The following is a 229,247-nucleotide window of genomic DNA, read 5'->3' on the forward strand; positions in this document are numbered from 1 at the left end:
CAACACACTATTTCAAGTAACACATGAGAATTCAATGCATAACTTTGAATGATTATTTTTATTATAATATTATTTTTAGCTAAATAACTCTGGAAACCTGTTTGTGCCCCATAAGGGTGGAACTGGATTTAGGACTCACAAATAAAGATTAGGGAAAATTCATCCCAAAATTAGAAGTCCAATGTTTAGTTATTTGACTGATTTCACATTACAACAATGCTTGTGATGCACCTTATTATGTGACTTTTCAACACGTCTATACTACACACATTAATGATTGATCTATTGAATTATTGCAGTTTGTAGTTTTTTTTTTTTCTGTAGAAATGTTTAAAAAATTATTGAAAAGCCAAAACAACTAGACCAATGGAAAGATGTAGTATTTATTATGTAACTTTATTATTCTAGTATTTTCTTTTTAGAATTTTTTTTTTTTGTGTTGATGAGATTTGAAAAATAAGTTAAAGAGAAGAGAAATATCAAACCCACAACATTTTTCACAAACAAATTATAAATGACAGATTATGTAACTTTATTATTTTAGCCGAAACAACTAAACCAATGGACCTTCTCAAAAAAAAAAAAAAAAAAACTAGTCAATGGAAAGATGTAGTATCTATTCTGTAACTTTATAATTTAGTATTTTCTTTTTGGAAAATAAGTTTTTTTTTTTAATGAGATTTGGAAAATAAGTTAAAGTAAAGAGAAATTTCATTTCCACAACATATTTTACAAAAAAAATCATAAATAACAGATTTTTTCGGGTTGTTATTACTAAGTAAAAAAATAATTTTTATAGTAGATTCAAATTAAAACCAATAATAATTTTTATCATTTATAATTTATTGTAAATGTGTTATGGTGGATTGATCATCATTTTTTACTTTGAAAAAAATATTGAGATGAAATAATCAACTTATTTTTTTTTGTTGAATAAAAAAATGGGCAAGGGGCGACCAACGTGATAATCCTATCTCAGCGTGATCATAGTAGCACCCTACTCGCTGGATTCGAGCCCTCTGGGTGCAGGAGGACACGGTGAGCCATAACTTCCCAGTCCCATAAGGGACACTAATGATCCTAGGCTGCCAAGGGAGGCAACCCCATGCAAGTCACTGGCAGAGCCAGAGGGGGGCGAGGGGGGGGCACCTGCCCCCCTGACTCCAAATTTTTTTTTTTGGTATTATTAGTCACATGGAGGAGAAAGAAAAAAAAAAAACTTCTACTTGTTAAACTGACCAAATCACCTATTTCACTATTTTTTATTTTTATTTTATATCATTATTTACACCAATTTTACTATTTATGATACTTTTCACATCATTTTATCTTTGAATGATGCTAGAGATGTTACAAATTTTACTACTTATGTCTTACAAATTGGCATGTCACCAATTACAAAAAATAATTTCAAACATTTATTCATTATATTTTTTAAGTAACACTAATCATATTTTTACTCTATCAGTTGGTAAATTTTTTAGTAGCTATGAATGAGTTGTTTTTGTTTATTTATTTTAATAATATGAAATATATTCGTATTTGCTTACAATTGTTTATTTATTTTGTTATTATTGTTGATTAATGTTTTTTAGATAAATTTCATTTTTAATATCGTCTTTTAATTTTGCCCCCTCTAGACTAAAATTCTAACTCCGCCACTGATGCAAGTCCATATTCGAACTCGAACATTAGACCTCACACCTGGCGCATCTTGTGCCTCACCCAACACCACTAGACCATGCCTCGATGATAGATGAAATAATCAACTCAATGCAATTCTTGTTAGACCATTTTCATTTTTAGTAAATATATTTTTTTGTCCAAAGGAAAAATAAAAGAAAAGAAAAGAAAAGAAAGAAAAGAAAGGAAAACATGAGATCATAAAAAATCCTTATTCTTTGGGAAAAAAAAAAAGAAAAGAAAAGAAAAGAAAAGAAAGAAAAGAAAGGAAAACATGAGATCATAAAAAATCTTTATTACCTATATCTTTCACACACCGCCATACTTCTTTTCCAGAACCTTCTTATTTCCCAAAATCCCTAAACAGAGTTAACTCTCACATAGCTTTTGGCCTTTGGCTCAGCAACACACACACACACAAACAGAGACACAGAAAATGTTCAAGAAGGCAGTGGAGGCAAAGTCACACCAGAGACTGTCAGGGGCGGATAGGAAGAAGCTTAAACGCACCGTCAGAGACCGTTTCCCCGCAGCCTCGGATGCCGACATCGACGCTTTGTTCCCTCCCAAGGTTTCTTCTTTCTTTTCTGATTGGTCACAATCTTGATTATCCTATGCGTTAAACCCAAGTTTTGCTCATGTGGGTCTTGGGATTTGGCTTCAAATTTGTTATCTTTTTTGAACATTGATTCTAGTGACTGTATATTGAATAAAATTTTCATTGTAGTTATTCATGTTGTTTTTTTTTTTGTACAAAAATTGGTCCATTTTATGTTTTGGGTGTAAGTAGTGAATGCAAATTGTATAAATTTCATTTGGGTAATCAAGTTGTTAATGTTGTAGTTATTATTATTAGTTGTTTGTGCAATTTGGTGGGCATCCACAAATATAAGTCCAGGTTTTATTCAATGGGTGTAGCTTTGGTCCCAATCTTTGGCGTGTTAATTCGTTCTGTAACTGAATATGATGCTGTTAATGATAATGGGGCATGTTGGCCAAGAACCTTGCTTAGTGGCATTGACTGGTCTCTTTTTTGAGGACAACAAGGGTTCAAATTCCCACCCCCACTAGTTTTATCAATTGAATTGTCAAAAGAGATAATGGGGCATGATTGGATGTGCTATAGAAGCGATATGGTCATACTTAATGAACACTTTTTTATCATATAATTATTTTCATTTTTATGTTAGGGCAATAACGTTGGTTTATTTTAAATGAGCCCATTGTAAATGATTCCATTTGCACTAAGTGTGCATCGTCGTTTTTTAGATTCGAATTTTCAAATAAATCCGTTTTTTTTTATTAAGCTTTTGAATTATAAATTATGGCGAAATATTTTTTTATTTATTTAGAGAAATTGTATTTTTTTTTTTATCAAGTTCCTATGATGCATGCAATAGAAATAATTGGTTGATATTTTTCCTTGGTTGGGATTTTGCACTTCAAAGTTGATATGGTATTGCTCTCTAGGGACTCTAGATGAAATATACCTTGTTTGAGAAGTCATAATTGGCGGCATTGCCTGCCCTTTTTTATGTGGAGTTCCCAAATCCCCACCTTTTATTTTAATGACAATGGCATTAAATGATGTTCCCTTAAAAAATTGGATTTTCATTGACAATATGTAACCATAGTACTACCATCTAGATGGAAAATGCTTAAATAATTATCTCTGCCTGGTTGATGCCATCCTAGTAAAGTTGTGATGCTTTTATTGGTTTTATGTGCTAATCATCCACTGCAATTTTTATTTAAAAATAATATATCAGGCTGAGATAACTGTTGCGAAGTTTCAAAATCGAGTCCATGTATATGCTATAGAAGGAGGCTTTCCTATGTTTTTTGATGTTGATGGGCGAGGCACAGAAATATATCCCACAGGTATTTGATTATTTCTCAGTAACTGGTTTTGTCTTCTGTATTTTCATTTGCTTTTCAAAAGTAACTGACATTGCCTCAGTGAATTTGTTATTGTCCAATTTTTTTTACTATGGAGAAATGAAACCGAAATTTGGATGTTGTTTTCCTTTCACTAATATAATAATCCATAAACTTTGGGGAACATAAAATTCTGTTAATGTCACCAATCATGACTCATGATTTTTTGAAGAAGGATGTGTTTGCTGTAATATTTATCAAATGTTTGAAGGCTATTCTATAGTGTTTTTTTAATTTTTTTTTATAATAATAATTGACATATTTGTTGGATTTAATAGCTTATTTTCCATTGCAGTGTTTGCTCTATGGAAGGTTCCTGAACTCTTGCCTGTTTTCATGTTAAAGGGGGGTGAGGTTTCACGATTCATCATTGGAGGGGCAGATTTGATGTTTCCTGGTATCAGTGTACCTGTAGAAGGTCTACCTTCATTTCTAGCTGGGGAAACATGGGCTGTAAAAGTCCCTGGTAATCCAGCTCCCATTGCGGTATGAAAATTTGGAACTTTTTCATGTTTTTGGGGATAAGTAACAAATGTGCTCTGGAATATTTTCATTGCAGTGGTGTCAAAGCTCTTGTGAATTGTTTGTTGGTATATTTGATTGATCTTGATGCAGGTAGGGGCAACCACTATGAGCAGCACTGAAGCCTTAAAAGCTGGGCTGCGGGGGAAGGCATTGAGAATCACTCACCATTATCATGACATACTATGGCAAGTATAGCTGGAAGTGTATATATTTGAGAATGATTTAATATTTTAAACAACTTTACAATTTATATGAAACCTTCATGTTGTTTTACAGGGAATCAGTTGAGGGCCGCCATGTGCCAAATGCTGGCTTTTTTGAAGATGTTGTGTTTGAGGATCCTGGTTTACTGCAGTCTGGACAAGCTTCTGATTCATGTGAAGGTTCTACTGATGTGTCAAATGGACAGCGGAATGGTGATGATAACATTGAAGTTGGAGAAAATGTTGATGTAACTGATGTCTTTGATGAAACTAGTCATGCTTCAAGTTCGTCAAAACAGATTGATGTCGACAATGCTACTGCTGAAGAAATAATTGGCGGTGTTGGTGATTTGAAGGTGACAGACAACGTTTTATCTGAGGATTTGAATGTCCAACATACTCTATCCACTGAAGATGTGGATGCCCTTTTGGATAAATGCCTTTTGCAAGCCTTGCATACAACAATTAAAGACAAAGATCTTCCCATGCCTGGCAGTACACTATGGTATGTAAAATGCCCTAATCCACCTACTTTCAGAGGCTTAAGCCGCAGTTTTGTGACTTGAGTGCAGATCAGTGAATTTTCTGTGGGTTAGCTTTATTACAGAATTATTATTATTATGTTTTTCCAATGCCATTTTTCCTAGTTAATTAGTAAAAAGATAGTGAACTTGGGGACTTGCACCCAAGCACCTATTTCTTAAGAGACAGAGAGAGATCCCATCCCTTGTCAACTAGTGAGTTACACTTTCTTACAGGAAAAAAAAAAATTGATCGGTGTTTCAAAATATAAATATCATGTCTTCTGTGATGGTTTGTCTAGAAGTTTCTATTTTTATTGTTTTTTTCCCAAACTAAAAAAGAGATGGTATGTAGAGGCAAAACATTATACTTTGGGGTGGGAGTAAATCAGGCTTAAAATACCATTGCTGTCTCATGGGCTAGTAGAAAATTGCACTTGGCATGACACACACTCACACACACACACACACACACACACACACACACACACACACACACACACATATGTTCATGTACTTGAGATCAAATTTTTTGAAATGACTCACATTGTACTCTTTACTTCATTAACCGTTGTTTCTGTGTATTCCTTTTCTAACATATCTAACAAATGCTGCCGCTTTGTGGTGGTGTAGGGCAAACCATGTATTACCTTGTAGGCCTTCAGGAATCACTCTAGACATCAAGAAATCATCCCATAAGAAATTATCGAAGTGGTTACAAGCTAAATCGTCTATGGGACTGGTGTGTCTTGTGCAGCGTTCCTTGAGTTATTACTGTTATTTTATAGTTGGTTTTCAAAAATTTTATGAGTGGTCTCATCTGGTGCTGTTTGTTTGCAATGAAAATCCAAAATAGTCATTTGTTTTTATAATGGTGGTATGATATCTGAAAGATTATATAAGCATTAGTTATTTTGGAGACAATTTTGGAAACATTAATCCATAACTATGGAAAATGCATATAGGAAGTTTTGGAGGGTATGCCATTGTGAACTCAAGTTCCCACTTCATTGTGTCAGGAACCTATGTAACAACCTAGGTAGAATGTTAAATGTGTTGTTGGCCTCAACTTTTCACTTTTCTCTTTGAATAATGGTATTTGAGGGTTTTGTAATAATTTGACAGGTCTTTTCCACTTTTTTTTTTTTTTGGGTTGACAGTAATAATAAATTTTAGAGGCATAAGATTTTTCTGTTAAAACAACTTTCAGATTAAAGCAAAATATCTTTGCTGATCCTTTTATGACCATTTGTAATTTTGCAATTCCATGGAAACTTTGTGCTAATGATTTGTTTCTTTTGAGTTTGTAGATAAACCCTATGCACATCTCTAGTTATCGATGCTCTTTACAAAAATCTCTAGTTAGGGGTCAAAGTGATTGATGACCTTGTTTATTGAAAAGGCAGTACGTGGACCTAATCGAGGCAGGATTCTAGATTTTTATGCGTGAGGGCCTTGTATGCTTATTACTTTATTGTTTTTGTATTCTGTTTACTTATCTTTTTTCTTTATGATGATTATACAATATGAACAGATTTCCGTAAAAGAAGATAAATATAAAAGGGAGGTTATGTTATTGTCTGTTAACCGCAATAATGTGGAGTACTCATCCTTCAAGCCTGAGAAACGACAAGTACAGAAAAATGATCAGATCAGTGATCATGCTGCTAATGAAAGTCGGTCAAATAAAGTGCTTGATGTGGCAGAAATCTATAAACCAAGTGTACATGTCAATCCCATTTTTGCTTCTGTAGGAGCTGATACAGGAAACCTTTATAGTGCCTCAGAAGCCACTGATATTGTTTTCAAATATGTTGAGAAAGAAAATCTGGTGAAGCCTACAGACAGGTCCATTGTAGTTCTGGATCCCATATTATGTGATGCACTGTTCAAGGGGGCCATAAAAAAAGGATCAAGGTACCCAACAGAAATTCATAAAAAAGATTTAGGGGCGGCATTCATAAGCCGGATGCAACCTCACCACATTGTGACAAGAGGAAGCGAGTCAGTTGTTCGTAAAGGTGCTCTGAAAGCAATTCAGATATTGACAGAACGGCGGCAAGGTAACAAAAAGGTGACTAAACTTTCAGGGATGGAATCATTTTTGATGGATGCTGAAGCATTGGCATCGGAGCTTCAGAAAAAGTTTGCTTGCAGTACATCAGTGACAGAATTACCAGGTATCTTATCCTATCTTATTAGTCTTGACGATATTGAGAATTTTATGTTGGGTGGTGGTTATCAGTTGGCAAACATAGTGAGTTATTATTTTCTGGTTTGAGTTTTTGTTCATTTGTTAATAAACCCTATGCTGCTTCTGCTTTCTTTTGTTTTTGAAGAATGTAAGCCTGCATTGTAGATAAACAATGACTCAATTTCTCCTTATTTCAAGTCAGTCTAGCTTGTCCATGTTGTTTCCAGGTTTTTGACGTACATCACTAAGTGTCTTCATTTCTATTTTTGTTTCACCTCCGGAATAGCTAGTGGCTTGTATTTGTATGACTTATCGGACTTATCATCTTATGTGGCAAATGCGTTCAGCTAAATTCATACTCCTGTTGATCTGAAATTTTAAAAGCTTTATTTTTATTTTTATTTTTTCAGGTAAGAAAGGACATGAGGTTTTGGTACAAGGTGGAGTGATTGATGATCTTGCGAAACATCTAGTTGAACAATATGGAATCCCTAAGAGATACATTGAAGTTCTTGATAAAACCAGGAGATGATAGGCTGAGATGTGGTTCCTTTTTTCCCCGCTTGTTACTATTCAAGTTCAATGCGCTTAAAGATGTGTATTTCTTGTGGTGCGATAAATGTCTTTATTTGGATTTCTCTGTTGCTTTTGCGCTGCTGTTTTGTGTAGGCAACAGCATGCTGTGATGTGAGGCTTGATCAAATATTTTTATGCTGCATGCGTGATGTTAGTGGATTTTTATGCATGTGTTTTTTAAATATAAAGTTGTCAATTAAGCAAAAAAAGATGTATAACGAGGACTCTGCTCAAAATCATGGGCAACCTCAGGTCATGCACTTTCATCAGTAGGAAGGCCTAGCAGCAAAACACTGGTGCCCTTGTATGCTTTGGAATGCTTGCAATTCTGAAGATTTTGAACGAGTATTGGAATTGCTAAATTTATAAGCATTTTAAACAGGACATGTTTCTCTAGATATTATTGGTTTTCAATATTGCACCTTGTATCCTTATACAAATTAATCTGGTTCACACAGGATTGAATATCATTCAGAGAATTATTCTTATTGGTTTTTGTTTTGTTTTTGCCCCAAAGGCCTCTTCTTGGTTTTTTTGTTAAGTGGGATTGTTGACTATGTACTGATACTGGACTGTTAAAAGACTTTTACTGGGTCAACGTGTCCTAGCAATGAGAGCTTGAAACACTATTCCCTTTTCCTTTCATTGTGAGCCCAAAAGTTCACTGGCCTTGGGCATGTGTGGCCCTCATTACTTATATAAACTTAATAATTGAGATTATTATTATAAGAATAATTAAAAAGTTCTGGGGACTCAACAAATCTTGCAATATTTTCACGACATAATAATAATATCAATTATTAAGTTTTGGGAAATGTTGTGAGATTTTGTTGTGTCCGTATTCTCTCTCATTGAATTAAATTCGATATAAGATGGAAGTTCCATGGTGGAACTACATACACGAGTCTCATTTGCTGTGTCTCCATGTTGTGCTTTGTAATTTCAAGATAACTGATCTTTCTCCCAAAAACAAGATGCAATAACATATTGGTCCATATGGAAAAGAGAGAATATTGCATCTCACGGTATTTTTCCTTAACTGAAACAACGATGGACGACAAAGAGATTGAAAAATTGAGATTCAAATTGGGATTTTCCAAAACCACATCTGTGCGCAATGCAGTGGATTGAACAGGTTTTGACCACGCGATTTCCTCTTTTGGCCTTCATTGTATGCATCTATGTCTTAAGAAATTTCATTTGTAAAGTTTTTTCTGCTATCCAATCAAGCGTATGAGTTGGAATCAGAAGCTAAAAATTAATTGAAACAAAACCACTTGTTTTATATAGGAATACCAACATGATTTATTTTTCACAGACACGATTCCTATTTTTTTTTTCTTTCTCGTTCAGTGACCCACAAACAAGTATCCAAGGCCTATAAACGCTGTTTTATAATTAGAACCTTAATAATATCATATGCATGAAATCCCTCACCTCCTTAATCATCAAAGAATACTCTGGCAACTCAGGAAAAGCATAAAATGAGTGAAACGCATTCTCATACTCGATCAAATTCGCTTCTTTCCCAGCTTTGTGCAACCCCTCATAGTACTTCTTTTGCCAATCCTGTAAAGGGTCGAACCCTCCGACAAACACAATCGTCGCTGGGAAATTCACCCTGGAAATATCAACTGAATTTGGCCCGAAAACATTAGCGGTTGCATGGTCTCGGTTGGACCCTTCTGGTAAAAAAGCCTTCCAAAATCAGTCTGTATGTTCCATGTTAATTACTGGAGCTCCATCAAGTTTGTTCTCAGATTCTGTGCGTTCTTCTCTACCAAAAAATGGCTGCAAAGCTATAAGTCCAATAACTTGCAGCTTAAGAAACTTGGACTCACTTGCTTTGAGTGCCACATGGTTGCTGTGGTTTTGGTTGTGGTGGGTGTGTAGAGGCGGAACCAAAGTTTGCGTGAGGGGTCGACTGTGATATCAAAGCTTTTGACACCATTGATGGGGTTTTTGGAAGGAGAGGATTTGAGGTCGAAGAGGTTCAAGAAAGTACGGTTGATGGTGCCGTTTGAATTGAGAGAGTTGTTAACGGCAAAGGAGTGAATGGATAGGAGGAGACGGACCTTCCATGTCTGGTGATAATATTGGTTGTTGTTTCTGAGACATGTTCTTGTGCGTGAAAATAAATAAAACTTGATTAATGGATGGGTTTAGGTATTGGTTTTAGTTGTTTTAATAAGCTATTAATTAATTTATTTGCTAAAAACCATGCTTAATAATGACCCTTCCATCCGGCGGGCAAAGCAAGAAGTGGTAGTGTTGGTCAAATCGACAAGAAAAATGAAGCTTGAAAGCACCGATGGTTTGACAGTTTTCTAGAACTACCACTTATTTGTCACAACTTAATAATATCAACAATAGTGAACAATCAGTTTTATGCGAAAATCTTGTATAAGAGATTAGGAGCATGCACCTGCCTCACAAGATATTTATTCCAGTTTTACAAGCTTGTCATATTTTGATTTCTGCTATATATATATTTACAAGTTGATCACTTCATAATTGTGGCAAAAGTGTGGTACAAAAGTTGTATTTTTTAACTCTTTTATGGTTTAGTTGGTGCTAACATTAAAGCTACAAAAAAATTAAGCCCAACCAATCTATTTTACCCAAAATAATCAACCCGTCCTTTAAAAATTTCTGAACAATTTTTTTTTTCCTTATCTAGCACACATGCAACAAAGATTTAAAAAAAAAAAAAAACCAATGGTTAAGCAATAGTGTCGGAGGCCAGAGTCACGCAGCCAATAGTAAAACCAGCCCTTACCTCCGTTTCTGCTGATGCACTCCCTTTTTTTTTTTTCTTCCATTTCTTTAGGAGATAAGCAGATAAGGTACTCTGGGCTGAAAATTTTGGAAAATAGTTGTACTTGGTTTGTTGGTTCAGGGAAGTGTTTAATGTGTGTACAAATATATATTGGACCGATTCTGGTTGATGAAATTGTTGAGGCACATCAACAATAGAATAAAAGAAAAACCCTAAACCAGATTTGGCCCATTTCTCAACCTGTGGTGAATTACTAAGAGTAAAGTTCAACTTTCTCCAAGCTTCCAAAAAAATCTATGTCAGAGTTATACCCCTTGGGAGTAAGGACGATTAATTTCTAGAAATATATTGAAATCCATATGTTGTTATTACGAACGAAGTGTGGGCACTGCTCAATTAATGAAGAGATAGAAATTTCTAGAGAAAGAGAGAGATTAACGTGGTGAATTTAACATCTTCACAATTTTTTATACAAGTTTGATAGGAAAATTATTGTATATTCTGAGAGTATACTCCCTCTATCTCACAAAGAGGTGGGTCTCATTCACCATAGGATTCACCCTTTGTGAGAGGGAGAAAACATACTCCCGAGTAGATTAAAGAAGGCTTGTAGGATTGCAAAGAACACAATGTTCTCAAGAAAGGTTCTTAAAGCTGGTTTTATTAATCAATTGCCTACAGTGGACTTAGCAATGGCCTAGAATGTTGATTAATTAACATCCTTAATTCACTCATAGTTGGCTGTTGGATCAATCGAGCCTCAATTGTATAGGCTGCTACGTATACACTGATCTAGTTGACTGTTGCTGAAGCTTAATTAGCTACTGATTTAAAGTCACAAATGTGAAAGCCATTTGGATGCTCTGCATCAAATTTCCGTGAACCACCCTGAGTCTAGTTACTCTAATTATAGGACTTATGCATCCACCCTCCCCTCCACAAATCAATTATTCCCATTTAATTATAATATATTGCTCACCCCCTATTTTGAAACCTTTCTCCTCTCAACTTTTGTGTAAGGGGAGGTGAAAATTCAGTTACAAAGCCCTTGGCTCGTCTCATTTTATTTGTGAGGAAATCCCTTAATTTGCTTTCAATTCAATTAGTATTAAGATTAACTTTAATTGAAATTGATTCATTTTATTATTCATATTAAATATTAAAAATCTAAATACATACAAGCAATATTGTTTTATTTACAATTTTAAATGACGAGACATTATGTATGTTGTTAGATTTAAAAAAATAAAATTTTAACCATAAATAATAGACTTTTTCAATAATTCCACTAGACATAATAAAAAGGATTATATTCAATTGAACTATGGTCGTGCAATGCAATTTAATCATGCGATGTTAGGACATTCTATATACACAGATATACTCATTAGGAAATTTCATTTGCAAATTAAAGCTTTTTCTAAAATCCAAACATTGAATTACAAGCACATGAATAACTTCAAGAAGATGATTTATTAAAAATTTATTCTTAACCACATTCATTTATTTTTCACTACAATTTCTCTTTTCCATTCTTATAGTGATTTTTTTTTGTTTAGTTTCAAAGGGTTATTTCTCTTCTTGGTTTGTTGTTAGTGTCTACTTTGTATTGATACTAGAGTAACGAGACTGTTAAAATTAAGAGCCCGTTTGATAAAATTATTCTAGTAACGTTGTTTAAGTGTTGTGAAAATACGTGTGAGTGAAAAAAAATATTGTAAAAATACATGTTGTGATGTTTAAATAATGAAAACTGTTATTTAAACAATACAACTAAACACCTCTTAAGACTTTTAGAGGGTCAGCAAGGGTGTCCTAGCAACAAGAGCCCCAAAGTTTGTTGGCCTTCGGTTCATGTGTGGTCCTCATTACCTATACAAACTTAATAATTGAGATTATAATAACTAAGAATAATTGAAAAGTTTTGGGACTCAATAAGATCTCACAATTTTTTTTTACAACAAATAATATTTCAAACTACTACTATAGCTCAAAATAAAATGAAATAAAAAAATATTATATTGGGATCTTCTCAAAAAAGGACTAACGTGAAAAGATTATGAGATTTTATTGTGTTTGTAGTCTTTTCTCATCAGATTTATGTGAGATATAAAATGGAAGTTTCATAAAGGAGGTATTAAACAACATGCATGAGATACATTGCCCCGTCTCCTCTTTGTGTTTTATTATTTCAAGATTCCCGATCGACCTAACCCCCCACACACGATGCAATAATATAGTGGTCCATTCCATATGGAAAGGGGAGAATATTGCATCTCATGGTCTTGTTCCTAAAAACAATAATATGGAATTTCCAAAACAACATCTGTGCAATGCAGTAGATTGAACGGTTTCACGATTTCCTCTTTTAGCCTTCTCTGTACGCATCTATGCTTTAAGAAATTTCATTCGTAATTCGTAAAGCTTAATATTTCTGCTATCTATATAACTAAGCGTTTGAGTTACAATCACAAGCAAAACATTAACTTAAAAATGAATCTTTTTATATTTGATGAATACCAACATGATTTATATTTCACAACACAATACCTACTTTTCTTTCTTGTTGAGTGACCACTGACATGCATCCATGACCCGAAAACACTGTTTTATAAGAACTTCAATAATATCACTTGCATGATTGCTTTTGCATGAAATCCCTCACCTCCCTAATCATCAAAGAATGCTCTGGAAAATCAGGAAAAGCATAAAATGAGTGAATCGCATTCTCATACTCGATCAAATACGCTTCTTTCCCAGCTTTGTGCAACCCCTCATAGTACTTCTTTTGCCAATCCTGTAAAGGGTCAAACCCTCCAACAAACACAATCGTCGCTGGGAAATTCACTCTGGAAATATCAACTGAATTTGGCCCGAAAACATTAGCGGTTGCATGGTCTCGGTTCGAGCCTTCTGGTAAAAAAGCCTTCCAAAACCAGTCTGTATGTTCCACCTTAAGTGCTGGAGCTCTATCAAGTTTGTTCTCAGATTCTGTGCGTTCTTCTCCACCAAAAAATGGCTGCAAAGCTATAAGTCCAGTAACTCGCAGCTTAAGAAACTTGGACTCACTTGCTTTGAGTGCCACATGGTGCGCTATATTGCCTCCTGCGCTGTCTCCAGCGAGAAAACACTGCTTCAGATTAGCATTTTGAGGAAAGTGTTCCAAGTTTTCTTCATCAATGAACTTTAAGACGTCGAAGCCATCCTCGTATTGGCATGGATACTTATGCTCCGGTGCAAGCCTGTAGTTGACAGAGACGATAATGGAGGGGATTTCTTGAGCGAGTCTTCGGCAAAACTTGTCAAAGAGGTTTGAATTGGCTGCCATTAAAATAAAGCCACCTCCATGGAAGTAGATAATGATGGGGAGGCTGGTTGCTGTGGTTGTGGTAGTGGTGGGTGTGTAGAGACGGAACCAAAGTTCGCGTGAGGGGTCGACTGTGATATCAAAGCTTTTGACTCCATTGATGGGGTTTTTGGAAGGAGAGGATTTGAGGTCGAAGAGGTTCAGGAAAGTACGGTTGACAGTGCCGTTTGAATTGAGAGAGTTGTTAACGGCAAAGGAGTAAATGGAAAGGAGGAGACGGACCTTCCATGGAAGGTGTGGTGATAACATTGGTTGCTGTTTCTGCGCCATGTTCTTGTGTGTGAAAATAAAACTTAATTCATGGGTTTAGAATTTAGATACTGCTGGTAGTTGTTTTAATAAGCTATTGATTAATGGAGTTGATAAAAACAATGTTTAACTAATAACTACCCCTTCCATCCGAGGAAAAGCATCTAAAGGTAGTTGGTCAAACCAGCAACAGCATTAAAGTTTCCAAATTTGTCGTTCTTTAATATTGTGGTCAATAGCCAGGAGTCCAAATTTTCTGTCTCATTTTTTCTGCTCCACTCTATACTCCACCAATAAAAACTTGCCACGTATTCACCGCATTAATTAAATAATACTATTAATTAATAACGGTAGCATTAATAAGTCAATTAATGATAGTATTTAATTAATGCGGTGAATACGTGACAAGTTTTTATTGGTGGAGTATAGAGTGGAGCAGGAAAAATGAGACAGAAGATTTGGACTCAATAGCCAGCTACTGGGAGAAATAATTACTTGCTGAAATTTGAATGGTGGATTTAATATAACATATAAAAACATAATTTGAATACTTGATTAAAAAGCTTAAACCAATATATGGTATGAACTCAATTATGTTATATTGATAATTTACTTTTTTTCATTTATATTTAATGAGAGACATCATTACTTAACTATTACATTATCCCCTAAAAAAAATTTATCACATTATTCATGCATGAATATTTAAATGCTAATAAATAATCACTTTTATATAAACTCATGTATTATTTTTTCTTCACCATTTGCAATCAATCATTTTCAAATTAGGCCAAAGGTCATGAAAAACAAATTAGCATTCTAAAAAAAAAAAAAATCATTTTCAAATTAGGCCAAAAGTCATGGCACAAAAAATGCTTCTTAGATTTTTTTTATGGTTTAGTTGACGTAGCTTCCTTGTTCCTTCCTCCTATCTTTAAGAGATTAAGTTACTGTACTTGGTTTGTTGGTTCGGGTAACTGGGGAAGTGTTTAATGTGTATTGATACTGGACCATTATAACTCTGGTTGATGATCTTTTGAATGTTACTTGCAGTTTGATGCATCAACGATAGAATCAAACAATTGAAAAACTAAACCTCATCCTGCCAATTTCTCAAATTGTGTTGAATTATTAACAATACAGTTCAGCTTGCTCCAAGCTTCCAATAATATATCTATGTTATAGGTTTACCCCATAGGACGGTTTCTAGAAAAAATTTGAAATCCAAATGGTGTTAATACTACCCGCCTACTCTAGGTGTGGACACTAGGCAATGGAGAGAGAGAGAGAGAGAGAGAGAGAGAGAGAGAGAGAGAGAGAGAGAGAGAGAGAGAGGTGAACTTAACATAAAATTTCCCTGAACGATCCTTGGATCTAATCACTCTAATTATATGAATAATGCATCCCCACCCTCACCCCCATAAAGCACTTTGTCTCATTTTAATCATTATTATCTATTATCAATGTGAGTAGATATGACCATTTTACTTTATTGGGTTTGTATAACATTTTTATTTTTATGCAATTGTCACTATCTATTTGTCATTGTTTTTATAAAAATATTTTAAACTAAATGACCAAACTCAACCCACTTGCACTATACAAATTATTGACGAACACAACCACACACATCCATACATCAATAATACATTAAGTGTCTACTTAACTAATCAAATGCTTAAATCTCTCTCATGAATCTCATCTCATCTCTCTTCTTTATTCGACTATCTAGATATCTCTGATTCTAAGAGTAAAGAGTGTGTGTTTGTTAGTTGTGTGTATGTGTTTGATATGTGCATTATTATTTTTTTTGTTATAAAGTAATTTGTGTGAATTGTGATGTGTGTGGATACGTGCATGTATAGTGTAAATATAATATAACCTAATATAATTTAATAATTAGGAAATACCGAGGATTAGATACATGTATGTGTATTATTATCATGTTATAATAATTTTTTGTTATAAAGTTAGTGATTTGAGGAGAAAAAAAGTTAATATGTGATCAGGGTGTGCAAGATTTAAGCCACGGTGTGTAAAAATATTTTTAATGATAGATTAAACAGGTAAAAAAAATTATATATATATAAATTTTTTTTAATAAAAAGCAATGAACCCCCTAAAATTCATCTAGCGCTGCCCATTTTTATGAAATACGGCTAATGTTGGACAAACCAACAACATCATTAAAGTTTCAAAATTTGTCATAATTTAATATTGTGGTCAATAGTTATTGGGGGAGATAATTACTTGGTGAGATTTGAATTGAGTATTTAATATAACATATAAAAACATAATTTGAGTACTTGACTGAAAAGCTTAACTCAATGTGTGGTAGGAACTCAACTATGTTATATTGATCACTCACTTTTCTCATTAATATTTAATGAGAGACTTCATTACTTAACTATTACATTATCCCCCCTCAAAAAAAAAAAAAAAAAAATCACATTATTCATGCATGAATATTTGAATGGTAGTAAACAATCACTTTTCTATAAACTTGTATATTATTTTTACTTCACCATTGCAATCAATCATTTTCGAATTAGGCCAAAAGTCGTGGCACGAAAAATGCTACTTAGATTCTTTTCATGGTTTAGTTGACGCAGCTTCCTTGTTCCTTCCTCCTATCTTTAAGAGATTAAGGTACTGTAATTGGTTTGTTGGTTCGGGTAACTGGGGAAGTGTTTAATGTGTATTGATACTGGACCATTATAACTCTGGTTGATGATCTTTTGAATGTTACTCATAGTTTGATGCATCAACGATAGAATCAAACAATTAAAAAACTAAACCTCATCCTGCCTATTTCTCAATTTTAGGTGAATTATTAACAATACATTTCAGCTTTCTCCAAGATTCCAATAATATATGTCTAGTCACTTTAATTATATGAATCATGCATCCCCACCCTTGCCCCAAAAAAATATTGTAATAGCATTTCTTAATTTTAATTTCTTATTCTTTATTTTATTTTCCCTTTTATCTCTTTATTTGTTTTCATCTATACGTTTCTTTCTTCTTCTTTTTTCCTCTTTTTTTTCTCCTCCACACACGTGTACTTCCTCTTCACTCTCCTCCACACACGTGTACTTCTTCCTCACTCTATCTTCACTTTCATTTTTCTACCTATGTTCTAGTCTAGCTCTCTCTCTCTCTCTCTCTCTCTCTCTCTCTCTCTCTCTCTCTCTCACACACACACACACACACACACACACACACACACACACACACAGATCAGCGGTAACTAAGGCTAGAGACAGACAGCCTTTTAAATCGGCATTCATGCCACCTAATCCGCTCCACTACCGCTCATCTCCTCCCTCAACCGCGGCTCAGATGGGTTAGACTTGCTATCTTTTTTTCTTTTTTTGTTCTGATTTGATTAGTTTTAAGATTGTCATTTGGGTTTGTATTATGATTGTGATTGAGTTTAGATAGAGATGTTTGAGAGAGAAAAGATTTGAAAAGGTTGAGTTGTAGCCGTTGTGAATGTTGAGTAAAAATAAAAAATTTTAATATGTGGGTTGAATTTTTATTCCCATTAATTCTTTTGTAATGAACAGTTGGTCATCAGATCTAGAGCAAAACTGTTCATTAGCAAGCAATTTTTTTTGCTAATGGGCAGTGATTTAGAGAAATTGCTGGAGCAACTTCTGTGGGTTTACTCTCCAAATTTTGAGTTTAGAGAGCTTGTTGGAGGTGCTCTTAGCTTGGTAGATTGAATTGCCCATGTTTTGGGCCTTGGCCATGCAGTAAATGTGAGATTCTACTTGGAACAATTTATTTAATTTCTTGCTAAAAGTGTAGTAAATAAAAACTAAAAGTTAAATAAAAGAAACTGATTTTTTTTTAATGAAAATACTGTAACAAGAAAAAAAAAAAAAAAGAATGAATGAAACCAGCAATAAGCAAAAAGGTAAGAAAAAGCATAGACATACCTAAAAAAAGTAGTTTTTTGACCAAAAACAATACCTAGCCCATGGACAGTGTGAAAAATAGGCTATAAATAAGCTTATGGCGTAAATGTGTTTTTAGTCCCAACATTTTGACCATATTTCTATTTTGATCCCTACATTTTCATTTCATCACTTTTAGTCCCTAAACCAATTAACACGTGTTATTTTCGTCTTTTTTGTCAGTCAACAGACAGAAATGTCAGAGGTGGCTAACGGAGGAATTAAAATATTATTAAAAATCCATCATGACACTCATCACCCATGCTGCATCAGATTATAATTAAAAAAAAAAAAAATTCTCAATTTTAACAAAAGAAAATATGCGTTAAAATAATAATTTCTCAATTTTACAAAATAAAAAACAGAATTAAAAATTAAAAGTAACATGAATTAAGATCTGAATTTAACTTGAACAAGAACAATAAGAACACAAACCCAATTCAATATCATCAATAAACCTAGCACATACCCAAATGTTAACAAACTCAAAATACCCAAATATGAACAAAATACCAAACCGATTTACAACCACAATATTAATCAATATTAACACACCCAAAATAAATAAATAAAATTTAAACACATGGCTGCCATGCGTGGGTACATCTCCCAATTCCCAATTGCCAAGCATTAATAGATGGGTTGGATGCCACATGCAGGTTTTTAATTAGATTTTTTGGAAGAATAAGTTCTTCCCAAAGAACATTCATATGCTCTCTCTCTCTCTCTCTCTCTCTCTCTCTCTCTCTCTCTCTCTCTCTCTCTCTCAGAAGCCAATTTTCATTTATGGAATTTTAAGGAGTGTTTGGTAGAGTAGTTTGAGATGAGATTTTTGTAGTTTTTTGAAATTTGTGTGGGTGAAAAAGTGTGTGAAAAAGTGTGTAAAGTTGTTTAAAATGTAAAAATGTAAAAATGTGAGTTTAGAATGGAGTACCAAACATGCCTTAGTTTTTTGGGTTTGTTTTTTGGTGGTTGATTCGGGTTTATGGATTTATGGGTCTTTGATCTTTCGTCTAGATCGAATCTCAAACTCAGGCTCACTTCAACAATGGAGCTTTATGGACCAGCGAAGGTGGCCAACCACCCCAAAATCGAAAACTTCGACACCTCCACTCGAAGACTCGGCTTCTCAGGTTTAAAATCTTAGATCTTCGGTCATGGTTTTAGTTTTATATGGGTTTGAGTTCTTAGTTTCGTATGGGTTTGTTTGTATTGGGAAATTGCAAGGATTGGTTGGGTTTGAAGGGATCTTGCTCTAATGGTCTTTGTTTGTTTCAAATTTTTAATTTTGAAATTTATGGGTTAATTTGTTTTCTAAGGTTTGATATTTGTGGGTTTGCTATAGAGCTGCTGTTGGGTTTATGTTTGTGTTCTTGCTGGAGATCGGTTTGTGTTTGGTTTAAGTTGATTTTGTGTTGGTTTTTGGGAAAGACGAGAAAATCTGGGTTTGAGTTATGATTTTGTATATCTGGGTTTTGTGGTTTGAGGAAATTTGGATTTTTTGGTTTGAGAAAATTTGAGAAGATCTACTGCTTGTTCTGTGTTTGTGTTCTTGCTAGAGATTAGTTTGTGTTTGTGTTCTTATGTTTGGTTGACAAGAAATGGCAAGAAAATGTGAGAAAATCTGGGCATGTGTTCTTATGTCTAAAATCTGGTTTGTGTTCTTGTTGAAGATGAACACAGATCTAAATTGATGTATTTTTTAGATTTTAATTTTGTTTTTTGTTTTTTTGAATTGTTAAAATTGATAAATTAAAAAAAAATTAATTAGTTGTTGACGTGGAATTTTTAATATTATTTTAATGGTCACGTAGGCGTTCTGAGTGCCACCAGTGCACTCCATTAGCCACTTAGGATATTCTTGTTAGGGCACTGACAAAAAAGACTAAAATGAATGGCATTTCTCTAAACAGAGACTAAATATGGTGAAAATAAAATGTAGAGACCAAAATGATAATCAGGCAAAATATAGGGACGAAAAGTGCATTTATGCCTAAGCTTATTTGCTAAGGGACCTATGTAAAACTCGCAAATAGTAAAAAACCTAAGCAAAAAGTAAACTAATCATAGTGTATGTTTGGATTTTGCTCAAAAGTTTTTTGTATTTTTTCCAATTTTTTTTGTTGTTGAAAATAATCTAACTTTAGCTTTTGAAAAATAAATTAGCTTGTAGCTTATGTATCTAAAACACTTAGCATCAAAGTTACTAAAAATTATATATATATATATATATTTATAAATATTATGGAAATAAGCTACCAACAAAATTCAATCGCACACATAATGCTTTCTTGATAAGATTGAATCTCCTCTTTTGGATTCTTCATGTTTTTAATGGCATTATTTCTAATTGGCCTAAAAAAAATCATCGCTATTTTCTTAAACGATTGTTAGGTTTAAGACACACTCATAGAATTAAGTCACATGAGTTTTAGAACGAATCTGGCCACCCTCAACCTCAAAAATTTAGGACGTGTGGCAACTTACAATTGGTATAACCTAAAGTAAACCTTTAGACTGGTTAAAAAAAGTCTATTCATATGTGAAATTCAGCAAATATATCATAGAAGGGATTTTAGCCATACAGTTGACTCTATGAGCATGCGGTTTAAACAATTTGTTTTGTAAAGCTTTTTCTACAATCCAAACATTTGAGTTACAAGCACATGAATAACTTCAAGAACATTATTTTATTTGCAAATAACAAGTAAATTATTTTTCCCTATAATTTCCGTTTTACATGATTGCTTTCCTATTTCCAGTAATATCATTTGTATGATTGCTTTTGCATGAAATCCCTCACCTCCTTTATCATCAACGATGACTCAGGAAACTCTGGAAACCCATAAAATGTGTGAATCGCATTCGGATACTCAATCAAATATGCTTCTTTCCCAGCTCTCTTCAACCCCTCATAGTACTTCTTTTGCCAATCCTGCAAAGGGTCAAACCCTCCAACAAACACAATCGTCGCCGCCGGGAACTTCAACCCAGAAATATCAATGGAGTTCGGCCCAAAGACGTTAGCGGCGGCATGGTCTCGGTCGGAACCTTGTGGCAAAAACGCTTTCCACATCCAGTCAGTACGCTCCACTGTAATTAGCGGAGCTCCAGCAAGGTTGGTTTCGGATTCAGTTCGTTCTTCTCCACCAAAATATGGCTGCAAAGATATAAGTCCAATAACCTGCAGGTTAAGAAACTCATATCCACACGCTTTGAGTGCCACATGATGTGCTATATTACCTCCAGCACTATCTCCAGCGATAAAACACTGTTTCAAATTAGCATTTTGAGGAAAGTGTTTGAAGTTTTCTTCATCGATGAACTTCAAGACATCAAAGCCGTCTTCGTATTGACATGGATACTTATGCTCTGGTGCGAGGCGGTAGTTGATGGAGATGATAATGGAGGGGATTTCTTGAGCGAGTCGTTGGCAAAAGTCGTCGAAGGGTTTTGAGTTTGCGGCAAAGAAGCCAAACCCACCACCATGGAAGTAAAAGATGATTGGGAGGCTATTGCTGTTGTTGTTGTTGGTGGTGGTGGGAGTGTAGAGGCGAAACCAAAGGTTTCGGGAAGGATCGACTGTGAAATCTGAGGTTTGGACTCCATTGGTGGGATTTTCAGAGGGAGGGGATTTGAAGTCGATGAGGCTCATAAGACGGCGGTTGATGGTGCCGTTTGAGCGGCGACATAAGTCGGTGACAAAGTTGAGGGTGGAAAGGAGGAGACGGATCTTCCATGGAAGTTTAGGTGACATTATTGTTTGGTGGAATTGCTGCTGCAGCTAGCACATGGCATGGAAAGCATATGTCAGTGCGGTTCTCACTAGTCTGAAATCTGAATTGATAATGTTGGTTGTTTTTTTCTAAGATCCAGGATATTCTAGCGGTGGATAAGTGAGTTGACCATGAGAGGAAAAAAACAAGGAAAAGGAAGATATTTGTGGTGGGAGATAATCTGACAGTGATAAAGAGGACAAAAGATTAGTCTGAGAGATGAGAGGACCAAGAAAAAAAAGATAAGTACGAAGGAAAAAAATAAATGTGTAAATACATTTTTAGTTCTTATATTTTAATTTTATTTTTTATTTTTTATTTTAGTTCTTATATTTTATTTTTATTATTTTTAGTTTCTAAACTAATTAACGCGTATTATTTTTGTCCTTTCTATCAGTCAGCCAACGAAAATTGCTGAGGTGACAGCCGGAGGTAATAAAATATTATTAAAAAAATTATTTGACATTTTTTAAATGCCAAAATTAAAAAAAATTAATTACTCAATTTTAATTAAGAAAAAACAAACAAACAAAAGAATTGAAACCCAGCAAAATGTTCTTCGTGTTCATCCCAGATCAAACCCAGCAACCATGTTCATCCCAGATCAAATCCAGCAACCAAAAACTCAAACCTAGATCACAACAACACAAACGAAAAAAGAAGAAAAAGAAAAGAAACAGAGACCAAACACAAACACATACCCAGATCACAAATAGAGATCAAACATAAACAAAACCCAGATCTCAACCATCACTAGTCGGTCTCAACCCACCCACCCCAGCCTGGCCTAAACCTAAGCCGACCTCAACAACATTTTCAATGGCACTTTCCCAACCCAACTCGCTTCTCTCAAGAATCTCCAAGTCCTCGATCTCTACAACAACAACATGACCGGTGAGTTGCCTCTTAATTGTAGTTGAAATGCCTAATCTCTGCCATTTGCATCTCGGCGGTAACTATTTCACCGGTCGGATCCCAACCCAGCCAGCTCACAACCCACCCACCTCACCCCAACCTCAAACCCAGCAGCCCCGAACTCAACCCCAGCCACCCCAACTCAACCCACCCCACCCCACCCCGGTCTCAACCCACCCACCCGAGACCAACCTCAACCCCTCCACCCTACCCCGATCTCAAACCACCCACCCCAGACCAACCTCAACCCATCCCACCGCGATCTCAACGCACTCCACCCCAATCTCAACCCACCACAGCCACCACGAGCCACTACACCACCAGTTACACGAGTGAGAAACACGAATGAGAGAGAGAGAGAGAGAGAGAGAGAGAGAGAGAGAGAAGAGAATGAGAAAATTTGAGAGAGTGAGACACGGATGAGAGAGAGAGAGAGAAGAAAAACTAATTTAAGAAAATGAGATGGAAGAGAAAACACCAGAGAGATTCAAGATATTTTTTATCTTAATTTTAATGATTTTTTGTTTTATTTTTGTTTTTTATTTAATTAAAATTGAAAATTTTAAAATTAAAAAAATGCTGACATGGCACTTTTAATAATGTTTTATTGCCTTCGGCTGCCACCTCAGCAATTTCCGTCGGCTGACTGACGGAAAGGACGAAAATAACACGTGTTAATTGGTTTAGGGACTAAAACTGATAAAAATAAAATGTAGGGATTAAAATGAAAAACCGTCAAAATGTAGGGACTAAAAGTGCATTTACATCAAAAATAAAAAGATAGGGAAAAAATAAAAATAAAAAATAAAAATTAAAAAATATTATTATTTAAATAGAGAGGATTGTAAAATAAATAAACTGATGTGAGTAATTTAGAAAAGTGACCGTGTAAAATAAAAAAAAAGTAAATTTTTAGTGTAAAATAGGAAAAAAAAAAAAACTTACTTTTCCAATTACTGCACAGTGGCGGAGCTGCAGCCAAGCTTGGCCCTGCAAAATTTAAAAATTTCTTTTATTTTTTTGTATAATTATTAAGATATTTAAATGTTTAGTTAATAAAAAAAAGTAGGAGTTAGCCCTCTAAATATATGAGTCAATCAATAATACTCTTAAAAAATGTTAGAATTTGTCAATTAGTCTAATAGTTACATAGACAATATAGTTTTTGTTTTCTCAATTTCATTTTTTTTGTAGATATTTGATATATATACTAGATTAACTTTTATATACTTATTGGAGTTTAAAAGATGATCAATTCTCTTAAAACATTATCTCTTGAATATATATATCAATGTCGATACTTTTATATATTTATAAATTATGATCTACTATAATATTAAAATATTCTTTTTTAGAAGTTATAGTATTAAAATATGAAAGTTTATATATGTGCGTTTAACCATTTAGGCATATATGTAATGGTTTTGTCTTGTCTCTGGTCTAATATATTAATACCATAATTTAGATCTCCAAATAAAAAATCTGGGCTTCACCCCCTTTTATTGTAGGAAAAGACAAGAAGCAACGTTGGTCAGACCCACGAGATTAGAAGTTTATTAGATATAGTGACATGGTAGTATGGAAGTATTACGTAAGAGGAGGAGAACTAGTAATCAGTAAACAATTAAGATTTGAAGTGTTACAAGTTGGATTTGGAGACTTCTTAGGTGTACAGGGACCAGCCTTCAATGAAAGTATTCGAATTGTATATGTCTGGGGTGAGGTGCTTGATGCTTCTTTTCATTGGAGATTCGACCAGTTATGGGGTTGAAATTATATTGAGATAAAGGTACCTTGTTTATGATTGAGGTGCTCAAAAGAATCAAATTACTTTAGATTCTAAAGACAACTATTGTACTTGTTTCCATTTGTTTCCAGGCTCTACTGATTATGCCCTTTATAATTTTCTATTGCAATTTACAAAGGAGGTGAGGAATTTCATGCAAAAAGAAATCTAAATAATTTAATGATACACTTCACCAAACTAATGGAAGACTCTGTTCTACCATGCATTAAATAATGGCCTCTAGTTGATCACTTGATCAGTTGATCCTGAAAGGAAAAGCAAATCTTGGAGAAGAATCTAGAGAATCCAAAGTATTGGATTGTATTGATTATCTGGCATACCTAACAATGAATATATTATATATTTTCAGTATTTATATGCAGAGATTCAGCTAACAACTCTAACAGAAAAGCTTAATCTAACAAACTCTCTAATGGCCATATAGAAGAGACACAGATCAACTAGATAGCAGTATTGACCTTTGCTGCACAAACAATACTATTATTTTCCTTTAAATACAGCTCAATTCAACTATTTATCAACACAATCATATTAATGAATTTAAGTGGAAAATATACAATCACTTAAAAAAAAAAAAAATATCTCATATAAGTTGATTTTGATCCTATTTATAAAAAGGTTCTATAAATGAGTGCTCGCGCATAGGTTAAAGGTTAATAAATGTTTAATTATAATATCTTTTGAAGATAAGAAACACGTGCGTGTTATTGATTCATTGGATTACACAAATAAATTCATTGTGGTTGTGTGTGTGTGTGCGATTTTTTGGATATATGGAACATATTGACTTCATTTTTTGAAAAATATATAAAAATTTTATTTAATAAATCATTTAATGCATCGTAACCATTGATTCTAGTGCATTTGTTAATGAAATCCTTTATAAAATAAGTGACAATTTGATGTTAATTTAATTGTTTTAAGATTGTGTACTTCAAATCAAAATATGATTATTAGATAGGCGTAAATGCACTTTTAGTCCTTACATTTTAACCCGATTTCTATTTTGGTTCATACATTTTAATTTTACCACTTTTAGTCCCTAAACTAATTAACGCGTGATATTTAAGTCTTTACCATCACCCAACTAACAGAAAATGCTGACGTGGCTGACGGCACAGTAAAATAATAATTAAAAAATCTATTTTGACATTAAAAATTGCCACGTCAGCGACTAAATTAAAAAATTTATTAATTTTAACTAAATAAAAAAATAAAAAACAAAAAAAATCACATTCATTGAGATCTAAAAGTGCCTTGAACAAGAATAATAAGAACACAAATCCAAATTTAAGAACAAAAACATTTTCCTTTATTTTGAACCATTGAATAAAAATAAACAAGAAGATGAAACATCACAGGAACACAAGAAGATGAACCCAGATCACAAGAACACGTACCCACCTACTCTTCCTCATTTCCATACCCAATATCTACCTTGTGGGGAGTAAAAGGACCCGAGCAGGTATTTGGGCTTTTGGACTCTGACAAAAAGGGGCAATCCGTTCTTGATCAAAAGCCTATTAGTACTGCAAGTCGGCCCATACCCTGGGGGTCCGAGGATACATCCGAGGATGAATTTCTCCTCCGATAGACCCGGGAGGACTCGGAGATTCGCTAGAAAGATCAAGGCAGAGTTCCAGAAGGACTGTTGGTTGAAAGGAGAATCCCTGTACCCTCTAGATGGACCGGTGTTAGAGAAATATCTTAGAAAAAGGCTGCCACCTCCACATTAAAGATCTTACACCTACCTCCCTGACCGCATTGATGGGGAAGTGACTCTGAACAGTAGAACTAAACATTCTGACTACTATTTAAAACATTTGTGTTCTTGCTGGAGATCGGTTTGTGTTAGGTTTAAGTTGATTTTGTGTTGGTTTTTGGGAAAGATGAGAAAATTTGGGTTTGAGTTATGATTTTGTATATTTGGGTTTTGTGGTTTGAGAAAATCTGGATTTTTTGGTTTGAGAAAATTTGAGAAGATCTACTGCTTGTTTTGTGTTTGTGTTCTTGCTAGAGATTAGTTTGTGTTTGTGTTCTTATGTTTGGTTGACAAGAAATGGCAAGAAAATATGAGAAAATCTGGACATGTGTTCTTATGTCTAAAATTTGGTTTGTGTTCTTGTTGCAGATGAACACATATCTAAATTGATGTATTTTTTGGATTTTAATTTTGTTTTTTGTTTTTTTGAATTTTTTAAAATTGATAAATTAAAAAAAATTAATTAGTTGTTGACGAGGAATTTTTAATATTATTTTAATGGCCACGTAGGCGTTCTGAGTGCCACCTAGTGCACTCCATTAGCCACTTAGGATATTGTTGTTAGGGCACTGACGAAAAAGACTAAAATGAATGGTGTTTTTCTAAATAGAGACTATATATGGTGAAAATAAAATGTAGGGACCAAAATGGTAATCGGGCAAAATATAGAGATGAAAAGTTCATTTATGCCTAAGCTTATTTGCTAAGGGACCTATGTAAAACTCACAAATAGTAAAAAACCTAAGCAAAAAGTAAACTAATCATTGGAACCCAAATGCACACAGAGTGTATGTTTGGATTTTACTCAAAAGTTTTTTGTATTTTTTCCTTTTTTTGTTGTTGAAAATAATCTAACTTTAGCTTTTGAAAAATAAATTAGCTTGTAGCTTATGTATCTAAAACACTTAGCATCAAAGTTACCAAAAATTATATATATTTTTTATAAATATTATGCAAATAAGCTACCAAAAGTAAACAAAATTCAATCTCACACATAATGCTTTCTTGATAAGATTGAATCTCCTCTTTTGGATTCTTCATGTTTTTAATGGCATTATTTCTAATTGGCCTCAAAAAAATCATCGCTATTTTCTTAAACGATTGTTAGGTTTAAGACACACTCATAGAATTAAGTCACATGAGTTTTAGAACGAATCTGGCCACCCTCAACCTCAAAAATTTAGGACGTGTGGCAACTTACAATTGGTATAACCTAAAGTAAACATTGAGACTGGTTAAAAAAAAGTCTATTCATATGTGAAATTCGGCAAATATATCATAGAAGGGATTTTAGCCATACAGTTGACTCTATGAGCATGCGGTTTAAGCAATTTTTTTTGTAAAGCTTTTTCTACAATCCAAACATTTGAGTTACAAGCACATGAATAACTTCAAGAACATTATTTTGTTTACAAATAACAAGTAAATTATTTTTCCCTACAATTTCTCTTTTTACATGATTGCTTTCCTATTTCCAGTAATATCATTTGTATGATTGCTTTTGCATGAAATCCCTCACCTCCTTTATCATCAACGATGACTCAGGAAACTCTGGAAACCCATAAAATGTGTGAATCGCATTCGGATACTCAATCAAATATGCTTCTTTCCCAGCTCTCTTCTGAGAAACTAAGCTATGCTAGAGAGAAAAAGTCTAGAGTCAATGTATCTGAAAAATATTATTCAATTCAATGATATAAAGTTACAGCTAATGAGATATTTATACAAGAGACTTTTCCCTAACAAACTCTAACTAATCCCTAACTAACACAGTGGGAGTAACTGAATCTCAAACACGTGTCATACCAAAACTAACACTCACTGAGCTATAGTCACGTGACTTAATTGCTGCACTTAACTCCTCTGTCCACACTAAGCCTACTGTGGCTTTACATCCCCCCTCAAGCTAAGGGGAGGAACTCCCATTAGATTGGTGAGTAGAGCATGAAACCGAGGAGAAGGGAGAGCCTTAGTAAACAGGTCAGCCAGCTGATCATGTGTAGAAATAAACTTAACAAGCATATCCTTATTAACAACCTTCTCACGCACAAAATGGTAGTCCACCTCGATGTGTTTGGACCGAGCATGAAAAACAGGATTAGAGGCCAAAGAAAGAGCTGAGACATTGTCACACCATAAGATTGGAGGATGATACAAATAGACACCCAAATCCTTCAAAAGCATCCTCAACCAGTAGAGCTCAGCAGCAGTGACAGCAAGAGCTCTATATTCAGCCTCTGTAGAACTCCTAGAAACAGTAGGTTGTTTCTTTGCTGACCAAGTAATGGGAGAATTACCCAAGAACACAACCATGCCAGTGATAGACCTCCTGTCAATAGGGTCCCCTGCCCAATCAGCATCACTATAGGCAGATAATGCAAGAGAACCTTGTTGAAAATGAATGCCAAGATGTAAAGACCCTTTGATATATCGCAAAATTCGTTTGGCAGCAACAAGATGATGAGAGGTAGGATGGCTCATAAATTGACATGCTTGTTGAACAGCATAAGAAAGATCAGGTCGAGTAAAAGTCATATACTGAAGAGCCCCAACCAAACTTCTGTAAATAGTAGGATCAGATAATAAAGGGCTGCTGTCAGGAATCAAATGGTGAGAAGAAGAACAAGGATTAGAGCAAGGTTTACAATCAAGCATCTTGAACTTGTGAAGAAGGTCCCCGAGCATACTTGGATTGATGGACAAAAATACCAAGAGGAGTATATTCAAACCGTAGACCAAGAAAATAACTCAAAGGACCAAGATCCTTAAGAGCAAAGGCCGCACCAAGCCGATGAATAATGGCGTAAACAAAAGAAGAATCGCTGCCAAGTAATGATAATATCATCAACATAGAGTAAAAGGTAAACCACACAAGAAGAGTGGATGAGAATGAACAAGTTACCGTCACTCTAAGCATGAAAGCCAAGATGAAATAAGTGAGTGGTAAAACTATTAAACCAAGCCCTTGGAGCTTGCTTAAGACCATAGATTGCCTTATGAAGGAGACACACATGATTAGGCCTTGATCGATCTCTATAGCCGTGGAGGTTGAGCCATGTAAACCTCCTCTTGCAAAACACCATGTAAAAAGGCATTAGAAACATCTAATTGCCTTAAAGACCATCCAACCGAACAGCCAAAGCTAAAATAATCCCGACAAGAGTGGGTTTAACAACAGACTAAACGTTTCTCCATAATCCAATCCATACCGCCGAAGATAACCTTTAGCAACCAACCGAGCCTTGTACCTAGCCGTACCGCCATCACCGTGTCTCTTGATTTTAAACACCCACTTACAAATTTCTACCACATTCTTACCGAAGGCAAAGGAACCAAGGACCAAGTATTTTGTTGCAACAAACCATGCGAACTCGAATCCATAGCTTCAACCCAATGTTTGTGCTTGGAAGCCACGTAAAATGAAGAAGGCTCAATGGTAGTATAATCGAAATAAAGAAGAAGAGCCTTGGGCTTAAATATACCATTTTTGGACCCGGTCACCATAGGATGCATATTGACGTAGGAGAAGCGAAGTACGTGTGAATGTACAGGGTTGTAAAGAATGTGAAGAGGAAGAAGAAGAGACAATCGAAGCGAGAGGGAAGATTGGTGAGAGGGAGGACTAGGCATAGGAGGAACAACGTAAATGTGACTATCACCTATGACGGGACTATCGAGACCACGTATGCGTAAGTAGGTAAGGTAGTGACAAAGAAACTCAGCGGAAAAGAAAGCAAAGAATTGAACCAAACATCAGAGAGTGAGGAACGAAGAAGGCATAGAAGAGTTTGAAGAAGCCGAGACGAAGGATAAGAAGGATAAGTGGACTCATGAAAAATAGCCCGACTAGAGATATAAATCTTACTAAGCAACATCTAAACAAATATAGCCTTTGGACATAGGAGGATAACCTAGGAAAATGCATCGAGTAGACTTAGGATAAAGTTTATGAGAAGTGGTAAGACCTAAGCAAAGGATAGCATACAACCAAAGGATTTTAAAGCCTCATGGTGGTGGTTTCTTATGAAAAGCTTTTCCCATGGGGAGACAAAATTCAAGACCGAAGAAGGAATCCTATTAATCAAGAAAACAGCGACTAAATGCATAAGACCGAAGAAAGACAAAGGAAGATTTAGACTGATAAAGCATAGCAAGACCACTTTCAACTAGATGCCTATGTTTCCTCTCAGCAACACCATTCTGATGAGGTGTATATGGACAGGAAAATTGGTGCTGAATCCCATTAGACAAACAGAAAGACTTGAATTTATGATTATCATACTCACCACCCCTATCAGACCTCAAAACCTTGATAGTAGTATTAAATTGATTCTCAACAAGGGATTTGAAATGAACAAAAACATTGAACACATCAGATTTATGGTGAAGCAAAAACATCCATGTGAAACGAGTAAAATCATCCACAAAAATGACATAAAACCCGTGTCCAAGTTCGTAAACAATAGAGCAGGACCTCATACATCGAATGGATCAATTCTAAAGGAAATGTAGAATCGATACATGTTTAGGGACAAAACCTTATGCATTTTAGCACTTATACAAGTGGACATTGAGAACAAATGTCATTATTTACGAGACACATGGACGTAATGAAAATCGGATATAAAGCGTAATGAAGTATTCTGGAGCAAGGATGACCAAGCCGTTTATGCCAAAGCAAAGCTTGATCAGAGACAGCAACAAAACCAGTGGAGCTGAGTGATGAAGGAGAAAGGCTGGACATAGGTGGAATAGGATATACCCCATCTTTACTCAATCCTTGGTAAAGAATTTTCCCCGTAGGTAAATCCTGAATTGAGAACTTGTAGGCATCAAAATAACAAGAAGCATTATTTTGAAGGCACAATTTATGAACAGAAAGTAAGTTTGAGGCAAGATGAGGAACACAAAGAATATTATCAAGCTTGAAATCATGAGAGGGAGTAACAAGCTTACCATTGCCAATATGAGTGACTGGTAATTCTTGCCCATTGCCCACTGTTACTGAATCATTACCAATAGTTGGCCGGGCCGATGAAGAGAAAGTCGAGCCAAGTCAGAGTAACATGATCGATGCCCCGCATCGCAAGCCAATGTGCATTCTGAGGAACATTAGCAGCAGCAGCCATAGAACTTGCAGCCATTGAAGCAAGCTTGGCTGGAGCATGTCTCCCCTGATATGCAAAATTCATTCTATGATAACAATCAAGGGCAGTATGACCATTCTTGCCACAGATTTGACAAGTTGGTCGTTGATTCTGTGATGGTTGAGGACCAGACTTAAGCTGAAACTGTGATGAAGAAGAACTACCAGGAGATCCAAAAAATGAACCTTGACTATTGCCAAAAGATCCATAGACTTGACCACCACCAGAGGAAGAGTTTCCATGAAACTGAGCATAACCATTGCCTCTACCATTACCACGACCTCTGTTACCATTGTTCTTGCCTCTGCCACGATTATTGAGATTATTGGAACCACCATTAAAATGATTCATAGACATGGCTAGAGATATAGATTCCTTGTAAGCAGAACGCTTCTTGATGGATCTTTCTTCAGAATTCAAAAGAGTATTCAACTCTTCAAGACATAGCACATCATTTCTGGTCCTAATTGCAGAACAGAAAGCATCATATTCAGTAGGAAGTGCTTCAAGTGTTAGATGAATCAGCTCCTCTTCATCTACACAAACAGCAACAGCACTCAATTTGTCACGAATTTCTTTAATCCTCTGAAAGAAAGTATCAATTGTTTCAGGTCCTTTCTTGATACTCATTAGCTCATCCCTCAAGCCAAGAATGTGAGAACGAGAGATAGAAGCAAAACGTTTCTCAAGAATCTTCCATACTCCTCTCCCTGATTTCTGCCCCACTGTCAAAGCAAGAATTGATGGAGAAAGAGTGGAATTTAGAAACGTGAACAGTGCTTGTTCACGATTTTTCCAATGAACATAATCAGGATTTGCTTCAGTGGTATAATTCCCTGAGCTATCCTTCATGAATGGATCAGGAGCTCCATTGGAATCATCAATGAAGTTGATCAAAGAATAGGCCTCCAAGATTACTTCGATCTGGTGCCTCCAAACCAAGTAGTTATTAAAATCCAGCTTTACGGTTACCATACTCGCCATATTAGAGAGAAGCAACAACGATGGATTGATGCCATGATTAGAACTAGTAGAACTATTAGAACTTGAAGTAGCAGAGGTTGAACTTGCACTCGCAGAAGACGCCATTAATGGCTCTGATACCATGAGAAACTAAGCTATGCTAGAGAGAAAAAGTCTAGAGTCAATGTATCTGAAAAATATTATTCAATTCAATGATATAAAGTTACAGCTAATGAGATATTTATACAAGAGACTTTTCCCTAACAAACTCTAACTAATCCCTAACTAACACAGTGGGAGTAACTGAATCTCAAACACGTGTCATACCAAAACTAACACTCACTGAGCTATAGTCACGTGACTTAATTGCTGCACTTAACTCCTCTGTCCACACTAAGCCTACTGTGGCTTTACATCTTCAACCCCTCATAGTACTTCTTTTGCCAATCCCGCAAAGGGTCAAACCCTCCAACAAACACAATCGTCGCCGCCGGGAACCTCAACCCAGAAATATCAATGGAGTTCGGCCCAAAGACGTTAGCGGCTTCATGGTCTCGGTCGGAACCTTGTGGCAAAAACGCTTTCCACATCCAGTCAGTACGCTCCACTGTAATTAGCGGAGCTCCAGCAAGGTTGGTTTCGGATTCAGTTCGTTCTTCTCCACCAAAATATGGCTGCAAAGATATAAGTCCAATAACCTGCAGCTTAAGAAACTCATATCCACACGCTTTGAGTGCCACATGATGTGCTATATTACCTCCAGCACTATCTCCAGCGATAAAACACTGTTTCAAATTAGCATTTGGAGGAAAGTGTTTGAAGTTTTCTTCATCGATGAACTTCAAGACATCAAAGCCGTCTTCGTATTGACATGGATACTTATGCTCTGGTGCGAGGCGGTAGTTGATGGAGATGATAATGGAGGGGATTTCTTGAGCGATTCGTTGGCAAAAGTCGTCGAAGGGTTTTGAGTTTGCGGCAAAGAAGCCAAACCCACCACCATGGAAGTAAAAGATGATTGGGAGGCTATTGCTGTTGTTGGTGGTGGTGGGAGTGTAGAGGCGAAACCAAAGGTTTCGGGAAGGATCGACTGTGAAATCTGAGGTTTGGACTCCATTGGTGGGATTTTCAGAGGGAGGGGATTTGAAGTCGATGAGGCTCATAAGACGGCGGTTGATGGTGCCGTTTGAGCGGCGACATAAGTCGGTGACAAAGTTGAGGGTGGAAAAGAGGAGACGGATCTTCCATGGAAGTTTAGGTGACATTATTGTTTGGTGGAATTGCTGCTGCAGCTAGCACATGGCATGGAAAGCATTTATCAGTGCGGTTCTCACTAGTCTGAAATCTGAATTGATATGTTGGTTGTTTTTTTCTAAGATCCAGGATATTCTAGCGGTGGATAAGTGATTTGACCATGAGAGGAAAAAAACAAGAAGAGGAAGATATTTGTGGTGGGAGATAATCTGACAGTGATAAAGAGGACAAAAGATTAGTCTGAGAGATGAGAGGACAAAGAAAAAAAAGATAAGCACGAAAGAAAAAAATAAATGTGTAAATATATTTTTAGTTCCTAAATTTTGACTTTTTTTATTATTTTAGTCTCTATATTTTATTTTTTTTATTTTTAGTTTCTAAACCAATTAAGCGTATTATTTTTGTCCTTTCTATCAGTCAGCCAATGAAAATTGCTGAGGTGACAGCCGGAGGTAATAAAATATTATTAAAAAAATTATTTGACATTTTTTAAATGCCAAAATTAAAAAAAATTAATTACTCAATTTTAATTAAAAAAAACAAACAAACAAAAGAATTGAAACCCAGCAAAATGTTCTTCGTGTTCATCCCAGATCAAACCCAGCAACCATGTTCATCCCAGATCAAATCCAGCAACCAAAAACTCAAACCTAGATCACAACAACACAAACGAAAAAAGAAGAAGAAGAAGAAAAGAAACAGAGACCAAACACAAACACATACCCAGATCATAAATAGAGATCAAACACAAACGAAACCCAGATCTCAAACATCACTAGCCGGTCTCAACCCACCCACCCCAGCCTGACCTAAACCCAAGCCGACCTCAACAACATTTTCAACGGCACTTTCCCAACCCAACTCGCTTCTCTCAAGAATCTCCAAGTCCTCGATCTTTACAACAACAACATGACCGGTGAGTTGCCTCTTAACTGTAGTTGAAATGCCTAATCTCTGCCATTTGCATCTCAACGGTAACTATTTCACCGGTCGGATCTCGACCCAGCTGGCTCACAACCCACCCACCTCACCCCAACCTCAAACCCAGCAGCCCCGAACTCAACCCTAGCCACCCCGGCTCAACCCACCCCACCCCACCCCGGTCTCAACCCACCCACCCGAGACTAACCTCAACCCACCCCACCCTGATCTCAACCCTTCCACCCCACCCCGATCTCAAACCACCCACCCTAGACCAACCTCAGCCCACCCCACCCTAATCTTAACCCATCCCACTGCGATCTCAACCCATTCCACCCCAGACCAACCTCAACCCATCCCACCGCGATCTCAACGCACCCCACCCCACCCATCCCACCCCAATCTCAACCCACCACAGCCACCACGAGCCACTACACCACCAGTTACACGAGTGAGAAACACGAATGAGAGAGAGAGAGAGAGAAGAGAATGAGAAAATTTGAGAGAGTGAGACACGGATGAGAGAGAGAGAAGAAAAACTAATTTAAGAAAATGAGATGGAAGAGAAAACACCAGAGAGATTCAAGATATTTTTTATCTTAATTTTAATGATTTTTTTTTATTTAATTAAAATTGAAAATTTTTTTTTTAAAAAAAATGCTGACATGGCACTTTTAATAATGTTTTATTGCCTTCGGCTGCCACCTCAGCAATTTCCGTCGGCTGACTGACGGAAAGGACGAAAATAACACGTGTTAATTGGTTTAGGGACTAAAAGTGATAAAAATAAAATGTAGGGATTAAAATGGAAAACCGTCAAAATGTAGGGACTAAAAGTGCATTTACGCTAAAAATAAAAAGAGAGGGAAAAAAATTATTATTTAAATAGAGAGGATTGTAAAATAGATAAACTGATGTGAATAATTTAGAAAAGTGACAGTGTAAAATAGAAAAAGTAAGTTTTTAGTGTAAAATAGGAAAAAAAAAAAAACTTACTTTTCCAATTACTGCACAGTGGCGGAGCTGCAGCCAAGCTTGGCCCTGCAAAATTTAAAAATTTCTTTTATTTTTTTGTATAATTATTAAGATATTTAAATGTTTAGTTAATAAAAAAAAAGTAGGAGTTAGCCCTCTAAATATATGAGTGAATCAATAGTACTCTTAAAAAATGTTAGAATTTGTCAATTAGTCTAATAGTTACATAGACAATATAGTTTTTGTTTTCTCAATTTCATTTTTTGTAGATATTTGATATACTAGATTAACTTCTATATACTTATTGGAGTTTAAAAGATGATCAATTCTCTTAAAACATTATCTCTTGAATATATATATCAATGTCGATACTTTTATATATTTATAAATTATGATCTACTATAGTATTAAAATATTCTTTTTTAGAAGTTATAGTATTAAAATATGAAAGTTTATATATGTGCGTTTAACCATTTAGGCATATATGTAATGGTTTTGTCTTGTCTCTGGTCTAATATATTAATACCATAATTTAGATCTCCAAATAAAAAATCTGGGCTTCACCCCTTTTATTGTAGGAAAAGACAAGAAGCAACGTTGGTCAGACCCACGAGATTAGAAGTTTATTAGATATAGTGACATGGTAGTATGGAAGTATTACGTAAGAGGAGGAGAACTAGTAATCAGTAAACAATTAAGATTTGAAGTGTCACAAGTTGGATTTGGAGACTTCTTAGGTGGACAGGGACCAGCCATCAATGAAAGTATTCGAATTGTATATGTCTGGGGTGAGGTGCTTGATGCTTCTTTTCATTGGAGATTCGACCAGTTATGGGGTTAAAATTATATTGAGATAAAGGTACCTTGTTTATGATCGAGGTGCTCAAAAGAATCAAATTAATTTAGATTCTAAAGACAACTATTGTACTTGTTTCCATGTGTTTCCAGGCTCTACTGATTATGCCCTTTATAATTTTCTATTGCAATTTACAAAGGAGGTGAGGAATTTCATGCAAAAAGAAATCTAAATAATTTAATGATATTCTTCACCAAACTAATGGAAGACTCTGTTCTACCATGCATTAAATAATGGCCTCTAGTTGATCACTTGATCAGTTGATCCTGAAAGGAAAAGCAAATCTTGGAGAAGAATCTAGAGAATCCAAAGTATTGGATTGTATTGATTATCTGGCATACATAACAATGAATATATTATATATTTTCAGTATTTATATACAGAGATTCAGCTAACAACTCTAACAGAAAAGCTTAATCTAACAAACTCTCTAATGGCCATATAGAAGAGACACAGATCAACTAGATAGCAGTATTGACCTTTGCTGCACAAATAATACTATTATTTTCCTTTAAATACAGCTCAATTCAACTATTTATCAATACAATCATATTAATGAATTTAAGTGGAAAATATACAATCACTTAAAAAAAAAATTATCTCATATAAGTTGATTTTGATCCTATTTATAAAAAGGTTCTATAATGAGTGCTCGCACATAGGTTAAAGGTTAATAAATGTTTAATTATAATATCTTTTGAAGATAAGATACACATACGTGTTATTGATTCATTGGATTACACAAATAAATTCATTGTGGTTGTGTGTGTGTGTTTTTTGGATATATGGAACATATTGACTTCATTTTTTGAAAAATATATAAAATTTTATTTAATAAATCATTTAATGCATCGTAACCATTGATTCTAGTGCATTTGTTAATGAAATCCTTTATAAAATAAGTGACAATTTGATGTTAATTTAATTGTTTTAAGATTGTGTACTTCAAATCAAAATATGATCATTAGATATGGCACAAAGCTGCAAACTGTTAATTTTGTTTCATTAATTTTGATTTGGATATATCCTTGGGGCCTGGGGGACAAAAAAGAAACTTAAATAAATATTTGAATTCAGGCTGTGTTTGTTTCGGGTGTAATTGAATTTTTGAAATTGTTTTACACCGTTGCTGGTGTTTGGCAACACAGGAAATTACGATCAAATTGAAAATAGACATCAGTTGACTGTAAAATACCCACCCCACACTTGTAAATCATTTTACACATTCAATTTACCTTTAAACCATTTCCACTCTCCTCAGAAAATTCCTCTCCTCACTCACTCTCATCACTCACGCCAAGCCCAAGCCGAAGGACGGAGAGAGCTATCACCAGTGAAGCCCAGATCCAATCCCCGACCCACAGTCCCGCTGTCGTGCTTGCAAGCCCCTCCGCCAGTGAAGGTAGTCTCTCATCTACTTCACCTTCGTCCTCTCTCTTTAACTCATCCAACCCATCCCTCTTCCTCCCTTAATTTCATTCAACTCCGATCTCAGCTCTGCCTAGATCTCCCCACCTCAACCCTTCTTCCACCCATGTCGTCGCTGTTCTAAATGTTTTTATTTATTTATTGTAAAAATAACATTTTTTCTTGGGTTTTGGAGTATTGGTGGTTGGGGTGATTCATGGGTTTCAATGGTGGTGGGTTGGGGGTGAGTTTAAGCGATGATGGTAGCTAATTGGGAGTGATGGATTGTTGGCTAGGGTGGTTTGTGGGTTTCAATGGTGGTGGATTATGGGTTTTGGTAGATGAGTTTTGATATTGATTTTGAGATAAATGGGTTTTTATTTAGATTATGATTTTTCAAGTTAATTGGTTATGTGATGGTTGATGGTGGCTGGGTTTGTAGTGGGCCGGTGGTGGCTGGGTTTATGGTGGCGAATGTGGTTGTTGGGTTTTCTGAAAATAGGTTTTACATGCAACACCAAACACTAAAAATACTTTTCCAGCAAATTTTTCAAAACACAAACAAACAATTGAAAATATTTTCTTTTTCGTAAAATATTTTCAACTAAAAATATTTTACACTCGAAAAATATTTTACATATTTGGCAGCCTCAGTTGCAGACTTGCATCATCACTTACTTCTTGTACTTAATTGGAAAAATTTAACTTGGTCTTTTAATTTTATTTCTGTGGCTGAGTACCACTTCTGTGGCCGAATCAGCCCAAATTCAAAAACAGGCTGGAGATCTTTAATTGACGTCAGTGAAGCCCAAACTCAAATGAAACATTGTAATGCAAAAAAATTAGTCCATAAGAGCGGAGTTAGCTTGGTCCAATTGAGAATGTTAGATGCCAAATAGGAATAATTGTTCTATGGATTAATTGCTCATTTGCTTGCCCTTCTCCCACTGTAATAGGATCGGGCTTTGTGTGTGAACTGTGAATTGGACACAAGCTGAACCCAATAATGTGTCCAATCAGGCAACGATCTCGAATTTGTAATCAATTAAGCTTGTAATTTCCTTTGGCTATGAGCCACACACTCCGTAATCAACCAACATTTTTTTTTTAATTTTAATTTATAAATAAATAGTTACAATGGGAGAGAGGAGATTTGAATTTTAGATATTTTTGTTGAAAACATTAAAAGGTGTTTATTGAGCTACAAGACTCTTAATCAATCAGCAGTTACGTAGCTGCATTAGGTTTTATCTTTAGTTGTTTTGCTAAACTCCATAGGCACTAATAGTTGCTATCTAATAATTATACAAGTATATTAGTTTATGTTGTGCACAGTAAATTTATGGACATAACTTTTATTATAATTTTTTTCACATTATAATTAAGTGGTTGTGCGCACTCAAAATATGGTTGTTGGACTCTACCTCTACTTGAGCTCACAATTTATTTGTATTGTGGGTTTTGGATTTCCTACTATGAGTGGTCCTATGCTCAATGTCCCAAATGTTCTCTTATTTCTACAAACCCTTCTCTCACAATGTCACTCTCCTTTCTTAATTTGATCAATTCTTTTTACCAGTTCTCTCTCTCTCTCTCTCCTTCCCCAAAATTGCCAACCATTATCTCTCCTTTCATTCTCCTATTTATAGCCTTAGATAAGTGCAAGTGCCATGATTACTCCCCCTTCCTAGTGCAATTGAGGGTCCAATACTATCATTTTTAGGTGGGTTTTAGGTGAGAAAGTGGTAGTGGCATTGAAACTGATTCCCACTTCCAAAAGCTCGCCCGACAACAATACCCCCAAAGGCACTACCGAGCAACCGGGCATAGGATATCTTCGAGCGACGATACCCCTGACCAGGTTAAAAAACAATCGGGGGGGGGGGGGGATTTGCCAGGGGTATTTAGGCAGATGAAGTCCTATTTCTACTTTGGGGCAGTGATTGGACCTCGGGGCGCTTGGATCGAGGCCAAAGACCAAAGATGGGGGTAGGGTCAAGTAACATGTTGCGAGGCTTTACTTTTATATGGGTCCGCTACTTTATTTTTTTCTTCCAATACTCTTAGTATGCAAGTCATGGAAAAGGTTATGACTAAATATTCCCTAGACTTATTTTATTGTGCAGCACTTCATAAGTTCTAGTTACTTCTAGGTCTTTAAATTAAGAGGAAGTTAGCTTATGCTAGCTCTTTGATTTCTAATGCCATTCCTCTAGATGATCAGTGGCCGTTTGATCGATCAAGTGCTGAAATTTTCTGAATAAAGTTATTAAGACATATGCTTGGTATTGCAGAATGATTTGAAGGCAAGGAATAATAATACAGTTCATTATAGGCGCTTGAAAGATTCGTATACTTCTTTATTGTAAAGGGCTCTAAGCAAAAGGGGCAGAACCTGTGTTGGCTTAGCAAAAATTTATAAAGGGTGTAGCCCACAAGTACAACCTATGTATATTTGACGATAGGAATAAAAGGTCATCGTGAACTTAGATTCTTATACCTTGTTAGTGGCATAAGCACTTATATATGAGAATTGTGCATTTTGTGGTCAATTATTCGCGAATGACAATATTTTTGCTATAGTATTAATTAAAAATATGCATTGGGTCAAAAACATTATAACTTAATATCATAACGTACTTTTTTTAATAAGAGAATCAATTCAAAACATATATAATCTCTTAGCGTATCTCTAATCTACCATATCTTGGAAATTGCCGGGTACTCTTCAACATGTTACATGTGTATATGGCATTTCAAATAACGTTTTTTTACGTAGCTAAGGAATATATTGGCTTATTTGAAAAAGCTAGGCAAGATTCGCCAATAATGCATGCACTGCCTTGACGAGGAAAATTGAGACCTAACATTAGCAGTTTTTAAAATGTAAGTTTACGCATTTTCATACATACATGCAGCAGCTTTGTTAATAAACCTAATGATATTTTCATCCAATAGAATCCTTAAACTGTGTCTGAACGATGGGTGTGGGATCATATATATATATATGGTGTGTGGTATATATTTCATGGCATCTAACTTTATTCTTCTCTTATTAATATTATTTATAAATTTTATTCTACAAGTGTCATGCACATGTGTGTATGGGAGTTAAATCAAATTAGACCTTTTTCTGGTGTCAACCATATATATATATATATGTGTGTATTCGAGATACATCAATCGCAACTTTATTCTTCATGATATCTTTGTGATCGATCCACAACTATTTTTTTAACTCCTAATGATATTCTCATGACCTTGAATATTAGTTTCAGTCCTGGTGACCATGATACACTTTGTGATATATATCGAAAACTTTTCCAGGAATCCATTGAGCATTCCACACGAATATGCCACAAAAATTGAAATTCCAAAGAAAGTTATATCAAGTAACACACGATTTAACTTAACCCTTTCATGTTAAATGATTTAAAAACTTTTTGTTGAATTAATATTTTAAACAATTATATTGTTAGATGTAATTTTTGCAATATTCTCTATGTTCTTCGCATGTTTTGTCAATAAGCTGTTATTTTTTATTATCTATAAGCTCAACTCATATTTTGTATAATTTTTAAGTTAAAAATTAAATTTTATGGATGACTTAATTTATTAAGTTTGATCCTCTTAAGAATTTTCATACATACGGATATAAGATGATAATGAAATCTAATGGTAAATTTAGTAACAAAGCATCATTAATTTGTGAGAGATTGCATCATTTGATTGGCCTAGATGCAGTGGCGTAGAGATGACTAATTAAGTGCATAATTACCTAGACAGCATCAAAGGTGGGGCACAACTAGAGCATATAGAAAAAGACTAATTAAAATAATTATATAGTAAACAAATATTAAGTGGCTATACGTAGTGTCAAAAACTACAAGTGGTACACATTTCATTGGAAGTGGGGATTGAGATAAAAAGAGGAAAAAGAGTCGAATGGCCACAGTTGTGATAGACTCCTAACCAAACCAATTGGGATATTCTTTTAAATATCCATTTGGCCGGTTAAGTTTTTTCCTTTCACCTCTTCAGTCTTCACCCCTAGATAGCTCCATTTCTCTGCCCACTTGTTTTCTTTGTGCTTTTGATGTTACCTTCCCAGCTATCATGTCCATAAACTACATCTTCTTCCATAGCCTTTAAATTTATTTCTGGGTCTTCTATGTCTCCTATACCTTTTCTTTGATTCTTTACTTCTTTCTTCTACAATACCATCCTTTTTGGCAGTGTTCACATTGTTTGTTTCAGCCTATCAGAATCATCCAATTGGATTGTTCCCATGTTATATATACATGCTAGTCTTTAAAGTATCTGATGCCGGCAAAAAGTGCCAAGTTTATTTATTCAACTACGTATGGTAACCTAGAAGCGTGAACAGAGGTCCTTAAATGCCGTGAAAGCATGCAAATATGCAATCACTTTTGGTGTTTTGGTTTCTTTTGGCTAGGGCATTGCATTAATTGATGAAAGCGAATTGTATGAAAGTAACTCCTTTGAAGAATCATTTCGAATGGGTGTCAGTGAACTATAATGGTTTCTAGTGGCATATCTGGGCTACCTATGATAGCAATAGCATATACTTCTCACTACTAGAATACAACAAGTATTATTGCAAAAAAAGAAAAAGAAAAAAGATGTAATATATATATATACTATTATATCTCTAGGTTGTTTTTTTTAGAATTAATGATGGTGTATATTGCTGTCATTGTGTTGTATATATGTGATGTTTTTCAACTTTGTACTTCTTTTCTTTTCTTTTCTTTTTCCCCAAAATATGTGGTAAGTCAATGAAATGGTCGGGAAGTATGCTTGGATAACACCTTCAGGAAGAAACTTTTCTTTCATGTTGTATTGATTTTTGCATACTATTAAAGTTGATGGATTAATTGACACAGGTAGTGTAAGGGGTCTAGCAATAATTGTGCGTGTATAGAGCATCAAAGCAGAGTTAATGTAGTAGATACAGGGTGTCTTAGCAAGATGGAAGATCCATGTAGTGAAATTGATAAGGCAAGGACAAGTGGCCCAATGACAACAAGTGATAGATGGGCTAGTAGTGAATTACTGGAGGCAATAGAGTCCATGCCACATCATGAGCTGTTCATCCATAACTCAGTAGAATTCATTCCACGTGGATTAGGGAGCTAGTTAGGAAATTAGCATAAGTAACATGTGTGTGCTTAGCTGTATTTCTGTAACTACTTTTCTTGCCAAAATTAGGAAGTTTGTTATTTCAATTTTGGCTTAGTTAGATTGTATATATATAGGGGATAGAGGTTATGTATTGCTCAGTTGCTTATATTCAGACTTTTCTTCATTCGTAAAACACTGAGTTTTATTTAGACTGAGAGAGTTCTAGAATTTTATATGGTATCAGAGCTTCACAAGGTCATCAATGGCATCCTCTGATACAAGCAATCAATCCAAACTTGTTAACAATCAATCTTCTCATCCTAATTCAGGCACAAATACTGAATCCATTCCTCCCAATCCTCTCTTTCTCAGCTCCAATGAGAATCCAGGCAATATTTTGGTTACTCAACCATTGCTTGGAATGTGAAACTATCAATCTTGGTCAAGAGCAATGGTTTTAGCTCTCACTGCCAATAAGAAAATAGGTTTTGTGAATAGTAAGATTGTAATGCCTGATCCTGATTCACCATTGTATAAAGATTGGCAAAGCTGCAATACGATGGTGCTCTCTTGGTTGATCAATTCCATGCATGTTGATATTTCCAGTAGCATTATGTACTGTGAAACAGCTAGAGAGATGTGAATTCAATTGTAAAACATCTTCTCACAAGGCAATGGTCCCAAGATTTACAATCTTCAGAGAGAGATCTCTCATATCTCTCAAAATTAGATGGCAGTTACAGAGTATTTCACAAAGTTCAAAAGGCTTTGGGATCAACTTCTCAATTATGAACCAATACCTATCTGCACTTGTGGAGCAATGAAAACTCTAAGCACTGCTCATGAAAAGGCTCATGTTATGAGGTTCTTGATGGGCTTGAATGAGCATTTTGAGACCATTAGGAGTCAAATTCTCTTGTATGAACCTTTTCCTTCACTGAGCAAGGTATACTCTTTGGTTCTTCAAGAAGAGTCACACAAGAACATTGGGCATGGTGGATCATACTCAGAAAAGCCATATTCAGTAGCAATGTATGTTAATTCCATGGGAAACAACTCAGGGAACAAGGGATGCAACAAAAGGGAGAGACCTTTGTGTACTCATTGCAATATGCTTGGACATACGGTGGATAAATGTTACAAGCTTCACGGATATCCACCTGGATATAAGCTAAAAGGAAGGTCTAATGCCAATGCTAACCAAGTTTCCTATAATCAGAACACTACTGCTGAGAATTTCTCCACTGGTTCAATTCAATGTCCAATTTTCAAGGCTCAATGTGAGCAATTACTTGCTTTTTTCAACAATGGCAGTAGTCCTGGTGACAGTCATCATGTGGCTAATGTTAGCACTAGTGAAGGAGTGTCTAGTATGATCACTGAAGCTTTTGGAGTGTTTGTTGCTACTGGCATGCATGTTGCTGCTGGAATGGCTTCTACCTCCTCCAATTTCATTGATACCATGTCAGGTATACCTTTTGATTTGTCTTTCATTCCTACAATGTCACTTTCCATTTTTTCTGCCAAATTGGTTAATAGGAACAGTTTTAATGCCACTGATTGAGTCATAGACATAGGGGCTACTGATCATATGGTATATTCTACTTCTTGTTTTACTAGCATTACTGCAACTTTGAACACACATGTTAATCTTTCCAATGGTGAAATTTCTTTGGTCACACACCTTGGGACTGTCCAAATTTCTGACAAACTTATCTTTTATAATGTGCTTTGTGTTCCCTTTTTTAGCTTCAATTTGATTTCTGTTAGTCAGTTAGCCAAAGCCATTCCTTGTGCCTTATTTTCCTTGGTAATTTGTGTTTCATCCAGGCCCTTGCTCCTTGGAGCACAATTGGTCTGGGTAGAGAATCCAATGACCTTTATTTGTTGGAAAAGTGCAAATCAGTCTCTCTTTCCACCACTGATGTGTTTTCTATAAACAGCAATAAGCCTCATGTATGGCACTTCAAATTGGGACATTTATCAAATGCCAAGTTAGCTTTGATAAAGAATAATGATGTACCTCTTTCTAATTCAAATGAAGGTTTTCATTGTGAAATCTGTCCTATTGCTAAACAGAAAAGGTTGGCTTTCAATGCTAGTTCTAATATTTCAAGCAATTGTTTTGACTTGATTCATTATGATTTGTGGGGTCATTTTTCTGTTTTTACCATTGATAATTGCAAATATTTTTTGACTATTGTGGATGATTGTTCAAGATGTACATGAGTTTATTTGTTAAAACATAAGTCTCAAACACAGCAGGTTTTGGAATAGTTTTGCACTATGGTAGACACTCAATTTTCTAAAAAAATTAAGGAACTAAGAACTGACAATGGGACAGAATTCTTTATGAAAGATTTCTTTGCACAAAAGGACATCTTGCACCAATTAAGCTGTGTTGAGACTCTCAGCAAAATGCAGTAGTAAAGAGGAAGCATCAACATATTTTAAATGTTGCAAGAGCACTTTTGTTCCAATCTCATGTGCCATTACATCTTTGGGGTCATTGTGTGTTGGCTGCTGTCTATTTGATTAACAGAATCCCTACTTCACCTTTTTCTCACAAAAAACCCTTTGAAATCCTTTCTGGTCATGTGCCTACCTATTCTCACTTAAGGGTTTTTGGTTGTTTATGCTAGGCTTCAACCCTTTCACATAATAGGTCCAAGTTTGTTCCTAGAGCCAAAAGGTGTGTTTTTCTAGGTTACCCTTTTGGAGTGAAAGGTTACAAGGTTCTTGATTTGTCTACCAATCGTGTTTTCATTTCAAGGGATGTTATATTTCGTGAGGATATTTTCCCTTTTGCTGTCACTAGTCTTGTTGTTTTCGATCCTTTTAGCTCACTCTATGAAGTTGATTCTCATAATCCTTCCATATTAGGTAATGATTTTTTGTTACTCCAATTGTTGTACCTGATGATACTTCTCATTTTTTTGTTAATCGTGTTCCTTCTTCATCTGAACTTCTTCCTTCCAGAACCATTGATACTAATGTTGGTCCTATTTTACCTGAAACATGCCTTAATGATGCTTCTTTGTCTAATGATGTTTCAGTTTCCCATTTTCCACCTTCTCTGCCTAATCCTGCAACTACAATGCCAGTCCCAGTTCACACACCAGCACGTCTTAGGAAGTCTACTAGACCTTCCATCAATTCTTTCATCAAGCTATCAAGGATCCCCTTTGGAGAGAAGCTATGGACAAAGAGATTGAAGCACTTGAGCAGAATCACACTTGGAAGCTTATTCCTCTCCCTCCTGGTAAGACTCCAATTGGATGCAAGTGGGTTTATAGAATCGAATTAAAAGCTGATGGGATTGTTGAGAGGTATAAGGCTAGGCTTGTTGCCAAAGGGTTCACTCAGAGGGAGGATCTTGATTTTCTTGAGACTTTTTCTCCTGTGGCTAAAATTGTTTCAATAAGGGTCTTACTTGCTTTGACTGTTGCCAAGAGTTGGCCCTTGCATTAGTTGGACATCAATAATACATTTTTGCATGGGGACTTGGATGAGGAGATCTATATGTGCTTGCCTCCTGATTTTCATAGTAAAGGGGGGGGGGGGTTTCATCCACTTTATCATCCACTCCTATGGTATGTAGGCTAGTCAAGTCTCTTTATGGCTTAAGGCAGGCCTCTAGACAGTGGTACACTAAACTGTCAGCTACCATTCAGTAGTTTGGGTTTGTTCAATCTCATTCTGATCAATCCTTGTTTGTGTATAGCAAAGGTCATTTGTTTATTGCATTATTGATATATCTAGATGATATGATTATCACAAGCAATGACTTAACCTGTGTTGTTGCTTTGAAGTCTATTTTAGATCAAAAGTTTGGTATCAAGGATCTTGGTTTACTCAAGTATTTTTTGGGGCTTGAAATTGCAAGGAGCAAGACTGGTATCAACTTGAACCAGAGAAAGTTTGCTTTTGAGATTCTTAAAGAGACAGGCATGCTTGGATGTAAACTTGCTACATCTCCCATGGAACAACAATTGAAGTTATCTAAGGATAGTGGAGAGTTACTATTAGATTGTAGTTCCTTTAGGAGACTAATAGGGAAACTTATGTACCTAACTTTGAGCAGGCCTGACATAACCTATGCAGTGCATAGGTTAAGTCAATTTTTGGCACATCCTAAAGTTCCTCACATGAAAGCTGCAACTAGAATCTTGCAATACATAACGGGTACACCAGGGCAGGGAGTGTTCTTCCCTATTGAGTCAGATTTGCAGCTAAAGGCCTACTGTGATGCAGACTGGGCAGGCTGCCCTGACACTAGGAAATCACTGATTGGATATTGTGTCTTCTTAAGTGATGCATGGATATTTTGGAGATCCAAAAAGCAGACTATGGTTTCAAAATCTTCAGCAGAAGCTGAATACAGATCCATGGCCACTACCACTTGTGAACTGACATGGCTATTGTACTTATTGAAGGATTTACACATTGGTCATGACAAACCTGCCTTTATGTACTGTGACAACCAGGCAGCCCTTCATATAGCTGTTAATCCAGTCTTTCATGAACTATCTAAGCATATAGAAGCTGATTGCCACATTGTAAAGAATAGGGTCCTTGATGGTACTATTAAAACCTTTTATGTCTCAACAAGAAACCAACTAGCAGATGTGTTTACTAAAGCCCTTTGGTGTTGATCACTTTGAGAGATTGATCAAGAAGTTGGGAGTAATCAATATTTTTGCTTCTAATATTGAATACCCTGAAAGTGTGTCATAGAATCAATCAGCAAGAGCTCTGCTCTTGAAGAGGGGTGTTAAAGTTGATGGATTAATTGACACAGGTAGTGTAAGGGGTCTTAGCAGTAACACTGCGTGTATAGAGCATCAAAGTAGAGTTAATGTGGTAGATACAGGGTGTCTTAGCAAGATGGAAGATCCATGTAGTGAAATTGATAAGGCAAGGACAAGTGGCTCAATGACAACAAGTGACAGATGGGCTAGTAGTGAATTATTGGAGGCAATAAAGTCCATGCCACTTCATGAGCTGTTCATCCATAACTCAGTAGAATTTATTCCACGTGGATTAGGGAGTTAGTTAGGAAATTAACACAAGTAACACGTGTGTGCTTAGCTGTATTTCTGTAACTACTTTTGCCACCAAAATTAGGAAGTTTGTTATTTCAATTTTGGCTTAGTTAGATTGTGTATATATAGAGGATAGAGGTTCTGTATTGCTCAGTTGCTTGTATTCAGACTTTTCTTCATTAAATAAAACACCGAGTTTTATTTAGATTGAGAGAGTTCTAGAACTTTATACATACTTTTTGAAACTATTTGTTTGAATGTAAATTCAACAAGTTGTGTATATATTTGTTTTTTTGACATATGTATTGAAATGAAGTATTTCGAATTTTTCATCTTTTATGCATATCTTTAATTTGTTAGTATAGTACCTAGATATGGTTTTTGAATTGCAAAATAGGTTAATGAAAAAAAATTATTATTTAAAAAAATGATTTATTTATTTTTTAAATTAAAAAAATTAATAAAAAATAACCTATTATAATGAGATTTTCAAAGTAAATCGTTGCAATATATGAAATTTATTGCAACAAAAATCTAGTGTTGCATAAACCTATTGCTTTTTTTTTAATAAAAAAATAACCTATTGCAACGATATTTTCAAAGTAAATCATTGCAATATATGGAATTTATTGCAACAAAAATCTAGTGTTACATAAATCTATTACGTCGAAGTTTATTACAACGGCTTCACTACAAAAAAGCGGTCTTTAGCCGCATTTCAAAAATGCAGCTATAGACCCTAAAAACGCAGCTATAAGACAATAGCCCCTACGAGGACCTATAGCCGTGTTTTTGTAAATGCGGCTTCAGGTCCCCCTATAGCTGCGTTTGTTGAAATTCCAAGTTTTTTAGGACACACAAACAAAATCAAGAGCAACAATAAGGCCTAAAAAAATGCCCATTCATCAAACCCTTCACAAGGTGTCTACAAAAGTTAAAAAATTTATAAGTAATCAACAACAACATAGAGTTTTGGGTAGTCAAACTCAAAATCCTTGCAACCCATTATACACTAATACCTTTGAAAAGATAGCTACTGTCTACAAGTTAAAAGGGAAACAAAAGGATTTCAGACATCATCCTCTTCATCTACTAAACCTTTGGAGTCCCTTCAAACTCAAAACACAATCTGTGTCAGGTATGAACCTTACCTTAACTCACTTTTTAGACACACAATCTGTGTCAGGTATTCAACAAATAGCTACAAGAACTGTTTACACACACACACACACACACACAATGAGTCTTGAAAAAAATGAACCAAAAGCTTATAACAATTCACATGCTCTATTTATGTATATCACTTCATAGAGGCATTTCATCAAACACATAATTTGCATTACAAAACCACAAACAAAAATAGAAATAGAAAATAAGGACAAACTCAAAACAAATCATTGAAAATACTATGAAACAAAACCCACAAACGAATCAAACAAATCCCAAACAAAACCCACACACATATCAGAGGAAACCCAAACAAACCCACACACATATCAGAGGAAACCCAAACAAACCCACATAAAAAAATGAAACCCACAGAAAACCCCAACGCCTTTATGATTCAAATTTAGTAGAAAGAGAGAAATAGAGAGGATAAAGAGGAAGAAAAGAGTTGAGAGAGACAAAATTTGCTGCGAGAAAGAGAGAAAGAAGCATCGACTCCTGATGACAGAGGAGGATAGTGCGTGACAGTTTCTGAGAACAAAGGGCAAGCATAGGTGGGGAGTGTGTCCATTTAGTTTGCAGCTCTATACATGTTTAAGCTGCGTTTACTAAACATAGCTTCATACATGTTTAAGCCGCGTTGAATAAAATGCAGTTCTATACATGTTTAAGCTGCATTTAATAAACGCAGCTTTGTTAAAGATGAAAAAATAATAATAATAATCCCAGGATGGGTCTATAAATGCGGCTTCAACCCTACCCAGCAAAACGCAGTATAAAGGAACCAAAACGCAGCTTCAGAGCTGCTGTAATGCCGCGTTTCATAAACGCGGCTATACATCCAATGGTGGAGCTGCGTTTTTCTAAAATGCAGTTTAGAGCCAAGCTGTGGCTACATGGCTGCTTTTTTGTAAATGCAGCTTAAAAAAACGCAACTACAGAGCGTGTTTTTTGTAGTGCTTGCATCAACCTTTTTGTCGTTGCAATAACGCTTATTACAACGACAATAGTTGTTATTGCAACGATTTTTTTTTTTTTTTGTATTAAGTCTTTTTTCTTGTAGTGTCTGTCCTTTATTTTTATATACAAATTAAAGTACATTCACCTCTAATAAAATGTCACTTAATATCACACATGAAGGAAAGGTATGTCTCTTGAAAACCTAAGATGGATCAACGATGGCACGATTTGAACTCCAATTTCTTAAATAATCAACTTTCCAGAATTATTTTGACCATACTAACGATGGCCCCTTTAATGTTACTTGCAATATGTTTTTGGAATGAGAGGTGCTACATCCACAACATTTTTACAACAAATCATAGGTGGCTAGTTGTTATTGGTTCAAATTTGAACCTAACACTAAGATTACTTTTTTGCCTCAACAATAACAACCAGTAATATCCTGCCACTTAGGATTTGTTGTAAAAATGTTGTAAAAATGTTGTGGACATATCATTTCTCTTTTGGAATTTGACATCTACTTCAATGTGATATGAGTTATTAATTAGTGAATTAATGTGACAAGCTAACTACAGCCATGGATGGCTTTATCACTGTATATTCAAAATGACTTTAATTACTTAGTTGCATAAATTTTTATTTATTTATTAAGAGAAACATGGCTTAAATCTTCATTCTCTTCTTGTTGTAACTATCAAGTAATTCCAAAAAAAAAAAAAACTCATAAAAAAAAGTTATTCCAAAAAAGAAGAAGAAGAAGAGTTATTAAAAAAAGGGTTATCATGTGATAGGTTTGAAACTTAACATTAGATTTGACATAAACATTAGCTTATTTGACTCATTGCAATTTAACTTTAAAAATAAAATAAAAGTACTGAAAATATTGAATGAAATTGCTGTTCAATGTGTTACATGATTACTAACTGATATGACAAAATTATTTTCATATATAATCCTATTAATAGTGTAGGTACCATATTTTTTTTTTTAAATGTAGATCGATATTTTAGAATTCCCCTCCAACGATTTACTAATTTTCGCAATCTTAGGATTAAAACAACAAAGATCTATATTAATAATTAAAACATGAATTTAATAAATGGTGAATTTACAACTCCACACCTTTCATCATATTCTTGGTTATTAATGTCACTAACTTAATTAATAAATTAGCTTCTTGTTATTATGTAAGAAAGTTTGATCAAATTCATCAAAAAAGAAAGGTAGATCAAATCTCATTTACAATAAACCCTCACTGATCTTTCCTTTTTCCCAGCTACTTTAATTTTGCCAATATATATAGTTTTTGTAGGGGTATTGGGCCCAATAGCATATGAAGGATGGCCCAACGAAGTATTTTGGGCTGGAAACCCAAAATCCGAAGACATCAAAATGGTCGTGGACTATTTACATATCCAAACACGTCCGAGGAGTAGATTTGTCCTCGGATTTCAAGGCCGAGGACATAGAAAGAGAAGTTTGGTATCCCTGGGTTATATTATAATGAGTCCTACAATTATGGGGATGCACGGTATACGTGGAGGGCGAGAGAAAGAACGGTGGAATGTCTAAAAATAAAGCTGCTACCACCGCCCATACATTAAAAGCTCTGTAAATTGATACACCGTATAGATGGAAGGATGGGACCTCGAACATCGAGCTTGGAACTTGGTCCCTAATCCCAGGCGGGCTTTAGGGAAGAATGGATGGGACAAGTATAGAAAATGGGGGATTGCAACCAGAAAAGTGGAAGGTGATGAAGGGAAAGGAAAGGATATAAATAGGAAAAAAGGCATACGAAGAAGGGGGGGACTTTTCTGAGTAAAAGAGATAGAGCCAATAGTAAATGATAATCAACACTTGTATCCAAACTTGAGAAATATCATTAGAAACCATCCTCGGACACAATCCGAGGACGATTTCTCAGTCTTACTCTTTGCAAACGATTCTTTGTTCGTTACATTGCAAAGCCCGTTCTTTTTGTAATTGTCTAAACCATCCTTGAAATCTAAATTACAAGCCCATCCTCTACAAATTCATTGTAAAGAAAGGTCTTTCAAGCCCATTTTTCTCCCAGTCGTAGTTTGGGAACTTGAATTGTGTCCTTACAGTTTTGTTTCACACCTTGATATTCCTTTTAGGAACAAATTGATTTAGTTCCACTTACTTTTTCATTTTTCTCTTTTAAACAAAAATGAGTTCGTAGTGTGTGATAAATGGTTAAAGACTAAAGTGCAATTCATAGAAAGCTCTTTAAAAAATAGGAAGCTCTTTAAAATAAGCAATCTTAGTTTGACGCATGTGATTGGCGACGGCTGTGATTGCAACAAGTATATAAAGACAGTGATTATAGAGGAATCAAACCAACTAAAAACTGAAAGATCTGTCTGTTTCTGAGGATGAAGACAACAAGTACCTATTGATGAGGTTGTTTCTACTTTCTACGCGTCATGCAAACAATTTCCCTTTTTTTCTTTAAAAAAAAAGTGGTAATGCAAGCAACCACAGGATTGTGCAAAGCGTGTAGAACAAAATCACTCTTTTTAAGTGCTAAATACCCTTTTTTATAATAACATTATTTAATTATTATACAATAGACAGAATGTATATTTTGGATTGAAGGAAATGGAGGGAGAGAAGATAATATGAGAAGGTAATCAAAATGTATTAATTTTTACATGTATATTCGAATTATATTCCCTTTCGTTTTCCTTTACTCTCCCATTTTTTATGTCACTCCTTCCAAACATAAGGTAAATGTGTCCATTTAGTTTGGTAGATTAACTTTTGTGGTTTATTTTTAAAAGTGAGGAAAGACCATGTAAGATGCACTTCAATAAATTGTTCTTATATGTGTGTGTGTATATATATATATATATATATATATAAAAAGGTAATATTTTAAAAAGTTACATTTTAAAACTTGTGAATCACACCTTAAAGGTTTCAAACTTATTGATACATTATAATAATTGAAAAAAAAGGAGTTACAACTTACAAGGGAAGTCTCATATGATGGATAAGAAGGAATGAATTGTATATAGGAATGGAAAATAGTACTTTATTTGTCCCTAAATTAATAATATTCTCGCTAAAAATTGTTGAGAAAGCTATCAATAATTCAATTGCTTTACAAACAAAATTTTAAACTCTTAATATTACCCTTTACTTTTAACTTAAAAAGCAAAAACCAATTAAATGACTATTTTGAAAAGTATAAAATACTATTCTTACCTTTTTAACTGTAAAATAAGCAGTATAAAAGTAAATATCAACTATTTATTTTTAAGAGAAAGAGGTAGTGACAAAATAAGAATATATGGATTATATGTTTTGTAAGCTTAAATTCACTAATGCATTTGATCAACTTAATTTGCTATCGGTTTATTTGTTTAAATGTTAGACAGAAAGTGATTTTAAATAATAGATAAATTGATTTATTAGAGTTTATTTTTCATGTCCAATAAATCAATGACTCGCCTAACTTATAAGCATCCCATTGTTGTATCTAACCAACCAAGAGAATCCATGACAGAATAATCACCACCGAATCCATTGCACTGATTGATTTTAATATTTAAAAGAAAAAAAAAAAGAATTGTAAAAACTGAGGCCTTTTTAAGGAGGTTGGCTTCTTTGTCCAACTTGGTTTCAAAGGGCAAAAGAAACCAAGAAACCAAGAAACCATCAAACTTCAAAGCTTCCCACTCATTTCTCAGTGCTTTTAGAAGCTCTTAAACTGCTATAAAAGCCATTCATCTCTCTCTCTTTTCCTTCACATACCCAGAAACTTTTACGCCACCTTTTTATTTTCTGTCTCTCGATCTCTCTCTCTCTTTTTCCCAAACTCTTTCTACAAAGAAAAGCTGAAACGGGGCGAGAAATAATCAGTGAGATGGCGAGAAACGAATGGATCAATGGGTATTTGGAGGCGATTTTGGACGTGGGAAGTAACCTAAAGAAAACGTTTGATGGGAAACTGGGTGTTTCAAAGACTGAAGGAAAAGATAAGGAAGACAAGTTATTTAGTCCCACAAAATACTTCGTTGAAGAAGTTGTTAATAGCTTTGATGAGACTGACCTCCACAGAACTTGGATTAAGGTTCGTTGCCTTTTCTTCTATTATAACTACCATTTAGATATTGCTAGCTGCAGAGTGCAACTATGTGCTAAATTCTTCTTTTTTAATTCATTCCTAGCTAAAACCTTATAGCTTCTTATAAATATAATACCTTATAATAACTTTATGTTCTAATTGTTTGTTTGTTTGTAAAGATTGACACACTTATATTTTCACCATTAATTCAAATGAAACCTACAGTAACTTTAAAGAAATAATTGTAAAAATTTTTGTAACTCCATAAGCATTTTTTTAGTATTTTCAATAAAAACGTTAAAGTTTTAAATCTTCCATTTCTATTATAATTATCAAATTATAAAAAATAATCAATTTCTTTTCTTTCTTTTTTTTCATCTTTGAGATTCTACGAATCTTGTAATGGTTCTCTTTTTTTTTGGTGGTCTGCTTAAATTCTCATCCAAGGTATTATGCTTATCACACAATATTATTATTATTATTATTTTTTGAAGAACTTATCACACAATATAATGAACATAGCGCCAAAAGGAAAGAAAATGTTCCGAGCATCCCTATTTTGTGTGGCAATTTTTGAGCCAACATTGGTTCTTTTCAGTGGCCCCACAAGAGCAAATGGAACATTAGTTGGGGACCACACTTATATTGACCCCTTTTCTTTTTTTGGGCCTCACCTAGATTAAGATATAAAATAAACCTATGGTTCTCTTGCAAAATCAAAATAATCTAAGGTGATTGAAGTTTTATGGTCACTGTAAGGACCAAAAGCTCATAAAAACAATCTTTAAAACGTTATTCTTGCTCTATTCACTTAAGAGTCCTCATACAATACATTTGGTAGAGAGGGTTCAACAACAAAAAGCCCCCTTCTCGTAATCTCTTGATTCCTATTTATACTATTCTTTACTTTCATCGTAGCCTTACACCTTGCAATCTGCGGTCCTTTTCCCGTGACACTTGTCCGTCGGCAATGGAACAAGATTCCACTTTGCATCCCGTACTGTTCAGGTCATGTCCACATTAATGCGACGGATAGAGGAGATGCTTGCTAATTAATGCGGCCAGAATGGTTGTTGTCCAGCATTTAATGCAACCTTCCAAATCAGCCTATTACAACCAGATATTTGTAACATGCCCCTTGTTTAGTTATCGTCCACGCCACCTCATCTTCGGGCACACCTGGAGAGACCTCATCTTTCATTCTAAATTTTGGCCTTCCTTTCTTCGGGTCTTCGGGTGCTTAGGTCCTCGGGTCCTCACAGTCACTATTGTCACGGACACCATGCAAGAACCATATAGTTTACATGGCACACATGTGATTTCCAAAGGGACTAAAAGTTTTCTCCTTTATAATAAATTGAACTTGTGGAAATATTTAAACTTCAAAATTCATTATGTTTTTTTTTTTATAGAGGAAATCAAAATTCATTATGTGTATGTATATGTAATATATTGTTCTATGATTTTGTCCTCATTCAGCTAATTCTTCACACACACTAGAGTCTGTTTGGAATTCTCTTATTTTGCTAAAACTGAAAACTTTTTACTGAAAGTACTTTAAATAAAGGTAAAAGTTAACTGAAATAGTATAGCGGGACCCATGAATAGTATCAAAAAGTGCAGTGGGCCCATGAATAGTTGCAAAAATAAGCTGAATAGTAAAATAAGTTGAATAGTAAAATAAGTTGGCAAAATTAATCATGCCAAACGGACACTATATATGAAATCCGATAAAATAAAATAGAACTCCATGAGACTAAAGTGACCCACTTAACAAGTTGAAGAATAAATTCTTGATTCAAGATTCAAGAATCAAGACCCATAATTGTCTGTGAATATTTGAAACATAAAATGAATGAGATATGGAAATATGGAAGAATCCTAAATGCCTGGAAGAAAAACTTATTAATTTCTTTATTATTTACTTCTACATATATATGTATTTATGTTTGATTAAGTTCTATTGAAAAGGAGAAATGGAAGGAAAACAACTTGTGATTGACGGTGAACTATTACAGGTAATAGCAACAAGGAATACCCGTGATCGCAGTAATAGGCTTGAGAATATGTGCTGGCGTATTTGGCATCTCGCTCGCAAAAAGAAACAGGTGAGAGAGAATAAATGAAATTCCAAGTCAGGTTTTATAAAGTTCATAAGGATTATCATGCCAATTTATCACTAATCTTGTCGAGTTGAGTACTCTTGCCTCGTCTTCACGTTACTTTTGTTAAAGGAAGAGAGGTGGTAATTAATGGGAAAATGACTTCAATATTACACCTCTCTCTTACATAAAGGTGGATCAAATGTTCAAGACTTACGCAAGAAGAAAACATATAATATATTTGAATGTGCCAAATAATTTCACATTTATAAATTGGGTCTATTATTGCAAGTAATAACAATGATTGATGGCTAATTGCTACCTAAGTAATTATTTTATTTTCAAAAAAAAGAAATTTAAGTAATTATTTAGTACTCAACAAAATGGTATTTACTCCTCTCACATAAACAATAAGTTATATTAAGTCAATTTATGGCGGGATCACCATCCATATAAAAGAAGAAAGTACCATGTCTCTAATGCTACTTGAACATTAAAATTTTACCCTTTTTGTTCAAAATAACTACTTTAAACATTACCCTACTACCCAACAACAAACTGCATCCACTTGTGAAGGAATTGGCAACAAAAAGGCAAGGGTTTTGGGTGATCATATCATATCCACAATATATCTTAATTAAATTGTTAAACATGTTAATTTTTCCACACTACACATTTCCTCAATTTCTTCAATTTTTCATCAGACATGAGACAAAAAATATTTATTTGATTTTATGTAGTTTACATAGACTTTTTAAGTCCATTAAATACTAGAATGTCACATATCTCATATCTAGTTAAAAAGTAAACAAAATTGAAATATTTTAAATGGGAGGAGAGCCTCTTCCATAAATATATTTATATTAAGAATTCTATGAATTTGAAGTAAATGTATTTTACATGTGCAGATAGCATGGGACGATGCAAAAAAGCTAGCAAAAAGGCGTATAGAACGAGAACAAGGCCGTAATGATGCTGCAGACGACCTTTCCGAGCTCTCAGAAGGTGAGAAGGAGAAAAGTGATACCAATGTTTCAGAAACGACCAAAGACTTTTCCAGGATCAACTCTGTTATGCATCTTTGGTCAGAGGATGATAAGTCTAGGAGACTTTACATTGTCCTCATCAGGTATCTAACAATCTCAGTTAAGCTTGTTTAATTCTAAATAAGATTGTAGTTGTACACATGCAGTCAATTTGGTGCCAATAAGTTATTTCCATCAATGATCATCAAAATAAAAATAAAAAGCAAGTTGATTTGAGGTAAATAATATATAGAAAAAAATGTATAATTTGGTTGTAGGGAATAACTTTTTCAAATTTTCATATTGCATTTGTTGCTCTTGTAGTATTCATGGGTTGGTACGGGGAGAAAATATGGAACTTGGAAGAGATTCTGATACTGGTGGTCAGGTAGTCTCAACTCTAAACTCAAAAGGGTAAAAAAAAACTTTAGCAATTTTATTTTATCAATGAGGGGTCTAAGTCTAATATCGGTCTATGTTTTTACATGTTAAATTTAGGTGAAATATGTTGTTGAACTTGCTCGAGCACTGGCCAATACAAAAGGGGTCCATCGTGTTGATCTCTTAACTAGACAAATCACCTCACCAGATGTAGACTTTAGCTATGGTGAGCCCATTGAGATGATATCATGCCCATCTGATGGAAGTGGTAGCTGTGGAGCCTACATTATTCGCCTACCTTGTGGGCCTCGTGATAAGTAATTACAATTTTGTTTTGTTTTGTTTGAGGCCAACATTCCTAGTGAGTTAGGGGCTGCTTAGTATGACATTTTAAACTATCGTTTTTAATTTTTAAATAACATACGTATTTTCATACATTTTTTCACCTATACATATTTTTAAAAAATACAAACGTTACTATAACAATGTTACCAAACGAACCCTTAATTTTCAGAATATACTAATCCAACACATACAAAAGAAAAAAAAATGGTAATTGTTGGAACATTTATACGTGGCAGGTACATACCAAAAGAGTCACTTTGGCCTTATATACCTGAATTTGTTGATGGGGCTCTAAACCATGTAGTGAACATGGCAAGAGCTCTAGGTGAACAAGTGGGTGGGGGAAAGCCAACATGGCCTTATGTGATTCATGGCCACTATGCTGATGCTGGAGAGGTTGCGACTCATTTATCCGGGGCCTTGAACGTGCCAATGGTGCTAACAGGTCATTCATTGGGTCGGAACAAGTTTGAGCAATTGCTTAAACAAGGGAGGCTTTCTAGGGAGGACATAAATTCAACCTACAGAATTATGAGGAGGATTGAAGCTGAGGAACTGAGTCTGGATGCGGCTGAAATGGTGGTGACTAGCACAAGGCAAGAGATTGAAGAGCAATGGGGATTGTATGATGGCTTCGATCTCAAGCTCGAGAGGAAGCTTAGGGTTAGGAGACGGCGTGGAGTGAGTTGCCATGGACGAAATATGCCAAGGATGGTGGTATGCACATTCTCTTATTGCTTGTGTTTCTCCCACAATTGAAGGAATTGACTTCATTTGCAACTCATTTATAGTCATATCATAAACCAAGTACTGGAAAATGTATATGTGCCTGCTTCTTTCAAGAATGATAGTGAAATGTGGTTATAACATACTTAAAAATGGGTCTACACATCCATACTACTAATGTCAATGTGGCATTAGGTTATACCACCGGGAATGGACTTCAGCTATGTCACAACTCAAGATTCATTGGAAGGTGATGGTGATCTAAAGTCATTGCTTGGCCCTGACAGATCCTATCAAGGCAAAAGGCATCTACCTCCAATATGGTCAGAGGTTGTGATTCTTCTCCTAATCTCCCTTACTAGTATTTAAATATTTGTATGCCTTCCTTTAGTTCTGGATGTTACAGTCTAGACTAGAGTACAGAATGCAAATAACCATTTTTATGCATGGGCTGGGGCATTTCGTTGAACTGAATTTTACAATGCAGGTCATGAGATTTTTCACAAACCCTCACAAACCCATGATACTTGCATTGTCACGTCCTGACCCCAAGAAAAATGTTACCACATTGCTCAAGGCTTTTGGGGAATGCCAACAGCTCCGAGAGCTAGCTAACTTGGTAAATTCTCCTTTTCATTTCAGCTAATTTTGTAGTGATTTCAACACGGCTTCATTACTATCAGCATAATAGTTTGAGTTAATATTTCTTTCTGGTTGCATATTACTCTTCCAGACGCTAATACTCGGCAACAGAGACGACATTGAAGAAATGCCTAATAGCAGCTCGGTTGTTCTCACAACAGTACTCAAGCTCATTGACAAGTACGATATGTATGGCCAGGTTGCCTATCCCAAGCATCACAAGCAATCAGAAGTTCCTGATATTTATCGTCTGGCTGCAAAAACAAAGGTACATTCTGCGTTATAGACATATCTAATGAACACCTGGGATGGTCATGAACAAGGATTTTGTTTAGGCTTGAATGGTTTTCCACCTTGGCTGTGATGAATGGTGGGCTCTGATTGACCCCTCAAATAGCCTATAATATGGCTATCACAGTTTATATATTACAGATGGCCAACCAAACCTTATGGCAAAGGCCATCCAATGGCATATATAGAGCCTAAATTAGTGTTTAAAATCTGCCACACCTTAACCTCTCATGTTCTTCTTGCAAGTTGCAACATTAAATTTGCTAACGGTAAGACTTGGCGGATTTGTCTCTTGAAGGGAGTTTTCATCAACCCAGCTCTCGTGGAACCTTTTGGTCTCACACTCATTGAGGTAAGCCTTGGTCTATATACTTGAGTTATAGCAAGCTTTCACAAACTGCAGTAACATCAATTATATGCTTCAAGATTTTGATCCTAAAACACATTAATTACATAAATATATTACTTATGTTTTCTGCTATACACTATCCTGCAGGCAACTGCTTATGGTTTACCAGTGGTCGCCACCAAAAACGGAGGGCCTGTTGATATTCTGAAGGTAATGAACCACCATATGTCCTATTTCCGAACCTACTGGAACTATATAGATACACAATTGTGTTTCTTATTCCAAGTTGGCTTATAAAATTCTTCATTATTACAATTTTACACCCTAAACTTGAAACTAGAATACTTCATTTTTAACAAAAACCTTTACAAATCGAGGGAGAAGAAGAGTACCCCAAGGTTGCCCAAAAATGGTTATCATAAACAAAATGTGGGATGCAGATTACAAGCATCTTCATCTCTGTCTCAATCAGGTAGCATGTGGTCAAACCTAATCTGTTAATTCCCTGAAGTTCCTATTTATGATTAGAATTCCATGACACTTTGGAATGTATTTGCTTTGGTCCTTGGCTTATAAATTATGATCATTTCACCAAACTAATAAAAGGCTTTGTTCTGCCAGGTATTAAATAATGGCCTCCTAGTTGACCCACATGATCAGAAAGCCCTATCAGATGCGCTACTAAAGCTTGTTGCAGACAAAAACCTTTGGCTTGAATGCCGGAAGAATGGCCTAAAGAATATCCACCATTTTTCATGGCCAGAACATTGCCGTAACTACCTCTCACATGTTGATCACTGTCGGAATCGCCACCCCACTGCTCGTCTTGAGATAATGCCAATTCCTGAAGAACCGATGAGCGACTCTTTGAAGGAAGTGGAGGACCTTTCTTTGAGATTCTCCATAGAAGGAGACACAAAGATCAACGGAGAACTTGATGCAGCAACCAGACAAAAGCAACTCATTGAAGCCATAACCAGAATGGCTTCCTCTAAGGGTAATCCCAGTACCAATTACTACCCTGGTAGAAGGCAGTGGCTATTTGTAATAGCCACAGATTGTTATAATAGCACTGGAGATTGCACTGAAACCTTGTCAGCAACTATCAAGAATGTTATGAAAGCTGCAAGCTCAGGTATAGGCTTGGGTCGGATAGGCTTTGTATTATCAACCAGTTTGAATTTACAAGAGACCATAGAAGCCTTGAAATGCTGCCAAGTAAATATAGAAGACTTTGATGCATTGGTGTGTAAAAGTGGAAGTGAAATGTATTACCCATGGAGAGATATGGTTGCTGATGTGGACTATGAAGCCCACGTGGAGTACAGATGGCCTGGTGACAATGTTAGGTCTATGGTGACAAGGCTTGCCAGGATAGAAGGTGAGGATGAGGATGACATCATGGAGTATGTGAGTGCAGGAAGCTCTAGGTGCTACTCTTATAGTGTGAAACCAGGAGCCAAGGTGAGAAACTTGAGATAATAGAAAACAGAAAACTAATGTATAAAAGGTGGTCCCTTAAATGACGCATTTTGTTAACCCATAACATTTCTAACTATGATTCTAATTATAAATGGCAGACCCGAAAGATAGATGACCTCCGCCAGAGGCTACGGATGAGAGGCTTCCGATGCAACCTTGTCTATACACATGCCGCATCAAGGTTAAATGTTATGCCCTTGTTTGCATCAAGAATTCAAGCACTAAGGTCAGGTCCTCTTTGCTTACTATATAATGTAGACAATAAATTTATGCATGCATGCAATGTGATAGCTTCTTATGTATTATATACAAAATTCACATAACAAAAAAATTGCAGTACCAAAGAAAAATTAAAAGAGAAAAATTTCCTGTCATGTTTGTGTGATATACAGGTACCTTTCAATTATATGGGGAATTGACCTTTCCAAAGTGGTGGTGTTTGTGGGGGAAAAGGGGGATACAGATTATGAAGACCTGCTTGCTGGCCTCCACAAGACCATTATTCTAAGAGGCTCTGTGGAGCATGGCAGTGAGAAACTTCTTCGCAGTGAAGACAGTTTTAAAAGAGAAGATGTAGTTCCACAAGATAGCCCTAATATCACCTTCACAGAGGAGAGTTATGAAGCCCATGATATCTCAGCAGCCTTAGAAGCTGTGGGGATCAAGTGAATAAATTTTCCCTTTGTTTCTCCCTTCTCAAAGGATTATTGTTACTACTATTGGCTTTAGGGCCTTTTGAAGCATACAGTTATATAGATAACCCAAAGGCAAGAATGTAGAGATACAGTATGCAAGAAGAATATAAATATCAACTTCTTGTGAAAATTCCAAATTTGTATAAGAATAAGCATCTAAGCTTTTCAGAAATTTCATCATCTTGTTCATTTGACATGATCATTGTTTGATTCATAGATGCAACAAAAAAGACACCTGTAAATCAAATATTATCCTTTAGACATTTAAATGAATTCTGGCTGCACATTTGCATATAAAGTTTTGTGCCCATTTTGGGCTTGAATATAAGATGTATTATGCATAATCTTTCACAATCCAGAATCATAATAATAGGATAATTAATGTGTAGCGTTGGCAATGTTCTGTATTCCACAAAAGAGAGATCAAAACTTTTCCTGGTCATGTATCAGTATACTTAGTAGAACCCATATTTCACTTTCCAGAAGTTAAAAAAACAAGCAACCTTATGATATGAAAGCATTTTAATGAATTGAATTATTGATATGTTTTAACCGGCAATATTTACCATTTCAAAGAAGGCATTCCATTGTTTATTTTCACAAAGAAACTACTCAAACTACTTAAACTCACTCTTCAACAACAATAACAGGTTTATCACAGTCAACTTGCAATATTAGTAGAGAATCAAATTCTTTTCTGTTTACAGAATTACCTATACAGCAAGTCACATATTCTACAGTTCTCCAATGTTCAAGCAGTTCTTGTTTTGTCATACACAACAGTCCACACCCACCTTGTATTCCTTTCCACATGCACATGTAATGATATGAGAAATTCCCTGCAAAAGGCAAAGGCTTCCATGAAAGAAAGGGGAAAATTTCGTATTGAAAATGCAAACTTGAGTCTATTAATAGAGTAGAAAAGGAATCATCATCAGGAAAACGTAAAAATTATTATTTTTTAAATAACCTTCCAAGTGTTGGTGACTAAACTGACTGTCAATCTCAACATTGCTTTCTTTTGATATTATTCATTGATTTTCAGAGCCTTGACATTACCAAGCAAACACTAACTCTAAATTTATTCAGAAAACAAAAAAAAAGGTGCACTGCCATACACAGGAAGTATAAGCACACACTATCCGCTAGATGAGTCCTATCTTTACCCATCAAATCAAAATAGAATCCTTTCATCTTTGGACCTAGCTTTGGCAATATTTATAGGCCATTTTACCAAATGATCAAGTTGTAACAAATATTTGACTATTTTCAGTAGAGTAAAAAAGCACCTTCAGTGTTTCAATTTGGCTTGGCAGAGTCTGCAAGTACTCAATTACTCCAGCTTTGTCCAATAAAAGGGCGTTGTGTTCCTCTTCCAAAGTCTTTATATCCATTGTTCTTAGCTCTGGCTGTATCCATTCATGCATTAAGAAAATATAAGCATACAATGGGTGAAGTACCACTTGTCAGAGAGCCAATATTTTGGCATTGAATAGGCAAATTCCACAAACATTTCTGAGACCATGAATAAAAGTGTGCATGCAACCCCATTTGTCCCAAGTAAACAACTGACCTCAAAATCATTTTCCTTGAACTTCACTTGCTCAAGAAGCTGCTTCGTCTGAAACACAAAAAATATGCATGTGTTTAGGTTGCCTCTGATATGTTCTACCTGCTATTCTTTTTCTTTTTTCTTTTTTTTTTTTAGGGGGCACAGGGGGAGTTGGAGGGCGAGGGAGAGAAACTGCACAATGCTAAAATTTTACTGGAAACTCTACCTATTTATGGAAATTATACGTATTTTATTCCACTAGAAGGCAGAAATTACTTACAGTCTTACACTATGAAGAATTATCTTTATCGTTCAAGAAAATTATTAAAACTAAAATTAGGAAATTAGAAATAGTCACAACTTAAATTATAAAGAAGCACACTCATCTAAGTGCTCTTTGAATGTTAGAAGTAGAGGGCAGTTCAACTAACAAAATTTGATACTCATTTATCTCAATTCGAATTGAATGAATATACTACACAATATACTCATTACAAAATTCAAATCAAATTCACTTGATGGGCTTCAAACCTCCCACATGCTACACCCGAACTAATTAATTGTCTCTTAAATCTGCAAAATATGGAATCAGTTTTCCTTTTCAAAAAAATGATTAAGAGTAGATTTTACCTTTTTGCTAAGCAACTAACCAGATGTGAGAAACAAAGATAAATTAGAGCACATTCCAATCAACTTGAGTCAACTAATTTGAACTAACAGACAGCTCATTCCCTTGAAGCAGAATTAAAGATTTTTTTTTTTTGGAGGGGGTGGGGGATAAAGGAAGTGGTATCCCAGCCTTTGGATAGACTATTCCACTCCCTACCCATGAGACAATGCGGAAACCTCATGGTCCAATAGCGTGGTGGATTGAACTTGGGACCTCTGTGTTTACATCACCTCAAAGACCAATGAGCCCACCACCTAGGTACCCACGTGGGGACTAATGAAATATTTGCATGTGTTGTTATAATTAATTAGGCTTATTGACGTTATACATTCAGTATATGTATTTAAAAAATTGAAAAATCAATATAGATCTAAATTTGGAAAACTAATAGGTATCTGAATAGGTAACCTTGCTGTTTTCCATAACAAGTTTGGATTTCATTCGTGAAATTTCATCGAGCTTGGCTTTAGCAGCATCTAATTTTGCCATCAGGTTGTTCTTTGCTTCACTTCCCTATTACTCCAAAGATAAGTTAAAAAATTGCATCCCAAAATTTTTTGATCAACGGAGGGATAGCTTTACCAGATTGTCCATAATAAGGTCCCCATCAATGCTAGACTTCCCTGCAAGAAAATAAAAATATATGATGAAGATGCAGGTGCGATATTTTAAGTAAAAAAATATAGTTCAGAATATATAATTCTCTGTTTACAACTTATGGACAGATTTTCTAGCAACTATAGTTTAAGTACAATAACTCAAAAATGGCAAGCAGCCCTAGTTATATCAAGGAATTCTTCAGTTGTTTCAGAGCCCATTTCACATACCTTTGCAATTATATGCTTTCCATGATCTATTTATAGATTATTTAGCATCCTTTACCCCTAATCCAGTAATCAAAAGATATATTTGAGGCATGTTTGCATTTGGCAGCTAGGCTGCAGCTATATATGGTCTGCTAATTTTGGTGGTTATGTTTGGTGCTCAAGCTATATTGCAAAAGGGGAACAACGCCTCTTTTACTCTTCCCTTGTTTCATGGAAAAAGAAATCAACAGCTTGCATTTCTTGAATCTAAGTGCAATATACCAAAAAATAACTAATATTTTAGAAGAATTTCAATGACAGCGATCATATTTGCTAATAGATTACATCATGTTGCCTGATGGCCATTATACATTAACAATAACTTCAAAGGCCACAACAAAATCAAATTAGGCTGCAGGCCCTGAAGGAGACTGGGATCAGATAAGAAGTTAATGACTACCTCAACTAAATTAAGAATTCTAAGAGACATACCCTCTGTTTCACCTGTTTGCTCACCGATTCTATCCTTGACCTGTATAAAATTTAATAAGTAGTGTACAATATATATATATATATATATATATATATATATATATATATATATATATATGAAGTGAACAAAAATCCTAAAAAGTTACCTTTTACTAAAAAGCACTACAAGTAATTTAGTTCAAATATATGTAGCTGTGATTACAGAATTTGAATCTAAACTATAAACTAAATATGGTATAGCAAAGAAAGAGAGATGCAAGATCTAAATATATTGGAAAATCAACATCCATATTCTAAAAGGGTGTATCCAGGAGAGGACATAGTAAAAGGAACAATTTAAGACAATATTCTGGGGAATCAAGGCAGCACATTCAGCAAATACAGACTTGAATGACATTGTGGGCTTGTGGATAGAATAGCACATAGAGAGACACACATTGGATACAGCTGAGTATCACCCTAGAGGATGTCTGTTTGGTAAAAATATTCAATGGTGGAAAATAATTACTCAAAGCTGTTCCTAATTTTCAAGCATTCCCAAAAATCGAAAAGTGAGGCAGTTTGTACAAAACACTACCAAAAGAAATCTAGAAGGAAACCCAACAAACATATTTCAGTTCTTTAATTCCTCCAGTTGAGTCCACTTGAGATCATAAAGGCCAGCTGAAAAGCTATCATAAGTACAATGGAAAAAGAAAAGGAACTAAAATGTAAAATCTGATCAAGAGGAAAGTACCAAAACATGCTCTCCTAGTTTTCTGCTAATTTTGTGAGAATTGACCCAATCCTGCCAAAAATGAAGGAGACTATCAACTAAATGTTGAATGTTAAACATAGAACTTTAAAATTTACAAGAAGAAATTTTTTTGAATCAAACCTGCTGTTCCTGTAATTTGGCATTGATTTCCTCTCCAACCTTGGTAAAGTAAGTCCTGTTATTGAAAAACAAATTGCTGTTTTAATCATTAAACAATATTTTTTTTCCACAATTGTTGTAGGGTGTGCTTTGAACTACCTCATCTCTAAAAGTTTGGAAGACAAACTGGCCTTTTCTTGTTGAATAAGCTCCAATGTCTGTTTGTTGAAGAATCAGGGTTTAAACAGAGGAAATAGCACATAGGTGCAAAACTGTTTATCATTGAATAGTCAAGCATGTGGCATTTCTATCTCAAAAGAAAAATTAGACTGCTTGTAAATCCCCTTATATGCAACCCATGTCTACTTTTCAAGGCCCAGTATAAGTTATAGGCTGTTCTTTAGGATCATGATTCTCAAATCAGCTTCTGCTGTTTAACAGCCCAGCTTTACCCTTCTCTAGGTAGTCTACTGAAAAGTATCAAAGTGACTTTCTATGAAACATATTTGTTTTGCAGTTATTTCAGGCTTTAGAATGCCTTGAGGGGTTGTCCTCATCATAAAAGAAATTACAGGATCTCATAATCAGAAGCTTCATATCTTCTTTTGTACAATTGTTAAGTTCTACGGAACTCAGACGAACCATTTTTTGTTGTTGTTCTGATTGTACTGTTAACAGCTAGTCAATGACTATGCAAAACTCCTATGCCTGTAATATCTTCCACTTCACATTAACCATTCATGATCTTTTGTTGTGAAATGATACAAAAAGATCCCCAACATCTACAAGTTTATATTATAAGGAATATAATTATGTACCGCGCAGAAGAAGCCAGTACTGAAATAGTGACATGATGAAGATGAATATTAGAATCACATACAGAAGGAAGTATTATTATAATACTACTTGGTCATTTTCTGACTACTAATCTATGAGCATGCTATTGTACTGGTCGTACAGTGGAAGGACAGCTAGTTGAGCAGGAGCCTACATTGCTACATGTATGAGCTCTGAGAAAAAGCGAGGCACGCCATGTTTTCTTTATAAACAAGTTAGCGGGCACACTACAGGTACGACATCCCAAGAATTCTAAACACCACTTTTGCCACAAATAGAGAGATAAATCTTCACAAGATAACAAGGGTCCTCTTTTTCTATAGCTCTATTAATTTTGTTCTGTCAAGTATCAACTACTTCTTTTTATATCTTTCTAGCTATTTTGTGCAAATAAGGTTTCACAACCGAGGGCTTGAACACACATGTACGCACCAGCAGAAGGGGTGAACCGTACCTGTGCAAGAGTGGACGAATCAGACTCCAAGGATACAATCTTTCTCTGTCTTTCCAAAATCTGTGAGCAAATCTCACCCTTCGCCTTCATCATCTGCTCAGTATCTTCTTTGAGTTGCTTTGTTTCAGATTTTGCTGCAAAATAATGATAAACAGCTTTAAAATGTTAGCAAACAAACAAGGATGAAAAATAAGAGATGCATTTCATATGCTTTCCATTACACAGCTCAATAAATTTATATAACTCATAATGCTGAAACAAGATTGACACAAAAAGTATTGCAAATTTATAAAATGCAAAAATAGTATTAGATCAAAATCATTCTAAGAATAATCATGGCTTGAAAACTTAGTGTGCACTGTGAAACACCTTAGATTAAACAAACCAAACCAAGCCATATAGGCCGACGGAAAATTCATTTAAATTTTTCAAAATTTATAATAACAGTTCCTTACAAAGTTTCATTCATAGTTAATTATTTCATTTAACCATAGCACATATATGAAATGCTCGGCCTGGTATGCACAAATGCTATTCAGAAAATCACCATGAAATACACACATACACCACATATATACATGGTATGCACCACTATTATTCAGAAAAAAAATCAACATGATAAACTTACAGCTACATACATACATACATAGATTCATAGATTCTGAATAATATTATGCTCTGCACTACTAGTATTCAGAAAAACACCAGGAAACACATGCATATACATAAATACAAAGATTACATACATGATACATACCAGAATTGAGATCGATTTCCAAGGTTTGAATGGTGGTTAACTGCATTTGCTCTTCGACAGTGATCTTTGCGGTTTGATCCTCCACATCTATGTTTTTTATTTCACTTAATTTGTTACTCACAGATCTTAATTCGCTGTAATTTGAAATACACACACACACACACACACACACACACACACACACACACACTAGTTCTTCGATTTTAGATATAAAAAATGAGAGAGAGAGAGAGAGAGAGAGAGAGAGAGAGAGAGAGAGGTAGCGTGCCGTTCATCTGAGAGCGCAAGGTCTTCATGTACAGCAAGTAATCCTCCATTTTCTAGCTCCTGAGATAATTCACAAAGAAATGCGATTCAGATTGAAATTCAGTTCAACTGAATGTGAACCAAATTTGGTTTTACCGAGAGACAGAAAGAGAGAGAGAGAGAGAGATGAGCAAAGATTTAACTGAATCTAACTAACAATCGATCAAATCTACCTTGAGAATTGTAATAGCTCCACAGAGAGAGAGAGAGAGAGAGAGAGAGAGAGAGATAGTTTTTCAGTGTTTAGGTTTTGAAAATGGAAATTAGAAAAAGGGAGCAGATTTTGGAGGGAAAGGAAGAATGAATGAAGTCCAAGAGGCGCAGATTCGTTCTTTTCAGTTTTATACTTTTTATCTACCGATAATTCACAGCGACGCAACGTCTTCGCCTTAATAAAATGTATAAACTAGAACACACGGACCAAAGTAGACCGAAATGTAGCTTAAGCTTTTAGATATTAATATATTATTAATTTATCATATAGATTAGTATATATCCCTTTAGGCATATTTTATTTATACCTTCTTATTTTTTTATAGAGTATTTTATCTTTATTTTAATCTTCGAAATGAATAATAACCATCCAAAATTTTGAAAGTACATATTAAATCAAAGGAATTTTTTATAAAATTAATAAAAAATAATAATAATCTTATCACACTAATGAGACATTCAGGAGTAAGGACACAGATGCAGAGTGTCCATATTTGTTGACACTTGGACAAACTGGAATTTTGGGGGTTATATAGAAAATCAACAAGGAATAAATATTTAAAATATTACTTTAAAATTCAAGTTTTGATAATATAGACATTATATTTATATTTGAAAAAATATATATATGATACAATTCTAAACTTTTATACATATATAATAATTTAAATTTAATATAATATGTTATGCGTTCCATAGGATGGTTAGCATCCTCTGGAGTTCTTAAATAACTTGGGGAATCCCTTACCCTAAAAAGGTAAAGGGTTCTCATTCTTGACAACATATATAGCTTGTATACCCTTAAGGTGTCACATTATGAATGGTTAGAGTATGATCTAGAATCAAGTGTTTCAAGTTTCTACAATCTTTTGTAATATGTATTTCTATGAGGACAATATATATATATATTTGACAATTTTTTTTTTTTATTTGAGAAGGATATAACAATTTTATTGAAATTTTTTTTTATGTTCATTATTTGTATTATATATATATATATATATATATATATATATATATATATTGATTTTATGCCAGGAGCACCTTATAACAAGCAGTTTGTCAATTGTTGCAAGGGAGGGGTGCTAACCTCCATTACACAAGACCAAACTAAGTATCTTGCAGCTTTTAGTATGAATGTTAAAAAACCTTCTACTCCAAATATAGGCGGTGGCTTCACGCCCTTAAATTTCACTCTTGGTCTTCCTGGTTATACTTGTGGAGATCCATTTCAGGTCCCCCCATCCAAGTTCAGCGAGGATAGAAGCCGTCGATGGAGGGAAGCTCTTGGTAAGTATTGAAGTTTCATATAGAAGTATGGTTGGTCTCTAAACTTTTTCATTCAAGTGTGCTATTAATCCTTGAAATTTAGACTAATTACTTGTAATTAACCCATAACAAACTTAAAATAGTCGTGTTTTTCGTCTTAGAAACTTCAAGTTATCATTTTTAGTTTATAATATGTATTTAACGGAGTGATGATGTGTCCATTCCGTTTACTTAAATTGTTCATGAGATAAAAATTTAAGAACCAACCATTCCTAAAGGCTAAATCAAATATTTTTCCTTACCTACCTAAAGACTAGTCATTTATTGAGCCCTATGTTCTTCTTCTTCTTCTTCTTCTTCTTCTTTTAATTTTTTTTTTTATATAATTGTTTATATAGAATTAAACCTAAAAATAAAATTCACAAATTATCCTAACCCTAAACTTGCCACAAACGCAAAAAACATGTCCTATATATGTCACTCATTATGCATATTTCATTCTTTAGCGAAAATGCACTTTTGATCCCTACATTTTGGGTCAATTCTCATTTTGGTCCCAAAATTAATTTCGTTACAAATGTCGTCTCTATAAAAAGAAAATTGATTCTATTTTGGTCCTTACCGTTAACCTACTAACAAAAACCTCCTACGTGGTAGACGGAATGCCATGCTTGTTGATGTGGCGCTGACGTTGCCATTAAAATATTATTTAAAAAATTTATTTGGCATTTTTTAAATGCCACATCAGCATTTAAATTTTTAAAAAAGACACATAAGAAAATCTATATAAAAAAAGAAAAGAAATTGAATTAAAAAAAAAACCTTAAATCTAGTTAATTAAAATTTTTTCTTAAAAAAAATAATTATCCTTTTAATTCTTTTTCTTTTTCTTTAACCTTAATTCTTTTTCTTTTTCTTTTTACCTCATCAGTGATCAGATTTAAAACATCTCTAAACTCTCTCTATCTTTAATTCTCTCTTTCTCTCTTCACCCTCAACGAAATCTCTCTCAGACCCAAACTCTCTCAAAATCTCATTGCCGTTGTCGAAGTTGCTCATCTGCCGATTTGACCCAAACTCTCTCTAATCTTAGTGATGAGATCGCTGCCGTCGAACTCGTTCAAGATCAGAGTTTGGGTCTGCCGACGTAGGTGACGGTGACGAAGAGGATGAGTCAGAGCAAAAGCCTAAGCAAGACTCCAGATTGTGGGCCCGACCTAGCATTGGGTGTACCTAGATTCATCATCATCTTCTCTGTATCTTTCTCTCTTCATCATCAACAGAATCACTCTCAGACTCAAACTCTCTCTAATCTCAAAATCTCATCTCCGTCGATCTGCTAATGTCACAACCCAAATCCATGGAACATGAATTTAGATGCATGACTAACTTGCTAGCCTTACTTAGCTCAATAAACATATTTTATTTAAACATAATTCAATAAAACTCCAAATAAACAATGCTACTGATAAATCTCTTACAATAACTAAAATCCACAATTCATAATAGTCTCCAAAATACTATGAAGTCTAAAGTAGAAATTAAATAAAAAAACTAATAATCTTTTCAAAACTCCACAAATTAGAAATAATCTCCACTATATAAAACATGAATTAGAAAACAAAGGTAACTAAAATTCTTTGAGTCTTCAAGTAATACTGAAGTCGCCTACAACTTGCACTTTACAAAGTGATTCAAAGGTCATATATTCTCAATTACACTTTAATTTGAAAACAGTAATTGATGGGGTGAGCCACACATCTAGTAAGTAATTATACATAATACACAACAGAATAAAGTCAAGCAAAGCACGAGTTTGATTTCACAATTTCACTCAAAATATCCAATATAGTTTTCCAAACATGTAAAGAATCACTTAATACAAATATAATCAAATCTTAAAGTCTTTCGAAAACACATACAAATAATTGATCAGAGCACAGTGTTACATATACACATCTCATATTCTCACATATAATCCTGTGAGCTGATACCAACATCTAACCTCTACTGGTGAGAGATCAACACATATTCTCACATATAATCCTGTGAGCAAATTTACACATATATCTGATCAATTCTAAAAACACTCATTTTGAGTCACATATCACAAAAAGCAAAGTTTATACAACATATAATAATTTTCTCAATATTAACAATTATTCCAACAATAAAGACATATCGAATATCATAATATCAAATTAAAACATAAATCAAAAGATGCTTAACTCTCTTAAGGAACGAATAGGAACTGAAGAGTTTATATAAATATTTTTTTACAATTCTTGAGTAAGTTTGAAAATCCAATTTACTAAAAGAAACGTCTTAAATGCCATTTGAAAAACAAGACTATGATTTCAAAATCACTTGGTTTGAAACAAATTTAAAGAACAAGAATCTTTTTAGAAAACTTACTTTGAAACTCAATTATTTTCTGAAAGTAGTTTAGTTTAGAAGTCATTTTTTAAATGAGATTTAGATGTTCAAAACTTTATTTAAAATCCAAAGTTTCTCTTTAAAACATTATTTGAAGGTCCAAATTTCTCTTTCAATAGTGTAAAAATGTTTTTTGATAAATTTTTAAAACGTAAACTTAAAAAATATAACTTTTGAAAACCTTCAACTTTTAAGAACCTAAAGAACAAAACTTGTGCATATTATGCATAATTACTTACGGCACTTGAATCACTCTGAAAGTCTAGCTGAAACACCCTCCAAATAGTCTCAAAATACTCTTAAATATAACCTATAATCAATCATGAAAATTACTTAATATCCTCCACAAAATATAAATCTTATTGACTTATACAAATTGACTCACTAAAATTATACTTGCTGAACTAAATAATAACGCTAATGCAAAGTACCTCTATCCAAGAATATGTTTCATTGAATTTATCAAAACTCAGAGCCAGTAGCTAATACTTTAGGATTTAATATATGTCCTACACAAAAGTAAAACCTTAAACATGAATTAGGCTCTATAACCATAACTTTGTTCTAAAATTCACACTATGGGTAAACCTAAAATTTAATATATATCCCAATGAAAACCGTGGGCCAAAACTAATATGACTTGTTCATGCACTTAATATCATTGACCCTAATATATTTTATATCTAAGCATTTTGAGATGAAATTAGAATTGGATATAAGAAACAAGTCTGCCATTATCCTTTAAAGAATTGTAGACGTGTTGGTTTTTAATGGTCCATTGTGGTAGGGAATAGTTAAAGTATAGGCAAAGACTATTGAAGCAATCAATACACCATCAAGGACCTGAACTTGACAAAAAGTGAGCAACCTAGACTTTAACAAAATGTAAGATAGAACTAGTGGCAGAAAGGTGGGGTCGGCTGCAATTGTCCAAAATTGACATTTGGTATATCATCAGCCTTAAAGCACTTAGAGCATTTGCAGCAGTGTAGCTAAATAGCTATTTTAGCTACACCAAAACACAAAAAAGAGGGTTGCAACAGTGGAGCTATACCTAAATTTTTTTTACCTTTTTGCTACAGTGCACATCTATACATACATGTGCACTATAGCTGAGAGCTAAAAAAATATATATAATTTTTTATTCCTCAGCCGGATTAAAATATTACTTTCCTTTTTTTTTTTCTTTTCTTTTCTTCTCAGAACTCTCACAATTTCTCAACTCTCTCTCTCAACTTTCAGACCTCTCATGCCGCCGCCCCCCTAACCCACGCCGCCATAGACCCAGCTCTGACCACGGCAACCCCCACCACCACCACCATCACCACATCAATCACAAATCCAACCATACCCACACTCATCAAACCCACCACCACCAATATCAATCACCACTCCACCACCGCATTAGTCACAAACCCAACCACACCCACACTCATCAAACCCACCACTACCAGGAAAAAAGAAGAAGAAGCAAACATCGGCAAAACCCACAGCCAAAACATCACCAAAACGGCAAAACCCACGGCCAAAATCCATCACTAAGAGAGTCACAACCCATGAACCATAACCCCCTGTTTCAACTCGCCCATTTCGGACGAAATGTATTTCAGTCCGAAATGGTTTCTTTCGCAATTTTTTCATTTGAACCAGAAAAAAAAAACCATGAACCAGAGGTTGATAGAGGCATGGTGGTGGACCTAGTGGTGTTGCTTTAGTTGGGCTGAGCAGAATTGAAGCTTGATTGGACAGAGAACAGTTGAATAATGGAGAAGGAGATGAGGAGAAAAAGTAACAAAAGATAAAACAATGAAAAATAAGAAATGGATGAAAGTTAAAAGGTGTGGCTGAGGGTGGAGGAGATAAGAGGAGTACATGTGTGGAGGAGAAAAACAAAGAGGGAAAAAAGAAGAAGAAGAAGAAGAAAGAAACGTGTATTTGGATGAAACCAAATAAGATAAATAGGAAAATTAAAATTAAGAATAATAAGAAATTAAAATTAAAAAATGTTACTATAATATTTTTGCAATAAATTTTAAGTGTAGGTTATTACTATCTAATATTGGCGAGAATTTTTTTTATTTTTTTATTTTTTTTATTTTTTATGGTGGTGGTTGCAGTGGTGGTGGCGGTTGTGGTGGCAGTGGTGGTAGTGATAGTGGTGGTGGCAGTGGCTGTAATTGTTGTTTATTGTAGAGAATATATTATTCTATCATGTAACGGCGGCGGCGGTGGCGGTGGAAGAGTCGATGGCGGCGGTGGTAGTGGCAGCGGTAGCGGTAGCGGTTGCGGGTGGTTGTGATTGTTGTTTATTATAGTGGATATATTATTTTATTGTAGTAAATATATTATTTTATTGTAGTAATATATTATTTTATTGTGATATTTATATTATTTTATTGTGTTGAAAGCTAAAAAAAATCCAATGATGCAGCATGTTTTGTAAAGTGAGTACGTAAAATAGATAAAGTAACTTTTTGTGGAGCTAAAAAGTTGAATTTTTAGCTCCACTGCTGTGGATGCTCTTATAGTCCTACGAAATGGTGCAGCCTTATTCATGCTTTAAATAATTTCGGTTTTTCTTTTATACTCTGAACAGTGGCATTCTAGGATTCAAGAATAATTGAAATAGTGTAAAAAAATCGTAATCTAAGAAATTATCAATTATACAATCTACACATCACTAAAGTTTTCCATGATAAAATTCTAACTCCTTAATTCTTTGTTTCTAATGGTGAGAAATCATACCTTGAACAATCTGATTGCTTTTTCAATTGTATGTGCTCTAAACTCCAAGGAAAAACTTCTCTTAGTCTCTTTGATAAAACCCTTTCTATGAAAACCCTAACTATCTCTTCCTCTACCATGTAGTTTGTATTAGAGATGTGGGTTTAGTTGGATAGCGGGCTGTAGTTATTAATAAAAATAATACCTATGGCCCAACAATTATATTTAAAAGAAAACTTAATAATAACCTCAAATAAAAGTATGTGGGGGTATTACAGCTAAACTCCGATTTGTGGTGGTGCTTTACTGGATGTTGGGTCCCTATGCTTTTTCTTGGATTTGATATTCATGTTCTTTGATTCGGTCATTTCGGTGTTGGTGATTTGGGGGGTTTTTGTTTGTTTTTCCTATGGGTTTTTCTGTGTTTGTTTACCAAGAAAATTTATGGGTTTGAAGGGTAAGGTTTGCTTTGTTGGAGATATGGGTTTGGCGTTTTGTTAAGATTTGGGTTTGGGATTTGGTTCTTTGTTGGAGATTGATCATGGGGAAGAACACTGGGGAAGAGAAAGAAAGAAAAAAAATAATGAAAGCAATAAAAATAAAATAAAATAAAAGACAAGAAATACGTTTAATTAATTTATTTTGTTTTGATGTGTTTGGTTACAAAGAAAGTACAAGAAAGACAAAGAAAATTATAAGAAAATAAGGATTAATTTGCTAAGAATATGAATCTTAGAGATTGGAATAAAAAAAATCATTTTAATTAAAAGAAAGTAAAATTTTTGTTTAAAAAAAGAAATTTTTTTTAAATTTTTTTAATTAAAATTAAAATTAAATTTGAGGAATTAAAATTTTTTTTTATAATTTAAATGCTGATTTGGCATTTAAAAATGCCAAATAATTTTTTTAAATAATATTTTAATAGCAACGCCAGTGCCACATCAGCAAGCTGAGCATTCCATCTGCCACGTAAGAGGTTTCCGTTTGTGGGTTGACGGCAAGGACCAAAATAGAATCAATTTTCTTTTTTTAGGGATACCATTTGTAACAAAATCAATTTTGGGACTAAAAGTGCATTTTCGCCTTCTTTATAATTATACAATCTTTTTTATTTTTCTTTTCTCACTAGAAATGCATAGATTTCAATTCAAATTCATTAACTAAATCACAAAAAAAGAAAAAGAAAAAAAGCAATGAATCATGGGGAAAAGAGACATACTTGTAAGAAAACTAAGAGGTTGTTTGGCACTGTTGTTTGAACAACAGTTTTCAGTATTTAAATAACAATAACACTTTTGACATGCATTTTTATAACACTCAAACACGTATTTTCAAAACATTGAAAACTGAACAACAATACTTAAACACCGTTACTAAACGGTCCCTAAATTACTCTCCATTTGATAGGTAGGTAGTTAAATATGAGTAATTCCTAAGGGGTCATGCTAACGAGTGCCCATAGGGCAATGGTTAATAATTCATTTTAAGAAAGTTTTGAAACCACTTTTATGGGAAATGAAAAAAAGCCGTCATAACATTAATTACTTTTTTTTTCTTTTACCATAAAAACTTTTTTAAAATGGATTATTAACTAATGTTCTAAGGGCATCTGTTAGCATTTCTCATTCTTAAGTACTCCCGGAGTACAAAGAATTGTGCTATTTCCTCTCACATTCATGATGGGGTCTACACATTAAATTCATGATGATATCCATCATGAATGTGAGAAAATGAGCCACCATTTTTCTGTGCTCTGCGCGTACCTAAGAATTTTCTATTTAAATATATATAACATAGCCAATCAATGAAGACGATGAGGGAGGCAAAATAATCTCTAGCAAAATTATTCCATAACCACGGAGACCAATAACAATTGAATAATTTATAGGCTATGAAATTACAGGAAGAAATTACATTTAAAAATCAAACAAAACAAATTCTTAGGTGCATATTAGACTCTTATAATTCAAACTGACTTTGAAATCAAGAAACAATAAAAATAATCTACTTATTTGGATTTTTTTTTATTGGTAGAATCTAGAGGGAAAAAAAAAGCTGCAGATAACAATTTGTTCTTAAAATTTGTTTTATTGACTTCATGGTTTATATTATATATTTTTTTAAACTCAGTTTTATTTAGTCTGTATTTTTCTTATTATTTTGCAAAATGAGAAAGCTTGGAAAATTGGACCTGCTCTTTATGGGATCATGGAAGCTGATCTTAAGAGAGAAGATTGAAACCCCCAAACCGATGCAACTAGCAGCTCCATGAGGCAATTCTTAGGGTCTGTTTGGGATTCGCTTATTTTGCTAAAACTGAAAACTTTTTGTTGAAAGTACTATAGATAAATGTAAATGTTAGTTGGAATAGTACAATGAGACTCATGAATAGTACCAAAAAGTGCAGTAGGACTCATGAATAGTAGCAAAAATAAGCTGAATAGTAAAATAAGTTAGGCAAACAGACACTTAATAGGCTTCTATGGTGTACATAGTTGTAGAACATTTTGGCTACTAAGTTAACATCATCAAAGAGTTTTGGGCTTGAAGATGGGGAAACTCTGATTCAGGGCATGAATGAGATATTTGATAGGGCTATCTTGATGTCAATATGTATGAGTATGATAGAGTATTTTATTTCTTTGAGAAAACTATCGCCACGTAAGCTTTAGAGACCTTGTAAATATATCCATCACCAATATTTTATTTTTATATACATTGATCTTCTTATATTGATGCTCTTGGTTCTGTTGTGGTGTAAAAGAATTTTGTTACTGAATAATATTTTACACAATCTATTTGAATGCCAACAGTTTACCAGATTGCACATACACGCATTCATTACATAATGATATTTCTTCTTAGGAATGCTAGACATCTACTGTTTTTTTTTTTTTAAAAGGGGTCATTCATTCAAAACATCATAAGCCAAGGCCTCCACAGCCGGAGGAGGAGAATCCTCCATACAATATACATCATTATCTATAGAATTCCTAGCATGCTGAGCAAGAACATGTGCAACCTTATTCCCATCCCTCCTAGTAGTACTAATGCTAGCCCACTCCAAACAATAAACCAAATGGTGAATATCATCCACCACATAGCCTAGCAAAGAACAATCTATCTTTGTCGATGAAATGGCTTGCATAACATTTACGTTGTCTCCCTCTATAATCAGCTTGTTGAATCCAACATCTACAGCAAATTCCATTGATCTTCGACATGCCAATAATTCTGCTTCCATACTAGAGCGCACCTGTGGGCCACTTGCTGTCATTGCCGCCATAACCTGACCATGTTCGTCTCGAATAATTGCTCCTACTCCAGTTCTGTCCAGGTCGGAAAAAATAGCTGCATCGAAGTTTAATTTATATACAGAAGATGGTGGGGGCTGCTAGGTCACACTGTAATTCTGTTCTGGCTGCATCACAGTCAGCTGCATTTGTGCTAATTTATACTCTGTCAAGTACTCCTCTGCTCTCTTATTCAAGTGCCTCGGGTCCATCAGATTTCCACCAAACACCACTCAGTTTCTCTGGTTCCATATAAGCCAAGCTTGAATCCAGAACAGCTCCACTTCCTCAGTCATCAACTTGTCAATTAAATATTCCATAAGTTGCAGCACATCAGTGGAAGCTACGCACCTCTTCTGCAATTTTCGACAACTCCCTGCCCAAATATCTTGCACCGTAGCACACCCCCAAATTGCATGGATTGTACTCTCCGCCTCCCTTAAGCATAATGGACATTTGGCTTCCGATATTACTCTCCTCCGGACCAGATTAGCTCTTGTGGGTAAAATATCATTACAAGCCCTCCAACTGAATACTCTAATTTTATTAGGAATTTTCAGATTCCACAACACTTGCCAGACCTTCTTTCTTGCACTATTATTTGATGATTCTACCCTATCCACCCCTTGTATCCTCCTTGCCTCCATATAAGCTGACTTCACAGAAAAATATCCATTCCTATTATAGCTCCATATAATAGAATCAGCAACATGTTGTCTGCTCAGCTGAATTCTACTTATTGCTTCAACGTCATCTGGATGGAAACTTGAATGAATCATGTTGCTCCTCCATGCATTTATCTCCGGATTAATCAAATCTGATACAACCATCTCAGCCATTAATTCATGATTAGGATGTAGCACCTTATTTGTAGGATGATTCGGTATCCACCTATCAGCAACCACCCTAATTGAGCTCCCATTGCCAATCCTCCAACAATATCCAGCTTTAAGAATAGGTAAGGCTGCCACCAAACTCCTCCAAACATAAGAGCAACCCGGAGATTCTTTAGCATCAAGAAAAGATGATCGGGGAAAATACCGCGCTTTGAAACACTTAGATAATAAAGAATTAGTCCCTTGAATCATCCTCCACCCTTGTTTAGCCAACATCGCTAAATTAAAAGCTCTTAGATCCCGGAATCCCATACCACCCTCCAATTTAGAAGTTGCTAATTTATCCCAACTCTTCCAATGAATTTTTCTTTCATTGCCTACTTGTCCCCACCAAAACTTAGCACACATATTATTCAATTCATCACACAATTTCAAAGGAAGTTGAAACACACTCATCGTGTATGTAGGTATAGATTGGGCTACAGCTTTTATAAGAATTTCTTTCCCTGCTCTAGATAACAACATGCCTTTCCAACCTTGCAATTTTTTCCATACTCTATCTTTTAAGAGGGCGTTTGGATTGCACTTATTCCTGCGTCTGCGTTTTCAGTTTTTTTTTTTTTTTTTCCTCCAGCCACAAGTGTTGACCCAATCTTCTGTGAACAGTGCATTCGTGCACTGTTCACGGACCCACAAATTTCACTTTTCAGCAACTTTTTCATTAAAAATGAGTCCCACGGTACTATTCACACATTTTAAAATTATTTTGCTACAGTGTTTTCAGTTTTCAGTTTTCAGCAATAAGTTCTATCCAAACGGACCCTAAATAAGCAAAAGTATGGTATTTATCCCTTCCGAGCAAAGTTGGCAGCCCTAAATAAGAGTCAAACTTCACCACCTCCTTGACCCCCAAGATCTGCAACATCTGTTGTTTCTGAACATCTGTGGTATTACTACTGAAGAAAGCTGAAGACTTCTCCAGATTTATACTTTGACCTGAAGCTCTTTCATAGGTTTGAAGAATTTCTGCTATCACTTCTCCTTCCTTCGGCGTTGCTTGACAAAACAACAAAGAATCATCTGCGAATAATAAATTTGTAACTCTAGGAGATCCTCTGCAGATTGACACACCTCGAATCCTCCCTTCCAGTTCAGATTTAGCCAGCAAAGCAGTGAATCCTTCAGCACATAAAAGAAACAGGTACGGTGACAATGGATCTCCTTAACATATTCCTCTGGATGGATGTATCATACCATATGGTCTTCCATTTACCAGAATAGAAAAAGATGGAGTAGTGATACAGCTCATCACTCTTTCGATCCACCTTGTAGGGAAACCCATCTTTTCCATAATTTTTTGCAAGAATAGCCATTCAACCCGATCATACGCCTTGCTGATATCTAATTTCAATGCCATAGTCCCTTTCTTGCCCTTCTTCCTCACATGCATAGTATGTATGGTCTCATAAGCTACCATAACATTATCTGTGATTAATCTCCTCGGAACAAAAGCACTCTGGGTAGGAGAAATAATATCTGGAAGCACCTGTTTCAATCTGTTTGCCAACACCTTGGAAATAATTTTATAAATCACGTTACATAGACTAATAGGCCTAAATTCAACCATTTTCTGTGGATTTTTCACTTTGGGAATAAGAACTATGTGTGTGTGATTTACCTCCGGTGACATATTTCTATTATTTAAAAAATCCAATACAGCAGAAATTACATCATCTCCCACTATATGCCAAATTTTTTGATAGAATAAGGCATTCATACCATCAGGTCCTGGAGCTTTCGTAGGTCCCATTTGGAATAGAGCCACCTTCACCTCCTCAGCAGTAAAATCTCCCGACAAGACTTCTAGCATGTTATTTGTCACTTTATGAGGAACTGCATTCAAACATTCCTCCATTTGATTAGCTGCACCTGCACTAAAAATATTGTCAAAATAATCTGAAGCTACTTCAGCCACCTCCTCTACCTCTTCCACCCACTGCCCTTGTGCATTTTGTATACCACTTATGTGATTTTTCTTCCTCCTTTGTGATGCTTTAGAATGGAAAATTTTCGTATTCCTATCTCCATGCTTCATCCATGAAATTCTAGACCGTTGCGCCCAGTAAATTTCTTGCTTTTGTAAAAGATCATCCATTTGTTTGCTCACATCCAAAAACTCAACTCTATTTTCTTCACTAGCTTCAGCTTCATTCAACATGTCCAACCTTTTTTGTAGCTCCTTCATGGCTACCTCATCAGGTTTGGCCGAACCCCAAGCTGTCAATTCTAGCCCACATGCATGAATTTTATTTTTGATAGAAAGCAGCCCATGCGCACCATTTCCAGACCTGCCCCACGCCTCCTTAACAGCTTCTTCACACTCATTAGAGAGTAGCCAGACTTCCTCAAATTTTTGAAAGTAGTAGAGAAAATTTTTGTTAATAAAGAACCAAGATCAACCTCCAGCCAAACAATACAAATATTTAAAGGAGTAAGAACTATGAAGTTGAGGCAAATTTTCGTATAACTAAATAAAATTTATCTATAAACTTCAATTGGAACTAAATGTTCCACGAACAGTGCAAAACTGTAATGCGCCAATACAAAAAATATGATCGTTAGGGTTTTGGAAATTTCAATAAATTCAAATTTGAAGCTATTTAATTGTTGAAAATGAACAAAATAGCTAAGAAATTTTTTTATGAAATATCTAGTTGTATAAATTGCATCTATTATTTAAAGAAAATAATCCAATATCAAGCAATCACATCAAAATTAGCCATTATTTGTAAATAGCATGCAAGTTGAATTTGATAACGAAGTTCATCAAGTTGAATTTGATATCAAAGTTCATCAAGAAAATAATCACAATGCCCATCAATCATATCCATGAAGGCAGTGGGTCCAAATTTTATCAGAAGCAAGTTAGTATTGTTAGGACGTAACTGTCTTAACTTTTAAGACTTAGCCTTCATTAAGCTTTTTGGCTTGTGTTTTTAGGCAACTCGCTAAGAATAAATTTCTTAATTATTTTTTATTTAAAAATTCACACATAAATTTATAGATTATATGGTAAAATTTACAGTACTCTTATTATCTTTCTTTTTATCTTCTAATCAATTTCTTTTTCTATTATAAATTGTTACAAGAAATGGGTAAGTAGATTTTGAATCTTTGATTTTTTTTTTGAACCCTATTTCTCCTTAAAAAATGGATTAATTAATGTAATTGAGTTATAGACTCTCTTGGCATCTTCTAACCGTTCAATGTTCGATCGAATTCAAGCAGTCGCACTTGCATGCTATGACTTTCAAAATCTCTACTCAAATATCAAAGTTCAAATTTGCTTTTGATTGAGAAAATGTGGGCCCATTAAAATACAGAATAAATGATCACTATCAGAACCTACCCATTTATAAATCAATGATGATAACTACACAAAGAAATTAAAGAATATTCAATTAATGATCATTTGAACTTATTAAACTTGTTTGAGAAGTGTTGTTTTGTGACAAGTTTTTCAAAATTCTTCTCGAAGATCTCAAAGTCAAATTCAAACAAAGGTAAAAGAAAATTATATGGTCAAATTGCATGATCAAAACCTACCGCTTTATAACTACTACATAAAAGCCATGACGTACAATTTATGTCCAAAGGAAGAGCAAAACATAATATGGAGCTGAGCAAGAAGTATTTCATGCTAATTTCTTTCTTTATCATTCTTTCATCTCTTGGAATTGAGTCTACTAAGGAGGAGCCACCAAGAACTGGCAAGCACTTTGTGCTAATTCATGGAGCATGCCTTGGAGCCTGGTCTTGGTACAAGCTTGAGACACTGCTAAAATCTTCAGGGCACAATGTCACTGCACTAGACTTAGGCGCTTCTGGAATCAACCCACTGCTGGCAAATGATCTCCAATCAAGTTCTGACTATTTCAAGCCTTTGAGGGACTTCATGGAAGCTCTACCTTTTCATGAAAGAGTAATCCTTGTTGGTCATAGCTATGGTGGGTATGCAATTTCTCAAGCCATGGAATATTTTCCAGGTAAGATTTCTGTAGCTGTTTTTGCCACTGCCTTTATGCCTGGGCCGACCCTCAACTATTCCACCCTCAATCAAATGGTACTCCTTCCAACTTTTTTTCAAATGATTTTTTTTAATGATAAAGTCCAATATAATATAATTAGATCAAATAGAAGTAAGTATAACCTTGTGTAACCATATGTGTGTGTGTTCAGTCCATGTCTTTCTCAAAAAAAAAAAAAAAGTGTAACCCTATTACACTTGCGATTTCTCTCCAACAAAATTCATTACCCTTTAAAATACCATTGAGATTCAGGCCCAGGTTGGCCTATTAACCACAAGATTTGAACTCTTGCGCAATGTCCATGCCCAAATATGAGCTCTTGTTGAAGCTATCGCTGGGCCAAACATATTTTAGGATGGCAAAAAATTGTTCTACGCTCCTGGCTATACTATAATCTCGACCTGCCCATCATAAAAAATAAAATAAAAATAAAATCTAAACCTACCCTTAAGAAAATATCTCATCATATAATTATTATATATATTTCTATGAAATTGGCTAGTTATTAATACTTACCTGTTCGATTAGAAATTCATAGTTGTTAGTGATCAACTCTATTAAATTTTTTGAATACTCTATTGAATTTTCTTCTTTAAAAAAAAAAAAAAACTCTATTAAATTGGTGATATCAGATATGTGATCCTTAGAAATAAGTTTTCACTTCACTCCTGTAACACCAACCCCACTCTTTGAGTTTTGATCCTGATTTATCTTATTATTACAGACAATGAGCGTCCAACTACTTGACAATCACTATACATATGGCCAAGGCCCAAACAACCCTCCAACTACTTTCATCTTCGGGCCCTTGTACTCAGCATCATATTTGTTCCCGCTTAGTCCAATTAAGGTAAGAAATGCATTTTCTTTTCCAAACTTCTTTTTGAAACTAACATGTCAACCTTCTGATCATGTTCAAACAAGTGCTCTAACATTTTATGTTGCAATTGGTTGTAGGATTTGACACTGGCTACCTTGTTGTTGAGACCATTTCGTTTGTTTAGTGATGAAGACCTGTCAAAGCAGCTAATGCTGTCTACTAAGAAGTATGGGTCAGTTAAAAGGGTTTTCATCATAGCTGAAAAAGATAAGGTGATAAAAAGAGATTTTCAATTGTGGATGATTGAGAGAAATCCACCCAATGATGTGGTGGAGATCAAAGGATCAGATCACATGGTCATGATGTCCAAGACAATAGAGCTTTGGTCTCATCTCCAAGGCATTGCTGAGAAATATTCTTAATCCACTTTCAATGCATGGGACATTGATTCACTAGCAATGTATTATAATCAGAGAGAGAAAATTATAATTTATAAGCCATAGCTTGTAGTAAATAAGCCATTGGTATTATGGCGCAAGGCTCTCTATGAAAATGATAATGTTTTAATAATAATAAAATTTGTATCTCTAACCTTCTACAATATAAGGAAAATTGATTGAATCATGTTTAATCATAGAATTGCTTATTTGTGTGTACAAAGTAGTACTCTATTGGATTCTAAAGGTTATTGGTCCCAATAGATAATACTACCTCCAACTAGCTTACTCTGATATCTTGAAATGATTAATTTGCAAGTTGTCAACATTTAGGTTTTGAAAATTACTTCGCATTCTAATATTTATAAACTCAACCAGTTGTATGCTCATATATATTTAGTAGGATTTTGCTCATTTGTCAGCTTTTCCAAGGGCTTAAAAATGGAATAGAGAACTATTCCCTCTCTGAGTTCACTATCACCTTGTGCTCCACACTCTCGTACTTCTCATTGCTCCAAACCTAAACAATTTCCATTCCCAAAGTAAAATTGGACAATAATAAAAGCCTTCAAACACATACAAGCTCCAATATAGGGATAGTATCAATTCTGATTGGACCAATAATTATATCAATATGTTATGGGAATCTATGTTACCACCGGCATCCAATTCAAATTCTTGAGAAGCGATGCCTAGTTTAGTATAAAAAACGAGGAGTCAAATATAAGTAAACCACAAAAAACATAATTTTTGAATGATTTTATATTTATGAGCCTTTTTTTTTTTAGAACTAAAAATAATTCAAGTTTATAAGTCATCTATATATATATATATATATTAGTAAGTAAAGGTGGGAGAAAATCCAATTAAATTTTAAATTGAAATTCAATTAAAGTCTAATTTTGCGCCATGTGTCTCATCTAATAAAAAATTTTAAATTTTTTAACCAAGTTAGTTTAAAATAAAATGACAAAACACAAAAAAAAAAAAAAAAATTCCTCTTGTAATAAAGATTCTTTTTATCCAAATTAGATTCTTATTTATCTTCATCATTTTCTTTCATCGTTCTTCATTTTGCCATCAACATTCTCTTCTTCATTAGTACTTGCCTCAGACCCAATCAATCTGCATTGTAGCCTAGGACATTAGATTCATTATATATCTAATACTTTTAGGTGAAGATGATCATAAAGTTACATGAGGATATTATGCTGTCAAAAATATCTCTTTCTTATAGGTATGGAAAACTGCTGCCACAATATCAACTGCCACCACAACTCTAAAAGATATGGATGGACATGTAATTTTAATTTGGCATCATATTAGAAATTTTTTTTTTTTTTAAATGTGTTAAAATTTTCCATTATACTTACTTTTTATTTCTTTTAGTTTTTGGTACTTCTCTTTCAATCTCTTCATCCACGAAGAATACGATTTTTTTTTTCATCCTGCATGAATATATACTATAGAATTATAGATAGATTGAGTAAGAGAGTATGGTGTGTGTATTGACATATTATACTCTTTTAAAAGTTATCATGACTTTTAAGTGAAAATTGTAGCGTGGCTTCTTGTTAGAATCTCAGGGGGTATTTCGTAAGGTATTTTAAACAACGATTTTCAGTGTTTAAACAACATTATACATATTTTCACACACTTTTTCACTCATACATATTTTCACAATCTCTCACACTTGTTTGTATTTTTATACCCAAGTCCATGTTCCCTTTAGAATAGGCCTTCAATAGGTATCGTCAATAATGGCCCAAGCCCATTATCAGTCAAGACTTTTTCTAAATTGTTATATGGTTGAAATTAGAAACCAAATTTATAGCTCTTCCTTGTCTCTAGTATAATGAAGGTGGTAAACTATTCGTATCCTAATCCAGTGGTCTCTCGTCATTTTTTGACTTTCAAAATTTGCTTCAATCACCATTCCTGACCATCATGTGTTTAGGTGTATAGTTGTGGCAGATAAGCATGAAGCATATCTTTAAGATGACTATCTTTGCTTTGATGTCATGTTTTTTTTGGGGTGAAAAGAGGAATAATGGAAAAAGGAAAAGGATTAAATAAATGTTTTTTCATAGTTAAAATGGACTTATTAAAATGATGATTCTTGACTGTCAAAATTTGCTTCAATAACCATTTTTGGTTATCATGTGTTTAAGTTTAGAACTGTGGCAGAAAAACACGGAGCCTAACTTTGAGATGACTATTTTTGCTTTAATGCTATGTTTATTTGAGTTGCTAGGACGAAAGATGAAAAAGGAAAAGATAGGGGTTTTCCATAGTTAAAATGAGTGGCTTAAAATAATGAACTCTCCTTGCAATTTACCTATATATAATGGTGTTCTTCCCCCTTCATGCATACATGTCACTTACACTGGATCAAGCTAGTTTTATTTTCTACCAATGGAATCCTCTTCCTCCAAAATGAACTCTGCTCCAAAAAGCATTGAGAAAGAGGAGTATATGTTTGATCAAGAACCTGATAATAAATTCAAAGAGATCTTGCCAACCATCCCAATAAAAAAGGGTTCTTGGTCTCTAGATTTCTACCAGTATGAAGGTTTTTGGTACCCTTTTTCCCATCTACCAGGAATGTTGTTTGCTCAAGAACATTTCAAGCCTCAACCCAACCAGGTGATCTTGAGTAGTTTTCCAAAATGTGGCACAACTTGGCTTAAGGCATTGGCTTTTGCCATAATTACACGATCCTATGAAAGCGAGCCTACAAATCCTTTACTCTCAAGACTGTCACATGATTGTGTACCCTTTATTGAGTTTAATATTCGCTCAAGCCAACAAAGATTAAGTCTAGATGTTCCACTTGTGTCTACACACATTCCCTACACTTCCCTACCAAAATCCATTATAAATTCTAGTTGTAAAATTGTTTATTTATGCAGGGATCCAAAGGATGTATTTGTGTCTATATGGGAATTTTACAACAGGAATATTACTAGGTTATTTGAGAGCGAGCTTGGAAGCAAACTTGGAAGCGAGCTTGAAATCACCAGAGAGAAGGATGTACTTGAGGAGGATGTACTTGAGTCATCTTGTCAAGGATTACTTTCTTGTGGACCATTTTGGGATCATATATTAGGGTATTGGAGAGCAAGTTTGGAATCACCAGAGAGAATATTGTTTATAAAGTATGAAGATTTGACGAATGAAACTGTATATTGGGTAAAGAAATTAGCTCAATTTATCGGTTATCCTTTCTCTTTGGAGGAAGAAGATCAAGGTATGGTGCAAAAGATTATAGATTTATGCAGTTTTGAAAATATGTCCAATTTAGAGGTAAATAAATATGGAGCGGTGACACTGGAGGTTGGAATCAAAAAAGATGAAGTCTACAAGTACGAGCTCAAAAAACAAATTGTATTTTAGGAAAGGTAAGGTTGGAGACTGGAAAAATCATCTTACACCTGCAATGGCAATACGAATTGATCAAATAACTGAGAAAAAGCTAAGTAGTTATGGCTTGACATGGAATGTTTGACCTAGTGGATGACCAAGGAGTCCTAGCCACAGTTATGGCTTCCATCATAATATAATGCGGCACTGAGATTTCTTGTAGTATGTCAACCTTTGTAATACATTCTCCATATATATATATATATATATATATATATGTGCGCGCGCGCGCATCCAAGGATAAAACTACTCAAGATATCTGATTTAAAGCCTACAACAAAAGAGGAGAGAAAAGAAAATATCAAAAACTGCGGGTATTTTTTCAAAGAAACCTACACTTGTTAAAAATGATATCCCACACTAATATTCGTGCAGCAGATCTACTTATTTGGCCCAATATTCTTGATTGTAGAGGATTTTGCCGAAAGTTTCTTTGGAAACTTTATCATATGGGCTAGTAGATGTGATCATAAATAATTTGAGAAACCATGTAAATAGAACATGAAGGAATATCAGTTGGTTTTTGACAATTAAAGAGGCTTCAATAAGCATCAATCTCGTTTACATGGCTCATAAAAGAAAGAAAGTGATTTGTTGTTTAATGTATCATTGTATTGTAGGTAAGGAAATATTACTCCTGAGACGGATATGCATTTGTCAACAAAGATGAGGATCCTTTTTATTTTCTTTCCCTAGTAGATCATTGTCTTTCTATTATTTCACCGATGTTGCATAAGTTTTATATGTTTCATATCATACTTTATTATAATTATCAGAATAACCACCTTTCCCATCATTCTAAGAACTCTAAATATGAATTGCAAAAATCTCGATTTGGTTGTTCAACTTATCATGAAAAGCAGATTGTTTTTATACTTGTGTGGCATTATTCCTTCTATTTGTAAATATCAACTAAGAAAAAAAATTCTAACATAGGCTACTATGTGTAAGATAACATACTACAAGAGGAGCCAACCATTCTTAAGTTTAAATTGAGCTACAAAAGTAGCAACAAGCACTAATAAGTGATAATTCAACTTGTATCACCAATGTATATATAGGGAAAACAATGCATACATGGTAGGTTCTTCAAAGAAAAGTTTTTAACTTAAGAGGTATTTATGTGTGGAAGCAAAACATATCTCAATCTATGATTCTTATATATATATATATATATATATATATATATATATATATATATATATATATATATATATATATTTCACTATTGTAAATTTCAAAGTTTTTGTTTTAATATAAAAATATTAAAAATCAAAATGAGTACACTTGCTGCAAAGCCACTTCAAAGTTCAAGCTTCAAATGCCCCAAATATATGACGTGAGGCTTGCTACTTCATCCCCTCCGATAAGGCTTGGGGTCTCCCATCGGAATCTTAGCCCATCAACATCTCTAACTCCAAAACTCTAATTCTAAGAAAATTTAAAAAAAAAAAAAAAAAAAAAACCCACAGCTATTGAATTTGAGATTTTAAAGAACACACACACACACACATATATATATATATATACACACTATTCAATGATGATAATTATGTTGTTTACTTTATGCAGCAATTATTCAAGATACTATTCAATGATGATAATTAAATAAATAAATAAAAAAGAACAAAAGTGATAAATTGAAACACAAAATACTATATTATCCAATAGACATTGCAACTTTAAAAGAAAAATATGTAATAAATTGAAAGAGAAAAATTGCTTTTATTCTCTGTAATTGCATATGGTAATTAATTACAATAATTTCTAAGCTCTATATCATCTAATTCTTTAATTTTTTTGATTTTTGGGAAGTTTTAACATTTGAATTTTTGCATTACTTTTTGCAGTATCTAAACCTGTTTGGAATTCCCAATTATACTGTGGATTATTCTTTTACAGGTAATTCATTTTTCTCTTATATTTTTTTATAGTGTATTCATATACATACATACATATATATATATATATATTATTTCAATAATTTATAGAAAGTGAATTTTTTGACAATGACTTTCATCATCAACCAATTGCATCTGCTTTGTTGATCAATATTTCATTTTATTTTCATAATAAAATTTTAAATTGACATAGTTGTCATCTCAACAGTACTATGCCTGTTCAGGGAATGGTTCCACTGATCCAATTTATCTAAAAATGTATATCTTCAATTTTTGTGTGAGGTTTTATCTTTTTATTTTATTTTATTTTATAGATAACTAAAATATGTTAAAAAAAGAATATCTATGTAATTTATAATATGTTAACCCCACAATGTGAACCATTTTTTCTCCTATCTAACCCTCAAGTACTTTGTGCATGGGAGGTGTCAATTAAGCTACAAGATCCTTGGCAAAATAATAGGTTTTATCTTGTCATTCCTCTGTAGGCTATATATATATATATAAATCGATCATACCCATTTATTAAATTATCATCTGATCAAAATTTTATATATTACTCGGGCAAATAAAAAATATTTCAAATTTAATGTGTGAAACTATAACATCATTTCAATTTAATGCGTGAAACTATAACATCATTTCCTACAGGATAATCAATTGTTTCCGACATTGCTTATATTTTGATGTAATACACTAAAATACACAAAGAGGTCTTGACATGTTTATGCATCTAGGAGCAAGCATGACATTTCATAAAGAGTTCCAAACAAGTATGCTACTATACAAATCTACTGGCACTTTAAGAATCTTGCAGCTTATGGCTAATTGTGACCATAAAAACAATACATACTAATTTGGTTTGCCTCATTAAGGGATAACATAAATAATTTTAAAGAAAGAATCACCTTTGCAACAATAATCACACTCAATAAATGAGAATACATAGTTGAGGCATCCATTAACAACAAATTTGCTCATACGAGATCTGAAAATAAGACTAAGCTTCATGCTTAGCACTTTCATTCAATGAAATACCAGTATTTGGATCAATGAGGAAAGGAAACCTGCATGGATACTAAGAAGCTCTATAACTGGGCAAAATTTTGTAAAGGAAAAGAAGCAAAAGAAGGAAGAAACCTTATCCTTTGCTCAAAGAATAAATGTCCAAAAATGACATGATGACCTAATACGCATAACTGATTGTTACAAAACAAGTTGAATTATGAAATCTGGTAGAGAATCACATATTGCTTTTTGCCACTGGATCTTCTAATCGTTTCTCTGTCTTAAAGAGCCTTTTGGACAGGGATAGACCTATGTTATGTATATGTGCCAATGAGTTCAAATTAGGAAACTAAATGACAACAGAGAACCAATAAGAAAATAATTTCCAAGTTTAACAAACAAGGATGAAAAATAAAGGACATAAAATATATAGAGTTAATCCACAAATATACTAGCATAATGTCTTCTCTAAAAAAAAAATTTACATCCAGCTATACAAGCCAGTTTTAGCAAATTATCAAGATCTGCTTGAATGAGTTTGAACAAGGACTTCCACTAGGTTTGTAGGATAATTATTAACTTGATCATGCTACATCTATATTTTTTTTTCATGAAAGAATGTAATGTTAGCTATATCCAGATAATTGGATCAGATTTGGTACGAGTTATATCAAAGCTTAATTAATTATTTGACAAGCAAAAAATAAGAGATGAATCAGCAGTGAAATTAATAGGTAAAGTACCAATTTTAGATTCAACAACCTGATCCAAGTATCGCTCTGAGTTGATGATACAAAGATAATATTTTTACAACCTGGGAAAGCAAACAAGAACAATCTTTTTTTTTTAGAGAGAGTTTCAACCTATGGCGTCCATTCCTGATGATGTCTGTTCCTGGTGATAGCTCTTTATCATCAGACTAAAACACCAATCAGTTTTTGGTGTAGGTGAAGATCGAATCTCAAATCTCTTATACAACCATCAGAGATTTTATCAGTTGAGCTAACTGGAACTCACGACAGGAATAATCTTTGACGGAGAAAACACCAAAGATTATTTCTTGATGCCATTAGATGAGACCATCAAAGATGATGAAGAATATATTAGACCCAAAAACAAAAAATTACCATCCCAATATATCAACGACATCCGTTTTGACTTTTAAAAAACTGGTAGTCGTTTTGTCGAGTGAAAGTGGAAAAGAAGCTCCACCTCTTCTACTTGTCATCCTCTGACGTTTCCACACCAACACCAACGCCAACGCCAACACCAACAAATCTCTCTCTCTCTCTCTCTCTCTCTCTCTAATGGCGATCTCCATGAGATCGGGAAGGAGACAACAACGAGGAGGAGGAGGATTCCGAATAAGAATATCATCTCAAAGGCGATTATTCCGTACAATTATCATAAGCCTTGTCTTCATCGCTGTTGTCCCTCCCATCTTTTTCCACTTCCGACTCAAACGCCTCCATCAGGTACAACAACTAACACGAACATACAAAACCCATATCTTTTTTTTAATACTTGAGAAATTAATTGAAATGGGTTTTGGTTTTGGTTTTGGTTTATTATAGATACAAGGAAGAAAGTGCGGTTGGATGAAGGATCCACCTCTTGTGTGTGCTCATGGAGGTGACTCAACCAACGCCTTTCCCAACACGGTACTAAAACTCATCCTTTTGTTTCTATTTGTATTAGTATTAGTAATGTTGTGTTTGTTTTGCTGATTCGTTTTATGTGATGTAAATATTGCATTGCAGATGGATGCGTATCGTATTGCGCTTCATTCTAAAGTAGACTGCATTGAGATTGACGTTTCTCGTTCTTCTGATGGGGTTTTGTTTGCTCTCCATGATAGGTACTTTTCGGATTATCTACATTATTTGCTCTTTCATTTACCGTTCTTTCTTTGCTCCTAACACCCATTAGACTTTGACAACTTAGGTTCAGTTAGGTTCCCCAAGCAAAAACAGTGTTATCTTTGTTAAAGAACAATTAAATTCAACTATGTGATTCAATACTCAATGTGACTGCGTATGGAATTTAATTGGCAAACATAAGGTAGTATATCACTTATGATCCATTTGGGTTGAAGGGGAGTGGAGTAGAGTTGGCCAGAAATTAGCCTAATATCCGGCCAACCCTACTCTACTCCCCCTTGCTCTCCCTTCAATCCAAACAAGCCTTTAAGGAATTGTAAATAAGTTTTACCCAATTAAAAATTCTTGCCCTGTTGAACTACTTTTTATATCTTGGGAGCGCGTGTTATGCTTGGTCGTTGTGGTGATATGACTTAATGTGCAAAAATAATTTAGAATGGAATTGGAGGAATGTCTTGGATGTAGCATTGAAAATTATTAAAAACATGCATCAAGTAATACAATGACTTAATTATGTGGGTTGAATATGCTTAACATTTATAACAAGTGCATTACATGCAATATATTTGAAGAATAGTAATAAAGAAAGGTAAGCATATCTAATACTGTCCAAAAAGTGTGAAACACATTCATGTTTTAGTATTTATTTTCCAGTCTTTCATCCTTTGAATTAGCTACTTGGATATTTGATTCTCACATTACACAGGCAGGGATTTGCAGCGGATATCTGGAAACAGGACTTCTAAAGTAGGGTACTTGAGCATGAAAGAGGTGAGACTTGGTGCATTAGCTTTCTTGTCAAAAATGCTAATCAGCTCCTTTAGTATTTGCATTGTGAATCAATGTTTTTGTTGTCAATCTGCTAGTTAATGAATGTTGGTCACACTAACTGAAGCTGTAACTATAAAATTATAAACATAGAATTGTAGATCAATGTTCATTTGGCTGGTTACATTACCTTGGACTGGACACCTGTTGAATTATACTGGGCAGACCAACTGAAAGGAACAGATTGATTTGTTCTTGTGGTGAGGCTAGCCAAGTTGTGCTAGTTTTGATATCTTAACAGTAGTTTTATAGCACTAACATGTCCCAGTGGATCAATGTGGTGGTGGCCTGCATGCAAATGGAGAAGTTACACATGAAAAAGCTAACAAACAAGATCCTTCCTTTGTGAGGACTGAGGACACTTATTTAGCTCAAGAATCAGCCTTTCTTCTAATATAATTGGTCATGGTTTCATGAAGTTAAGTGTAGAAGGTATAATATACAATATTTTCCTCTCAATTTAAATGTGGGGGTTCACAATTGTAAAACTAGTAGTGCTTCAGGTGATTAACAAGTGAAGAGGATTTGCACAAGTTTTAACAATGATGACCTTTTGCCTTCAATAAATTGCTTCTCTGTAATGTTTATAATAATACACCTAGGTCGTTTAAGGGGAATAGGGTGAACCATAATTAAGCTGATCTGTTTTGGAGGGAATGTAGTCTTAGACTCAAGCTAACTTCTATTGTCAGCCTCAGTTTGGCTTCATCAAGTGTCTTCTGGGCTTAGTTATTGTAATCTAGTATTTGCTTTCCACATAATCTGGTTTTATATGAAGCATGTGAGGTTGCCATATCCTATTCGTTTTATCACAAAATCTCTGCATATATATTTTGTCTGAGTTTATGTAAATAAGAAAAGTTGACCGAGATTGTAATTTAGCTTATGGTTGTAGATAAAAGAACTAGGCCATGCTAATCAATCTGCACAGATGTTTCTTCAAGAAAGCATTCCAACCATTGAAGATGCTTTGAAGGTATCTTCCTGGATTTTGTCTAATTCTCCCCCATTCACTAAAATAATTTCCGTCTTCCTCTTTTTCTACGGTCATTGTGATAAACATATTTTGTCAATCCTGCTGCCCCTTTTGATGTGCCTTATGACACTATTCATTGACATCTATCTGCATTTTCATTTATCTTATTGAAACTTTGTTGTTGAGTTTTCTCTGACCATGGTTCGAATGGATGCTCTTAGTTGATATCAAATTCAGTTCGGCAAGTGATTCTAGACGCTAAGGTTGGGCCTCCATCATATGAAAAAGGGCTTGCAAAGGATATTCTTTCTGTGGTAAGTTTTTTTGTTGTCTTTCACTTCGCCTGTTCCTTTATTTTGTTTTTTGCTTTCTAACTTACTACTCTACATTTTTGCTTATAATGCATGGCATAAATATCTACCATATGAAACTCATAGTTTCACCCAACAAAAATGAAGTTACCTTTTGGATTTGTTGTTTGCAAGCATTTAAGCTAAAAATGATTTTTGAAGTCATGTAACCTTCAGGTTTTCATATGGAATTAGTAAGACCTAATCACCAAGCCCATCTTGTGCCTTCTTTTACAGGTTGAAAGGACGCATTGTAGGAATTGCCTTGTATGGGCTAAAAGTGACAATTTAGCAAGGGATGTAATTAAACTCTCACCGAATACTACAGTAAGAAGAAGTGATCTATTTTGACATGTTCAGGATCTTATCCTACATAGTTATTTGATGTTATGATTAACTGCTTTGTCCTGTATGCTGAATTCTTTAGTGCTTATAAGTTGGAGAAGAAGAACACTAGGGGGGGGGGGGGGGGGAGAGAGTTTAGGAGGGTTCATTGGAAAATACAAGTCCTTTTTGCAGTAAACATGGACCTGATTCAATTATTCTAAGCCCATTCAGGGTCCGCCACAACTCTCTAATAGTCTTTTAGCTTTTTACTATTGTGGGATGTGTTGCTCCAAATTAATGATCTTATCCAGACATTCATTTTTATAAGTAATTATCATGATTTGGCCAATGTAAAATTTTAGTCACTTTTCATGAATAGCCGACCGGAACAGTTTTAGGATATGAGACTTTGTTATTATTTTTGTGTGAAATCTACGGTCCTTACACTGACATGGGAATTATTTTATTATATATTTTTGTTGTTGTAAAGATTAGTTGTTGTACTTTTGTTGTTTAGATTTTCCATGAATTACTTAACTGGTAAGACACATAAAGCCAGAGAGTTTGGTACAGAAGTTGGTGTTTTGGCTTTTGAGTTTGTTCTCCTTGCATGTTGAATGTGTTAGGTGTCATTGCAGGTGGGCTACATTGTCATGAAGGATCCTTCTACTGGGCTAAGAACCAACTTAATGAGGATGAAAGGTGCTGGGGTGGTTGGTGTCTATCATCCTTTGATCGATGAAATGCTGATGAAAACTCTACATGGGTATGAAATTCCTTTGATGTATTAATATTTGCAGAGTAGCCCAGCATGTGCGCAGTATGATTTTCATGTTTTCCATTTGGGTTTAAGCAGGAGGAACAAAAAGGTATATGCCTGGACTGTTGATGATGTGGATTCTATGCAAAAGATGTTGTTTGAACGCGTGGATGCTGTTGTTACAAGCAATCCTACACTACTTCAAAGTCTAATGCAAGATATTAGAACACAATGCCTCGAGGATGGTTTTTCGTTGTCACAATGACAATCATTTTTCAAGCACTAAAAGGCTTGACTTCATTTTTGTGAATGACAGAATATAGTCAATATACTACATAGCTAGCCTTCATTAGTTACTTGGTTATGGTTATGGGTTTAGAATATTTCTCATGAACAGACTCCTTGCTGGTATTTGATAATAAAAAAGTTTAGATTCAATCTGATAAAAAAGTCATTTGTATGGCATTTTCCATATAGACTTGTGTGCATCATTTGTTATCACCAGGGTGTGACTTGTGGAGAAGAGAATTTCATAAATTCCTTATCCTAAAAGGGTGTTTAGACACGTACGAAGTCAAACATTTTATTCAGATCAAATTGTTGCAAGAGGAGAAGGCATCTTTTTCCATTAATTAATTGGAAGGTCGACTAGATGAGAACCCTTTACGTAACACACAAAAAACAAGAAAACAGGTGACAGAGAGAATGACGTGCCTCACATCACATGACTCCTCTAGTTTCTATCCGGCCACGTAGTTTTGGAGTTGTAATGTATGTCATATTTGTACATGTAGTACGCAAGGTATTTGTTTAGCCATCAACTCCTCTATGAAGCGATGACAAAAAAATCTCCGTCTCTTGTCCCCTCTGTTTTATGTGGGTGATTTCCCCATCTTGAATAAGTGATGGTGCATGAACGAGTTTTGTTTGTCTTACCCCCAAGTACCTCCTCATTAGGAATGGAAAACTACCCTTAACCTGACCCAACCCTAACCTACTTTATTCCTACCCCACACATATTTTACCTGCCCAAAAGAGAGGACGAAATGGGAGTAAGGATAAGCACCCCTATTCGACCTAACTTTACCTTATCTCGTTGTCATTACTACTATATTAGAATAGAATCTGCATGTGTAGTGGAAAGATAGTATTTTGTATGCCACATTTTGTGCTTGCATAGTATATTATATTCATGTGTTACGATTATGTTAGACTCACATGCAATGAGAAAGAAAATATATGTACAAAAATACACGAGATACCTTATCCAATAGTAAACTCAACTATAAAATAAAATGATATTTTTCATGTAGATTTATTTAAGTATATAACTCATTGAATTTATATATATTTAACTAGTAACTATTGACAACATTTTTTTTACTAACAAAATAATGTGATAAATAGTTATTAATGTAATATTATTTTTCACATAAATTGGTATTGATACTATTTTTATCCCCACTAATTGCACCATACCACCTTCATAGTTGCGAAAAAAACATAAATAGATCAAATCCGTATGAATTGCAAGTGATAATGAAATATCTTTGTGGTGATTTAATTCTCAAGATTCAATCCTCTTATACTTAAAGAACTATTGCCAAGAATATTTGAGCTAAATTGATGTTTTTAGAGTTCTCATTGTAAACGTTTAGAAATTTATCCTTCCCAAAGAAACAAATATATAAGATATGTTTAGATACCGCTTATTTTGCTAAAAACTAAAAACTTATTACTGAAAATACTGTAGTAAAATATTTTTTATTGTTAAAAATACTATTTATGCTTCTAAAAAAAAATACTGTTTACGCATTTTTCATTACTTGGCTGGTCCATACACAGTACCATGTGACCAGCCAAATGAAACACAAACACACACAAATGCAAAAATACCGCTATGCAATGGCGCACACATAAACCTAAACACCTTTAAAGTAGATGAATGGTTAATAAATACGGAAATTCAACTATCATACAAAGTGAGTAAAGAAGAAAATTCTGTTGCAATTAAGAGCTCCAACGAGACGAGATGAGATCACAGTGAATCCATCAGTGGGGCCCAGTTGAGAATAAAACTGTAACCGTGGAACCGACCTCCTACTCGTTTCGTTTCTTTGGTATGGTACCAACCAAAACAGCTTCTCAACTACAACTACGTGTTTCAGTTCCCACTTCCCACACAAACACAAACACAAACACAAACACGTCTCACTTCAAACTTTTGTTCTTATCTCTTGAGATTAAGAAATGAGTCAATAAATATTTATTAGGGAATTGTAAAAAAAAAAAAAAAAAAAAAAGATTCTCTCATTTCTGAGACAGATACTAAAATTTATCACTGCTTTTGTCGCACTTTCAAACAAAACAAAGCTTCAAATAAAAGTGAAAATACATAAGGGTTTCGGAAAATTCCATTAGAAGAAGAAGAAGAAGAAGGTGGCAATGGCAAGACTTGCATTGGGTCCTTGGTTCCACAAGAACGTCGTCGATCCTCTCAACCAAATCCTTCGCAGGTACTCTCTCTCCCTCTCTCTCGCAGCAGGTTTTTTTTTTCTTTTTCTTTTTAATTTGTTTTTGAAGTGGGTTTTTTTTAGTGTAATTGAATTGGAAATTGATGATATTTTAATGGGTTTGTGCTTAATTGCTCATTACTGTAACTCTTTTATTGTTATTGTACATTTCCCATGCTTAATCGTAGTAATTTCTGGGCTAACAAGCATTGAATTTTCGGTTGAAACAGCTCAGAGATCTTTTAAAACAAAATTTAAAAATAATTATCGAAAGTTAATTTCTTTTTTGTGCATTCTAATTTTCCACGTTTGGGCAATGATAAATCAGGCATAAAGATAGAAGATTTGAATTGATCTTAGTTTTAGTACTACTATTGTTTGATTATTTCAAGGTTATGTGTTTGATCAGTTTATTTATTAGATCTATTTAGCATTAGGAAATTAATTTGAAGTCATTTTGAGTAAATTTTACCTTTTTTTTTTTCTCAGGGGTGCTGAGCCGAAGCAATTGGCATTTTCTGCTGCTCTTGGCATTACCTTGGGGGTATTTCCCATTTGTGGTAATGTCTTCTTCATTTAGCTATCAAATTTATTTATTTGTCTTAAAAGTTATCTTATGGTAATACTACGTAGTTGTCTGATTAGTCAGTATTAGTGAGTTCATATTTGAGTCATGATTCGTAGTTTATTGTGCACCAATTATACATTTTTGTGGAGAAAACAATAATGCGTGCTTGAAGCTATAGAGCAATGTCAGCATTCTTTAGATGAACATGAACTAATGTTTCATTAACAGGGGTCACTGTGTTTCTATGTGGACTGGCTATTGCATTGCTTGGATCCCATTGCCATTCTCCAACTGTAATGCTGGCAAACTTTATGGCTACACCAATAGAGTTGAGGTACTTTGTGCATTTTCTTAACATCAGCTTAAATATGTTGTCATTATTGGTAATAGAGATCAATTTTTAGTTTGCATTCTGATTGCTGATATGTTTTGCTTTCTAGTCTGTTGTTGCCCTTCTTGCGCTTTGGTGAAATTCTCACTGGTGGACCTGAATTTCCATTTACATCTGATGCTTTCAAGAAGGTTTTGACCGGCCAAGCTTCGCGTGAAGTCCTCTTAAGTGTTGTCCATGCGGTAGGTAGCTAGACTAACATCCTCTAATATTAAGACTCTCTCTCTCTCTCACACACACACTCACGCTTGCACATGCTTTTACGCCTCATTAACTCCCCTAGTGATATCTGAATTCAAAGAAATTGGTATTTGGATCACTCAATCCTGTAGTAATGGCTATTTCTTAATCTGTGGTCTTGGCATGCTGTATGCTCGTAATCCTTTTTCGATTGATAATAGAGCAGTTAACTTCAATTGCCTAGCTGCAGGTGCTAGGGACTAGGGTGATCCAAAGTGTAACTAAATAATTTCAAATGATTTTGATGTTACTAATGGGGAAAATTGGGAGTGTCTCAGGCTACAGTATCTAATGTTTTTAATTGCTTGGACAAAGCTGTGAATCATGGAAACAGTCATTGTTCGCGTACAAATGCTTGAGTGCAATTTTTGATGGTCTTGCATGAAGTGGGTATTTTAACTTGTGTACAATTCTACAATTCTTCATCTAGCACTTGTGTAAAATCAGTGACCAAGTTGTCTCCTGAGTTAAGGGTTTCATGGGTATTTTAACTTAAATGAAACAATGTTAGTTTTGATTGATTTGATTTCCTTGGCAAGACTGGTTTTTGCTACTCCAGTGCCAGGGTAAAATTATCCTGCTGATATTCTAAGTTAGATTTGTTGTAAATTTTATTTTAATTTAGTTGCTGTAAAAATATTTCTGAATATGTAGCACTGATTCCTCTACCAAGGAAGCCATGTTAGAGTCACTGACGCCTCTTGGACACAAGTTTGACATACTCTAGACATCTCTGTCATTCCTGAATCTTGTTTTGGTTGTACAAGTAATGAGTCACAACTAATATAAGACACAATTTGGAATTTGAAAACAGTAATGCTTTTAGTGGGGTGCTCTTTCAGGCTTTTGTGCACTCTAATCACATGCTATTTCATTTTGCTCTGAGCAGGGTGCCACATAACATGATGGCATTACTGTTAGTAAGGTAGTCTGTTTTATTCATGATCAAAACATGACCACATTTTTTTATCTTTCCTTTGCTTTAAATTATTTTTAATCAATTCTTGTACAACCCAAAAAATAAGAAAAAGAAAAATCATAGCAAGAGTTTCACAGACTGGGCTTGGCACCTATTGTAAGTGATGCTTTAAGCTGTTAACTCTGGTTGCTTAGCTTAGTTTCCCTGTCCAACTTAGTTGCCAGTGCATAGAGCTAGTCATAGCCACCAACGAAATTTGAGAAAATTACAAAGCAATAACTGTATGGGATACTACTTCTAAAAAAAAAAACTGTATGGGATATTGCTGTTTGACCAAATGGTTATGGTTTGGGAGCTCATAGGAAGATTAACATGTAATGATAATGTAGTTATGTGTTGATCAACACATTCATCAGCCTATTATATTTTCAAGCTTGAACTTACTAAAACAAAGTAAAATTTCGAAGCTTGAGCATTTCAGTCCTGACCTAATGACACTGTTATCTGAAAAGTATTCATCTATCAATCTTTGCAGTTGTTGGGATGGCTTGTTGCGGCACCCTTTATATTGGCCACACTCTACATCATCCTTTTACCATGCTTCAAGGTTTTGGTTAACAAGTTCAGCTCTGTTCCGTTAAGCCCAAAGAAACCACTTCATTCACTCTCAGATGTCCGGCTGAAGGTAAGGGATGTCTGATTAACCTGTAATAAGCAGATTTTCATTCATCCATCCCATCAACATTGTTTCTAGCCTAATTGATGTACATAAAACCCTTTTATGTTCAAGGTGTACAAAGAAATTTGCATCGGTATTGTTATCATTTTGATGAGTTTCTTCTACCAACTACTGTATCATTTGGATAAAAAGTTAATGAAATTATGAGAGATTGATTTGCGATGATGACAGGAAACTGATGCAAGTCTCAATATTGCCCAGCATCGTCACGTCTATTCCATGTATTCCTATGCACAACACCTATTTCATCGAAATGCTCATTGATTTTTAAGTTGGACACAGGCTGATGCTTACATTGTACATTGTCTCAAAACACACTAGAATGGACATGGTCATGATAGGCACTTTTGAGGGCCAAGGAGCTGCCCACTCTTTATTGTCTATATATGATACGTACTTTTTCAGTTTTGGATTACATACCAAACTCAACTTGTTATTTAAAAAGGTTATGATATTATTATGAAATAGGTTTCTTGCAACAAATTATCATTACGGCATTTCTGATTTTTTGTTGTCAAAATCCAAAACGAAGGGTTCAAACAATGGTCTGGGGACAAGGAGGGTTGGGAGTGTTTGGGGGGGTGGTGTTTGGGTGGGTCATGGTTTCAACAAATTTCACTATTGTTTTTCAATTTTTGAAACGAATTGTTTGGTTGCAAAGTGTATTCTATCTCGCTTGAGAAGCATTATATATTATATAATAAAAATTGGGTCTCTTTTGTTCTTATCCGTTTTGTTGATATTTTATTAACTTCTGATTTTTTGTTATTTTAAATATAGGTCTCTTTTGTTCTTATCCAGCCTACATTCTAGGATTTGAAATGAAATAGCCATATTAGCATCAACTCAAAATCTATTTTGCTTCTAAACAACAAAACTCAACAAAACTACGTAAGTGCTAAAATATCTTTCAATATTCCACTTGCATTTTTTAAAATTGTTTCCTAACATAAGTTTTTTTTTTTAAATAATAAATTCGGATTTAAAATAAGTACTTTTTACCATGGTTTTAAAAATTGGATAGGACCGATCGGCTCAACCGAGGGTTGGACCATAATCCAGTATGGTAAAAATCATGAAAACCTGGAATCAGACCATTTTTTGGTTCTTTGATTATTCCGGTTTTTAAAACCATACTCTCAACTCAAACTTGTCTTTTTCCATTCTAAGGTCACAAAATAGATTAAATTAGAGGACATGGACTGAATTGGACCAAATTAGATCGAATGGACTGAAATAGACCTAATGCACTGAAGCGGATAGAAATAGTCCAAATTGGATCAAAATAACCAGAGTGGACTGAATTGGACCGAAATGAACCAAATTAGACCTAATTGGATTGAAATGAGCAAAGTGGACTGAAATAGACTCAATAACCGAAGTGGATTGAAATGGACCGAAATTCACCAAAGTAAACCTAATGGACCATAATGAACCAAAAGAACCAAAATTACCAAATAGACTCAAATGGACCAAATAGGACCAAAACCGTGCATTGAGACTAGTCCTTATCTATTTATTAAACACTAAGCCATGCATGATTCTATTATTAAAGAAAAAACCAAAGCAATGATATGTGCAATGGCCTGATGTGTAAATACTGTGGAGATTTTTTTATTGGTCATTTGCTTCATTATCCCAAATTTCACTAATATTCAATAAATTCACATATCTCGAGGTATGAAAGATTGAAAGTATCCACCCCTTCAGAGAACACATTCAACGATTGTAATTTGTAGTGAGTTCTAGTTAGCTCAACTAGTAAAGTCTCTGATGGTTGTATAAGAGATCTGGGGTTCAATTTCCGTCTACACCAAAAACTAATTGGTGTCTTGGTCTGATAATAAAGAGCTATTATCAGGAGCGGATGCCATATGTTGAAACTCTCTTAAAAAAAAAAAAAGATTGTAATTTGTACATTAAGAGCTTAAATACAAGATACTCTTCTTATATTCTATAATTGTATCGTATCAAATATTTGCACATTCAAGAAATTACGATGAGTTTGTATGGAAAATGATAAATGACCTAGATAATCCTTTAATCGAGGAATCAATCAATTCTTTCACTTCAAAACTGACACTAAATATTGTTAACGTGCCATATTTAGGTGGTAAATTGTGGGTTCACGTTTTAGTTCCTAAATGATGGCTGTTAATCCCCTTAAGAGGTCAATCAATTTACATGAGCTCATGCATGTACTCACCGTTGATTTCATCTTGAACAAAAAACTTTCATAGTACTAATACTAAAGAGCTTATCGAAAAATTCTTTATTTTTCTTCGGGTGTCCTTTAAGAAGCATAAATTACACAATCTAATAAAAAGTGAAATTCATATATTGACAACAACAACAATCAAAAGACACGCAGATACATAAAGTTTACAATTGCTTTCTATGAGTTTTCATATTTTGAAATCGTTGCATGATAGTCTCATTATCAATGCTACAAACTACATCTTTTTCAACATAAACAATCAAGCAATCATTCATCCACTGATCTCCCATTTGATTGTGCAGTTCATTCTTTATATATTTCATTACTGATAAACTTCTTTCTATTGTTGCAGTAGCGACAGAAAGGGTCAAAGCTAACTTCACAAGCAAATAGACTAATGGATAAGTCTCATGCTTTCCTATGTTCATTAACTTTTCAGTAAGTTTACTAACTCCTTGAAATTCTAAAAATAAGTCATTGTTGCGCATATCAAAAATGTAATTTTGAAGTTGAGAGTCAAGTGCCAAGATATCTGTCCTAAGAAAATCAGATGGATAGAACTTTGCTAGACGGAACTTTTCTAGACGTATCAACTTTTCCTTATCAAAAGCCACAAATGAATCACTTGAATTCAAGCAAGTCATACAAAGTAGCAAATCAATATTCGCCTCTGAAAAACGGTTGTTAAACTCTTGAAGTTGCATATCTATAACTGTGTAGAATAGTTCAACACGATAATGATGTAAATTTGTATTTTGTTGGGTGTTGCGTCATGACCTCCCACTAACTACAAATATTTCATCCATGTTCAAGATAGGAATATCATGTGTGGTACAAAATAAAGACACTTCAGTCAATAAAGATATCAATTCATCATCTCTTATCACTTGCAATTGTTGCTTAGACACTTTAACAAGATCCATAGCATTTACTATATCTTGATTTTTTTTTTTTTTTTGCAATGCTATTAACAACTCATTTGTGATCCCTAAAATGTTTTTCATCAAGTGTAGAGTAAAAACAAATTCAAAAGATAGAATTGACCTTATAATAGATCGAGCTTCAACTTTTTGGTCGGAGAGGCCATCTTCTTTAATAATCTCAAGTACATCAGCAACAGCGGAGAACATCAAAATCAAGTTGAAAATAGTCCCATAATAGGATCCCCAACATGTATCACCAAGACGTTTAAGATTTGTTTCTTGATTCAAACCTTGCCCACTTCTACGTACATCATTCTCTAAATCTTCTTTAATTTTGGCAAATTGTGCATCTCAAAGAGCATCTCGTCTCTTACAAGAGCCTCCAACAGCAATCACTAAACTACTAATCACATAAAAAAATTTAGCAATGTTAATGTGATTTTTAGCAACGGCAACAAGTGTCAATTGAAGTTAATGAGCAAAACAATGAACATAAAATGCTGACTTATTCTCTTTTAAAATTCAAGTTTTGAGACCATTGATATCATCTTGCATATTACTAGCCCCGTCATAACCCTGCCTACGTATTCTCGATAAACTCAAATTATGTTCACAAAGTAAACATTCAATAGCATATTTGAGTGACAAAGCGGTGGTATTTGCTACATGTACAATACCAAGGAATCGCTATAATAATTCCTTTTTTGTTCACATAACGAAGAACGAGGGCCATTAGTTCTTTCACTGAGATATTACTTGACTCATCAACTAATATTGAAAAGAACCCATTGTCAAGATCCTTGATGATGGCTTTTGATGCTTCACATGCAATTGCATTCACAATGTCTTTTTGAATATCACGGTGGGTAAGCTTGCAATTTTTTGGAGCTTTTTGCAACACTTCATTGATAGATTCATTGTGATCCCCCAAAAATTTAAGAAGCTCAAGGAAATTTCTTTTATCACTTGAATCTTGAGATTCATCGTGACTACGAAAAGCTACTCCCCGGCATAAAAGGAATCTTATGCAATCAACTATTGCATTTAATTGAACCCGATATTCAATTTTTTCTTGATTTGATTGCTTAACCAAAACACTTTAGATGTGTTGCTTTTCCTTTAGTAGATCTTCACTCTTCTTGACAACTTGGTTATGAGCACTATTAACTCCTCTAATATGAGAATTTAACTTATCTTTCTAATTCCAAAGTTTGAATCCCTTCGTTACAAAGTCTCACCTCCTCCTTGTTTACCAACATCTTGCCCAAATAGGTAGTAATAAAAACAAAATATTGCACCCTTGTCTATGCTATATTTCAACCACTTTCTATTTTCATACCATTCGGATATAAATCTATGGGGCTGTCTAGAAAAATATGATAGAGGGTAATTATCATGGTGGAAAACAGGTTGACAAGGGCCTTTTTATAAATAATATTTTCTTATATCATCATGATTATTAGGATGATAAGATGATATCTTTTCTCATAGCCAAGGATCTGAAGGAAGATTTTCTAAATTAAAGTCAACACGAATTCGCTTAAAAGATGAAGATGAATCTTGCACAAGAGATGAAAATTCTGATGCCCCCAATCACAAGAGCTAGCTGCCAATAAGAAAATTTTACAATCACAAATCACAATACACATTACACTAAAAGACAATTAATATCTCACCAACACACGCCAACACCAATGGATAAGATAAGACCAAATTCAAAAATTCAAAAAATAGGCAAAATATTAATAAAGTTAAAGCTTTAGCCAATCACAGTTCAAAAGAATCAGATAAATTTAGTCTTAAAGAATAGAGAGAGAGAGAGAGAGAGAGAGAGAGAGAGAGAGACTCTCATTCATTATTTCATTTCAGTGATTTTAGATAAAGAGAGAGAGAGGGAGAGAGAGAGAGACTGAGAGAGAGTCAAAGAGAAAAAGAGAGAGAAGTTAGTAAAATGAAATATCTTGAGGGAGCACCAGAGCAGGGAGGCCTGAAGCTTGAGGCTAAGGCAGTGATGAGCAATCTCCGATGAGGGGTGAGCGACGTGACCAATCTCCGATGTAGCGATGTGCTATGGACTGGACCGATCTCCGACAACATAACCGATCTTTGACGACAAGCGAGCGACGTGATCAATCTCCATCTATTGGCTTGAGCTTGAGGCGTTGCTCTGTCGACATTTTTGTCTTTAGGTTTGCTTTACAGCTTTAGTGATTTGAGGTTTCTGATTTAGTGATTTGCTCTATATTGGGGTTTGGTTTTTTTTTTTTTTTTAAGAATCCGTGGGTTTTCTACCTCTGTAATCTATTGGGCTTGATGTTGGGCTTGCCATCCATTGTTTTTTTTTTTTTTTTTTTGAGAATCCATGGGCTTGCCGCTTGCTTTGTTTCAATTTTTTTTTTTTTTTTTTTTTTTTTTTTTTTTTTTTTTTTTTTCAGATTTTAGTTCTAATTTTTTTGGAATTTGTTTTTTTTTTTTTAATTTGAGGGTGTTTCTAATTTTTTTTAAGGGTAAACAAATAAAAAAAATTTAATTATTGTATATAATTTTTTTTTTCAAGTCAAAGTGTTCCCAGGAACACCCTGAACTACACGTGGCGCCGCCACTGTCATTTACTTTATTATCCCAAATTTCACTAATATTCAATAAATTCATATATCTCGAGGTATGAAAGATTGAAAGTATCCACCCTTTCAGAGAAAGCGCATTCAACAATTGTAATTTGTACATTAAGAGCTTAAATACAAGATTCTCTTCTTATATTCTATAATTGTATCGTATCAAATATTTGCACATTCAAGAAATTACGATGAGTTTGTATGGAAAATGAGAAATGACCTAGATAATCCTTTAATCGAGGAATCAATCAATTCTTTCACTTCAAAACTGACCCTAAATATTGTGAACGTGCCATATTTAAGTGGTCAATTGTGGATTCACGTTTTAGTTTCTCAATGATGGAAAATTATTGTATACTCCCGGAGTACCATAAATGCGTACTCCTTCCTCTCACATGAATGGTGGGTCCTACTAATTAAATTCATTGTGGAACTCACCATTCATGTGAGATGAGGGAGTACATATTAACGGTACTCCGAGAGTACCTGATAATTTTCCCTCAATGATGGCCGTTGATCACCTTAAAAAGTCAATCAATTTACATGAGCTCATGCATGTACTCACTGTTAATTTCATCTCCAACAAAAAACTTTCATAGTACTAATAATAAAATGGAAATGCTAATAAGTGCACTTAGGGCATTGGTTAACAATCTATTTTAGGAAAGTTTTGACATCACTTTCATGGGAATGAAAAAAACTGTCAAATCATTAATTGTTTTTTTTTTCTTTTCCTATAATAATTTTCTTTAACTGGATTGTTAAATTAAATCATAAAGGCGATCATTAGCATGACCCATAATAAAAAGCTTATCGAACAATTCTTTATTTGGACTCTGCTGAGAAATATTAGGAGCTTTATTATACTTTGGGATTCTCTTCTCGTATATATTCTATAATTGTAGCGTATCATAATCAAATATTGCACAATCAAGCTTTATATGTGGATAAATTGTAGGAGATCAAAGTCATTAATTACCTGAATATACAATAAATGTCGGTTATATTTACCTTACATAGTTTAGATTTCATTGAATTTTCAAAAAAAATAGTTTATATTTTATTGATCTTTTGCTAGTATATAAATCCAGTCAATGCTCCTTGTCCTCCACGTATCAAATATTATTCGTTCGCATATTTTAGAGTTGGATATATTTACCTCAAAAAGATTTTACTACCATGGTGGGGAATACTTTTTTTCCAATTCAACGGCCAAATGTATAAATGGAAATAATTATTGCATATATTTTCCTAATGTAATTTCTATTCGTGGTACCAAACATCACTAATCCTTTGATCCTATATAAATCTAGTTAAGGCTCCTTGTCCTCCGCATTAAACACACAATTTTCTTTAGGACTTGGTGTTTTTTGAGTTTTCTTCAAAGGGTTCTCTGTTATCCTCTGTTCTTCCTCTGCTTTTTCTCTCTGTTTCCTCCTCTGAAATCCTTGAGTCATGTCAATCCCTAACAAATATTTCGACTTGTCTAATGGTACCTTTAGTGTCAAAGGTGTGCCTTTGCTCTCTGAAGTTCCCACCAATGTCTCTTTCAGTCCATTTTCTTCAATCTGTCAATCCTCTGATGCTCCACTTCCCCTGCTTCAGCGTTTCCTTTCTCTGTCTCACAAGGGTGGATTTCTTGGATTCTCTAAGGATGAGCCGTCTGATAGGTTAATGAACTCCTTGGGTAGTTTCACTGGTAGAGACTTTCTAAGCATCTTTAGGTTCAAAACATGGTGGTCTACCATGTGGGTGGGTAATAATGGCTCAGATTTACAGATGGAGACCCAATGGGTGCAATTTGATGTCCCAGAGATAAGTTCTTATGTTATAATCATACCCATCATTGAAGGAGGTTTTAGGTCTGCTCTTCATCCTGGCTCTGATGGACATGTCATGATTTGTGCAGAGAGTGGTTCAACGCAAGTGAAAGCATCAAACTTTGATGCAATTGCTTATGTTCATGTGTCTGACAATCCCTACAACTTGATGAAAGAGGCCTATAGTGCTGTTAGGGTCCATCTCAATACATTTAGGCTCTTAGAAGAGAAAACAGTCCCTAATATTGTTAACAAATTTGGGTGGTGCACTTGGGATGCCTTCTACTTGACTGTAGAGCCTGCTGGTATTTGGCATGGAGTAAATGATTTTGTCGAAGGTGGTGTCTCGCCGCGGTTTCTCATCATTGATGATGGCTGGCAAAGCATTAATTTAGATGGTGAGAACCCGAATGAGGATACCAAAAATCTTGTTCTTGGTGGGACTCAAATGACTGCTAGGCTTCATAGACTCGATGAATGTGAGAAGTTCAGAAAATACAAGGGTGGTTCCATGTTGGGTCCTGATGCTCCTTCATTTGATCCAAAGAAGCCAAAGATGCTAATATCGAAGGCAATTGAGTTAGAGCATGCTGAAAAAGATCGTGACAAGGCAATCCAATCTGGAGTTACTGATTTGTCTGGGTTTGAAGCCAAAATTCTAAAGTTCAAACAAGAGTTGAATGAGATGTTCGGTGGAGAAGAAGAAAGCAGCAATGTTTCGAGACAAGAAGGCTGTGGGAGCTGTTGTTGTAAGGCTGCATATGGAATGAAAGCTTTTACAAGGGATTTGAGAGCAAAGTTCAAAGGTTTGGATGATATTTATGTGTGGCATGCTCTTTGTGGTGCATGGGGTGGTGTTAGGCCTGGTTCAACCCATCTTAGTGCAAAGGTGGTTCCATGCAAAGTCTCTCCTGGGCTCGATGGGACAATGACCGATCTTGCTGTGGTGAAAATCATCGAAGGTGGAATCGGGCTTGTTCATCCTGATCAATCCGAGGATTTCTATGACTCTATGCACTCCTACCTTGCCAAAGTTGGTATTACAGGAGTGAAAGTTGATGTCATTCATGTACGTCTTTTTTTTACAACCCCAATTTTCTATTTTATATTTTGTAATTTTTATGTCTGACTAATCTATACTTTTATTTCATATATTTATATTTGTTTCATATGCAGACTCTTGAGTATGTGTCCGAAGAATATGGAGGCCGGGTGGAGCTTGCAAAGGCTTATTACAAAGGTCTGACAAGTTCTATTTCCAAGAACTTTAAAGGAAATGGACTCATCTCCAGCATGCAACAGTGCAATGACTTCTTCTTCCTTGGGACAAATCAAATTTCTATCGGAAGAGTTGGTAAGAAAGTTCAATAAAACTCTGCAATGGATTGAATTTTTTCACTGTCGTTTATTATTTAAATAGGTATTAAAATAGTGGAGTAATAATAAATTTTTGTTACAGGCGATGATTTCTGGTTCCAAGATCCAAATGGTGATCCAATGGGAGTGTATTGGCTACAAGGTGTGCATATGATTCACTGTGCCTATAACAGCATGTGGATGGGGCAGATCATACAACCTGATTGGGATATGTTCCAATCAGACCATTTGTGTGCCAAATTCCATGCAGGATCAAGGGCCATTTGTGGAGGTCCGGTCTATGTGAGTGATTCAGTGGGAGGACATGATTTTGATCTAATTAAGAAGCTTGTGTATCCTGATGGTACCATTCCCAAGTGCCAGCATTTTGCTCTCCCAACTAGAGACTGCCTCTTCAAGAACCCTCTTTTTGACCAGAAGACCATTCTCAAAATTTGGAACTTCAACAAGGTATCAATTTCTTCGATAATTGCTTTACTGGGAAAGAAAATGAAAAAATTTCTTACTAAAAATGTTATCTCAAGAATTTCCAAATATGGAACATCTTATGTTAACACAGTATTGCATCAAGTGACATAAATTACTGCATCTTTGACATGACATATTTGTTTCTAACCTCTAGGTTCTTATTCTTTCGATTTGTGCCCACCACCAAATAGCGGTCTTTCCAAAAAAAGGGAATAGGACTTGGTGTCAACCTGTCCTCTTCAAATAAGTGGGAATATGAATGGAAATGAGTGTCACGTTATTTGAACGATGTGGCATTGGTTAAAACCTATTATTTTATTTGATGTCGGCAATGGTTAAAACTTAAAAAGGATATGCTAACCAATACTTTTAGGGTATTGGTTAATCATTTCTTTAAAGAAAGTTTTTATAGATAAAAAAAAAAAAAGTAATGTTTGAAAAATACTAATGGATGCTTTAAGGGCGTTGATTAATAATCTATTTAAAGAAAGTTTTTGTGTAAAAAAAAAATTAATGTTTTGATAGTTTTTTTCATTTCTCATAAAAGTGGCGTCAAAACTTTCTTAAAATAGATTGTTAACCATTGTCATAAGGGCACTCATTAACATGACTCTTAATGTTTTGACACTTTTTTTTTTCATTTCTTATAAAAGCAGTGTCAAAATTTTCTTAAAATAGATTATTAACCATTACCCTAAGGATATTTGTTAGCATGACCCAACTTAAAAAACATAAAAAGCATCATTTCAAACAAAAATAAGTGTCATGAGATTGTCTACCAACCAAAAAAGATATACACACTCGCATGAAGGTGGACTCGGGTTCATCTGGTTACATAATAACAAATTACACCATATACTCTCTTCTACTCGATTTATATTTTCCATCCTATAAACACAAAAATACTGAACATGTTATGTTAATACAGTATGGAGGTGTAATTGGAGCATTCAACTGCCAAGGGGCTGGTTGGGACCCCAAGGAGCAAAGGATCAAGGGCTACTCTCACTGCTACAAGCCAATGTCTACAACAGTTCAAGTCTCTGACATCGAATGGGACCAGAAGATAGAAGCAGCCCAAATGGGTAATGCTGAAGAGTACATAGTATACCTCAGTGAGGCCCAAGAGTTGCTTTTCTTGACTCACGAATCTGCTGCAATACAGACCACCATCCAACCATCTTCATTCGAGATTTTCAGCTTTGTGCCAGTTGAGAAGTTGGGCCCCACCATCAAATTTGCCCCAATTGGGCTAACAAACATGTTTAACAATGGGGGTGCCATTCAAGAATTGGAGTACATTAACTGTGACAGTGGGACTGAGAATAATAAGAGTGTGAAAATCAAAGTTAAGGGTGATGGGAATTTCTTAGCATACTCTAGTGTATCTCCAAAGGAATGCTACTTGAATGGTGCTGAAGTGGCTTTTGAGTGGTTGGCTATTGCTACTGCTAATGGTGGCAAACTGACCTTGAATCTTCCTTGGGTTGAAGAGGCTGGTGGCATTTCTGATGTTGCTTTTGTATTTTGAAGCTAAATTTTATTATGTTTTTGTAGGGGTTAATCAGGGTAAAAAAAGTTTGAGACTTTTGAGTGCCATGGCAGGCATTTAGTTGAATAAATTAATTAAGGGTTTAATTTTTTTTAACCCTATTTATATTAATTGAATAATAAATTAATTAAGCGTTTGATTTTTTTTTTAACCCTTTCTATATTATTGTCCCACAGCAGTATTAGTTTTAATTATTTTAGCTAGCCATGGCAATAAAAATTAATGAAGGTATGAAGTTGGTTCACAATTGTGAGAAGAAACTGATGTAAGAACAAAATTTCCTCCAAACTAGTTTGGAGAGAAAATTTTCAAACTTCTCATATATCTCTTTTTGTTGTGAATTTTAAAAATCTAGCCGTTGAATTTTATATTCCTTATGTTCTTAACATGTATATCAAATTTCGTTCAAATTGGATATTATTTAGTATTCGATCAATAAACTTATCTTTTAAAAACTAATTTTAGATTATAAAAAGTTGAAATTTTAACATTTATTTGATGAGATAGCAATTGAACTTTGATCTTCTTAAAATTTTACATTTATGAAAAATATAATAAGAACATGCAATCTAACGGTTAAATTTTCAAAATTCACACTCAATATAGAGATATATGAGGAGTTTGTAGATTTTCTCTTCAAACTAATTTAGAGAAAAACTTTGTTGGACAATTTAGGCCGGCTTTTTTTACTAGCCAAATTACTCTGTTTGTGGGATCGTTGGAGTTTCTATTATGATTCGTACATTTTGAATTGAGTTTGGAGGGGCCGAATCTCTTGGTCCAAACTCTAAAGTGTCCACACTCCACACCCCTCTGAACCGGCCCGATGGGAGAGATCCAAGCTTTGTATAGAGTAAAGCCATTCACAACAATCTCAATGAGATCGGTCCTCACCAATTAGATGACCAAGCTAACCAGCACATGCCTGATGGCTGCCACCCTTGTGTGTTTGTGATGAAAGAGTTTGATATAGTACATATTTGGGCCTTGAAGAATGTTTCAAGATTTTTATTTTGATTCTTCATTTTTTTTGTTGATGAAATTGATTCTTCATATTTGATTCATTGTTATATTGTTCATTTATATTTCAAATCACGAAGGATCAAAATATAATATAGAGTCAAAATGCATTTTGAAACATAAAAGATCAAAATGAAAACAACCCTAAACTTAAAGAGCCAAGTGTATTTTAGTTAAATATTGTCTTCCAAAATCAGTTATCTATTCCAAACTATTTATCTATATTACTATTTAAGGGGCGTCCCGTATTTGGACTGGATTTTTTTTTGTTCTAAAATACCTTTACACCCTTATGTTTAAGTAGAGACAAAACTAAAGAACAAATTAGTAAAAATATAACTCTAACTTCTACTAAAATATTATCTAAAAAATAAGGTCACTCTCAGGTTGATTTTCAAATTTATTTATCCATTTATAAATTAGATTCTCAAAATAAAAATTATATATATATAAACATAGATTTTTTTTTTGCTACAACCACTAAAAAAAAAAAAGTCTCATCGCACGCGAGAAGCGCATGTGATGAGGCTAGTGAAACTAATGAGTTTGAAAGATTCAAGTCTATTGTAGCAACTTGAGTCTATGTCTCACAAACTCGAGTTTCATGTGCTAGCAGAGCTGAGATGGAAACTTTTCCATGTGGAAAGACTCGAGTTCCCTAGGCAAAACCCTAAAAACAACAACCACACGCTCTGATCTTCTTCTCAACAAACTCATCTCTTATCTTCTCTCAACGAACCCAAAAAATAAAAACAAAAACAAAAACTCACACTCTCATCTTCTCTCAACAACAAACCCAGAAAATAAGAACCAAACTCTAGTCCTAATCCCAATCCCAATCCCACACTCTCATCTTCTCTCAAGTAATCACTTTCAAAGCAATCAGCAGTAGCAACGACAATGAGAAAGGAGAACGGAACGTGGATCGGATGTCATTCTCTCCCACTCCTAGCTCCAAATACTCAAGAACAAAACTAAACACCCACTTCCAACCCCAAAAACCCAAGAACAAAACCAAACACAAAACCCAAAACAAATACCTGAATCAATCTTGGTAATTTGGCGAAGGAGAAGAAGTATCTCTGCTGCCCACAACAACACTGATTTTGCAAGTCTTCTCACTAGCTTTTTTTTTCTTCTTGCTTTTCCTTGTTCCTTGTTCAATCTAGGCTAACATTTTTTTCTCTCTTGCTTTTCCTTGTTCAATTTGGGTTAGTCCCTTGTTCGATTGAACAATTACTTGTGTGTGCATCTAGGCATTGAAGGAACTTGAGACCCACGGAGAAGAGAATAAGAAGAAGAGGAGAAGTGGTTCAGAGAAGAACATATAACTCAAGTTTCTTAGACTCGAGTTGTTATAGTGAACTCAAGTCTAAGAAACTCGAGATGTTAATTTCCTAAATAGTTTAGAAACTAACAAAATGGTGCTATTGGCCTGCTTTTGAGTTTTGACCAACCCTACTACTACTAGTTGGTCATTGGCCTTGGAAATAAGTTACTTATTCCTCGTAAGCCATGACCTATCCAGCTACAAAGTTTTACAGATCAAATTCAACGTGTTAAACATAAATCATGTATTGGACCTGGCAAAGTGGAGCTCATGCGCATTAGTATTTTGTTTTTCAATGTATGTTATGATGTAATTGGGTACAGATATTCCAAGGTTTTATATATTAATTTAAACATTAAATAAAAGAGTTGCTACATTCACAACATTTTTACAACAAATCATAAGTGGTTAGTTGTTATTGGTTCAAATTTGAACCTAATATTAAAATTACTTTTTTGCTACAACAATAATAATCAGTAACAACCTTTCATTTATGATTTGTTGTGAAAATATTATAAAAATGTTGTGAATATATCATTTCTCTTAAAAAAAAATGTTCATTTCAATTATAGCGGACCGAGTCACGTCTTACACCCAACCAAAATGATCCTTCAAAATTCATTTGCAGGCATCTAATAAGCATCTATTAATAATTTATTTAGTTTACTTTAGGGATTGTGGTGATAAAACTAAAAGGCCGGCAAAGCTTGATACAAAGGAGAAATTGATCTCTTGCTAGATGCAACAAATTGATATTATTAGTAGTAAATGCTGCAGCATGGTTGAATAGTGCATTGTATCACAATCACTTTGTTGCACATCAGCACATGGAAGTATGTGATATTATATGGTGTCAAGCTTTCAATCCGCGTGGGTTTTTATGACATAGGGGTATATCAAGATCAACATTATATATAAACTAATACACCTTTTACTTTTAAATAGTTTCTGTTTTTGTAAACATAGGATGCCAACATCACATTATCTATAATCTAATGTAGATCGTTTAAAGTAGTTTATATTTTGAAAACATAGGATGCCAACATTGTTGCGCATTAATCACTTGCATTTTTATATGAATATTTCTAGATATCAATTTTCTTTTTAGTTCCAAAATAAAAGAATGCATTAATGTATAGATATATAATATGTATATTTTTTTTGGGATAAGTGAGCTTTTGGAACGTATAGAAATATTTTACATCATGAAACTCATCAATACCGCAAACATCTAAAATCTCAAGAATGTTTTATTTAGCGATTGTAATTCACGAAAGCAAGCTTAACATACCATTTTTCTTTTGAAAACACTTTCTATTCAATCACTCTTAAAATGTAATTGTTTGAAGTTAGAAGAATTGGTGATTTTTTCTCAAAAAAGAAAAAGAGTCGGTGATTTAGATAGAAGGTTTATTAGCACAAAATCATATATTGTTTATTCACGGGAGAGAGATTAAGGGTCCCTTTGAAATAATTTATTAGCAAAATAATTTTTAAATGTGTGAATAGTATCGTAGGACCTATTTTTAATAAAAAAGTTACTGAAAAGTAAAGTTTGTGGGTCGTGCACTGTTTACGAGAGAAAAGTCAACAACTGCGGCTTAAAAAAAAAAAAAAAAGAGTTGAAACATGAATCTCAGCAACGCAAAATGCAAAACACTGAATCCAAACATACACTAAGGGTCTATTTAGATACTGCTTATTTTGTTGAAAACTAAAAACTTAAAATTGAAAACATTATAGCAAAATAAATTTTAAATGTATGAATAGTACCGTAGGACCTATTTTTAATGAAAGTTTTGTTGAAAAAAGAAGTTTGTGAGTCCCGTGAAGGGATCCACTGAATAGTGCATATTCATATAAAAACTGATTTCTCAAAAAAAAATCATCAAAAAAATAAAAATAAAAAACGTGAAACACAGAAACGCAAGAACGTGATCATGTATCCAAACAGATACTAATTAGCATGGTCAAGAAGCTTTTAAATTTACATCTATTTAATTAGCAATAAGTTTACCAATGAATTTCTTACTCGTACTACAAATTTGACGTACAAATATAAGATTTTTTTAAATAAAAAACATATAAAATTAAGATAAAACAATTTATATGGCCCGTTTGGTAAAATATTTTAACTAATAATTTTAATATTTAAATAATATTACAAATACTTTACTTTATACCAACGCATATTTTCAAGAAATACCATCAATATTACCGGACTAACCTCACCAAACGGAACATCTTTCAAAAAAGTTAGATAAGCCGCTAATAATCAGAAAAGTTTTCACGGGTGTTCATTTGTTCTTGCACTCTCTACTTAGACCTTTCTCATCTCTGTCGGAACTCTGAACTATTTGAATCGTCCACCTACCACACCTGCCACTTGCGCTCTCTCTGTGATCTGGTAGTTAAAGAGCACTTCCTCTACAATGTTGCCTCTCTCTCTCTCCCTTGTTCCATCTCTGACTTTCAGTTTTGTTTTTTAATAAATTTTAGAAATTTCTCAATTGGGTTTCTTCTGATTAACTTCAAAGTTCAAATCAATCTCAAAGTTTCAAATTTTTTTTTTCATCTGGGTCTTCTGCAAAACTAGCACTCTTGAACCTTTTTCTCTGAATATTGCATCACTACACTATCTAAAAATTCCATCTGTTTTTTATTGAAAAAAATCAGTTTGCTCATGCCTTAGAGTGCTTCGCTTCACAGTCTAGAACACCCCCCCCCCCTCTCTCTCAAATAAATCTCTAATCTTTATTTCTCATCCTATAATTATTACCTTTCAAGCTTGTTCTTTTATGTTTTCTTAGGATTATTGGGTGTGTTTAGAGCATTAGTAATGATTTCTCATAGCCATTCAGACTCAGAGGTAGAGCCACCTTGTGGTTCTGAAACAAGAGCTTCAACAGCAGAGAAGCTTCACCAAACTTTTATTATCTCTTTACCAGTCTCCTCCGCTTTCATCTTCCTCTTCTTCTTCTACCTTTGCTATCTTCGCCGTCAAAGGGCCAACTGGTCCTCTCTTCAAATGCCACCATCTTATGCCAACAACAATGATATCTCCAGGGTAAACAAGATCTTTCCTTGCCCTTTTCCTGTTTTTCAATTATTTGTGTAATTTGCATGCTGAGGTTTGTGAATGTGCAAGTGTAACTATGTCTTTCATGGTTGTGGTTGCACAGTCTGAATTGGGCTTGAAGAAAGAACTGAGAGAGATGCTACCCATTATTGTATACAAGGAGAGCTTCTCCATCAGAGATTCACAGTGAGTAGACTTCCTTATTTTGTTGATTTTTCTTATGTCTCATATTCTCATCGAAGTTGTTATTGCTTATTAGTATTTACTATTTAGCACTGTCTTTATTATTGCTGTATCCATAACTTTTTTTTTTCTTGCACTTTCAATCTTATTAACCTCCATTTTAGGATTTCGGTAACTTGATGAAAACAGTCCAACTGTTGAGCTTTCCCAGTTGAGTCAATTTAGTGCTGGTGATTCATTTATTATCTAGATATACATTGTAGTGGTTATTTGTACATATTAGAGATTAGTCCAATTTTCTCTTCAAATATAAGGCATCTGTTTAAGTTGCTATAAATTAAAATTAATGGAAGGTGCATCTTGAGAGGGTGCATTACTTTCTAACTTGCTATGTATTGGACTGGACTGATTGTTTTATATCAGTTTTGATAGAATTGAGTAAAGCCTTATCTGAAAGATTAAGTCTAGAGATATCATTGGGAAAGAAGATATCTTTCTAATTGACCATACAACAGATTTTGGGTCTCTGGCATCAAAGCTGAGCGGTAATGGCATCTTGTGAAGCAGGGAGCTTTCTTGTGTTTAATTTTTATTGGTCTTAGGATTTCACTACACACAACTCGTAACTTAATTGGTGGATGAGTCATGATTCCATTCTCCACTTTAATTTAGTTAATATGGTTTGATGAAGGAAGACATTTGTCTGCATGATCAGATTAAATAACACATGATGTTCACATGAGCTGATTGGTGGTCAACATTTTGTATTATGAGACCTGCCTTTAATTGAACTCAAAGTCACAAACATTTTTCTTTGATTAAGGTACGTATTTTTAAATTATTAGCTTTTTATTAAGCTCTTTGTTCAAACTTAAGAGGAAAAACTGTGGCATTGGCATTGTTCAAGACAAAGGTTAATCAGTGCCTTTTATCTTCTTTACTGGCAAATCCAACAAAGCAATCTAGTTAATAACCATCATATCTGCCAGAACTAACTGGTCTTATACTTATATTTATTCTTTTTATGCACCTTGAGGCAGCGTGGCCTTTAATAACAATAGATAATAGTTGCTTTTGAAATATGGGATACATAGAAGCTGTTTAAAGGGTCTAGAAACAGAAGGCCACCATTAAGTTAAACTGAATTGTGAATGTGTGTACCAGGTGTATGCATCTTCTTACATATGATGGAAGCTGAAATGATAGTCATCTATCACCCATTGGAACTGGTCAATTTAAGGGAATAAGAGGTAAATCCATGTAGAGGGGTAAACCATCATAAACGGGTTACATGGATTAACCGATTACGCACTGCTTGAATTTCAAACATTTTATTTTAGAGTGTTGATATTAAAAATGCTGCTTTACAATTTTAAATCTGGTTTATGTATAGTCAAGTGTTTAAAAAAATAAAGCATGCTTAAATAAGAATACTGGAATACATGACCTCTTGGAAAAGGAATTTTGGCTGAGTTTTTGAAAAATGAAATGATTTACCTTATGACATCTTAAAAGTATATACATTTAATAAACAATAATGAGATTCATATCACATGCTATATCAAGACCAATGAGAAAGTTTATGGGCTTTCCAGAACTGTCCTTTTATATCAGAAGAGGGGGTAAAATGAATAAGATTAACAACTTAGGCATTTTCTTAAATGAATTAGTTAGTGCCTTGAAGAATTGTATAAATTTCAAGGTGTTTGAGATTACAATCTTGAATTTCTTAGTTTCCTCTCTTTATTCTTGCAGGTGCTCAGTATGCCTTGTGGAGTACCAAGCAGAGGATAGGCTTCAACATATACCTGCATGTGGCCATACATTTCACATGGACTGCATTGATCACTGGCTTGCTACTCACACCACCTGCCCACTCTGCCGCCTCTCACTTGTTCCTGCCAGTAAATCTTCAACTGAACCACCTCATATAAATGTTGAATCTGGTCAAGAATTTTCTGTGGCAGTCAATGGTAATGATACATCGATTCAACAAAGGCCCCAGGCTAGCGAAGCAGCGCAAGCTGAAGAAGACATTAGAAATCCCAAAAACCAGTCCGAAGAAGATGCAAGAGATGTGAGAAATCCCAGAAACGAAGATGCAAGAAGCTCTGATTGCGTTGATCATGTGAGAGAATCTAGAAGTTCAAGGGATGACATTGAATGACATTAGCATATTGATGGATTTTCTGGTAATTTCTTATTCGTGGCACTGTAGCATAGACAATCTTTCTAACAACTTTCAATTTCTTTTTTTTGCTTTTCCCCTCATTTTCAAGTATGGTATTCCGCTCTGCCATAGGGGAGCATTGCATAGTGAATTATATTTTTCACATGGTTGTGCCTTTTCTTCAAATTTTGATGCCGCATAGTGTCTTCAACTACATTAATTTGTACTCTTCAATGAAGTTGATGCATTAAACATATGTAGAATATTCTTTTTTTTAGTTGTGTGGAAAAGATTAGATGTTTTTGCCATGTCAATCAGGGTGCCATACTGCTAATTACGAAGCTCTTGCTTTTGCATTTCAAAATAGCTGTATAAACTAATATGTAATGGTACAATTTACTTCAATTACTAATGTCTGTTGTTTTGAACAGGTTAACCTATATCAAGAGTTGGGCCAATGTTGCTAAAAATCTCATCATGAATCAGATCCTACTTCATGCGTACAGCTCTCCAACTGAGATGTTAAGAGCAACAACCACAGGAGTACTTGGCCAGTTCTCTTATATATAACGCATGAGATTCCTTCTTCTAGACAGCAACAAAAACTGAACTAAATGATCGATTAAAAAAAATAAAATTTTTGGAACTCTGAAAATATTCTTGTCTTCTAGGATGCTTGCTTTGATAATTAGATTAGTGATGGTCGAACAGCTAAAAAGATGGTAATTAGATTAGTATTGATAAGAACTATTGAGCTACAATGTCTTGTATATGGGAACCATGGTTTCAATAAGAGTTTTTATATTAAGTCAATTAGATGAGCATATATCTCATATTAACACATCAAAATTTTCATTTTGTTCAAATTTGATATCTTAACCCTTTTCTAATCTTGATTCATACATTCCAAAATGCACCCTAACTCAATTAAAGGAGTTATATTGGGTGAAGAATATAGAAAATTTTGCTATGACTGGAGAGTCCATTCTAACTCATGACCAGTTTTTGACCATTGTGTTTATTGCTTTTCAATTTTTATTTTTATTTTATATAGAGAATTTCAACCTAGTTATTGCTTTCCAATTAGGGTGTGCGCAAAATCCAATAATCCCATCCAACTAACACAATCCAATAGGAAGGCAATGGATTGGTCCTTTAATCATATCCAACTTATTCAATTCGTAAAGGCAATTGACTGTTTTTTCAAGTGGACAACTTGGATTAGATTGAGTGCTTTTTTAGATTTTTTTTATTTTTTTTATTTTAGTTTTGAGTTTTTTTAAAATGGCATTTGTATTGGTTGAATATTACAAATATTGATTTTTGTAACTTCTGAAAATTTATAATTAAAAAAAAATGATTCTCAATTCGGAATATATATATATATATATATATATATATATATATATATATATATATATATATATATATAATTTTAATTAGGCAAGTCATGCGATGCATTTTGCTGATAGTTTCTTCTAATATTTTAATAATTTTTTCTTTTAAAAAATTTTAATGTTTACTATCTTGTTTTATAGACAAAATAGAAAAACAATAAGCATAATTTAGTGATTGATCATACTATATGTATTTACAAATATGAAAATTGCATGATATGTGTAAGTGAACAATTTGTACCCGGACCCAAAACGAGTGATGGGCTCAGGCCCAAAGAGCCTTATACAATGAAATTTGTAGAGTATGAGTTTGAAACCTAGGTTAGGGATATTGGAAAGTTGATAAACAGGCTAGAATGCCGCAGTCTTTGCAAGTAATAGATGAATGTGACAGAAAAATCCCTTCTCGAACATAAGCCGAAAACAATTTGTATAGCCTTTCTTTCTCTAACCAAAATATTACAATTTTTAGTTTTCAAAAAGATCTCCCTCTTCTTTCCTCTCTCGTATTCTTATATCCTTCTTCTTCTTCTTCATTGTTTCATTCACGTGTAACATAAATCTTCGTTCTAGATACTTGTCATATTCACCACCTTCTTAAAGTCTTCAAATAATAGCTGGAACGCTGAATTCTACTGTTCAGAGATCATTTCTCCATTAATGCAGCGAGGGAGGTAGATGCAAGGCCTTTAATGCGGTGATAGTAGTTTTTTCCTCAGATATTTCTCACACGTTCCTATTTCTCACACGTTCTTGCTTCTAATGGGTGCTTGGATCACACCTTTACCCAACAGATCTTCCAGAAATCTGTCTCGAAACCCTTTAGCAAGTCTCATGGCCTTTACTGGGCCTGTCCGAGGAGATATTCCTCCTCAGACAACTCCTCGGAACATTATAGTGCGGACTGACCTGTGGGCCTAGAAGACATTGATTGAGCAAACTTATACCAACTAACCAGACCCAAGGCCCAAACGTGCCTTTAAGCATTTTCACCCCTCACAATATGCCTACTAAAAAATGCAAATATCATTTTGATAAATAAAAATGCAAATATCCTTCAATAATTTTTTTACTTTCTTAATTGTGTGTTATTAATTTTTTTTTTTTTGGTTGGATCGTGTTTTAATTGCTTGCAAAAGTAACTAAATTTGAGCAAGAATATCATTATTGTTTCTCATATAAATCTTAAAAAACTGACATCAAAATTTCATTATAGTTAAATAATTAATGAACCACTTCAAATAATTAATATAAAAATAAATGTATTTATCCTATTAGTAACATTTTTTATTACTTAGAATAAATGCTATAATGTTGATTCCATATATGTATATAACATGAAAAAGAATGTCATATTCTAATCTCCTACTATTACTACTACTATTATTATTATTTCAAATAAAAATAGTTTCTTAAAATTTATAAAAGTAATCATATAAATTCCTATAATAAATAATGCACAGTTATAAATAATTAATATATACATGTCCTTCATTGGCTAATTCAATGAACTAATATTTAGATATAAATGAAAAATTTGTTAAGTTTTTTTTTTTGGTTAAATTTTTCTTGAAAAAAAAAATTTCAAGAAAAATTTGAAAAGTTAGAAATCTAAATAAAGAAAATTTTAAGGAATACACATACAGTAGAACTTCATTATTTTCACGCATGATATATGTTGTTTAGTACTTTCACTCCATATCTCTTGTCTACACCTAATAATTTTCTCACTAATAAGTAATAACCAAATTTGATATTTTAAATTATAGTTGAAAAATATATCACAAAAAAAAAATCTAGTTGAAAACCTTGCAGGTTTGGATGTTAGAATCCAAATGCTTAATAGAACACAAAAGTCAAGAGGAATCCTCCAAATAGATGCTTGCAAGACTAATTAAAGGGGAAGAAAAAAGTCATTATTGGTACCTTTAAAAAATTATATATAAAATTTTAAATTTTTTTTATGTGAGAAAGTGAGATAAACACGATAGTTAAAAATATAAAATTTTACAAAAAATTGGTTTATTCAAAGTGAAATAAAGAGAAGAGATCAAGAGAATGGATTGGTAGTTCCCAAAAAAAAAAGAAAAGAAAAAAAGAACAGCGTGTGGTGAAAAGGTCAACACGACCAGTCTACCACTACCATGTGTCTTTGATTATCTCTCTTCCTTTATAAACACTTTTTACACATATTCTAACTCTCTCTGCCTCTGCCTCTGCCTCTGCCTCCTCATTCCTCAATCAATGTATGTCTTCTTTCTTTCTATCATCTCCTACCATTCATAAATTTTCTGGAGCTTCTGCTTTTTTAAGAATTGAAGTTTACAGGTAAATGATTTGAGAAACCTGATCTATTCTGCCGTTTAGATTGCTTCAAATTTTGGCAATTTTTGAAAAAATTAATGTAGCTGCACACGACTAGTAGCAGTTCAGTTGTTGTTTTTTGTTTTTGCTTCCTATTTCTCTGCAACTAAACAGATGTGAATATATGTATAGTCTTTGACTTTATTGCTTTAGATCTTTGATCATTGGGATTCTATCAAAATTTGATCTTTTTTAATGTTTTTGGGGTAATGATCTGTGTTTATTTCTTTTCAACTTTTATCATAGATTACACACTTGTGGGTCACTGTTGGAATTTTGAAACCCATAGCTGTGTGGTATTTACTAAAAATTTTCAGATTGGTTATTGAGAATTGTATTGGATTCTATTCCATTGGGATTGTTTGAAAATTTATGATAAGTGTTACCTCTGATTATATGTTATTTTTTGTTCTGTTTCTTAACAGAGTATATGCCATGGCAGAGTAGTGTGTTGGTTGTTCATATGGGTATTTCTGATTTCTGAAAAATCCTAGGCAGGAATGAGAGACTTCTTTCTGGATTTTGAATACTTTGCTGAGGGACTATGTTGGTATTTAGCGGACACTTTTGACCTTGTAGTGGAGGAATTACTTGCATTTTGTTTGGTTTTTGCCTCTTTAGCTGAGGAGTTTATTGGGTTCTTATTTTGCCAAATCTTGATTGCTTAGATTTTTCAGAATCCTACTTTCGATAGAGGCAAAAGAAAGGTTTAGCAGGGTCCTATGTTCAAGGTTTATTTTTTGATGAGAATGCTTAGTGTGTGGTAAAGTCAAGTGGGTGTTAAAGATCTGAACTGGAAAGAAAAGAAGGATAATTGAGAGCGTCTTTGATCATTATAAGTGTTGGTGTTTAACTAGAATTGGCAGCTTTCCTAAGTTGGAGTTTTATCACTATGGTCATGGATACGATTCAGAATACGGTTCACTATTGTTGTGTTTCAAGGGGTAACAGGATTTTGTACACTCATAGTAGTGGAGACAATGAAATTGAAAATTTGGCTTCTTTGTGCTTGGAAAGGGCTCCCCCATTCCACCGTTGGTATTTTGAGACAACATGCAAAAGGACTTTTGGATTTTTGATGGAAGATGGCAATGTTTATTTTGCAATTGTCGATGAGGGTGTGGGTAACTCCAGCATTCTTCAATTTCTAGAGCATGTGAGAGAAGAATTCAAGAAGATAGCTAGAAAAGGTTCAAGAGGAAGTTTTTCAAGTATGAACTCAGTTGGTCTACAAGAACAATTAGTGCCTATCATCCGCCGCTTGATCAACTCATTGGACAATGTTTCTCAAAGTGGCAATGACTGGATGGCTGAAACAGGTTTGTCTCCATCGTCAAGTGATGTAAATGGCCAAATTGAAGCCACTAGTTCTACAAAAGCCCCCTTGTTGGGAAAATCTAACAAGCAAGAGAAGAAGGCAAAGGATCATGTGATTGCAATGAGAGACATCGAGTCGGAGGGGCATCGAAGATCTACAGATAGAGGAGTCAAAGCTGATTTGGAAACTCCAGATTCTAATAATCAAGTTGGAGTTGGTTCCTCGGCCTCATTACAGAAGGAAATGGGTTCAATGAGGTTCAGATCAAGCTCTCAAATTATCCGGAAGAAATGGTGGCGCCAAGTACGAATTATTCTTGCCATTGATGCGGCTGTTTGTTTAATACTTTTTGTGATCTGGTTATGTGTTTGTCAGGGTATTTCATGCATGCGTTGAAAGATTTGTCATTTCTGTTGGACTTTAAACACAATAATGGTTACAAATCTTATGGAAATTTGCATTGCAATCCAAATTCCTTGAAAGATACCTCCTGCAGTGTAGTGAAAGCAACATACCAACCTTATCGAAGAGATTAAATTGTATGTCTTAAGTGTATAGTTTAATAGCTTTTGTATATGTATATGAAATATTCATAAGATTATCAAGTTCTTGGCATTAGAGATTCTATATTGTTGTATCAGTGACACCAGAAAACTCATGCTAGTAAGTGCAAAGTGGAGTTTGGGGGTGTTTCCACTTTTCAGAGAGTATTGGACTGTTGTTTATGGTTAATTTCTGTTTGCTGTGGATCAGTGAGTTATTAGGATTTGTTCTTTGTGTGTCCAAAAAGCCTCGTAGAGAATTATTTATTGGATGAAAAAAAGTTTCATTAGGTATGTAGAACACTCTTTTTGCCATCTTTAACATTGTGCTTGAATGAAAAAGAATTGTTAAATGCATAGAAATCTATATATATCTATCTATCTAAAAGTTGAAATGTAGCAATAATTATTGCTACGCTCCTGTTAAGCCATTTTAGCCGCCACATCATCAGTCCCACTAACTTTCTTTTTTTCTTTTTCTTTTTCTTTTCCTTCCTTTTGTAAATTAACATTTTTCCAATCACATAAAAATAAAAAAAATAAAAATCATGGATGAGTTTTTTTCTACTGATGGGATACCTCTTATGTGCATTTGTGTGATACATTCACCATTATGGATAAATATTTCTCTTTGAATATGCTTTAGTTGTGACATGAATGTAGATGCATAACTTAGTACAAGATATGGTACTTTTTTTTTTTTTTTTTTTTTTGTATTGTAACAAATTTAGATATTATTATGGGATGTCTTTGCTATAATACTTTTGCCAAAATTGTAGAATTTAATTTCAATGGAAAGAAAATTAAATCAAAGTACATGTATAATACTATATAAGGTAGCAATAGAAAAAAAAAAAAAAAACCCTAGGGTGAAAGATTATCCAAGTTTGAACAAAGCCTCAAGATCCATGAACACCAATTAAATATGAGAAAATTTCACAAAGATGTACATTTGGCTATATGAAGAAATGGAATTTGGATAATATATGAAGAAGACCATTTGAATTGAATTGAGTTTTCTATTACAAGTCCTCTCTCTCCTTCTTATTGTTTTGATTTAATTTTTATTTGAGTTAATACTTAGTTAAAAAGTTTAGTTGTATTCCAGAGGAGAAAATTCTAAAAAGAAATTCAAGTTTTTGAAAAAAATAGCATAATCCAAAATCTAAAACTAAAAACCCAAATTAGGAAAACAAATGCATTATAACATAATTTAGAGGAATATGAACCACCTAAAAAAATGGATAAATCTCAATCAAATACACCCAAAAATAACAGAATGATATATTTGTATTTGTAGAGATATTGAGATAAAAAATAATTTTAGAAATTGCTTAATTTTTTAGAAGTGTTATGTCTACAACGTTTTCACAACAAATTATAGTTGGCAAGTTGTTATCAGTTCTAATTTAAACCTATCACTAAAATTACTTTTTTGCAAACTAATAACAACCAATAATAACTTGGTACGTATGATTTATGGTAAAAGTGCTATGAAATTATTGTTGACATAACATTTCTTTTAATTTTTTAGTAAAGCATATTATTTTCAACAAATTTAAGAAAACAAATTATACTTATATCAAAATTACAAAGTAATTATCTATTCCCATGAGTGGGTTTGCGACTAGTTTACATTCAAAATCCCATCAATTATAAGTCTGTTATTTGATTATAATCTTCGTAGGAAATATAAAATTGTTGAAATTATAAATGCAGTAGTTTAAATGTAATCAAAGTTTGTAAAGTCCTTACAGCATGGTTGTTGAATGTATCTATAACCCATTAAAAATAATTATATTAAAATAAATCACTTCAGGAATGTATGAATGCATTTCATTAAGTTGTGAAAAAGAAACTCTTATCTAATTTTCGATGGCCTTCCTACAATATTAAAAAAGAAACAAGAAATAATACTGAGCCTAAAAAGAACCCCAAGCATACATTTAAAATATAACAAAATAATTTCAGTGACATTATTTTTATTTCTTAGCAATAATGACAGCCTGTCTTTAGTAAAATATTACTAGAACATAAAGACACGGGAATTACCAATTATAGAGCTTTAACTCCAAATTTCAGTTTTTTCTTACAGAGCTATAACTTTTAAGAGGAGAAAAGTTCCCAACAAGGTTCTAAACAATTAGGAAAATTCTAAAACAAAGAATACAGTGCCAAACTGAAAGACTAAATCTTTGTAGGTTACTAATTCACAAGCATCACTAGAGATTCACTGGCTATGTATTCTTATGAGGCTAGCCTTCTTGCTCTAAACATCCTGGAATTTTTCTAGGAAAGCTAGACAAATTTCCATGTACAGCAACTGTTGTTTGTGGACTCCTAGGAGATAAACCAAATGCTTCCCCTCACAAGTTCTGTAAAGCTGTCAAGACCACAGCAGAAAATAACAGATACATTAGCTTTTTTCAGTTTAGGAGAAAACTCAAAACTGTGATAAAATCAGAAAAGAATTTTGAAATATAGCCAGAGATGGTCCTTCTAAATGCTAAGCCTAAAACTGTTACCTTCAATAAACTTTGTTTATATCACTGTATGTTGGTTGTACATCAATAAAAGATGTAACACCTAACCGAAGCTTGATGTTTAAGAATTTTAATAAAATAACAATATGATGAGATAACAGAGGAAGTTACCTGTGTTTCAAACTTGACAATGTTCTGTTCATGACTGACTTGGTGATTAATGTGCACAAGATAGTTAATTGCGCCATCATGATGACCATGAATGATAGGAGTCCAGCTACACATCATGTTGTTTTGGCCCCAACATACGTTTAGTTCTCGCAGGACCTCCAATATTAGGCACTGCCAAGAATTAAGGTAGATAGGTGTGACCAACAATAATAAGCAAGCACTGAAGATTTAATGTTGAATGTTAAGATCTTTTGGCTCAATTTGATTTCTTTATACATTTGAAACCAGTGATGTGGATCCATCTATGTAATCCCAATAATTGAAACATATCATTGACTCTCAATCAGAAATGGAATATAGGAAAATTTTGTGTATCACATAGAACTTAGCAAGAAAACATGTTAAGCATATATATCAAGTTGCATTCTGTGCTCTATTTCCACACGAAAGCTTACAAGAGCGTCTACTTCAGGAACCCATTTGCTCTCAACAGTGAATGAAAATATAAGATCCCTTCCTTGGTAATCCGGAAGATGATGCCTAACAGCTGAAGCAGCAACCTCACTTTGATACATGCAGTTGAAACCACATTCCTAAGCGAAAATAATATATACAAAAAATATATAAGACCAATATCAGTGCATTTTTGACAACTTAAATCAACAATAAGTAGATTCTCAAAAAAAAAAAAAAAAAAATCAACAATAAGTAATTAAAAATGAACGAATCTTTTTAACTTGTTGATTCATATCAATCGGGATTAAACTATGTAACGAGGAAGATGACACTTGGAACATTGGTGCTGGCTAATCCGAGAAATGGTGATTAGTTTACTGAGTTTTTTAAAGCATATTTGATCAAGCTTCTTACACTTGATGACACTGACATAAGAACATTATCTGGAAAAATTTATTTTCCATCCTGATGAACAAAATGGTATAAATTCTGGTATCATGACTCCAATTTATATTTGTTAAAATTGTGAGGAACTATTGAAAATAAAGCACCAGCCACCAAGTAAACAGACCGAAAAATAACACTTAGCCCTAAAAATTTTTAAATGTTTACATTTTTGTTAGCCAATATTTATAGAGAATATCCAAAAAATTTAGTCATTATCCTCTCAAAATAAGAAAAGGTAATATGTTTGGAGCCATGGACTCATACGACCAGCATAAAGATGACGTGTTCCATCATGTGCAATGCATGTGACTCATTTGGTTTTTTTTTTGTTGAGAAGAATGTAACTCATTTGGTTGGTTGGTTACTTGGGTTAAGTGAGTTTTGTGTATTGCACATGACAAAAACTAATATCATATTTCTATTAGTGATGGGAGTCTAGGCTCCAAACATGTTTGGAGTCAAATTGTAGCCCCGAAAATATATGTTAAATTAATGATAATGATGATGGTGGTGATATAATATATAATTAATTATAAAAATTGTATAAATAATGTTTCCTTTTTGCGTAAAATGTAATTTTATCTCTCCTATATTGATTTTTGTATTATTATTTTATAATATCATTTAATTTTTAATTGTTTTAATCACATGCTCATGATTTATAATTGATTTAATCACAATCTTAGTCCAATATATTGTTAACAAATTATTAAAGAAAGTGTTTCATATAATAATTATGTGGCTTATAAATCATTAAGCAACCTAAGACATTTGACTTCAATGTGAGCACATAATGCGCTTATATAATATTCTTTTACATCAAAAAAAATTCGAAGTAAAAATATAAAAAGAATTCTTCAAACCATTTACATATAAATGATATTGACGTAAAAAAATTGATAAATTTGTATTTTTGTGATATTTATTATGGATCATATACGTCAAATTACAAATCTATATGATTAAGGCTGCGTTTGGCTCTATGTAAATCGAATTCCGAGTGTAAAATGAATGCAGGGGAAAATGAATTCCCGTAAGGAAAATGAAATCTGGGTGTTTGGTTCTGCAATTGAAAATAGTCTAGAAAACGATTTCCAGTATTTGGTAACATTTTGAAAATGCTATTTTCCTATAAATTTTCACATTTTCTCAGCTTCCAAACAAATTTTATAACAAAAAAATTCAAAATATACACTTTAACACAACCAAAAATCAAAATAAAAACATTTATTCACAACATATACATGATATACTTAGTGAGAGGAGGAAGAAAGAGTGACAGATTGAGGGAAAGAGAGATAGATCGAGAAAGAGAGAGATCTGAGTGGATGGAGGACGGTGGTGGCTTGATCGGGTGGGTTTGCGGGTGGAGTGGAGTGGGCTGGTGGTTGGTCGCTGCCAAATAGGTGACGTTGAGCAAGAGGGAGACGAAGAGTTGAGGAAGAATAGAGAAAAAAGAGGAAGCTTGGCCAGCGCGATCTGGGCAATGGGGCGGCGTGATTTGGGCGGTGGGGGCGGCACGATTTGCTCTTTCTTCTTGCTCTCTCTCTCTCTCTCTCTCTCTCTCTCTCTCTCTCTCTCTTCAAGTGTGTAGTCTGAAAATACATTGAAGGAAAAATAAGAGCGTAAATGATTTTACAGTCAAAAGGGGTCTTTTTACCGTACAATAAGTGTAAAACAATTTCCGTTTTAACCGTATTTATTGTTGGAGCCAAACACATATAAAGGTGTAAAACATTTTCCTAAACTAGTTTTCACCTTAAACAAACGCAGCCTAAGGTTCACCAAGAAACCCTCAAAAATATTTTGCGACTCATATATGAGTTGGGTTGGTTTGGTCAATAGGGCATTTTCAATTCAAACCAACCTCATTGGGTTGAGAAAACCCATACCAATCCATTATCACCAAAGTAATCCAACCAAATTGAACCGTATGTAATTGGCTTGGGTTGGGTTGGATGGGTTGAGTAATTTGTTACGGGCTATTTATCTCTAATATTAAAATTAAATTTCCCATATCCAAATGGTCATTTTACCGTACCCTCCAGAAAAAGAGAGGTACGGTACCCACCTTAATCTGGCTGGGTTTGTTAGTAATGTATATTTTGGCTGATCTCAGGAATATATTATTAGTTCAACAACAACAGCCATGTCCCTGTTTCGAATTTATAAACTTAAGAAGGCATACCCTTCTTCTTCTTCTTCTTCTACTAGGCTAAGGGTTCTGCTATCCAACCATTCTTTTTATGGACTATTATATGACCCTTTGATTTCCCAGCATTACCGGTTTTGTCCTACTGTTTCAGATGTCCCAAACCGTCCATTTTCCACTTCTGCTTTCACTTTGTTTCACTTATTAGCTCCTTCTAAATTTCCCTCACAACCTCTCAAATTTAAGGCCTCTGCCACCCTCTATGCAAAACCCTTTTCTTCTTTGTCAGCACCTTATGGTGATGATGATCATGGCGTGTCTAGTTTGACAATGGTTCAATCTGAATCTGAATCTGAATGTGATTTCGATGCTGATGTTGGATTATTGCACAGTCTAGATGATGAGGGTTGTAGCACTGTTGGTGATTCAACCATGGTTGAATTGGGAAATGGTGTCAATGAAGAGGGTATTGTTGTTGATTCTATGGTGGCTAGTGATAATAATGATGATGTGGGTTTAGAGAGGTATGAGGGTCATTTGAATGTTGCCTCGCGGGATCCTGTTGAAGTGTATCGTGAGTTAAGAAATGCCGAGAAGGGTGCGTAGCAGACATGGTGTGATTGGGAGATAATGCAACAAGTGTTTAGTTATTTTGGGAAATCGGGTTGGGTGTCTAATCAGGCTCTTGCAATCTACATTGGGATGTCATTCTTTCCTACTGCAGTGCAAAAGTTTCGGAACTTTTTCTTCAAGAAATGTTCTGCTGATGTTTTTAAGTATGTGGTGTCACTTGGTCCATCCGATGATGCTGTCAAGTTCTTGTTTCCTATATTCGTGGAGTATTGTTTAGAGGAGTTTCCTGATGAGATTAAGCGGTTTTGGGGTATGATTGAGTCGGCAGACCTTACCAAGCCCCACACTTGGTTTCCATTTGCACGGGCTATGAAACGAAAGATTATATATCATTGTGGCACAACCAATAGTTGTAAAACTTACAATGCTCTGCAACGGTTTATGGAGGCCAAGAAGGGTATCTATTGTAGTCTCTCAGATTATTGGCTATGTAAGTCTTTGACAAGGTGAATGCACATGGGGTTTACTGTTCTCTACTTACAGGTCAAGAAAAGAAATATGTCCCTTTTTCAAACCATATTGCCTGTACTGTGGAAATGGTGTCGACGGATGAATTGTATGATGTGGCTGTTATTGATGAAATTCAGGTGATGGCAGACCCATGTAGGGGTTATGCTTGGATGCGGGCATTGCTTGGATTGAAGGCTGATGAGATACATTTATGTGGGGATCCGAGTGTTTTGAGTATTGTTTGAAAGATCTGTGCGGAAACTGGGGATCAGCTGCATGAACAACATTATGACAGGTTTAAGCCATTGGTGGTTGAAGCCAAGACCCTGTTAGGAGATCTTAAAAAAATTAGTTCTCGGGACTGCGTGGTTGCTTTTTCGGGGAGAGAGATATTTGAGGTTAAAATGGCAATTGAGAAACACACCAATCACTGTTGTTGTGTAATTTATGGTGCTTTGCCACCAGAAACTCGTAGACAGCAAGCTACCTTATTCAATGATCAAGATAATGAATTTGATGCGCTTGTTGCTAGTGATGCTGTTGGAATGGGTTTGAATCTTAATATTAGAAGGGTTATTTTTTATAGCCTTTCGAAATACAATGGAGACAAGATTGTTCCAGTTCCAGCATCACAAGTGAAACAAATTGCTGGAAGAGCTGGCTGAAGAGGAGGCCGCTATCCAGACGGACTCACAACAGCCTTGCGTTTAGAAGATTTAGACTACTTGATTGAGTGTTTGAAGCAACCTTTTGTAGAAGTAAGGAAAGTTGGTCTCTTTCCATTCTTTGAACAGGTTGAACTATTTGCTGGGCAACTGCCCAATGTTACATTCTGCCATCTACTTGAAAATTTTGGTGAAAATTACCTTTAGATGGGTTATACTTTCTGTGTCAACATGATCACATAAAGAAGGTTGCTAATATGTTGGAGAAGGTACAGGGATTATCTCTTGAAGATCGTTTTAACTTTTGTTTTGCCCCAGTTAATATAAGAGACCCAAAAGCAATGTACCATCTCCTTAGGTTTGCTTCAGCATACAGTCAGAATGTACCTGTCAATATTGCAATGGGCATACCAAAGGGTTCTGCTTGAAATGGTTCAGAGCTCTTGGATCTTGAGACTAAGCATCAAGTGTTGTCTATGTATATGTGGTTATCAAACCACTTCAAGGAGGAAACTTTTCCATATGTGAAGAAGGCTGAGGCAATGGCAACGGACATTGCTGACTTGTTAGGTCAGTCTCTAACCAAAGCCAATTGGAAACCAGAATCAAGGCAGGCCGGGAAACCGAAGCCTCAACGGAAGGAAGATGGTTATGAGAGACCAAGATCACTTATCAAATTATATGAGAGGTAAGTATCTCTAAATGGTAATTTTGTTCAGGTTCTTCTTGAACTAGCAGAGTTTTCATTTTAATATATTTATATTGTTTTACAAGGCACAATTATAAAGGTTCTTATCTAATAAGCACTATTTGTTGTGGTTTCAATCTGTCCTATGGTTCTATATCCATATAATCCTGGCACTTCGCCTTGTATGGTTATAAATTATTAAATTTCAATAAAATACTTTCAGGATTTGATGTTCTTTTTTGTACATAGTTTTCCTTCCTTTTGTTGTATTTTTTGGCTACTTTGTGTCTTAAAATTGGCAAATTGGGGGCAATTATGTCAGTTTAGATTATTAGATTAAGATTTGTAGACTTGTACAACTTTTCGTCACTCTTAAGGAAAGTGTTTAATTTTTTTTATGAGCTCTAGAGCAGTTTGAGGGCTTTGACATTTAGAAGAAGTCTTTGTATATTAGGAACCTCAAGAGGCAATGTTTGACAAGGTTGTGAAGGATATTAAGGATTTCAAAGCTTCTATTTCACGTTATATATCCCCAGGTGGGATCATAATGTCTGGAGTAAGTTCATCCTTTCAATTTGACTTTTTTTTTTTATTGATACAAGATAGAATTTCTACTCTAGCCTAATCTAAGTGTATATATGTGTGAAGTTCTTTCCTGGAGACTTGAACCCCGGCCCTTGCCCCCCCCCACACCCCACAAGCATTTATACTTATAGAGTGACCACCGCACCAAAGGGGAGCGGTGGTTCCATTTTGACTTTAAAAAAAAAATCATCATTTTATTTTTTTAGAAAAGTTTGTCCTTGCATTTGTAACACGTGAAGCGAATGATGTTATAGAAAGAACCTGTGGACTTGAAACCTGTTATTGATTTGTTGGGTGAGTATTGATCTGCCAATACAATTTTCTTATGTACATATAAATTACCTTGTATTAGACTTTCTTTTTGAGAGAGGGAAATTAATCTTTGTTTGGTGTTAGGTAATGGATGGCTTCCTTTGGTCGACGAAAGATTTTTACTATTACCAGTGAGTTGGTGGGTAGTGTGGTAAGTAGCAAGTTTGTGCTTTAGTTGATTACAACTATGTATTGCAAATTATGCCATGCCAAGGAAAACTGTCATTGTGGGTGATGAATTTCTAAATTCTATATAGAAGTGGGAATGAAACTAGCAATGTCTAGGGGATTACAAATTATATATTTATGAGATGATGGAGCTGGAATATTCGCAAGGGACAGAGCAAGTCTAGTCGTATTTATTTTTGTGTTTATTAATTTGTACAGTACTCTTTGTTTTCTTATGTGTCCAATGTGAATTGGTATAACGTTTGCTAACATGGATACCTCTTATATTATTATGAATTAATAGATTTATGGGTAAACTTGGGAAATAGAGATCTGATGGCTGTATGAGAGATCTGGGGTCTTAATCTAATAATAAAAAACTATCATCAAAAGCAAACGCCATAACTTGAAATTCTCTCCAAAAAAAAAAAAAAAAAAGAGCAGACGGGTGCTGTGCTTTGTGAAGCTCACCCTTTTCCAATTAATATCTACCCTTAGTTTTGTTTTTATGTTTCCATTGTTCTTATTATGTTCCTTGATATAAGAGTGTTGACTACTACAGTAATATTTGGACATGCTTTTCTATGAGCTATGGAAAACAGGAGATCACTGCACTTTCAAGATCTTGTTCCAATGAAATAGCCAGTACTCGAAGATCTTTTATGATCTGGTCTTTCTCATTCATAATCTACAGATGCCTCTCTTTCTCTTCCTCAAAGGCTTTCTCTGTAGCCTGCCTTCCAAGAACTGCAGCTTCCGCTTCTCTTCTCTTGGACTCTTGCTTTAGGAAAGTGATATCTTTCTGAAGATTTTCTATGCAAATTTTCTTCTCTTCAGCAACTAGGAGAATGCTGTCTTTGTCCTTTATGGACGCTTCCACTTCCTCAAATTTGGCTGGAATTTTAGCTTCTAGTGAAAAAATCTGTTGTTGAAGACCTTCAATTCTTTTCTCTTGCTCTTTGGCAATGCAGAGTAGGCTTTCTGATGCAGGAGACACAAGAAAATTTTTATTTAGTATTATTTTTGTTTGCAAGTCAATTGTATTTTTATATTTTAGGTACTAGTAGTTTATTAGGCTATTAATATTTTAATTTGGAAGCAAGGTTATTTTCGTAATAAAGCAATTAGGGTTTCCTAACCAATTAGAACTAGGGTTTAGTAATCCTTTATAAGCAACGTATTGTACTCCTTAAGGAGATAGTTGATATTTTGATGAATAAAAAAAAATGGCTATTTGGTCTTTCTTTGGTCTAGTGCTAACTCCAAGTCTACCTTAGGTGCTGACTCCTAGTGGTTTCCCCGCTTGATGCTGACTCCAAGCAAGGCCAAAGTGCTGACTCCTAGGTTATATCCCTTTATTTTTCTATTGTTTCAGTTTTGTTCTGGTTGTCCTGCATCACTTTCTTTCTCATTCTTAAGCATTTGCTCAGGCTTGGCCTGTGCAATGAGGGAAGTCTCCAGTTGTTTATAGGTTTTTTGATTTTCATCAAGGCAGACTTTCAGGCTTTCAGCATCAAACTTCCAATTCTATAATTCATTTTCTAATAGATTGGTTTCATGAATTTTTTCAGCCAATTCAAGATTTGCCTTCTCTAAAGCCTCAAAGGCACCTCTTTTCTCATTTTCTAGTGCACTTTCCATTTGCAGAACTTGCGCTTTCAACTGAAGTTGGCATTCAGATGATTCCTCAAGCATTTTCTTATACCTTTGAACCTTGTTGTTCTTGGAAACCTGCATACATTCCAAGGAATCAACCCTCTTCCTTAAGGATGCCAATTCCTTGTTTTCTGGCCCAAGATCAAGATAAGATTTATTCAAAGTTAACTGCTCTCTAAGAAAGGAAAATTTATCTTCCTTCTCTTTGTCACACAGCTCCATTTCAAATTTTGCATAAAGCATTTTGGAGTAAGCCTCTGAAATTTCTGATTTTAAGATTGTGCATAGCATAGAAATCTCTTTGCTCAAAACCTTAATTGTAGAATGACAATTTTTAAGTTCCATCTGAAGCTCCTGTATTTGTTTCTCATAATCTTTCAGTTCAAATTTAAACAAACCACAAATTTTCAAGGTAAACCCATTTGATTATTTGCTACACATTTATACATTAGTGGGCAAAAATGTGTAAATTTGGCACCATTGATGTGAGTGCTCTAACATGTAGAGATGCATTTAACCCAAAAGGCCTAATGGGTTTGAACTCAATTATGTTATATTAACCGTTCATCCTTCTCATTAGTATTCAATATGAGACTTATACCAAAAAGATTACCATCAAAATATATAGAATTTGTAACCAAACACATGGTTCATAATTAGGATTTCCACTTATTGTGTTTTTCATTGCATTTGAACAACTCTTAACTTTTTCTCATTGCTTGTTTAGATGATGGACACTGTAATTGATCCTTGTAAATGAACAATTTTATCAACATTTTCTTCATATAATCATGCTAAGTTATATTTTCAAATGCTGTTACCATGGATCATTTATCACTTTTTGATCCTTTGTGCATTAACTATTTGAGGGCATACCGAATATCACATATCAATAATTTAATGTGATCAAGGTAGTTCTGTCTAATGGGGGGGAATCTATGTGGGTATTTGATTTTCATGTTTCAATCTTTCAGGTACCAAGACAAAGGTGCAGTTAAAGGAACCAATTTAAGCAGTTCAAAAAGTTTCTTTGTTGGTTGATTTGTAGATGGATGATGGTGTAGATGTTTTAGTTTTCATGTCAATTCTAATACAAAAATTTTCACTTCAGATTTCTTTGGTAATCCTGATGATAGAGTAATGTTTTACCATGCCATGTACATGTTGGTGTTGGTTGATCTTTTTAAAGAGGATTATGATGTATTTAATTTAGGTGTATCATGTTTTTCTTTTCCTTTGTTTATGCATGGGAAGAAGATTATAAAGTATTTAAGTTGTTTTGTAATATGTTCTCTCTCTCTCTCTCTCTCTCTCTCTTTGTTTTTAATCCTGTTTCCCTAGGACGACATGGTGAGGATCATAAGGCATTTAATTTTGGTGCTGGTGTTGCAGATAGTAATGGCTGACCAGATCTTTATAATTAGTTTCTTAGATATTCTGTATCATTTAGAGTGATGTTTGGCAAACCAAAAAGATGCTTTGGTCCAATTTTGAATGGATGTGAACTTGAATGCTAAAACCTACTTTGGTGTTTGATAGGCATAATTCAGGACTTTTCCCATGATCTGATTGGGGATGAAAAGATTGGTTGAACTTCCTAATCACTTCTTATCATTTAGGTTTCTTCGAATTCAAAGGTCATAGACAGATGAAATGCCTTTTATTTATCTTCAAAATTGTCAGTAGCTGACAACTTTGGTGGCTCAAGACATGAAAATTATCACAAGATCTCCCTCTCTTTGGGCACGCACATTTAATATGATCAAATCTTCCAAAAGTGAAAAAAAAGAAAGAGAGAACCACCAAATGTAATAAAAGAACTGTCACATGTGATGTTAGAACATGTAATGTTGGAACCGCACAATTGAGGATGAAACTGTCAAGTGTGAGAAAAAATAAGGGAACCACCCAATGTGACAAAAGAACTATCATATGTGATGTTGGAACTGCACAATGTGAAGATGAAATAGTCAAATGTGAGAAAAAAAAAGTAAGGGAACACCAAATGTGAGAAAATAACTGTCACATGTAATGTTAGAATTGCACAATGTGAAAATGAAACCGTCAAATGTGAGAAAAAAGTAAAGGAACCACCAAATGTGAGAAAAGAACTGTCACGTGTGATGTTGGAGCTACACAATGTGAGGATAGAATCGTCAAGTGTGAGAAAAAAGTAAAGGAACCACCTAATGTGACAATAGAACTATCATATGTGATGTTAGAACCGCACAATGTAGGGATGAAACCGTCAAATGTGAGAAAAAAAAGTAAGGGAACCACCAAATATGAGAAAAAAACTATCACATGTGATGTTGAAACTGCACAATGTGATGATAGAACTGTCAAATGTGAGAAAAAAAGAAGAGAACCACCAAATGTAAGAAAAGAACTGTCACATGTGATGTTGGAACTGCACAATATGAGAATGAAACTGTTAAATGTGAGGAAAAAAAATAAGGAAACCACCAAATGTGAGAAAAGAACTGTCACATGTGATGTTGAAACTGTCAAATGTGAGAAAAAAGTAACCTAGTGTAACAGGTTACCTACTAGTGGGTACCATACCCCTTTTTTTTTTGGGTACCTTAGAATTACTCATATCCAAATATCCAATACATCAAGTTCACTTGGATATCAAGTTAACAAAAAAGAATTAAACACGTGTTGATTAAATTTTATATATATATATATATATATATATATATATATATATATATATATTATTTTATTAGTCAATACAATAATGTTGTTTAATGAAATTAAGGTTTTTTTTAAAAAAAATTTAAAAACTAGGTAATTTATACTATACAACCAATAGTTAATATTAATCTCTAAATAGTATCCAAAAACCCATACTAATTAATTACATTTGAAAGATGAACTCATGACCATGGAAAAACACTCTACAAATACCACAAAAGAAAAGAAGCATGAAAAACCTTAAATTCTCATTATGTAAGTAGATAAGAAATCTAACTATAACAATAATAAAGCTGATTATCATAATTATAATCTAAGCAGCAGAAGCACAAGTATGGGGAAACTCTTGGTCAAATTCTTGCATGGGAGGCGTACGAAGATACCATATCTGAAGTACAACACCATTTTCATCAAACACCTCGTCAGGAGGATCCTCAATCATCTCAGACTGATCCCTTAAGAACATGTCCAAGTAAAAGTCACGAACCCCATGAACATCCTCAAAACTATTTTCACCCTCTACTTGTGAGGAAACACAATGCAACATTGATTGAAGTTTTGATTTAATAAAGAGTTTCCCTTCCTTCATAGGTTTTGAAAGCTTTTTCCCAACGCTTTTGAAACCAGCCTCTAGCTTTTTCCTTAGGCTTAAGCCAGACATGGCTGTGTTGTGTATTCTTTTTTAATTTCTTTGTCCTAAAGGAAGTGCACAATTCGTATTAGGGGTTTCCTTTTAACTAGTCCACCCCTACCCTACAATATAGGGTTTAACTTTTAAGGCTTTAAATTGTAATTTACCCTAGATATCATAATATTCTCTAATATTATAGTCAATGTAATCTCCTATACAAATTATGGAATTCTTTGAGATTGATTTTCTTACCTTTTTCACAATTGTTTTTCCTTTTTGAAAAATTATTCTTAGGTTATATGTACACCTAGTTTTATCACAAAAGTTGACCTAAGATAAAAGGCACACTTAATAGTGATGTCAAACTGATAAATAACCCAAACCTATCCCTCTCTATATTCTCCTATACCTAGGCTGGGATTTGGGTTCTATTCCTTATTTTTAATGCCTTTCTCTTGATTATTATTATTATTATTATTTTTCCCTGCTTTGCTTTCACATATATTGCACCACTTTGGAGTTTGGAAATTGTTAATTTGTTACCAGTGTTTTATACGTAGCTATATGTGCTGGTTTTATTTTATATAAATTGAAATTATATGTATATATATAAGTTGAATTACGTAAATTTCATACATTTCTCGGCCTTTTGGCTAGGATCAAAGAATTACGTAAATTTCAGCAACAGCATCTGTTTGCTTAATAATCATGCAGTTTATTATTTGCAACACTTTCTGACTTCTATTGATTTGTTATAAAATCATAAACTAAGGGTGGAATTATAAGATCATTAAATAGTATTTTGTTTGTGTGCGCGTACTAACCACTTCGTCCCTTGTTCCTATTTACAGTGAGCTTATTTATGCGAATTTTATTTTATTAATATCTCTAAGAATCGCACCATCTCACTCTTGGGATTGTGATTTTGAGTTGACAAATCTAATTTTATCTACTAAAAGTATATTATCTGCAAAAGACATATATCAAAGAATTATAGGTGTCCTTATATAGATTATAAAGGTTTTCCGCTAAGTTGGACCAAAACAATATACCAAATTTGTAAGACTTCGTATTTCCTAGAAAGGAGGCACGGATCGACTGCTTCATACTTTTAGGCTCCACTTGGGAGTTCATAAGGAAAGGGAATAGAATAGAATAGAATAGAATGAAATAATCATAAGGAAAAGGAATGGAAAAAAATGGAATGGAATAGAATTAAGTAACCTTGATTGGATGTTTTAAAATAAATGAATGGAAAGGAATGAAAATATGGATTGTAAGTAATCTTGTTTGGGAGTAACATGGAGGGAATGAAATGGAATCATTTTATAACAAAATTACTATTAGATCCCTATTTTAAAATAAAGGGTTGAATATATAGGAGTATTTTGGGAGTTTTAGTAAAAAATTCATTAAATCTAATTTCATTCCCTCCCATTCTTCCCAATTTCAGGGGGAATGAAAATTTGAGGTTTTAAGGGAAATGAGAGGAATGAGTGTTCCCTCCTGTTCATTCTATTCCCTCCCACTTAAACTCCCAAACAAGGAAATGAACTTTCTATTCCCTCTATTAAAACTCCCAAACAAAAGAAGAGAAGAATATTCTAAAATTATTCTTTTCATTCCATTTTATTCCCTCCAAATTTTGATATTCATTTCATTGAGCTAAGAGTAAACCTTTTATATATATATATATATATATTAACTCACGTCTTTTGTCATAAAGTTCAGTTAAGATTGGCATTTATTGCCGAATGGCTAAATCTTGTCTTTTTTAGATGGAGGTAATCCCTCCATGTTGTTTTGGGTTATTCTTGCCCAAGTTGTACGTTCAATATATTTCTCATTCACTTTGTTATATTCAAAAGAAGAAATCCACATGAAGTGTTGTGGACTCCTAATATTACAACTTACAAGTATTTACAAGTAGAAAATCTATCCTGTACTGTATGCAAAACATGTATCCACTCTCTCATTAGATATATTTAATACCACCTCATAGAAAAGCTTTGCATAGTTCTTTTTTGTGCTAACTAATTGGCAGGCATGACAAGTTATTCATTAGATGTTTTCTCCGCACAACAACCAATTTCACAAGTATTAAATATATTGCCTCTAAAGATTTCTCTAAATTAACAACCGACAAGCACCGTTTACTCTCTAGTAAAAAACAATACATTAGAAATTTTGTCACTGTTTTTACAGTGTTTGATTTTCCAAATTTTTAATGACTGTTTTTCGTTATTTACAACCGTAAAACACAATGAAGCCTGACTCATGCAAAGCCTTACGGCCTGCTTAGCCGAAGGCGAAGCGAGGAAGGCAGCTACAGCGGCAGATAAGGAAGAGATTTAGTTATATCTTCATCATTCTGGTGATTGCTTAAAAGAAACTCTGCCATGATAGTATTCTGCCTGACATTCTTCATTACCTGTTTTAAGATTTTATGGTCTACATGCTAAACAAAACTGAGAACAATAAAAATTGGTTTACATGCAAAACAAAACTGATTGCATATAAAGAAAAGATGCATTTCAGTATCCAAGGGCCTTCTTTTAACTTAGCAGAAAAATAAAATACTAAAAATGAAGCAATAATCACATTCATCTCATTGGGCAGGTATGAGGAACCTAGCATCATCAGGACCTCCACATACTTGTTAACTAACAAGAGATAAAATTTTGTTATAATTCCACACTTAACACTTCTTCAGGCAACAAGACCCTGAAAACGGCGTAGTGATGATTTAAGCTTTTTTCTCCCTGCAATCTGTGAACACTGCCCAAAGCACCAGCATTAGGATTTGGGAAAGCGTAAAAAATGCGCCTAATTCGTTGATGGACAAGTGCCATTGCACACCTATTAAAGATAAGAGGCAAGGTATCAGGAATTGGGTATCTTTAAAAGAAGAAAAAAAATCAAGCAATACATAAAACTATACAAGGACTTTGGTAGAGTGAAGCAATAATCATTTTCTGAGAATGATGATATGATTTGAACTGAAATCTTAATGTGTGCATTATTATCAGTGGGAACTTTCATTGGAGACCTTTAAATCACATAATGTCCAGCATTAATGTAAACAAAGTATTCTTTCAAAAAATTTGGTGTAGATTCTTTCCATCACTTTTGTTAGGGTCCAGAGAACAAAATGTAGAAGAGATTTTGTAACAATGCTGCGAGAATTAGTCTTTTTTTTAGGTGGGTGAGGAAGTCAAGAAATGATATCAAGAGAACTCAAAAGAAGGAAAACTTGTTTCATCAGCCAGAATGACCTGAGCCTGAGCAACTTATAACCAACTTATCTCAATTGAAACCTTGCTTGAACCAAAAAGGCTAAAAGATGATGATTAATACTTGCAAACTTCTGCTTGAGCCAATAAGGCTAGAAGATGATGAATAATACTCACAACATTCAGATGTCAAGCAGGCCAAAATGAATTATGCTTAGGCTGCTTTCACAAAGTATCACAAGACTCAACCAAAAGTGAGAAATCAAAAAAATGGATAACAGCCTAAAACACTAAAGTACTTACGATTAGTTGTATTCATATCTATCATCTAAATATAATTTCTAACCCATTGAGCAGCATAAAGCAATTGATTGAGAGCAGTGCCACGTCCTTTGCTGACAGCATAGATAGATTGCACAAGTAATAGAGACAAATATTCATTTGACCAACAAAAGATACCAAATTAATCCATATCCAAGCAGCTGATACTTGATAACAAAACAACCAAGAGCTATCTTATATAACCCCTAGAACAAACCATACTACTCTTAGCAGAGTTGTAAAGTCATAAAAGCTACAAAAAGCTATCTTACTTTTGAGAAAATAAAATATGTCAAAAAAGAGAGGGAAGGTTTCTTGTGTCTGGCAAACTTACATGATACATGGCTCCCAAACAAGGTAGATGTCATACCCAGTACATAGATAAGGTCTGGCTGCTACAGAATGACAACCTTCAGTAAGAGTATCCAGTTTCTCAGTGTCCTCAACCTGAAATAGTTTAATATTTGCTGACATATAGCTTTTAACACTATGAATCTTCAAAAGAAACATTTTATAAAAAAAATTATTCAAGGGAAATGATGCTGCCTAGTGCCTCAGAAGTTTTGTTTCCACAGTTCTACCTGTTGTGGCAGCAGATAACACAGTTCTAACAATGACAGGCCCCTCATACAGAAATAGTTTAAAATATCTTAAATGCAAAGGCATTGGAGGACCTTTCAGGAAACTACAAAATCCACCCAAGAGAAAAATAAAATAAAAAACTAATTAAATAGCATGAATTGTTCCATACGGAAGATGATAGCTTTCTCTTTGTTTTCAAAAAAAGAAAATCCATAAAAATGGTATTTCAAACCCATTACAATTCGGAAGATTTCTTTTTGTTTAAAAACTTTAAAAACCCTCTTTCTAAAACCAACGTAGATATGCATTACCAGTATATAATGCACAGCAACAAATACTAAGTGCACTCTGTATATGTTTTGCCTGTACCAGCCCTATTTAGTGGATCCTAAAATTGGCCCAATAGAAAGTTCTACAGTCCAAACAGAGATAAAGGTAACTCACATTTTCAAGATTGAATTTTTGTCTTTTTGCTGGAGAGCTGGTGGAAGAATGCACATGATCCAATTCAAAAGACTTATCTTCATTGTCGCCCAAATCAGGGAAAAGTTGCCTATCTCTAGCAGCAGAGGATTCAATCGCTACAATAGCAGCATGTCGTAGAGGGTGCCAACAAGAAGACTTTGGCATATATAATTCTTGCTCAGACCACCGCCAAGGGTATAAACAAGAGGCACCAGTACATAATTGTTTGAGTTCACTGGTGGAACCATTTGAAGGTAAAGTGTCATGGGTTATTATTCTATTGAAATTGGAATGAGAAATACAGGTATCTGGCTGTTTAAAGGAGCTGGTTTGATTGTTAGTGGGAATATTCCAGGAGCAAATTTCATCACGTGCACTTGCAATCACTTGCTTAACTGAAGGATCCACTATCACTGCAGCATTAGTTACCTGCAAAGCAAAGCAAAACAGGCAGGTAAATAATAATAAAAAATTGATCATAGCTTCAGCCAGTGGTGAGGCTATGATGATTTGTACTCTTGATGATTTTGAAGCACTGCAAAGATTGACAGGGATTAATTCATAAGGTGTCATACATCTTCAAATACAGTCTGCTTTATCTCTCTTTTTAAGTACAGTTACCTATTTTCAAATCCCCATTGTGTTAACCACATCTCTTACCCACCAGGATATGTGATCCCCACTGTTGCCATCTTTAGACTAGACTAACTAAATTAAGAACCCAACAAAAAAGAAACAAGCTCATCTCACATTCTCACCCTCTACCTAGGAGGAGACTGCTCAACTTGGAAATTCTCCACCTCATCAAACTAATCTGAGGCCTCAGTTGAATAAACTCAAGATCCATAATAAGCCTATTACAAACCATTAAATAAAAGATTTACTGAGTAAGAAATAGATAAGAGCTCGAGCAACCCAACCCAACTCAAATTTTGTATCTATTTATTGTCTATATACTCCCATTTTATATGCTTAAAGAACCTTTTTATGGACATAAACCTATTTCCATGTAATACAGAGTTCTTGTCTAATATACTCCCAATCCATCAGTCTGCAGCACTCAAAGAAGGTAAGACATTAAGACTGTCTTGAGTACAAGTTTTATAATCTAAAACGTTTTGCTTCTCAGCTGACAAAGATGTAAGCATTGAACTCCTATTCTAGATTACATGACCAAAATAGGCCCCAATTCAAACAAATTATGTTACCCCAGTTTTTTTTTTTTTTTTTAAATAATAAAACCAAGTATAATAAACTATCCTACGCCAGTTTAACTTGGCTAGAGAAAACCAAATGAGAAATTAGTCTTAACTTGAACACTATGAGCTTATGCTTGGTCAAGTAGCGGAACAGGTACATTACTCACCTAACGGGAATGGATTCAGTTGAATAACCCAATCTATTAAAGTCAAATCATCCCTAAGACACATATAGTTTAAGAAAAGATGGGTAATATACCGAGCCATCACCAGATTTTGCCAACTCAACAGCAAATCTCATGAAGCTGAAAACTGATTGCGAGTCCTCTTCGTTAAATCCAGTAATGCCATCAATATTGCTGTACTCGAAAGAAAAAACCAATAGCAGAAGCAAGTAAGGATGGTACTCGAATATGTGTGTCTGTCTTATATATGTATATATCGATAGAGATATCCCAGGATTATACCTAAAATGAAGATAAAAAATTATCAATGAAGCCTATGCCAAACACTAAACTAGAAAATAATTATTAATTTTGAGTAACATTCACCTATGTCATCAAGCACCATACTAGGATAACTAAAATGCATGACCAAATACCTTTGAACTGACATAACCTTGCTACAAAAATGTTAATATTATTGCAAAGGGCTTACTAGGTTGGTGGATGATATGATGTTGGCCAAAGCTTGCACTGTTCTTCCCACTCTTCTTTTGATGATGCGGGAAATTTGCAAACCTAAAAGATTAAATTGAAGAGTAAAACATATTAATCTTAACTAGACTTGAGTACTATATATATAAAAGTTATTTTTCAGTAAAAATAATTTTAAACGAGCATTGATATAGAAATTGATAAAACAGTAAAAGAAGACCCACTTTTGTAATAAAAGCACTCAACTGGTAGGAATTGACAAGCTCTCGAACATCATGTTGCATGGTGTCCAGGTGATTGTCATTTTCAGATGCTAGACATAAGATGACTAATAACTCAATTTTCCCTATCAAGTCAGTTACATTTCAACATTATATTCTGAAGATATTGAAGTAAATATATATGTGTAAGCATTGCATAAATAAATACCTCCTTCGAGCTGCTTTTTGCGGATCCGCTTCACATGGCGGAAATTTTCTAGCGGCGCTATCTGATTTAATCGCCTAACAAAAATTCCACAAAAAAATTTATTAAATACAATTGACAACTATATATTAATAGTATAAGAATGGTGCTTATGTTTGTATCAGCACATGTTGCCCATATACTAGAATGTAACATTTGGATTACAAAGAACAAAACAGTGGAAATTAGAAAGTAACTAACCTTATAAGAGTGTTAGCAAGCTTTGGGTCAATGATCGAAGCAAAGACATTAACTATACATATATACAAAGAAACACAAAATATAAGTTTATGGAAGATAAAGATTGAATGTATGTATTGTATTGAATAATAAAGCAGAGATAGAGACAGAGTAGTATGTATGAATGGGGGGATTGGTAAAGTAAAGTAACCAGTGGGTTGTTGCTGGTTGGGCGGTATGGGAGGCTTGTCTGGAATGTAGAGGATTTGCCACCTATCTCTATCTCTATCTCTATCTGTGTCATTCTTCTTCATTTCTCAAATTGTTGGGAGCTCTTCTGCTCAATACCAACTAGAACTAGAAAAAGGGTAAATCAAAAATCAACAAAATAAAATTTAAATTTAGGAATTTTAGCACTTCAAAACGAATAGGCTAACAAAAAGGCGCCTTTTGGGGTTTCAGCCTGACTTGAAGAAGTAGAAGAGTGCAATCATGCATAGCCTGCAGTTTTTTAGACTTGCTCAGTACTACACATGATTGGTACATCTCTACTTAGGCCCAGAGTTAGTTTTAGCTACTGTTGTTATATGAGTTGTATTGATAGAGAGTATTAGAAATAGATGGAAGATAGAATAATAGAGAATTAGATCAATCTCGATTTCTCTTTCCTTTCTATTTCTTTTTCTTCTGGTTTGATAGTGTATTATTCCATTTACTGCTCTTTCTAAAAACAACCAAAGGAACTCAGAAAAGCAATTGAAACAGTAAAAATAAAGAAGAAAAAAACACTCACCTTGGGTCTGTCTCAGAAGCTTGCGGCAAGGCAACAACTGAACATTTGGGAGAGAATAAAAAGAAAGAGAGAGTGGGTTAGGCCGCCCTTTCAAACCCTAACTTCAGAAAACACTACCAAAACCACCATACAAACAGACTAACAATGTGGAATGGAAGCTATGGGAGAAGTGAGAAGGCAGTGACAGTGGACAGTGGTGGAGGGTGGTGGGTAGCCGCGTTTGAAAGAAAAGAGAGTTGGGAAGGTTTTTCTTTTTCGATCAGTGTGGTTTTCGGAGTATATATATATATATGCCGGGTTGGGGGTGGGTTAATGAAGGCGTGTTGGGCCAGTGTGATTTGGTCTATGTGGTCCTTTCTAACTTGGTGGCCCAGTATCTGTAAAGGGAACTAGGTAGGGTAATTGGGTCGGGTATGGAAAACAAATACTAATGTACTACTATTTGATTGGGTAGAGCAGCCCCACATCCGGTGATCTATTAATATATATATATATATATATATATATTCAGATTTTACTGCAGCAACATTTATTTACGGCCAAAATACTATTTTGGTCTTATATTTTTTTATTACAATTAATTTGATTCTTATATTTTGGTAACAATTAATTTGATTTTTATTATTTTCAACTTGCAGTCAATTTGGTCCCTACTATTAACTCATTAACAAAAAATACTTATATGGCAAACAGTTTATACATTTAACATATTTTAAGCTTACATGACAACTAAATAATAATAAAAAAGTTGGATAAATATTTAAAAAACTCCGCCTCAGCCATTAAAGGATTAAAAATCTAAATCAGAAAAAATTAAAAACACAAAAATTATAACATCAAGATTTACTTTTATTTTATTGCATTTTCTTAATAAATAAACATGCAAAAACTCAGATCAAACCCATATAAACAAAATAAACACACACAATATAACCCAGACCAAACGATTCAACTTGGATGGTAAAGGGGTGTTTTGCAGCTAAGTTTTAACATATTTTTACACATTTTAAACAACTTTACACACATTTCAACACTTTTTTTACCCACACATATATCAAAAATACTCAAACATCATTGCTCAAACTAACCATCCAAAGGCCTTAGAAATCGTTCTCTTGGCAGTACATGGTGATGCAATGGAAGCAAAATTTTATGAACAGCAAAACAAAGGTAAAGATTTTGTTGTTGCATGGCCATTTAAGTAGAGTACTACTAAACAAATCAGAATTTTCTTTCCAAACAACTTTAAATATAAAAAAATTTAATTAGTTGTCAAGTTTCAAAACAATGCGAAAAACTAACATTTCGAGTGTCTAAAACTCGAGATCAAAAATAAAACTCGAGTTTTAAAGACTCGAGTTCCACCATTATCTTTCTCATTTTCCGTGGAACTCGAGTTTTTCAGACTTGAGTTCCACCATTTTCTTTCAAATTAGCCTGTTCGAGAGATTAGACGGTGCACTTACACCAGAAGTCGAGGGTTTGAAGCTCGAATTTGTCACCGAACTCGAGCTTCAAACACTTGAGATGCTATTTTTCAGCTTCATTTCCGCCGCATGCTAACTTATTATATCGTTTCCTCTCACTACGCTAGCTGGAAAATTGCCTCAAACAAATCACAAACAAAACTCAAAAACCAAAAGAAAGAGAGAACTTTTATGCTATATATGCCCCAGAAAAATTAGAAACGAAAAGCATGTTCAAGGTGAACAGACCCACCCACTGTTACCTGCATCTCAGCTCATCCAATGCCCAATAAACTCAAAAACCTAAGACCCACATCCTTTTAAATCCTCGAGAGCCCAAAACACCGTGAGTCAATCACTGATCTGTCCATAATTGCCATTGAATCTCCATGAACGCCAATCTAATTGAACCCAGGACAGAGAGATAGAGATTAATTGAAAAAAAGAAGAAATCGAGAGAAAGGGGAGGCCTTCGGGCTGAACTGAATTCTTTGACAGTATTTTAGAGAGTGCTTGATGGGGTATGGGTTTACAAAGGAGTTCTAGATTTTAGCTTGAGGTTAAAGATAAAAAGATGTATTGGGATTTTCTGAGACACTTACTCCGTTTTTCTTGGAATTTCTATGGATTTTCAGAGTGAGTATTTGAGTGCTGTTGTTTGGTTGCCAAGAAAGTGAGAGAAAAAGAAATTATTGAAATTTTCTTTGTGTTTGGTTTCCGAGAAAACGCAAGAAAGGACTAGAAAATTAATGGATTTTAAAATTGAGAAATTTATTTATTTATTTTTTAATTTAAATGTTGAGTTGGAATTTTTTTAATATCTATTCAAATTTATCAATATTATTTAGTTGCCATGTAACTTTAAAATGTGCCAACTGTACATATTATTTGCCACATAAGCATTTTTTGTTAGTAGATTAACAGCAAAAATTAAATTGACTACAAGTTTAAAATAACAGGGATCAATTTGATTGCTACCAAAATATAGAGACCAAATTAATTGTAATCTCAAAATGTAGAGATCAAAATAGTATTTTTGCCTTTATTTATTTATATCTTAAAACACTATTGTAATAAAACCCCCTATTTTGAATTTTGCTACAACCAATGAGTCCAATACCATATTGTAAAAAACACACTCTATTTTGTTCCTACTTCTAATCTTCTAGCAAGTTTCGTTCAGTACCAAAAAAAAAAAAAAAAAAAAGAAGAAAAGAAAGCCAGATTCTGGGCTTATATTACTTTTTAGTTTTTGCTATGCATATTGCATACAGAACATACAGAAAGCTATTCACACACTCAAGCAAATATTGTACAACTTCCTCTCAAGGCAGCAGCCCCTCCTACACCTGGCGAAGTATTTTCAACAGCCTAGAAGTTTTACGAAGTGGAACAAGATGGAGAGTGAGAAATGAGCGTCTAATCCACATTTAGGATGACAAATGGCTCCCAAACCCCTCAACATTCAAGGTCATTTTCCCTCCCCACCCCCTTATGGACTTCCCAATGATCTCCTCTCTCATTAACCCGTGAATAGACGGTGGAAAGCTGAGGCTGTCTGAACTCTCTTCTTACCATTTGAGGCTGACATGATATTAAAAATTCCCCTAAGTCACAATTTGCCTGAGGACAAACTCATTTAGATAGGGAATAAGAGGGGTGTATTCACAGTTAAGAGTGCCTATTTTGTTGCAACCAAACTCCTTGACACAAGGGACAATGGGGAAGGCTGAGGCTGTCTGAACTCTCTTCTTATCATTTGAGGCTGACATGATATTAAAAATTCCCCTAAGTCACAATTTGCCTGAGGACAAACTCATTTAGATAGGGAATAAGAGGGGTGTATTCACAGTTAAGAGTGCCTATTTTGTTGCAACCAAACTCCTTGACACAAGGGACAATGGGGAATGCTCCTCTGGAGATCCAAATGCTCAGATTTGGAGGAAAATCTGGTCACTAAAGCTCCCAGCAAAGATTCCAGCAAAAATTAAGATTTTCTTTTGGCGTGTTTGTGTGAATGGCCTCCCTATGCTCACAAATATGGCTGCAAAAGGCATACAAACCTCTTGCGTCTGCCCAATCTGTGATGAGGAGCCTGAAAGCCTTTTTCATGCCTTAATCTCTTGTGACTTTGCACTTTAGGTGTGGTCCCTTTGGCAAGACTACCCCATTGAAGTGCTGCTGAATGCGAAGGACTTCAATGATTTAGCGTTCCAAATAAGCTCTACCCCGGGTGCCAAGCACCTAGAATTTTTCTTTGCCATTTCCTGGTCGGTTTGGTATAACAGGAACAAGCTTATCCTTGATGAGAGTGGTCTGCCACCCTTGCAAATCTGGGAAATGGCTAAGAACATCGTTGAGGATTTCTAGGAGGCCACGACGTTGGACCTTCCCCCTATGCAGTCTCCTCAGAGTGGCTAGGTTGCTCCCTCATTGGGCTATTTCAGAGTAAATGTAGGATTGTGCTTCTTCCGTAGATGGCAGCGGAGTCACTGGTGTTGGGATGATCATTCGTGATGAATTGGGAAGGATGGTCGCTGCTCTTTGTAAAGCTCTGCCCTTGCACTATCCTGCTGAATGGATTTTTGCTATGGAACAAGGCATACTCTTGGCTCAGGAGATGAATCTTTCAAATGTTATATTCGAATCTGATGCTTCCTCGGTCATCTTAGCAGTTTCCTAAGCCCACATTGGTGGTATAATGGACCATCTGGTTCAAGGAATTCAGCCCGCAAGATCTTCTTTCTCCTGCTACTCGTTCCAACCCGTGAAAAGGGATTACAACAGGGCTGCCCATGAGCTAGCCCAATTTGCCAAATGTAATCATGTTTCAAATCTCTGGAAGGGTGTTATCCCGCCCTTTTTAGTTCACTTGATTCAATCAGGCCTAGGATGATTCTGTTAGCTTTTGGCCTCTGTTGTACTCCTTTTCTGGTGTTAATGAAATATAAGTTTCTTCTCAAAAAAAAAAAAAAAACTTCCTCTCAAGGCACATACACATAAGCGGAACACAGCAAATATTTGTTGGCCATGTATAGGATTAGCAGGTGGCAGCACTAGGAAGTTAACACTCCTAAAATTTAACATAATAGTGTCTCGTTTCATGCCGATCCTCTTTTTCTTTACTACTACGAATTTCATTCGGAAAGACAGAAAAGGAAGTCTTTAGTTATAGAATACTAGAAGTCTACATAATAAGGCACACAGTTTTAGCAAAGCCCACAAAACAATCTTTTTCCGAATTGATGACCAATGCACAGAGACAACATTACAAATGGCAATTGGAACATCATTCTAAATCCAAAAGTTGTTGATCTGGCAGTCATGACTTCATTTGTCCCACTCCAAATCCAAAAATTGTGGATCCACCTTTGATGGGAGCCCCACTGTGCGTCTTGGCTCCCTTGACGGATGATTAGTTAACCGGTCCCAACCCAAGATGTGGGGCAAAGCAAACTGCAAAACAAATCAGAGTGAATGTTGACCTCAAGAGGTTAATTACATAGGAAGAAGTACTTCTAAATGATTTAACACCTCACTCAGCATTTTAAAAAATAATAAAAAATTAATACCTATTGGTGAGTAAGTGAGTTTGACCTGTATCAAGAAATAATGTAATGTCCAGATCTAAGGAATTAATCCCACCATTGAGGATTGGAATTATTATCTTCAGAGTGTTTTATGAGAACCATGTTATCTCCCACTTAATCCATATTATGAATTATGAGAACCAATGGTTGCACAATGCTTCACAAGTACTGAGTTTCACTAGTTGCCAAACTTCACAAACCATTTCTTCATGTGCGCATGTAGCAACCAATAGGTAACTTTGTCTATTTCCCTAAAGATGGTGACAAATTTATTTCAATGCAGTGAATGTCAACCCAGCTGTCATGAATTCCATGATCACTATTTTCCTATAAAAGATATTCATATTGCCATGATTCCAATTAACTGAATAAATATAAAAACTGAAGGAAAGGGTAAAGTGGATAAAGTTTTTATTTGGTCATACGCTGCAAGCTGTCTTCATCACTGCAAATTCGGCAGTTGTGACAGGAACAGTGAAGAACTCTTTGGTTTTAAGAATATTGTTGACAACATCTGCCAAAAAAGAAGCACATAAATAAATAATTGGAAAAAAAGGTTAATAATTCAAAAGGAAACTATGGAACTAATAAACTCAGGCAAACAATATGTCAAAAAAATATATCTCAAAACTTCAGCAGTTGAGTATAAATCCACTTATCATTTGTAGCCAAATCTAATCTCAATATGAAAGCATGGACCTGGTATGTCTATCACTGCACATCAGCTTCACTCACTCGTAACCTCCCTAGACATTGCAATAATGTCCCAAAGAATCCTAGTTTTCAAAGTTGTTCTAGGGATATGATTCATAATCAATGGCCATTAGAACAACTACCAGAAACACACTCTCCAATCCCTCAAACTAACATAATTTATTTTCAAAATGTACATATTTCTGCTCTTACATACAATCCAAAATATCACTAGAGAGGTAATATTAATAAGAGGCAGCTCTTCAGAGCTCCAATCATAATTAAACAAACATCAAGTCTATACATTATCACCCAAAGAACAACAAATCTAGATAGAATTATGCATAATAATGAGCTTTGATTGTTTTCTGTGGTGTTCTGTTTTGTGCTTTGCTGTATTCATTCTCATGAACACATTGTATGTTTCTTTTTTAATTTTCATCAATAATAATTCTTATCTTACCTATCAAAAAAAAAAGAACGAGCTTTGATACAAAAACTGATGTAGCACCACTTCAACAAGAACAGAAAATAAAACAAACTCAGGAATCAGCACCTAGGCTTGCTTGGAGTCAACACCAAGTAAGAGAGAACAAAACCAGTGAATCATCACCTAGAGTTAACTGATATCAGCATTTAGAAGAAAATTCCAATAGGAAATTTTATTACTAAAGTTAGCAAACAGTAAGACAATACAAAACTCCAGGTTCTTTAAATCAAGTCCTAGATTTTTTTTAATAGGTTTAAATAGAGTACAGACTTATTATCTTAGTAAGGAAAGAAAACAGTTCTAACTCTTCCAACCTAGTAGGAAAAGGAGTTTGATCCCTAAACCAAGTAGGACAAGAATATAAGGTTAAACCAATTACAGATAGTATATAAAATAAATTCTAGACACCAATTGATTAGAATTTAGGCTTAAGTATTAGCAGGTTCCATCCACAAGGTCACTGGTTTGGTTATCTTTCTGTGTCTACATCCATAAGTATACGTAATTGGAGATTGTAACTTATATCCGCACCACAGTGCCAGTTCCATACCCGGATCTCTTAACTCGGAAGCGGCCATAGAGTACAATAGGGGCTACAAGACAGAAAATTAGAGAAATTTTTTCTTTGCTTTGCTTTATTATTTTCTTTTATACTTTCTTATTTCTTTATCTCTAATTTGAGAAACTAAGACCTCCAACTCCTTACTACATGTATTTAGTATTTATCTGTCTGGCAATATTACCGTTGCACAAAAAATGGTGACACAATAATTTCATATTTAAGGAACATGACTAGCAGCATCATGCACTTGCATAAACTGTGTACGCTTACACTGCACAAAATTCACTGTTCCTTTAGTTGGTCTATGGCTGAATAATAAATGTTCTTCCAACATAAAAATGGCATCAATGCAGTCAAGCATGGCACAATATACATCTTCTTTAATCCTAAACCCAAATGAAATAAATAATGGCACAACAGAGATACTTATAACAACTATCCCACAATTTAGCTATAAGAGTAATTCATGCAAAAAGCAAATGAAGGAAAAAATGTAGCATATTCAAGCTATCCAAAGTAAAATGCAAATATGAGCAGAAAGAATACTTACTCAAAGAAATGAGATAGCCAGTACCATCTGCATGAGCCTTAATTGTTAAGCTCTTCCTGACTTGACCCGCATTACTGCAGCATAAATTGCTCATCAAGACTAAGCACATACTTTTTATCATATGGCATTGAGATAGAAAAAAGGATGGTTGCACAACAAAACAATAAGATGATGCCATCTGAACAACTTCGTTTAATCACAATATAATTCTTGGCCATCACAAATTAGGTCTACAGATTACAAATATTTCCATGAGAGTAGTACGCCAAGGAAGAAAAGTCAACCTTGATAGCATTGATGGATCATGGAAGAATTCACAAGAATCTTTTGGACCCAAGCTTATCATAGACCCTACCTCTGTTGGAGACAAAGCAAACATCTACAAAACATCCGCTAAATTGGTCAGTTAAGCCGTATGGAGAGACAGCACATATCAGCTAAAAGGTGCAAAAAATTAGCCATGTGACAATCATTATGGCAATTAAACAATTAGACATTCTACTTACTGCTTGTCCATGTGAAGGTGCAATGACCTGGGGATCTAAATTTTAAGTAGATTAAGAAGGTAATGACAAAGAAACTAAGAAAAGTTGCCAATAACCTCTATCTTAAATTGCATCTCCTATTCTTATAAGAACAAAGTTGAGACTGAGCTTATTGGGAGTGTTGTCGCTGCATTTGTGTCATTGTATATTTTCATCTTTGACCAAGGTATTACAACGAAACAAATGGAGGGGTACTTACCAAAAAGAAAGGGGGGGGGGGGGGGGGCATAGAAAGGTTACCTGTCTCTTCTCATTATCATACTTGCGCTCACCAATAGCAGGTAAGAACTTCATCATCATGACACCACGGCGATCAACTACAAGAGTACCAGACTATGCAACAGAAAATATATAAATGAGGAGAGGCATTATTCAACTCCACAGAAATAGGATTTGAATAATTGTAAAAGCAACCAAAAAAACAATCTTACATCCAACTTGGTGAAAGTTGGGAGAACAGGAGTCACAGAGAGTGCAGCTTTGCCCTTATAAACCGAATATGGAGCAAATATTCGATCTGCAATATATCCTGCAGGTTTAGTTCCCAATGAACAAGGTTGATCAGACCATAATCAATCATTTGATTTAAATTAAAAATAAAAAATAAATAAATAAGAACATCAACAACAAAAACAAAAAATAAAATAAAATAAATGAACAAAATCTTGAAAGTATTCCACATAAATGAATTAAAACCTTTAGCAGCAGAATTCTCTCTAGCGTTTGATATCCCAGCCCGAGATGTAAAAGCATACAACTGTGAAGCATCTTTAACATCGGCAGCTTTTCCATATAACAGTTTTTCAGACAACTGGCTCCTGTGGTTAATAAATGGAAAGAGTATTTACTGAAGATTTATGCGTTTAACTCAAGACTGCAGCTTACTTGTGTCAAAGTTAGTGAAATTACTAAGATATAACGGCATCTAAATTACAGAGATAATTAATTTTATTGCAATAGTTTTTTTTTTTTTGGGTGGGGGTGGTTCAAAACAAAATCAAATTCTTGTAACAAACTATCAATAAAGCCATTTTAAGTCCCACAAAAAAAAGTTAAATAAATGAACAACTATTACCCATGGAAAAGAGTGTTTTCTTGCATAAGTGACAGCATTCACACAATGCAGGGTACCTATTACTTAAGGCATATACGTAATGGCAAAAATTTATAGCCTACCAACCATAAGAACAATTTAACATGGTATGCAGAAAATTTGAATAACAAAGATTAGGGATCTACAACAACAATAATAACAACCAAGTCTTGGCCCCAAAAATGTTGAGGTCTGTTATGGATTTCAATGGACTAACTGGGATCAACCACATTTACACCATTCCATCCAATATGAAGTCATCCTATGCAGCATTGCTAGTAGGGGATGCCCCAACATGTATCTTTAGTGGATTCAATCACAATAAAGTGATTAAATTTTACACTAGCAAAATCAAAATCAAGGTGCAATAAAAAAGTTTTACTCCCCTTATTTCAACTAAAAATGTGAGAAACCACAACGTGCAAGCCTCTTGCTACTAGAAAGAACACGACAATTAGAACCTAAAATTAACCATTCACCCAGTTTCAAGGTGTGGAATGAAAATAAATGAAGTTACAATCTAGACCACGTATAGTTAATTAGCCATACAGTATCACAAAACTTTAGAATTCATACCCAAACAGTGGAAGAGCAGCCCATGCAACTAAATTATTAAACAGTGGCTACTCAATAGTTATAGCATCATAAAAGTTCACAATATATAGAGAAAGCACAGGCATCAGAAGTAACAATCTTGTCCACCCAAAAAATGAACAAAATTTTGTTTGTATTACTATTAGGGGTAATCGAAGTGGATGATTTTGGGGCACGAAAATCCCAATTCCAGGACACCGAAAGCTTGAATTTTTGAATGTTGTTTAGATAATCGGTGCGATGGGCAAACAAAGAATGAAAAGACAGAGAGTAGTACAAGTACAAGTACAAGTAGAAATGAGTGTGAGTTTGGAAAACAAAGAAACAAAGGTTTGGGTTGAATGTAAGATCTAGTAGTCTTGAAGAAATTGATACCTGGAAGGCAAAAGGCGTGCTAGCTTCATCATTTTCAAACACCTACTCTCAGTCTCAGTAACAGTCTCAGATCGATTTTCTTTCCAAGGATAAACTCTGACTCTCTGATTTTGATTTTGGGACTATATTTGCTATTTGAGCGGTATTTTATTATATTAGTTTACTTTTTTTTCAATAATACATTTTTTGTTACTAGCTAGCTACTATTGCAATTTCATTCTCAACCAAAAAAAAAAAAAAAATTACTATTGCAATTTAGGCTGTGTTTGGCTCTATGTGAATAGATTTCCGAGTGTAAAATAATATTTTACGGTAAGGAAAATACTTTCCATGTGTTTGGCTGCATTGCAAAAAATATGGCAGAAAATGATTTATAGTGTTTGTCTTGGATGGAAATAGTTTTCTCGTATATATTTTCTCATTTTTGGTTTGTTCATCAAAATTACATAAATAATAGTGAATTTGATCCTTCCTGTAAGCTTAGAAATATATATTACACACCCAAATTAACATACAAAGGTAAACATCTGATAAATATTGTCCGAATATATAGATTATAAGTACACTAGCCTTATTACACGCGCTTTGCGCGTGCGATGGGTTTTTTTTTTTTTTTGTGTGGTCCTATTTGTCTTTTTACTATATATAATTTTTATTTTGAAAATTTAATTTATAAGTGAATAAATTTATTTGAAAATTAATAGAAAAGTGGTCATATTTTTTAGGCAATATTTTAGTAGGAGTTAAAGTTGCATTTTTACCGAATTGTTCTTTAGTTTTGTCTATATTTAAATATAAGAGAATATGGGCATTTTTAAACTAAAAAATGTGGAATCCAAACAGAGGAATCTTCTTAAATAATAGTATAGATAAATATAACATTCACCATTGGAGGTAAGCCTCTATGGTCTACAAAAATGATTCCTATAATATGTTCCTGAACATTACACATGTACCAACTATGCTTACACTAAAGATACATAACTTGGGTCAGTACATCATCTCAAGTCCACAAAATACTCTATCCTATAATAAAGATATGTAAATGTTATTCCTTAGAACATAACACTATAACAATCTACAAAATATACGTCCAAGGTTAGTAATACATACATACCCTAATGTTTATAGATTACATCGATGGTTTCCCGCTTTGTTTGCATAATTGTGGTCTAAATTTTGATCCATAAAGTTGGTAAGTTGAGTTTTTGCAAAGAGAAATGGGATTTTAAACTCTCAAACACAGAGAGAGAGAGCACTGGGCCTCTATAATTAAACATTAAGCCCATTCCACCACAATTGATATGAAGCCCAAACTAGCCCAGATTCCCAAGCCCACCCCTAACTATCCAATATAAAAATAAAAAAATAAAAAAAATCGTTTTTTTTTTTTGGGTTTTATTAAACACAAAGAGAGCGAGCAACGACTGACCCGATCCAGCACGCGCGTGAACCAACAACTTCTTTTATTTTGTGATCTGAAATCTGAAATCTGGAGATCTTCGAACAAGTTTGAGCCATTTCGTTAATAACATGGCCACCACCGATTTGGTAAGTTTCAAATTTCCGATACTGATTGATTTTCAATTCAATTTTATGATGCAAAGAGCTTTTGAGCTGTTATTTGTTTCATTATCATCTCACCACTAGGCTAGACCCAGTGGATCTTCTCTTTGAAGTAGCAGGCATCATCATCTTCATCTTCATCTTCATGCTTCACGATTGCTACACGATTCCATCGTTCTTTATTTTTTTAGGAAGTTTTTTTTTTTAATGTGGACAACTGCTTTGCTTTGCTTTGCTTTGAATTTTTGACTGTGGATTATATAATTTTAGAGTAGCTGTGAATTTGTGGATCATCATCTCTTGCTTTCTACATTGCTCATTCTTTGGTTTATGGCAAAATTGAGTATCATTTGGAATGTCACACTCTGTAATCGTATAGTCTTATTATGTCGAAAATCGAGAGAGATCTGTTGTTGTTGAGATCGACTCTACTTTCTTGCATTTTTTGTACTATGTATCTCTTAATTTTATTATTGTAGTTTACGAGCCTCTATCTTTTGTGTTTCAATAAGTCTTAAGTCACACAATTTTTTCCCACAATAGCCTTTATTTATTTATTGATTATAACAAAAAATTGTTTGCAGGGTCAGTCATATGTTGAGATAAATGGTGCACAGAAAAATGTAGTATTTGATTTTGGAGCGTTTGTTGGGGACTTGTCTGTGGAGGAGGATGCCAGCAGGTACGATTCATCCTTATGTTTCTGCATCGTCTTGATTCATTTACGAATACATTATATGCTCATTCCTGTTATATGATGACATTACCCGGTTCATCAGCCTCCAGTTTGAATATGGCATCTTGAAAATACATTTGGTTTTCATGTTTGACAGTGATGATATATCATTGGATGGCCTAGAGCAAGAACTGGAAGAATGCAAAAATGACGATGTAAGTAATTCCATATCATTTGCTTTGAAAATTCATTCCTTTAGATATATTTTTTTTTATCAACTCTCCTTTAAGCTGCAATTCTTTGTTTATTTTATTTCTTTTGCTTTCTCCTTGTACATTTTCATCGCGTTTCATTACGTAAATTGGTTTTTGTTGCTTACCAAAAAAAATGGTTTCATGTGTATTTTTAGAGGTTTATGTATTAATGATTCCCCCCCTGTCTCTTTAATAATGTAGGTAGTTGCAAACATACTATCTGAAGGTACGAAATTAAGAGAGTATACAAAGGGGGTTGAGAACAATTTACGGAAAGTTGAATTGGACTCGATTCAGGTTTGTGCTTACTTAGCAAAATCCTCTTCTGCCAATCAATAGTTTTATAATTCATACTCGGGTTGGCTGTTCTTCATTTTTTTAATAAAATTTTCGTTACTTATCAAAAAAAATAATTCATAGAGACATGATTTATTTTTGTAAACTTTCTTACTAGGCTTTGCTTTATGTTAACCAGAAAATTGTCTCATGTAGCTCATAGTTCCATATGAAGTTCACAACATAAAAGTGGTAGATGCTTTGTTGCCAGAAATCCTATAATTATCCATAAAAAAAAAAGAAGTGTAAAGAGGCTTCTCTTCTATGTCAGGAAGTCTTCTTTGTAATAGCTCGGTTCTCCACTTCTACATCATATTATATTGTGCAAAACTTTCTCTTCTTTAATTCGTAAGTTTACATGCACTTAGTGAGTTTAGGAACCCAAAACCTTACCTTCCACCTTTTTTTTTTTTTTTGATAAGTAAGAATGATATATATACGAAAGGCTACTCTATGCCTGAAAAACACAGAGCAACCCAGAAGATACAAGAAGAAGAAAACAAAGAGAAACAAGAGAGAAAACCAAACAACAAAGAAATTACAATAGGAAAAGGGAGCAAAGAAAAGAAGGGAGGGAATCACTAGACGTGAGTCCCCACGCCCAAGACCAATCAAAAAGAGTTCCACTAAAAGAAGTAAGCAACTGATCACTAGAGCTATCCAAATCCTCAAAAGTCCTCCGATTCCGCTCCTTTTAAATACACCATAGGATGCACAACGGGACTAAATTCCAGATTTGAGACGAATGCTTCCCTAGCCAATTCCACCATCCAAAAAGTAAGTCTGGAATCGATCTAGGCATAACCCAAGCCAAGCCAAAAGTTATAAAAACAAAGCTCCATAACCGATAGGCCACCTCACAATGAAGAAGTAAGTGATCTACCGTCTCTCCACAATGACGACACATAATGCACCAATCCACAAAATCCAATCTCCTCAATCTCAGATTGTCTTCCGTTAGGATCTTATTCCAAGCTACACACCAAACAAAAAAAGAAACTCGCCTAGGGGCCTTAACTCTCCAAATAGCTTTCCAAGGAAAGATAATTGAAGGAGAATTTCTTAATTTGTTGTAGAAAGACCGGATGTCAAAAGCCCCATTAGGCTTCAATTTCCATCTCATCCGGTCTCCAACATCCATAGGAGGGGTTATGGCACCCAAAATACGAAGACACTGCAACCCTTCATCCGTCTCCCAATCATTAAAAAATCTGCTAAAACGAACCTTCCACCCTTTCTTATTGAGGAGGAGGTGCAGTGTTAGCTAGAGCCCATTGGCCATATTGTGCAAAAACTTTATGGAGCATTGCTTCCTTTTGGAAAGCTTATTGTCATGTGATCATTTAGTTGGTGATTTTGGTGTTGACTCACCATCACTGTTTTTTCATAATGAATTATGGATAGTTGGTTTTAGTGTCTCATGAGACACTTTTTGCTGAATGGTTTGTTAGTATAGTTATCCAAGTTAAAACTAGTGATGATTAACAAATAGACAATGTAGTTATTGGAGTGTGATTTAGGTGTGTGAAGTTTTGAGAAGCTTTGATATCAGATCTGGAAGTTTATATTGCCGTATCTGCCCTTTATTCTAGTAGTTTCATTTTGCCCAAGTTTCATGCCACTGTCATTTTTTTGTTGTGCCAACTTTCTTTGACTGGTTAGATTTTGGACCAAATATTATCTTTTTCTGTTCCACCCTTTGTCAGTTAACTGCATGGCTCTGTTATCATTTTTATCCTTATACTCCAGACACATTCTCATTCTCTTAGGGTTGGCAAAGTAAGCCCTACCTCATCTAGTTAGGCTTGCTTGTCTAGGTAGCCTGCATTTAAGGTTATAATAATTAGGTGTAGCACTTGGAGCTAATGGGCCATGAAGGAGGACAGCTTTAGTGACATACACTTTGTGATGAGCTCTGGTTTATGGTTATTTTTTGGTCATTATTATTAAGTAGATATTTTTAATTCTTTAAAGTGGTTGTTCTAATTGTGCTGGACATTTTAATTTGTTCTGCCTAGGTTTTGACCAATTTAAAATAGTTCAATTTGTTATTGTTAGGTTGTGTGCTATTATGGGTTTTACAACTGGCCCAAACTTGCACTAAAATTGTGAGTTTCCGACTTTAGTTACCTTAAGTGAAGCTTTGGCCATGGCATGTGCATGATCATATCTCCTCAGTGAATAGTTGGAGAAGCATCAGATGTTGCAGGCTGTCTCAATTTATGTGTATGGCGAAGGTGTGTGTGAGAGCATGTGTATGCACATCAACTAAGAATAAGACTCTTTTGACTTGTTAGATTGCTCATCATTTTTGTTGTATTGCTCTTCAATGGCACTATATTAGATTATAGAAATAAGATTTATTTAGTAAGAACATAAATAGAAAATATGTGTTTGGTTTATTTTTTATTTTTATTTATTTTTATCATTCATTGGTAAAGATATGTGTAGCAGAGATACTCTTCAGAATCCTTTTTGAGTACGCTTTTATTTTATATTTTACAAAGATTAAATTTTTTTATTGCATTAAAACTTCTTCAACGTTGCAGGATTACATAAAAGAAAGCGATAATTTAGTGTCTCTTCATGATCAAATTCGTGAATGTGACAGAATCTTGTCACAGATGGAAACTCTCCTCAGTGGATTTCAAGTATGTTGTCCCTTACTTTGCAATAAGCAATTATTTACTTGCTTGCAGCTTCATTGAGACCATTTCTCATTAATTTTATACTGATAAAATATATTTTGATGGATATACACAATTAATCACCCTCTAATAAAACATATTGGCTGAAAATGTGGTTGCATATATCTTCATAATAACTCTGTCACTTTGCAATGATCATAATTTTTTTTTAAAAAAATTCTTCTATATGTTGACAAAATTATATACATTGTTTTTGCTCAGGGACAAGATTCTATGCATTCTTGATTTTAGTAGCAGTTCCTGGTTATAAATCACTACCTCACATAAATACCATAAGTTATTCATGTTTTCCATTAGTCTATGGTAGTAAAATTTCCCTTTGTCCCAATGCTGGTTAGTTTTTGCAAGGATGCTATTTATAAGCTGAAAAAGATTGTAGGAATTAGCTTTATATCACTGCTTCTTTAAGGATGTCTTAACTAGTGCAGTCATTTTTTCCCTCTCCTATACATCCATCTGTCAAAAATGATAGTGTTTTTAATTCAACGGTTATATGTAACTAAGGAGAATATAAATCACAAACTTTAGATGCATTTAATGGTATAAAGGCTCTATTTGTTTAACTTTCTTTTTACATTGATTCTTGCAGAATTATTTGTTGTTGTGTTGTTTTGTTTTTTATCCTCTTCTTTTAGTAAAACCCCAGGGTTTGAATTCTACTTTTCAGTGAAGGTTTTCTCCTTACCTCTTTTTTTGTCCCAGGTTGAAATTGGTTCCATAAGTTCAGACATAAAAGTCCTCCAAGAGAAGTCTATGGACATGGGCCTGAAGCTTAAGAATCGTAAGGTATCATTGTTTGTATGAGTAGCTCCGCTTCATTGTTTGTTTGGAGTTTAAATTTTGAGAACCACAGAAACATGCTTGTGGATATATTAGATGTTAATGACCACTAGTTAGTACAACAAAAACATAATAACAATTGTATTTGTTTGAAGTTCCTCTTAGGGGTTATATGTGCTTTTTCAATGATATTTTGTGGCAACAATTTCTCAGCAGGGGATAAAGCTAGCTGAGTAATGATTCTTCAATTGGTGATTTGTGATATGACCTAGTTGGATTGCATTCCTTGTCTTTTTCAATGACAAGTTTCTTTCTCTTTTAGATTTATGCAATTTTTGTAATTGATTGTCTACCCCAGTATATCTCCTGTATACTTGGGTGACTCTCTTCTGATTTATATAATCTTATTACTTATCAAAAAAGAAAGGGTAGAGGGTGGGGGTTCGGACTCTGGGACCATTTTCAAATTATTATTGACCTGTTTGTTTTTGTGCTGTGATAACATTTTACTTCTTCTTGGAGTTAAAAGAACACAACCGAAAAAAGTGTGAAAATGTGGGGAAAAACTTTTTGGAAGTTTTTCTGTCTGAACAATTTTCCTGGAAGTGGGCCATTTGAGTAATGCCAAAGTGACATCTCTAAATTATTAATTATAAACCTTTCCATTTTTCTTATGTTCTTTTCAACATCTGATTGTTCTATGTTCTATAAACAGTCGGCAGAATCAAAATTGGCAAAGTTTGTTGAAGACATTATAGTCCCTCCAAGGATGGTTGACATAGTCGTTGACGGAGAGGTATTTCTAATTTTTGTAGAGCCTGCTTTCTTACTGTTACTGTCATAATTGCTATTATTACATGTTTGTCTTAGCTTTCAAACTTGCTCACAGATGGTCTTAGCTTACAAACTTGCTAATCGATGTCCTCATCCAAAAAGTTGTTTTTGCTTAGCCTTCGTTTACATGTCTGTTACTTAAAAAGAAGAAGAAGAGTTTCAGTGATTTACCCGTCCAATGAGATTATCAGGACTTTGGTTATTCTTTAATGTTTGGGAATTGAATTATGAGAAAAGCATTGATACATTAATCTGAGAGAAGTCTATTTGTGCTTCATTCATTTTGGTTTACAGTTGCCTTAATTAAGAAGGCTCCTTTTTGAATATTTTGCTACAAGCTTTACCCTTTTGCCTTGATACTAATCGCATCAAGTCTTAGATGGCAGAATGGGATTTACTTATGCTCTTTTATGCTTGATTTATATCATTGTTATGTCCTTGTAAGGCTTGCTAGGTTGGTTTGAGGGAGAACTTAATGTGTGGGAAAATGTGTTTTTACTTGAAATGATTAATTGTTGCTTATGTTCTCTCTCGCCCCTCCCTTATTATATTAGTGATTCAATCATTGCATGACGGGTTACTTATCAAAAAAAAAAAAAAAATCATTGCATGATGGGGTTATTGTGGATTGATTCTGGAAAGATCTGGTCATCTGCTTCATTTGCTGCCCATCTTTTTTTGATTTAAATTGCAACATCTTTTATAAATATGTATTCTGGTTAGAGTAGCACTTTCTAGATGTTTTATGCTTATATACATGATTTAGGCTCTTCTGATATTCATATTATAGGTTAAAGTTGATTTGTTAATATGTGGGCCGTATCTATAACACAATTGTGCTACAACATACGTCCTTGAATGTGCATGGTGTACAGTCCATGTTGCTTCCTGGTTAACATAGTGATTTGGGAGATTTTTGTGTTCCATTTCTTTTATTGCTCTTAACATACTTGCAGTGGAATTTGTCCAGGTCAATGATGAATACATGAGAACTCTTGAGATTCTGAGTAAGAAGCTGAAGTTTGTAGAAGCGGATCCTATGGTCAAAGCTTCAAAAGCTCTGAAAGATGTTCAACCTGAGCTTGAAAAAGTTAGGCAGAAAGCAGTTTCAAAGGTTATTGACTAGAATTACCGGATGCTTTGGTTGATGATGATTATTCAATTTCTTGTGTTATTGTAAACCTACCAAAATATTAATGTGAGAGCCCCTCTACAATGTCATGCATGTCATATACACTAATCTGCCCATGTACATATTTGGATACAATATTGTTTGTATGGACTGTTTAATTATCAATTAGTAATAGCAGTCCTTATTGTGCACAAGAAGAATCCCAAGCTTGTGACTTGATGAGCTAACACTCTTGTGACCATTTCAATCATATATGTTAGAAAGGACTACAATTTGACATCTGTAACTTGAATAGAGTTGGTTATTAGTACTTAGGTTTGATACTTGAACATAATTATTTTGACTGAATATTAGTTTTGGTCAACATTTTAATCCATATTTACTGATAATCAGATGTTTTTAGTTTGCTTCTACAACTGAAGTTAGAGTTTTGAGGTAATTGCTATGGCCAAAGATTTCCTCAAGGCCAAGGGTAGGGATAAAAGCTTTTTTTCAACAATTCTTTTCTTAATTAGCTTCAACAGAAGGTAGCCAATCCAAATTTCATTCATTTGATAAGGATTCAACATGTACATTGTATAGTATTGAGGCCAGAATGTCTTATTAGTCAAAATTTGAACAGTGACCATTTTGTACTGAGAACCTTTTGGAATTACAGAGCAAGTCAATACATTTCAACTTAATATCACCTATGCCTTCTCCCCAACCTCTGTGGATTTAATTGAGTCAGAATCTCTTGAGGACAATAATAATATTCTATGTTTTGTCTCATAGTTTGGACAGAAAATATGGTGAATATACTTATCCAAAAAAAATGGTGAATATAAACTTCAAAAATGTTTTGATTTGGATATTGAATAATATCTATTGCTCATGTAATGATATCACACTTTTGAACTTGTTTTACTGCTTTACCTGTTGATTAATGAGTACATATAAGCTCTTTCTAAGTGTTTTTCTTACATGTTGATTAATTAGTACATATAAGCTCTTTCTAATTGTTTTTCTACTGCATTACCTGTTAATTAATTAGTACATATATTATCTTTTTGCAGGTGTTTGACTTCATTGTTCAGAAGCTTTATGCATTGAGAAAACCCAAAACAAATATCCAAATCCTTCAACAGAGTGTTCTTTTAAAGTACAAGTGAGTAGAATCTAAATACAGTGCTTAATAGGTCTTATGTGACATTAGAATTTTATATGGTTTTATCATATTTACTTTCAGCACTTATCAAAAAAAAAAAAAAAATCATATTTTACTCTCATCTTCTTTTTTTTTTTGGTTTTTGTTCTTCCTCCCAGTGTTGCTATTTATATGGATGATTTGTTAATTGATGTGAGTGCTGCTTGATTTTTCCTTCTTTCTAAAGGAGATGGCGATGGGTTGATTTGATCTTTCCATGGTCTGATTAGTATCTAGCTTGTGAGTTCGCCATAATCAAATGGTTATATATATATTTTTATTTTGTTTGACTTATGACTGGAACATCTTTTTTTTTTTTACTTAAAGTAAGGTCAAGTGAGGAAAGTTATCAATGGTGTCCTTAGATTTTTCAAAGATGATTATATTTTGGGACATCTCAAAATGGAATAAAGGACCCACAATATGGGATGGAGGGAGTATGAATTCTTATCTCACACGCATCTGTATGGTTTTCCCTTTTGAACCTTGTTTGTTTTTTGGGGGAAACTGCGCAGTATCCTGATTGTTTTTTGAGTTGTTGATTGGGTAACTTCACTTGTATGTGTCCCAATTTTATGTGTTTATCGTTTTCCCTTGATCATGGGTCGGAGAGCTGATCAAATGCCATTATTATTGAGTCATTGTTTTCGAACTGTTCTGAAAAAGTTTTTGATGGTTACACAATCTTTTGTACGTCCCTAGCATTTATTAAGGTGTCTGTGTATGATACTTGCTAAGACAGCAGCATCTATATTTGTAAAGAGAGCAACTGATCGAAGTAGGACTGTGTTTTTGGTTTTACATGACTTGTTTTAGATATTTTATGTTGCCATCATGTGTAAACTCATTCCTTTATTCTTTGTCCATAAGAATTTTTTTAATTCATTAAAAATGAGAAGTAGCGATATATCATATAATAGTTCTGGTTCTTGTTTCCCTGGTCAAGTGTGGGCTTATTATAATATAGTATATGGTAACATGAACATGTAGGTATGTTATTTCCTTCCTCAAAGAACATGGCAATGAGGTATATATTGAGGTCCGTGCAGCGTACATCGACACAATGAACAAGGTAAATACTGACGAATCAATTATCTATTGCAGAACTTAGTTTTGGTAGCAGGACTGAAGTGTTCACCAGTATGTTTATATTTTTATGAGGATTTGGGAATGGTCACTTGATCTTTAAATCATTAGCATCAATTTCATTCCCTGCTTTTCTTCCTTTGTTTTGGTTCTTTATATAATCTATTGTTGTATCTTTTCGTTATATCTAATTATAGTTTGAAGGAATGCACCCTAGATAAATCAAGGAGCACTTGTTCAGAAGTAGAGGCTGGGGGCAGGTTTTTTTGGGAGAGGGTTGGGGGTGAGGTGGGGTGGGTGGTTGTTTTGTAGAAAGGTAAAGTTCAAGAGGAAGATGACAGGAAAGAGACAGAAGAGAAAACTGCATGTCCTTGCTATATTTTCAAAGCATTTGACTACATTAACGTAGCCCCAGTTCTGTTCAAGTTTGTTGCTTTATACTTGAGGACTCGTAAACTTGACAATAGAAAATCAGACAATTTTACCAAAATGAAAATTACCTGATAACCCAACTATCTTAAGCTGCAAGGAAGCCTTCTTAAGACCTAAAAAATTTAGGCTAACAAACAAGAAAGATTTTTTATTTTTTATTTTAACCCTAGAATCTTTGTGACATTATTTTTTTTTTTTATAAGTAATCAGAAAGCTTTTATAAATGAAAGAAAGAAAGTCATACTAGAAGTTCATGATGATGAACAACAAGAGAAAAGCTACTAGGGAACTAAGCTAAGAGAGGACATAAACACAGAGAGAGAAGAACAATTAGTAAACCCCCAACATCGAGACCACTCTAAGAGACTACGCTGGCATAAAAGATTTAGCTCAATCAAGGTCTTCTCTTTGTCCTCAAAGGAACAGCGATTCCGCTCCAACCACACAATCCACATTAAGCACCCTGGAACCAAGTTCCCTATGTCCGACTTATCATTTCCATGCCACTGATGCCAGCAAGAGATCAAATCCGCCACCGATCCTGGCATAACCCAAGGAATCCCAAAGGCCTGAAGCATACAAGACCATAGGGAGTGGGTAACAGGACAATGCAGGAAAAGGTGGTTAACCGACTCCCCATCCTTGCAACACAAACAACACCTATTAACCAGAGGCTGACCTAGCTCACATTTAATGTAGCATATGAACCCACAAAAAGAGAAAACCCAAGTTGCTGAAACTTAAATTTACTCAGAAATTAGTGATTAAACCCCCTCTTCATATCTGCATTATAGCGATAGATGAAATCTTTTTTTATCCATTAAGCTTGCAAGCTTGCACCAGATATTAGTTTCTTGAACTCCTGTCCTAGTCTCCTAGAAATCCCAAATTTCTTACTAGATAATTAAAATTCTCTCTTTTATGCTTTCCTTGACAGTGAATCCATCACATTTCTGTATTTGGTATTGGTAGAAGTTAGGCCTGCAATAGTTTATATCCATGGTGGAACGTAATTTAATTGTTAAGGAGTCTTATTTATAAGCAGATACCAATTCAGATCCCAAAAAAAATATATTCATATTTATTATGGTGTGCATGCTATACCATAAGCTAGGTGTGGGTCATTACTCATTAGTACTTATCAAACTGAAAGAAAAAAAAGTGTGGGTCATTACCATTAGTACTTATAAAAAAAAATGAAAAAAAGGTGTGGGTCATTAGTATTATATTTGGCAATTTCTGTTAGTATCATGCCAAAGAGATAAAATTAATACATTGTAATAGTTAATTTTTGATAGGTAGTATAGTACTATAATTTTTGATAGGTATATTAAAGTTTTGATACTTCATATTACAAAGAAAATTTCCCAAAAAATTATGAACTAACAAATATTAGAAAATATTCACTATCCTATGGAACAGAGTTAGTTCTTAAAACATTATGAAACATTAGAAATTATGAATAGTTAGAATATGAAATGTTGGCCAAGGGGCTTGTAGCTCAAGTAGTCAATTGGCCAAGAGGCTTCTAGGTTCAAATTCCTGCTCTCTCATTGTAACGATTGAGTTATCAAAAAAAAATATTGGGGTAATGCTACACCTAGTATCCTTTTGCTACCATGGACATTCTTAATGGTGAATCTGTTTTGGAAGATTCAGCTTCTCATATGTCGTTTAAGATGTCTTACACTTGAGCTGTGCTAATAGCCAGGTCAATTTGTTTCTATCACATTACATTGTATCAACTATCTAGTTTTGTGCATCTTAAAGAGTATTGAAGTGCAGCTGCATGTTTTGCAGGTCCTAAGTGCGCATTTCCGGGCTTATATTCTTGCCCTTGAGAAACTACAGTTGGATATAGCAACATCTAGTGATTTGATTGGGGTTGAGACAAGAAGCACTGGCCTTTTTTTAAGAGGAAGGGAACCGCTGAAGAACCGCTCTGCCGTTTTTGCTCTGGGGGAGAGGATAAAAATTCTCAAGGTTTTTCTACTTCTTTCTTAAAAAATTTTATATAATATTTTACTTGCTAGGAATGAAATATGGTTTGGTTTGTTAGTTAATGTGGAAGTAAAGCATGCTTTTCTCTTGGATCCACTCGGTCAATTAGATTTCAATTGCAACTATTTGGGCATTAACCTTTGTTTCTTTTATCTTTGTCTCCTTATTAAAAAGCTTATTCTGTAATCAATTGATTTCTTTTTGTTATGCATTTCATCTATGCATGTTTTATTCATATAAGTTGAATTTTGCATTGCTTTCTTTTAATTATGTTATTCCAGCCATGCTCAGGTTCATATCTGAAAAGATGATGACTAGGTGCAGAACTTGCAGTAACTTCCTCCTTTGATTGTTATTTCTAATTATAAAACCACATTTAGAGTAGTTTTTCTAGAAACTATGACTTCATTACTTACAGATGCCATGGTTTGTAATTATCAGGAAATTGATGAACCTGCATTAATTCCTCATATTGCTGAAGCCAGCTCCAGCAAGTACCCATACGAGGTCCTCTTCAGGAGTTTGCACAAGCTGCTTATGGATACTGCTACTTCTGAGTACCTTTTGCTCTACCCCTTGATATTGTCTTCTAGTTGCTAATGAATGGTAATCCTATAGTGATTAGCATGTTGACATTTTCCTGTCATCCGCAGGTATCATTTCTGTGATGACTTCTTTGGCGAGGAATCCATATTTTATGAAATTTTTGCAGGTAATTTTCCTGGATATTCCAGAATCGTTTGCATAAAATGTTTCTACATGCTAATAATGTTATATACAAGCATTCCTGTGGCAAATATTATTTGGCATTCTATCGGATGACTTTTGTATGATTCAGATTGGCACTCTTGCCAGTAGGATTATATTGTACACATTCCTTTGAATAAACAATCTTGTCATGTACATGGGAGTTGATTTATCTCTATTTGAAGCTTTATATGAATATGAGACGATTCATGGGCAGTGGAAACTGTGATGAATATTAGAAAAAGATAGACCTGTGATTTGTCATATGATCTTACTTTGATATTATCAGGTCCATTTGCTGTTATTGATGAACACTTCAATTCAATACTTCCAAATTGTTATGATGCTATTGGCCTAATGCTCATGATTCGGATAATACATCAGCATCAGGTATTTTTCTGAGCTTCTAAAGCTAATGTTTTGTATCTGAGTTCTCTGTTGTTTAGAGTTATATTGTAATGGAGTCATGAGTCCTCAAATCTAATACATGAGTCATCAATACTTGCTGTTGTGTTTTCTGCTTAAAACTTCATGAGCTGTAACGATGATCCAAAGTGAACATATAATAAAATTTCACGATTGATGGATACTTTAATGTCCGTTCTGTTTGTTCTTTTATTTGTGTCGTGTCATTGTAAAGAGTTTGCCATTTTGTACTGTAGATGGTGAAAAGCTCCTGTATGTGCATTCTGGATAGTGTGCTATTGTACTCTCAGTAGTTGACTAAAGTTAATTTCCTTGTCTGACAATTGACTCAGAATTCAGTATTCCTTGTATAACACTGTTTCTTTTCTATTTGATGTTTCAGTTTCATGGATGTCAATTATCTAAGTGTTGAAATTTCTGTTCATCTGTATGAGTCAGGAATTACCCCATATTTATTTGCTTGTGTAGTAGTTGGAATATGTGCTGCACAATCTGAAAGTTTTCAAATTATGTATAACATCAGGACATGTTTGAGAAATGTGCACATACATCTTTATTAATGCTTCTATTCAAGAAAAGAAAAATCTTCTTTAGCATCCCTTTGATTTTGATGCGTGGATTACTGAGAGAATTGAAGCCCTTGTCCTACTTCAAATTTTTATTCTTTTTTCCAAAGATTTCCAAACTTATGTTTCCTAGTTGAAAAGAATGCTTGAAATAGGATTTGACTCTGGTTGATCTTAAACTGGAAAATCAAATACTCGGGGCAAATATATTTTTAGATTGATTTTCAAAAAAAAGAAAGAAAACCCTCTCATATAATATATATTTTTCAAACATATTGAGGCATGACAGAAAGCAAAATGTAAAAAAGGATTGTAAATACTGTTGAGTAATGAGTTTGATTGTGATTAATCTGTTTCATTGTTCTCCTTTTCAGCTCATAATGTCTCGGAGGCGGATTCCATGCTTGGATTCGTTTTTAGACAAGGTCTGTAATTTAGATATAGTTATTATGTTTATCATTGAGCTGTTTGGTGATGATACAAATTTTGCACATATAGTATTATTGGCACAAGATTTATAATATCAAATCTCCTTTGTTCTTTAGAAACCAGGCTTTTTATTTACATGGTTTTTAAGTCTTGGCTGAACAAAGTTGAGTGGATAGTTATGGCTCTTGCAAAGAGAGATACCTCTGATATTAGAAATTAAGCAATATGACTAGGAAAAGGAGTAAACGCCAAAACATTAAAATTTTCTTTTTCGTTCAACAGTTAATTTATCCATTGTTGTGGTTTTTAGATGGATTTGTCATAGCATATATGATTTTCCTATGAACAAGGGATGAGAGCTTACAATTTATGAAACTGGAGGAAGATAATGTCGTTCTTGAACTAACATCTTCCTTGACAATTAGCTTCATCTCAAATAGCACCTCCTCCTCCATAGGATTGTCCTGGAGGTTAAAGTTGTGGGTTCAAGACCCAAAGAATTAACAATTTATTTGCCTCCTCTTGTCTAACTCTATTTTGTCTTTACTGTGCTTCAAAACAAAGTAGACTATTGCTTCCAGAAGCACTTTGTAACTAATGGAACTACTTTCATTTTGCAAAATAGTCTGTGCATTCCAATCTGTTTGGTCCTCTATAGGGCTTCCCAGTTTTAGAAAGAATTTTACTGTTACTCTATTACGTATGACTTACAGAATTTCTTCTCATTCTTTTTCATATTGATACTCCTCTCAAATATCTAGGTGGGCATTTTTTGTAAATTTTTAAATTTTTGTCATATGAAGTTTAAAATGGACAATGATATTGGAACATCCAAAAAGGGGAGGACCATGATAGGGGATGGAGGGAATAGTTAATTATTAATTCTTCTGTAGTTGTGTCTTAGATTTTTTTATCACCAATTAAACTTCTGACTAATTCTTAACTAAATTGGAGCAGATCAATATCTCCCTATGGCCTCGTTTTAAGATGGTATTTGATATGCACCTCAACAGCCTACGCAGTGCAAATGTGAGGACATTGTGGGAAGATGATGTTCATCCTCACTATGTCATGAGACGTTATGCTGAATTCACAGCTTCACTGATCCGCCTTAATGTTGAATATGGAGATGGGCAGGTTAGACTCAGAATGAAAGTCATAAAATGTTTTAACTTTGCTTTCATAATGGGATGAGTCTCTCAAAACATCTAGTTCCTCAATGCTGCAGCTTGATTTGAATTTGGAACGACTTAGAATGGCTGTTGATGACTTGCTAATCAAGCTTGCAAAAATGTTCCCAAAAACAAAACTACAAATTGTGTTTCTGATAAACAACTATGACATGACTATTTCTATTCTGAAGGTAAGGATTAGTATCTTCTTTTCTGGAATATGAGATCTACTTTTTTTGTGTAAAGGTGGGAACTTAGGGGTGTTGGGAAAGAAAATTTCTAGGACAAGTTCATTGTTATTCAAAAGAATTTCTTGGACAAGATTGCTTCAGTTATAATGCCATTTAGATGGATAGCATATTTTTGCTCATATTTGTTGGGCACAAAATTTGCAATGTCCTCTGGCCTTCAGCCACTGTGGTTTTTAATTTGTTAGTTGGCTTTCAGGAAGCTGCTCCAGAAGGGAAAATTCAAGTGCACTTTGAGGAATTGCTGAAGAGCAACACAGCATTATTTGTGGTAACTCTCAATCAATAGCTTTTAGACCTCGTTTTTAAGGAAAATTCCTTATTGATTTTGAAACTAAATGATTGCAGATAAGTTTACTAGCAAAATATCTTTTTTTAATGGTTATAGAATTGTGTCTATAGAGTAAATAATAATATATTTTTTTTCTTTTATATGATGATGAATATCTTTTTGTTGTTTGTAATTTTAGAGTGAGGGGAGTAAACCTATCTCCTTGCAACCTGTCTTGATTCCTGTTTTTTGCAGAATACTGATGTTACTCCTATGCCTTAAGTACTGGAACAGAAATTATATCCTGTACAAGTGGCAAGAACTGCTTCCCTTATGAATCCTCTCAGAAAGATTTTTAATGGGAAAATGTTGATAATATGTTACATAGAGCTTGAAAACAATCAAACGCCTGTAGATCTGGTTCATCTGAAGCTGAAATTTCTTTATTTTTATGCTCTATTTTGTATAGGAATTTTTGCATTTTCTGCCATTTTTTTTATTTTGTTTGCAGTTTGTTTTAGTTTGTCTATCTATTTCTCCTTGCAGGAAGAACTGCTACTGGTGCATTTTAGTGACTTAATAAAGTTTGTAAAGACCCGAGCCTGTAAGTATTTTGACAAATATTGTTGCAACATCTCAGTATTTTGTTACGTTATTTAAGGAAATAGGCTTATTTGCAAGTTGTTTATCAGCGGAGGATCCAGGTTCTAGTTCTGAGAAGCCCATAACTGTTGCCGAAGTTGACCCACTTGTGAAGGACTTTGCAAGTAGATGGAAAGCTGCAATAGAGCTGATGCACAAAGATGTTATAACTTCTTTTAGCAGCTTACTGTGTGGTATGGAAATTTTGAGGGCTGCATTGACTCAACTACTGCTATATTATACCAGGCTCTCAGATTGCATAAAAAGGATTGTTGGTGGGTCTGCACTCAACAAGGATCTTGTGTCAATATCTTCAATCATGTATGAGATAAGGAAATACTCGAGGACCTTCTAAAAGTCATTGAATTGAGGTCATGCTTTGATAACCAAGATTTAAATTTTGTGGATTCAAAATATTTGAACTCGAAATGCATGGGTTAATATTTATTCTCTGCTTCAAATATATCAATGGAAGGCCTTACAATCTGAAAGTTTTTGATAGTCTTTGAAGGCCTTAATAGCATATTGATTTGAATTGGGAACTCCCTTCTCTCTAGACACACGCTCACACACACAGGTAGCAAGGTTGTGCCCAGAATAGAAGCAAATGCAAACTTTGTCCTCCGTCTTTTTGGCTTTGAACTCGGGGCATCCGTGTCTTTAACCAGGAAGGATTAATGCATTAGAGCATAGCCAAGAAAGCAAAGGAGTACTTGCTCTGACCCCGTAAGCTAAAATTATAACTTGGTGTTCTTCAATCCTCAGCCAAGAGATCGGGCCACTTCAAACACTATTGTGGTAAAGACCAAGAATTTTACAAAATCACTATCAAGGCCACTTTTTCTAAATAATTGAAAACTAGGAAGCCAAGTGTTCTAAATTTTTAATACATATAAAAAACATTCAATTGGAAAAATGATGGGCAGATTCTCTCATAATAAATGTAAGGTCATATATGTGATAGACCCTTATGAATCTATAGTTGAACAAAACAATTTGAAACTAAGATTTGATTGTTATTATTAACTAGTTGCAAACTCGTGCGATGCATGTGAATATATAATTATTTTGAAATGTGGTATAATGTATAATTTATTTTTTGAAATCCACCAAAAATTAAAAATATAAAAGTCTGAATTTTATTAATTGAATATTTGAATTTTTTAATGAAGTTTCATAGTTCAAAATTTCAAATCCTCCACTACCAATAGGTTAGACTACTTGTATGAAATCTCTCATGTACCTAAAGATGGTAAAATTCTTATTACTGATTTCCCTATTGTAAATCCAGACAAGAATTTGTGAAAATATTTATTTCCGCGACCCAGATTTTTGTAGACAGCAATGGCCACATGAAGACCATTGGGAGATGCCCAATCCACTAATTGGACATGATGACCTTTACCATTATAATCATGATCCGGATGCGGACATTGATGAACAATGGTTCCAAGGAAGAGACGGGTGAGATGACTAGATATTTAAAATAAAAAAAAAAAGTGTGTCAGAAACAACTTTAAGCATAGCCACTATTGTGGACTTTTCAAGCATAGCCACTATGGTGGACTTTTCATTCACCAGCTCCTACTTTTCCTGCAATATGTTTGTTGACCGTAACTATTATCTGGTCTTAAACTAGAAGGAATATTTATGACAGACCCAAAGGTAGAAGAAGATGATGATGTCTTTCACCCTGAACAACCACCACCACCACCAATATTTCCTCCACCACCTTTTATTCCTGATCACCAAACAAGATTAACCTACTCATCTACCACAAATTCAAAGCTTGTAACTATATTGATTTGGGCTATCCGCAGCCCACCCATTGGAATATCTTTAGTCTATATTAAAAAGTGTGAATAAAGGGCTTTTGGGGATAATTTTTTTATTGAGCCATAACTACGGTTTGGGTTTGGGCTTTGAACACATGTGGGGCTTATCTGGTCACTGAATAGTGAATACTTATAGATGCAAAATGGTGAAAGACAAAGGCAAGAAGAACGGAGATAGAGAAAGAGAAGAGAGATTTTACACACACAAAAAAAAAAAAAGTCTTATAAGAGAGGTCTACTCAAACAAGCAGAGACATAGCTAGGCTTAACTCGACAAGAAGAGATCTTTATTCTTGCTCTCATGGCTAACAACTGTAATCTCCCCTTGAAGAATCATCAAGGTTCGTTTCCTGATATCTTCTTCCATCCCTATTTGACATTTCCCTAATTCTTACAACAAAAGTCTCTCTCTCTCTCTCTCTCAGCTGTCAGAGTATATTCATTATTATTATTATTATTATTATTATTATTATTATTGGTATTGGTATTGTTATTGTTATTGTCTAGCTTATTTGCTTATGAGTAGTGGAATTTGATTATTGTTTTTAATGTGAAATGTAGATGTTATTATGCTTATATCCATAATAGAAACATACTAGCTAAACTATCCAAAATAGCTATACATTGAAGTTTAAATGTCCCTATATGATAATTTGACTTCTTTTCTTGAATCTCTTTTTTTTTTTTTACTACTCTTTTCTTGAATCTTGATGTGAGACAACCTTCAATATGGTATGTGACTTATAGTAGTAGGTTTAATGACCTCTATAGATTGAACATAGAAACATAAACATAACAGATAGACAAAAGTTTAGGAATTTATCAATGGCTTGTTCCTTCATGGAAGAACTATTATTTATTTTGTAATGGGCTCTGTGTTGTAGGGATTTATCAATGAGTTGCTATAATTCTAAGCAACTGGTCACATCCTGTGTGGCATCCTCAATGGAAGAACTATTAGTTATTTTCCTCCCTCTTTTGACAATAATTATTGGATGGTGGTAGTATTGTATTCAATAATTTACTCTATTTATTATGTTCCTTTCATTGCTATATGTGTGGCAGGATTGCTTGTAAGTTTTTTGGTACCACTTATGTTCACAATCGCATACAGATTACGTTCCTGTCTTCTTCCTAAAGGATATCTGTAATATAGAATTGCTTATTCATCAAAATTCACATACTTATTTGAAATGCTTACAAATGCAAGATTCATCATAGGTTAAATCAGTGGATGGATGCTTAGATTGCTTGGATGGCACATCATTAATTACATTATGTTTGGATTGTCTAAATCTACTTAAACTAATGGTAGAAATAAGGAATCAATCTACAATATATTGAAGAGCATTGTCTAGCAATGAATACATGTAGGTCATTTATTATCTCTATCTCTTGAAGTTGATGAAAATGACATAATTTTTAAAGTAGGAGCGAAACTAGATCCTTCAACTTGGTATTGAATACTACATTAGCATAGTGATGTGAATAAAGTGGTGAAATATGTTTTTTGTTAAGTGAGTATAAACTAAAAATGAATTATTGGTGTCTCTGCCCAAACTATTTGTATTACATATATTTTCTATTACAGTTACATTTAAGTTCAAGCATGTGTAAAGTCATGGTAGTAAAAAGTGATGGTCCTATATATCTTGATTGGTAAATTACAATTAGTTTTGAGAATATGTGAAGGCATAATGCATTAGATATATACATATATTAAAAAAGATGAAAAGAAAATGATTATATGGTCACTGATGTGGCTCAATAGAAACATAGCAATACTTTAGCTTTTAGATATTATATAAAAGTGCAAGTATAGTTTGAAGAATTGAACCCCAAAACTAAACCTTTCAAGAGGTCAATTCTTTTGGCAAAAGACATCCTAGAACTCTCTCTCTCTCTCTCTCTCTCTCTCTCTCTCTGAGTAATTACTTGAAGGAAAAGAATAGATGAGGTCCTCAAACATAAGAGAAAGTATCTCTCATATGTGAGTCTCATATAATTGTAAGTTCTACACATTCTGAAACGAAAAATATACATATCCAATGCATAAGTGAATTATTATTAAACATGAGCTTCAAAGCCACCACAAAAGGAAGGTACACTATAATTAATACTAGCAGAAATTAAACCATGATACGATCAATTCTCAATTACATTTGTATATGACATGGACTATAAATTCAATGCAAAATTTCAACGAATCAATTATATATGAGCTGTAAATTCTTTAGCAGCCTAGCAAGTTTAATAGTTGCAAGCAATCTAGAGCAAAGTCAAAATGGAACAATTGAATGTTATGGGTCCGTGCCAAGGACAGGATGGCTGATCAGGGGGAAAAAAATGCTTGGCTCAAAAAGGCTATTTATTGTAAACATGTCATGCATATTATCATCATAGTGAAACGTTTCATACCATGTACACACTTTTAACCTAGGATGCATGGACATGGGTACAGGTACGGATATGATTATGATATGGTGACACGAGCAAGTTTTGAAAAATTATAATATGATGCGACAAATTAGACCCGTTACAACACGGATACGATACGGATACAATACAAGTACAACACCCCAAATGAATTGTCTATACATCCTAGCTCTTAACGCTAGATATTCACGTATAATATAAAAAGGGTAGATATGATGTGAAAAAATATGAACACAGTTAACTAGATGTGAAATAATCATGGCCGTCTCAAAAAATGCATGACATTGATATTACAGCAGATGGAATTAGGCAGTCATAGTGCAGAAAGTTGAAGCATCAAGCATATATATGTGTGTGTGTGAAATAACAAAGGATGCATATGATATGAGATTGGTGCGGTAGTCACTCACTGCGGTTGTCATCTCCAAAAAAATATAGAGAGAGAGAGAGAGAGAAAGAAAGAAAGAAGGAAAAGCAGGTGATAGAGAGGACTACATCGTCGTGTAGCCTCTTTTCAACTTTTGACAAAATCAAGAAAACAAACAGAAGATTTTGCCTCCTACTGTACAAGTATCCTATGTTTTAATTTGCAGAGAGAGAGAGAGAGAGAGAGAAGAAAAAGGAGGATTATGAATTATGATCAATTTCCCTCGACTCATGTACAAGACATGCAACATGTCACGTGATTCGTTATCGTAGTATAGTGAAATCCAATCTTATTTAAGTATAACCAAGTCCACAATAACTTAAGGTACTACCTTCTAGCTTTCAAGAAATGATAACAAAACAATCTAAAAAATTGTCCGCTATCTATAATATATTACGTGGATTTACTTTCTTGTTACTGCACCAATGAAAACGTTATTCGGATCAATAAGGCTTTTACATACATAGTAATTCTCATGCTTATTTTGCATACATAGGATGTAACTCGACCAGTCACTTAAAAAAAAAAAAAAAATCTCAATTGAACCACGACAAAATTTCTGGACTTTTGGAAGCATTAACTTTGCTTATCATGGACAAATTAAACATTCGCAGGAGTAAGCATAGCAGTCTCAAATTAAAAACATAGTAGAATTAAGTATCATATCCATTCTCAACCAGCCTGGATAGAGAATGAATCTTAGTTGTCCTAAGAGCATCCCTAATTACAATCCAATCCATAGGGCTTATACATAATATTTAAGAGTATCAAGTTCCATCTCCAAGTAAGAGTTGGAGAGAGAGAGAGAGAGAGAGAGAGAGAGAGAGAGATATGATGATAATGATGCTGGTGGTGGCCGGTGGCGGTGAAAATGATGAGAGAGAGAGAGAGAGAGAGAGGGTGACAAGGTTGACCTAAGTCCTAACCATGGTTGGTGTGTCAGTGAAGAAGAACCCAAGGGAACCAAAATATCTCCCAGGGTTACATGCACATGCTTTGAGCTCCACATCCATTGATGGAGTACTCAAATTGATGATGAACTATATTAAAAGCTAAATGCAAGAGAAAAATATAAAAACACTATCCCTCCTAAATTTTAGTAAAGTGGGGCTAAACTCCCATGTTTAGCCACAATGAATTTACAAAGTAATAAACAAGAGTTAGTGATTGCCTCCCCTTACCCTAAGGGAAGATGGTTGGTTAAAAACATAATGTGAAAGTTGAAATGAAGTTGGTAAAAAGCATTGTTTTATAAAGACATGACTGGTCCTAGCTCTAAAATCCTAAGACTAGATGTTAACTACCAACAAAAAAGTTGGGGCACACCATTATGCCCCATGATGATTTTGCTAAAACTGCCTCTTCATCTAGAGGTGATTAGCTGAAGTTGGGAGGGATTAGCCATTCCAAAACTTGATTTTCAAAGTGAGGAGCTCGCTATTTCTGTTGTTGAATTTACAAATTTTTTTTTTCCGCAAACCATGTGCTTTTGTTTAGCCTTTCTTGGGCTAAAGTTAAAAAGTTGGTTGCTTTACTCGGCCTTTCAAGGGCCAAGGATTGAAAAACTATTTCCAACTTAGCTAATTCCAATAGCTTTAGTTGGTTTACTTACACATATGCTTCGGTTCTCTTCCAGGAACCCTTTCTTTCAAAAAGATGCAAAGGGGAAAAATGCATGACTCTCCAATTCTGGAGGTGATATTTAGCCCCTATGGGGGGCCATGTATGTGTGCAAAAGCCCAATTGACATGAATTGGGCTTGAGTTAGACACAGAGAGTGTGTGTGAGAGAGAGAGAGAGAGAGAACCATGGTTAGGCCAAAGGTTTTTGAGACTTCAAGAAACAGCTGAGAATTTTGATGTAGCTAGGTAGTTCGACATGAATGTCTAGCGATGAGGAATTGGTGCATGGAGAGCCATGGTCACGCCTGTGGCACAGCAAAACACACTGTCAAAGATATTAGTAACTCTTGAATTAAAATGACATACAAAATCAACCTTGAAATTAAGAACTGATTTATAAAATATTTATAATGCATGGTGGGGAATTATCTAGCTAACTTGGTTTTGCCATAAATAATATACAAACAAAGAGTATGTTTTACAAATTATTTTCTATTAACAATCAACTAATCAAGAGGTGACATTGGAGACATCATGCCTTGAAAACTAGTGGATCTACCATTGCAATAGTTTCCAATTCCCAGTGACAAACACATGCATTAACTAAAAAAGTAGTAGTTTTGAAAAGCCATTTTACACACAAATTTTATTCAAAAACATTATAATAGTCTAAAGTCCTGGACATATAATGGCATATTTAAAATTAAGGGTTATGTTAACGGGTACAGTAAGGTATCTGTTAATAACATATTTTGTTGCAGCTTTTCAGCTTTTTAGGCAATTTTTGACAATTTTTTTTAATTTCTTTTAACAATTTTATTCTTTCTTTTTTTAAATGAGATCCAAAAAGAGAAGGTTAACAAGCACTGGACAATGTTTGTTAACATTTTTCTAAAATTAATAGTAGAGTGATATTTATTTGTTTTATCATGTGTTGATGAATATAGGTACCACTTTTATTCCCCCTATGTATAATGCCTAGGTGCATAATTATATCATGCATTGGCTTGGATATATGTATTATATATTTTACAGTGCATGTGGGACATACGCATTGGGAGAGAGAGAAAGAAATAAAAACACCCAAAATAATGATGCATATTATATATATAGTTTGAAAAGAATGAATAAACAGGAGATCACGAGAAAAAAAGAAATTAAGGTATCTGTTTATGAAGTACAAACCTGATTGCAAGGCAGGTGTAGGTGCAAGAGACATAGATGCTCCATAATGCTGTGGGTACCCCCCAGTTGCTGAGTTGATGGCTGAATACTGAAACAGGTGGTGTGGGTAATTGACACCATAACCGGTCTGTCCAGAAGTATAGCCAGTGGCAGCTGCTCCACCGCTCCCTTCTCCGAACTGGAGATATGGGTAGAATGCTGCAGCTGCTGCCGCCGCACCAGTAATCATCCCCCCAGCTGGTCCCGTTCCATACATGGGATATTGGGCGGTTGTTCCACCATACACGCTATAGTAGCTCTGTATGTGCCACAACAACAACCATTAAAATATATGTAGTGTCAGGTCATTTAAAATTTTTAATAATGTGACGGTATATATAATTTTAGATTTGTATTCTAGAATATGTGAATTATAAAACAAATTCATTCATCATTTCAAAGTATACATATGAAAGTATTTACAAGGGTCATATGCATTTGGGTACATATAACCTATTCATGATGGAATGGTTTGATAATTTGCTTGTCAAATGAACTATGTATGGAATGGAAGTGGATCCGCAGATAACTAAAATTTCAAATGTGAATCTAGGGTTTATTTATTTATTTAATCGGTTTTCCTATTGATAGCATTATTAAAATATGGTGGCTACGTAGGGATTTGAGTAGAAAAAATCCAAATGTTTGCTTTGTTTTCTTGTGGGTCAAATCATAACATGGTATTGTGCGTGCAAAACATTCTGGTTCTCATTTCTCACTGCTCATGCTCAGTGAGTGAGTGTGGACTCTTAGAAGACCGTGAAAGTGTAACTGAGAGAGTGTCAGTGGACCACAGGAACAGGAAGAAGTCTGTTATTCAAATATTATTGGTGAAGACAGAAGACTGCTTTGACCTCTCAACTTCATTCTCTGTTTGTTAATTACCACTACGTGACATTCAGGACCAGGTGACCAGATTCATGTCCCCTAGTCCAACTAGCTAAGGGCTAAGCTAGTGCAGTGCAGCTTCAATAATTTTCTCACATCTTTTTCATTCTTCCTTGCTTATATGTGAGATCAATTATTATATATAAAAAAATTGGAAGAAAAAGTTAATCAAGTACAGTGCCATATTGTGGTTGGTGTTTGATTTGATAAGCCCAGTAATATTGAACACTACGAATTGAATTTAGAGATATAAATACAACAAGAAATCGATCGGTTGCAATAGTAATAGTTTAAATTAAATTAAAAATCTGTGGTTGCTACGGAGTGGTGGTTGGAAGATAAAAATCTTGGGTCAATTTTGGTGGTTGTTATATATTGAATGACTCCAAAGAAAAAATGACAAAAGATTTTGAAATAAATAAATAAATAAATAAAACTGTCTTTACCATCTTGGCCAGCTTGGTCGAAGGCAAAAATGTCCCCACTTACTGACTAGCTAGCTAGGCAGATATAGTTGATTGGATATTAAGGTCTCATAGAATAATTAAAATGCATCTTTTTATTTTGAGCCATCTTAGCCTTTTGAACAAAGACAATTTTCATATTTCATTGATTTGAAGGTTTAATTAAGTAACTCATGACATATATAACTGATTATACTTTTACAATAGGGTCACAGAAAATTTTCAGATTGAACTAAAACTATTTTTCTGAATAAAAGAAAAGAAAAGAAGTTTCGTTTCCATATGTAGCCCCTTTACATTGGATCCACATTTAGGTGGGAAAAAAAGTGTTTTGTACATTCGGATGTATGAAACAATGAGATATGATAATAATAATAATAATATAACGATTTGGCATATTAATTTTATTGATAAGGAGGAGATTCTTTTGCGGTGTGTAAAAATATGTAAAATCATTGGAAGTTAAAAGGTCATGGTCTACTAAAAAGTATGCTTCGAGACGCATCCTAAGAAGCAAGATAGATTCATATATAGTGTGAATAAAAAGCAAAAGAAAAAAAGGGTGAAATTTGTACAAACCGTAGGGTAAGTGTAGTCTGGCGAGTATGGAGAGTACCTGAAATAGTGATCATAGAAATGACAAAAGGGAAAAAGTTAGAATATAAATTTGAAGCTTGTGATATAAGTAAGGAACTCAAAATTCCAAACAAATCAGTTCAAAAACTTAATTATAAAAGAGAGAGAAATTAAAGCGCATGATAAGCATCAGGAAAAAGCGTGCTTGGTGGTGTGCATGCTTAAAATGATTTACATAACATTAATACTGCCTACACATACACCTGCATGTGTTCCCTTCTCTACGTGTGAGAGAGAGAGAGAGAGAGAAAGAGGGACCATTAACATGGGAAAAAAATGGATTCGTGGACACGTGGACGTAGAGAGAGAGAGAGAGAGAGAGAGAGAGAGATGAGCATGCTTGATATATAGTAAGCCTAGTTTAATGGGGGGTTGGAATGGATGGGTGTGCATTATAACTAAGTTGACAATGCACGTGCAGGTTATTCCCATGTATGATTGTATACACAAGCAAAGGTAGAGGGAAATCAAACAGGAATACAATAAAATAAGTAAGTATATATGTGTGTGTGTATATATATATATTCGTAAAACAAAAAAAATGAAAACATACCCATAAAGATTGTAGGGAATCCCTTGTTGGATAGCATAATGAGGGAAGGTTGCAGCTGAAGGAAAAGCTGTGCCCACTGCCCCGCCAAACCCTGTCTGAAATGACCCCATTACCCTAAAGTTCCTGCCTCCTCCTCCTCCACCTCCTCCTCCTCCTGCACTCCATTTCATTTTTAATCAATTCATCACGCACATTTACTTTTTTACTCCTTAAATCACCAATCATATTATATATACATATATATTCATCTCCTTATTAATTAAATACCTATATACATATATGCATGTTGGAGAACATGTATATGATCAGTTTGTACTTGAATATACGATATATATATATCATACATTTTAATGGAACATATATATTTATATGGTAAGAAGTAAATGTAGTTCTTGTACAAAGTGGCTGAGTTGTTTGCGTGTTGTGAATTCATACAATTGTTCTTCCACCTATTTTTCTTGAAATGTACTTTCTGGAATTATTACCTGAAAGGCAGAATAGAACTTTTCCATTTGGGAGAATATTCATGCTGCATTACCAAGTGTATATGTGTTTTTTCAAAATAGTATTTTTTTTTTTTTTTATAAATATTTTGCCCGATCAAGATTTTACATGACAGTATTTCATTTTCATAATACCAATAATTGGTAAAGAATATCCATAACAACTAAGCTTGTTCGCATTGTCAACGAATAATTGTGGATAATAGACTTCACATTAAGCATCTTTGTATAGTGACAAATAACATGGAAGATTTTATGGAACTTTTTTTCTCAGATCTGATGAATCATATCACATAACCTAAATATAATCCGTATAGTATGAAATAATAATATTAAAAAACGGAAAGAGAAGAAAAAGAAATAAAAAGTAGTATACCATTCTTTGGTGTTGAAGGTTTGGATCTTTGAACACCCAAAGAAGCAAGATTGCAATTAGCTCTCCTCCCATCTATCACTGGAGCAGCATCAACACAAGCTCTCATGGCAGCGTCGGGTTCTCGAAAAGTTACCTAAAATAGAAAAAAAAAGATTAATTTTCCATCACAATTATGAACATACAAGAATTATTAATATTTTTTCCTTTTTTGTTTTATAAATTCCATTTCTTTTGAGAAATTAACACTTCTAGATCTTTCATTTGGCTGGCGATCTAGTGAAAAAAAGGACAAAGTACAAAGATACTATATAAGATATTGAATAGTGAGATGAATTAGACAAAATCTATATGCAAGCAAAAATGTGAGAGAAAGTAAAAGAAGAAGCATACAAATCCGTAGCCTTTGGATCTTCCAGTGGCTTTGTCAGTGATGACAACAGCCTCCAAGATCTCACCAAACTGTTCGAAGTATTTCTTCATGGTCTCCTTCTGGGTTTCCCAAGCCAAGCCTCCAACAAACACCTTGGTATAAGTTGTGTCACCAAACTGCCCTGCCAAATTAGCTGGAGTCATCTTTAAAAATTTGGTCACTTTAATTCCTCGAAATTTTCTCTTACAGAATCTGCTCCACCGCCACCACCACCTCGATATCTCTCCAAGTAAAGTGGGCACAAGTAGTAGTACTACTAGTATTAGTAGTAGTAGTAGCTGTGTATGTGTGTGCTGTGTCAATAATGAAATAAGTCCTAGCTAGCACTATGGCACAAAGATGGATCTAGACTATTTTAGTTGTGGTACAAGATGAATATGAGGAAGACCCACTAAACCTAGATGGATCTTTTCAAAGATATTAGAGGTGGTGAATTTGGATTTGTTGGTGATGGAAGGAGCAGTGGTATTGATAATAAGAGAGAGAGACAGAGACAATTAGGTCAGAGAGAGAGGGGGAGAGAGAGAGAGATGAAAAAAAAAAGAGAAGTGAAATATTATTTAGGAGGGAAGAGAAAGCAAAAGTTGGAAAAAGAGGAAAGGGGCTCTCATAATACGGACATGAATTATATACAACAGCAGCCCCCACCTCGTTACATTATTTTTCCGAAATTCACTTTCTCACGCGCCTATTACAATGTGTGCTCACTACGTGAATATCATTACCTCATAATATTCCATTCCACGCGCAATCATGTGCGTGGGTGTGGGTTTTTCTACTATTATTATGTCCCTCATTATCCCTCATCGCTGTACTTTTGGTTTTATTTAATTAAGGCAAGTGTCACAATGACTAATTAGTCCTTAATGTTTTCCCATTATCACCAATATTACCATTGCTTGGGACGTGTAACGTAGTGGCAGAAACGGAACGGGGAATTTTGGAAACGGAGGGAGGGATAAAATCACGGGGAAAGTCAACGGTCAACCGCCCAATCGGAGCAGTAATGTTGTATAACTATTAAATATAAATATAAATTATAAAAGGGTGTGATTCAGTGTATCTCTTTTTCACATTAAAAATATTTTGTGTAGTCCATTAGTCCTATGGTCACCTCAGCCTCCGCATGGTCCTTTGGCGACTGGGGGACCATAGCTTTGTCTCTACACTTTCTAAGTTTCGGGGATGGGAAAGAGAAAAAAAAATGGAGGTGATCGGAATATATTACAATTCTTGGTCTAAACATAGGGCATAGGGTATGTGTAATGTTGTTGTAAATGAGATATTTTCTGGGGCCGTAAACGAATCAACCTCAAAATTTTGAGGTTAATGCCTTTTGTTGTTGTTGTACTAAATTTTTAATATTTTAAACAGTAATCAAGGCGAGGAAGCCTACAACTTTAGGTTGTAGCTAGGGAGTAGACACTAGATGATGACATTGAGGTGATTGAGAGCGAGTGAAAATGGCCCAAATGGGGTTTTGAGCTAAAACAAACAAAATAGATAGTAATTTGATTTGATAAGGTGAGGAAAGGGGAAGGAGGAGTTTGGAAAATCTAGTTTCAAATGTGGTTTGATTAGATGGGAATGGGAAAAGACCTAACTAAAGAGGAGGATGGACTCATGGACATTGTCCCATGTTGCTGGCGAATAAAAAAAAAAAAATTTGCTAATGTGTGTCCTTATGGCAGATATTAAGGCTCCGTTTGGAAGTTCATAAAGGAATGGAATGGAATGGAATGAAATGATCATAAGGGAATGGAAATTAATGGAATAGAATGGAATGTATTTAAGTAAGGGAATAGAATGGAATTACGTAACCTTGATTGGATGTTTTAAAATAAAAGAATGGAAATGATGAAAATAAATGGAATGTAAGTAATTTTGTTTGGGAGTAACATGGAGAGAATGGAATGAAATCATTTTATGACAATATTACTATTAGACCTCTATTTTAAAATAAATGGTTGAATATATATGAGTATTTTGAGAGTTTTAGTAAAAAATTCATTAAATCTAATTTCATTCCCTCACATTCCTCCTAATTTCGGGGGGAATGAAAATTTGAGGTTTTAAGGGAATAGAGAGGAATGAGTGTTCCTTCCTATCCATTCCATTCCCTCCCACTTAAACTTTCAAATAAGGGAATTGACTTTCCATTCCCTCTATTAAAACTCTCAAACAAGGGAAGGGAATAATATTCTAAAATTATTCTTTTCACTCCTTCTATTCCATTCCATTCCCTCCTCCCAAACGAGGCATAAGCTATCTATTTTTGAAAATATTTTCTCAAAAATCAGAAAAGTATTGACAGCTTTTTCAGTTCCCGAGAAAATGTTTTCAAAAATGAATTGCTTAATGTGTGCCCTTAGGGCACACATTAACCGGACCCTAAAAAAAAAAAAAGTAATTGAAGCCCTTCAGTTTTGGTTTGGAAAAGTTGTCTCATGAGCTTCTAATTAACTAAAGCCTTAGTAAGATAAGTTTAATTTGTCATGCATATATCAAGCTTATTACCTCGAGCCTAAACTCGATATATTTTGTATTAAGTCCTATTGTTCATGAGCCTATTCATAATCTTTTTTTTTTTTTTTTTTGGGTTTGGTCTTGGCTTGTTTATTAAACAAGCTTAAGTTTGCTTGTTATAAACAAACAAACATGAATAATATTTTTATCAAGCTTAGCCTAAATTATTTATAAACAACTTGATTCATTTATTACCTACGTATACTCCATTGCATGAAGAAACCATGGCAACCGTGAAACTTTAATATCATTATTTTGTAGATATATAAACCTTGCATGAAAGGAAAACATGGTTTTTTTTTTTTTTTTGGTGTCAATGAAAAACAAGACAAATATATTAGAATATGTTTTCACTTTTTAGAACCAAAAATATTTTCTAAAAGGTTATACTCAATAAATCATCACAAATAAATTACATACCACAACAAAAAAAAAAAAAAAAAAAAAAACCTCTCATACAATGATAACTCTTTCTTTTCACCCCATTTTCTCTCCACAGATTAGTCATTATGACCGTTGATGCTTTGTTACGAGTAATTATTGAATACTCCCGGAGTATCATAAATGTGTATTCCCCTTTCTCACATAACTGTAGGTCCCACTAATTAAATTTATGGTGGGACCTACAATTCATATGAGAGGAGCTGGGAGTACGTAATTATGGTACTCCCGAAGTATTCAATATTTTTCGTTTGTTACCTATTGGTTGACAAGGTGTTGACTAATTGTTATTATTTTTTTCAAATGACTTATTTTGCTCAAAACGGCCATTTTCTATTTAATTTTTCAGTATGTTTTCATAAATAATTTTTTTCTTCATATTATTATTGGAATTATAAGAAAACATAATTGTTCTTCATATGGGTTAAACAATAGAAAATAAGTTTTAGCTTATTTTTAGGATCATAAACCTAAAGTCTTGTAACTTAATTGATACATTTCCATGCACAAAAATGCTTTGAGATTTAGTGGAGAAACAGTACGAACTATGAGGTTAGTAACGTATTATAACGATCTTAAAATAAATAAATAAAAACAAAGGATTAAAAAAAAAAAAACAGAGCATGAACAAATGCTCATTATTATGAGTAAAGTCAATGTGAATGGAAAGTTGGAAACGTGTAACATTCGTCCATAAAAAATATTTTATGTCGCATGGCGGTAACAACTTACCGGCTTCTTTAGAAAACATTGGCCGAAAGGCGAAGGATTTCTGTGACCAAATTTTAAATTCAAGTTTAAACTCCTGACTCTTCCTACCTTAATTAAGAAGTTCGAGCCAACAACTAAAACATAATACAAACAAGTAAGCGGTCATCCAATTGGAATACTGCGGTCTATCTTGGTTTTTTTGTGTGTGTGGTCAAAGTAGATGTATCATAGATTATCTGATAGCTCAATTTATTCAAAGCATTCATTTGAATGCACATTAAGAAAAAAAAAAAGGTTATCTAATACCTACTACTTTTCCTTCAATTTGTAATTAAATGTTAACACCTGAGCCAAAACTAATGAGTCATTTGATTGACTGTATGGTATTGCAAAGAAGCTCAAAAACTACTAACAGTTTTGGATAAGTACTAATAAAATTTATTGATATAAACAAACAAACAAAAAAATATATCCAATACACATACACTAAAGTATTATAATTTGAAAATTAAGTATAATAACTTATAAAGAAGGATGAATCATGTAAATGCAAAGAACAATTAGCTAAAACATGAGAAATTATTGTCGTAGCATGTCGTAAGGCTGTGGATATTGGGAAGCATCTTGTGGTTTGTAGGTCCCTTTTCATGCATTTAATATACTAAGAAGTAAGAAGTTGCTAATTAGTTAGTTGAAACCCAAATTTGCTACTCATTTAGCAGCCAATCAATATGATCGATGTATGGTCCTAACCATCTTATCTGTTGGATAGTGACATATTGATATATTTATGTGGGAACAATTCTCTATACGAGGCATACATTTCATCCAACTTATTTGAAAGATAATTTGCTAGTTAGTGCTTGTTTGTCAGTAGGGTCGGCTTATACTATCTCAAGACAGGAATATGAGGTCCCAGAAACGTCCATTTGTGTAATAAAATGTTAATTTAATTAATAAACTAGCTAGGCACGTCCGGTAATGATTCGGAGATCGATCGTAAAACGACAGACCACCCTTCACTTTGCTATTTATAAACCTTCTTCTAAGTTTGTTAACCCTATAGAGTATAGTCTTTACATCAACTACCACACCAAAATCGATGCGTAATTATTTAAAATTCAAAGCTAAGTTAACTAAAACAGGCATAGGCAAATTAAGCCAACCCCAGCTATGAGATGGGATTCCCCAATAAAAATAGGCCATAGTAATAGATTGTTGGATTTTGTAAATATATAATAAACTCAATACTCACATTCGTTCATTAGTGTTTTAAGGTTAACAAATGCTATATATACTTAATTAATCTCATTTAAATCTAGAAAGCATGGGTGTGACTCCAGGGCCACTGCACCCGCACCCGACACTCGGCAACACGCCGATTCGCACTTGACGCGCTGATTCACTAGTCTTTTTTTCATTTCGTTTTTCAATTCGGGTTGATTTACGCCGATTCGGCCCTGATTCGGGCCGAAATTTGCTGAAATCGGCTGAAATTAGCCAAAATACATGTTAAAAATAAAATAAAATAAAAACTTGAGTTGATTTCTTATTTAGTTATTAACTTATTATATATTTGTCAGATTATTTGTAGGTTAAACAGCTTAAATTGAAATTACTGAATTATTCGTAGTTATTATTGTTCTTAAATTGGTATATGTTTACCATTATATGAAAATATATTTAATAATTTGTAAATAAAAATATATTTAATAATTAATTAGTATATGTATCCCGTCGCACTCATACCCTACTTTTTTAAAAATTACCGAGTCCTGCACCCCCATTCACACCTGTACCCGAACTCAAATCCGCACCGGGGTTTTATAGATTTAAATAAATAATTTAAAACAAAAAAGGGTTATGATTCACGTAAGATACTGTATTAGTCCAACTAATTTGAGAGTTATATATGCATGCCTATTTCAGTCTGGATGATATAATTCATGCAATAAGATCTAGGCGTATATTGAAGCTCATAATTTAATGGAAGTAGCAAAATATGAAGCGAGAGAGAGAATATGGGCAAATAGTCACATGATGAAGTAGTAGGTAATGGAAGTTTGGGGTCAGCGAGAGACATATATAGGGTGTTACGCTTTGATTGCAAAATACGTGAGACGTCGCTAGCTAGCTAGCTACATATATATCATTTTCAATTATCAATGGAAGACATTATTAGCTGTTCTAACTTTGGTCATCCTCTGCCAGTTTTTAGTACTGGTCCCCAGGTCTACATTAATTGAATGATCATAATTCATACATACATATAATAAACATATATAGGCCAATAAACATATAATAAACATATAATATTGCATGTGCTGCTTTTTTTCTGTTAACAATCACCAATATGATATCCCAACCGGGTCGCCTAATTAAGGATGTGTTTAGTATTGGCTGAAAATTTTTTTTTTTTTAATACTATTTAACTTATTTTTATTAGTACTATTCATGAGTTTTACTGCACTTTTTTATACCATTTATGTATTGATTTCACTGTACCATTTTAGCTAGTTTTTAGCTTTATCTACCATACTTTTTCAGTAAAAAGTTTTTTGTTTTAACTAAATGATTTGTTCTTAAACGGACACTAAGACTAAGCTTATTTAGTACCCGTTTGGATAGTGCTTTTAAGCACTATCCCTACGTCTGCGTAATTTTTTTTTTTTTGAGAAGCACGTTTTAGCAAAGCCAATGCACTTCCAGTGGGTCTTGTGCACTATTTACAAGACCCACAAACCTCTTTTTTCAGCAAAATTTTCATTAGAAATAGGTCCCACGGCACTATTCACACATTTAAAAATTATTTTGCTACAGTATTTTCAGTTTTTAGTAAAATAAGCGATATCCAAACACAGCCTTAGTATATAGTTAGTTATTTCTTTTTGTTTATTCAACTTATTTTACTTACCACAAATTAAACTTATATAACTTTAATGTACTACATTTAAGTTCTCTATTTAAATAAGATTATATTATATAAATTTTAGATTACATAAAGAGACAGTACTCATTTTCCTTCTTCTTCTTCTTCTTCTTCTTCTTTTTTTTTTTTTTTTTTTTTTTTTTTTGCATTTCCATATTTGAAGTGCTTTTTTTATCCTTTATCCTTTATCCTTTTACCTTCTGACAATTCTGCCAATACACCACCTTCTTATCTCTTTCTGATTGTTTTAAAATGATAAAGTGACAAGAATCTTTACCTTGTTACTCAGCAACGAAGTTGTACTACTTAAGATTAAGGCTAGCTAAAGGGAGATGGATCACATATTTGGTTACATTGAGTGCCTGTAAATGTAATATATTGCATCATGTGGTTCCCTACTAGATATATCTGTCATATGTTCCCATGGGGATGATGACATCATGACACATCTATTATATTGCCGGTTAGTTGTTATTAATTAATAGTTGTAAATTTGTCTTAACTCTCAAATTAAAGAGGATTATCTCTAAATTAATTAATTAAATAAAGAGGACGAAAATGTGACTAAAAGTATCATAACTACGTTAATTACAAATATCACAGAATTATTGTTATCCACCAGGGACGGAAGGCGATATAATTAAATGAGGTCTTTTTGTTATCACTTAAATAATATTTAACTAGTATTTAATATCACAATTTTTTTTATAGCAAAAATCTATTCCTTTCATTTTGTAATATGCTTTTTTTTTTGGGAAAAATGCTAAAGCTATAACAAATTTTACTAAAAAAAAATTTCAAACGATGTAGAAATGAATGCGATTAATGACACCTCAAGAAGATAATAAAGAAGCAGTTGAATAAATGATGTTAGAGATATTATAAATTTTATAACATGAGGCTTACAAAGATGTATCACTAATCACAAAAAATAATTTAAAAGTGCATTTAATAGGTTATTGATGTCCACATATCATATTATTGTCACATCAATTTGTAAAGTTTTCAAGTAAAATTAATAATATTTCTAACATTTTACTATCTGAATTATTTCTTGTGATTAGTGAAACATATATTTGTCAGAGAAAATGCTAGAGATACAAATTCTTTTACAAAAACTTTTACAAACTGATAATGTAGTAAATGATTATAGATAAATTAAAAAGTAATGTTATCGGAGGGTCTAGATGAGAACCAGTAAGAAGTTGGCTATAACAATAATTTGTAAAAATATTGTAAAATAATTTGTAACTGTAACATTACTCTATTGGTAAGACCCATGTATTTAAAGTTGTATTATCTCTAACATTACTCAATTCTTTAAGATTTTTTAAAAGTAGAGGAAAATATAAAACTAATTTTTTTTATATCTCCATTTTTTTTTAAATATATCAATTTTCCCCCAAAATTTGGGGTCTTCTTCTTTTTTTTTTCTTTTTTTTTTTTTGAGAATTTTTGGGGCTTTCTTCTAGTAGTGGCCTAAGCCTAGAGCTGGCCTTGTTATCCACAGTGCATCTCTAATTAAGCATGTAAACAGAAAGTGGATGTATTTTTCCTGTTAATGTGCTACTTTGGTGTGAGCATTACTGAAATTGAATATCAACATATATAACATAATTGGCAGCAAACTTTGGCTTATGAAGTGAAAATTATTGGTTCTAATTTCCATCCAATTTTTCTGGGTTTCACTTGTAAGAATATATATATATATATAAAAAAACAAAAGAATAGAATGTTGTACCTAGTGGTTAAGCTCAATAATACCAGTATGGCATTTCTTTCAAAAAGATTAAAAAAAGGGTGGTATTTTTTCATATTTCGATAATATAATTTGCTTGAGAAAAGTTAATGAGCAGTAAATGTGATGAGGTGAAGTTAATGAGGTAGCCGAAATAGATGAGTTAGAGTAATTATATATGCTGGGAGCTGGTTTTCAATGAAATAAAGGGCATCAATAGAGGATCTGACATTAGGAAGACATCTTGATGAGAGTAACTTCATGAGTTCCCTCCCAATATAGCTGCTACATATAACATAACAAACATTGTGAGTGAGAGAGAGAGATGTGAGTGAAGTTAGAGCATTTGATAATTGGTTGTGTTATGTGGTAGAACCCAGTTATATAGAGTATTACGTTGTCGGTTTGTCGAGGACGTTAAGGTTTAAGGTAATGATTTTATGATTTGACACCTACAAATTTTGGGGGTGTGGATGTGCAATGCATCCCAATGTTCCAATAGTTGTGAGATAGATTTGTCCGACAAATAAAAGAAAAAAAGGAACCGAATGGCAGTGGAGAAATAAGAGAAAGAAACAAATGCATTTAGGTTTGAGGAAAAAGTAAATGGAGCTTTAATTAAGGGCCCTTTCACATCGTTCATGAGAGAGAGAGAGAGAGAGGTACCAGAAGAAAATTTCTAGGGTGAGACGGGATATGCACCCATTGTCTCACTGACATGTGAGACCAATGCAGGTACTAAAAGAAAAATTCTAGAGTGAGATGAAAATATGCGCCCATTGTCTCACTGACATGTGAGACCCATGCGCATGAGTCTCACATGTTGGTGAGACAATGGGTGCATGCCTCCGTCTCACCTAATACCGTCTCGTAACAAAAATCCTTCAATATGATGATATGAATAAATAAACATAGAGGTGAGCAAATAGTCATAGACATAGAGCTTAAGTTCTTATTTTAACCTGTGTATATTATCCAGAGTTAATAACCGTGAGATGAAGAGGGACAATAATGGATGTTTTTGTTTTTAGTTTTTAAAAACAGAGGAGAAAGTACACGTGAGGAGTAGGGTAGAAACTAAAAGAGAGTGGGGTATGATCTGGCAGTTGGGGCAGCTGTCTCCAACTTCTTTGACCAAAAAATAAAAAGTGATAATCATCCATACGACAACGCACATTCACCCTATTCTACTCTCTTTCTCTCTCTTTCTTTATTATATTTATTTTTATATATATATATATAGTCTCTATGTATACAGTATACTATATATTTTCCAATTTAATCAAATTCTTTTCTTCGGTTCGATGAATAATATGATGACCGTAAATGTTAAATAAGAAGGAAGAGAGCAGAGCAGAGGTCTGCTGCTGCTGCTGCAAGTGCCAGACAGACATGGAATTGGAGAATGCAAGCACGGCACTGTGTGTGTGTGTGTGTGACCGACTGTAACACATGCCTGTCAATCAGCTTTATCCCTTCCACATCTTCTGTGGACCCCACTTCCAGCTCAGTCTCGCTCATACCCACTTGCCTTCTATTGTTTTGTACCATTTATTTATTTTTATTTTTATTATTATTATTAGCATTGCCCATTTTTCTATTATTTCTGGTACGAGTCTTTTTCTTTCTTTCTTTTAAGGATGAAACTTTTGGGAGTCTTCTAGAATTGAGATTGAGTATCGAATTTTCATTCCTAGGACAGAGAGATACCAATACACACACAAATAAATAACATGATTGATCTAGCTACATTCTACAATATACGGGATTAGGTATAAATAAATATGGACGGTGCTTATTTATTTAACAGATTTAAACTTCAATTATGATTGATATTTGATCTCTTTAATATCTCCTCAGTTTAAGATGGAAGCTTGAAAATAGAATGTGCAATAGAGAAGCACTATACAATGGTGTTCGATGATGGACTATCGCTTAAGGATGGTCATTATGGTTGGATATATGATGACTACACTAGTGGCTAAAATTGTAAGAATAGTTATTCCTATTGTTATTGAACTAAAAATTTTGTTTGTGGACAAGATAGTGAGTGACACATCTACCGAGAAGTAAAATTAAAGAAGACTCTTAATATCTTTTAACATTTTTATTATGTAAACAATCACAATAAATCACATCAAAATTGTGAATAAATTTGTTTCGCTAGACTTGTTTCTTACCAATTAAAAAGCATCCAACTAGATATCTTATTGAGGTTGATTTGTGATGTGAAACTAAAGGAATTTTAGGCCTATAACTTGGGTTCAAAGAAACGACGGAGTCAAACTCAAATAAAAAAAAATAGAGGTTAATGGTGCCTTGTGAAGAACCACACAAAGGCAATAACTTAAAAAAGGAAAACAATAGTTAAAAAATAACCCTTGCTCTATTATAATTAAGAGAGAGAGAGAGAGAGAGAGAGAGAGAGCACATTATTTTTACTACCATATATATACACGAGCAACTTTGAAATTTACTATTTCTTGGGCTTAAGTTAGAAGTATATATGTGGTTAGTGAGGTAGATAAAATCTTATTAATGCATGACTTTAGGACAAGACTTTAAATTAGATCACGAGCATGTCTAATATCCATCTTTGATTAAGAATTGAAGTTTTTGGTTGTTGGGTTTTTGGAAGAATGGAAACCTTGAATTGTGGGCTATTTGGATATTATAACAATCTGGTTTACTACCATTTTTTTGTTAATCTGGTTGGCCTAACTAGCTTTGCTTAACTTTCTAGGGGAAACGACCCATTAAGAACCTGCTAAATTTGAGGAACTGCATCAATTAGCGTTTAATGAGATCATAATAGTTTTCATGGTTTTAGGTTATTAGGCTGAAATTTTGGGCAAATACAGCAGATTAGTTAGGTTCTCCTTTGTGACTTGCTCATGGGTTCATAGACTTTGCAAGTGGTCCAAGCCCACTTGGCAAAATCTATCTCTTGAGTCCATGGGTAAGATCTCAAAACATATCACATTCCTTCAAAATTCCTCATTAAAAAATTGCACCTGCTTGAGCCATGTGAAAATAATAAAAAGATACAAGGAAATAATAGGCCCAAAATAATTGGATATGCTTTGTGTGGGCCTTTTAAAAAAAGGCATTAACATAGCTTTTTTGGTCTAAAAAGATTCAGCCCAAAAAATATATCTGGGCTGATAAGAGTTTGGGCTTCTTTCAACACACCTCTCACCAAACATTAGGTATCACACTCATAACAAATAGGACATGAAATGCTCCGCTAAATTCTGGGATTAAAAAAATATAAAAACCAACTTACACTTCAGAACCAAAGGACAAAAAACGAGCGACTAACAGTAGCAAAACAAGCTGTTTTGGCATCAAGCCATTAGCCATGTAAGTATAAAAGCATCCCTGCCTCAAGTGAGGTTAACGCATTTGCAACATAAGTATATATATCTAAATTGGACTTTTGTTCAGATAATAAAATTCCAGCAAAATTATAGGAAATTATTCAACAATTCAGGAAATCTACCTTTTTTTGTTGGTTGAGAATGTTCAGGAAAACTGCTTGAGTGAACATGTTAAGGAAGCAAAATATGCTCACATTCATCTGATTGAGCGATTCTACAATGACTACAAAAGATACTGGATATATTAGGAGTTTAAATCGCTTCACAAGATAATATTTCCAACCACAAACTGCTAAACAACTGCTAAATTAAACACGGGCAGATGCTTCAATAACAGTTGTCTGCTAGATTCAAAATAGGCTGCTTCTTCAGCTTTCCAAAACCATCATCTTGACCCCGACAACAAAAAGAACCAATCCACATCTAGCACGATTTCCCCGACATCAAAAAAGATACAATTTGGACTTGCATTGCACAAGCCTAACTTCTTGCTAAGACATATCCTCGTGGTATAGATGAAGCCCAAGCCCAAAGCGTGCACAAGCTCGACGAAATGCCATTGCTTCTGCTTTTTGTACAGGATCCCCATAACTTGTGTCATCAACTGAAGCAGTTCCTGTTGATTCCCTGTATATCTTGTGGAAGCATGAGAAAAAAAAAATGTCAGCTCCTCTCTTTTGTGGAATCTCTTTTTCTCTCTTCCACCACTAATAAAGCAACTGAACACATATCTTTATTTTCGGTGAAATTATCACAAGACTTTCTATAGAGAAAAGGTGAACACTTCCTTAAGGCTTCAGCTAACAGGACATTTGTGGAAAGCCCTAAGAATAAGTAAACCAACTTGCTATTGTCTTCATGTTGAATGCAAATACAGTCATATGAAATAAAGATTATCAACTAGAAGTATGTTAGTTAAGAGAGAGAGAGAGAGAGAGAGAGAGAGAGAAAACATGGCAGCATATCAGGCAAGCATTCTAACAGTGCAGAACACATCAGCAGTTCAGTAAACAATGCAACAGTGCAGAAAAGCCCTGCATCTTGTGCTCAATGCAGCAGCAGTCCAGATATTAACCATCAAAAGTTGACTATAGGTGGGGATTAGCTTTGTCCATGGGCTTTAGCATTGAAGTTAGATTTCAGTTGTAACAAAGTGTTGTTGAAGTAGTTGCAGTTTGTTATATATTAGTTATTTCATTTTCATTTATCCCATGTGATATTCTTCAGGGGTAAAGTCTCCTCTATAAATGGAAGGTAGATTATGTAATTCATAAGTGATGAATATACAGAAGTTATCATTGTTATTTTCTCTATCTTGCGCTTTCAGTTAGAAGAAGGGAAAAAAAAATTAATGGGAAAAGAAGTGCAGTGATCAAGAAAATGGCTTGCAAGCTCTAAATTTGTCCGATTATTCTCCCTTAATACTAGATGCAAATGTCATTCTTACCATGATGAGTTTATTTTTGATAAAGGAAAATCAGGTTCTAATCTAAATCTTTAGTATTTGGTGCTTAATGAAAGCTTTGAAATTAAATTTGAAGACAAATTAGGTAGGTTGGACAACGAGGTGTAGCGCAGCCTCAAATGACACACTAATTGCTCCTCCCTCAATAATGAGATGGAGATCGAGTATGGTGAATGGTGAATGGTGGTGTGAGTATAAGAGGCATGTGTAAGCTAGCATTAGCAATGAAAAGAAAGAAATAATGAGTTTGCAGCTATTCAAGTTCCCTCTCTATAGTCTAGACTATCTCATTTGTTGTATATAAATAAATAAATACAAAATAGTTCATTTATTAATTTTGAAAGCTTCTAGCTAGGTCCAAGCACATGTTAAAGCTCTATTTTGTGAAATGGGAAACCTTCAGTTTGGCATCGTATTATACATTACGACAAAAAACATAACATTCGAATATGTCACTCAATAATAATAATACCTCAGCATCAGTCCCATAGAGAGTGACACGATAAACAACAGAGACAGACTTGGCGTCAACTGAATACGCTATGCTTCGAACCTCTCCCGACCATTCTACATTATATATTTACAAATAAATTCATAATTTCATTTAATTTAATTTTAAGAAAAAAATAACATGAACAATATTAACAACAGTAAATAAAATAAAATGAATAATTAGTTACCCGGAGCATGTAAATTCAAAATCCGATTCATAACATGCCTACACAAAAACAAAAATAAAAAGAAAGATAGATATAAGAAATAAAGATAAAAGTGGGAAATTAGATTGATGGAGAGAGAGAGAGAGAGAGAGAGAGAACCAAGGAACATATTTGAGGGAGAAGCCATTTTCGGAGCGAAGGACTTTGACGAGAGAATCGGGGACTCTCTTGTTCAGTTCTTTTAGGATTTCAGAGAGTGGCCTACTGATTCCAGAACTCGCTGCTGCTTCCACCTCTTCTTCTGCTTCTGCTACGACGTCGTGGGCTTCCTTAAAAGACGAATTAGATGGCCTTTTAGCAGTTGAATAGGAGGAGGAGGAGGAGCGTGGAGGACCACATAACAGTGATTTCAAAAGAGAAGCACTTGAACTTGAACTTGATTTTCCCATTTTCATGCTCTTACTCACCCACGCCATTTCTTTCTTTCTTTCTTTTCCCTTTTCCCTCTTCACTCTTTCTTTTCAATTTTGAGGGGAGGGGAGGGGACAAACAAAATATCAAAAGGCGATAGAGATTTTCAAAGTCCCTCTTTTGCGGGGATTGATTATTCACTATTCACTGAAATAGGAGGCCATTCCTGTTTTCGGTTAGGCCCCATAAAAATTCACCAGCCCATCCTAGCCTAGGCCTGTTTTCAATTAAGCCCTGCATTTTACTACTTTATACCATATCACCTTTCTTTTTTCTTTTTTATTATGAAGATTCATTTTAGTCTCACTTTTCAATTCTCATATTAATCCATAAGATTTAATATTCGTTAATAAGGCTGCATTGTAAAATTTTTTTCGAGTGTAAAATAATTTTAGGTGAAAATATTTTCAAGAAGGGAAAATATCTTCTAGTGTTTGGTTGCATTTTAAAAATTATATTAGAAAATAATTTTTAAGTGTTTGGTAACATTTTGAAAATGCAAATTTTCTACTAGTTCTCACATTTTCTCAACAATTTTTTCAGCTTCCAAACAATTTTATAATAAAAAATTGCAATATATAAACTTTTAAAGAAACAAAAATTAAAACAAAATCATTCTCAAAACAAAACCATTCGGTCAAACTGAGGGAGGGAGGAGGAAGAGAGAATGATCGTAAATTGAGGGAAAGGGAGAGGTAGATCTAGAAAGAGAGAGATCGGTCATGGGTGGGTCATGGGCGACGAGACCGGTCTAGCGGCAGCAGGCTTCAAGCGGTGCCGAGATTGAGATGAAAAGAGTTCGATCTAGAGGGCGGTGGTGGTTCGATCTCGGCAATGCGATCTGGGGTGCGATCTCACGACATGATCTCGGCGAGACGATCTCACCAGCGCCATCTCAACAGCGCGATCTTGCGGCTCGATCTCACCAGTGATCTTGTAGATCAATCTCTCCAATGCGAGCTCTATGGTGCGATCTCTCAACTTGATCTCATCGGCACGAGCTCAACGGTGCATATGGGCTTGGGGTGGTGGTCTGAGTTCGACGGCGTGATCTCTATCTCACTCTCTCTACTCTCTCTTCGTGCTCTTTCTCTCTTTCTCTCTCTCTCTCTCTTTGGATGTCTGAGTCTGGAAATCATTTGAAAGTAAAATAGAAGTGTAAAATATTTTTCAAGTCAAAGGGCTTATTTTACAGTCAAAGTTTATGATTTTCCGTTTGACTTTATTTTACCGGTCCTACCAAACATGCTGCTGGGTCTAAAATATTTTCCAAAATTCATTTACACCCAAAACAAACGTAGCATAAATCTCTCACTTTGTAAACACAAGAGTTTGGGTCTTTCGCTTCAAATCTAGTGGCAAATAACACCGTTTAAGCTTTTTTTTTTAGTTACAAAATTAAACTCATTAGATACTTTATCTTTTTTGTTTGATGCGTATTTATTTATTTAAAAAATATATATTTAAATGAATTTATTTATTAACAAATTTGGGTGAAACAACTCATTTTGATTAATTTGATAAAATTAAACCTTGACTACTAATTTGACCATTAAAGTATAAGTAAATAAAAGATTCAATGTATTTCTTTTACCATTTTTTTTTTGGGGTTAAAAAATTCATACGAGCCTCATATATAGGACAAGTCTACGTATAGACCATTATATTGCTTGTGAAAGGTATTTGATATGAAATTTGCATGCATCGGAACCTTCAAATAATAATTATAAATTCATTATTATAGCCTATAGAGACAGAGTCCTTGATAAATTAGGATCACACATATAGCAAACGTCTTTGCAGGTCTCGAAAGGGAGTTACACAATAAAAGGAAATGGTTTCCACTGCACAATAGTTCCACATACAAGCATATATAGATGCCAAATTGCAAACTGAACTTTGAACTTCATTATTGAACATGCATACATGACATATAAAACAGGCACACGCTATAGCTCACATACTGTAGCAGACAAGAACGAACTCACACTCACATGACATGACATGACAACACAAGAATATATAAAAGTTTTTGAGATCAGAGGAGAGCCATTTGTTGAACGTTGATTGGGTAACAATCAGTGGGCGAACCGGAGAAAGCCCTCCAAGCAAGGTTGGCATTAGCAACTTCTCCGGGATGGAAAGCATCCCAAAACACATACTGGCTCCTGTTTAGGCATGGCATTTGCATTGGTAGACACGTTATTTGTCCCAAGTAAGTCCCTCCAATTCCACAACAAGCCTTGTCAGCCACGCTGAACCCTGCATTAATGACATTTTTGCTATTAAAAATGCTTGTTACATGCTGTTTTACACATAGTCCAAGAAACAATTGAAACCATGACTTATGCCTGACACCAAATTAAACAAGTAATTGGGTTTGGCTAACTGCTAAGAGTACTCACAACAGTGGTGGTATATTGGTATATTGATATTTTTTAGCTCTTCAAACACCGAAAAGCATGCTCCAGCAGTGGAGCTAAATCTATTTTTTTTTAGCTTTAATGAGCAGTGCACATCTATAGATAGATGTGCACTGTTCATGAGAGCTAAACAAAAAAAATATTATTTTATTGTAGTTGGTGTTGTGAATGTTTTTTGAGTTGTGGGATATATTATTTTATTGTGATGTTTATATTATTTTATTGTGTTGAAAGCTAAAATAGATCCACTGCTGCAGTATGTGTGTAGATATGTATAGGTAAAATAGATAAAGTAACTTTTGGTGGAGCTAAAAAGCTAATTTTTTAGCTCCACTGCTGTGGATGCTCTAATGAGATTTTATGTGTACATATATAGCAATAGCATTTTAATTTGTGTTCAAAAATTGAATAAAATCTAATGCCTTTCTTTGCTTATTGATAGCTAGTAATTTACTTACCATAAGTGGCAGGGCTATTAATGATGTCACCAAAAGTAGTATAAGCATTGCCATAAAGAAACATTGCACTAGGGTGGTTGGCATTGAGCTGAGTGACCAGCGATCTAAGCCCTTCATTGAAGGTACCAAGAATCTGATTCACATGATCCACACACCTTCCTGGCTGGGCTTGACCACTAGCTCTCTGGTATGGGATGCAACCAAGCGGTCCCACTCCTGTTAGTAAGAACTTCTTGAATCCCATACTGTACAGTGCCTGCAATGCATGCAACGAATTATTTCATTTAAATTAATTGTTCTCTAATGCCACACAAATTAAGGTTAAAGTCTCTAAACTATTAATTATTGTGTTTATAAAGACCCATATATATATTCTAAATGATTCATTGAATTTATAAAAGAGAAAAAAGATAGAGAAAATAAAATAGTGACATATACCAAAATTTGTTGGGTATAGCGATTGAGTAGAAGGTTTGCATAAGCTGGGGGGCTATAGATGGAGCTGGAAGCATAGAGGGATGGCATGAGGTAGTTGTTGAGGTAGTCATTGCTTCCAAACACCAATATTGCTATCGATTTTGCCAAATATTGGCTCAGGTTCGTCCCATTCATTAGTGTTCTTAATTGATTTAATGTGATGGACTGGAAATTCACCACTTGCTGGCTCAGGCTGAACCGTTGTCCCTGCATCACAATTACAGCAAAAGTATAATTTTTGAAGAGAATTTTGTTTATTACATACAAACTGTCTTTTATTATTAATAATTTTATGTTTTTAAAATTAAATATATAGAAAGTTGCTAATAATTAATTGAAGTACATAGTGTCGGCCGGTCTCATCAAGGATGCCACCAGCTGCTGAAGCATAATTAACTCCGTTAAGAACTCGGGTACCAACTGTGGCGGGATCTGCGAAAGCTGGAAGATATGGAATCCCCAACATCCTCCCTGCCAACCAAAAATTCACGCCAAAATGAGCTTCGCTCATACTTGTTCTTCTAGTCAATAAAAGCTTTTATTCTAAATGATAGCTATATTGATCACTGTCGATATAGGCTGATCACATCAGATGGTATATCAAAGGTGGGGGACAACAAAGATACATACATATATTTATATATAACAATTTTATATGATATCATTGTCACAATCTGAGAAATTTATCAGGGATGACGAAGATGTCACTTTAAATAATATTATATGGTCTAACGCTCGGAAAACTTTATGTAAAGATAGTTATTTGATAGTATAAAAAAAGATGAGTCAAAAAGAAAACTATCTTTAGTTAACATAAAAGATATGACTTATTTTTAGAGATTATTTTCCATTAACTGTTTTTTAGAAAACAACTCTATCTTACAATAAACTAAATAAGGGAAGTTAGGAGTTTGTTTTTCAACTTATTCATAGTTGCTACCAAATATTGAAAAATGAGATAGTTTTATAAAAAATGCTTCTTGAAAGATGACTCATTTTCTAGAAAATATCATTATTGAAACAAATAGAGCGTTAGTATTAGCCATATCTTCATTATACTCACAAAAAGACTAACAACTAAAATTCCTTGTATTCGCTTCTAAACCTCATATTAGCGTTAGCTTCATCTGTGTAATATGCCAAAAGAATTAGCCAAAAATTATATTTAAAATTTCTCATAATTGTTTATAATCTAAATCAACCTAATAATGCCTGATATATTATATCATTTGGTGAGATCCAACACTCATACAATGACAATCTAATCCATTTGGTGCGTATCACAATAATTAATTATTAGTAACAAGGCTGAAGAAAGTTACCAAGCATATCAACAAAGGTTTCGCCATTGGTAAATCTCCCAGAAGGGCCAGTAGTGAAATCAATGCCATATGGATAGTAATTGGCCTTAGCTAAGGAGCTAAGGAAGTTGTTGTTACCAACATCAACCAAGGAATCTCCGAACACAAACAAAGCTGCAACCTGTCGTCCCGCGACAGCTGCCCCATTTGAGCACTGCATCTTCATAAGAATCACAGTGACCCACAGCCACAGCATTAGATTGGAAATTTTAACCATTTTCTCTACTTGTTGCTTCATTATTATTTCCAGATCGATGATGAAAAGAGTAAAAACTGAATAATAATAATAATAATGATACAGACTCTGATCGAAGATGCATGTATATATAAAAGGTAGGTGATGAGACTTGGAGCTAGCTAGGGGAGGTGATTTTCCATTTTGAAACGGCTAATTAGATGATGTAAGTAAGGAACTCCCATGCCATGATATGTTGCGTTTGTGTATACCTTTTATCCTTACTTTAGGGCTCTCTTTTTAACGTTCGGTTTGACTGTTTCTAGGTTTTCGATGTCTTTTTATGCAAGTATTTGCATTGCTAATGTAAAGCTTTCTCCAGACCATCAGCAAAGACGCATGAAAAGGCTTTCTATTGGTCTTCCTCAGCGTTCTAGATTAAGCGTTAGTAGAACATACAGAACATTCACTATATCACTGGTCGCGTTTCACCTATGCTTTGATTGGCTGTGTCAGACTGAAAAACGTTGCAAAAATTAATAACCAGTGTTTGACGGGTTGGGACAAGTTAACTGATAAATATATTTTTCAACTAATGCTCATGACACAACTTTGTGCACAATGTTGTGTTACTCTTATCATCGTATTTTTTCCACTCACAATTTACCATGTGACAAATTATGACACAAAATTATATATAAAGTTGTGTCCTAAACATTACTCATATTTTTCATGTAAATTTTTTTATTTGAGTATATTCTTTTTTTCTTCTGTCCATCATTTCAATACAAATAAGACAAACATAATAAATTAAGAAAGAAACTAAAATATTTAAAAATAGAATTTAAATAATTCATGAACTATTAATTTTATAATCCAAAGTTCACTAATATGTTATCTTGAATCTAATCATAAAAGTTATTAGTATGAAGCCTGTAAATTAAAAGTTTATTGTACTATTTAAAAAAAAAATAGATTAAGCTTGGTGATCCATTCCTCAAATAAAATAAAGCCTAAATAAAATATGGTCACTACACCACTGATTAATATTGAAAAACATAAAGATAGATAAATTCAAATTGTTCAATTCCTAATTTATACTTGATTAGTTTCTAAAACCAAAAGAAATTAAATCCATTACAAACCTTTTGATATAATAAAATTAGTTACAAAAAAAAAAAAAAAACAGAAAATGGAGGACTAGTACCTCTGAAATGGCCTTAGCAAGAAGAAACTTGTCAAGGGAAACTGGCAAAGAGCAATTATATGTTATAGATAATATTCTTGAGGTTAATCAATGTGATATCTAGATCTCCAATAGAGCTCAAGTTTTCTTAGGGCAATCATATGTTAATTTTCGATCCTAAATAAAATGGATATACAACTTTATATTCGAACATATTTGTATATATAAGATTCTTAAGGGCAAACAGCCATGCCCCACTAAGAGAAATCAAGGTGCATAATCAATGAAATCCCTCTTCATTGAATAGGATAACTATGATGACAGCTATGACATATCAAATATTCTTTGATTGATATAGTTATAATCTTTAAGCTAAGAGTGACTGAGACTGAGATGTTATGTGATGCCCACAAAGACATGGAGACTCATGTCATGCGATGGCCACTATCATTCAAGTTGAATTTATCACCATTCTAAAGAAGCCTTCCTTTAAGGGTCAAACTCATCAATGCCAGTGCAGGTATTGTAGCAAAGAATAAGAGCATTATATGGCATTTGTGCTTCGCTTAGGATACTCATAGATAGGCTAGTCCTCAAATAATGGTGAAATGAGACATCTGATTTGACACAAACTTTCACTTCATTCTTTTACACGTATAAGTGGTAACATAAATGGTCTCCCGACCCAATTATGTGAGGTAAGAACTGAAATAGAGGTAAAATGTTAATTAAAACCATCTTTTAGCATTATATGATTAATGATTTTATCACATACAATATGAGAAAGAAAAAAAAAGAAGGTGAAGCTAGCTGAGGTTATTGGTCCTGATTTTTATTTTCCATGGGCACCATTATTCTGGTTGAATTCTCTGTTTCTTAATTTGTCATCTTGAAGGTGGTCTGTAAAACAATGTTATTCATTCCCTCAAAACTATGTTTTATTTGTTTGGAGTTGTAATGTTGTATGGTTCAACAACTTGTCATTTCAGATAGTTGGAAAATTGTTGTAATTCTAAAACAAGTTTTAAGGTTGGTTGTTTGGACATCCTTTTCTTGCACGACTCCACTTGGCATGCAAACTGAAGGCTTCAGATGTGTTCAGTTCCAACACATCACAACTTTGTGAGTAAATACACTATTTTACATTGTGGTTGGTGTCCAATAGAATAGAAGTGATGTTAGATGCGATGCAATTTAAAATTGATATTACGCTAATTAGAACACCAGCATTGGTGGTGCTAAACTTAAAAATTTTAGCTCATCATCTACGGTGCACAACCATAGATGGCTGTGCACTATAGCAAGAAACTAAAAATATATATATTTTATTAAACTTTCCATTAAAATAATGTTTTTTTCCTTTTTTTTTTCTTTCTTTTTTCTTTTCTCTTCCCATTACACAGGCTCTATTCATTTCCCCCAAACGAGTTTTGTTCTCTCTTCTCCATTCGTGCCTACCTCCAACTATTTTTTTTCCCTCAACTCGTCGCTGATACAAGCTCCAAGCCCCAAGCCCCAAGCCTTTATTGTTGGCCCATTTTCGGCTTTGTGTTTGTGTTTTGGTATGGATTTCAATGTTTGTGTTTGTGTTTCGGTATGGATTTTGGCGTGGATTTCGGGCTGAGTTTCGGGCAGTGTTTGTGTTTCGGGCATGAGTTTCGGTTTGTGCTTTTGATTTAGGTTGGTTTTTGCCCATAGCTCTGCTAGTTTTTTTTAATTTTTCTTAGTTTTAGTTTTTTTTTTTTTTTGCTCTCTTTTTTTGTTCTTCTTTGATGGTTCTTCCATGGCTTTAGATGGTGGTTGTGGTGTTTTTTTTGGCTGTTCTACTAGTTTTTTTTTTGGTTTTCCTGCTCTCTTTTCTTGTTCTTCTTCTTTGGTTCTTCAATGGCTTTAGATGGTGATTGTGGTGTTTTTTTGGCTATTTAATGAAATATTATTTTGTTGTAGTGGTTACATTATTTTATTGTCTAAAAAGTTAAAATAAAACTACTGATGTTGAATGTTTTGTAAAACGAGAAGGTAAAATAGATAAAGTAGCTTTTGTGGTGCCCAATATCTAAAAAAAATAGCTCCACAAATATGGATGCTTTTATAATCTCACTTAAACATGTGAAATTATGAAATTTGTTGTGTCTATCATTGTTGATAATTTTTTTTTTCAACTTGTCATAATCTTTTTTGCTAGACTATTTCATTTCCTACTTATAAGACATCTTGAAAATCTCTTGAATTGATAATGTGGTAGATGTAGCTGGAAACTTGAAACTTTTTGAATTTAATTGTTATTTTTTCTGAGATACAACATTACATTTATATAATCATACCAATAATACTATTTGTTTTATTAGACCGATGACTTTATAATGTCAGGGCAGTCATTAAGCCAGGGATCTTCCTAGTCTTATTGTGTTACTGTGACAGATTTTTCATCACAACATAAATTCTGAGGTATATAAGGAAGTAGCTAGAATAGTAGAAGTAGCAGTTTGAGTGTCCTTATCTTTATGAATAAGAAGGCCACTTTCTAATATGATTTTGAAGGACTGGTTAAGGATGATGAAGCCTTGTTGTTCTTCGCCCGACTTCATTGTATGGAGACTTGGAAGAATTAATATTTAGATATATATTAATTTGAACCAATTTCAAACGTGGGGTTAAAAATGGGGAAGCGTCACTATTTTCTTTAAAGTGTCTTCTTCGATCTTCTTCAAAGTAATAATTGCTGGATCAAGAAAAATCTCTCCCTCTCTTGCAGACAAAGAGTTACATCCACGCAATATGCACATACAAGTGGGATCATAACAGTTAACACAAACACAAAATAAAATATGTTAAGGACCACCAAGCTTCATATTCTTATTGGAACTGGAGGATTTGATATAGATTTGATAACTGGAGGCATATATAACTTCCATGATAAATGGCTTCCAAATTTGAAACAATAGATGGGGAAACCAATATCATTTCTACCTAAAAACTTAAACCAATGGAATCTAAAAATGTTATTTTAATTATTTTAATTACTATTAACCAAATAAAAAATTCTATTTACTCAACCAATGGTTTGTGTGTATATATATAACATATATTCTAACAATATTTTCCCCCACTAGATCAGGTCATTAATGTTGTTTGGTTAAATAAATCTTCTCAAAGCACGAAAAGTGGCAAAACGAGAAAAATACGACTAGAAAGGTGAAGGTAATTAAAAACCAGAACTAATGCTTGGAATGCTAATATGTAACGAGTGGAGTAACATGAAAATCTAATGAAATGCAAAGTGGTTAAAGAAAGAGTGGAAATAGTCAATTAATTAAGGTAGCTAGCGTCTGTAGCAAAAACGCATGACATGCATTGACATAGTCAAATTTGGTATAGTTACTTCGAAGAGGTTACCAAAGGTTTTTGGGACTTATTATTACTTTGACAAGTATCACCTAGGCTCAACGAGGAAGCAACAAGTGGAAAGTGTAAGTCCTGAATATAAGCGATGGCTCATTTTGGAGAAGAATATAGAGGTAGAAGGGAGTATGACTTTGGATAAAATAGAAAAAAAGAAAAAAAGAAAAAAAAAAAGACATATAATCAAGTAGTCAATTAAAAATAGAACCAAAATTTCTTTTTTGGGAGGGGAATATAAAGGGAAAAAAATCGCCATTTAAGAATGAGAGTACATTATTTATTTATTTATTTTGCTAACAAAAAAAATAAATAATGTGCTTGACACACGGCTATTATCTCAAATCAAAATTCGAAACACTTTTCTTTATAGGTGAAGTAAAAGTCAAAATGCATACCATAGTTTGGTTATAATTATGTCCGTAATCTTCCTTTTAAAGATTTCATCAAGCAGATTCTCACCCAAAAAAAAAAGTTTTCATCAAGCCACTAAAAAAAGGAGACTGTAATCTTTCTTTTCTGCCCACTCCCGTTTAATTTTCATCTCATCCCAGCTTTGATTATTTAATTATTTTGAAGAGGATAGCCTGTACAAAACGTATAGGACATTAAAAAAAGAACAAGACAATTAGCACCAACTTTCTGGAAAAAAAAACATATATATGTTTATTTCCTACCGAATTGTTATTATTATTATTATTAAAAAAGATTTAAAAAAAAAAACTATACCAAATTAAGGATCGGGTTGTAAACTTTTATCAATTTGTATCCAAAGTACACAAAATGATATGAAACAAAGTAATCTAAAGATATATATATTATATTCTAAACCCACACCCACACTTATTAATTAGTTAGATAAAATTGGGCAGTAGGGAATGTTTGTCTCCCACTCACAAGCATTGTGTGTGCAAACACAAATTAAAAGTTGACACATCGACTGCTCTATTATTATTATGTCTATAAAACTGTGCCATGTGGCATGCATAGGCTAATAGGGGCTTGAGACACTTCTTGTGTGCTTTATGATTTATGATCACCCATACTTTTTAATTAAGCAAATCATAAGTGGGGAGATAATGAAATGATGCTTGAGCCAAATCTTAGGCGTACTTTGTTGCTGATCTGATTGTGGCCAAAGACCATAAAATGTCCATACACACACACACTTGTAATTGTTCCCTCTAAAGATTTTCCCGTAATTGTTTAGGGACATTTTATGGTCTTTGGCCACGATCAGATCAGCAACAAAGTACGCCTAAGATTTTATATATATATATATATATATATATATATATATATATATATATGCAATAACTATTACTATACATTTTTAGAAGAGTAATGCTACAGACACAAACTATTTTATAATAGTTTTACAAAATATTGATGTGACCAACTTCTTATAGGTTTTCATCTAGACCCACTATTAATATCATTTTTTCATTTACCAATTATCATTCACTATATCAATCGTTTGTAAAAAAAATTGTAAAATAGTTTGTATCTTTAACATTATTCTTTTTAAAATACAGCTGACATGGTATTCTACATGAATAAAATTAAGTTGTTTAATAAAATAATATAAATTAATTTTTTTTTAAATTATGTTTAATTTTAATTTCTGAATTAAATAACTTGGTTGTTATAGTAATACATTTAAGGTACTTAAATAATTTATTTATGTAACCAAAAAAAAGAAAAGAAAAGAAAACAGAGTAGTGTGTGGCTATCGTGTGTATGGCACTTTTTACCTACATTTACAAATTCTAGCTTATTTGACTCACCCAACTAATCCCACCGACCTAGCTACTTCTTTTGAGTTTTGAACCCTTTCCTAGGGAGGAAACTTCTATTACTTTTCTTCAAAAAGTAAATAATTATTTTAGCAAATTAAAGTGGATTTTAGAGAGATTTGGTCGCTTGGTCGGTTGAATAATAAAGGATATAATTACTTTACCAAATATTTATTTTTGAGTTCTTTGGTCGTGTGTTTCCACGGAAGCACGTTTTAAAGCGAGAGTAATGTGGTTTTGAAATTCATACTAGCTAGGGTTAACACAATTGATAATCATGAATTTGCTTGGTTACAAAGAAGAAGATATTTTGAAGTAAAGTCCCAAAAGTGCTGTATTTCAACTATAGTACGTGTTCTAATTAGCCAAAGCCAAGGCATCATCATTCCTTAGTATTTGATGTTTGATCTTCATCGAATTACATACGTATATATATCTAACAAGAGTATATGTATAAATAAATTATTGAAAGAAAATTCGAAACTGTAATTTGGTAGCACCTTAATCCGGGCATCTTATTAGTTCAAGATCACTACTTATTCGACAAGAAAACCAAATATCTTTAAGATAGAGAGAGGAGCAAATTAATCTTGGTAGTTTCGAGGAAGCAAAAGATAACCCTTAGTTGATGACCCTTAGTTGTAGAGATGCAGGTATATAAATATTGGTTTTGCATTCTTATTCACACTGGACCTAAGACTGGCTCCACTATTGCTGTTGGTTGGGTGAAGCCACCACTGAACTAGATTAAACTAAATACAGATGGGTCTGCTCTGGGAAAGCCCGGGCTGGTAGGGGGTGGAGGCATCATACATGACTGCAATGGGAATTGGGTATCTGGATTTGCCAGGGCTATTGGCTTCACGTCCAGCATTGTTGTTGAACTCTGGGCTGTGAGAGATGGGTTGGCTCGTTGTTGTAGCCTCTCTATGACTACGGTGGAAATTGATATTGATGCCTGTGCAGCTATTTCCTTGTTATGCCACACTAGTACTAATGGAGAATTCTCTTCTCTTATTAATGATTGCAGGAACTTAATAAGAACGTTTCCCAAGTTTGACTAAAACATTGCTATAGAGAAGCAAATTGTTGTGCAGACGCTTTTGAAAATTTGGTTCAAACATAGAGGATGATTTTGTTATTTTTGAGTCCCTTCCCTCTATAATTGCTTCCCTTTTACATTTTGACTAACTGGACCCAAGATCACAAAGATACCACCTAGTTTTTAATATATTACCTAGTCTATCCAAAAAAAAAAAAAACAAAACAAAGCAAAAGACCTTCCACTTGGGATCCGTGGATGATTACCCAAGTGGTCTGGTGCCTACTGTACTGCCTAGCGAAAGCGTCAGCCTAGACCATAAGAGGCTCCGAGAATTTTATTGTTTTCACAAAAAAGAAAGCTTATGGTAAGCGCTTAATCTAGGTACGAAATAGTAGCTAGCTAGCTAGGTAGTTCAATTCATAGTAGATAGTAGATACTAGTTACTACGTAGAAAGGGTTACAGGCCATGCGTGTTGTACTGTTGTCAAAACAAAAAGTGGCCTTCACATACTGGCGATTTTAAGGGCCGCCAAAGCCAATGTTTACGGGAACTATAAATTCAATGTTTGCCACTATCATATATGAATTGTCATGGATGTGGATGTGTCGGGCAACATAGAGCCAAACCATAATTGATAATTGTTCTTTCCATTCATACAAAAATCATTCCAATTCCCTACCATATTTCGTGGCATTCTTTTAGTCAGTAACTTAATTGGATTATAAAATATATTCAAACATCTTAAGTGAATCAAAGCAACTGTTCATGACGCTTCCATAGATCGCCCACCAGCTCTATCCAAAAAGGCTTAAAATGATACGCCTTTCAATGGGTCGATCGGATCATGATTTGAATGTGTTACAATCACCAATGAATATATATGTTTAGAATGTAAAGTCTCCCCCTTTGAGCTTAAATATTCTAAGACTCATTCTGCAAAGGTGCAAGCAAACCAAATTTAAGCAGTTTCTCGATTGGAAACCTTTTGTTTTGAATAAAAGGAGGTTATGCATTAAACGAAACAAAACAGAGTCCAAAGTACGTACAAATAATAGAATGTATAAGACGAGACCAACGCCCACCAAATCTTCAATTCAAAAGCAACAATATTCAACTTGTGTTCTCCCCAAAAACATCCAAGGCATCAACTCAAGTATTCGTTTCACGCATGTTTGATTCCCGTGTGAGCAATCTTCCTCAAGAACCACTTACAATCCTCTATATATAAAAGAACTCAAGCTAAGATGAACATTATTAGAATTGCATTAGTGAGAAAGGAAACCACTCAAAGTTTGGGCAAAACACTCATACCTACTGGCCCTCCATCTTCTTGCCTCTTAGCCTAGATTCCTTTGTGAGGACCCATTTGTATTCAGCTTAATCCACCCTTTGTGACAATATGATTAATTTTTTGTTATTTTTTTAAAAATCTTTTTTACTTGCCAACATGAATTGATTTTTTTTGTTGGAATATTACTATAGATATAATGAGATAATAAAATTTGATCGATGAGCTAACATTAAGCTAATCCATAAAACCTATTTTTCTTTTCTTATTGTTAGTACTATTCTTTAGTATTTCTTTGCTTTGACCCACTAAAGATAAATCATGATTCCATTCCTAACACTAACATTCTACTCACCTTTGGCAATGTGGGGTTAAGAAATCATTTCACTTTCATGAGTTATAGACTAGTGATTTAGCAGTTGCTCAGGCATGGCATCCGGAAGTTAGGGAAGACTATGCAACCATAATATTGAGTGTTTTTAAATTAATGCTTTTTCATCAAATGTCTTGTAGCTCCACTAGTTAGCATTTTTTTATATATTCAATAGAAATATTCAAAGTTTAAATCCTCCCACTTTAAATTATCAAATCAAATCATTACGAAGAAAAGAAAGTCAAGGCTTTTATTTAAGGTGTGCCTTTGAAAAAAGTAATTTAACCAAATTATATGATTAAACAACAAATAAATCAAATCTAATGTCGCCTTCAAAAAACATAAATCTAAAGTAAAGCAAATTTGTGGCTACCTGATTAACGCATTTTATTTTTGTAAGTCTCAATGGTTGCCATCATTTTCAAATGCATAAACTTTTCTTTTTCCCGTTTAACATATGCTCGAAATGAATTAGGTGGATTTATTAACGCGCACTCTAACATCTGCCATGCGTCAATGTTTTACTCAGATGGAATCGCCACTATCAATAAAAAATTTAAAAGTAAAAACCTAAATTCAATTGGCTCTCTTTCTTGGATACTGTTTGAATGCATACCATGACTTCCTTAACACTATGAACCATATCTCACTCACTCTCTCTCTCTCTCTCTCTCTCTCTCTCTGTGTGAGGCGGCAGGCCGGTTAGTGATGCGTTTGTCAATTCTCTCAATAGCATAAACTATTACCAATCATAATTTTCAATCTTTGATCCAATTAAATGCTGTCAAAAAGAGCAACAATTTATATTCTTTTTGGAACAAACAAGGCCTTATTTTAATCCTGTAAATTGGATTGTGCCACGTACTACATGCTTTAAGGAACCTGCCTAGCAAATAGCGTTGGAATCTATCTGAGAAGTTTTGGAATACAGGTGCATGTACTCAATTTAATTTAAGACATTGCATGTATAATTAAAATTAACAACCTTTGGCAAAACAAAAGAGATACACATACAGTTGCAAGTTGCAACCAATGGCTAGCTTGTGTGTGCGCCTTCAGCAACACATGTTACCCTAGAGCTTTCGGAAATATTATTATAAAAAAAAAAAGACTATTTTAAATTATTTTATAGTCCCAGCTATTTCCACATTATGAAGTGCATGCGTTTCTGTCCTACAATTAATGTATGTATAGTGGTCACATGATCCTCCCTGCCTACCATAATGTATGAAAAACATGCCTACTTTAACGTCAAAAACATGAGTTCGATTAAAGAGACAGAGATTTAAACTAACAACTTCCAATTTCACGAGAGACACTCTTCACATAATTAACTGTGTAATCCCAGACAGGTGATCATGATATTGGTACCAACGTACACCCATGTGATATTCTGTCATCTGATTTTACATTTTGAGTATTACAAGTTTTCAACTCTGATACCTCACTTTAATTATGTCTTAAAAAAAACCTCCTATGGAGAGAAGGCTCAGCATCAAGAGTAGTTCTAATGGATTTTCGTTGATAATAATAATGATATCTAGATCGATGTACATAAAGCTAGCTATGACCCATGAACTGAGAATCCTACATAGCTCAAATGATGAAATGAATAATAGAATATACCTTTAATTCTGGGGCCTACGTACATATATGGCTTGGTACCCACCAGCTGGCTCTTATGTCTAAACCCTATTAGTTTTACACTTAATTAAGACAGGTGCAATCAATTATATTCATCATATCGATAATCCATTTTTGCCTTCATATATATATATGGCATCGTTGGTTTTAGGTAAAGCAAGGCATGTAAACCCCTCCATGGTATAATTCATGGCCATGATTATTCAATTCTTGGTTAATCTTATCCAACAAACTTGTCAAAAAATGCAATCATGCTCGACGTAGAAGAAGCTCCTTCTTTCGAAATATTAATAATAATAGTATCATATAGAAAATAATATTCAATACAAATTTATAAGCATTATCTTGCTATAATTACTTATGCATCTAAGTCAACTTGTGAAATTTTTGGAAAAATACTACAAAACCTTCCTTGGGGTTATAATGATTGATTAATACTATAGGCACAAAGTATTTTATAATATTTTTACAAAATGTTGATGTGACCAATCTTTTATTAGTTTTCAGCTAGGCTTATCATTAATATCATTTTTTTTATTTACCAATAATCACTCACCACATCAGCAGTTTGTAAAAAAATTTCACTCACCACATCAACATTTTGTAAAAATTTTTGTAAAATAGTTTGTATTTTTAGTATTATTTATAATAATTAGTCCAACTTATATACTTTGTACTTTATAGTTTCGAAGTTCCTAATTTACTTCATTTTCTCACGCGTTAGTCAACAGTTAATATAATATAAATTGGTAATCAATGATTCTCAGAAAATTTCCAAATTGCTTTTGGTAGATTAGAAGAAAAAAAGTTCTGCCATAGTGCCATTCATAAAGGCTTGCATCACCAAAAGCCGAACAATATATGCATTCTAAATGAAGTCAAGTTCTAATTGACTAGGAGTTAAAGAAAAAAAATATAGTGGTTCACCGATCAATTACTTAGCACCATATCCTAGATCATTCAATTCTTGACCTCAAGAAGATTTTGTAGGCACGGATTGGATGTTGATTTAAGCAAGGATAGCACAGTGTTAAAGCAAAATATTAAAAAAAAAAAAAAATCCTTTTGATGAGAAGTAATTAAGAGTACGGGAAGTGCACAAAGAAGTGGTTTTAATGCTCCACTCTATGCCTTGTGGGCCAAGTTTGAGAAATAACACGTCAGGCCAACAAGAGCGATCATGATTCACCGGTGGATATAGTGCTTGCTCTACGATAAAATTAAATACGGTCTATGGTACTTGGGCCTGACGGAATTTCCATATAGCTGATGGTGGATGCTCTCAAAATATATACCAAAACCGAAGTGGTGGTTGTGATTTGTGGGGGAAAGGGGGCTGACTTAAGCATTTAAGCATCTTTTGCATTGCTTAATGCTTAGTTTTGAGCCTAATGGTAATGGTAATGGGGCCCTAGCCTGCCACCTCCAGTCCACTACGGCCACGAGGAATAATGTTGGATGGAAAATCATTATAAATATGAGGCCAACCCATGCTACTTTCTTCACTTGTCCCAAAATCACAAAAGAAGTAGTCCTCTCAAGTTCCGAGTTTCAACAATACTAATTAAAGTATCTTTGTGTCACATAGTATAGACAAGGAAAGAAAATTTTGTATTTAGATCATAAAAGGACAAATTAAGGAGAAAGAATGGTCGAAAGAGTGGAGAAGACAAAAAAAGGAGATGCCATTGACATGCCTAATGAGTCTGTGTTGGTGGCGGAGACCTCCGTAGATTGGAGAGGCAGACCCTGCAAGCCTAACAAGCATGGTGGAATGACGGCTGCTGTTTTTGTCCTAGGTCTTTTCCTCGATCTCCTATCTTTCTTTTTTTGTGTTTTTTTACTACTATTCTTCCATGTGCACCATGCATACTCTCTCTCTCTCATATAGGTTGCTTGGCCTTGTAGTTGTATGCCTACAAAATCTAATCTCTATGTTTGCTTAAAGTTACAAGTACCATTTTAACACTTATTTGTTCTTCAAGTGTGGTAGTACAATAGTTAGAAAGAAATTAGATTTTATTGATATAAATGTTATGTAGGATATCCTTCATTTCATTTTGATGTTCTCTATATGAAAAATAATAAGTAACATGTGCTTGATTTCTGTGGGTCACACTGCAGGTCTCCAAGCATTCGAGATGATGGCAATTGCTGCAGTTGGGAACAATCTGATAACTTACGTGCTCAATGACATGCACTTTCCTCTGTCAAAGTCTGCAAACATAGTAACAAACTTTGTAGGGACAGTATTCCTCCTCTCACTCCTTGGTGGGTTCCTCTCAGATTCTTATCTTGGGAGTTTCTGGACCATGTTGATCTTTGGCTTTGTGGAGCTCTCTGTATGTCCTTTCTCTGACATATCTCTTTTTCTTATACTGTCCAATAGATTCTTGTCTCTCTAGAGATCTCAGTATATCTCTACTTAATTAATATCTCTGCAACCTTATCTAATTATGAATTATGATGCTTAAATACATATGAAGTTTGAGATTCTTTTCATTTCACTCCTGTAAAAAACATAAAGATTAATATATCAATGATGGCTTTTGTTCTAAAGCCCATTGGTTTGCTGCATCAAAAAGGAAAAAAAGAATATTCCAGAGTACAAAATGCTAGCCAGTAGATCTTATTTAACTATATATTGTATTTATTTTAACAAATTATATATAATAATAACTATTGATTTGTGTTAATTACTTGTCAGGGTTTTATACTACTTGCTGTTCAAGCCCATGTTCCACAACTAAGGCCCCCAAAATGCAACATGATATTGGAGGGAGGCCAGTGTGAGGAGGCAAAGGGCTACAAGTCATTGATATTCTTTGTTGCACTTTACTTGGTGGCTTTAGGGAGTGGTAGTTTAAAACCCAATATAATCTCTCATGGGGCTGACCAATTCAGAAAAAATGACTCCAAGCAATCCAAGACACTCTCTACTTACTTCAATGCTGCCTACTTTGCCTTCTGCATGGGGGAGCTTATTGCTCTTACTGTGTTGGTTTGGGTCCAAACACATTCTGGAATGGATGTTGGATTTGGAGTCTCTGCAGCTGCCATGGCAATAGGAATGATCAGCTTGATTTCGGGTACGCTTGTCTACAGGAACACGCCAGCCCGCGGAAGTATCTTCACCCCAATTGCTCAAGTAATCTCTAATGATTCTGAGTACTATTATTTGCTTTAAAAATGTTAAAATTATTATCAATTTTACTGTAACTAGTTAGAAATTAAATATAATTGGTATTATTTAAACAACAAAATAAATAAACAGCTCTAAATATATAGTAAAATTTGTAGTAGACCAGCACTTTTTTAACTTAAATATAAAGGCCTTTACGTGGATTCTTTTGCTTCAACTTTTGGATAGTTAGAAACCTTTCTTTTAAGTTATTCCTCGAAATCCATGTTCATTAAGCATTATATTTTTGTAATCTATTGTCGGCTAACTAATTTTGATTAGTTAATTCCCAAAATGATAAATCAAAAGGCAAAAAGGAATAAAGTTGTCGATGCTGGTATGTCATATGTTCCTTTTTGTCCTTTTTCTTAAAAATGTTTTATGACAAATTGTAGGTTGTAACTCAGGTACTCTCTGTTGGTTCAATTTACAAAATATGTTCATTTTGGGGTCAGATGGTATATATAATTAATATGGCCATTCAGAGAATAGCTTTGGTAAACCTTTGTAGATTAAAAGAACAAGAATGAAAGTTCTTTGGCTTTGCAAAATACAATTACATGTAGTTATGCTTGATAATTCTTGCTTAAGTAAGTACTGTAGTAAATTTTTGTATTGTCCTATCCTTTTTCATATAAATTAATAATACGGTCTACTTTAGGCAGGGATTTGGAAGTGACCCCTACTTGTTTATTAAAAAGTAAGTGCTTGATTTGTTATGTATTCTCCTTGTCAGGTTTTTGTTGCTGCATTTACAAAGAGAAAGCAAATCTGCCCTTCAGATACTGGGATGCTTCATGGAAGCCAAAACAATGTACCGAACCAAATTTTTGCTACGTCACCTAACATCAATAGTCTCCTTCACACCGAAAAGCTCGGGTAAGACGGAACATATTCGATGATTACCATACTAGATTTCTGTGAAGATGTCTTGCCCTGCATGAACAGGGATTGTTTCAAATTTAAACAGTGAATTCTTGCTTTTGTTACATAATGTATGTTCTTATGCCATAATCCAAATTACACCAGGTTTGGGTAAATTCTCAGTCCTTCAAGTTTTATCTCTTGTTATTTCAGTCCTCAAACTTGAACATTTCCTTTGAATTATATGTCCATTGGCGTCTATAAAATTTCCCTTAGATGTCCTCCAATCCACGTCATATCACATACGTAAATATTGACAATTTTATAGACAACAATTGATGGAATGACCAATTTAACAAGAACGATATACTTTTAAGGATTACATTGACAAAAAATTAACTTTAGAAATGAAAATGACAATTAATCCAAATTTAAGGGTATAATTTAGATTTTAGTCTTGTTCTTATTAAAATGTAAATATATATATATATATATATATATATATATATATATATATATATATATATATATATATATATATATATTCTCTAAGATAGTCATGATATTGCAGATTCCTTGACAAGGCCTGCATTAGAATTCAAGATGGAAGTGAAAGTTCATGGAGACTTTGCACAGTTGCCCAAGTGGAGCAAGTGAAGATAATCATCTCAGTTATTCCCATATTTGCGTGCACTATCATCTTTAACACCATTTTGGCACAGCTCCAAACATTTTCAGTCCAGCAAGGGAGCGCGATGAACACCCTGCTCACAAGTAGCTTCCACATCCCTCCAGCTTCTCTTCAATCCATCCCTTACATTTTGCTAATCTTTGTTGTCCCTCTGTATGAAACTGTCTTTGTACCAATTGCACGAAGATTCACAGGAAGGGACTCAGGAATCTCACCTCTACAAAGGGTTGGCATAGGGCTGTTTATTGCTACTTTCTCTATGGTTTCAGCTGCAATGGTTGAGAAAAAGAGAAGAAATGCAGCTTTACATCTGAATGAAACTCTGTCCATCTTTTGGATTGCTCCACAGTTTCTCATATTTGGGTTGTCAGAAATGTTCACTGCTGTGGGGCTAATAGAGTTTTTCTACAAGCAGTCCTTGGAAGGAATGCAATCATTTCTAACTGCCATGACTTACTGTTCATACTCATTTGGATTCTATTTAAGCTCACTCCTTGTTTCCCTAGTGAACAAAATTACCTCAAGTTCTTCAAGTGGTGGATGGCTTAGTGAAAATGACCTCAACAAGGATAGGCTTGATCTTTTTTTTTGGTTGTTAGCTGCACTCAGCCTCATCAACTTCTTTAATTACCTTTTCTGCTCTAAATGGTACTCTTATAATCCATCTCTATCATCCACTACTCCACCACAAGATCAGTCGTATCGACAAGACCACCCACAAAATCATAGCTTCGACCCCTCAAAGCAAATTGGAGTTGACAACATTGTACCATGATTCTTCTTTTCTTAATTAACCTAGACGGCTAGGCCTATCTCTAATTAGTCTTTTGTATGTATTTATAAAGAAAAGAAAAAGAAAACCCTAAATATGTAGCTAGATGGAATATTACTTGATATACTTAGTCCCACTTAATTAGTGCACCTGTTAGCTAGCTATGTAGCTAGGTTGATAATATAAAGTAGTATTATGGGTCACTTTTTTTTCTTTTTTCATTTTCAATTTGTTAATAATAGTTGACTATATATGTAAGGTGGACATTTAATTTGAAGGGTCCTCCGGGTCCCCAGTCCTTGAGATGATATCAACTATCTATAAGGAAGTTAGGTCTAATACCATGAACCAGCAAGAAGATGCTACGCACTATAGACTATAGCTAAGTTCTCCTCCCTTTTCTTTCTCAGTGAATGCGTTGATCATGTTAAAGTAGGACTTCTTCTCATTTTTTCTTTTCTTTTTGGTAAAGGAGGCAGATGTAAGTGGTGAGTGGTAGTGGTGGTGGTGGTGGTGGGGTTGTGCTTTCTGCTTTAGTTAGTTAAAAGAAGAGTCTTTTAAAAGCAGATGTGATCTCTTGTGACTTGATTTACGAATGTGACCAAAAGAGTAAACAGTAGAAACTCATTTCTAGATATATATAGTTGTCTTCTTCTCACTCTCTGATATTATTATATAAATATATATATATATATATATATATATATATATATATATATATATATATTTGATAATATCACTTTCACAGGGAAACATGTCCCCTACATGCTTTATATTGAAGCTAGGCCATCCCTTGCTATTGCTTATCTGCATAACTGTCCTCCCACCACCACTGGATGTGAGAGTGGTTCTCCATTATACTTTCCATCCTATGTTTGCTAAAGGAATCACACGGTCCCCAGAAGCTACAGATGCACGAACAAACTTGGCCCATTGATCGCTTATTTTACTGAAACTGAAAACTTTTTACTTAAAGCACTGTAGATAAATGTAAAAGTTAGTTAAAATAGTATAGTAGGATCCATGAATAGTACAGTGACACCTATGGATAATAACAAAAAGTGCAGTGGGACCCATATATAGTAGCAAAAATAAGTTGAATAGTAAAATAAGTTAACAAAATTAATCATACCAAACGGACACTTAAACTATAATAACTTGTACAATCCTGTTTTTTTTTTTAATCAAAGGCAAGGTTGGATACTGGCTAGTCTACTTTATATCTTCCCATCAAAATTAGTTTTGTACGCCATCAATTTAGTCCTCTAGCTTCATTCTTTTTTCTCTCTCTTTTCCTTCTTCTGTTGTTTTGGGTTGGATAAATTAGATTACAAAAAAGACCACAATTCAATTTTTCAAGACTAGAATCCTTCTCTAGATTCATTCAAACAACCTAGATGTTAAAATTTACCCAAAATAAAAAGATGGAGGAGGAGGTTTTTTTTTTTTTTTTTTGAGAATCTTAGAGCACTCTCATCAGGTGTACCAAATGCCAAATATTTGGCATTTGGCATACCAAACACAAAAAACAGAGCATCATGAAGCGTGTTAAATGTGTCAAAATTTTGAGATATGCTACAGTACGCTACCATCTTTAGCACAGTACGGACATATGTGTTATATGGTTTTATTAATATTTTATTCAGCTTTCTCTCATCCCAATTAAAAGATCTCTTCAGAGCACGTTGAGCCACACATCTGCTTCCCCATCTCCACTCTCCCATACCCTTTTCTTCTCCCCTTTTCCCTTTTGCTCTATTCTCTTCCCTTTCATGAATCACGAGCCACCACTGATTTCCTCTCCACCATCTCACAAATTCCATCATCACTGATCTATAAAATGTCCTTCACCGGTTTTTTGTATCCTTTTTGTTCGCTCTCTCCTCTCTATTCTATCTCACACCGAATCGGTTTAGTTCATCTCAGAGTCGCCGATTCGCTGTTCAATCTCGGTATCGCCGATTCAATCTTAGTTTCACCAATTCTCTAGGGTTTCATCGATTCACCGGTTCTCAGTTTCACAGATTCAATCTCAGTTTCACAGGTAAGTTCTCTGTCTTCTCTGTGATTCTCTGAAGGTTTCTCTCTTTGTTCATATGTGCTGTGTGTTGTCACCGCTGTGTTATTATTATTATTATTTTCAATTCTTTTTCATTACCAAATGATTACTTGGATGCAAACTATAAGACACTATGGATTCTAAATTCCAATTCTAGCATTTAGGCTATGAGACACTATGAAATTCTAATAGTCCATGCTCTCTGTGTGTGTTAAAGGTGAACCTATCAGTCACAATTTCATAAAGCCATATATATATTAATAAATCTTTTTCAATAATTCCTGTTTTTGTGCAGTCAGATATGCATTTGATTTTTTATTTTGGGGGGGCTCTCTTTGGACTACCTAAATTATTTTTTTCTACATATCTATTTAGAGCATGGACTCGGGACATTATTCATTGTACACTAATGTCTTACAGGGGAATATTGATCTTGAGGAGGAACTTTTTGGTGTATTTGAAAATAGTCCCATGTTAGTCCAAGATTCTCCACTGAATGATGAAGTTGCCACTTCTAAGAAAAAAAAAACATCATGTGGTATCAACTTCAGTCTTGAGGAAGACAAGCTACTTGTAGACTTGTAGTAGCATGGCTCAATACCAGTGTCGATCCTATGTATAGTAATGAGCAACATAAAACAAAATTTTATAGAGAGTTGCAAAATACTTCAAGGACCACAAGACTGATTCTACACGTAGTCAAACATCCCTAACAAGCGGATAGGGAGTAATTAATAGGGAAACAATTAAATTTTGTGGGTCCTTAGCTAAAATTGAAGCAAAGAATGAAAGTGGAACCATTGCTGAAATGAAGGTATAAAATTTGCAATGGTCTTTAATTTTTTTAGATTTACAACACAAATGAATTTTTTGAAGAAACTAATTATGTTATATTTATTTAATTTTTTTTAGATTGAGAAAGCAAGGGAATTGTTTAAAGAACTTCACGGTTACTTTTTTCAATATAAACATTGTTGGCTAGTGTTGAAGGATTTTCCAAAGTGGGCATCTACTATACCTAGGGAAGATTCAAGAAAAGAAATGCCCCAAACTCCAGATTCAATAGATCAAGGAGGGGGTGTTGATGACACTATGGATTTCAAGAGGCCAATAGGTAGAAAAACTGAAAAGGCTAATCGAAAGAGAAAAGATGATGGGAAAGATGTTGCAACAAAATATTTGAAAAAGAAAATGAAAATTATGGAAGAAACTTGTGCACAAGAAAAAGAGAAAGTACGTATCAAAGCGGAAAAGGTTCGCTTGCAAGAGTTGAAAGAGAATGAAAGAATTATGATGCTAGACACAAGTGGCATGAACGAAGACCAAAGAACTTTTTATGATGGACTCCAAAAAGAAATCCTTGCAAAACAAAGATCAAGTTATTCCTTGGGTCGAAATGATGTTGGTAATGTCTTGTTTCAACCTTATTTTGGTAGTAACTTATTTTAGGCCTTGATATGTATTTTGTAGCATTTTTTGGGTGTAGCTGATTTTAGGCCTTGATATGTATTTTGTAATCTTAGCAAAAGGTCTTGACTCTTACGTTATGTGATTTCTTTGTAGATTCTATTAGGCCACTGCCATCTAAGTAATCCTAACATTTTAGCTTATATAAAATGTCGTGTATTTTGTATGTTTGATTTTATATTACTATAGAATTTATATTACTGTCATGCTTAATGTTGGTGTTGTGCTATTGACACTACTGATTGGGCTGAAAGGCCAGTGTGTAAGTGCCCTGATTCTGTTTTGGTGTTATATGTTGTGTTAGTGACTGCTGCAGTGTAGTAGTATCAGTGACTGCTTTGGTTATATTTTTATATAGTTTCTATGCTTGTTTTGACTGTTGGGCTCTTCTAATTGTTTCTGAAATGTATTAATTGATTTACAATTCTTAAGTGCTAGAAGAAGATAGGAGAGGATCTTATCTTAGGCCACGATTTTATTTAAAGAAAATTTTATATTCTTTACATAATGATCAAACCTTCTTTTAACGTTATCGATTTCATTTCATATTACGTTTCTTGCATCTATATTGATAATTGTTTTCCAATGTTTTCTTCTAGTTTATCTCCATGGGTCGTTATTTTTTGCAAAAATTGCTTGATGATAACTCAGATGAAGATAAGATAATTATAAAACTTCTCACGGGTTTGACATCACAATGTAAGTAGCGTCGGTATATTGACCGTAATCATTTGGCAGGCCATAAAAGGCTTTATGATGACTACTTTGCTAAAAAAAACCTGTATATCCTCCCAAAGTATTTCGAAGGAGATTTCAAATGAGACGTTCTCTTTTTTCTCCAAATCCTATCTAAGGTGGAATCTCATGAACCTTACTTTATCCAAAAAAAAAAAAAAGCCAAAAAGCTTGGTCTATCTCCCCTTCAAAAAATGATCACTGCACTTAGGATGCTTGCTTATGGAATAACAGGTGATTTTATGGATGAATATGTGAGAATAGCAGAAAGCACTACAATGATGAGTCTGAAAAAATTTGTTGCAGCAGTGGTTGCTATTTTCTCAGAGGAATACTTGAGGTCACCAAACAATGAAGACATCGCTAGATTGTTAGCCATGGCCAAAACCATGGATTTCCAGGCATGTTGGGAAGTATTGATTGCATGCATTGGAAATGAAAAAAGTGTCCAACTGAATGGAAAGGAATGTATTGTGGTCATATTCGTGAGCCAATTATTATTTTGGAAGCAGTGGCTTCATATGATCTTTGGATATGACACTTGTTTTTTGGGTTACTTGGGTCAAATAATGATATTAACGTGTTGAAACGGTCTCATGTATTTTCTAAGCTTGCACAAGGACTCCTACAGTTAATTACTCAATCAATGGTCATGATTACACAATGGGATACTATCTTGCCGATGACATATATCCAAAATGGTCAACACTTGTGAAGACAATCTCATCTCTACTAGGAGCAAAAAGAAAATTATTTGCAAAAACTCAGGAGGCATATGGAAAGGATGTAAAGCGTGCATTTGAAGTGATTCAAGCACGATTTGCAATTGTACGTGGACTTGCATGGTTTTTCTATCATGAAACACTACAAGACATTATGAAAGTATGCATAATTATTCATAACATGATTATTGAAGATGAGTGAAATGAAGCTGGAGCAGTGGACTTAGATTATGAATAAATTGATGAGATTTCATGTACACCAATGTCACGTGAGCGGACAAATGAATTTACGGAGTTCATTGAAGTTCATCAACGCATTAGGGATCAAGAAGTTCATTCTCATCTCCAAAAGAATCTCGTTGAACATTTATGGCAATTACAAGGAGAGTCATAAAAACTTTTGGTTTTGTTTATTTGTCTCCTCTTCTTTATGGAGTTGCCACTAAAACTTTTGATTTGGTTTGTTTGTTTCATTTTGTTTATGAAGCTGCCATTAAAACTCATTGGCTGTATTGTTTTGTTGTGTTAAGTACTAGCCAATTGTTCTATTATGTTAAATTTAAGTACCATTGTCATCAAGGAAGTGGCAAGCTCAATTCTGTTTAATTTAATGGATTTTCTGTGTGAGTTAATGTTATTGGATATGAGTTATGTGTGTAAGTTTTCTATGGACTACATTAGCAGTTTAGTTCAATTGAAACTTCAACTTGATAGGTTGGCTTTTAGATAATTCTTCATAATATGTTTTTGGCTTTTGACATGAGTCTTGACAGGTTCAACATTTTTTTTTTAAGGTGACAGGTTTTGCGGTTTTTTTTTTTTTTTTTGAAGGTGACAGGTTTTGAGTTTTTTTTTTTTTTTTTTTTGAAGGTGACAAGTTTTGAGTTTAAAAATATGAAAGTTGAATAAGAGGATTATTTGAAAATGTTACCGTTTTTTTTTTTTTACTGAAGGAGATAGAGAAAATGTTACCGTTAGAATAAGAATATTTGAAAATATGGCTGTTAGGAACAAATAATAAAGAAAGAATAAAATAAGAATTAAAAAGAATTAAGAAATAATATTTAAATGAAGTGGTAAAAAAATAGAACATCTGATAAATGGTATGTTGTAAAATGATGTGCTAAAATAATAAAGTAGACTTTTGGTGTGTTAAAATAAATTTTTTGTTTTTTTAAAGACCTGATGAGAATGCTCTTATTAGAAGGAGAGAAAATAAAAATAAGAGAAGTAAGAATAACCGAATTCAATATGACGGTCTATAACAATAAAAAGCCTTAAGCTGCTACATTTTGCTATTCACTTTTATTGATAATATATTACAAAGAAATCAATATATATTGCCAATTTGCCATACAAAAGTCAATAATCATTTAAATTTGGTCTATTTCAATTGTAAGATCTATTAGTAAATAACTAAATTAGTTAATTTAATTGATTTGTCAAAATCTATTTGTACATTAAGACATTTCAGTATTTTTTTAAATTAATTAATATTAATCAAACAATAAGATCTTTTAAATAATGTATCTTATGAATGTTTTCATTTAAATTTTAAATAGTAAAAAGCTAACTAAATCATTTATAAAGTGACAT

At 34.2% G+C, this 229,247-nt stretch overlaps 18 protein-coding genes and 4 pseudogenes across 21 annotated transcripts; 12 read left to right on the forward strand and 10 right to left on the reverse strand.

Moving 5' to 3' along the window:
* Window positions 1-2,017: 2,017 nt before the first annotated feature.
* Window positions 2,018-8,038, forward strand: LOC142621109 (uncharacterized). Its single transcript, XM_075794422.1, has 8 exons — window positions 2,018-2,254; window positions 3,453-3,564; window positions 3,917-4,107; window positions 4,237-4,331; window positions 4,423-4,854; window positions 5,504-5,612; window positions 6,405-7,050; window positions 7,475-8,038. Exons 1-8 carry the CDS (start codon window positions 2,120-2,122, stop codon window positions 7,594-7,596), a joined length of 1,842 nt encoding a protein of 613 aa, XP_075650537.1. The 5' UTR covers window positions 2,018-2,119; the 3' UTR covers window positions 7,597-8,038.
* Window positions 8,039-12,937: 4,899 nt separating this feature from the next.
* On the reverse strand, window positions 12,938-14,073 carry LOC142618236 (putative carboxylesterase 18). Its single transcript, XM_075791141.1, has one exon. The coding sequence runs from the start codon at window positions 14,054-14,056 to the stop codon at window positions 13,049-13,051; it is 1,008 nt and encodes a 335-aa protein (XP_075647256.1). The 5' UTR covers window positions 14,057-14,073; the 3' UTR covers window positions 12,938-13,048.
* Window positions 14,074-20,599: 6,526 nt separating this feature from the next.
* On the reverse strand, window positions 20,600-21,953 carry LOC142618903 (putative carboxylesterase 18). The gene has a single exon (XM_075791962.1). The coding sequence runs from the start codon at window positions 21,752-21,754 to the stop codon at window positions 20,765-20,767; it is 990 nt and encodes a 329-aa protein (XP_075648077.1). The 5' UTR covers window positions 21,755-21,953; the 3' UTR covers window positions 20,600-20,764.
* Window positions 21,954-27,557: 5,604 nt separating this feature from the next.
* LOC142619175 (putative carboxylesterase 18) lies at window positions 27,558-33,802 on the reverse strand (annotated as a pseudogene).
* Window positions 33,803-53,747: 19,945 nt separating this feature from the next.
* Window positions 53,748-62,426, forward strand: LOC142619825 (sucrose-phosphate synthase 4). The gene is made up of 14 exons (XM_075793121.1): window positions 53,748-54,202; window positions 56,215-56,304; window positions 57,207-57,427; window positions 57,648-57,711; window positions 57,822-58,021; window positions 58,286-58,766; window positions 58,971-59,105; window positions 59,263-59,394; window positions 59,509-59,685; window positions 60,007-60,060; window positions 60,205-60,267; window positions 60,679-61,521; window positions 61,638-61,765; window positions 61,932-62,426. The coding sequence occupies exons 1-14, from the start codon at window positions 53,996-53,998 to the stop codon at window positions 62,206-62,208; spliced, it is 3,072 nt and encodes a 1,023-aa protein (XP_075649236.1). The 5' UTR covers window positions 53,748-53,995; the 3' UTR covers window positions 62,209-62,426.
* LOC142619826 (uncharacterized) lies at window positions 62,352-69,277 on the reverse strand. 2 transcript variants are annotated; one of them, XR_012841584.1, is made up of 14 exons: window positions 69,138-69,277; window positions 68,927-68,985; window positions 68,659-68,745; window positions 67,902-68,035; window positions 66,770-66,828; window positions 66,632-66,686; window positions 66,491-66,541; window positions 65,755-65,794; window positions 65,039-65,079; window positions 64,865-64,969; window positions 63,808-63,855; window positions 63,524-63,643; window positions 62,948-63,073; window positions 62,352-62,469 (listed from the first exon to the last, which is right to left on the reverse strand). XR_012841584.1 is itself a non-coding variant. In XM_075793122.1 (13 exons), exons 2-13 carry the CDS (start codon window positions 68,973-68,975, stop codon window positions 63,005-63,007), a joined length of 858 nt encoding a protein of 285 aa, XP_075649237.1. In that variant the 5' UTR covers window positions 68,976-68,985; window positions 69,138-69,276; the 3' UTR covers window positions 62,844-63,004. The 2 variants fall into 2 exon arrangements, 1 of the variants encoding a protein (XP_075649237.1); XM_075793122.1 differs by lacking the exon at window positions 62,352-62,469 and having other exon boundaries at window positions 62,844-63,073; window positions 69,138-69,276.
* Window positions 69,278-83,324: 14,047 nt separating this feature from the next.
* LOC142618722 (methyl jasmonate esterase 1-like) lies at window positions 83,325-85,267 on the forward strand. The gene is made up of 3 exons (XM_075791713.1): window positions 83,325-83,858; window positions 84,548-84,673; window positions 84,781-85,267. Exons 1-3 carry the CDS (start codon window positions 83,382-83,384, stop codon window positions 85,063-85,065), a joined length of 888 nt encoding a protein of 295 aa, XP_075647828.1. The 5' UTR covers window positions 83,325-83,381; the 3' UTR covers window positions 85,066-85,267.
* A 1,753-nt stretch (window positions 85,268-87,020) lies between these two features.
* LOC142618649 (flavonol sulfotransferase-like) lies at window positions 87,021-88,588 on the forward strand (annotated as a pseudogene).
* Window positions 88,589-92,637: 4,049 nt separating this feature from the next.
* On the forward strand, window positions 92,638-96,971 carry LOC142618951 (glycerophosphodiester phosphodiesterase GDPD4). The gene is made up of 9 exons (XM_075792015.1): window positions 92,638-92,887; window positions 92,987-93,073; window positions 93,173-93,270; window positions 94,003-94,063; window positions 95,016-95,096; window positions 95,318-95,410; window positions 95,684-95,773; window positions 96,412-96,539; window positions 96,630-96,971. The coding sequence occupies exons 1-9, from the start codon at window positions 92,720-92,722 to the stop codon at window positions 96,796-96,798; spliced, it is 975 nt and encodes a 324-aa protein (XP_075648130.1). The 5' UTR covers window positions 92,638-92,719; the 3' UTR covers window positions 96,799-96,971.
* A 1,668-nt stretch (window positions 96,972-98,639) lies between these two features.
* On the forward strand, window positions 98,640-102,381 carry LOC142618325 (uncharacterized). The gene is made up of 6 exons (XM_075791241.1): window positions 98,640-99,049; window positions 99,536-99,606; window positions 99,843-99,948; window positions 100,055-100,187; window positions 101,700-101,849; window positions 102,075-102,381. The coding sequence occupies exons 1-6, from the start codon at window positions 98,979-98,981 to the stop codon at window positions 102,165-102,167; spliced, it is 624 nt and encodes a 207-aa protein (XP_075647356.1). The 5' UTR covers window positions 98,640-98,978; the 3' UTR covers window positions 102,168-102,381.
* Window positions 102,382-109,020: 6,639 nt separating this feature from the next.
* Window positions 109,021-112,908, forward strand: LOC142621031 (stachyose synthase-like). Its single transcript, XM_075794352.1, has 4 exons — window positions 109,021-110,548; window positions 110,656-110,833; window positions 110,939-111,306; window positions 112,253-112,908. Exons 1-4 carry the CDS (start codon window positions 109,115-109,117, stop codon window positions 112,853-112,855), a joined length of 2,583 nt encoding a protein of 860 aa, XP_075650467.1. The 5' UTR covers window positions 109,021-109,114; the 3' UTR covers window positions 112,856-112,908.
* Window positions 112,909-117,468: 4,560 nt separating this feature from the next.
* LOC142618946 (RING-H2 finger protein ATL7-like) lies at window positions 117,469-121,491 on the forward strand. The gene is made up of 4 exons (XM_075792007.1): window positions 117,469-118,293; window positions 118,409-118,491; window positions 120,244-120,680; window positions 121,090-121,491. The coding sequence occupies exons 1-3, from the start codon at window positions 118,066-118,068 to the stop codon at window positions 120,653-120,655; spliced, it is 723 nt and encodes a 240-aa protein (XP_075648122.1). The 5' UTR covers window positions 117,469-118,065; the 3' UTR covers window positions 120,656-120,680; window positions 121,090-121,491.
* Window positions 121,492-124,249: 2,758 nt separating this feature from the next.
* On the forward strand, window positions 124,250-126,580 carry LOC142621250 (phytolongin Phyl1.1-like). Its single transcript, XM_075794570.1, has 2 exons — window positions 124,250-124,383; window positions 124,845-126,580. The coding sequence occupies exon 2, from the start codon at window positions 125,312-125,314 to the stop codon at window positions 126,131-126,133; it is 822 nt and encodes a 273-aa protein (XP_075650685.1). The 5' UTR covers window positions 124,250-124,383; window positions 124,845-125,311; the 3' UTR covers window positions 126,134-126,580.
* A 5,405-nt stretch (window positions 126,581-131,985) lies between these two features.
* LOC142619437 (DExH-box ATP-dependent RNA helicase DExH18, mitochondrial-like) lies at window positions 131,986-134,428 on the forward strand (annotated as a pseudogene).
* Window positions 134,429-136,045: 1,617 nt separating this feature from the next.
* Window positions 136,046-137,532, reverse strand: LOC142619438 (uncharacterized protein At4g38062-like; annotated as a pseudogene).
* A 5,327-nt stretch (window positions 137,533-142,859) lies between these two features.
* On the reverse strand, window positions 142,860-148,632 carry LOC142618676 (tRNA-specific adenosine deaminase TAD3). Of its 2 annotated transcripts, none has more exons than XM_075791661.1 (10): window positions 148,371-148,632; window positions 147,789-147,934; window positions 147,599-147,650; window positions 147,362-147,435; window positions 147,157-147,278; window positions 146,934-147,016; window positions 146,536-146,635; window positions 145,057-145,506; window positions 144,365-144,477; window positions 142,860-143,335 (listed from the first exon to the last, which is right to left on the reverse strand). In XM_075791661.1, exons 2-10 carry the CDS (start codon window positions 147,889-147,891, stop codon window positions 143,161-143,163), a joined length of 1,272 nt encoding a protein of 423 aa, XP_075647776.1. In that variant the 5' UTR covers window positions 147,892-147,934; window positions 148,371-148,632; the 3' UTR covers window positions 142,860-143,160. The 2 variants fall into 2 exon arrangements, with proteins under 2 accessions (XP_075647776.1, XP_075647777.1); XM_075791662.1 differs by having other exon boundaries at window positions 147,789-147,928; window positions 148,371-148,509.
* A 4,303-nt stretch (window positions 148,633-152,935) lies between these two features.
* LOC142620910 (single-stranded DNA-binding protein WHY2, mitochondrial) lies at window positions 152,936-158,464 on the reverse strand. The gene is made up of 8 exons (XM_075794218.1): window positions 158,329-158,464; window positions 156,963-157,084; window positions 156,698-156,795; window positions 156,507-156,599; window positions 156,006-156,100; window positions 155,722-155,795; window positions 153,852-153,940; window positions 152,936-153,292 (listed from the first exon to the last, which is right to left on the reverse strand). Exons 1-8 carry the CDS (start codon window positions 158,358-158,360, stop codon window positions 153,167-153,169), a joined length of 729 nt encoding a protein of 242 aa, XP_075650333.1. The 5' UTR covers window positions 158,361-158,464; the 3' UTR covers window positions 152,936-153,166.
* A 1,257-nt stretch (window positions 158,465-159,721) lies between these two features.
* On the forward strand, window positions 159,722-176,324 carry LOC142620909 (vacuolar protein sorting-associated protein 52 A). The gene is made up of 20 exons (XM_075794217.1): window positions 159,722-159,879; window positions 160,479-160,576; window positions 160,728-160,785; window positions 161,026-161,121; window positions 163,710-163,811; window positions 164,571-164,654; window positions 165,364-165,444; window positions 166,453-166,596; window positions 167,670-167,761; window positions 168,791-168,872; window positions 171,119-171,301; window positions 171,761-171,876; window positions 171,973-172,031; window positions 172,356-172,456; window positions 173,433-173,483; window positions 174,445-174,624; window positions 174,716-174,850; window positions 175,107-175,178; window positions 175,725-175,782; window positions 175,871-176,324. Exons 1-20 carry the CDS (start codon window positions 159,862-159,864, stop codon window positions 176,173-176,175), a joined length of 2,115 nt encoding a protein of 704 aa, XP_075650332.1. The 5' UTR covers window positions 159,722-159,861; the 3' UTR covers window positions 176,176-176,324.
* Window positions 176,325-181,074: 4,750 nt separating this feature from the next.
* Window positions 181,075-187,816, reverse strand: LOC142618797 (uncharacterized). 2 transcript variants are annotated; one of them, XM_075791820.1, is made up of 6 exons: window positions 187,175-187,816; window positions 186,785-186,917; window positions 185,906-186,059; window positions 185,296-185,332; window positions 183,326-183,623; window positions 181,075-182,465 (listed from the first exon to the last, which is right to left on the reverse strand). In XM_075791820.1, exons 1-6 carry the CDS (start codon window positions 187,355-187,357, stop codon window positions 182,440-182,442), a joined length of 831 nt encoding a protein of 276 aa, XP_075647935.1. In that variant the 5' UTR covers window positions 187,358-187,816; the 3' UTR covers window positions 181,075-182,439. The 2 variants fall into 2 exon arrangements, with proteins under 2 accessions (XP_075647935.1, XP_075647934.1); XM_075791819.1 differs by having other exon boundaries at window positions 181,075-182,445; window positions 187,175-187,806.
* Window positions 187,817-199,047: 11,231 nt separating this feature from the next.
* Window positions 199,048-201,658, reverse strand: LOC142620911 (DNA repair RAD52-like protein 1, mitochondrial). Its single transcript, XM_075794219.1, has 4 exons — window positions 201,223-201,658; window positions 201,085-201,122; window positions 200,877-200,971; window positions 199,048-199,574 (listed from the first exon to the last, which is right to left on the reverse strand). Exons 1-4 carry the CDS (start codon window positions 201,537-201,539, stop codon window positions 199,431-199,433), a joined length of 594 nt encoding a protein of 197 aa, XP_075650334.1. The 5' UTR covers window positions 201,540-201,658; the 3' UTR covers window positions 199,048-199,430.
* Window positions 201,659-203,396: 1,738 nt separating this feature from the next.
* LOC142619439 (GDSL esterase/lipase At1g71250) lies at window positions 203,397-206,491 on the reverse strand. Its single transcript, XM_075792536.1, has 6 exons — window positions 206,215-206,491; window positions 205,998-206,019; window positions 205,236-205,413; window positions 204,854-205,099; window positions 204,416-204,671; window positions 203,397-203,796 (listed from the first exon to the last, which is right to left on the reverse strand). Exons 1-6 carry the CDS (start codon window positions 206,489-206,491, stop codon window positions 203,573-203,575), a joined length of 1,203 nt encoding a protein of 400 aa, XP_075648651.1. The 3' UTR covers window positions 203,397-203,572.
* A 12,110-nt stretch (window positions 206,492-218,601) lies between these two features.
* LOC142618773 (protein NRT1/ PTR FAMILY 4.3-like) lies at window positions 218,602-223,016 on the forward strand. The gene is made up of 5 exons (XM_075791794.1): window positions 218,602-218,959; window positions 219,285-219,502; window positions 219,868-220,308; window positions 221,078-221,220; window positions 221,777-223,016. Exons 1-5 carry the CDS (start codon window positions 218,809-218,811, stop codon window positions 222,669-222,671), a joined length of 1,848 nt encoding a protein of 615 aa, XP_075647909.1. The 5' UTR covers window positions 218,602-218,808; the 3' UTR covers window positions 222,672-223,016.
* Window positions 223,017-229,247: the final 6,231 nt, after the last annotated feature.

This window comes from Castanea sativa, chromosome 12 (genome assembly GCF_040712315.1).
Source record: "Castanea sativa cultivar Marrone di Chiusa Pesio chromosome 12, ASM4071231v1".
Taxonomy (NCBI): domain Eukaryota; kingdom Viridiplantae; phylum Streptophyta; class Magnoliopsida; order Fagales; family Fagaceae; genus Castanea; species Castanea sativa.

Bases quoted from the DNA above. Each gene is read 5' to 3' on its own strand.
- LOC142621109 (XM_075794422.1), top strand. From the start codon at position 2,120: ATGTTCAAGAAGGCAGTGGAGGCAAAGTCACACCAGAGACTGTCAGGG. The intron at 4,332-4,422 runs GCAAGTATAGCT...GTTGTTTTACAG, and splicing joins CATTATCATGACATACTATG to GGAATCAGTTGAGGGCCGCC. The intron at 4,855-5,503 runs GTATGTAAAATG...GTGGTGGTGTAG, and splicing joins ATGCCTGGCAGTACACTATG to GGCAAACCATGTATTACCTT.
- LOC142618236 (XM_075791141.1), bottom strand. From the start codon at position 14,056: ATGGCGCAGAAACAGCAACCAATGTTATCACCACACCTTCCATGGAAG.
- LOC142618903 (XM_075791962.1), bottom strand. From the start codon at position 21,754: ATGTCACCTAAACTTCCATGGAAGATCCGTCTCCTCCTTTCCACCCTC.
- LOC142619825 (XM_075793121.1), top strand. From the start codon at position 53,996: ATGGCGAGAAACGAATGGATCAATGGGTATTTGGAGGCGATTTTGGAC. The intron at 56,305-57,206 runs GTGAGAGAGAAT...TTACATGTGCAG, and splicing joins TCGCTCGCAAAAAGAAACAG to ATAGCATGGGACGATGCAAA. The intron at 58,767-58,970 runs GTATGCACATTC...ATGTGGCATTAG, and splicing joins GAAATATGCCAAGGATGGTG to GTTATACCACCGGGAATGGA.
- LOC142619826 (XM_075793122.1), bottom strand. From the start codon at position 68,975: ATGGAGGATTACTTGCTGTACATGAAGACCTTGCGCTCTCAGATGAAC. The intron at 66,687-66,769 runs GTAGTTCAAAGC...TTTCAATAACAG, and splicing joins TCCAAACTTTTAGAGATGAG to GACTTACTTTACCAAGGTTG. The intron at 63,644-63,807 runs GTCAGTTGTTTA...GAATGGATACAG, and splicing joins TCAAGGAAAATGATTTTGAG to CCAGAGCTAAGAACAATGGA.
- LOC142618722 (XM_075791713.1), top strand. From the start codon at position 83,382: ATGTCCAAAGGAAGAGCAAAACATAATATGGAGCTGAGCAAGAAGTAT. The intron at 83,859-84,547 runs GTACTCCTTCCA...TTATTATTACAG, and splicing joins ATTCCACCCTCAATCAAATG to ACAATGAGCGTCCAACTACT. The intron at 84,674-84,780 runs GTAAGAAATGCA...AATTGGTTGTAG, and splicing joins TCCCGCTTAGTCCAATTAAG to GATTTGACACTGGCTACCTT.
- LOC142618951 (XM_075792015.1), top strand. From the start codon at position 92,720: ATGGCGATCTCCATGAGATCGGGAAGGAGACAACAACGAGGAGGAGGA. The intron at 93,271-94,002 runs GTACTTTTCGGA...TTACACAGGCAG, and splicing joins TTGTTTGCTCTCCATGATAG to GGATTTGCAGCGGATATCTG. The intron at 94,064-95,015 runs GTGAGACTTGGT...TTATGGTTGTAG, and splicing joins GGTACTTGAGCATGAAAGAG to ATAAAAGAACTAGGCCATGC.
- LOC142618325 (XM_075791241.1), top strand. From the start codon at position 98,979: ATGGCAAGACTTGCATTGGGTCCTTGGTTCCACAAGAACGTCGTCGAT. The intron at 99,949-100,054 runs GTACTTTGTGCA...TTTGCTTTCTAG, and splicing joins GCTACACCAATAGAGTTGAG to TCTGTTGTTGCCCTTCTTGC. The intron at 100,188-101,699 runs GTAGGTAGCTAG...CAATCTTTGCAG, and splicing joins TCTTAAGTGTTGTCCATGCG to TTGTTGGGATGGCTTGTTGC.
- LOC142621031 (XM_075794352.1), top strand. From the start codon at position 109,115: ATGTCAATCCCTAACAAATATTTCGACTTGTCTAATGGTACCTTTAGT. The intron at 110,549-110,655 runs GTACGTCTTTTT...TTTCATATGCAG, and splicing joins TGAAAGTTGATGTCATTCAT to ACTCTTGAGTATGTGTCCGA. The intron at 110,834-110,938 runs GTAAGAAAGTTC...TTTTTGTTACAG, and splicing joins AATTTCTATCGGAAGAGTTG to GCGATGATTTCTGGTTCCAA.
- LOC142618946 (XM_075792007.1), top strand. From the start codon at position 118,066: ATGATTTCTCATAGCCATTCAGACTCAGAGGTAGAGCCACCTTGTGGT. The intron at 118,294-118,408 runs GTAAACAAGATC...GTGGTTGCACAG, and splicing joins ACAACAATGATATCTCCAGG to TCTGAATTGGGCTTGAAGAA. The intron at 118,492-120,243 runs GTGAGTAGACTT...TTATTCTTGCAG, and splicing joins TTCTCCATCAGAGATTCACA to GTGCTCAGTATGCCTTGTGG.
- LOC142621250 (XM_075794570.1), top strand. From the start codon at position 125,312: ATGGTCATGGATACGATTCAGAATACGGTTCACTATTGTTGTGTTTCA.
- LOC142618676 (XM_075791661.1), bottom strand. From the start codon at position 147,891: ATGAAGAAGAATGACACAGATAGAGATAGAGATAGAGATAGGTGGCAA. The intron at 147,436-147,598 runs GTTAGTTACTTT...AATTTTTGTTAG, and splicing joins CTTGCTAACACTCTTATAAG to GCGATTAAATCAGATAGCGC. The intron at 145,507-146,535 runs GTATATTACCCA...TTTGCTTTGCAG, and splicing joins CAAAATCTGGTGATGGCTCG to GTAACTAATGCTGCAGTGAT.
- LOC142620910 (XM_075794218.1), bottom strand. From the start codon at position 158,360: ATGATGAAGCTAGCACGCCTTTTGCCTTCCAG. The intron at 156,600-156,697 runs GTAAGATTGTTT...TCTGTTGCATAG, and splicing joins CAACTTTCACCAAGTTGGAT to TCTGGTACTCTTGTAGTTGA. The intron at 156,101-156,506 runs GTAACCTTTCTA...GATGTTTTGTAG, and splicing joins ATGATAATGAGAAGAGACAG to ATGTTTGCTTTGTCTCCAAC.
- LOC142620909 (XM_075794217.1), top strand. The intron at 164,655-165,363 runs GTATCATTGTTT...TTCTATAAACAG, and splicing joins TGAAGCTTAAGAATCGTAAG to TCGGCAGAATCAAAATTGGC. The intron at 175,783-175,870 runs GTAAGTATTTTG...GTTGTTTATCAG, and splicing joins GTTTGTAAAGACCCGAGCCT to CGGAGGATCCAGGTTCTAGT.
- LOC142618797 (XM_075791819.1), bottom strand. From the start codon at position 187,357: ATGACTCCAGCTAATTTGGCAGGGCAGTTTGGTGACACAACTTATACC. The intron at 185,333-185,905 runs GTATGTTTTCAT...TCACTATTTCAG, and splicing joins ATTCCCTACAATCTTTATGG to GTACTCTCCATACTCGCCAG. The intron at 183,624-185,295 runs GTTTGTACAAAT...TGGCACATACAG, and splicing joins CAGACTACACTTACCCTACG to AGCTACTATAGCGTGTATGG.
- LOC142620911 (XM_075794219.1), bottom strand. From the start codon at position 201,539: ATGGCGTGGGTGAGTAAGAGCATGAAAATGGGAAAATCAAGTTCAAGT. The intron at 201,123-201,222 runs GTTCTCTCTCTC...GTTTTTGTGTAG, and splicing joins TCCCTCAAATATGTTCCTTG to GCATGTTATGAATCGGATTT. The intron at 200,972-201,084 runs GTAACTAATTAT...TATATAATGTAG, and splicing joins TTTGAATTTACATGCTCCGG to AATGGTCGGGAGAGGTTCGA.
- LOC142619439 (XM_075792536.1), bottom strand. From the start codon at position 206,491: ATGAAGCAACAAGTAGAGAAAATGGTTAAAATTTCCAATCTAATGCTG. The intron at 205,100-205,235 runs GTACTTCAATTA...ATTGTGATGCAG, and splicing joins ATGAGACCGGCCGACACTAT to GGACAACGGTTCAGCCTGAG. The intron at 204,672-204,853 runs GTATATGTCACT...CATGCATTGCAG, and splicing joins GCTATACCCAACAAATTTTG to GCACTGTACAGTATGGGATT.
- LOC142618773 (XM_075791794.1), top strand. From the start codon at position 218,809: ATGGTCGAAAGAGTGGAGAAGACAAAAAAAGGAGATGCCATTGACATG. The intron at 219,503-219,867 runs GTATGTCCTTTC...ATTACTTGTCAG, and splicing joins TTGGCTTTGTGGAGCTCTCT to GGTTTTATACTACTTGCTGT. The intron at 220,309-221,077 runs GTAATCTCTAAT...TCTCCTTGTCAG, and splicing joins TCTTCACCCCAATTGCTCAA to GTTTTTGTTGCTGCATTTAC.